General features: G+C 45.3%; 8 protein-coding genes, 1 non-coding gene and 3 pseudogenes across 13 annotated transcripts; 4 read left to right on the top strand and 8 right to left on the bottom strand.

Annotated features, from left to right (window-relative positions):
• Positions 1-714: 714 nt before the first annotated feature.
• Positions 715-9,605, bottom strand: AP2M1 (adaptor related protein complex 2 subunit mu 1). Its single transcript, XM_037154836.2, has 12 exons — positions 9,500-9,605; positions 7,386-7,502; positions 5,407-5,672; positions 4,598-4,680; positions 4,183-4,188; positions 3,850-3,985; positions 3,620-3,761; positions 3,027-3,146; positions 2,799-2,934; positions 2,598-2,695; positions 1,994-2,105; positions 715-1,319 (listed from the first exon to the last, which is right to left on the bottom strand). Exons 2-12 carry the CDS (start codon positions 7,457-7,459, stop codon positions 1,185-1,187), a joined length of 1,308 nt encoding a protein of 435 aa, XP_037010731.1. The 5' UTR covers positions 7,460-7,502; positions 9,500-9,605; the 3' UTR covers positions 715-1,184.
• Positions 9,606-10,805: 1,200 nt separating this feature from the next.
• On the bottom strand, positions 10,806-27,740 carry DVL3 (dishevelled segment polarity protein 3). Of its 2 annotated transcripts, none has more exons than XM_037154859.2 (15): positions 27,300-27,740; positions 22,047-22,116; positions 21,227-21,348; positions 20,997-21,106; positions 20,691-20,823; positions 20,428-20,521; positions 20,160-20,229; positions 19,395-19,534; positions 19,124-19,200; positions 18,943-19,010; positions 18,639-18,788; positions 17,917-18,048; positions 17,574-17,741; positions 13,868-14,083; positions 10,806-13,777 (listed from the first exon to the last, which is right to left on the bottom strand). In XM_037154859.2, exons 1-15 carry the CDS (start codon positions 27,458-27,460, stop codon positions 13,338-13,340), a joined length of 2,151 nt encoding a protein of 716 aa, XP_037010754.2. In that variant the 5' UTR covers positions 27,461-27,740; the 3' UTR covers positions 10,806-13,337. The 2 variants fall into 2 exon arrangements, with proteins under 2 accessions (XP_037010754.2, XP_037010753.2); XM_037154858.2 differs by having other exon boundaries at positions 20,691-20,826.
• Positions 27,741-33,632: 5,892 nt separating this feature from the next.
• On the bottom strand, positions 33,633-42,897 carry EIF2B5 (eukaryotic translation initiation factor 2B subunit epsilon). The gene is made up of 16 exons (XM_037154866.2): positions 42,672-42,897; positions 41,442-41,566; positions 40,434-40,619; positions 40,178-40,355; positions 40,008-40,088; positions 39,674-39,751; positions 39,095-39,407; positions 38,040-38,185; positions 37,656-37,797; positions 37,434-37,535; positions 37,156-37,263; positions 36,881-36,971; positions 36,461-36,584; positions 35,759-35,884; positions 35,029-35,139; positions 33,633-34,054 (listed from the first exon to the last, which is right to left on the bottom strand). The coding sequence occupies exons 1-16, from the start codon at positions 42,867-42,869 to the stop codon at positions 33,995-33,997; spliced, it is 2,169 nt and encodes a 722-aa protein (XP_037010761.2). The 5' UTR covers positions 42,870-42,897; the 3' UTR covers positions 33,633-33,994.
• A 19,360-nt stretch (positions 42,898-62,257) lies between these two features.
• On the bottom strand, positions 62,258-67,862 carry LOC119056461 (5-hydroxytryptamine receptor 3C-like). The gene is given in 12 exon segments (XM_053657916.1): positions 62,258-62,369; positions 62,371-62,452; positions 62,557-62,776; positions 63,018-63,108; positions 63,110-63,207; positions 63,812-63,967; positions 64,307-64,485; positions 64,770-64,878; positions 65,582-65,626; positions 66,116-66,282; positions 67,797-67,841; positions 67,844-67,862. Coding segments are annotated over 12 exon segments (1,323 nt in total).
• A 1,763-nt stretch (positions 67,863-69,625) lies between these two features.
• LOC119056419 (eukaryotic translation initiation factor 4E-like) lies at positions 69,626-70,262 on the bottom strand (annotated as a pseudogene).
• Positions 70,263-71,070: 808 nt separating this feature from the next.
• On the top strand, positions 71,071-75,686 carry LOC119057673 (tetraspanin-19-like; annotated as a pseudogene).
• Positions 75,687-76,324: 638 nt separating this feature from the next.
• LOC119056458 (5-hydroxytryptamine receptor 3C-like) lies at positions 76,325-82,278 on the bottom strand. Its single transcript, XM_037154889.2, has 9 exons — positions 82,212-82,278; positions 80,858-81,024; positions 79,946-79,990; positions 79,375-79,484; positions 78,925-79,094; positions 77,947-78,107; positions 77,160-77,364; positions 76,765-76,980; positions 76,325-76,633 (listed from the first exon to the last, which is right to left on the bottom strand). Exons 1-9 carry the CDS (start codon positions 82,276-82,278, stop codon positions 76,404-76,406), a joined length of 1,371 nt encoding a protein of 456 aa, XP_037010784.2. The 3' UTR covers positions 76,325-76,403.
• A 9,519-nt stretch (positions 82,279-91,797) lies between these two features.
• Positions 91,798-97,245, bottom strand: LOC119056455 (5-hydroxytryptamine receptor 3C-like). Its single transcript, XM_053657874.1, has 9 exons — positions 97,171-97,245; positions 95,832-95,998; positions 95,418-95,462; positions 94,855-94,964; positions 94,415-94,584; positions 94,064-94,224; positions 92,844-93,048; positions 92,278-92,493; positions 91,798-92,150 (listed from the first exon to the last, which is right to left on the bottom strand). Exons 1-9 carry the CDS (start codon positions 97,235-97,237, stop codon positions 91,921-91,923), a joined length of 1,371 nt encoding a protein of 456 aa, XP_053513849.1. The 5' UTR covers positions 97,238-97,245; the 3' UTR covers positions 91,798-91,920.
• Positions 97,246-106,415: 9,170 nt separating this feature from the next.
• On the top strand, positions 106,416-190,592 carry ABCC5 (ATP binding cassette subfamily C member 5). 4 transcript variants are annotated; one of them, XM_053657657.1, is made up of 31 exons: positions 106,416-106,818; positions 112,101-112,150; positions 113,375-113,558; positions 135,797-135,954; positions 136,146-136,301; positions 136,987-137,134; positions 141,923-142,156; positions 142,310-142,483; positions 143,310-143,457; positions 145,535-145,683; positions 146,325-146,432; positions 150,312-150,668; positions 154,762-154,833; positions 156,140-156,264; positions 156,383-156,455; positions 158,313-158,516; positions 159,389-159,532; positions 165,239-165,341; positions 167,646-167,830; positions 168,717-168,863; positions 169,127-169,256; positions 170,459-170,612; positions 170,704-170,832; positions 173,281-173,467; positions 174,783-174,872; positions 176,795-176,984; positions 180,081-180,240; positions 186,573-186,651; positions 187,880-187,993; positions 188,616-188,780; positions 190,105-190,592. In XM_053657657.1, exons 3-31 carry the CDS (start codon positions 113,430-113,432, stop codon positions 190,204-190,206), a joined length of 4,314 nt encoding a protein of 1,437 aa, XP_053513632.1. In that variant the 5' UTR covers positions 106,416-106,818; positions 112,101-112,150; positions 113,375-113,429; the 3' UTR covers positions 190,207-190,592. The 4 variants fall into 4 exon arrangements, with proteins under 4 accessions (XP_053513632.1, XP_037010725.2, XP_053513635.1 ...); XM_037154830.2 differs by lacking the exon at positions 112,101-112,150; XM_053657660.1 differs by lacking the exons at positions 112,101-112,150; positions 113,375-113,558 and having other exon boundaries at positions 106,784-106,818.
• On the bottom strand, positions 125,539-125,669 carry LOC119056477 (small nucleolar RNA SNORA18). Its single transcript, XR_005083894.2, has one exon. It is a non-coding gene; the product is annotated as a small nucleolar RNA SNORA18 (small nucleolar RNA).
• Positions 190,593-204,664: 14,072 nt separating the features above from the next.
• On the top strand, positions 204,665-205,462 carry LOC119056440 (medium-chain specific acyl-CoA dehydrogenase, mitochondrial-like; annotated as a pseudogene).
• Positions 205,463-213,534: 8,072 nt separating this feature from the next.
• On the top strand, positions 213,535-246,462 carry PARL (presenilin associated rhomboid like). Its single transcript, XM_037154847.2, has 10 exons — positions 213,535-213,713; positions 220,391-220,586; positions 221,122-221,262; positions 223,479-223,527; positions 236,209-236,304; positions 237,333-237,482; positions 238,991-239,061; positions 242,736-242,837; positions 242,975-243,072; positions 246,136-246,462. The coding sequence occupies exons 1-10, from the start codon at positions 213,589-213,591 to the stop codon at positions 246,245-246,247; spliced, it is 1,140 nt and encodes a 379-aa protein (XP_037010742.1). The 5' UTR covers positions 213,535-213,588; the 3' UTR covers positions 246,248-246,462.
• Positions 246,463-248,902: the final 2,440 nt, after the last annotated feature.

Below are 248,902 nucleotides of genomic sequence, written 5' to 3' on the forward strand. Positions count from 1 at the left end.
TTAAGTGTGGCCACCGACTGGACGTGATATTAAGGAACTGGCCATGAGTTGATAATTGTTTAAATTGGATAATGGGACATGAGGGTTCATTGTATTTTGCTACTTATGTTTACTTCTGAAATTTTCTAATAGATATTTTTAGGTTTAAAAAGGCTAAAACCAAGCAAGGGAAAATTTGAGAGGGTAAATCTGCTTTTATCTGCTCCAACCCACCAACAGAAGGTGCAACATCATATCCCCCTCAGGCACTAGGTACAGAAGGGAGGAATTTTTGAAGATCCTAAGGGAGTGAAACCTTCCCTTTTATAACCCACTTACCAAGGTTTGGGAAGTGAATGGAATTAGGTCAGTTTCTCAAGAAGATTGAAAAAGACCACATGTAAACTTTGCTTAATCTCTACTAACTAGAAAACACCTGCCTGAAGCTACAGGTCAATTAGGGTAAGAATCTATCCTGAGAGAACTGGGGCCAGGTGGGTTTGCTTGTACTTGAGGCTGTCTTCTTCTGAGACAAGGAATCTGGGGTTAACACAAGTCAGGATTAGGGATCGGATGGTTTTGGAGAGGCCTAATAATTGAGACCAAGATAAAGGAAGCCTTGAGAGAGTTCATAAGAGAAAATTCTACTCAAAGCAGACAGTGTAAGACATGGAAAGAGCAGTCCCACCAGTTTGCCTCCCCATGTAGCTCCCACATCAATACTTAGCCAGCAACTCCACTCTACTGAGTTTTATTGGGTCTATAACTGGACAAAGTCACATGTGTACAAAATGAAGCTCACACTATCCCAAAGCAGAGTAGGGACTGAGGGCTAGGGATCCATTACTAGCTGCTGGGGAGCTCTGAGGTGAGGGGCAGCCAACCCTCCCACTTGAGAGATGTGGCTACAAGAGAAGGGAGGAAAAGAAGCCCACCTGGCTTTGGTCACAGAACTCAGCCTGGCACGAGGCCAGGGCAGACAGATGGAAGGAGAAGCAGGAGTCCCAGAAACCACCCTGCCCAGGGAGCCCAGGGATAGCTCCACCAGTCCTGCTTGCGATGTGGTTGGTCCAGACCTAGACTCAGGGGCTGGTGCAAAGGGAGGCAGCAAAGCAGGAGGGAGGAGACACTTATGTGTGGTGGCCAGGGCACTTAGACCTGTGGAAGAGGGTGGGTGGGGAGGCGGGCTAGCTGCCATTAAGCAGCTAGCAGCGCGTTTCATAAATGCCGCTGCGGCCAATGTAGCGCACCCATTTGATGACATCATGGTCGCTGTAGTTCAGCTTCGGTTCAAACACCTTCAAGTAGCGCACCTTGAGGCCAGAGGGTGCGAATGGCACCTGGGCAAGGGAGAGCTCTGGTTAGAACTGTGGCCTTCCTGTCAACCTTTCTCTTCTGTAGCCTTGCCCTACCTCATCTCTCCTACAGGCAACTGACTGACTGGGGTCTGAAAGAAGCCAGTGGGGTAGTGAGGGGTCCTCTAAGAGGTTACTAAAGAAGAAAGCAAGAAAGCATATCCAAGAATAAACTAGCAATCACTTGGGTTTGAAGTTAGGCCCTACCTGTGACAACTTGTATCAATTTCTTTAATCTGCAGAAAGCAGCAACCAAAGACCTGCCTTAGGACATATTATTCTGCTCAATATTATGGACTTAAAAAAAATAAGGTGGAGAAAATTATATGTCTAGCATACCATTTGCAGAAGGCAAAGTCAGCTAATTTTCCTGACTGTAAGTAAACTTTGTGTCTTACCTGGCATTCAAGCAATCTAAAATCTTCCAAAGAATTATCTTACAAGCCAAAAGAAGACAAAGATTTTAGTTAGTGTGAACAGCAATTTCTACTTGGAGGTACGAAGGGGAAATGGATGTATGAATTAAAGTCACTTCCCCTCTGTAGGGCTCAGTTTCTTCATCTGCAGGCAGTAAGCTACAGAGGTTGATCTGAATGATCTCTAAGATCTTTCCTAGCTAGCCTACCTGGCTATGGCTCTAGGTCTCTCCTTTGCCATACCTCAAAGTTCATGGAAATGGGGGGTCGAGCCCACTTCTTCTTGTCATTGGTGGGCAGAAGCTCAATCTCTGCGCTGATCTGTGATTCCTTCATGCCTGCCATGCGCTTGATCCTGGGAACACAGGAGCAATGGGCAGCAGGTTTCCCTGGTAGCTTGGAAGAATTTCAAGGGGGTGGGGAGAGAGAACCCAGGAGCTTGTGGGAGTTTCTAGGACAAGGAAATGTGGTGAGGACCTTGATAACTACTTGCTATGAAACCTTGGATCTGCTATTCTTTTAGCACTGTGGGCTGCAGTTTCTGTTTAGATACATAGGCATGCCACCCCTTACCCTGTTTGACTTCACAGACGTATTCCAAGGGCAAATGCAAGAGTTAAATCATCCTGATAAGTGTAGGCATGCACCCAAGTACAACATGCACACTCATGCGGAGGTATAGAGGGTGAGAGCAAACGGGCAGTTCCCCCACAAAAAACATACACACTCAGGATGAAAGGTAAAACCAAACAAGAGGATACGCACTTAGGATGAAAGGTAAAACCAAACAAGAGGACACACCAAGGCTTCTTGAGCCCTGCTGTGGCCTCGTGAAGGAAGGACTCACTTCCACACGATGGCGTTCTCACTGGCCTTGTACTTGGCCTTCCCCTTCATGCAGATCACCTGCACCCCGCTTGTGTTCAGTGGGGTTGGGATCCTCACCTAGAAGTGACACACCTGTCAGGGAGCTCTGTCAGGCCCTGATATCAATTGCTTTTATTTCCGAAGACAAGTGCTTATTCCTCCCCAAGTCCCTTGTCCTTACCTCAATCTTCTGTGCCAGTAGTGAGGGTTTGAAGTTGGACTTGATGACCACCTTGACCTCCAGTTTGGTACGCCCCACTTCCCGCACTAGTGGGATCACCCGGAAAGGAAGGATGATGTCCTTGGTGGTGCGATACCTTTAGGAGTGGAGAGCAAGTTTAGCATAGCAGAACCTGTCCTCCTCCCTCTCCCCACTTTCTCCCCATGCCTCCTCACACCCCAGTGGCACCTCATGAGCTCAAACTCCCCATCTGGTGGGATGAAGCTGATGCTGCGTTCAGAGTCAAACTTGCTGAGTCGCACACACTGGTGGAAGGTGCAATCATCGATGGCAATTGATTGTTTCCCACTACAAGAAGGGGCAGAAAGTCTCATTGGCACAGGAGAGTGGTGGGACCAAATTATGCTAGGAGGCTACCCTACCCACAAAGGTGCCAGAGCCTGCGCGAGGCTTCCACTATATACTAACAAAAGCTTTCAGGATGCAGCTTTGACTTAGGAGTCTGTGTTCCAGAGTTAGAGATGAGTGGGAACTCTGCTGCTTGGGACCCAGAGGTTTCAAGCACAATGGGCAGAGGCCCTACATATATACAGAAGTGGCTTGGTCCTGGGGACCAAACAAAGGGGGTTAGTCTCTGAGTAGGATAAGAACAATCCCCTCACCTCAAGTACAGATACCAGGAGTGACCAGCGAAGCACACCCTTGGAAGAGGGAGTTTGCACTACTGCAGAAATTATGTCCAGGGGGAGTCTATGCTTCACCAGCCCCCCCTCAGCCCTCCAAGGTTCACCCTCTCCCACCAACTCCTGTGCCTCAGATACCTCTTGCTTGTTTCATCAGCTGTGCCTTTGCCCTGCTTCTCAATGACAATCTTGTCATTCATCCCAAACTTGCACTCAGGCATGCCACTCAGGTAGCTCTTCATCACCACCCGGCCCGACACATGAGCACTCAGCACCTGCCCTGGTGATGAAAAGACAATGGAAAAGCTGAGACAGGACCAGGACATTGCCCCAGTCCCCCTCCAGCTTCATCACAAGAGAGCTCTCACCCTGCGGGGACATGAGGAGGTTCACACTCTCCAGCACATCCAGGAAGAGCTCATTCCGGCGATACTTGATGCCCTCCCGCCGCCAACCAATCTGCCCAGTCACCTGGCTGGTGATCTGGGACTGCTCTTCTTTTGTCTTCATGGAAATAGAGACAAACAACAATGGCCTCACTCCTCTCTACTTTTAATCATCCTTTCTCTATCCCCACTCAATCCTCATCCCTCTTTCCTTCTAGTCCCCACCAAGGAACCCATCTGCCTTCACAAGCTCCATAGGTCTAGGCCTGGAGAAAAGGGATCAAAACTACAAGGGAAGATGAGGGAAATTTTTACCTGATGCTGGAGGTCAGAGGGTCAATGTGGAACCCACAGGAAGCAGCAGGGGAGCAGGCAGGAAGAGGCAGGTGGGAAAAAAAAAGGAGCAAGCTATGAGCCCTGGATTCCAGAAGAGCGTCCAACCTCTCTCCTCCTGAGGAACCCAGGCCTCTAGAGCAACCCTCTCTCCTCCTTCCCCCAGTGCAGAAGGAAAGTGCTTGATCTGTACTCCCAGTAACAGAGAGATGCTGTCAGTTGCTCCTGGGTTGGGAGAGGAGCACACAAGGAAACACAGGCCTGCAGTCATGGTAGAAAGATCAGGCCAGCACTTCCTGTCTGAGACAGGCTCATTAAGTCAGCTAGGACAAGGCTAGGAGACCAGCTGGGATAAAGGGAGACTAGGCTCCACCCTGGAGCTATCTAATTCAAATACCTGGCTCTTGATGCCCTGCTGAGTAATGAAGGTTTTCAGTGCGCCTGTCTCTGAGTTCTGTGGATAGCCAAAGTCCAGGATCTCTGCAAAAAGAAGGGAACCATCAGCCTCCGGGAAAAGCTGAAGGCTCCTTCATTCCCATCCCTTCTTGGCCTAGATACGTCTAAGCCAGCACAGCTCCAGAAGAGTGTGGGATCATCTGCAGCAAAGTCTCCTAGCCTTGTAGTATATACTCTGGGATTTGTGCTTCATAAGACAATAACTAAAATGTCAGATTTATTTTTTTTCAGATAGAGAAAATCAGAAGAGTCACATGGCCATGGGTGAGAGGTCAAGAAGCCTTCAGCCTTAGAAAACAGAGAGATTCTGGGAAGGGGGAATGACTCTTCACTTAAATCATGCTGGCTACTGAGGAACAGAGATAACAATAAGCAGTGCACCTAAGGGGCCTATAATACACCTTCCTCTGGCTGAGGCAGGTGTCAGATGGAAAGCTGGGAGTAGAGTCAGTGAACTAAGACCCAAACCACAAAGGTAAGAGGGTGAGTAGTACTTACTGCAGGGGGCTCAGCTGCTAAATCCCAGTCAGGTTCCTAACCCCTTGAAAGACCTCCATTCACTAGCCTATTTCTGTGTTCCACTTCAGAGTAACCTTTAGATCTGGATTTGGACTGGTGTTCATAGGGCTCAAAAGACCAGATAGTGGGGAAAGTAAGTTCAGAAGGTACTGGAGCTTCAGACCTGCTCCCACCTCCAGGTTAAGCCCCATCAGTTCCCCACCCCTGGGCCCACCACTCCGCCAGCCTCACCATCCAGCAGCTCATATATGAGCACAAAATTGTTCTTGATGTTCTCCTCGCTGATCTTGCCAAAGTAGGCAGCCATTACGTCACACATCTTATAGAGGAATTCAAAGACCATGGCAGCATTGACATTCTGCTTGGTGACAGCTGCGAGCCAGATGTTGGACCGCTTAACATGGAAGAAACTGGTGCGAGCAATGTTGGTGACGGGGCTGCGCACCTGCTGCCGGGCATGGATAACATTGACCCGAAAGGCATCCACTGCATTCCTCCTGAGGGAAGAAGGTGGACAGGGACTGCTCAGCACCGAGGCAAACCTCACTCTACAAGGATTGGCTGCAGTTGCTAACAGCACCTACACTTCACTGCTGAAGTCTGACACATATTCTAAAGCTCAACGACAGGGAAGACAGATGTAACCTGAATAAAGCGAGGTTCGTCAGGTTTAGGGAGATATGTTCCTGACTCCCAGGCCTGACCCCAATTTCCCAGCTGCCAGTTCTCCAGCTTCTCAGTGAGCTCTAGGCTCCCATGAGAAAGAGAACCTCCTTCTTCTGCACTCATCCCACCAGCGGGGAAGGCTAGATCCCCTGGAAGTTAGACAAAGCCAGTGTGACTTCAGAGAACACTCTAATCTGCTGAGGGAGAAGCACCAAGGGGCCATGGAGCAGGACCACCTACTTTTGTCCCGATTCCAATTCCAGGGCAAGTTCAGGTAATGAAAAAGGATGAAGAAAACAAGGATGGGGGCAGGACCACCCACCCACCTGTGCCTGGGCAGCAGCTTGACAGGCCGCTTACCTATTGCTACGGCAGCCAATGAGATGGGATGAGAGAAATGACGCCAGCAAGAGGAGGAGAGTGACAGCAACGAGAGAGAGGGTTAGACACAACACACTGGGATAGGCAGCACACACCATGAGGCAGAAGCGGACAAGGCACAGGGAAGAAGCAGAGAGCACATCAAGGCATGCAAGACAGTGTATGCCCTGACTCTGGCTTAACCGGGTCCATGCAGGGCCATAGCAGGGTGTGGATGGGTGTGGCAAGCCAGGTGTTTCCACAGCTCTAGCTCATGCCCCACCACCAGCCAATGGACAGACAGCCACAAAGGCCACATCAGCCCACTACCCTGGGAGCCAAGAGCCAATGAATTGGGGCACTGCAGCAGGCCCAGTCTATGATTGCCTGTCCCAAAATCTTAGAGAAGAAAAACAGCAGCACGAACCAGAGGAGCTGAATCTCATTAGAGCTGCTGAAGGTAGGATGTGTCCCCCCGAGCCAGGAAAGAACAGTGGTGTGCAGGGTGGGGCAGAATGAGAAGCAGGGCCTCATTGTTAAGGTCTGAGGAACCCAGAACAAGAAGCTATTGTGATAGGCCAGAAAGGGCAGCATGGCTTCTGACCGACCTTCTGCCTTTCCCTCAGTGGCCCAGGGAGTGCCTCAGTGCTCATAATCTCTCCTCCAGGAATGGCCCAGAGGAACTGAAAATAGCTGAGTCAGCAGCCTGCCTCCTTCTGAAAAAGGGAGTGGAAGAAGATTTGGCAGCCTGGAGAGGCTTTAAAAAGAATCCAGTGAAGACTCTCATCATGAGAAGGGCTTTTGAAAGCAAGACTTAGATGGATTAGTACCTCCAGCCTGGTCACTAACTCCACCCAGAAGACAGATCTCCCTCCTCCTCAAAAGTGGAATCAACCTGCCCAGGCAAAAGCACTCATCTTTAGCAATCAGGTGTGTCACCAGAGAGATAGGAAAGGCCGGAGTTCCAACTGTAAGGGCCACACCAGTCCAGAGGTCCCACCTGGGAGTCAGCACTACCAGACCTCATGGGAACCAGGCTCTATTTGCTTAACTTCCATGATGCAGCTGGGAGTGGGGTAGGGATGGTCCAACTCAAGGGTCTGATAGGAACAGACCTAGTTCTGCATGCTGGGAAGGTGGGATGGGAAGGTTGGGGACACAGCTGGCTCAGCCAGGGGACTCACCCGATGTCATCTCGGTAGACCCGGGAGATGAGCACCTCCCCCTTGTGATTATAGATGAATAAGCCTCCAATCATGGCGGCAGCTTAGTCTTCGAGGCCCATTGCTCTGAGAACAGACCTAGGACAGGCAAAGGCAGGGTAAGAGAAGGTCTCAGAACCCCTGCCAACGTCCCCTGTGGTGCCGTGCAGGTCACAATCTGGGCTTTTTCCCTGACTCAACCCTTTAGCAAGGGATCCTGCAGCCCTTGAAGGCATGCCCCTCCCCTTAGCCAGGCTCCAGTTCCTGTTTATCTCACATTAGAAAGGATAAAGAAACAGTGAGGGACTTGGGCCCAGGATTCTATAGCCATTTGACCCTCCCTTTCCCAAGACTGGGCCCAGAGGGTAGCCCCCTCCCCCTCTTCACAGAGCTGAGCTCAGCAAAGATCTTTTTAGGCCCCTTCCTGTGCCGACTGTCACTCAGGCTCTCACCAGTGAGTCACTGTGAAGGACTGCCTGCGGCTGCAAGAATGGCATGGTGGCAGGAATTACTCCAGTGGGTTCAGGTCTGGAGCCCTTAAGGACAGCTTTAGGAGCCCCCAGTCTCAGACTCTCCTATCCTTCTGAAAAGAAGGCAGGGCCTGAATCTCTGGCTCTCTAATTCACAGAAATCTAAACATTCCAGGAAAGGGTGTGCAGGGTTGGGGGAGGAGGAAAGAAAGGAGGCCTTAGGCCCTGACGTGAATCCAGAAGTGTGGCTCCAACCGCTTTCAGGCAGTCAGATAAGCAGGCAAAAGAGCAGAGTAGAAAGCCCCCAGCCCTAGCAGACTACGCTTAAAGGACCTAGGCTGCTTAGTACTTAGTTATTTTTGACCACCTCACTTTCAAAAAGGGAGGCTCCTTCTCAGCTCCAAAGTGCAATAAAAATAAAGAGAGGTGGTAGTGAGGGGGGGGGAGGTAGGGTGCAGGTACATAAAATTAAGAGACTCTTCCAGCAGAAATTCTGTGATTCCAGACTCACACTTCTGGCCCAAGTGCCTACAAGTGAGGGGCAGGATGCCTGAATTATCCGTATTATTTGGGTCAAATAACCGTAGACTGTTTGCAAGGGCAAAAAGGGTTAATTTAGTTCTAGATCTCCTGGATTAGCCCTGGTATTAATTTCACAGGAGGTAATTTAGCAGACTTTTCTAAACTGTAAAATAAAGTCTATTACTGTGGCCATCAAGATCTCCCCAACTCAATAAAGAGGTCTCTGAAAGTGGTGGACATATCCCATCCCTCAGTGGCAAAGAGACTGGGAAGGGAAAAGGCAAAATGGAGGTAGGCCCTGGGCAAAGAACCAAGTTCACAGGTATCAAGTGGTAGGGAGCTCTGGCACCAGAGAAGCAGAGGTGGGGGGCCCAGAACAGGAATGAAATATTTACTTAAGGGAAGAAACTGACAGCAACAACCAGGCAGTATACTCAGGTGAACCCACGGCAGCAACGGGGCTAGTGGGGGCACCTGGGGGAAAGGTGCCCCCTTCAGTGTGGCAAAGGTCAGAGCTTAGAAGAGGCAAAACAGCAGGGACCTGACAATGGTGAATAAGGGAACGCTGGGAAGACGCCCGGCGGGGTGGTGGGCATTTGCCCTGGGGTAGAAAACACCGTGGAAAAAGATGGTTCCATGGGGTGCGGGGCTGTCACAGGGATAAGGCCTAAGAGCCTTGGGGTATCATTCAACTGGGAGGAAGGGGTGGGAGGCTTGTCACAGTCCAAGGTGGCAGCACAAGCGGGTGTCACTGTCCTAGCAGATGGGGAGATTGTCCTTGCATTGACGGGAAGGCACCGACTGGTACGGGTGTTGTCACTATCCCTGGGACAAGGGCGCCGCGCGGCGTCCCTGCTCTGGGAAGATTCCAGTAGGTCTTCCTCTCAAGGGAGGCGCCGGGTGGGTCAGGTGGAGGGCGCCGCTCCCCTCCCGTCTGCAACCGCGCCCCGGGCTTCCCCACCCGCCTTCAGCTCCCTCCGGGACCTGAAGGCTGAGGCCACTCCCGGGTGTGGGCAGCTTTCCGCGTGCGCAGTGCAGAGGAGAGCAAAACTGCAGCTGGGCAGTCTTCCACCCTCATCCCGTAAGTCCAGATCCCGAGCTCACCCAGTGTCCGCGGCCCCCAAATCCGCCGGACCGACCACTCTCCGGATCCCAAGATGTCCGCCCGCCCCCTGCTCCAGCCCGCTGCCTCTGCTTTCACCGCAGTGCCCCGGCCCCGCCCCGGCCTCAGCTGCGCGTGCGCGTGCGCCTGTGCGTGCGCCTCCCGCGCACACTACAAATCCCGTCAGGACCGTGTTTCTCACTTAAATTTTAACCTCTCTAGGTTTAGCAAAACTACAACTACCGACGGCCTTCGAGAACATTCGTAGAAGGAGTGGGCGTGGCCTTAACTAGCCCTACCCAAAATTCACATCCCAGCCTACTCATTTTCCCCACTGAGCATTCTGGGAATTGTAGTCTTCACAGTCCCTCCTATTCCTATTTCAGTGTCCGCCACCCGCCCCCGCCCCCCAACCCATCCCCACCTTGAGAACCTCAAGAGGATTAGTACCTTTGAAAGTCCATCTGTTAAGTCTCAGGTCGCTATGTACCTTTAGTGTCTCCAGTGTCCGAGGATTGGCTGTTCTCACTTTCTACACAATATACGACTTGTAGAGGTGTTTGTGCTGAATGTACTGCTTTCTAACTGCTTTCTTCATTCTCCCAAGGTGGTTTTTTTTTTTCCCCCTTCACATATATTTATACCAGGCATGAGCCTTTTCTCAGGGTATCAAGACCCCAAGGAAGGGGCCAGGGAGTGAGGAGGAAAATATTTGGAAGACACTAGCTAATGCTTTTCAAGAATATGTCTATGTTCCACATCAGCTATACCTACATGACTGTCAGCTTCTCAAGGTCAGAACCTGTAGTAACAGGCAGATATGTTGCTTAGAAAACCTTTGGTGAGTTGAATTTAATTGGACATGGGATTCGAAAAACCCTGTCTGAACAGTTAATCTTTGCATCCAAGCTGAGAAGACAGAGCCAACCCTTGAATGAGAAAGGTTTTTCTTCGACCTGAAGAAAATCTGTTGGCTTTTTTCTTTCTATGATGAGAGATACCCTGATGCCTTCCCTAGTTGGGGCTGAGCCCGTCATGGGAAGAAGGAAGGGCCAGAAAGGGCAAACCTGGTGGCAGCCCTTTCTGTCCTTAACATCCTCTTGCCAGAAAGCCAAAATGGTGCAGAATGAAGATTTGTCCTCTTTCATTCAAACCGTGGTCATAGTCTGAAGCTATAAGTTACTGAACACAGGCACTTCTGATCCTTGAACCAGTACACAAGGCTTCACTTCTACCTTTCCCAAAGCTTTGTCTTCAACACCCTAAATCCGTATCAATTTAGAGACGATGATAATAATAGTAATAATATAATAGCTACCATTTATTGAGCACCTATTCTACCATGTGCCAGGCACTGTGCTAGGCACTTTTCGTACAATATCTAAATTAAATCCTCACAACAACCCTGTGAGGTAGGTATTATTATCATAATTTTACGTATGAGGGAACCAAGGCTCAGAGAGATTAAATAACTCTCCTATCACACAACCAAAAAGTAGTAGAGCTGGGATGCAAACCCAGAACAACCTGATTCCAAATCCCATGCTCCTGTGAGCTAGAGTAGAGGCAGAGAGAGGGAGAAGGGCCAAATTCAAGAAAGATTGTTGGAATGGATATGGAAGTGGAATGGATATGAACTTCTGAATGGTAAGATATGGGAAGGGATTTAAGCCCATAAATGTTTCTAGCTGGTGAGCCTATGTAGATTGTGAAGGTGGAGTGGACCTCAAGAGGTGGGGGAATGAATGGAGTCCATATAGACATGTCCACGGACATGTCCAGTGGGTAATAAAAATGCAGATCTAAGGATTGGAGGGCTATTGGGGATGGAGATACATATTTGAGAATCACCAGCATATCGTAGTCAGTTAAGGACATCCAGCTGGATGACACACCACTTGGGGAGTAAATAGGGAAGAGAAATGGACAGAAGATAGAACACTAGGAGCACCAACACTGAAGGCATGAGCAACAGTGGAAGAATTCTCAGGAAAGTCAGACATGGCAGAATCTGAGAAGAAAGAGAAATATAGGAGGCAGCCCTGCAGCGGTGGCTAGAGGAAGCCATGATGGGGATTGGGAGCAAACCAGATCTGCCAGAAGGCAGACAAGACTGAGTCAAAATTCCAACACAGCCATCACTTAACAAAACCCCCAGAAAGTATTTGTTACATGAACGAATGCCAAAATGCCCCCACATTGGTTTGCCCAAAGCCTGGAACTTAGCACATCTCACTCTTGACAGCCCAGTTCTGAAAACATGGAAGCCTCAGTGAGCCAGAGAATTTATAGAAGAGGCTTAAAGAGAATGTCATGATTTGTTTGAACTAGAAAATAAGGTTGAATAAGAAAAGCCTGGTACTCTATCTGAAGTCCCAGAAGTCCCCCTGCCCAGCCATGCTCTGGGCACCATGGTAACTGTGAAAGCAGGAAAGTGTGTGTGTGGCAGGGGGCAGGTGAGAACAGCCTGTCAGTTGTCCAGGGAGTCTTCTGCTGAGCCCAGGTTATGGGCCCTATCCAAGGAGGAAGATGATGGGGACATGTTGAGGAGGCCTGAGAGCTATGAGGAAGGGGTGAAAGGACAGAGGTAAATCAGGGGACCAGCCCCACAGCCTGGGAGATTGGGAGAGGGGCCAGCCCTCTGGGCAGGGACCAGCCCTGAGGCTTAAGTGGGTTTGCATAGGCACCTTTGTGTGTGTGTGCATGCATGCGTGTGTGTGTGTGTGTGTGTGTGTGTGTGTGTGTGTGTGTGTGTGTGAAAGAGAGCCCGAACACACTCTGGAAAGGTGAGCAGTCTCTCTCATATATGGGCAAGAGGCTGAGACTCTCCCCAGAAGCCTAGTGACTCAACATGCTGAAGTGTGAGTGTGGGGGCTAAATATCCTTGGGAAGCCCTGAGGGGCTGCTGAAGCAGGGTTTCTGGTCTCTTCGGTGGCTGGGCCTCCCCTGGTTTGGGGTTCACAGAAAGTCAAACAGCCCGAAATTCTTGGCTGCTCCAGGCCCAAGGAAAATTGGGGGAGGGAAAAAAGAAAGAAAAGAAACGTTTCAGGCCCAGAGGTGAGATGAGCCTGCTGGTTAGTAGGGTTAGGGGTCTGAAGGAACCAGCATACAACTTCAGGCAATGGGTGGTAGTGGTGGTGGTGGTGGGGGCATAGGAGGTAGGTTGGGGGTAGAGCAGAGATGCTTCCTGGAAGCCACTAGCAGATCGGGCAGCTAAGGCTCCCACTGCGCTTCTGGTAAGGGCTCAGCACAGGGAGAGCATGGATAGTCAATAAAGGTGACCACAGCTGTAGGGTGCAAGCAGCAGGCAAAAGGACAATTGGGAGGGGCAGATGAAGCAATTTTGTGTGTGTGGGTGTGCGTTAGTATTGTGGGTGAAAGTCAAGAGATTGGCACACATGCTTGAGGAGATCAGGTTAACAGTGGGATGGTGTACCCCAATGAATGGTGAAAGGAAACTGAGGTGGGGAAAAAGGTGGGGATAAGTGGCTGGGCATGTCCTCAAGGGCACGCCCGGGGTCAGTTCCTTAAGCATATGCACAGGTGAATGGAATACAAAGCAGCACCAGCAAGTCCTGTCCCAGGGACACAAAGGATCCTGGGAAGTCCTGTGCAGCGGTTAGTGCGCGGAGGGACAAGCTGGGGCTGGTGGCAGGTTAGGGGCTGCAGCAGCGATGGGCACCCCGCCATCGCTGAGCCCAGCAAGCAGTTAGCGCACCTAGATTTAGTTCCGTTTATTTCCCTTTCAGGTACCAGACAAAGTAAAAAAGACTGGACGTCTGTAGAGAGGGACGCAGCCAGCCAGGTTACGGGTGGGAGGAAGTGGGGAAGGGGCCCTGCTCACATCACATCCACAAAGAACTCACTGGGGTTTCCCATGGCCATGCGGAAGGACTGTCTGCTGGCGGTCAGTTCGGGGGGCACCGAGGCCAGATCACGGCCTGGAGGGGCTCCCGGGGGTCCCATGGCCGCGGGCGGTGGGGGCATCATCAACATGGGGGGGCCGTAGAGAGGGGGCACGCCAGGGGGGCCATAGCTCGGGTGCGTGTGATGGCTGCGCAGGCTGCTGGCCAGTGAGTGGTGGCTGCGGTGACTGTGCTCGCTGGCAGCGGGCCCCGAGCGCTCGCTGGGTGCCCGCTCGCGTGGCCCCCGCAGGCTGCTCCGGGTGGTGTGGTCTGACTCGCTGCCGCTGCCGCCTGACTTCGAGTCCCCGGTGGCCTTCGGGTCCTTCTCCTTCCTCCGGTCGCTACCGCTACGGTTGGAGCCACTGCTCCGGCTGCCTGTTAGGGACAGGTGGGGACGGGGTGGGGGATGCTCAAAAACTTGCGGAAGGAGCCTGGAGCTCGCCTGTGGTCCCCCCTTCACCTTACCTTCACTGTGCTGACTGCTGGCGCTGCCCCCGCCGTAGCTGTAGCCCAGCTCCGGGAAGCCTGGGTGCGGGTTGTAGGGGTGCGGGGGTGGCGGGTACTGGTAAGGGAAAGCCATGGGCCAAGGGGCGGCCCCCGGGTGCGGCAAAGGAGCCAGTGTGTCCTGGTCAGAGGCTCCGCTGGAGCCATCGTGATCGTGGAGGGACAGGTTGGCCATGTCTGTGGAGGGCAGGAGAGGGCCAGATGTTGGGACTCTCCCTCCAACCCCTTGCCTCAATGTCAGGAGAGAGGTCCCAGCTTAGGTTGGGTGGGTGCATCTGAGATGACAGCGACAGCAGTGGTAGTTTCCCAGCAGAACTGGGAGGAGGCACAGGCCAGAGATCTCTGGCTCCTTCAGACTCCCTCTGCCACCCAGCAGAAATGGCAGAGAGCGGGCCCTGCAGACACAGCTCCAGGGAGGCCCTTCTCAGGGAGGCCCCCAGTCACCACTCTGGGGCTTGAATGCCAAGTCCTGACCCTGAACTCCAAATCCCACGGAAAGCTCCTGCCAAGCCTTTGGCAGTGACGCCTCCTTCCTCAGTTGACTGGAAGGGGCAAAACTCATTCAGCAATTTCCTCCTCTGATCCTCTATTTCAGGGGCATCAAACTCATTTTCATCAGGGGCCACATCAGCCTCAAGGTCGCCTTCCAGAGGCTGAGTGCAATTTTAGGACTGTGTAAATGTAACTACTCCTTAATTAGAGGCAAGGAGCTTGGCTCTGCCGAAGGGTAGAAACAAGGTGCCAGGCTGGACAAAACAAGGTCGAGGGCTGGATTTGGCTGCAGGCCTTGTGTCTGCCACCCGACTTAGAGGGTAAAAGGTAGGGGGACGTGGCACACTGAAATACCAGACCACCACCAGGCAATGCATACCTGCAATTCATTAGGCATATCACAAAGCACTCCATCTCATGCAAATGTTACCAACACCTGATGAAGAAGGTGTTAGGCACATTTTTTTCCAAATGAGCTGAGTGCGGTCCAGAGAGGTTACATGATCAGCCTGAGGTTAACCCAAACACTAGCCAGAACAGAATCTAAAAGGTGCTTACTTTTTTACATTTCCAAATGAGGTTATTAATAAGTAGCAGTTTGGGGAAATTTAGGTGAAATTTTGCCCTCGCCTCTAACCTAACACTAAAAAGTATACCCATTAAAAGCCAGAATGGCCTTGGCTGGTATAGCTCAATGGATTGAGCATGGGCCTGCAAACCAAAGGATCATGATTCGATTCCCAGTCAGGGCACGTGCCTGGGTTGCAGGCCAGTTCCCAGCGGGGGATGCATGAGAGGCAACCATACATTGATATTTCTCTCCTCCTCTCTTTCCCTTCCCATCTAAAGATAAATAAATAAAATCTTTTAAAAAAAGCCAGAATGAACATAGGGGCTTTCAGAACCTTCCCATGTAGAAGGCAACCGGCAGGCAACCGGCAGGCAACCGGCCTGAATCAATTTTCTGGTGCTGCTGGGGTGGGGAGGGCCCAGAAAGAGAATGACTTAGGTGCCTCCCCTGTGCTCTCCACCCCATTCCCAGCCAGGCCTGACATTTGTCTCACTGTATTACATCACTTCTTTCATGACTCTGCCTCCCCTGGTTAATTGTGTACCACCCGTTAAGGGCAAGGATGCCCCTACCAATTCTGGAACTGCCTGGGAGGGAGTATTAGGGGCCACTAGGACCAAAGACCTATCTAGAACACCCTTTGCTCACACCCCACCTCGACCAGGTCCGAGCTCTGAGAGAGCTGCAACTGCCATAGGGGCCAGCTGCCAGATATAGACTGAGCCCTTTGTTCCGAGCCCTTAAGTAAGCCAGCCCAACCTTCCAGAGGAGAAGAGATAAGGAGAGGGGGCTCAGAGGGGGTAAAGCAGCCAGTAAAGCCTGCCAGCCAAGCCATGAACTTGTCAAGGCTAGCAGCTAGCATGGAAGGTGGTGGCGGTGGGAAGCAGGGGCCTGCCTTGGCTCCTGCTCAAAGAACTGATGACTATTTCAGCCTCCAGGCTGTTGTCCCAAGGGGAGTGACTCTGTTCTCCTGGGGCTGTGCAGGTTCTCAGCTCTTCCCTTGGAACCTGCCACACTCCCAGCTCAGGGGATCTCAGCCCTTGAGAAGGAAAAGGCCTGTTCTGTGAGCATCTCCCTGAGCTGGGCCTCTGGTGGCCTTGGTCCATGGGTACAAGATCCAGGAGGCCCCAGGGATGGAACAATGTCTCTTGAGTGAAAGCCACAGCTACTCTGTAAAGCTTTATATGTCCCTGAAAATTTGGGAGCATGGCTAAGGATGACAATAACCACATTTGATTTAGCCCAAGAAACCACTGATCATAAGATGCACTCAATTTCAAAGATACAGAAATGTGAAAAAAAAGAGTTCATCTTAGAATCAATTAGATATATGAATAATGGACAACTTTTTCAGGGCACTTGCTGTGGGCCAAAGATGATGCTAAAAGCATTATATACATTGTATTGTCCTCAAAACAGCTCTATGAGTTAGGGTCTACTATTACCTCCACCTTACAGACCAACAGATTGAGGCACCGAGAAGCTGTGTCACTCACTCCTGTTCATCCAGTAAGGATGGAGCTGGAATTTGAACTTGGAACTATTTAACTCCAAAACCGTGTGCATCTATCACTATTCCATGGGACCACACTGGAGCTGCTGAGGGCCAGGGACCCACCTTCCACCAGGACCTGCGCTCTGCAAAAGAACCTTTCTAGTCCCTAGAATCTAATCTGAAGCATTGTAAGAGTTAGTGTTTGGACTTCAGCCGGCACCACAGGACTGACAGAAGGTCCCCTCAGGCAGAGGTGGCTGCTGGCGGAGGGTTTCAGCTGTCCTGTTTTGAAGACTCCCCTTCCTGAGGGCTGTCCTTAGGTTTAGAAAGAGAAGTGGGGTAGGGTTCCATGTAGACCTCTGTTGCTTAATAACTCTCATTGGCTCTGAATTCTTTAAGGATCAAGTCCAACTTCTCAGTACTTCTCAACTTCTAACAGAGTTCTGTACAACTGGCCCTGGTAGCTTCACCAGCTCTATCTGGAGGCAGAGACCCCCAACAGGGGTCTGAGAAAGCTGTGGACCTGGGGCCTCAGGCCAGTCCTAGGTCCTGTCCTGACCAAACTGGTCTGATGCTGGGAGGCTGCCCAGGGGCCAAGGGCAGGAACTCTAGCTTTGCTGAGACAATGTTTCTGTAAAATCCCACACTGCTCAGCCCTGGAAGGTGGGCAGAACAAAGGCTCTGCGGCCAGAAAGACCTGGACCCATGGCCTAGCCCCTCTGCTTCCAGCTGTGAGACCGGGATGGGCTATATATAACTTCTACATGTCTCAGTTTCCTTATCTGAAAACAGAAAAAGTAATCCATCTTCCCTAGGGTGACAAGAGGTTGTGAGGACTGAGTAATAGAGGGAGATGATGCTTTAAAAAAAAATTAGCATGGTGCCAGGCACAGAACAAGCACTTAGGAAATGCCAGCCCTTCCAGGGAGATACAGGCAGGTGAAGAAAGTGAACTGGGCTCAGCTTCCACCACAAGATGCTTAGGCCTTGACCTGGGACCCCAGCTCTGCTCTCCCCTCCTCTGCGTTCCCTGGTGTTTGCTGCCACACCCCTGGGCACCACCCCATTCCCAGCCAGGAAACAGGGCAAGGAGGTAGGAAGGCACATACTGCCACAGAGGTCGCCGAAGATGTAGTAGCACTGCTCAGAGAAGGTGATCTTGTTGACGGTGTGGCGGATGAAGCCAGCTTTCAGCAGGTTGCTGGCATACTTGCGGGCCTCTCGCCGGTCGGTGAAGCCTTCCACGTTGTGGTACAGCCAGTCTACCACATCTGAGCCTGGAGACAAGGCCGCCATTTGATTGGGAAGCCCAGCTGACTGGGGCTCATCTGGCCTCACAGAGGCAATGAGAGGCTGGGCCTGGTTCCAGCCCAAGGGAGTTCTTGGGCCCCCAGCCTGTCCTGCTCCCTCACTGCCAACCCCCTCCTTCATTCCACAATGGGGACTGCTCACCGATGAACGCATTGGGGATAGTGATCTTGAGCCACATGCGGTCTCGGACCTCCAGGCCTGATTCAGGGGAGGCCATGGCTTTCACGATGGCGGCCATGTCACTGTGGATGGACAGGTGGAAGTCATCTAGGCCTGGGGGTGGGAGGTAAAATGGTGAGGCAGAAAGGGGCTGTAGAGTTAGGCAGACAGAAGTTTGCATTATAGCTCTACCTCCTAATAATATGGACTAGCATTGGTCAAGTTACCAACTTCCTGGACACTCAGTTTCCCTTTCTGTAAAAAATAGGGACTATAACATCTATTTGACAAAAATGTTTGATGAGAGTTAAATAATGTAAATGAAGGTGCTTAATATAATGCAAAGTGTGTGTTATAATGAAAATGGCAGTCATTGCATGCTTAGTTTATGGCACACACTGTGACCAATGCATCTTCTATTACCACATTAAACCCCTAGGAACCTGGCAAAGTGCACATCATCAGTCCCATTTATAAGAGGAAACTGAGGCCCACTGGGTGCTCACTACTGGTTCAGAAGCAAACACCGTTTAGTGAGGGTCAGGTGTCCACCGAGGGAAGGTGCAGTGCGAGGCGGCTGGAATGAGCTGAGTCCCCTCTCCGGCCCCCTCTGACTTTCAAGCAAGAGTTTCCACATGGGCCTTCATCAATCCCTCTCACCTGGGCCTGTCTGCTGGGGCCAGGGGACAGGGCTGGACACTCACGCTCTGTGTCAGGGATGGAGCTGGTGATGGAGGAGCTGGTGGAGGTGATGGTGCTCAGGGAGGGGCTCATGCCATAGGCAGGGAAGGTGCCAGTCATGGCCGCAGTGTGGGAGACCCAGGCTGCAGGGTCGATGGGCCGGATGGGCTCGCCTGTGAGGGAGGATAAGAGGTTTGGGGCTGCCCACCCTGCCAGGTGCTGGGTCAGCAGGGTAGGTGTGAGGGTTCAAGGCAACAGAGAAGGCAGGAGAGACAGGGCTCACATATGCCAGGAACCAGTTTAGGGCCAAGTCCCCCATCCACTTACTCCTGGGCAGTGTGAAGCAACCACGTGGACTTGGGTCCCAGCACTTGGCTACAGTCAGGGTGATAGGCCTGAAAGCAAGGGTGTCCCTAGTGAGGGTGGGTTGTGTGGAGGCCAGACCAAACCCCTTGCCTGTGAGCCAGAATGCCAGCCCCGCCTCTGCAATGCCCCACCCCATCCTTACCCTGGTTTGTGCACAATCTCCCGCAGGACCCGAACCGCATCATCATTACTCATGTTCTCAAAGTTGATCTCGTTTACCTGGGAAAGAGGAGCAGGAGTGGGATAAGCAGCTGTGCAGGGGCAGGGGTTAGGAGAGCTTGGTGGATTGGGGTGGGGGGGGTCTTCCCATACCAAGAAGGAGCCTCTGAATAGGGTAGGAAGAATGTGAGGGTACAGAGGGTATATCTCCCCAACTCCCTATCCACACCACCAGCCACGGTGGACAATGGTACCTGTAACAGCATATCTCCTGGCTCGATGCGTCCATCAGCAGCCACAGCCCCGCCCTTCATGATAGAGCCAATGTAGATCCCTCCGTCACCGCGCTCATTGCTTTGGCCCACGATGGAGATGCCCAAGAAGTTATACTTTTCTACAGGGAGTAATAAAACCTTGAGTGGGGAGAGAGGTTCCCACCCAAATTCTGAGCCCCTTATTAGAGAGAGTGGAAAGGGAGGGAAACTAGCATTTATTGAACTGGAATCAGGCACTGTGTTCGGCATGCTCAAACAGGCTTTTGTTTAATTCGTATTGTATGTGAGGCACGGATTCTCAGTCCCATTTTACAGAGGAGACAATTGAAGTTAGAGAGTTCAAGTGACTTCTCCAAGCCGTTAAGCGGCAAAACCAGTGCTCAAACTCAGATTTAAATTCCAAAGTTGGGGCTTTTTTCACTACAGCCAGCTATCTACTAAAAAAATGTACTTAGGGCAGAAATCAGACACTAAGAATGCAATGGATAAAAAATGGAAAGGGGAAAGGAATCACAAATCGCTTCCTCCAGGAAGCCTTCCCGGATGCCTTTCTCTGCTTCCATAGCTCTCTGTACTTCTCTCTATAAAAGTCATGATCATGACATACTGAAATAATCAGTTTATGTTTATGAAAGAGAACTCCTTCAGGGCAGGGAACATATCTTGGGCCTCTTTAAATTCCTTGGGTCTGCCCAATGTCTGGCACACAGTAGGTACTTAGGAGTGTTGTTTCACCAGACTCACCCATGTTGAGAGTCACAGTGATGATGTTGAGTGACATGGTGGAGTCCGTGATGCTGCTGAAGGATGAGGACTGAAATAGACAGAGACTCTGAGCAGCAGGCAGGGGTGGCGGGAACACATGGCTCCCCGCTAGCTCTCCCACACGGTGAGTCCACAGCACCAGCTCCCTTCTAAGGTTCTAAACACTGTCTGACCCAAGGGGAGGGGATCTAAGGAAGCACAAGCCCTGGCCCTGGCCCACCCGCCCCTAGCATCCCAGGTCCCATACCCGCTCAATCCGGGAAACCTTCTGCTTCCGCCGTCGCCGCTTATGTCTTCTCATCAGGCGTGAGGCACTGCTCTGCTCTGTGGAGCTGCTGAACCTGCGGGGCCCACAGTCGTTCCCCACCAGGCTGGCCTAGCCCTGCCCCATAAGAGGCACTGCAGGGCCCGGGTCCCCAGCACAAAGCCCACCTCCCTCCCAGTATCCTCAGGGTTCAGGGTTCCTTAGGGCTCACCTGCCCCACAGTACCCATGAAACCAAAGCCCCACCTGCTGGTGGAGTCGTCCTCCTCCGAATCAAAGAAGCTGGTGGTCTCCAACTCACTGCTCATGAGGGTGGACGAGCTGTCATAACCCCCTGGCTCTCGCCGCCTCTCCCCCTTTGCAGTTCCATTTAGCCGGGCTGCTGTAGGGGATGGAGGCAGCTGGGTTAGTATTCAGTGCAGCAGGGGAGGGAGGAGAGAGGCACAGGCCAGGAGCTACCCTGGGGCCAGTGCTCAAGAAGTTTGGCAGAGAGGTGGGCAGTTGAGGAGAAGCTGTGGGGAGGGCACGGGGGTGGGGAAGGCGTAGACGCACTGTGCTCTGGGCCGTCCCTCCGGCGTGGCCGTTCCCGCTGGGCAGATACCAAGGAGTCCGTCTCTGTGTCGTTGTCCAGATTCTCCTGGCTGCCCCCTCCAGCATGAGGGCTGCAGGGAAGAGAGGACTTGGTGGGAGAGTGGGCAGGCTGGGGGCTCCCTCCCCCAGCCCTGGGCTGAGCTGACATGGCCCTCCCCCGTGGGCCCTGCCCACTCTCAGGTCACACTCACTGGAAGGAGGGGGGCCTGGAGTCCCCAATGCCTCCTGTACGCTCCATGGGCGGCGGCAGCTCGGATGGGTTATCAGCACAGAAGGGTGCTGGCTCTGGGTGTGAGCCCTCAGCTGACACCAGCTGAAGGGGAGGGAGAGGGTAGGTAATATGGCATCGGGGCGCCCGGGAGAAGTATGACAGTTGCCTCCTGGCAGGGAATGAAGACTTGGGGAGAATGAAGCAGGGTACATGGAGGGAGAAAAGACAGGGCCATGCAAGGACAGGAGACCCACTGCCAGGTTGTAGGGTGGCAGGGAAGCATGGGTTGATAGGGTGGAATGGTGGCTGAGAACAAGGGTCCAAAGCAGAGGTCAGCAGGTGACACAGGGGAACCTGAGGTAAAGTGCCACAAAGGTCACAGGGGACAATTTTGTCTATAATGTGTGTTTCTGTATCTGCCTTTCCCCCTTTACACCACCCCAATACTTTTTCTAAATTACAGATTTATTTATTTTTAGAGAGGGGAAGGGAGAAAGAGGGAGAAACATCAATGTGTGGTTGCTTCTCTTGCGCCCCCTTCTGGGACCTGGCCCACAACCCAGGCCTGTGCCCTGACTCTGGGAATGGAACCTGTGACCCTTTGGTCTGTGGGACGACCCTCCAACCACTGAGCCATACCAGCCAGGGCCCACTCCCACACTTTTCACAAGGCTATAGAATCTTGGATAGATTCAGATATCGAAGCATAAAACCATGAGCTATAATCTTAGCGATGGCTCTCCTCCATCCAGCCCATGATAGGAACGTGAGTGGAGCGAGGGTTGAGGAAGGATCCTTACCCAGGACACCACCCGGCCATTGAAGCAGGGCAGCTTGGCATTGTCATCCGAGATCTCCTCCTTCACCACTCTGCAGGGAAAGAGGGAGTGTCGTGAGCTTTTTGGGGTAGAGATGGAAGTGTCTTTACAACCCCAACTCTCAGGGACTCTACCTAAACTGGGAATCAAACTCCCAGCCCAAGCCTGTCCAGCCCGACCCCTGGGAGCAGGGGTTGGGGTGACCCACTGCCTTCCTGGGGTGTGCTCTCAGTCATCAGGTGACTGCAAATTACTCCCGACAAGTCACTGTCCCCCATGAGTACAGCCACTCCCTAGAATCTTAAGATCGCTTTACTCATCCTCAATGAGGCTCTCATGGGTGGGACTTTTTCTTTCCCTCTGACCCTAAACTAGGAAAAAGCATACCCTCATTACTGTCCTTCCCTTCTCAGCTGGGAATCCTGACATTCTTCCAGGAGGTGTGGATGAGGAATTTAAAGAAATTAGGAAAGAAAGGGGAGAAGGCATTTACGGAACATCCTCCACTGCCATTATGATAATAGTAACAATTGCCCTCATTTACTGAACATGTACTGTGGGCTAAGCACTAAATGAACACTTTACTTATATCTTTTCATTTAATGCAGCAATGCCACAAGAGAGATACAAGCGGGGAAGTTAAAGCTCAGTAGGTTCAGAAATTCACACCAGTAATAAGCAAAGCTCTGGAATTTGAATCCTCATCAGCCTGACTTCAAAGCCTTCATTTCCACCAATTATACCATCTTATCTTCTTATAGTTATACTATATAATCATCCATCAGCCCCACTGTATGGACAACATAATCCCCATTTTATGAATAAAGAACTGAGAAACATTCAGTAATCTACTCAAAGTCACAGAGCTAGAAGATGTCGGAGCTGGGACTCAACCCCAAGCTTGTCTGACTCCCAAACCCACACTCTTTCCACTGTACTTCACATTATTTCCTGCACAGTAACAGAGGTGACATGGGTCTGTGGAGGGTGAGGTGGAGAAGACAGTGATGTGGGTCGGGGGTGGGAGGAGGGCACAGGCCTGCAGTGAGGCGCGGAGTCAGATCATGGCTACAGTCGGGCCAACGAAAGACACAGGAACAGCTGGCAGACCCGAGACTGCACCAAACACCCAGGAGTACGGAGCTGGAAAGACATGATTAGGGGCAAGAGAAAGACACATGACTGGAGTTGTGAGCAGACAGGGAAGACAGCAAGGAGGCTGGGAAGCCCAGTAGGCTCTCTCTTGAAGAGCTTCTGCCCGGAGCTGGGAACGTGCTTGGCTCCTTGTGATGCTCACATTCTTGGACTCACAGCCAAGTTCGAAGGCCGAGCCTACCCTCCTCCCTCCCATTCAGCTCTGGATCTTCCACCATTTCCAGCCCCACTGCAGCCCTGAGAAAGCAGCTCAAATCATCATGCTCAGGGCCATCGTGGCAGAAAGCCTAGAGACAGAACAGGCTAGAAAGAAGGGACAGAGAGGGAGGTAGCTCAGACCTATCAGCCAGTCCGGCCACGGGGAACCCTAAACTTGCAGCCCCCTCTGGGAGCTGTGGCTCAAAAGAAAAGGGGGTACGTGGGCCACACGGCAGGGACTCTGTGACCTGCTTTACAGAGGGTCTTCCTATGGTGGGAAACTGCTGCCGAGTCCCCACAACCCCATCCCCTAGCAGGCCCCACCGCACAGCTCCAGCCACAGATGTTTCCTCTCTTTCTGGGGGTCACTGACAGGTCGCCAAGGCTTTGCTGACTCACAATGATCAGCTGATCTTTGGCAGCCTTGGGGGACCTCAGACAGGCCCCTACCCCCCACAGTGGAGCTAAATGGCTCAAGGTTCCATTGCACTCACACACACGTACAGCCCCAAATGGAGTCAGTCAAATCTGGGTTCGAATTCCAGTTCTGCAACTCATTAGCTCTCCCGTCTTAGAGAAGTTTAATTTCCCCAAGCCTTTGTCTCACACTGGTAAATGGGATGTGTACATGCCTGGCATGGTCCAGGCATACAATAAAAGCTAGTTTCTAACTTTGTCAATTTGTAGCAGGATCCATACTCCCTTTCTAACTAGGTGTATGTTTGTAAGAGCAAGGACCAAACAAATCTGCTTGTCATTCGTTGTTCATGCAATTAAAAAGCCTTTGCTGAGAGTCCGGTGAGTTTTAAGTCTTGTGCTTGCCATTGTATGAAATTCAGGAAGCTTCAGACCTGACCCTGCCCGGTTCTCAGAGGTTACCGTCCAGTGGACAGTTCACATCAGCATACTGCGTGTGGGAAGCGGTTAGAGTGGTGAGGCCAGCAGAGGTGTTCACTGGACAGACATCTCCTGAGTGTTACTTAGGTAGCAGGTCCTGGCTAGGAGCAAGGTATAGAAAAATAGAATAAAGTACCATAACTTTAAAAGCTCAACCCAGACAACAGAAGAATTTGGACAGGGAGAGGCCAGGGGAAGAAGTGTGCTCCAGGCAGAAGGCCCAGAGACAGGACACTGTGACATGGAGCAGGGAGCGGCATAATCAGTGGCCCCACTTCCCATGGTATCCCCTCCCACAGCTCAAGGCCACTCTAGCAACGGGTACCTTGTTCTTCTATCCACTATCTTCTTAGTGCTAAACAAGCTTATTCTTCCTCCATTTCCCAAGTAATTTAAGAGGGTTGGGCCTACCCCAAGTGTGACAAATACTTCTGGATACCAGATGGAGGGTGGGTAGTCCTCAGGCCTCACAAGCCAGTACCAAAGAGGGTCAGCCTGCAGAGAATGGAGAGACAGCAGCCTTCCTCCCCGACCCACTTTCCCCTGTGTCAGCAGGGGTCACTGGCCTTTCTGCCTGACCCTCCCCTCATGGGGCTGGGATAAGTGGCAGCCCTATCCCTCTACAGTTTGTCAAGGCTCAGCATCTCCCTCAGAGAGGATGCATCTGTAAAATGGGGATAATAATAATACCACAGTTGTGTGATTCCGGCCTTCGACTCTGGAGCCAGATTCCCGATGTTGAATCAAGCTCTGCTACTGACTGGCCAGGCTCTGTGAGCTTGGGTAAGTTACTTCAGGTTCCTGTGCTCTAGCTTCCTCATCTGTAAACTGGGCATATTACTAACTGCTTTATAGGGTTGTTAAGAGGGAAAAGCACTTAGATCGGTGCCTGGTACACTGTAAGAAGCACTGTAAAAAGAGTTTGTTAAAAAATATATAAACATACACATATGCATTCCTCTATTCCTCCGCTATTAGTCCTCTGTGATAACCCTACCAAGTCTGCTCATTAATCCTTCTGGGGATAAAAACAAAACTAATCTCCTCCACTTCATTTTTAGCATTGTTCTCAACCCTGTTAAAATGGCCTACTCTGATATTTTGTAAAGGATGTTTCAAGTACCGGTGATGTATGCAAGATGTGTTTAGGAGTTACCTGAATGAACATGGTTTAATTCAATAGTTAATACTTATTTTTAACATATCACAGAAAGAAATATAAATAGAAAATCAGATGATTTCATATTATTGATTTGGTAAGAAAGCTAAGCTTTTGAAAGCTAAGAAAGAGTGAGTAGACTGACAGTGAACTTGAAGAACAAAAGTAAGTCAAAAGTGAGTGGATATGATGGGGGCCCTCCTGTGAATACAGTTAGGCCTGGCTAGACAGCAGCCTGGGGAGAGTGGCAGCCAGCCCCAGGGTGGCCCCAGGGTAGCCCCAGTGCACTGGACTCTAGCTGACTTGCCCTAAGCCCACACCCTGAGGTAGTATCTCATTTTCTCCTAACTCTGTTCTTCCCTTAACCCCACCGCCACCCCCCCCACCCCTGCAGATCAATTCATGCCTCCTCAGATTCTTCCAATCAGGGGTGTCTGTCTCTGGACCAAGGTCACACAATGAGTATACACCAGGAGCTCCCCACTGTCCACGCCCACCCCCACCCCAGGGTAAGTATAACAACAGAAAGAGGAAGAATTAGAAAAACTCTCACACGTATGAGCTCTTGGGCTCATCAAACCCTGAGTTCCAGGGGGAAAGATGACAGCAAAATATGCCAGGCAGAGAAGAGAGAAGCTGCTTGCTTCTCAGGGTCAGGAGAGCTGGGGTCATGGGAGTGAAGCCAGACTGATGAACACTGGGGAGAGAAGACTGTCTTCCCTCACTCAGCCTTGGCTCCAGAGAGTAGTGCAGGCCTCAGGCTAGGGCCAGAGAGGCTGCCTTCAGGCCTGGAGGGCTCGGGAAGGCCTTCCCCACAGGCTTCCAGGCCCAGCGCCCAGTTAGTGTGGGGGCCTCCTCCTCCCCCAGTCCCCTAGGAGTTGGTGGGGGGAGTGTGAGGGGATGGCCAGGCTCCCCCTCCCAAGCCAGCTGCTACAGAACCTTTCGGTTCCAACATTCCATCCCTTCTTAAAGGGGAAGTCCTTGCTCCCAAACTCTGCCTGTCCAAGGCTCCGCAGCTAGTGGAGAAGACCCGGCTAGGAAGGGAAGATGAACACCAAGAGACTTCCAGATCCTCCCATTCAGGCTCTGAGGCCCTTTCCAAGGCCACCATCTGGAGGAAAAAGGCCCTAATTCCGAGAGGAAATCAGCACCTGGGCTAGTGGTGGTGACTCCTCTTTAGGGGTCAGGTACTCTGCACCTTTGACAACATCCCACACACCGCACAAAAAAAGGGGGAGCGGCTAAATAAACATCAGGTCTGCAGGCCTTAGCGTACAGCCTGGCGCCGGAGCACCCCTAGCTTCCCCCTCCCCTCAGTTCAAAGTCCCACAGCACAGCCCTGAGATGCCCGGTACTCCAAATATGGCTCGGAGTTGTGGAGCTGAAAAGATGGAGAAGGAGAAGGCCAAGTGCCAAACACCCTAAGTCTGTGTTAAAAGGTGGCTCCTTGGGCAGGAGGGTGGGGGTCTCCGCTCTGGAACTGGGTGGAGGGTGGGGGTGTGTGTCAGTCGGTGTGGGCCGTTGGTCTCTGAGAGGTAAGGGGGCTTCCTGGGCTGGTACTCTGATTGCTCTTGGGGAGTTAGACGTCCCCCTAAACTGGAGGGGGCGGGGGGCAAAGTACCCACAAGAGCGAAAGGGGAGTCCCTAGAGAGGCTGGAACTTCGGCATCTGGAAAAAACCAAGGGGAGCCCAATGGCCGAGTCGCTCCTTAAGATCCAGAGTAGGGCTAGAAGCCAGTGTGGCAAGGGGAATGCAAATTGGCCGAGTGGCCGCTAGAAGCCGGAGGGGCCGGGGTCTCCCAGAGGCGAGGTGGGGGCCATCCTCACCCGAAATCGTCGTCCATAGACTTGAAGAAGAACTTATAGCTGGGTCGCTGTAGAACGCCCTTAAAGTCCGCCAAGGTGACGCGCTCGGCGGGCAGGGGCAGCTTCACCAGGTACGGTGTCTCCTGCCCATCCAGGTGGTAGATGATCTTAGTCTCGCCCATGGCTCCGGCCTCGGGCCCCGCGGCCGGGCCGGGCCTCTCCGGCGACGGCGGCGCTCGGCGCGGCCCAGTGGTTCAGCCCAGCTCCGCGGCCAGCCACGGCGCCAGCTCCCTTGTTCTTCGGCCGCTCCCGGGTCCCAGCGCCGCCTACCGCCGCCGAGGCCGCCGCTTCCGCTCCCCACTCTGCTAGATCGGCTAGCGACGGCGACTCTTCCGGTGGCCGTGGCCCTCCAGGGTCTGGGCTGCGGCCCGGCCCGCTCCCCTCCAAGGGCCCCGGCGCCGCCCCGCCCCGGCGCGGCCCCGCCCCCCAGGCCTCCGCGGAGCCGCGCTGGCCGCGCAGCAGATGGCCTGGCCCTCGGCCCGGCCCGAGGACACCCCGCCCACCCACCCGGCGGCGCTTGCCGGGTCCTGCGTTCGGGTTCCAGGCCCGCGGGGAGCTTGGCAGCCGTCCTCTAGGTCCCCAGAAAGGAAGGGCCAATGTCCCCAGGATGACCGTGTTGCCTGGACTCTTCAAGGCCCGGGCTCAGGACCCAGCGGGGATCGGCTGCTCCTCTGAATCTGGGAGGGGTGTAATGCAGAGGTCGCTTTGGTCCCCAGACGTTGGTGGGTAGCGATTCTGACATGTATCACTGGGGGAAAGTAACCTCGACATGCCCTTTAGGGTCTGTTAAACTAGCTGCTGTCACTGAGTCTACTAAAAGGAACTCCTTGAGGACAGAACAGGCTCTGGTGTTGATTCCTTCTTACAACCTCAGTACCTAGGTGCAAAGCCGTGGTTTAACAAATGGACTGAATGCAGAATGAGTGCATGAATGACGGGCTTATGACTGGGACAGTAAGTCTCAAACCAGGACTGGGTATAATCGGTTCCTAACAGACTTCCTCACACCTTCGCTTTTAAATTTAATTTAAAAAATTTAAACTGATTTTTAGAGAGAGAGGAAGTGGGTGGGGGGAGAAAGAGACATTGAGAGAGTCTGTTGTCCCACTGATTTATGCATTCATTGGTTACTTCTTGCATGTGCTCTGACTAGAGATCGAACCCGAAACCTTGGTTTATGGGTTCAACCCGCAACCTCTAACCAACTGAGCTATCTGGTCAGGGCCCTCTTAGCTTTTAATTAATTTAATAAATACTGAGTGCTTACTATATGCAAGGAATACTGCATGAGATACAGCAAAAACAAGACAGATAAGGCTTTTTTCAGAATCTTGTCTGGAAGGAAGCTTGTAAATAAACTTCAGAACAACAAATGCTATGAAAAAGATAAATTGGAGTGATGTGATGTTACAGAGGATTGTGGGTGGTCAGAGAACACCTCTTCCATCTGAGCTAAAACCTAGAACTAATGAGGAAGCAGCTGTGAGAAGGTCTGGTCTCGGGGAAGAGCATTCCAGGTAGAGGGCACAGCCAAGTATAAGGGCTCAAGGCAGGAATAAACTGGCCAAATCTGAGGAAAAGAAGGCTATCGTGACTACAGGGATAGTGTTAGATGAGGCTGGAGTGTGGATGGGACCAGCTCACACAATAACAAGTGAGGACTCCTTCCACTCCACTTTGTACATTATTGCCAAATAGCATTTCAAGAGTAAGTACCCCTTTCAGACACCTCTTCTGCTCAGAAACTTCTCCACATTCCCCTGTGCTTTTCAAATATTCTTAGTATGATATTGCAAGCCCTCCATAATCTAACCCAGGGGTTTTCAACCTCTGGGCCATGGATCATTACCAGTCTGTGTCCTGTTGGGAACCAGCTGTACAGCAGAAGGTGAGATTTAATGTAATGTGCTTGAATCATCCTAGGCACTATCCCCATCTCCCCATCCCTGCCCATGGGAAAATTGTCTTTCATGAAACCAGTCACTAGTGCCAAAAAGGTTGGAGACCGCTGATCTAACCTATACCTTTACAGCCTTTTGTTTCATTATATCCTGGTTAAATTTTTGACTTTAACAAATCAACTTATTAGCTAACTCTTGCATAAAATTTATATATTTCCACTTCATACTCTTCCTTTTATTTTTTTAAACTGAATTTATTGGGTAATAAATATTAATATAATTATGTAGGTTTCAGGCATATGATTCTATAATACATCATCTGTATGTTGTATTGTGTTCACCCCCTACCTTCCCTTTAAATTTCTATCAAAGCAATGTGTGCAGAGTAAAATAGTATTAAGCTTTTAATAACAATCCTGTCTCACTTCCTTCCCCACCCCAGTATCGTTTTTTTTAGCTCAGACTATTTACTGATTTGTGCATTCTAGACATTGCTTATTGATTTCTAATAATGATTGATATTTTTCTTCCACCACCCCCTACCTTATTAAAATAGTAAAATCCCACTTTTTGGTTCTCAATATAGTACTTGGTATTGACATTTTGACTACAAATAAATGCTTCCTTCATAATTTTTTCTTTCTCCTGGCATTATTGCCTAGCTTTTTCATTTGCTTTTTTATGTAATATAGTGTACCTATCATTTTCTTTCTACATAATCTGGTAGTTTCTCAGCACGTTTGTTCACTCAGTCAAATACAAGCAAACCTTGGAGATCTTGCAGGTTTGGCTCCAGACCACCACAATAAAGACAATATTGCACTAGAGTCACATGAATTCTTAGGTTTCCCAGTGCATAAAAAAGTTATGTTTATACTATACTCTAAAGTGTGCAATAGCAGTTTTTAAAAATGTACATACCTTAATTAAAAATACTTTGTTGGAAAAATGACACCAATAGACTTGGTCAGTGTAGCCTTGCCACAACCTTCATTTTCTAAAAAAAATATTTGTAAAGTGTAATAAAATCAAGCTCAATAAAATGAGGTATGCCTTAGTACTAGAAAATCCATTTTCTTTCCCGGAGCCTTCAATCCTCTTGCTCTGATCTGCACTGATGACCATCTGAGCGTGTGCACAGCTGCCATCCTAGAACTTCTTTGCATCATCTGCAAAATTCTCCTGACCTCTCCTCCATGTTGGATTCACATTTCCTTGATATTCCTTTGCTTTAGTAAAATATATCTTTGGGTAAATTCCCTTGAAAGCATGGGACATTGCAAATCTGAAAATGATTCTGTAATTTGTCTTCAGAATGTTTTTTAAAAGATTTTATTTATTTACCCCTAGAAAGAGAGGAAGGGAGAAAGAGAGGGAGAGAAACATCAGTGTGTGGTTTCCTCTTGTATGCCTCCCACTGGGGACCCAGCCCACAACACTGGCATGTGCACTGACTGGGAATTGAACTTATAACCTTTGGTTTATAGGTTAGCACCCAATCCACTGAGCCACACCAGCCAGGGCTGCATATGATTTTTAAATTCTCTCTAGAAGTCTTTAGGAAGTACTCTTTATCCTTGCAGTTGAAATTTCCTGGTGTTATGCCTTGGTGCTCATTCACTGATAGGCACCCTTTCCATCCAGAAATTCAATATTTTCTTGAATTATTTAATAACATTACTACCATTTCCCCCATCCTTTCTGCAACTCCTCTTGGACGTTTGACCTTCAGGATTGAGCCTTTTTTTCTCCTTTAGTATCCAATTCCTTTTTATTTTAAAATGACTTCACCTTGTTGCAAGATGTTCTTAATATTATTCCCAACCTTTCCTTTATTCAGTTGAACAGGTAAAACGGTCACATTGAAGATTTTGAAGATTGTATGGACGGATTCAGGTTGTATGGATGGATAGTCTCCCTCATTTTTGGTTCTCAAATTCCCCAGTTCTCAGTAGAAGGAAAGTCCATTTTTCATTTCTTGTAACTCTTTTGTTCCTCCTTCTCATAGCACTTTATTCATCCTCTTTGAATTTTGAGAATTATAGCATCACCCCTTATGTTTTCAAAAGCTCCCTTTGTCATTTTTCCCTTGATTTCAATTTTGCTTTGGTCTCTTGCCTTCTACTGACATGTTGGAAGTTTCCTGAATGTTTGATGGCCCTTGGCAGTCTATTCCCATTTAAGAGTGAGATCCTAAAAAACTGACTGGAAGTTCTGTCCAAGGTTTATTAACAGGTTTCAATGTAACAGGTGACCAAGTGAGGGAAAGGTGCCTTTCCCCCCCCCCCCCAAGAAACAAAATAATATATATTCTTAGGCCTTTTTCTGCAATTTTTTCAGCTTGGAGATATAAAATTAATGTGTGCTAATATTCAGAGCCCTAACACTCAATTACTTTCACTAAATCCTTCCATTTCAATCTAGCCCCTCACCCCAACCCTATTAACTGTTGTTGAATCTGGATGCCCTAATAGTTTACATTTTCTATTAAGTTCTGAAATTTCTTGGGGTTTTCATTCCTTGTGCAAGGCACTCATGGGCCATCAGTCTAGAAACTCATGACCTTTATGTTTAGGAAATCTATCTTTTTGATAATTTTCTCCCCACCATTTCTCCAAAGACTGCATCTCCTATATTTTTTAGGAAAGAAATAGGGGTGATCACCTGGCTGGATCACATAATGGGCTTTTTCTTAGAAAGATCTTTGTCTGATTCCCTTCTACTCCAACCCCAGGTCTCAGTCTAAATCTTTACCCCTTTATGATGCGCCTTTCCTGGGTTCAGAAGGGAACATTGGCTTGCTTGTTAATAACCACCTGAGCAGGCAGCACCCATCTCAGTCTGTTCTAGCTAAGTCAACTTTCACTCTCCCATGGATTTTTCACTTTGCAGAACATTGATGTCTCTCATTCATGTTGTCGCCTTTCCCTTATCACTGAGTCATGTGCCTTTTTAAAGAATCCCCTTAGTGGCCTCTGAACGGAACAGGGTTTCTGGAGGGAGTAAAAAGCCCATGTGTTTAATGTCATATATACTCATAAGTAAAAATCCTTTGCTTTGTTTTTAATGCCCCCTCTAACCTTTTCTATTTTTTAGGAAATTCAAACATCACAATTCTGTAACCTGTCCCTAATCACTGCAACTGGAAGGAATCTCTTCCTCCTAAAAAGTTCTACAGGATACTCTGATCTCTGTCACCCACGAGGTGAAAATCAGAGGCGCCCTATGGTTACTTGTATTTAACTGACCCTATTAGGTCCACGACATGACCTTCATAAGCTCTTTAGCACTAGATTCTGTATTTGACAAAGCAGAAACTGAGATTTCTTGAATAGGAAAAGTAAATAGGACCAAATCCCGGCCAGCCTGTATTTTCCTCTTTAGAAATACTCAGCAATGCCCCTTCACACCACAAGAGTATAGTACAGTATCCTCTTTTCAGCTAACTCTATTCCACCCAACTAAAGTGAAGGGAGGCAACGGTTTTATCTGAGATTTCCAGGAGGGCCTCCTGGTACTAGTAACATTAGCCACAATTTAAGTGTCAACAGAGCAAGGGATGTATGAAGACAATGACTCAAAAAGATTAGAAGGGCATATGGCTGAAGTTAAACGGCAGCAGTGACAAACTCCAGTTCTGGAGTCCAGTAACAAATCCTGGCCCTACCAATGACTATATGGGACCTCTCTGAACTTTTGGCTCACATGAACATGGGAATAAAGCCTACATCACAACTAAAAATACGTGAAAAGTTTCAAGCAAAATGTCTATTGTATAGCAAATGCCCTCAGTATTCAGGAATACCCCACTTTGCCCAATCTTCCTCTGTTCTTAAGATATCCATTTCTGGCTTGGGGTTCTATTAGCCTCCGTGGACCATTTCCCTTCACCTAGACACTGCATCTGCTGAAGTATAAAGAATTCTGCATTATGAGTGTCAAGTCTGTAGCCTCACCCCTCAAGAATGATGCAGCCTTGAGCAACTTTCCTTAAGATGAAGAGTAGCCCAGCTTCCCTGACAGTAGTAATACTGGGTTAACTGGATAAAGCATGAGACTCTGGCAGGTGGATAGCAGACAGTACATGTTTGGCATCATCACTGATAGAAAAGTGCTCGGACTAGGATGCTCTCTGGAAACAGGCTCAGGCACACTGCTCCAGGACCACAAATTGGTCCACAGATGCTAGAAAAGAATCTAGGTCCTCCACTACCCATGAGCCAAGGCAATGGTCAATTAGCAAGGCACCATAGTGCCACCTAGTGGCCATAATACCCCTTTTCGCCTTCCCTGCCAGGTGTTAAGGAAAGGCTGACAGGTCAGAGGTTCGGATCTCTTTGGTCACCTACTTCAAAAACTGATTAGTCAGAGCTAGAGAAAAATCAAACACACCCCCTCTCTCTCTTTTTTAATATTAACAAATACAAGCAGCAGAGAAGGCCAGCTGCTCTCTGCTGTTTCCCGAGGGAAAGCCAAAGCACAAAGCTATGCCTCTGGCCTTCCTCTACCTGCAGGGCCTGCCTAGCTCCTCCCAAGGTGGAGCTTTGTTTCAGCCCCGCTTTCCTCATCCCAACTCCCCAATCAGGATGCGAGGCACATGGTTGCTGGCGGTGGGAAGAATACTGGAGTTCCAGCCTCTGCTCCTTTGAGTCTCAGAATGGTGATTACTCATCTTCTGCAACTGGCCTCTTGCTTGCCCTGCTCCAGAAGCCAGGAGGGCCTCCAACCACACCCACAGGAGCAGGCAGTACATCTTCAGTCATCTTCAGATGACTCCTCTTCTGCCTCTTTTAACCACTGGATGAACCTCTGCAGCTGTAAGAAAGCACAGTTGTGACCTATTGAGGAGAAGCACACAATCCTCCTATTCTCTTTAGTGGATGAACGTCCCAAACAACCACAGAGTCCCAGGGACCAACTACCTGTGGGCCAAGGACCAGGGAACCCGGCAACAGCCATGGTGAGAGAGCAGTCTGTCTCACCTGTTGGTTTTTTTTTTAACATAAAAATAATTTTTAAAGACTACTAACTATAATTTCTACTGCTTCATCAAGAACATTTTTAGCCCTGGCTGGTGTAGCTCAGTGGATTGAGCAAGGGCCTGTGAAGCAGAGGGTTGCCGGTTCAATCCCCAATCAGGGCACATGCCTGCCTTGCGGGCCGGGTCCCCAGTGAGGGAAACATGAGAGGCAACCACACATTGACATTTCTCTCCCTCTCTTTCTCCCTCATTTCCCTTCTCTCTAAAAATAAATAAATAAAATATTTTTTTAAAAAACATTTAAAAAATTTTGTTTTGGTTGGAATCATTTTGAATAGTTAAATACAGAACTGAGCATTGAAATAGCATTTTTTTTCCCCAGAAGTGCACGGTGGTAAAGAATACAAAGGTTTAAGCCCTGGCTGGTGTAGCTCAGTGGATTGAGTGCGGGCCTGCGAACCAGACAATCTCGGTTCGATTCCCAGTCAGGGCACATGCCTGGGTTGCAGACCAGTTCCCTGCAGGCCAGTTCCCAGCAGGGGATGCACGAAAGGCAACCACACATTGATGTTTCTCTCCCTCTCTCCTTCCCTTCCCCTCTAAAGATAAATAAATAAAATATTAAAAAAAAAAAAGAATACAAAGGTTTACAGTCTGGTGCTGACTTAATCCATGCCAAGGTGCCAAATTTTATCCAGCACTGCTTTTATTTTATTTTATAAGATTTCATAAGTATTTACATATTTATTTATCTATTGCTTTTGTCTCGACTTCAATGTTTAAGAAAATTTAATTATTGTTCACTTACCTGTTGGTTCTTACGCAACTGCCGGCCCCTGTCAGTTGTATCCCTGTGGCTGTACCAGCTCAGGATTGTTTCCTCAGCCAGGATCTCCAGCTGGTAGAAAGCCATCAGTACCTGCGGAAGGCCAGCAGAGATCTCAGAGACTATGCAGAGTCCGGCAAAATATAATGGACAATAGAAGAGGATGCAAGATCTTGGCCTCTCTCTAACCAGTCCTCAGCTTCCTTCTCCACACTGAGCAGCCTCCTCCAGAACAGACTAGAGAGAGCTATTCACTGTGGTACAGGGACAGGTGTAACTTCTGCCACCGTTGCCGGGGAGAGCTTTACACAGTCCCAGGGCAACTTCCAAATGGCTGCCTCCCTAGCCGGGCTCCAAGTGGTACTATCCCAGCAATGAGCACAACCCCAGGGGTGGACAGTGCTGTTAACTACTATTGGATTCAAGCCAGTCTCTGTTTTGTGTCTCCATGAATGTCACCAAGGCCTCTTTCTCTCTTTTTCCCTCTCCTCTCCTCCCTTCCTTCCCTCCCTCCTTCCTTCCCTTCCTTTCTTTTAAAAGATTTATTTATTTATTTTCACAGAGGGCGAAAGGGAGGGAGAAGAAGAGGGAGAGAAACGCTGATGTGCAAGAAAAACATCGATTGGTTGCCTCTCACATGCCTCCAACTGGGGACCTACCAAGGCCTGTTTCAAAGCAAATGTAGGACTATGAGGCTTGAGGTAGTAGTCACCTTGGCCATGGAAGTACCAAGAGCTTCATGCTCCAGGAAGAAGTCCTCAATGGCTGCCAGTGCTTCCAAATGATCAGCCGCACGCTTTACATAGTTCCTAAAAACAGGGCTCCAGGTCTTGAGCAGCTACGGAAGAAAAGAGAAGAGAACTGTGATATATACCTGAGCATGTACCTACACATGAACAGCAAAGAAAATCAGTATTGAAAACATGCGTCTTTCATGATGTGGAAAGACAAGAGGGAGATGACGCAGGCCCTGTGGAATCATGTCAGAGGGACTTAGGAACTGACAGCCGTCAGGGCTGGGGAAAGAGAGGTTCCCCAGGAAGGTGAAAGGGGATCAAATACGCAGACTGCCTCAAGAATACCTACTCCAAGCCTGCAGGCTGTCTCATTTTGGGTCAGATCATTTACAGTCAGAGAGTGTGAAAGTCCAGGTCTATTCTAGGCATGGGGTCTGGTATGGTTTGAACCCTGGAATCTCAAAAGCCACTTAATACTGAACCTAACTTGATTCCTCAGGACCAGCCATGGTTACTTTAGAATCCAATCTACTCCCAGAGGGGAGGAGAAAGGAACCACAGTAATGTGAATATCCCACACAAGACCTTCTACTCCCGATTTCTTTTAAAGTTACCACAGCAAGAATATGTATCTGCCTCTACCCAGTCTCTTGTACCCAGACCTAATCTTTGCTCACGGGAAGCAGCAGGGCACAGTAGCGGTTTGGGTCCAGTGGAGCATCCATTTGTGGCAGGGGGAACTCCAGGACCACATGGCTCAGTACTTGCATCACCTCCTTTAGGCTTATGTTGTAGGCGTACCTGTGGGGAGACTGTGATGACACCAAGGCCTGCACTGGCCCTTTCAGCACGCTGTAGGACTGACTTTGGCAGGACACCAGGGAAGAGGAAGTCAGATGGGGCATGTGAAGGGGGAGGATTCTGGAAGGGGGAATCAATGCTGAGGCTAACACCTAGTGCTCTCCTTGCACCAAATGCTACTGGCTTTGTCATTTGGGATGTCAAGGGAACAGGTTCCTATATGGGGAAGAAACAGGAGAACCTCTAGCTGCCTGGGAATACCCCACCGGGAGAAAACAGAGAGGGGCTGCTCTTACTTGAGAGAGTTGATCTCTAGGACCAGGTTGTCACAAGAAATGTTCTCCTCCTTGCCCCGCTGTAGTGTTCCCAGGACTTCATTCTGGAACACTAAAATCAAAGTAACAGTAAGTTCAATGGCCAACATCACTCCAGAACATACTGTCCTCTGGTCCTGACTTTATACCAAACCCTTCCTGGGAGGGACACGAGTCTTTGGCTAGTTGATCCAGATAAAGAATAAACCGGAGGTTTTCCTGTTTTGCCTCATGATACTGCTTCCCTGGCCACTCACCTTTGATGTCATCCATCTGTGGGGAGCCTGCCCGGCTGTCCAGCTCCTCAGAATCCATACTTCGCTCACTTTCAGTTTCACTCTCTTCTTCCACATTGATTGTGAGTCCTGAGAACCCATAAAGGGTGAGAAAAAAAGAAAGGTGAGGAAAGAGTCATTGATACAGAGTCATATACATGCCCTGTCTGCATGAATAAAGCAGGGAACAAGTAGTCTGACTGTCCTTCAAAATATTCTGACTTAGAAAGGGTGTGTGGCAAGGAACAGGCCCAGCTCACCCCACAGATCCTGCCGTAGTTCCTCCTCTTCTTCCACATTCACGTCTGCAGCTTTCCAGAGATAGCCCTGGCCTGCAACTCCCACCTCTGCTGGATTGTAACCTGGAAAGGCATTGGTCCTTAGCAAAGGCCCAGCTGAAGTGCCAATCCCTCCAGGAGGACACACGTATTTGTCTGTGGCACCGAGAGACACATATGCCCCACACCTGCTGAGCCTCGCACCTTTCAGCTTCATTTTCTCCTTTTCTTGGTCGGTCCCAGAATCGTCACTGAACTGGCTATCATCGTCATCTTCCTCTGCATCTGGAGGGTGCAAAGAGATCACCGAACCCTCAGGCAGTGTGATGTCCGGGCCCACTACCACCTAGGGGAGAAAAAAAGGAGTGTGTGTCATAATCCATCGGTGTGCTAAGTAAGAGTGCATCCTGACAATCAGAGTGACTTTTCTAAATAAGCCAAGCAGAAGGCAAATGAAACCACTGGATCTGGACTCTGAATTCAGACTGGGTTACAGTTGGATATAGGCCCCTTCTGGCTTAGCATGACCACCACTCCGTTTGGGGCTCATACACAGTACGGAGCAGTGGCTCCTTACACTTCCCTCACCTGGGAAGTGAGGACACAGCGTGGCTTCAGTGTAACTCGTTCCTTGACCTCAGCATTGTCACAAAGCAGAGACTGATGGATCTGTGCTCCAGCAGCCACTCGAACACCCTGCCACAGGTAGGCCTGGTCCAGCACCACGTTGTCGCCTGGCTCAGGACAGGAAGGACTCCTGGTCACTCAGGGCTCCAACTCCAGACCAGGGCCATTCCTGGAAGACACGGCTGACTGACACCAGCACAACTCCCAACCAGCTCAAATACTCCATCTCCTACCTCACCAGAAACACCCTCTTCCCCCCTAAGCCCAGGTCTGAGAGTAGAACATTGCTCAGCCTGATCATCCTCCACCAGGTTTATGACCATAACAGACTATCACACAGGACTTAAGAAACTTCAAGATTTCTGGGGACCCTTGAATCTCAAGAACTCAAGAACCTTATTAGAATCATGTCCATATCTATTCCACTTCTTCTCATAGATTTAGAATTACATTTTTTTTTAAGGGGCAGATCCATTTAAAGCACCACATTCCAACAACCAAAATGAGTCACCAAGAGGCTAACCGGGCAGTATGGTAGAGTAAAAAGAATGCTGGACTTAATAATCAGAATACTCAGATTCAAGTCCCTGCACTGCCTCTTATTAGCTATGACCTTGGGCAAGACAACCTATTTGAACCAGTCTGTTTATCTGCAAACTGAGGATAAATAACACCTACCTCACAAGGTTTTAGTGAGGATTAAATGAAACAATGTACGCAAAAGGTCTTTATAAGTTGTAACACACAGATGTTATTATTGCATGTTAATTAACTGGTTGGTCCTCAGTATGAATATAGGGTACCCTGGAATGTGAAGAATCACCCAATATGAAGCTCACAGGCCACAAATTAAAGCATCTTTTAAAAAATATCTCTGTTCCCTAATTTATTAAGGTAGCTACTACTCTGGTTCCTCATTCTCGGGGACGATTCTTCTCGCTCCTTCTCTAGAGACAAGGGCCTCCCTGGGTTCCTGCTGCTGGGATAGCTGGCTTGACTTCCCCACCTGCACTCACCAATGTGACAGCCAGGGCCAATGACACTGTTGGTGATGGAGCAATTGCTGCCAATGACAGTGCCAGAGCCCAGGAGCACATTTTCCTCCAGGACGCTGCCATGGCCCAGGCTGACTTCAGGCCCTCGGTAGATGTTGTGCCGGGAATGAGTGCAGTTCTGGGTTATGTTGTCAGTGAAGTTCACCTCAGGGGTGAGGGGGTACACCCATCGGCGGATGACATCGGCACAGACAGCTGCGTACATGTGTAGGTTGGAGACCCGGGCACCATATTCCCTAGTTGTCACATGCATGTGGATCTGGTTCCCAAGGACCTGAGTGAGCACAAGGGAGGGAGGTCACCCAAGCAAGCAAGAGAGGAAGCACACCCCCAAGCACAACACTCTTCTTACCTTAAGTTCCCCTCTGCCTCTCAATGTCACGGCCGAATGGCCTGAGACTTTTCTTTGTCCACTGCTCCCCCCACCTCAGCTATTTTCCTCCCGCCTGAGGCTCACTAAAACATAAAAGGGGACCAAAAGCTGTCTGCCTGAGACAACATCTTAGCGCTCTTTTAAGCAGGCACTGGAGCCTTTCTCACCTCCTCATTCACTAACAGGCCCCGCACAAAGTCGTCCCGAGTTTGGTAGTCAAAGTTGTCTGTGAAGAGCTGAGCCACCTGTGGGGGTAGTTGGGTAAGGCCAAAGTTAAGTGCTGGAAGCAAAGATAAGCCCCAGAGACCCTATCAGGCCCTGTGACGGCAGGACAGGGGCCGGAATCCCAAAAGGCTCCTAATATTGGGGTCAAGACGACAACTATATGCTGTAGAATAGATACGAGAAAGAAGGAGAAGAAACACACTCTGACCTTCTAGGAAGGAGTAACACACCCTCAGGCTTCTCCCTCTACGTGCAGCCCGGGCCCGAAGCGCTCACCTGAGGAGAGCAAATGCTGATCTGACAATCCAGTAAATCATAGCGAATCTCCACTCCGTCTCCAATGCCATGGAACAAGCTCTGTGGGGAGAAGTTACGAAGACTTTAACTTGGCTCTCTTGCTGAATCCTGTCATCTTCCTGTCCCAAGGAGTCCAGATACCCACGCACCAGGGGAAAAGAAAAACGCCGAAGGCCTTGGGTCTTCTGAAAATGGAGAACCCTGTTTGTGGCACTATCCACAGCTACTACCATGTTGTCCTCATGGCAACGAGTTGGGTGACTTGGGGATGATTCCTTGAAGATCATTGTCATCACAGATATATTTTTTTCTAGCTTTCGCCTCAACCTATAAAGAGTAGCAGGGAGAGAGTCTCAGGGTTCTGCTGGGCCCAAACTGTCATCCCTCCTGTTTTCCCATCCTGACCTGTGTTCCTCCAGGGCTTTGGTAATATTGATGTTTGAGATGACATCCCCATACACCAGAAGGAAGTCAGAGCGCACCAACGCCTTGGCATCAACGTCACGGAGAACATCCCCCAGAGATCGATACAGGTCTGATGTGATTATTCGAACCACATTGAGGGAGGTAGGGCGGCACCACTTGGATTTCCTAAAGGAAGGGGAGGTGAGGAGGACGAGTAAATCAAACATAAAGATCATGCAGAGCTTCCCTGTTTTTCTCCCCCTTTCAAGATTCACTCCTTCTCTATGGCTTTTCTGGGTTCTTGCCAGCGTCCTGAACTTCAGAGAGATTTATGAACTATAATTAATGGTTTCAGTATCCTCTGTCACCAGGCCTGTTTTATGGGTTAGAGAAACACGGTTATTTCCTCTCCATAGCCTGACCCCTGTCCCCAAACATGGATTTGAATTCAAAATCCTGCTGAGACTTAGGGTATACAGTTTCCTGGGAATACACTTTTCTCCTTCTGAAATCCAGACCAAATTTAAGAATTGTCTAATGGAGACCATGCTATTATCCAAGTCTTCATTTCTTAAGCTTCCATAAATCCTGACATTTACTCTTTTTCAGGAAGATTTCACCAAACATTTGTTAAGTGCTTATTATGTGCTTGGTACTAAGTTAGGCCCTCGGAATACAAAGATGAAGAACACCTCAATATTTAGAAGCTTAGTGGAAAAACAAAGATGTTATTCCTGTAACTTCCAGATTAGTGCCAGATTAAATAATAACTTAAAACCCACTGGGACCAAACTTCATAAGTGAGATTCAGAAAAACTCAACTGTTATTCTTTAGTCTTTGTCACAGTTTCAGTTGTCACTACTTGATAGTAGTGACTGCTTAGACCTTATGATGGAACTTACATAGACACATTTTGCCCCTCACGATTTACCCTTATCTAGTTACATTAATCTTTAAAAAAGTGAAAAAAATGCTGAAACAGAGAACAAAAAGGGGCAGGGCCTTACAGTAAATGTTCCTTGATTTGAGCAGCCTTCCAGCAACAAAAGACAAAGGTTTCTTGTACACCTGTGGCAGTCAGAAATTCCAGAGTGTAGTCAATTAGTGCCACATTGGCCAGGGGCAAGAGGACCTGGAGGGTAGGAGGTGAAAAAAAAATGAAGTCTTGAATCTGGCCCTCTGCATACCATTCTTTCCTCCACTACGCCCACAAATTTCACTCCTATATCAGTGTTTGCAAATGCTATAGTTTTGTTTTATCTTTCCAACTTAAATTAATCACTATTCTGCCTTTGATGTTCATAGCATGCTCTAAGCATTAGAGTATAAAGTGTTACTACTTGGATCAAGTAAACATACATAGAATCTACTTGTTTAGAATTAAAGACAGAGCTGCTCTCTTTTACCACCTCCGGTAAAAGAGAATACTGGGAAGCACTCATATCTCCAGAAACCTAAGCACCATTAAGGCCTTTTCCCCATAAAATTTCCTTCCTTGATCCCTTTCTAAGAGTCAGGGGGAGTCAACCTCAATCACCTGTCCAAAATGAACAGCCATTCGCATTTTGCTGGGAGTGAGGAGTTACAGAGACTTTTCCCTGAAATGAATGCAGTTCCCTCTCTGAACTGGGGATGACTGGGTGACCCAGCAATCCCCAGGACTAGCTCAGTCCAATTCCCGAGTATCAGATAAGAGAAAGGCTGCTGGCAACCAGCCACTAAACCCACTCTGTTGTCTTTCGGACAGAAGGCACTGGCTGCCATTGAAAGCTAGAAGGGAAAAAAAGCACACCCAGATCCGAAACAGTTGTTACTATGGGATCAGACCAATCTGTTCTTTTTTAGGCATAGGACCTCCCTTTTGGAGGAAAAACGGGTGATACTCCTTTCACTAAAGGATCTTTTTTTTTTTTTTTCTTTCCCTCCACATAGTTAAAATGGCCTTGCAGCCTCTTCTTGGAGCGATGATTACTCCGGCGAAGGCTTCTCACAGCACTGCTTCTACAACTTAGCCCTCGGCACGCCTCCCAAACCTGAGATAGCACTACCAAGTGTACCAATCGGTCAGGCAGTCATCAGGGTTTAAACTGTCTCCCTTCCCCATAACTGGGGAAACCGACTTCAGGGTAAGAGGTTAGTTAGACACACGTTCTCCCAGAGGACGCCTCACTAGGCAGACGAAAGGATAACTAACTCCTGCCCCCGGCCCTGCGGCTTCTCTCGCGCAAGGCGCTCACCCGAGGCTGGTCCTTGGAGATCGGGAAGAAGCGGCGGTTGAAGCTATCCGCCACCAGAACTGCTTGTAGGGGTGGCGGCGGTTCCTCCTCGGTCCCTCGGGATCCACTACCGCCGCCGCCGCCTCCCGGCCCGCCAACACTGCGCTTGTTGGCCCGACTGGCCACCGCACCCGGTGGCACCGCTACAGAGGTCGCCATCTTCTCTCACTTACGCAAGTAAACTAACACTGCACGCAGTAGGGGACAAAAAGAACCCAGTACCCAAACGCGAAAGACTAATCGCAACCAAAAGTGTGGGAGGAGACGAGACGGGAAGAATGCGCATGCGTCTCTCCCGGGTCCCAGTCTCCCGGGTTAGTGCGTCGGAGGCAGGCGGGGGCGCGGCCACCCGAAATTGACCCGTCGAATTGCTGGGGGTGGGGTTCGATTTGCACGTTTAGTAGGACTTTATCTGTACGTGAACAAACTGAGATTCTTGCGGGTTGATGAGACTTGCGGTCTCTGCGAAGGGGCCAGATCCATTCGAGATATGTAATCCTCTCCACCCCGAGCTCGTTAGCAATTGCAGTCTTCCGTCATTCTAGTCACCTAATGTGATCCGGCACCGTGGAGAGCTCGGAACCGAGTGGGACAACGCCTTCCCTCAGAAAACACAGTCCACGTAAACACTAAACGCGGTTTAGTAGGGAGAGTAGTAATTCTCTTGAGCGCTGATTGTAGCCAGATACGATACAAGTGTTAACTCAGTTAACATGTCTCTGCGAGAACATTTTTTTCATTCATTCAACAAACATTTCTTCCCTTAAAAAGTTTTCATTTTATTTATTTTCAGAGAGAGGGGAAGGGAGGGAGAAACATGGATCAGTTGCCTCTAACACGTCCCAACCGGGGGCCTGGCCCACTACTCAGCGTGTGCCCTGACCCGGAAGGGAACCGGGACTTGTCGGTTCCGAGGTCAGCACTCAGTATACTGAGTCGCAGCAGCTAGGACTCAACATTTCTTGAGCTCTAAGAAGGGTGAGGATCACCCATCTAATAAGTGGAAGAACTGGTATTGGAACCCAGTACCAGATCTGTCTGACTTCATAGTTCCCAATTTTTTTGTCAAGGTAAGTGGGTGATCAAAAATTACTATTTCATTATGTCTTCAGTTATTCATTCGTTCAGACTGTCGGCATTTACTGAAACCCTACTTTGTTTCACAGTTAAATAGGGATGGATCCAAGAACACAATAAAGTCGAGTGGGCCTGGAGATAAGCAGCAAGCTTTCCAGGCAGAGGGAGTCTGAGCGCAAAGGCCTGAGGCTCAAAAGCACAGCACGATTTGGGGAAAGAGGCGGTGGCTGCAGGGTGACCTGCGAGCCTGTGGGGATGCGGTGGAGGCTAGACAAGAGACCTTAGGCGTCGTCATTGGGTAATCAAGAGCTTTCCATCAAGGCACGTGCCCACTCTGTACGAGAACACAATTTCAGGAAAGGTTGTTCCCACCCATGCTCCGCCACCGGACGGCGTTACATGTCGGGATTTGGAGATCGGAAAGGCTGACTTTGTATGGAGTGGTTGCCGCTCAACTAGCAGTACCAAGGCCCCCTCTTCGTGGGGCCAAGGAAATCTGTCATTTCTTTCCTCTACTAGTTAATGATAGCGCTGAGAGAAAACCATTTCTTAAGGATTTTGGAAAATTTAGCCTGGAGAAGGAAAGGCAGAAGGCAACTCAGTAAAAATTTTCAATTAAATGAGTGTTCATTGTACGGAAGGTGTTCCACTGTCTCGCAAATCCATGGGCAGAAAGAGCGACGGAGGGTGATTAAACAGCACTAGTGATTGGTCTGTATGCGTGTGCATGTGCACACACGGAAGGGTTGGGGTAGGGGTGGGGTTGGAGTGGTGAGGATTGTGGAAGTAGGTTGATTGTGGACATTTTAAATGACTCCTGAGACATCAGAAAGTGGTAACTCATAAATCCAGACCTTATTCTGCAGATAGTAGCTTATTAGATAAGGTTTTAGTGGTTGGTCTCAGGGAGAATCTCTCTCAACTTGATTTTTTTGTTTGTTTCAAAACTTACTCGACTTAACAAGGAACAAAAATGAGCAAAGGAGTTAAGAAGACATTTCTCCAAAGAAGATATACAAATGGATAATAAGTACATGAAAAGATGAGTAACATCCCTAATTGTTAGGGAGTTGCAAATCAAAGCTAAAATGAGATATCACTTCATTAGGATGTCTACTATCAAAAAACAGAAAATACAAAACGTTAGTGAGGATGTGAAGAAATTGGAACCCTTGTGCATTGCTGGTGGGAAATGTAATTTCCTGTGGAAAACATGTAGGTTCAATTTCAGAAATTTTTTGTATGGTTCTTCAAAATATAAAACATAGAATTTCCATATAATCCAGCAATTCTACTTCTGGATGTACCCAAAATAAGTGACATCAGGCACTCAAACAGATATTTGTATATACCCCTGCTAGTAGCAGCATAATTCACAATAGATAAAACATGGAAGCCACCCAAGTGTGCAACGATGGAAGAATGGGTAAGCAAAATGTGGTCTATACATGTATGGAATATTATCCATTTCAAAAAGGAAGGAAATTATGGCATATGCTACAATATGGATGAACCTTGAGGGTATTATGCTAAGTAAAATAAACCAGTCGCAAAAATACCCATTAAATATTGTATGATTCTATTTATGTGAGGTACTTAGAGTAGTCAGATTCATAGACAGATGGTAGATCAGCAGTTGCCAGGAGCTAGCAGGAAGAGGAAATAAGGAGTTATTATTTAATGGATATAGAGTTTCAGTTCTGCAACATGAAAAGAGTTATGTGGATGGATGGTGGTGATGGTAGCACAGCAGCGTGAATGTAGTTAATGTCACTGAACTGTACACTCAGGAATGGTTAAAAGAGTACATTTTATGTTATGTGTATTTTACCACAGTTAAAAACTAGAAAAAAAACTTACTGGAAAGATACTGAAAACCACCAGTAAATAATCACACACACACACACACACACACACACACACACACACACACACACAACTATATAAACAAATAAAAATCCCTTCCCCTACTTCTCTCATCCTACTCAACCCCCAGAGTTATAGCCATTATTAATAATTTGGTGGGTATTCTTTCCATTTCTTCCCTGAGTTTATATATTGATATACCAATATCTATTGATCGATATATCTATTTCTATAGATATATGCCCGAAAACACACATATCATATACACACGTTCTAAATACATATACCTATGTATGTATATTCACACAGAGACTTATGTTTAGAGACAATAGACTGTATGATTACATGCTGGCACTTCAGAGCCAGAGTGCCTGGATTCCATTCCAGCCTCTAGTCATTTATTAGCTGTTTAGCCTTGGGCAGGTTACTCAACCTCACTATGCCTGAATTTCCTCATTTTTGAAATGGAATAATAGCACCCAACCTTAAAAGATTGTGAGGATTAAATGGGATAATATGTGAAAACTTTTTAGAACACTTTTGACACTTTATCAGCATAATTTAAGTGTTAGGTATTATTATGATAATGTATTTTGTGTGCAACTTAATTTTTATTTAATAGATAGCATGATGAAGACAAAGTTAGCTATTTTTAATGATTTTATTCTGTAGTACAAATTACCATTATTTATCCAATTACTTCTTTTTGCTAAAAATTCTTTTTTTGCAGTTTTTGCTATTACAAATAATGCTACAACAAGCATTTTCCTATTGATATTTTTATACTTGTATATTTGCATTTATTTCTTAGAATTTATTTTTAAAGTAGAGTGACCGGTTCAAATTGGATATAATTCTCATGGCAGGGGATATGCTCTCAAACTCACTGGGAAGTCTGATGAGGCTTAATTGCTCATGAGGTTGCTACTTCATTGCTCTCCATGGAAAAGGTGCCATTTTGCCCTTCCACCAGCAATGTACGAGAGGGCCTTTCTGCCCATAGTCTCACTAATAGAGCAAGTTGTCAACAATTTGGACTTTCTGCCGATTAGAGAAAAACAAGTGTGTTTTCTTTTTTAAAGATTTTATTTGTTTATTTTTAGAGGGGGTGGGGGAGTGAGAAAGAGAGGGAGAGAAATGTTGATGTGCTAGAGAAACATCAGTCGGTTGCCTCTCGCAGGCCCCTACCAGGGACCTGGCCCACAGCCCAGGCATGTGCCCTGACTAGGAATGGAACTGGTGACCCTTTGGTTTACAGGTCAGCACTCAATCCATTGAGCCAGATCAGCTAGTGCACAACTGTAATTTTAATTTGCATTTCTCTTATTTTGACTGGAATTGAGCATTTTTCATGTGTTAAAAAACATTTATATTTCTTTGGTCAACTCTCAGTTCTGGTTCTTTTTGTACACTAATATGTCAGCATTAGATTTCAAAAGGAATCTTGAATATCAATTAGTCTAGAATGTAAACTCCATGAAAATCAGGGCTTTCTGTCTGTGTTATTTACTACTGCATCCCAAGTGTTTAGAGGAGTACCTGGCACATGGCAAACAATAAATATCTGCTGCATGAATGACTGGTCGTTGCTAGTCAGTAAGTATAATGAGAGTCTCATCAACTTCAGACAAATAAGTAAGAGTAATTCTGGGCTCTCCCAAGCTGAGGCTCATGTGTCTTTTTGTGTTGTTTTTTAATCCTGGTAAAATACACATAACAAAATTTACTGTCTTAATTATTTTTAAGTGTATAGTTCAGTAGTGTTAAGCACATTCACATCATTGCACTACTGTCTGCATCATCCATTCACAGAATTCCTTTCATGTTGCAAAACTGAAACTCTGCACCTATTAGACAATAACTCTTATTCCTTTCTCCCCTCAACCCTGGCAGCCCGTCCTACTTGCTGTCTCTATGAATCTGAGTACTCCAGATACCTCATATCAGTAAAATCATATCATGTTTGTTCTATTGTTACTAGTTTACTTTACTTTGCATAGTATCTTCAAGTTTCATCCATGTTGTAGCATGTCAGTATTTCCTTCCTTTTAAAGGCAGAATAATGTTTCACTGTATGTGAACAATACATCAATGTATTTTTCATTCATTTATCTCTGAATGCACACTTGGGTTACTTGCACGTTTAAACTATTGTGAATAATGCTGTTATGAGTATGGGTGTATAAATATCTGTTTGAGTGTCTGATTTCACTTATTTTGGGTATGCAACCATTGGTAGAATTGTTGGATCATATGGTAATTCTATATTTAATTTTTTTCAAGAAACAACATATTATTTTCCACAGTGACTACACCATATTACATTACCATGAACAATGCACAAGGCTTCCAATTTCTCCACATTTTTTAAAATAGATTTTTCCAATTAAAAATTTTTATTTTAGAGCAAAAGGAAAGTAAGGAGAGAGGGAGGGAAACATCGATGTGAAAGAGAAACACTGACTGGTTGCCTTCCGTACATGCCACAACTGGGACTGAACCTGCAGCCAAGGCATGTGCCCTGACCGGGACTCAAACTGGCGACCCTTCGATTTGTGGAACCACCCCCCAACCCGATGACCCACACCAGTCACAGCCTTTGTCCATTTTTAAATTAGGTTGTTTTTTTCTTTTGGTTGTTGAGTTGTAGGAATTCTTCATATATTCTGTATATCAATTCCTTATCAGTCATGTGATTTTAAAATATTTTCTCCAATTCCATAGGCTGCCTTTTTACTCCATTGGCAGCATCCTTTAGTGCACAAAAATTTTAAATTTTGTTGAAGTTCAACTTACCCATTTTAAAATTTTGTTGTCTGTAATCTAGGTGTCATATCTAAGAAATTTCACCAAATCTAATGTCATGAGACTTTTCCTCACGACATGTTTTTGTCTAACTTTTGAATGGCACTTTTTTCATCTTCAGGTTCTACTGACAAACATGTCAAAATAATGGTAGGTATGCTCCCTCTAGGACACCCCTGATACATGTGCTGGAGTTGGCCTTTTCCGGGTATTGCTTAAGAGTTAGGGCTCTGCTGATTGCATGCATCAAACTGCTGGATCAGAGCACTTTGAACTTAAATCTTAAGGCCTCTTGTGCTTCTCAGCTGGACTCACTTGTTGCTTAGTGATTAGAGTCAATTTTTCACTGCCATGAGCATTGTTTATTTATTTTTCTAGTTACTTTTTGGTCTGGAATTGTTCTGAAAGTTGAAGGTTCTTAGTATACTATGGGATAGCTGAAATTTTTAGTGTTCATGTCCTAGCTTGCTAGGAAATGACAGGAAAACTAAGTTCTGAGTTCTCCATTTTCCACTCCCCATGCCCTTCCCTGGGGGAATGTTCTCTATCACCTCCAAAGATACGCCTTGTCTCCAGAAATGTAACAGTCCTCTTTGTTTTCCAGACTGAGAATTGATGAAGAAATATTCTTTAAACTTTATAGCTCAATCAAAAGAAGTTGATTATGCAAAAGAAATTTCACTCAAAAACTTAAGGGAGGAGAAGAAGGGAGGAAAAAAGTCACTGATACATACAGTGTGATACCTTGGCTGGGCCTTGATAGGATGCTGGAGGGTGGCTTGTGGAGTTAGACAATGTCACCCCCTAAAGGGCATTGCTTTGCTGTGCACCAACTTGTCACCAACTGTTTTAAGGTTCCTGGGATAGCATTGCCGAGAGCAAAAAATGTATCAGCTTGAACACCATGGTTTTGAATTCAGATGGAGCAGGAATTGTAGGAACAGTGTGACACTGTGCTTGGTCTACCCTTTATCCAGCCTCCATCAAGGAACATGTGTACGGCAGGAGGGGGAGGGCTGTGTTGTACAAGCAGGTCACCATTGCCAAGAGTTCTGCTATGGAACTCCCTTCTGGAGGCCAGCAGAAATAACCAGTTTCCCCAATGGTGGCCAGAAGACGATAGCTACACTGTGGCACTTACTGGTGGCAGAATTGCAAAACAGCAAACATACACACACAGATTAAAAACAGCCAGAGAGACAATATATTTTACCTAAAGGGGGCACAACTTAGAGTGACTTCACTAGAGCAAAAATGAAATATAGAAGATAATGGCATAACATCTTCAAAGAGTTGAGAGATAATATTTTCAGCGTAGCATTGTTTTCCTTGAGAAGGTATCTTTCAATTACACAGGTGAAGTAAGTACATTTCAATATGGAGACAGTTGGTCACTCAAAGACCTTTACTAGTGAGACTTCTGAAGTTACATTGTCCAGTGTGGAAGCCCCAACCACAGGTAATGCTATTAATATTAAAATTATTTACAATGAAATATTTAGTAATGCAGACACATTTGCCACATTCGAGTGCCCTATGTGGCTAGTGGCTGATGTATTAGGCCATGCAGATATAGACTATTTTCACCACTTTCAACAGCATATTGAATAGCACTATTAAAAGAGATAGCTCAGTCCTGGCTGGTGTAGCTCACTGGATTGAGCGCGGGCCTGCGAATCAAAGGATCGCAGTTAGATTCCTAGTCAGGGCACATGCCTGGGTTGCAGGCCAGTTCCCATCAGGGGACACACAAGAGGCAACAACACATTGATATTTCTCTCCCTCTCTCCTTCCCTTCCCCTCTAAAGATAAATAAATAAAATCTTAAAAAAACAAAAAACAAAAAAGAGATACCTCAAACAGAACAAAACAGAACAAATGTCTTGGATGTAAACTGAAAGATCTAGTAAAGAATATTGTAAATGTGTGAATAAACCTAAACAAATATTGATCATATAAAATAATATCAATATTTAAATTGGGGAGTTAAAAAAGAACATGCTAAATTACTTATATAGTAAGTCAGAAAGGAGATGATTAGAGTTAAAACATTGTAAGACCTTTTTAGTATTCAAGTAAAGACTGAACCAAAAAATAAAATTCAAGAATATACTGTTTACAAGGGACACACCTGAAATGCAAGGACTCAGACAAGCTAGAAGTAAAAAGATGGAAAAAGATTAATCAGGCAAAGCTTTCCAAAACAAACCTGCTGGTGAGCTTTCCTGGATGTTGCAATGGTTGCTGTATTGTGATAAAATATGATGATAAAATATCATCATATGATAGAATATTTCAAATTCTTTGTACCTAAAAATGAAGCTTCAAAGCATATGAAATGAAAACTGACAAAGCTGTAAGAAACAACGGACAAATCCACCATCATAGCGAGAGGTTTTAAATATATTTCTCTCAGTATCTGATAGCTCAAGCAGACAAATGAAGAAGACAGGTATCACAATTACCATATTCTGCTGTATATAATGCACATCCATGTTTTTGGCTCAAACTTTCAGGAAAAATGTCTTTTGTTTTAATTGTTTAACTCAATTGTCTATCTATCTATAGTTAGATACTTGTTTTTTTTGTATTATAAAAGAATTTTAGCATTTATTTTTGGATGTACAGATGTTATTGCTTTCTAGAGCTATGCTTTAAATGCATGAGTATAAATAAAAGAATTTAAAACATTTATATAAATATAGAATTAGTACTACCCATGTATAATGTGCATCCTTATTTTCCCCTAAAAAATTTGGGCAAAAAGCGCATGTTATACATGGCAAAGTATGGGTAATTAATTTATTTTCATTCCCTGCCCCACTTTGTTTCCTAGTAATACACATAAGATATAACTTGACTTCTGGCCAAGATGGAGGTGTAAGTAGACACACTGTGCCTCCTTACACAATGAAAAAAAGGACAACAACAATTAAAAAACAAAAAACAACCAGAACTGACAGAAAATTGAACTGAATGGAAGTCGACAACCAAGGAGATAAAGAAGATATGTTCATCCAGACTGGTAGAGGGGGCAGAGAAGGGCAGCTGGGCAGAGAGAACTTGCGGCAAAGTGGCAGCTGGAGGACCAGGGCAGTACCACATTTATGTGCAGATAAACTGGGAGGAACAACCAGGGGGCGAGACAGACCCACAACCCATGGCTCCAGCATGGGGAAGTAAAGCCTCAAACCTCTGATTGACAACACCTGTGGGGGTTGAGGAGGCAGCAGGAGAAATTCCCAGCCTCACAAGAGAGTTCATTGGAGAGACCTACAGGGTCCTAGAAAGCACACAACCCCATCCACTGGGAATCAGCACCAGAAGAGCCCAATTCGCTTGTGAGAAGTGGGGAAAGTGACTGAAAAACCAGCAGAGAGCAGAGCAAGTGCCATTGTTTCCTCTTAGACCCCTCCCCCACATAGAGCATCACAGCAGCCATGTGGGTTGCCCTGCCCTGTTGAATACCTAAGGCTCCACCCCTCATACATAAGAAGAGCCCTGAGTAAAAAAAAAAAAAAAAAAAAAAAAAAAAAGGCCCAAATGAAAGAACAGATCAAAGCTTCAGAAAAAATACAACTAAGCGACAAAGAGATAGCCAACCTATTAGATGCACAGTTTAAAATACTGGTTATCAGGATGCTCACAGCAATTCTGTGAGCATTTGTTGCTCACATTTGTTGCTCCAACCAATTGTTGAATATGATCACAGAATAGAGGAAAAAGTGAAGACTATGAAAAGTGAAATAAAGGAAAATGTGCAGGGAACCAACAATGATGGGAAGGAAACCAGGACTCAAATCAACAGTTTGGAGCAGAAGGTAGAAGGAAACATTCAACTAGAACAGAATGAAGAAACAAGCATTCAAAAAAATGAGGAGAGGCTTAGGAACCTCCAGGACATCTTTAAACATTCTAACATCCAAATCATAGAGGTACCAGAAGGAGAAGAGGAAGAGCAAGAAATTGAAAACTTATTTGAAAACACAATGAAGGAGAACTTCCTTAATCTGGCAAAGTAAATAGGCTTTCAGGAAGTCTAGGAAGCTCAGAAAGTCCCAAAGAAGTTGGACCCAAGGAGGAACACACCAAGGCACATCATAATTATATTAGCCAAGATTAAAGAGAAGGAGAGAATCTTAAAAGCAGCAAGAGAAAAGGAGAGAGTTACCTGCAAAGGAGTGCCCATAAGACTGTCAGCTGGTTTCTCAAAAGAAACCTTGTAGGAAAGAAGGGTCTAGAAAGAAGTATTCCAAGTCATGAAAGGCAAGACCTAAATCCAAGATTGCTCTATCCAGCAAAGCTATCATTTAGAATGGAAGGGCAAATAAAGTGCTTCTCAGATAAAGTCAAGTTAAAGGAGTTCATCATCACCCAGCCCTCATTATATGAAGTGTTAAAGTGACTTATCTAGAAAAACAAGATAAAAAATATGGAACAGTAGAATGACAACAAACTCACAGCTATTAACAACTGAATGTAAAAATAAAATAAAAAAATTAAGCAAACAACTAGAACAGGAATAGAATCACAGAAGTGAAGATCACATGGAGGGTTATCAGCAGGGGAGTGGAAGGGTGAAAGAGGGGGAAAAGGTATGGGGAATAAGTAGCATAAATTGTAGGTAGAAAATAGATAGGGGGAGGTTAAGAATAGTATAGAAAATGTGGAAGCCAAAGAACTTACATGTACAACACATGGACATGAACTAAAGGGGGAGGGAATGTGGGTGGGAAGGGGTGTGCAGGTATACACATTGTGGTGTGATATGATTTTGTTGACATAGTCTTTGTGGCCAAAGGTATGGTCAGTTTGGAAGAATATTCTGTTTGTGTCAGAAAAAATTATGCATGTTTATTGGCACAATTTTTGATGTGTTTATTAAATCAAGTGTCTTAATTGTGCTGTTAAAAATTACTACATGTTGCCCTGGCTGGTATAGCTCAGTGAATTGAGCACAGGCCTTTGAACCAGAGAATCGAAGTTTGATTCCCAGTCAGGGCACATGCCTGGGTTGCAGGCCGGTTCCCTGCAGGCCAGTTCCCAGCAGGGGATGCATGAAAGGCAACCATAGGTTGATGTTTCTCTTCCTCTCTCCTTCCCCTCTAAAGATAAATAAATACAATCTTGGCAAATTAAAAAAATCATTATATGTTTATTCTTTGGAAAGCAGTATACGTGTATTGAAACCTCTTACCATGATTGTGGATGTTTCTATTTCTTCCTCATGTGTTTTAAGGCTATGTTGTTACATGTATAAAGAGACAAAGTATTATTGTAGTTTAAAATCCTTTCTGACTGTAAATGAAGGGAGAGAATAAACAGTGTTGTCCATACCCTTTCCAGCCTCAGGAATGATGACAAGGACTGTAGCTGTCCATTCTGCCAAAAGAATGCCCTGTTTTGAGCATGTTGCTGATAACATTTTTGCTTACCAGCCCCCAGTGGTGCTGTGATTAAGGCCAACATTATAGATCAAAGACAAAAGATTGTTAAAGAACATGTGTTAGGCCATGGGCAGGAGAGTTCACAGCAGGACTGGGTTAGAGTAGTTCTTCTGAACCCTGGCTGTATCTTAGAATCAAAGGAGGAGCTTAAAAATACTGATGCCCGTGTTCCACCCAATCAGAACCTCTGGGAGAAGAGACTGGACACTGGTACTCAGCCCGTGTAGAGAATCACTGGGTGAGAAGACAAGAAATTCTTTTCCATTTGCTGTTTATACTTGATCCTGCTGAACTGGACAGGGCTCCTTTGAGATCCCCATGGGGCAAATGCCACAGAGCAACAATGGAGGAAGCTGCAAGATGGTCAAGGGTTTTAAGGGTTACCTTGCCAGGGGTTGGGAGAAAATTAAGGGTACTAAGGAGAGCTAGAGCGGGCAGCACTCACCACATCTCAGATAGCAGACTCAGTGAGGGAGATGTCAACTAGGGCGGGATGCTGGAGTTGGCAACTGGATGGAAGCTTTTCCTGTCAAATACTGAATTCATAACATGGGCATACACTCTGCACTGGTCAAACTTGGAGCCATTGGTAGTGAAAGTACTGCCCTTCCTGTAGCAGACATACAGTGTCTGAGAAGAGGGAGAGAACTTTCACATTCCTTATATGAAAGGAGTCCTGGGCAGGAGCTTGGGGATGGCTTGTGCTGTTATCTTTAATAATGATAGCTAACGTTTATTGAACCCTGACTATGTGCTAGGTATAGTCTAAGCCCTCTGAATCAATTTCCTTTTTTAATCCTTCCAAGCCCCTATCAGGTAGAAACCATTTTTATCCTCAAGCAATAAATGAATTGAGGTATGATAGGAGGAAGCAAATTCCTAAGATCAAATAGATAATTAAGAGGCAGAAACTGGACTTGATCTGAACCCAGGTTCATCTGAGGCTGCTGCACTATACACGCACAATGATGAGACAGAGAATGGGGGAGGAGGGTCACTCCTCATTCAAATGCTAGTTACTTCCCAATATGTTTGGGATATAGCACAAATGCTTGGTCCTCACCAAGTCCAGGGAGGATGGTTTGGGCTGGAAGGCAAATGATGAAAGCTAATGTGGTAAGCTGAACAGTCTAAATAGGCTGAGACAAAAGCCAAGGACTTAAGTTCTACTATTGACCTGGGATCCTGGAAAGGGACTGCCATGCCTTGTGGCCCCAAACTGATAAATATGTGGAAACTGTAAGAATGCAGAGTGGTTAGGCCAAGAGAGGGCCTGAGTTAGCCCTCCTGCTCCTCTCTTGGTCTCCATGAGATGTGAAAGGATGCCAGAAGTTCCTCTGTGCCCCAAGTGGAGGGTGGACAAAGGCTGCACTGAGAGCCCCCAGAACTGCCCTGGGGGCCGTGATGTACAATGCACCTCCATAGTGGAGACTGTGAGGTGGACTATGAAGGCCTGGATGAGGCTCAAATGGGTCTGCAGAGGCAGTGATTGCTGAGGTGGGACTCTGCCAGTGCCAGGTAAAAGACTGTCACCCCCAGCCCTGGTTGGTGTGGCTCAGTGGATTGAGCATCAACCCGTGAACCAAAGGGTTGCCAGTTCAATTCCCAGCCAGGGCACACTCATGGGTTACAGGCCAGGTCCCCAGTAGGGAGCGTGTGAGAGGCAACCACACATTAATATTTCTCTCCCTCTCTCCCTTCCTTCTTCTCTAAGAAAAAAAGAACCCCACCTACCTCCCCCAAGATAAAAAACAAAAACAAAAAAAATCTGTCATCACAAAAAGCTAGGCAGAGAATTCTCCAGAGGCAAATTTTAAACAGCAGGTGCCAACAGAGCAACGTTGACCTCTATGTCTAGATAGTTTTAGCGGGTAAACAGTTCTAATCTCTGTTAATCAGCCATGTGACAAAGAACCAGGAGTTGGAGGATGTGTGTCTGGTCTTTTCGGCAGGTTGAGAAATAAAGGGAAGAGTTCACATTTGGCTTTGTTATAGGTACATGAGGGAATCAGTTGTCAACTCTTGTGGGAGTCCTGAGAAAGAGTGGGCACTGGGTCTTGTCCAGGTCCTATGGGGACTGGCGGCTCTTCGCAGTCCGCCATGTGCTGGGACACAAAAAGGTGGGGGGTGGTTTGGAAAGCAAATGATTGGGGAGAGTTCTTAACCATCATGGTTTTCTGGGGACATAAGTCTCAGGTAAAGCTTAACATCATCGACCTACCAACTCTATCTTGTACTCCTGTGGAAAAGTTGCCTCTATTCGCAACTCAATCTCTTTACTCCATACACATTTGTGGTTCTTTCTTTTTTTAATATATTTTATTAATTATGCCATTACAGTTATTCTATTTCCCTCCTTCATTCCCCTCCACCCTGCACACCTCCTCCCCCACCATTCCCCCCTTTAGTTTATGACCACGTGTCTCAAGTTCTTTAGATTATATATTTCCCATACTGTTCCTGCCCTACCTCTATCTATTTTCTACCTACCATTTATGGTACTTATTTTCTGTACCTTCTCCCCTGTTCTCCTTCCCCCACTCCCCTGTTGCTAACCCTCCATGTGATCTTCATTTCTATGGTTCTGCTCCTGATCTAGCTGTCCGCCAGGTTTGCTTTTGTTTTAGGTGTGATTCTTAATAACTGTGAGTTTGCTGTCCTTTCACTGTTCATCTTTTTTATCTTCTTTTTCTTAGGTAAGTCCCTTTAACATTTCATATAATAAGGGCTTGGTGATGATGAACTTCTTGAATTTGACCTTATCTGAGAAGCACTTTATCTGTCCTTCCATTCTAAATGAAAGCTTTGCTGGATAGATCAATCTTGGATGTAGGTCTTTGGATTTCATGACTTGGAATACTTCTTTCCAGCCCCTTCTTGCCTGTAAGGTTTCTTTTGAGAAATCAGCTGACAGTCTGATGAGAACTCCTTTGTAGGTGACTGTCCCCTTATCTCTTGCTGCTTCTAGGATTTTCTCCTTCATTTTAATCTTGGCTACTGTAATGATGATGTGCCTTGGTGTGTTCCTTCTTGGGTCCAACTTCTTTGGGACTCTCTGAGCTTCCTGGATTTCCTGGAAGTCTATTTCCTTTGACAGATTGGGGAAATTCTCCTTTATTATTTGTTCAAATAAGTGTTCCACTCATGGCTGTTCCTCTTCCCCTTCTGGTACCCCTATAATTCGAATGTTGGAGCATTTAAAGATGTCCTGGAGGTTCCTAAGCCTCTCCTCCTTTTTTTGAATTCTTGTTTCTTCATACTTTTCTGTTTGGTCATTTTTTTCCTCCTTCTGGTCCACTCCTTTGATCTGAGTCCCAGTTTCCTTTCCATTACTATTGGTTTCCTGTGCATTTCCATTCATTTCAATTAGTTTAGCTTTCATATGTTCCTCTAATTTGTGACTAAAATCAACCAGTTCTGTGGCATCGTGATCACCAGTATTTTGAACTATGCATCTGAAAGTTTGGCTATTTCTTCATCGCTTAGATTTATCGGCTCTGGGGCTCTGAGTTGTTCTTGAGCCATGTTTTGATCTGTTCGTGCCTGTTAAGTATGAGGAGGAGAGCCTTAGTTGTTCACCAGGGTGGGGCCACCCAGGTCACTGGGTTGTGATGCTGTATGTGGGGGCGGGGTCAGAGAGGGACAGTGGCGGTTCCCTCTGCCGCATCCTGCCACTGGGGCCTGCCTGGTCCATCTCACTTGCTAGGTCCTTCACCGGTTTATCTGTGCATGAATGTGTGACCACGATCAGCCCTCAGTGGGTCTACCACCTTGCGCCCTCAGTGGGTTCGCCCGCTTCTCTACACCTGGGATTCACCCACGGCTGCTGGAGCACCTGGGTCGGGCGCCTGGGTGGGTCCGTTGGATCTTTCCTGCCCGACCCTGCTCTGCTGCTGGCTCTGTCCCTCTTACCGGTTTGGCTGAAGAGTTCGTTGTTGTCGGACTTCCGTGTAGTTCAATTTTCTGTGGTTTGACTGCATTTTTGTTGCTAAAACTTTGTTGTTTTTAAACTTAGTTGTGTGAGAAGGTGCAGTGCTTCCACCTATGCCTCCATCTTGGCAGAAGTCCCACATTTGTGGTTCTTGACTCTTCCTTTGAACCAGTTATCACAGCCTCCTGTTCTCTCATGCAGTGTGTGTGTCCAGTCAAGTCTTTCATACATATTTATATGAGTCACAACTTTGTCTTTTTTTGAAAATTGCCTTTGAACAGCATAGTCCCTAGAGCTCATTCAGATTTCAGCAGGTGTGTGTGTGTGTGTGTGTGTGTGTGTGTGAGGGTCCCAGTGAGAGGCACTTCACTGACGGTCACCACTGTGAAGAGTAACACCCTAAGGTTAGGAGTTATCTGACAGAATGGTGTGGGAGAATCCTTGCCAGAGATTATTCTGGATTCGAGTTCAATGCTTAGTTTTTCATATTCAAGAATTATTATTTCTGCATTCCTTGGCAATGATCTGGATGTGGTAAAATGTAAGATGAAGAATTAGACAAAATTGGGTCCAGAATGGTCCCACAACTTACTTGCTGTGTGATCCTGGGGAAGGAAGGATCTTTCTTTGGCATCTTTACCTGTAAACTGGCAATAATGTTAAAATCCACCTTATAGAATTGCTGTGAGGATCAAATGAGATAATGAATGTAATGAAGTTTGCATATAGGAAGTATGTACTCAGTCAGTGATGGCTACTATTATCAAAATAACTTTTCTATGTCTGAGCCAGGGAAAAACCTAACCTAACAACCTTTCATGACGGCTGCAGCAGAAGCCCCCCATGTCTCTTTTACTGTGGACCCATCGCTACTCAGACAAGAAGCATTCTTGATCAACAAGGACTAATGGAATAATAGCTCATCAACTTGTCAGCTTCAACAGTAAGTCAGTGATGGAAATTACAGATGCGTGTTAGCTGATACATGTTTTTTGTTTTCTTTGTGGTTTTCGTATTTCTTTTCATGTCACTTAGCTTTTTTATAAAAGCAAATCACTAAGCCTATGAATGTAATGTTATTTATAGATTTTTAAAAGCTATTCAAAGAAATGATTTTACAAATCAGAAGAAAAAACTGACAATGTGTCCAAATTTTAGTTGGGGATATATGGATGAGGTAAGTACACTACGCATAGTATACTGGTTTGCACGGATACTAAGGTCACTAACGGTCTCAGAGAGGCCTGAGTAGGGTCCCCACTAGAGGGCAGTAAGGGCCTCTGGAAGGGCGGAAGGAAGTCCTTTCTTCAGGACTTCCTTTTAGCTTTACTTACTATGAAGAACGTGCTAATTCAATATTGCTCAAATGGGGCAACTGTACACCAAAATTTACATATTATCCAAGTGTCCTCAGGATTCAAATTTGGCATTGTACTGAGATCCTGTAGCCTCTGGAAATGTCACTAAACTGCCTGCAGGCAGACATGGGAACTGCTGGAAATCTCTCCATTGCCAGGGCTTCCCCAATTCGTGCATCAACAGCATTGACCTGAGGTGCTGAGCATGCTTTTTAGTAATAAACTGCTAGCTTTGTTTAGTTATCCATCATCTATTTAATGTCATGTGGATTGTTTGATTCTCTGTTAGGGTGTTGTGACCCATATTTTCATCAAGAGTAGTTTTGCTTGGTGGTTGGGTCTCTATTTCTTTGGGGGGTGAATAAAATACCCCCAAATCTGCTTGTGCAGTGACATTACGTTGGTGATATACTTTCAGATAGTACAAGCTAGTTGATAACTTATAATATAATGTCAAGATAAGTGTAATCAAAGTATTACCTATTTCACGTTTTCCAGCATTGTCTTCTTTTTAAAGATTTTATTTATCTTTAGAGAGGAAGGGAAGGAGAGAAGGAGAGAAATATCAATGTATGGTTGCCTCTCGTGAGTCCCTTGCTGGGAACTGGCCTGCAATCCAGGCATGTGCTCTGACTGGGAATCGAACCGCTATTGTGTGGTTTGCAGGCCCGCACTCAATCCACTGAGCTACACCAGCCAGGGCTGGAGCATTGTTTTATAATTAAAAAAACATGTGTAGACTCATATTCTCTTCTATAGTATCTAGTAAGCAAATCCATATGTAATTCTAGCAACGTTTGTTGCTACTTTTAATTTTGTTCCTGTGTAAGTCTGTATCATCACCGGTTCTTTTCTGAGTGAGGCAGTATGCATGGATGAGTGAAGCAGATTCTGTCATCAGCACTGTTCGAAAGATACTGTTCTAAACGCTTTGAGTGGAGTACAAGTGCTTACCCTCACAATTCTTAAACGTTGCACAATAGCAACAAATAACCAACATGGGACTCTCTCTCCAGTTTTCACCTCACTCATCCAAAGATCCCGGCTACTCTGATGGCTTCTATAAGTGTAGTGCCGTTCCGTGTCACCCCACCCTCCCTCATGGGTTACCAGTGTGACATCCCAGGGCCTATCTCATCCTCGTCTCATCATTCACTTCTGGGCCGGCACGAATGTCACTTTCTCAGAGAGGCCTTTCTGGAACATCGTATTAATCTGTGTGTCATTCTCTGTCCTATTACACTTTTTTATCTTCTTCAGCACAATTGTCAGTATAAAATTCATCTTATTTAATTTGTTACTTTAGAAAATCAGTCTCCTTCCATATGTCTTATTCATTGCCATTTCCACAGCACTTAGGAAAAAAAGTCTACTTTATAAGTAAGCACTTAGTAAAGATTGGATAAATGAATGAATTAATGAATGCATGTCTCACTCAGTTATTCATTCCATGTTGCTATTCTGGGAGCCAGATGACTGGACTGTCCATAGAGGCAGAAGCTCTCACTTAAGCCTGATGGCAGGTTGCACACACAGGAGCTTCACCTGCCTGCTGAACAATGTGGGCATCGCTGCCCCAGCCCTGTATCTCACCTTCATTTGCAGAAAGTGAAGCAGGGCTGCTATTATTCACTGCACTCCCCAACCTCCTCCCCCCCCCATGCAAAATTGTTCAAGGCTCTGGGAACTACCGTCTTAGGTACAAGGTCTGAATCACCACCTTCTGTTAAGGAGCCCTGAGGTGGTCTGGCTGTGACAGTTTGGTTTAGTTAGAAGTGGTGGAAGCTGTGTCTGCACTGAAGCTGTGGTGATGGAAGGAAATATGGAAACCTGACAGGTGAGTGGGGCTTTGAGGTCCAGTTGAGCCGCTCGGGAGTCACTGATGGCGCAGGACGGCAGGGGCACACACGATGGAAGTTGAATATGCGGATCCAGGAGTCAGAGTTGAGGAGATGGGGGTGGGGAGCAGTGGGATGAGAGAGCGAGCAAGGGGAAGTGGTGGGCAGGGACGATTTTGCAGTGGGGTTATTTATTTTTTCTTGTTGTTTAACAGCTTTATTGAGATATAATTTACATACCAGAAATTTATCCATTTAAAGCACAAAATTCAGTGGTTTTTAGTATATTTAATACAGTTATGTAATCATCAGTACAATCTAATTTTAGAACATTGTTTGAAAAGAGTTTATTTATTTATTTTTAGAGAGGGGGAAGGGAGGGACAGAAGCACGATGTGTGAGAGAAATGGCGATCAGTTGCCTCTCTCACGGCCCCAGCTGGGAGGACTGGGCCCATGACCCAGGCACGTGCCCTGACTGGGAATGGAACTAGTAACCCCTATGTCCACAGGCTGGTGTTCAATCCCCTGGGATGCACCAGCCGGGGCTAATTTTAGAACATTTTTATCACCCCCAATCTTGTAACCATTATTAATCATTCCTCATTCACCTGCCCCTTTCTCCACCAAGGCTTAGGCAACCACAAATTTACTTTCTACAGCTATAGATTAGCATATTCTGAACATTTCATATAAGTGCGATTATATAATATATTGTCTTTTGTGACTAGATTTTGTCATATTTTCAACTTTCATCCATGTTTTAGCATGTACTAGTGATTCATTTCTTTTTATAGCAGAATGATATTCCATTTTATGGATATAAAACATTTTATTTATCCATTCATCAGTTAACAGACATTTGGTTTCTTTCCACATTTTAGCTATTGTGAATAATGCTGCCACATTTGAGTACAAATTTTGTGTGAACATATGTTATTATTTGTCTTGAGTTTACACTAGGAATGGAATAACTAGGTGATATAGTAACTCTACGTTCAGCACTTTGAGGAGCTGCGAAACTGTTTTCTAAAGTATCTGCACTCTTTTCCATTCTATTGGGGGGCAGGGTTTCCTGTTTCTGAGAGTCGGTGGAGACTGGAGCAGGGAGGCCTGGACAGGGGTCATGGGTGCCTTTGGGACTGCACAGGCGAAACAGCAAGGTCTGGGGTGGTGAGCTGAGGAAAGCAGAACACCGGGCGCTCTGGCACACTAGATCTCAACTCCTAGGTGTTCCAGAGGACAATGACGGTGGTGATAGAGGACAAGAAGAGCAGGTACAGGTGGAAGAGGAAGATGTCCATCGTGTGGCTGAACTGTACCCACAGGTCAGTTAGCCCTTGTCAATCCTGAGCTCCCATTTAACTCTGCCTCTCTGGGTTCCAGCTTCTTTCCCACCAATTCCCTGGGCTCTTTCAGGCCTATGGAGAAGACAGATACTCACCATGAACGGGGAGGAAACAAAATTAGAGAAGTGAGGACTTGCGGAAGTTGAGAGAGTATGGGCAGTGCTGACTTCCCTTACCTGGCATGTGAGTGGGGGTGAGCCCTGGGCCCACATTTTCCTTCCAGAGTGCAGTGGGACAGCATTTCATTGGGCTGGTGCAGTAGAGAAGCAGAGGGTGGAGCCACCAGGGCAAGGGTGGGGGCTTGGTGGTGGACAGGTGCAGCATGTAGGTGATGAAGATGGTCTCCAGCAGGTTGAGCACCATCAGGGACAGACAGACAGACAGTAAAGTAGACACCTGGGGTGGGGGTAAGGAGCACACCAGAGTGAGGCAAGTGCAGAAGAACTACCAAACCCTCTTCCTCCTTTTCTCTGTCTTACACAGAGAGCCCTTTCTGAGATGATTTCTTTCTCTTTTTTTTTTTTTTTTTTTTTTTGCCATATTCACTCAACAGCCCTAGCCAGGTCAACTGCCTACCCTGCCTCTTTTTTCCCTTCTTTTCATTGTCCAATAGTTGGGGAAGAGGGGCCATACTGACGAAGGGGGTGCCATTGGCAGGGAGTAAGTCATTCATCATGAGCAGGAAGACATTGTAGCCCAGCAGAAGGGTCATCTTGAATGGGGCACGGTGCTGGCAGGTAGAAGCTGAGGGTGTCGATGGCAACCAGAAAGCTACTGGGCACCAGAAGGTTTATGACATAGAGTCTGGGCCTGCGCCTGATGGCCACCTGGTGGGGAGGAGAGAGCAGAGAGCCAGGTGAAGCTAGGAGACTTAAGGGAGACCTAAGGATGCTCCATCTCCTTAGTTTCTTAGTGTCTCATTGCAACAGGAGCTATTTCTGGGACTTGATGATGAGGAGCAGCTTACATATGACTAACAAGACTCCCCATACTAACTGGTGTGGCTCAGTTGGTTGGGTGTCATCTGCAAAGCAAAATGTTACAGGTTTTATTCCTGGTGAAGGCACACGCCTGGGTTGCAGGTTCAGTCCCTGGTTGGGGTGTGTACAAGAGGCAACTTGTTGGTGTCTCTCACTCACAGTGATGTTTCTCTCTCTCTGTTTTTCCTTCTCTTCCCCCACTCTATAAATCAATCAATCAATCAATCTTAAAGAAAGAGATTCCCCGATGCCCACCAAAGAAAACCAAGGCCAGAGCTGACAAGCTCAGAAAGGGGGCTGCTTTGGGGAACTCAGGAGAGATGAAGGCTGAAGGGTATGGTACCCAGGGGCCTTCTGGTCTTGGAGCAAGAAGCAAGAGGCTGTGGGACTCAGAAGGGTCCAAAGATGGAAATCTGGGGATGGACACCCATGCCAGAGTCTCTGGTCTTACATAGAACATGATCTGGTCAAAAAGACTGGAGCCCACATTGATCTTCGGGGTGGCCTTGTTGATGCTCAGGAGGTCCCACTGCCCTTGTGTGCGGACAATGTCACGCGAGGTATCCACGATCTCCCACACTTCCTTTCCCACGCCCAGCAACATGGAGTTGGCCATTTCCACTGCAGGGGAGACAAATATTCATTCCACTCACTTTCAGTCTCGACTTGTGCAGGGCTCAGAGAGATGAATTAGAAAACTGATTTAGCTACATTTTTGATTGCCCTAAGGCATCACTTCCTTGCTGCTCAATTGCCTGTTTTTCATTCTGGGCTTTCTCAGGAAGTCTTGTCCTTTCCTAAGTCTCCCACCTCACCATCCACATCATCCCAGTTAGCAAATATTCAACTGTTCCTTATTTATGTGTTAAAATGACTCTGGCTGTGTGTACTTTTTTGCTACCCCACTAGTTGATCTCATTTTACCCCAAACTGAAACCCTCCCCATCTCTACCCCTGTGTAGAGGACAGAGCCAAAGGTGAGTGTGCAGTTCTGCTGGTCAAAGGGGAAGTAAAAGATGTTCAGGCTACAGATTCTGGTCACCCGCATTGGTTTGCTATACACAGTGTGACCATCATTAGCCACATATGCAGAGAGGCCTTCCAGGGTCTGATCCACCTCCATGGTAGGTGGCAGTAGGGGAGGGAAGTAAATGTTCTGGTTTCAAATCAGTTTAAGTTTCTCTCTTAAGGCAACACTTCCCAGTGTTGCTCATGATGGCCACTCTGCCATCTTTTGTGCCCACCACTTTCCCAGTCCTGGGGGTAGCTGATGAGCTCTGATTGTTCTCCTCCCTGAAATAAGCTGTTAGTGGCTGCACGGAATGGGTTTGCCCTGCACTGCCCAGCAGACCGGGTCTGCTCCTTGCAAAAAGGTCTTCCCTCCAGCTTCCTCAGCCCTGATATCCACAATTCTATGATGAAGATGTCTGGAAGCCACAGGTTCTCAGTTGTCACAGTGAGTTTATTGATATGACCACATTCTTCTGGGTCCCCGCTGATGAATGGATTATTCCAGGTCTAGAGCACAGAGCACAGAGGGATGGTTATGGCTGAAACCTGGAACTAGTTTATGTCAGCATCTCCTGCCCTTCCATTCCCTTAAAAATATATACATATGTATGTATTTTTTCCAAATGTATGTACTACGGGCATATGATAAAAATTCAACCATTCTGGAAAGTCATAATATAAAAAACGATCTTTTTCCTTCTCAGTTTATTCTGGGTCTGTTCCTATCCCCAGCTCAGTTCTATTATTAATAATTTCTTGTGTGTCATTCTAGAAAAAAAAATAGTACATATTCCAGCACTCATTTTACTTAAACAGACAGGATCATACTGTACACATTGCTATGCATGCTGTTTTGTTGAGCTCACTTTCTTCTGCACTCTAGTTTGTCTTATCCTCACGATAACGCCTCCCCTTCTCTAGCTAACAAGGTCTTACTGTCTTTCACTTTCCACTCAGGGAAATCTTAAGCTGGGTGCTACATATATTTGGGCCCTGAAGCTTCCCTGGGTGCTTCCAAGTGTATTGTCCTTCTTCTTCCTGTATTTTCCATCTGTCTTTCAAAGTTGTTTGGCGGGCCAGAAAACTACTGGCCTCATCCTAGTCAGATGTGTCTATTCTCTTGGGCACTGTCAAATGCAAAGCCAGAAATGTGATTTTTGCAAAGCCAGGAAAAAAGGGAAGGGGAGATAAGAAAAATGACATTACATGCCATCTTTAACCACAGAAATGATGTCAGCAGCTGAAGTTGTGCATTCTCACACACACACACACACACACACACACACACACACACACACACAACATCCACAATGATTAACCATGAGATCAGGTCCTAGTCTACCTCTTGCCTTTGTTTCTTAAATGGCCCCACATGACTGTTCAGCTTTTCATTCATAAGTTCCAAAAGAAAGGTGGGTCCAAAAAACACAGGTTGCATGAAAATTTTTCATTTGTATGAAAAATGCAGGTTGTAGGAGAAAAAAGCCAGTATGAGACCTACTGGGGATATGTTCTTTATAGAATATTCTCACAAGGGCAGTATTCAAGGACAAATGTACCTGCAGAAATGTCATGTAGCCTTCCTCTCCTTATTACTCCACCCCATGGGATGAACACCTAACTTGTACAACATCCATTCAGAGGACTCATTGCTCACCACTGGACCAGTGCAAAGTTGGTTAACAGGGTAAAGACTCCTTATTCCTTATTAGCAGTCTATGGAGAGAATGTAGTCAGAACTCACCACATCCAAGATTGCAGACAGAGTGAAGGAGATGTTGACCTGAGTGGGGATGCTGTAATTGATAACTGGACAGAAGTCCTTCTGTTTAAACACAGTCTGGACTGTAACAGGGTTCACCCCATGCTGGTCAAAACCTGAGCAGTTGATGGTGAAAGTGTTTGCCCTTCCTGTAGAGAGCAGAGACCTTAGGAGATGGGAATAGGTTTTTTGTGTTTCCTAAGTGAGAAGAGTGACAGGGTCTGAGAGCCTCTCAACAGAGAAACAATATGTGAACATGGGTGAGGCATGTGAGCCCCTCCTTCCTGAAGGCCAAGCTCTTACTGCCAGGGCTGGGAGGATGCGCTGGTCTGCTAGGCAAATGGCGGAAGGTGATGTGGTGAGCTGACCTTTCAGGGCTCAGGGCTCAGCACTTTCTTCCTGTGCTTTTGCTCCCATGTAAAGACTACCCAAATTTGTATGCAAATAGGCTCTCTGGGGAGTCTTATTCCTTCCAAACGTGCAACATTTAGATGCACTTAAAGTTTGGCTCTTGTTTGACCATACTTTTTTCTCTCTAGCTCTATTATAATTCTTCCTCATAGACACTAACCAAAATTTCCCTAAAATTTTTTCAATTTTCCCTTCCCACTTTTGCGTTTTCCCTTTTTCTGAAAGGAAAAGTTTGGAGAGACATAAACATGAGTGCTTTGTAAAATACATGGGGACTTAAGGAAGTTGTACGTGAATTTATTGACTACTTGCTGTGTGCTTATTCTGCACCCTTCTCAAATTCAGTGACTTCCTCTAAGATCGGTGGGAGCCATTTTCATCATCACCATCTTAAGAAGATTTCAGTGATCATTCACCATGTGGTTGGTGAAGCTATACCATAAGATGTAAAAGCCCCTTTGCCCACCTCACCTGAGATCCAACTCCAGGCGGCTCTGTGGTTGTTCCTGTAACTTTAGCCCAGCAAGTTCTTTCCTGTGCCTCTTCCACTCTCTTCCCCATGTTGGTTAACTCGTAAGGTACATATCCAAGCTAAAGAGAAAGATACTAAGGGAAGCAAATGTTGTCCTTTCCCCTCCATACACTTCTTCTACAAGGTCTTCCCATGTGAGGTGGGTAAGGAGTTATGTTATCGTTAATAGGTCCAAGCTACCCTGTCCACAGTTACTGTATCTTTTAAAAAAACATGTTTTATTTATTTATTTTTAGAGAGTGGGAATGGGAGAGAGAAAGAGAGGAAGAGAATCATTGATGTGAGAAATGTTAATCTTTTGCCTATCGCACATTTCCAGCCAAGGACCTGGTCTGCAACCCAGGCATGTGCCCTGACTGGGAATCCAGCTGGCCACTTTTAGGTTCATGGAGTGACACCCAACCCACTGAGCCACACTGGCCAAGGCTACACTTATATTTTGGCAGAAAGGAGCAGTTGGATATTATAAAAGGATGGAATTGTGGTGAAATGGTAGGACAGTTTGGTAGATGCCTATGCAGGGAAATGAGAGAGGGACTGTGTACTGATCAGTGAAATGGGTTTTTCATCTGTCTCCAAAGGAAACAAAAACACAGACACTACAAAGAAAGGTAATGTTTAAGCAAGCTATTTTGGTTGCACTCTAGTTCTGGAGAGTAATAGAGTTTCTGGATTTTGCCTGTAACAGCATTTCCTTTTCCTGTTCTTGCCCCATCTTACCTTGAAGCAGAAGGCTGACAGTGAGGCAGAGGAGGAGTCCCCTCCAGTGGGCCACCCCCCTTTCATGCTGCTCTTCTGAAGTCTTCTTTGGGGACTCACCACTAGCCCCCAAACCCTTGAGCTTAAAGGAGCTCAGACCACACCTTGGTTCTTGGTTTTGAATACGGTTCATGACAAGTGACCACTCCCAGATGAGAGGCTGTGGCCAAGGATGTCACAGCAAGTGTCCTGCCTTGCCCCTGTCCGGGTATGTCTTCTGGGCTCCAGGCAGGGAGGCAGTGAGGCAGTGAGGCCTAAATTAGGGGAGAAGTGCCTGTTTAGCAACCTTGTCTAGATGAGTGGTTTTAAATCTGAGTTCTGAGTAATTTTCAGGGAAAATGGGTGACTTTGAAGATAAAGGCCTCATCAGGTCTTTCTTGAAGTTATTGTGCTTCAGAGAATGTGTATGGAACCTTGGGAAAGGAATAGTTATGTGGGAACACCTGCTAATTTCACAGGCCAAGAACATGTAATTATTACCCTGGCCAGGGTGGCTCAGTTGGTTTGGGATCGTCTTGCTGAGGGAAAGGTCACTAGTTTGATTTCTGGTCAGGGCACATGCCTGGGTTGCGGGCCTGGTCCCCAGGTGGGGCATGTGTGAGAAGCAACCAATCGATGTTTCTTTTACACATAGATGTTTCTCTCTTTCTCTTTCTCCCTCCCTTCCCCCTCTCTAAAAATAAATAAGTAAAATCTTTTGAAAAAGACCATGAAATTATTATGTTGCAGACCTAGAAATGTGTCCTTTATTCAGCTGTGGGCATCAGTGGTTATTGTGAGTATTGAGTTAAGAAGCTTGATTGAGGGGTCAAGTTCCTTTTTCGTGACGTGAACATGGCTTCCAGATCTGTCTCCACAACTAGCACTATAGTGCAGCTCTGCATCTCCCTTGTTTGCACTGTTGGGATAGCTCATTCACCAGGTTTCCTCTAGACACCTAGTTCCCCCAGTCTAATCCTTCATTTTGCCATTATTCTAAAACAGAAATGTAGGGCTTACCCTTCCTTGTCTAATGTCTCCAAAGACCTACAACCCTGAGGCCACCAGGGAATGTGTGAGTAGAAAATCATTTGATGAGCTTTTTGAAAATACATGCACTCATACCCTCTCACTCCTACAGAAGTGTGTGTGTGTGTGTGTGTGTGTGTGTGTGTGTGTGTTTAGAAGCTCCTCAGATAGTTCTGATTCACTTTCTTTGACAGTAGAAGTGTTTGTGAGGCTGTAGAGCCACAGGAACTCCTATGCCCTGTGAGTGGGAATAAAGCAATTTGTCATGGTCCCTTAAAATACAAGATGTATATGTTATAGGACCTGTCGATTCTACTCCTAGGCCTATACCAGTACTGCATCGTTAGTCTAATGTGGCTATTAAAATTTAAATTAATTAAAATAACAAATTCAATTCCCCAGTCACCATAGCCACATTTTTCTCTTCTTTTCACAATAGCCATATTTCAGATATTTAGTATATGTGTGCTGCCGACTATTTTTCAGACTATAAGGTGCACTTTTATAACACATTTTTAGCTTCAAAAATTTTTCTCCTATTTTTCTCCTCTAAAACCTAGGTGTGTCTGGAGTCTGTACCATAAGATGCATCTTGTTTTTAGAAATACAAGACACAGAAATACAAGACAAAGGAGAATGAGAATTCTCTTACATCCTTGCAACATTTACATGAAAATCAAATTTAAATGCAGTCCACTCTGCTTTTGAAGAGGCTTTGATTCAGCTCCCAAATCTCGATTGCTTGACGCAGTCTCCTATGAGAACACTTGGAAGGTGTCTTCTTAAACAGCAAACCTATTGTGGGTAGTGATGCTGCTTTTAGTAGCTGTATCTGCATGGGACTGATAACCAATCGTCATCTTTGGAGGAAGCCCTAACTTTCCTCGTATACCCTCCCTACGTATGCAACAGCATCTCTGTTTTCACATTCAGTAGTCCATATTGCTATCTTATCACCTTTAGCTCTAACAGCTCCACATACATCATCATGTAGTCATCAGAGATTCTCCGGTAGGGCCCAGCAGTGTCTCTAGCCAAAAGCAATTGAGGTCACTTTGTCCGTGCTGTTTGCTTAATGTAATTAGCCATTGTTCTCCTCATTTGCTTTTCTCATCTTCCCACATAGGCTTAATACCATCCTTAAAAAGTGAGCAGTCACAGTCAGGAATTAAATTACTAGACAACTGGATATGGTTGTACAGAGCCCAAAAGTCTTCAATAGTATCACACTCAGAGATCAGCTGAATGTTTGCTTGCCAAGTTTTGCTTTTATCATTTAAAAAAAACCAGAGTGCCCATCTGTTCTGTAAAGAAAGTTTAATATAGTGTTCTGGGTTAGCAACCTCCTGGTTAGATTCTGTTTTCTTTTGTCGGTGGGGTATTAGGAGTAGGGGTGGTTTCAGGTTCCACAATTGCCATTTTTCTATGTATTTTTGGATCAGCTTGTTATCTACAAAAACAACCAAACAGATCCCTCCACACATTCTTGTGATTTAAGGAATGCTTTTAAAAACTCAATAACACACACATTTAGACAGGGGACCAAGATGGAATCTAAACTTCCTTCTTCCCCCAGTCACCTAGAGCTATTCCATCTCAGAGAAATCCCAAAACTAATCGAGTGACTTCTACACATCAGTTAAATGAGAAAATACCAACACAGAAATGGATGGGAAAAATGGAGAGGTATTCTCACCGTACATTCTACCCCTAATGCAACACCATATAATTGAGCGAATGCTCTCCTCAGGAGTGAAGGGTTTGGACTGTACATCTAGCATCCCAACTTTTAAGGTCCCACTTAATGGTCAAGTCACAAAATATATAGCTCTGAAAGCCAATGAGATTTGTGTATGTGAGCATATTTTTCAGCACTTTTAGGCTACAAGGGAGTGGGATGATATATTCAAGTGCTGAAAGAAAAAAGCTACCAACCAAGAATATTGTACTTAACAAAGTTGTTCTTCTGAATTGAAAAAGATAAAGATATTTCTAGACAAACAAAAGCTGAAGGAATTCATCACCTCCAGATGAACCTTACAAGAAATATTAAAGGCTGTTCTTCAAGCTGAAACAAAAGGATGATAATAACTAAAATGAAAACATATGAAAGTATAAAACTCACTTGTAAAGGTAAATATAACATTAAATTCAGAATACTCTGATATTACTGAAACTAACACTGCATCTCAGGAGCTGGAATCATCACTTTGTGAGGAGGAAAAGAATGTTGAGGAAAAGCAAACCATTAATTTTAAAGTACTTTCTTAATCTTATTAATGGAACTTTCTTGGTTCTTGGACTTCTATTCATGGGATTTGAATAGACAAATGGGATTTTATTAGACAAATAATTTCTTCACTGCTCTAGATGGAAAATAATCACTTGATAGTGTATATTTTTGGAATTTTTATTGGAACTGGATCGGCTATTGTTTTTCTTTGTCTCTTCGGTTATTTGGGAATTCACAATGAAATCAGATGGCTCCTAATTCTGTATGCAGTACTGTTAATGTGGCCTGTAGTTTTCAGGTTGCACTTTCAGCACTCACCTTCACAAAGGAAGAAGAGGTTCACCAAGTATGGCATGACGAAACTGATTTAGTCATTTCTCAGTATGGGTCTAAAGATGTGAAGACATACCTGAGTGGACTGCTCTGGACGCTGTACAGGAAACATTACAGCGTTGTGGCCAACACAATTACACAGACTGGATAAAGAATAAGAATAAAGAAAATTCAGGACAGATACCATGCTCTTGCACAAATTCCACATTAAGAAATTGATTTTGTGATGAGCCACTGAATGCAACATACCTAGAGAGGTGTGAAAATAAAATCAACGCATGGTATCAAGCTAATATTTTAACATTAATTGGAATTAACTTTGCACTTTTGGTTTCAGAGGATCTGCAAGTCTCATTAATTGTCTCTCCAGACACATCAAGAATAAAATAGCCTTGGCTGGCATGGCTCAGTGGATTGAGCGTGGGCCTGCAAACCATGCGATCGCGGTTTGATTCCCAGTCAGGGCACATGCCTGGGTTGCAGGCCAGTTCCCAGTGGGGGACACATGAGAGGCAACCATACATTGATGTTTCTCTCCCTCTCTTTCTCCTTCCCTTCCTCTCTCTCTGAAAATAAATAAATAAAATATTTAAAAAAAATAAAATATATGCAGAAATGTGATTTTTGGATTTTAATTTGTCAAGAAGAAACCAGTTAATTCTCAAAATAATGACATTGTAGCCCTGACTGCTGTGGCTCAGTTGGTTGGGCATTATTCTGTGAAGCAAAATTTTGCTGGTTGGATTCCTAGTGAGGGCACATGCCTGGGTCATGTGAGGGTCCCTTGCTGGGGTATGGAGCAGAGGCAACCAAATGATGTTTCTCTTTCACATTGATGTTTTTTTTCTCTTTTTCTCCCTCCCTTCCCCTTTCTATAAAAATAAATAAAATCTATTTAAAATAAAAAAAGAGAATACTTTGCTATTATAATAGTGGTGGGTAATCACTTATAGCTCTAAAATAAAGATAAAAAGACAGGAATTAATAATAACTATAATGACAATAATTTGTTAATGAATACAAAATACAAAACAAGGTATTGTAAATTATGACATCAAAAACATAAAATGTGGAGGAAGGGAGTATGAAATCTAGAGCTTTTTGTATAGATTTGAAGTAAGGTTGTTATCAGCTTAAAATGAACTGTTATAACCCAAAGATGCATTATGTAAGTCTCACGGTAACCATTAAGCAAAACCTCCCAGTAGATACACAAAAAATAAAGGGAAAGGAATCAAAGCATACCACCTCAGAAAACTACCAAGTCATAAATAAAGAGGGCTTTTACAAATACTTCCTAAATTTCCAATGCACATGAGTAACAGAGGTGTATAAGAAAATGTAGGAAAAGGAAATAAGTTATTATCAAAGGGCTACCTCACAATATTTATAGATATTTGCATATGTATATATTTGTGTATAAATATATATATATATTTTTTTTTCTTAATGAGAGGTCATCAGAAACCAGAGGCACATTTCCTAAGTTGTGAAACGTCCCTAACATTTCTGCTGATATATCTAGGCCAGTTCTAGCTTCAAATATTTTCCTTCACTGTCAGGTCATATTTTAAACTACAAGGCTCACCTCAACCCTAACATATGAACAGGTTGTTCTTTTGCAAAAGACATTGCCAATTATAATGACCTTGGCACCTGAAGTTACATATGACGAGATGGAAAAAAATTACAAGGTAACCTTTAGAGAAATATAAATGTGGGGATGGGAAAGAAAACGATGCAAAGGTGATCTTAAGAATTTTGAAATTCCTCAAAGATGTGGTAAACACTCTTCATTTTAAGTCATTGCAAAAGTCAAGGATAGGTTTCTGAAGGAGAAATAGTTCAAAGTAATGAAAAGAGGAAAACGTAAGATAATTTGCAAGTAGAAATGAACTTACCAGAGTATAAGTAACATCTCTAAGAACTCTAAAAATGGGCTGCAAATTCTCCATATTAGATGTGCAAAAATAAAATAAACTATACCAGGATGGGATAAAGGGATTACACTCAGAGCTAGTAAAATAGTGATTCTTGATTGGTTGTCATTCATTCATGTAATCATTTAACAAGTCTGTATTAAGCACCTACGATGTGTCGGGCAGGGTACCATATACTGATTTATAAAAATAGACCAGACATTGTACCTAACCTTTAGGAAAGCACATTCTCTTAGGCGAGGCAGAAATGTACATAAATCCCTGAAATGTATTCACCTAATTGAAATATAATTCAGATATTTTTGGGGGGTATTTTTTCACTCCTCCTTTCAACTTCTGTCTCTCCTCAGGGCCTTGCTGCTGGCTAGCTGTTAGAATCCTGCCCAGGATGATAACTACTGATGAAGGTGTGAAGTACTGTTTTTTGTTGTTGCTGTTGTTCCATTCATTTATGCATTCATTGGTTGTTTTTTTTGTATGTGCCCTGGACAGAGATTGAACCCTCAACTTTGGTGTATCAGGAGATGCAACCAAGGTTACCTAACCTTTAGCTTTTGTACATGATACTTCAATGATCATATAGATGTATATGTCTTTTCAATTTAGTGTTTTGAGTTTATTTGAATAAATATCTAATAGTGAAATCGCTAGGTCCTTTTTTGTGTCTTGGTATAGCCTTTGCTTTAAAGTCTATTTTGTCTGCTATTAAGTAGTGCTAGCATAGCTTTCCCCCTGCCCCACCCCCATTTTCATTTTCACGAAATATCTTTTCCATCCATTTACTTTCAGTCTGTGTGTGTCTTTCACCCTGAAGCGAGTCCCTTGTAGACAGCATGTGTAAAGGTCTGGCTTTGTTATCCATTCAGCCACGATATGTCTTTTGATTGAAGCATTTAATTCATTTGCATTTAAAGTAATTGTTGATAGATGTGTATTTATTACCATTTTTTAAAAAGATTTAATTTATTTATCTTTAGAGGGGAAAGGACGGAGAGAGGGAGAGAAACATCGATGTACAGTTGCCTTTTGTGCATCCCCTGCTGGGAACTGGCCTGCAGGGAACCAGCCTGCAACCCAGGCATGTGCCCTGACTGGGAATCGAACCGCGATTGTCTGATTCTCAGGCCCGCACTCAATCCACTGAGCTATACCAGCCAGGGCTCCATTTTAGTATTCATATTTTTATTTATTTTTCATTCTTTTGGAAAAAGACCCTTTATATTTATTGCAACACTGGTTCGATACTGATAAACTCCTTTAGCTTTTTCTTGCCTGGAAAGCTCTTTATCTGTCCTTCAGTTCTAAATGATAGCTTTGCTGAGCAAGAATAGAAAGTGAAAGCTTGTCATCTGCAACAACATGGATGGACCTAGAAGGTATTGTGTTGAGTGAAGTAAGTCAGACAGGGAAAGATAAATGCCATATGATTTCACTTATATGTGGAATCTAAAAAATAAAATAAATGAACAAGCAGAACAGAAACAGATTCATAGAACATTTTCATGGTTGCCAGTTGGAAGGAGGTTGGAGGAGATGGGTGAAAAAGGTGAAAGGATTAAAAAGTATAAATTGGCAGTTACAGTCATGAGATGTAAAATACAGTATAGGGAACACAGTCAATAATATTGCAATAACTATGTATGGTGCCAGGTGGGTACTAAAAATATCAGGGGAATTACTTTGTAAGTTATGGAAATGTCTACTTGCTGCATTGTACACCTGAAACTCATGTAATATTGTCTGTCAACTGTAGTTAAAAGATAAGAAAATATTTCAAAAATTTTCAGAATAGGATTTTTTGATAGTAAAAATAATATTTGCTCATTAAGAACAGTTAAGAAAGCACAAATAAAGATATAAAAGAAAATAGCAATCACTCATAATCCCATTATCCAGGATAAAATTTGCTCATGTTTTGGTGTCTAGACATCCATATATTTTCTCTTCATTCCTCTGTAGTGCTCTCTTTCTTTCCGTCTCTCTCTTTTTAAGAGAAATAATGTATACATATTGTTTTGTAACTCGTGTTCTCCACTTTATATGTCATGGATAGATTTCTGTGTTTATTAACATAGATCTATATACTCACTCTAAATGGCTTTGAAGTATTCCATCCTGTGGCAGTATGACAATTTATTTAACTTGAACTTTTAAAAAAAGATTTTATTTATTTATTTTTAGAGAAAGGGGAATGAAAGGAGAAAGAGAGGGAGAGAAACATCAATGTGTAGTTGCCTTTTGCATGGCCCCTACCAGGGACCTGGCCTGCAACCCAGGCATGTGCCCCGACTGGGAATTGAACCTGCACCCCCTTGCTCCACAGAGCTACACCAGTAGCTCTGTGGGCTAATTTGAACTTTTTAAATGAGGTCCTTAACTGTCTTCCTGGCCCTCCTCCAAGTGTATATATCCAGAAGGCCCTCTCTGTTTGATTTTGTGAAATCAGAAGAACCTGTCATAATAAAACAATGACCCAATATTTATTTCAAAGAGCAATTTTAGCAGTGAGAGAGATAAAGAAGAATGAAATGGAAATGATGAAAGGAATATTTTGCAATTATAACTATTTTATAGTAATTCCTTGCAAACGAGACTTGATCTTTTTATTCTTTTAAACTCTGAAAGTGTCTGAAAAACTTAAAATCAAATCGTGTTACACCTGTTTAGGGTGAAGTATCAAAGCTCTCCACCCCAGTGTTTATGGACCTATCATAAATGTACTGAGGGGCCACTGCTTCCTAGAAAGTTGTTTATTGGGACAGTCAATCAAGGAGAGGCTCCATTGATCTGGACCTTTATTGATAAAGGAGTAAGAAGTTAGGTGTGGCTGAGGGATCGTAAAAGTGTGCAGGAATGAGGACCATGGTGTATGAGAGGGCCATGGCTGTGCTGAACCTCCTCAGTAGGGCTGTGTTGAAGTTTGGGGAATATAGAAGAGGACGTGGCAGTCACTGGGGATAAGTGGCTAAGATTAGGAAAGAGGCCAGAGACTGGCTGGCTCTAAGCCAAGGAGAAATTCGTGGTTTGCCGGGAGAGGTGGATATGGATGTCTATCTAGGTGTTCCAGAGGACGATGACCGTGATGACGAAGGTGGCCATGAAGAGCAGATAGAGGTGGAACAGCAGGGTGTCCATCATGTGGCTGAACTGCACCCATAGGCTGACTAATTGCTGCTGTTGAGCTTTGTCTTCCTGCTGGCCCATTGATGACCCAGGGGACCCATTTAACTCTGCCTCTTGGGGACTCGGCACCTTCCCCACAAACTCCACAGGCTCCTTCAGACCTACAGAGAAAAACAGAGACCCAGCTATAGGCTGCAAAGATCACCTGTGAGGGAGGGGGACAGGGAAGGAGGCAGGAGCAGAGAAGTGGAGGTGTTGCAAGAGGAAGTGTGGGCAGTGCTCACTTCCTTACCAGGCAGGTGGGCAAGGGTGAGGCCCAAGTCCTTGTTTCCCTTCTGGGAAGCAGTGGGACAGCATTTCATTGGGCTGGTGCAGTGCAGAAGCAGGGAATAGAGCCATGGGGGCATGGGTGGGGGCTGGGTGGTGGCCAGGTTTAGCAGGTAGGTGATGAAGATGGTCTCCAGCAGGCTGAGCACCATCAGGGACAGACAGAGAGCAAAGTAGACACCTGAGGGCAAAGCAAACTATAAATAAACCAAGGTAAATAATTTCTACACTTTTCTTCAGCCACTTTCCCCAAATTAAATCTTTCTGCAGAAACCCTTTTCTCCTTAAGTGTAGAGGCAGCTGGTTCTCCAGGTTCCCCTCCCTGTCCTATGCTTCCCTGGAAAGTGGGAGGGGCCATACTGATGAGGGGGGTGCCGCTGGCAGGGAGTAAGTCATTCATCATGAGCAGGAAGACGTTGTAGCCCAGCAGAAGGGTTATCTTGAATGGGGCGCGGTTCTGGCTTTCTGCTGGCAGGTAGAAGCTGAGGGCGTCGATGGCAACCAGAAAGCTACTGGGCACCAGAAGGTTTATGACATAGAGTCTGGGCCTGCGCCTGATGGCCACCTGGTAGGGAGGAGAGAGTGTGGAGAACGTGGCGATTAACTGATGCAGGAGCTCAACTGTGTGCTTATTTGTCTAATCCTTGCTGATGTGCTGTTCAGCTGTCTATGGGATGATCTCTTTAAGTAACACATACTCCTCTATAGAAGTGCCCCCAATTTGTTTTACAATTTTGTGTGTGTGTCCAACCTGCTAGGAATACAACTGTAGATGTTTAGTGGCAAGTAGGGCTCTTGGCACAATCAGATGGTGACTACTCCATTCTGGTAGGAGCCCAGCTGCTCCTCCTCTGTGCAAGGCAGAGGATCCTTTCTTAGGGCCACTAGGGTACAGGGTATAATGGGGAGCAGCTGCTAACCCCCTATACCTTCTTTTAGTTTTTCCTTATTATTGAATTTATCGGGGCGACACTGGTTAACAAAGTTATACAGATTTCAGTTTCATAATTCTGCAGCACATCATCTGTACCCTTATTGTGTGTCTACCACCTTTAAAACTTCTTTTCATATCTCAAAGAGCCTTAGATCAAGAGGAAGATCACAGAGCAATTGGGACCGGAAGTCAAAGAGCAACCCCTGGACTTACGTAGAATATGATTCGGTCATATACACTGCTGCCCACCAACAGCCTTGGGGTGGCCTTGTTGATGCCCAAGAACTCCCACTCTCCCTGGGTCTGAAGGATGTCCCGAGACGTGTTTGATATCTCCCACACTTCCTTGGCCATGCCCAGAAGCAGGTTGTCCACTGCAAGGGAGGCCAGGGCAGCTTAGTGCGCAAGTGTTTTTGAGCCTTCTGCCCACAAAAGTCAATTCTTCCCCCACCAAGTTTCTTCAACAAACTTTCCTCTTTGTCCTTTTAAAGCAGGGCATCCAGCTTCTCAGAAGGGGGTCACAGGACCAGCAATTAGTATGCCTGTGGCCTGCATCCCTGATTTTGTTGTCGTTGTTGGTTGTTGAAAACAAGGGTGAGTCAAAGGTTTTATGGGAATTTTGGATATGACTCAAAATGTAAGTCATTCCCATTTTCCTCCTCATTTCCGCAGTTGTCTGATGCTGTTTTAGTGGAATCAATTTTGAACAGCTCAACATTTTGATAGTTACATGCATGCCCCTTATAGTGACTGATTTATTCAAATCTGCCACATGATACCTGGTGGCATTCAGTTACACTGATTTACTGATTTAAGAGTCTTAGCTGTTAAAGTTAAAAGGGCTGAGCTAAAAATTATAGAGGCTCAGGGTCAGACATAGGGCAAGGGCCATCTAAGATCTAAGGCAATAGTGGTTTTTTTTTAAAAGAGCTTCATTGAGGAATTAAAGCAGTAATTCTTAACTCTGCACATTAGCAAAACTTAGGGAGATATATAAAAATAACAGTAACTGAGTTGCCCCTGGAACAATTAAATTAGAATCTCTGGGGTGATGCAGTTATTGGTATTTTTAAAAAGCTGTGGACAGTCACAGTTGAGAAATGCTGATCCAAAGCTTTCCCTGGTTATACCTATACCACTTAAATATCTTCCCCTGAATCTTAAATAGCTGCCAGAACGCATCTCACTCACCTGTGTAGAGGAAGGAAGTGAAGGTGAAGGTGCAGTTCTGTTGGTCAAAAGGGAAGTAGAAGATGTCCAGGTTACAGATGCTGGTCACCCGCACTGGCCTATCATATCTTATTCGACCTTCATTGCTGACATATGCGGAGAGACCTGAAGGTGTCCGATCCATATCCATGCTGCTTGTGAGAGGGAGGGAGAGGTGGGTGCTGTGGGCGCCTCCATCAGCTTTTGTCTCCCTTTGTTCCCAGGTCCTCCCCACCCGTGCCCTCCTTTTGGGTTATTTCTCTAATGTCACTCTGTCTTGTCTCATTTACCCTTCATAGTGCTTTGTGGGAGTCAATTAATTAAAGCTGTGTCCCTATCTGAATTTTTTAGTGTCGCTGTGTCTTGTACTTGACCCTAGACTGTTCTTTGCAGACGGGCTCCATGCTGGCTTTCCCCAGCCCAGATACGCACGCTTCCACAATGAAGATATCTGGGATCCACAGGTTTTCCGCTGACACAGTAAGTTTCTTGATGCCAACACACTCTTCTGGGTTCCAACTGATGAACGGATTGTCCCATATCTGCAGGCAGGGAAGTGGGAAACCAAGGCAAGGGATGATGGAGCATGTCCAGTCAACCTCTCCTGACCCTCCCGTTCTTCTTCAAACTCTGCTCCACTAACTCCACTCATGTCCTTAATGACCTCAGCCTACCTCCTTCTCTTTACCCAGCCCATGTGTCATTGACAAAGTATCAACGAGTGGCCTTGGTTGAGGCAGATCCTAAAGACAGCCTAATACCACTTAGGCCCAGGAACACACCAATAGATCGGCTTGCAGCCACTTGGCCATTTTCTTGGATCCCCATTTCTACCTTTCTAAGCTGCTCAGGGAGATTTGTGTCTCCACAGTTCTATATGGAGTTATTTGGTCTCAGAAGGATTTATACATTGGGTAGAGGTTCAGACTAGAAAACCTTTAAATCACTTTTCAAATAAATCTTATAAATGGAAGTGGGAAGGGGAGAGTTGAATCTGCCTTACCAAATTAATCCATAGGAACGATGTCAGAAGCTGGAGCTGTGCATCCTGGTAAAGAAATTCCCATGCAGGATTATTAGGGCCTAAAGACTTGGCCCATCCCCACCTCATATTCTTAATGATATTTACTGATTTATTGAGCCAGGCATAGTTCTAAATGTTGGACTGTCTTTTCCTTACTTGCCTCCTCTTGTTTTTAGGTACAATTCAGGTTTTAATGGACAGACAGACCACTTCCTTTTAGAGCATCCAGAAAAGAAAAGGAGTCAAGGAGAAATCCTTCCTGAAAAATTTATCACTGCAGCCTTCTTTATGTCTCCTCGTTGGTAAGAAACCCCTCTGTCTGTATGAAATCCATTCAGAGTACCTACTGTTCACCACTGGACCAGTACAATGCTGGGTCAACAGGGCAGAGGATCCTTGTTCCCTGTTAGCAGACATAGAGCCCTGGCTTGTGTGACTTAGTTGGTTGGAGCTTTGTCCCACAAAGAGAAAGGTCACTAGTTCAATTCCTGGTCAGGGCACATGCCTGGGTTGTGGGTTTGGTCCCCCATCAGGGTGTGTATGAGAACCAACTGATTGATATTTCTCTCTCACATTGATGTTTCTCTCCCTCTTTTTTACCCTCCCTTCCTCTCTCTCTCAAAGTAAATAATTTTTTTAAAGAAGCTATGGAGAAAAAAATACCCTGGCTGGTATAGCTCAGTGGATTGAGTGCAGGCTTACAAACCAAAGGATTATGGTTCGATTCCAAGTCAGGGTACATGTCTGGGTTGCAGGCCAGTTCCCAGCAAGGGACACACAAGAGGCAACCATACATTGATATTTCCCTTCTTTTCCCTTTCCCCTCTTAAGATATATAAACAAAATCTTAAAAAAAAAAAGAAGCTATGGAAGGTGGGGACCAGGTCTCACCACTTCCAGGATGGCAGACACGGTGAAGGAGATGTTGACTTGAGTGGGGATGCTGTAGTTGATGACTGGGCGAAAGGTCTTTCTGTCGAACACTGCTTGGAAGGCAGAAGGATCCACCCCAAGATGGTCAAAGCCTGAGCAATTGATGGTGAAAGTGTCGCCTCTTCCTGTGGAAAGCAGACTGTGAGAGAGGGTTTCTTGCCAGGAGACATGCTTGGAGGAACAGGTGAATCCTTCCTGTGCCCAAACTCCCCAAGGCCAAACCCCTTCCTGCCACGGCCAGAGAGGATGAGCTGGTCTGGAGGAAGTCAAGTGGTGAACTGAGTCATGGCTCTGTCCTCACTCCCATTGTCTTGTCCTCATGCAAAACCTGCCCGACTCTGTAGGCAAATCAGCCTTGGTGCAGTGGCAGCCACTTCAAGGAGTGTTCTAGTGTACTTATCATGGTCTTCTTGGGTCCACCTAGTACTGCAGCTGAGCGCTGCCCTAAAACCAGTAGTTTAGGCTGTTCTTATGTATTTCTCTTCTGTACTTCCTCAGGGACTTCTGCAGGAACTGACTTTATCAAGAGATCGGAGAAGTAAACAACTGCACTAACTAGATATAGGAAATGTAGCAGGTACTCTGAATGGACGTTTACTTTGGTGCTGTGCATTTTTATTTTGCTCATCTCAGATGTCTTGGAGTTTATTTCCAGCTTCCAGATCACTAGGCGACACCACGGAGCACTTACCACGCGCCAAGCACGCAGTGTGGCCTGTGCGATGTTGTCTCCTGGTCTAGTCTAGGGAGCTGCCTGGGTGGTGCCTGAGCAGAATCTTTACCCCATTTTCATCTTTATGTGATCTTTTTCTCTGCCTGCTCCTCTCCATCTCCATTATATTTAAGGTATGTACCCTGACTGGGAACAAATACTCCCTCGTGGAAGCAAAATATCTACCTCCTTCTGCCTCAGCTGTCTCCTCACCCTCCGTCGCTGTTTAGCTTACTCCTGCAGGGCATGTTTAAAATTAGTGGCCGCTCTTTCACAGATATTGTATCAAAGGGAAAAGAGATAGGGAGGGTGGGATGACAGGTGGTGGAAGGGACATTGGAAGTCGATGAAAAGGTGAAATTGGAGAGGTGGTGAAAGGGGGCAGTTTGGTAGATGCCTGTCAGGTAGGGATGGGAGGAGGCTGTGTGTCCTGATCAGTGGAGTGCCCTTCTATCTGTCACCAAAAGGAAATCAAGACACAGATATCATGGAAGAAATATTTAACATGTTCATTCTGAAAGTCCTCCAGGTGCTTGAGGGAAATTTCTAGTTGTTCTTCAGAACCACACTCTAGTCTTCCCTGTTCTTGCCCCATCTTACCTTGAAGCAGAAGGCTGACAGTGAGGCAGAGGAGGAGTCCCCCTCCAGCGGGCCACCCCCCTTCCATGCTGCTCTTCTGAAGTCTTCTCTGAGGACTCACCACTAGCCCCCAAACCCTTGAGCTTAAAGGAGCTCAGACCACACCTTGGTTCCTGGTTTTGAATATGGTTCATGACAGGTGATCACTCCCAGGTGAGAGGCTGTGGCCAGAGAGGTCACAGCAAGTGCCCTGCCTTGCCCCTGTCCAGGTACGCCTTCTGGGCTCTGGGCAGGGAGAAAGTTGGGCCAAGGCTCAGGGAGAAGCACCTGTTTGGCTGCTCTGTGTTGGGATCAATAACAAAAGAACTTGCCTTAGTGAGGAGTGTGGGCTAGGGAAATAAGAATTATGTTCTAAGGCCAGGAAATCTGCAGATTTGGAAAGGTGACAATATTTTAGGGATTTGGTTATGTATTCATTAGATTTAACTGTGAACACCAAGTTATAATTTTGACTCATGTCTTCACCAGTTATTTTTTTCCAACAGTCCTTAACTAGATTTTCTCTTTTCAGTCTCTCTGCCTCCCCCAAATCAATGTCCTGCATGCAGTTTTTACTCTGTGCATCAACCACAGGACAGTACAAGTCATAAAGTCAGCAGACAGCAGAGCTGTTTTTAATGTTTTTGCATTGTCAGTAGTGTTATAAATGATCATAAACTAGTAACCTCAGCTAACGGTAATATTAATGGCCTGTATCAATATTACATTTTATGTCACATCTTTATAAAAAACACAATTAAACAACAAGTGAGTGAATTGGAGCATTGTTATGTTATATTAGTTACATTTTCAGAATTTTCTTTCTTGCAGAAGGGTAAAGTTTCTTTTAGAAAACAAAAGAAACTTTGTTTGGAATGAAAGATCATGACAGCCCTAAATGGAAAGTGCTGAGGAAGGCAGGACTGACTTCGGGGCCCAGAGCAGGAAAGCACCGGAGACAGGCCTGGGATACCTTCCACCTGACATTTGCTGTCTGTGCAGTCCTTCGGCCCCGCACGTTCTGTAAATCATTTCTTTCCTTCTTTGGAAACTTGGCCAAAGGATTGGGCCATCCTGTCATGTAGGATCAAAGTACTGCTATATCTGTATCCACACGGACACACCCCCGGGGGCACTGGGCTCCTGAACTGGCTAAAGGTGAAGGACTTTCAAGGGGAGCTTGCGTTCTGCAGGCAGGCGAGGCAACCAGACCTTGGCTCCAGAAAAGGAGGGTTAACATCGAGCCTGCTGAAAGCAGCTGAAGATGGTTGATTTATATCTTGTTTTTATCAAGGTTGGCTGAAAAACTAAATCTAGTGGTTGGACTCAAGAGTAGACTTAGCTGCCAGGAGATGGAGATGATAGAGGCAGGAGGAACAGAACAGGAAGGCACGGGCTCGCTTCCCGCCCGGGAGTCAGGGTTGCAACTCTGGACTCTGGAAATCTCAGGCGCTGTTGTTGCTGGCGGTGGTAATGTCAGCTAGCATGTCGAGCGCCCCACTGTATCCTGGGCACTGTGATGTCCTTCTTGCCAACCTTATTCTATGTCATCCTCCCCACAATGCTACAACAGAAACATCAGACAGGAGTACGTGGGGAAAAGCAAGGGAGCCAGGGAAATAGAGACGACAACTGGACTTTGTATTTCCCAACCTTATTTCACAACATAGTAAATTTCAGGAAAAATAAACTTTGTCATTAATGAAAAAAAAAGACCACCCACAATTAGTAGATGATTTTTCAAAGAAACACCTAAAATGATGAATTAGAAACCATTTTCAAATAAAGCGGTAAAAACGATAGTATTTAAGAAAACCAGGGTTGTGGGTTTCCTAACGCTTGTAGCTTAGAGCAAGTCATGCAGGGCTCACATGCAAGTCTCAGCATGGACATCGGGTCTCTTTCTGCCTTCAGAGTGCTTTGGATGTACAATGTACTTTCCACAGTGGCCAGCCCTCCATCTCAGACAAATAATTAAGCACCTAGAATGCTTGTTTAGGAGGCCAGCTTTCAGAGTTCATCCCAGGACAGAGTTCCTTGTCACAAATGTGCTCTGGGCGTCCCTCCTGTGTATGCCTGCCTCCTCCTTCCCTTCTCCAGTAGGCTTTCTGTGTTATTTAGATAGAGCTTCAGTAGCTGGGTTATCATTTTCTAGGGCCATTAGGAATAACTTTACCCTACATTCCCAGGAATATCCTGAGAAGTCCCTAAAATTCCCATTTTAGCTTTAAGTACATGTCTCTTGTAAGCCAAGCTGTGGGCTTTCATGAAAACCCAGCATTAGGAGACGGTTCAGAAACTCTTAGCTGATTCCGAGGTCACTGTGGGAAGGTTAGGGACTTTTCCCACACTCCCTGCTTTTTCTGTGCTTCTTTGGAGTCTCCGTCTCCGGTTCACAGATCTCTAGGATTCTTGGGCACTCAGTCAGGACATCTAAAGACAGAGGCTTTGATTTTGGCTTTACCTGCCTCCTTGGACAAGTCTGAGGCCAGTTAAAGACTCTTGTGAGCCTGGGATTGCCCAGAGCAGAGGTTCTCAACCTTGGTACTGTTGACATTTTGGGCTGGATGAGTCTTTGTTTGGGGGAGCTGTCCTAGGCACCACAGGATGCTTAGCAGCATCTCTGGCCCACCAGATGCCAACGCCATCCCCTCACCCCATCTGTAACCACGAACAATGTCTGCAGACATTGCCAAGTGTCCACTTGGGGGCAAAATTGTCCACCATTGAGAACCACTAGCAACTTGGATTCCTAGGGACTTAACACTTTTTTAAAAATATCCTAATGATTATAGGGTAGCCACTACGTCCTCTCCTCCCATTCCTGGTTCTGACTGGTAGGGCAATTTCTGCCCTATCTCCATTGGAACTTCTAGGATGTACAGTGAGCAGCCACTTGAGAATCCTTTTCAAGCTTCTCCGTATTCGTATCTGGTGTCTCCATGGCTGTGCTCTGTGGAATCAGGACAAAAGGGGTTGGGCAGCAGGTCCCCTGAAGCTTCAGGGCACTGAGGCCAGAGGCACAGATGCAGATCACTAATTGGATTCCCCATCAAGGCACATGCCTGAGTTGCAGGCCAGGTCCCTGGTTGAGGTGAGTGCAAGAGGCAATCAATTGCTGTTTCTCTCACATGTCGATGTTTCTCTCCCTCTTTTTCTCCCTTCCTACCCCTCTGTCTAAAAATAAATACATAAAATCTTTTTTAAAGCCTCTCTAGAAACTATATGGTGCCATCAAAGCCCTCTGACTTCACACCTGGTCACCTCCTTAGTGATCTCACTCCAAGTCTGGCTTCTTCTATCTTATCCTCCACTCATCAGCCTGTGTGATTTGTTTGAAATGTGACCATATCCTTCTTCTATCTGAAATCTTTCAGTGGTTCCCACTGTCTTTAGCAGTTATGTTAAGATTAATGGGGCTGAAAATTTGTACTTCCAACAAATTTCTGAGGGATGATGTGGCTACATGTCCTGGGGCCACACTGAGAGAGCCACTGGCCCAAGAATGAAATCTAGCTCGTTAGCATGATTAAAAGGCTCTCTCTGACTTAACTCTTACCTATCTTTCTATTATTTTTGCCTTTGATTTTATGTTCTGAAAGAGTTGTATTTATCTTTAAAATGTACAAGAATTACCTCACGCATACTGTCCTTACCCCTCTGACCCTAACTCAGAATCTTAGCCCCAAATCCGAATTGCAGGCAGTAGTGCTCAAGAATTTACATTTTTAAACTAGATCCACAGCTGATTCTAATACTCGTGGGCCTTGGACTAGCATGGAAAAACACTGCATATTAAATAGCATCTCAAGACTCCATATGTGATTTTTAAAAAGATTTTATTTATTTACATAGTTTTAGAGAGAGAGGAAGGGAGGAAGAGAGGGAGAGGAACGTCAGTTGGTTGCCTATTGTACGTGCCCCTGATCGGGGACCAAACCTGCAATCCAGGCACGTGCCCCGACCGACCGGGAATAAAACCTGCGACCTTTCACTTTGTGAGATGATGCCCAACCAAGTGAGCCACACTGGTCAGGGCTCAATGTGTAATTTTACTCCTCCATGTTCCCTCAACCCAAAACATGTCTTCTACCATTGTTCTCTTGTTCCACTAATAAATTCTCTTTTTAAAAATATCTTATTTATGTATTTTCAGAGAGGTAGAGGAAGGGAGGGAGAAAGAGAGGGAGAGAAACATCAGTGTGTGGTTGCTTCTCATGCGCCCCCTCCTGGGGATCTGGTCTGCAACCCAGGCATGTGCCCTGATTGGGAATTGAACCAGTGACCCTTTGGTTCACAGGCTGGCACTCAATCCACTGAGACACACCAGCCAGGACTCCACTAATAAATTCTTAAAGATTCAGCTCAATTCAAGCTTCTAGTTTTTTTAAGCTTCCCTCCCTCTTCCTCTCTCTCTCCCTCCCTCCCTCCCTCTCTCTCTCCCTCTCTCTCTCACTGTCACACAGACACACACATGATAAACTCAGCTGTGAACCTGAGAAAGAGGGAGACATCTCTCTCCACAGTCTCTCTCCTCTTGCTCTATAAGCTCATTGAGACCAGAAAGTGTATCTGTCTTCCACTGCTCGCCCCCACTCTCCCTCCGAGTGTGGCATACAGTAATGTGTAGTTAATAAACGTTAGTTAAATACCTGGCCTGACAGTTCACTGTGGATGAGGAGAGAGACACAGGCACCTTTGGGCAGATGTAAGAAAGGTGGCTGGGAACCTCATGGGAGTCCTGAGGTCATATCAGAGAAGTTACTTGCTGTTCCCATGGCGTGGCTGAGGTGGGGGCCCCTCCTTGGGTGCAGTTAGGTGGAGACAGGGGTTGATGGAAGCACAGCAGTCTGAAGCAGGTGGGATCCAGAGGGCTGGAGCCAGGGCCCTGCCTTTTTTTTTTTCCCTGACGGCCCCTCTAAGTTGCCAGTAAAGGGCAGGCTCAGAGCGGCCTCACCAGAGCTACCATTTATGAGTTTGTGCCATGTGATTTATACTGTGTTGGGGATTTTGCTTGCAGCATTCAGATCCTCACAACTGCTTTGAGAGGCCAGCACTATTACTACTCCCATTTTACAGATTAGAAAACTGAGGTGCAGAGAGGCAAAAAAAAAAAATCTGGCTCAGTGTCCACCCAAGTGGAAATTGGTAGAATCCAGATTCAAACCCAGGTCAGTTTGATTCCATTGCTCTTTCCTTGCTCTTTTCATTATTCCGTGGCTGAGAAGTCTGGTGGATTGATGAGTCGGCCTCCAGGTTTCCACCAATGAAATCCCCAGGCCTAGATAATGCCGGAATCCAAGGTTAAACAGTGGTGATGGGAGCTGTACTTTCACAAGTCACAGACACCAACACCTCCCTTCTTAGCTTATTCTAAGGGGGGAAGGGCTCATACTGCCTGGTTCTTTGGTGACCCCATTCATCTGGGACCCTGGGGGATCAGGTCTGGGAAAATAGCTGTAACCTGACAAGGGCAGAGTCAGATGGTGGCAGGGGGAAGTGAGAGTCCTTGTTTTGCAGCACATGTGGATGGCAGTCACGTCCACAGACTGCTGGCTAGGGCTCAGGAGCCAGAAGTACAGGAGGCAGCCAAATCAGCCAACTGCAGGATGGCGTATAGCTGAGGTCAGACTCACGACGGTGCCTGTACCAGGAGAGATGGAGGGTCCTGGGACTCCTGAAAAGCACCTGGGAAAAGAGTCCCATAGATAAGCACTCACCTGTGGCTGCCACTTCGACAGACTCACGCTCCGATCCCAGGCTCTCTTGACATGTGACCCCCCCCATATTTATCATTTTACTTTTCTCCACTCTATTTTTCTCATCTAAATAACAAGAACTGTAAGGTCTGTAATTCTTTAAGTCTATTGCCTCCCCCCTAAAAGCTGGTTTTGGTCTCTAAGTGTCATCCTGCGTGATAAATAGATGCTCTTTCGTGTGTCACTCAGGGCTTTCTAGTTTCTGTGCACTTATCAATTATTTTTTTAATCCATATTTTAAAAATAATTTAATCTGTGTTACTAGCTCCATTTCACAAATAAAAAAATTTAATCTTGCAAAGTTAAGCCACTTGTACAAGGTTACCCAGCTAGCGAGTTATGGGGTCAGATTAGAATCCAGGGTTGCTGGATGCCAAAGTCTCTGTACTACACTATTTTTTCCTACTCTGTCCAATAACTAGTGCCAATGAATGATCAAAAAAGGGAGGTTATCAAAGGAAGGGTCAGAAATTGGAGAGGAGAAAAAATGGCTTGAAATGCAGTCTGCAACTTCACATCCTGGAGCAGGTCTGGAGGAAGAGGAGGAGGAAAAGACGGCAATGAGAAGAAATTTTCATGTCCAGTTAAGATGTAACATGAAAATGCAGAAAACATGAAAAATACTATTTATAAGGGTTTAGAGAGAAGAAGGTGAACGAAATGTGTGCAAGGACCGCAGGGCAGCCCTGCAGATGAACTAACGAGATGAGGAGCAATTAGGCAGAACTAGATCATCACATGCAAGACAGTCCAGGCCCCACCGGGTGCCTGTCCGCAGACTTTTCTAAAGAGGTCACACATTACTGTGCAAAGCCTTTCACCGGTCTGCCACATAACAAGAGAAAAGTCTTCAGCACAAAGTGTGCTTATCATATGATTCTGTTATAGATAGAACAGAAAGGCAGCGACCACACCTGTCCATTTTCTGGGAAAGCTCTAGTTTCAAAAGGTTCTATCTGATTATCGGTTATATGTTAAGATCACATGTTCGGATTTTGATTTTGGAGAAGATAAAATCACTATAATTATACTATGCCCTGCTCATACTGAAAGGAAATACGGCATCTTAATTTGTGTGTCAAAAAAGGATAAGTTGCATATATCCTATTCAAATATAACTTAAAGCCACTTGTTTGGAATGAATGTGAAGGAAATAAGCAGAGAAATATATACCGGGAAAGTGGATAGAAAAAACAAAGTGATGCAAATTGATCTTAAGTAGTTTCAGAACCGCTCTAACTCTGGGTGAATGGGCTACTCCACAGTGTGAACGATGAGTTTCCAGGTGAGGAGATGGTCTCAGGGTAGGGCAGACGAGTGGAGGATCTGAAAGTATCTGACCATGGGTCTCGGCGGCAAACACTAAACCTGAGGGAACACAGAGGTTAGATGAATTGCCCAGATTAGATTTAGGGAAATACATTCTTAAAAGAAGTGGGTAAAATGGGAACAATGAACTTGGGTGTTGTGATTTATGATGGGGATGGGAGGGAGGGAGTGAGAAGTGGGGAAAACTGAGGGAGGGAGGAAAAGGAAATAGAAAAGAAAGTTGGTCTTTGGCACCCAGATCAGGGCCTTGCTCTTTCTGTTTTAATTCTCTTAATGTGTTACCCAATGAAGTCTTGAAGTGGCATTGATCTCTCAACACAGGACTCTTAGAGAACCTGTCTGGTTCTCATCCTTGGCTTGGACGGGCAGTGAGGGTAGGAGTCCAGTATCTAGAGCTTGCCTAGGTTCAAACCACAGCTCTGCCACTTAACTAGCTGTAGAACCGCAGTCCACAGCTCACTGGCCATTACTTCACCTCCTTCTGCTTCATTTTCTCATTTTATTTCATCTCATTTATTTGAATATATAAAATTAGGATAATGCAACAAAAACCACAGTTCTAAAACCTAAAGAGCTTTGAAAACCAAGTGATTTTTCACAAATTGTTTCATGGCAAAACATGATCTGAATGGATGAAACCATTTGTAGTTTCATTTTTGCTACTGTAGATTGCACAGCAGCGGTATTAATATTTGATTGTCGGGTGCCGCACCATATCCCACTTGTTAAGAATAACAAAATTAAAAAGGTAACAGTGTTGCAGCATATGCACCACTGTTACCTTTTTAAAATCTGAAATTTTTCAAATTCAAAAACACATTCGGCTTTGTGTTTGTAGATCTGTAGTTCTTATTTCATAGGGTAACTGTAAGGATTGAATGTCTTTACTCACATAAAGCACTTAGAAGACTGCCTTCCACATACTAACAACTTAATAAATGTTGGATATTAGTACTACTGTACCATACCCTTTCTAAAGACCCACTCGGTAGAAAGCTGTGAGTTGAGGAACTGCCAAAATAATAAGACACATTAATTTCTGTAGGTGAATTCAGGGCTCCTGATTCGAGCCTAGATTGCACTGGGTCTTGGACATGCGTGGAGAACTGGTGATGGTCATGGGAGTATTTGACAGGGTTCTAGAAACAGGAGCCAAAGATCTTCCTGGAAAAACAATGCAGAGGGAAAAAGAAGAATTAAGGGACTGAAGTTCAGTCGAAAGACCAGGTGCCTGAGTGAAAGGAGCAATTCGGAATATTGCGGGTTATTTCTGCCTCCAATTTCCAATTCCCATGGACTCCTGCCTGCAGCTGGGGAAGCAAGGATAGAGCCAGTACCAGGTTGTCCTGGAGACTCAGCTTCCAGCTGGGAACATCTGTGCTGCAGGAGTCAGCCCTCCAGTGTCTCGGGCACTGGCCGGGAGGGCAGATGCTCCTGCCGGCAGAGAACGCTGGGGTGGGAGTGGACGTTGGCAGCTCGGCCACCTTTGGGCATCCACGGCGACCAGAGGGAGCTGAGGTGTTTGAGGAAGAACGGTGGGGAGGAGGAACCAGGAAAATACCATTAGTGAGCAGTATTACTTCTCTGTTTTCACTCCTAGCCCGTTGTGACCTGGGAAATTTAAGCTTTAGACAGAGAGTAGGAGAAATGAAAGAAAGAAAAAGGGAATGGCTGCTAAAAAGAAAAGAAGGTTTGAGTTGTAATTATGTTGCTCGCAAATCTGTACTTTTCTGAACCTGGGGTGTCCAGCAAACCATGTCTCAGCTCTCAAGCACAGAGACACAGGGGTCTCTACTCCCCCAGGCAGCCAGTGGGAGGGATGGTCAGTAGACAAAGACTTGCAAAATCAAATTTTCCAGTTCCTTTGTGTAACTCCCAAATAAAGCAAACGCCATTTTCAAATGTGCTTCCTTGGCCGAATGTTCTCTTTTTAGTGTGATTAAAGGCAGGTCAAGTCATTGCAACATAGTTAACAGTAATTTGGGATTATGTATGTTAATGCTCTAAGTGCTTGATGACAATGAGTCATATGTCAGGTGGTGACAAAAGACTTTACTCTTTAAACAGGAGATGCCCGGTTCTGGCACATTGTTAATTCTGAAATCCAGGATAACCGGATTTAGGAGGTTAATTCCTCTTTTATTATAATTCCTTGTAATAAATTTGGCCTCTTCTTTCCCACCTTCTACTTCCCCAAGTTGACTAATAAACCATTTAAAAAAATCCTTTGGGTGATGAGAAGTTTCTGCAATAAAACTCTTAATCCCAAGTTTTTTTATACTATAATATAATACAGGGAAGAACCAGTGCTTTCTGCGAAGGGATTTATTAAGGGTGATTCAATCAAGGAAGTATTCCTAAGAAGCCAGGCAAGCGAGACTGGTGGGACGACTGAGGGGAGTTGACAGCCTGCAGGAGCAAGGACCTGGCCCTGGGAGGATATAGGAAACCATCCACGTCCAGTTTGACTGCATAAAAGGACTGGATTGAAAAATGAGGTGGCTGTCAGGGCTGTGAGGCTGGGATTTGAATAGGCATGAGAGCCCGGCTGGTTTTTGGAGGCAACAGAAGCTGCAGACTAGAGCTTGCAGGTGGGCATCTGCCTAGGTGTTCCAGAGGACAATGACTGTAATGACGGAGGTGGCCATGAAGAACAGGTAGAGGCGGAACAGCAGGGTGTCCATCATGCGGCTGAACTGTATCCACAGGCTGACCAAGTGCTGCTTCTGAACCGCACCTTCCTGACAGATTCTTGCTGACCCAGGGCAACCATTTGACTCTGCCTCTTGGGGACCTGGCACCTTCCCCACAAATTCCATGGGCTCCTTCAGACCTAAGGAGAGACAGAAACCAAGATGGGTTGCGAAGTTCACCTGTGAGGGTGGGGGACAGGGAAGGAGGCAGGAGCAGAGAAGTGGAGGTGTTGCAAGAGGAAGTGTGGGCAGTGCTCACTTCCTTACCAGGCAGGTGGGCAAGGGTGAGGCCCAAGTCCTTGTTTCCCCTCTGGGGAGCAGTGGGACAGCATTTCATTGGGCTGGTGCAGTGCAGAAGCAGGGAACAGAGCCATGGGGGCATGGGTGGGGGCTGGGTGGTGGCCAGGTTTAGCAGGTAGGTGATGAAGATGGTCTCCAGCAGGCTGAGCACCATCAGGGACAGACAGACAGTAAAGTAGACATCTGGAGGGAAGGCAAGGCAAGCCTGTGTGAGGACCAGTGGACCTCCCTGACCTCTTGTTTCTTATTTGCCCAAAGGGCATTTTTTATTTAAAATTATTTTTAAATGTTTTATTGTTTATGCTATTATAGTTGTTCCAAATTTTCCCCTTCACGACCTCTCCACCCCCACTTTCATATGTCAGTCCCCACACCAGTGACCATGTCCATGGGTGCTTCATATATGTTGTTTGACTAATCTCAAAGGACACTTTTTAAAGGTCCCTTTTCACTTTCAACTGGTTCCCCTGGTCCCTCTCCCCACCCCATCCCCAACACTGCCTTTATTCTACTGAAAGAGGAAGGGGCCATACTGATGAGGGGGGTGCCAGTATCTGGGAGTAAGTCATTCATCATGAGGAGGAAGACGTTGTAGCCCAGCAGAAGGGTCATCTTGAATGGGGCGCGGTTCTGGCTTTCTGCTGGCAGGTAGAAGCTGAGGGCGTCGATGGCAACCAGAAAGCTACTGGGCACCAGAAGGTTTATGACATAGAGTTTTGACCTGCGCCTGATGGCCACCTGGTGGGGAGGAGAGAGAGCCAAGAGAGGAGCAGGCTGGGAGGCTGCCAAGCAGGTTAAGAGCAAGAGCTGAGATTTGTCCCAGAACAAACTGTCTAGTGAGGAAGTCACCTTCACTGTCCTGTCTCTCCAACAAAGTCATCTTAATAGCCACAGTCTGCCTTCCCAGGGTGTGATTCTGCCATGCCTCTTACCACTGAAACATATTTCATTCCTTCTTGGCCCAAAGTGTCAATTTCTCCACTTTCAGTTTTATCCCTACGATATGCTCTTAGAACAATTGAGGGGCCAGATTCTTAGGTTATCATGTGCATTTTTTCCTTGTATTTCTGCTTGCTCTCCTCATCAAGGTCTAATACCTAGTGACTTTCTTTGCTGGTGGAATTTAAGACTAGTAGGAGGGAAAGCAAGACAGTGGCAGATATTGTGGGGTCACCAGGAATTGGAATCATAGTATCCCCAAGAGAGTGTTGCATACATTTTCTAGCATCTCTTTATTTCATTAAAAATTTTTTTTGAATTGGAGTGACATTGGTTAATGAAATTATATAGGTTTGGGGTACAATTCTGTAACGCACCATCTGTATATTGTATTGTGTGTTCCCCACCCCAAACCGAGTCTCCTCCCATCACAATTTATCCCCCTTTTACCCTCTTCTCCCTCCCTTGCCCCACTTTTCCTCTGGTAATCCCCGCACTGTCTTCCATCCTCCCTTTTTAGAAGCAAACCCAGTAAGCCCAGCCCTGCAGACAGTTCTGACGGCCCTGGGTGGGGGGAGGTTCCCTCTCTGTGAATCTCTGCCACTGGGGCTTCGTTTCTTCCTCAGGGACAATCTGTTCCATCAGTCTTTACTGAGTGCTAGATACTGTGCTAGGTACTGGAGACTTATCAGTGAAAAGGTGATAAAAATCTCTGTGCTCAGGAAGCTTACTTTCTAGTGGAAAACTTTATGCTCTGGGGCCACGTAAACTATGCATCTCAGGGGAAGATCACAACCAGGGCCCCTGGGCTCACGTGGAAAACGAGTTGGTCGTACTGGTCGGTGCCCACAGTCGTCTTCTTTGTGCTCTGGTGGATACTCAGAAGTACCCACTCCCCCTTGCTCTGGATGAGGTTCTGTGATATGTTTGAAATCTCTTGCACTTTCTTCTCCATGCCCAGGACCATGTTCTCCACTGCAAAGAGACCCAGACAACTCAGCCTCCTCAAATTCTCCCATCCCCTTGCCCAGACCATTGGGTTTCTTGCCACTTAGCTTACACACCCCTTTCAGTGAGATTCCTTCACTGTTCCCAGCTTTCTGTCCTCTTCTTACCCAAAACCTTTTCTCTGTGTCTCAACAGATTATTTATGAGCCTCGCTCACCTGTGTAGATGAAAGAGTTAAAGGTGAAGGTGCAGTTTTGTTGGTCAAAGGGGAAATAGAAGATGTCCAGGTTACAGATGGTGATCGCCTTTATTGGCCTGCCGTATCGGACTTGCCCTTCACTGTTGACATAAGCCATGAGCCCCGTAGGTGCCTGATCCACAGTTAACCTGTATATGAGAAGGATGGATTGGTGGGTGCTGTGGGTTCCCCGTCGGACCTGGCCTTCTTTCTCTCTCAGGTTCCTCCATTCCTGGGCTCCAGCCCCACTTATCTGATTTCCCCCTTCAATCCATCTCCATGTTCCGGGGCTTTTGTAAGCTCCTAAGTTCAAATACTGCACCTTTGTAAACTGAGTCTTTGTGTAGCCCCATTGGTTACACTATGCTCTTCTCTGGAGGTAAGGTTTCCTTCTTGCTTTTTTCATCCCTGGTACTCACAACTCTTGGATGAAGATATCTGGAAGCCACAGGTTTTCAGTTGCTATGCTGAGCTTCCTGATGCCCCCACATTCCTCTGGGTTCCACCCGATAAACCGATTGTACCATTTCTAGAGGAAACCATGACATGGGATGAGTGGAGTGGGAACTAGCTTTAGTCTTGCTCTAAGATCTCCTGCACTTCACACTCTTCTTTCCCCACTCATTTCCTCACTCTCCCAGCTCTTCTCTGATGAGCTGTCACAATATCACTAACGAAGTGTTACTTCCACTTCTCCCTCAATGTTCTCAAGGGAGACCTTGAGCTTGGCTTTGGATTTCCAAGGATGGAGCCATTTCAATATCGACCTTGCTTTATTCTGCCTTCTCCCTGTGCCCCATCTCTGTCCCACTAAACTGGCAAAATAGTAAAGAAGTTTTGTGTTTTCACTGTTGGTCTGGCTCTGTTTGAACTCATCTAATTCATGGGTAGTCTCAGCTTTATCCATTGTAATCTGCAAAGTTGGCCCCAGGGGCAGAAAAGGGAAGGTACTATAGTAAAGGGGAAACTGAGTCTGTCATACCATACTTAGCCACAGGAACGATGTCATCATTTGAAGCTGTACATTCTGGAAAAACAATTTTCATGCAGGATCATTAACTCTGTGAAGTCAGGTCCAATGCCACCACTCACCTCTTACTCATCTCCAAGGCCGTTCTGTGTAGCAATTAGGATTTTAAATCATAAGCCACTGAACACTGTACGTCAAATAATCTAGGGCACATGGGAAACAGTGAAAAAAAGAGCATGAGGACATTGGGATTATGTTTTTTTGTGGAGTATTCCAAAAAGGGATGGATTTTACCTGCAGTGATATCATTGTAGCACTTCCTGTTATGACTCCCTACTCCACAGAAGAAACTCTGAATTTTACAAAATCCAGTCAGGAGACCCACTGCTTCCCACCACGCCATTGCAGTGTTCGGCCAGGACTCACCACTTCCAGGATGGCAGACAGGGTGAAGGAGATGTTGACACGGACGGGGTTGCTGTAGTTGGTGATCGGGAGGAAGGCCTTTCTGTCAAATGCTGCTTGGAAGGCAGCAGGATCCACTCCGTGCTGCTCAAAGCCTGAGCAATTGATGGCAAAAGTGTCTCCTCTTCCTGTCGGAGAGCGGGGACTCTGTGAGAGCAGTGCTGGCACTGGGGTCAGGGGACTGTTTCTGTGAGAGGACAGGGGGCACGGGACAAGCCTGTGAGCCCCTCCTTCCGGAGCCAGGGACCGTGGGCTGGACAGGTAGGCAAATGGTGGAAGCTGGTGGGGCGAGCTGAGTCAGGGCTCCATCCTCAATTCCACTGTTTCTGTCTCCACGCAAAGCCTGTCCAAAGGTGTATGCAAACTCAGCCCTGATCACTGCTTTTCATGTCCTGCTATGTTCTCCCCAATCTCACCACAGACCTTTGCACCTCCCCTGAGTGATGTCAGTGACAGATTTTGCCACCACAGTTCTCCTCCACTATATTAATAAGGTATAGATGATCATAACTTAATGACAAGGGAAGAATTCGGGTGGGTAGGTAGTATGAGATTGGGCATGTTCAGGGTGGTATGGCCTTTCATGCTGGTGGCATCAGGTGGCAGTGCGAGATATGTGGGGTCTTAAGGAAGGAATCCAGTTTTTCAATTTAATAAGTATTTATTGTGCCTACTATGTGTTGTGATTGTTCTCTTCTAAATCATAGCCCCTGAAACTCTCTCAGAGAGAGTTCCTTGATACCAATCTTATACCCAGCTGCTTTCTGGTCTTACTTTGTGGAGTAGAATCTGAGAATGACGTGGTAGCATCTGTTTTTACCTCTCTCTGATATTATACCATCCCTCATTGCTGCTTCACTAGTGAACAGGAAAAATACTCTAGATTGAGAAAATTATACTGAAAAACTGTTCCTCTTTCATGACAGGTCTCATCCATGCCCTGCCTCTTAGCTTCTTTCCTGTTCCATTTCACTTGTTTCAAGAAAGCTGAGAATTCTCTTTTACATAACATCACCTGATATTCAGAAACCATGGGGTAGATTATATGCTTGTAAAGAGAAAGACACAGGGAAGGAGAAGAGGCCAATAGAAGCAGGAGAGTGGAAAAGTAACTAAAGAGAAGAGTGAATTAACTCTTAGGATCCTAGAAAGAGGTACTAAACCATCAGTGTTCTAAGTTTCCATTTTTACCAAAATGAACATCCAATCATTGACTACCTAGGAAAAACGAGAATTAGCCTGGTTCTCTGATTCTCAAAATGTATATGTCTGATTTGCTTTTGTTCTTGTCCCATCTTACCTTGAAGCAGCAGGTGGAGAAGGAGGCAGAGGAGGAGTCCCTCCCCATGGAGCCAACCTCTTTCCATCTTCCTCTCTGTAGCTCTTCTCTGGGGACTTAGTGATGATGTTGACCTTAAAAGACCAAGAGGCCACACCTTGAGCTCTAGCTTTGAATAATGCAGGTGTCAGGTGGCATGAGCCACCCCTCTAACAAGCACCCCTAGTGCTAAGAGAATGTCATGGAGGACTACTCACCTGTGACCTAATTGGACCTGAATCTAGTCTCCAGAAGGAATCTGGAAAATCAGTTTAGAGGGTGGGAAGCAAAAATATTTGCTCACTGGAGCAGTGCTAATGGCTTCTTCATACTGTGGAGTCATTCTAGCATGTAATGCATCCTAGAAAAGACACAGCATGAATGCCACTGTCTTCAAGGGACACATGCACTTATTTTTACACCTCTTGCCATCTTTCACAGAAAAATGGAGGTCTCCTTTTTATAATCAACTTTAGACTCTAAAGTTTTAAACACAACTCCAGTACTGACAGGTCTTAACTTCTGGTTTTTGTAAGTGTATCAAAAGTAATGTGGGCGCACACCTGCTGGATGGAGGGAGTGAATGGTGGGGCAGAGCGGAGGCAGCAGAGGTAATACTGTTCTTAGTAGAAGTTGACTCGTGAGGTCACGAGAGATCAGCCTGCAGGTTTATATTGTCTTTGGCTGTGCTAGTGTTTCATTTTTAATTTTTAATGTTTTAAAATATTTTTAAAGATTTTTATTTATTTTTTAGGGAGATGGAAAGAGAGGGAAAGAAACATCAATGTGTGAGAGATACATTGATTGGTTGCCTCTCACATGTCCCCAGCCAGGGACCTGGCCACAGCCCAGGCATGTGCCCTGACTAGGAATCGAACCAGTGACCCTTTGGTTCCCAGGCAGGTGCTCAATCCATTGAGCCACACCAGCCAGGTGTGTGCTAGTGTTTTAAAGAAATTAGTTGTCAATGCTTTGGTATTGGGAGATTTTACATAACAACTGTGTTTCTGGATTCATTTGAAAAATGAGATCAAGCAACATCAGGCTCCCATTTCTGCTTGACAACAACGTGCCGAAGCTAAGAAGACAGTTAAGCTTTTTGGTGGAGCAATATTCTCTCTGGGTCATCACAGTCTCTGCCACCGCCTGCTGTGCTGTTCCTGACCAGCTCCCCTCACTCATGCTACCTGCCTGGCCTCTGTCAGCATTGCATTGGCTTTGACTGTTAGGATTGATTTTCTTGTGTGATTCTTCAAGAGCCTCAAGAAGTAATTTCAAAATAGTATTTCATGCCCAGGTGATCAGAGGTCTCATCAGGTTTAGAGTGCGCAAAATTTGGTTCATAGAGGAAATCAGACATGGTATGGTTAAGTGGGCCAAAATAATCAATGGTTTAACTGGTTTTACTCTAGAATTGTTTCTGTTAGGGAAGACTCCAGAGAGGGTGATCAGTGGCCTGGAGAACAGAGGGAGCACAATTGCTTGCACGAAGAAGCTGAACGGACTGAGTCACTGTGATGCAGTAAGGAAGGTCTAAGACCAAATCCTGTTTCTCCTGCGATCCTGTCACCTCCTGTCAGCCTCAGTTTCATCCTCTTTAAAATAGGGAGGAGAAAACCAACCTTCTGTGGCATGGGGGGTGAGGGGATTATGTGTTTGGAGATCATGCATGTATAGTGCCTTTCCTATCCTGAACAATGAATAAATTGAAGCAGAAACAATGGCAGTAATAGTAGTTGTCACTGTTATCCTGGCTCACCTGAGGTGGCTCGGGTGGCTTCAACTGGAATGGAACCTTGTAGACGTAAAATGTCTGGGTTGACGAAAGCCAGCCCAGTTCCCATGAGCCCTCTCTGCTCAGTCTCAGGTACCAATAAGGACCATCCCTCTTTTCTTCCCAGTGTGACTCGTCATCATCTGAGAATCCCTGCCCCCCTGGGAAATTCTTTTTTTCTTTTTCTGTTTAAGATGACTTTGGATCAGCATATCTCAGTTTTTCCCACAGAACACTAGTTCTACAGGATGTTAAATGCTGTTTCTAAAAAATTATTTTTCTAAAAATTATTTTTATTCAAGTTCAAATAAATCTGGGAAATACTAAATTAAACAAGGCTTAATAGGTTTTATTATTGCAGACTTTCTCAGAGTATTTAGTTAAAATTTGCTCATGTGACTTGAATATCATGTACACAATATTCCAAACTTAGTTGACTTTGAAAATTCCTGCTTCTCAGAATATCTTGCAGGACTAATACTCCATGGGTTACTTTGAGAAATACTGCTTTAGGTAAATAGAATAAATCCAGAATATAAAACTTGAAAAAAGTGTCTTAAACTTACTAAAGATAGTAAGTTTACTATCTTCTAGATTCTTACTAAAGATAGAATATAGAAAGAACACAAGCTGCATATATATAAATAAATAAAATATTTTTTTAAAAAGTAAATAGTGGCCTGACAGGTATGGCTCAGTTGGTTAGGTGTCATCCTGCAAATCCAAAGGTCGCCTGCTCATTGCTGGTCAGGGCACATGACTGGGTTGCGGGTTTGGTCCCTGGTCAGGGTGTGAACAAGAACCAACCAGTCCATGTTTCTCTCATGCATCAATGTTCCTCTCCTCCTCTTTCTCTTTCCCTTCCCCTCTCCCTAAAAATAAATAAGTAAATAGGATCTTTAAATAAATAAATAAATAAATAGAGGGATAGATAGCTAGCTAAAGATTTTAAAACCTGAGATTTTATTAGAACTGTAAGAACCTGTGAGCAAATAGAAAGTAAAATATGCAGGGCAGGGAGGGGTTTGGCTGGGTTCAGGGGGAGGGTAGGGGTAGAAGCAGACAACTGTAATTGAACAACAATAAAATAATTTTTAAATTTACTTTAAAAAGAATGTAAAATATGAATTACAAGCTGTCCTGAATCCCTGAGGAATATAAACTTGGTCTGAATCAAGAAGTAATATTTTTTATTTTCTTTTTCTTTAGATCAATGGCCAGCTGCAAGCCACATACCATTATCCACTGAGATCTTAATTTCAGGATAAGAGTTTAAAAAGGTGATTTCACTTGTATATGGAATCCAATGAACAAACTGAACTAACAAGCAAGAGACAGGCTCATAGATGGAGAGCAGATGACAGCCAGTGGGTTGGGGGGGCGTTAGTGGGTGGAGGGATTGAGCAAAAAGGAGAAAGGACTCGTGGACATGGGCAGCAGTGTGGTGACTGCTGGGAGAAGGGAGGTATGAGGGGACTAAAAGGTAATGTAAAAGCAACACAGTAAAGATTAAACAATAAAAAATAAAAAGATGCTTTGGTATTGTTACTTCTCAAATATTCTCAGACAGTAACATTTTAGTAGCTAAAAAGTAATAGCAATTTTTCTCATTGGTGGTCTTGTAATGAACACAAATGATTTCATCCTAGGACTCAATAAATGAACTATTTTGAATGAAAAATAAATGCAGCCTGTATAGATTTTAAATTTTCCTGAACTGACGTTCATGCCAAAAAGGTTATCACTGATGTAGCCCAAGGTTGTTTATCTCTCCTTCTGATAAGAAGACACTTGGGAAATGCCTGGACCTGTTTTGGCAAGAAGGCTCCATGCTGGCTGGACTGCTGGCCCTGCCCTCGCCCTGCAGAGCCGTATGCCTCCGTGTTGTTTGTTTGCCTTTGTTTGCCGGTGTCCAGCTCACACTCCTCAATAATGTGGGGGAGAGCCCCCCATGCACACTTGACCATTAGAGATTTAGACACACTGTAACATCTCATTCAGTTGAGTAAATACGGGCTCTGACGTTTGTTGGGTTTGTCCTGGTTGGAGGGAACAGCCGGCGTGAGTGTGGAAGTCACAGTGTTGTCAGGACCTCAGATTTGAGCAGCAGAGCGGCAGGAAACGAAGCTGTGGGGCCGTGTGGGGCCAGATCCCGGAGGGCCTTGTCCACCAGACGGCGTCTGGTTTAACGCCCAGTGTCTCCCAAACCTGCATAAGGTTCAGACCTATTGAAGGGGATTAATTCTCCTAACCCCCTGAGTTTCCTTAAATTATTTATGAGATTACTTAGATATGTACTTTCATGAAACCATGTAAAAAGTCCGTATGTTTATAGCTCTTCTACCACCATAAAATTAAACTCAGTGTACAAATTATGTGCATACAGGACTACAGAATCAACACAACACGAATTCACTGTGGTGTATAATATTATTTTGCTAAAATTAGATAATTGTTCTAAATTATTTCCCTCTTTTTAACAAGGAACTAATTTTTTTAAACACCTGTTATGTTTTGGGCCAGTTTGATAGTGCCTCTGAATATAAGCACTTCAAAATCATTTTAAAGCAACTCTTTATTTCATTCTATTACCCTACTGTGGATGAGCCTGGGAAGTTACTACTACGAAGATGGGAAGTGTGGGATAGATTCCTTCATGAAGTGGATGTGTGCTGTGCCCTGTGATGTGACTGTGCTGCTTGTGCTGCGCCCACGAGCTAACCCACTGCAGTTCTCGGTCAGAAGTGCTGTGAAACCTTCGTGTGGGTAACGTGCTGCCGCGTCCTTGGCTTTCATCGGGCCCCGCTTACACCTTAAATCCTCTACTTTTCTAATTTGCTGCAGATCATTGAAGAGGTGCCTTATTCTGTCACACTCTCTTGTTTCCATGATGTCAGATAAAAGATTCAATCAATTAAATACTTTTAAAAGCCTTATTCCATGAAAATGACTTTCATGGCAAAATTGATCTGCAAAACAGAAGTTTGGCCTGTATAACTGGCAGAATTCGTTGTGAGCACCACAGTGGACGGCGGCGATTGTCACCACTGGACACTGTCTGCTGACAGGCTGGGAAGAGGAGGGTGTCGGGAGGCTTAGGGGGAGGGCGGTGGCCTTCTCAGGTCAGTGCACGTGCCACACGTTTCCCTGGACACCTCTGTCCCGTACACCACATCTAACCCATCAACGAGGTCTGTGATTTTACCTCTTAAATCCTCTCGAGTCCACCCACTTCTCGTCCTCTTTCCCACCACAACCCGAGCCCACGCCATCACCCTCTTTCCCGGACAACAATCACTTCCAGCTAGACTCTTCTCTTCCGTTCTAGCTGCTTCTAATTCTGTCTCCAGTCCGCCAGCTGCAGCGGTTTTCCGAATGCACATTCGATTTCTTACCCCTAACCCACTCACCCTTTAAAACCTTGCAGTGGTTACCTTTCACTCTTCCTCTAAAGACCTGTAGCACAGCCCACAGGCCTTCGGAAATGCATCCTTCCTTCTCCCACCTCCTGGTCTCTGTCGTGCCCTCTGCCTGGAGCATTCTGTCTGCTGCCACCTCCAGTCTTCCCCTCGCTGACTCCTACTGTCCTGCATATACCTTCCTTTTCTAGTACTCAATGCAGGTACAGTTTAAATTTGAATTAACGGTTACCTGGGACTCTAAGCCCTGTGAATGCAGGAGATGCATCTCTTTTATCTCCATTATATTTCCATCAAATATTGAATGAATGAGTATCTTCAGTATATTACAAACATAATTATTTTAAAATACATGTAAGTCTGTATTGCCATAGATTCTCCAGTCCCTTGCCTGAGTGTTGGTGAATATCACCGCCCAAACACTTCACAGCACAAACACATTTCAAGGGAGGATGCTTTGCAATCAGTATCATGTAAATGAGTATAAGGGTGTCAGACTCACATTCACCGGGGGCCACATCAGACTCGTGGTCGCCTTCAAAGGGCCAAATGTAACTTTAGGACTGTATAAACGTAACTCCTCCTTAACCAGGGGCAAGGAGCTCAGCACTGCTGCTGTGTAGAGACAAGGTGGAGGCAGGCTTCAGCCTCGGGCCTTGTGTTTGCCGCCTGTGGCCGAGGCTATCCTTAGACCGACCACAAGGGTGCCATAGCGCACTGAAGGCTGGCACTAGGGCTGCACGGTGCTCATCCATTCTTCTTTTTCTAAACCTATGATTAATACATTTGATGTATTTCAGGGAGGTTTTAGAAGTGTTTATTTTATTTTATATGAGGGAATCAGACATACAGCTTTTGGGTGCTGCAGGGTGTCGGGCATGGTTTGAAGTACTGGTGTGCTGTAGTGAGGTGGCTTGAGGGGTGCTGGGGCGTTTTCCTTATCCAATCAGATGGCCAGAGATACTTCAGCGATTCTCATCAGTAGAAACTCTGTGTGTGTGTGTTAAATTGCACACATCTCCCACAAGAAGAGAAATGTTTGTTTCTACAATATGAAAACCTTTTAATTAAGAAATACTTAAAGGCTACCAAAATTACAGCAAAAGATATTAGGAGCACCCATGCACCCACCTCCAAGCTTCACTAAATTTTGACATTTATAAGTCCTTTTGAAAAGAAATAAAACATTATAGACACAGGTGAAGCCCCTCACGTGTCACTCCCTGGACTTGTACTCCTCCCGCCAGCAGCAGAGACAATTTCACTTTGAAATTGTTTATCACACACAATACACGTACATATCCTTACATAACATCATATTTTTACGTTTGCAAATGGAGTTATACAATTGGAGTCTTTTTGTAACTCATTCTTACTCAACATTGTTTTTGAGATTTATATATATTGATACATAGTAGCCCTTGTTCTTGAACTGCTATATAATGTCCCATTGTACAAATACCATAACTTGTTACCTGTTCTTTTATTAGTGGAATTTAGATTCTTTCCATTATTACACACCATGCACAATGAATGTATCTCTTTGTGCAGACGTGTAGGAGACGCCTCAGGGTCACCTTTTCTCAGCTGATGGCATTAACCCCTAATGTCCTAAGGTACTTATCGTGCGTAGTAAATTCACTTCTCTCCTCCACATCTTGCATGATACTAGCTCTGTGTTATCCTTGGGAGAATTAAAAAAATAGTCACTCAAATAATTTTGTATAGGGCTTAATTCACTTACAGAGACCCCTGCTGAGAAAGGCTAGTCTAGAGCACACATGCAGAAGTGGAATTGCTGGGTTCAAGGACAGGCATAAAAAAACTATTAGCCTTCCCCCACATCTCTTCTTTTCTTCTTCCACTGTTACAAAGTTGTAGATGGTTCATTGCTGCTGTGCCAAACATTGCATTTCCCACTTTTCTTCTCAGTCAGATGTGACCATGTGACTGAACTGTCACCAATAGAACGTGATTAGAAATTACGTCTGCAGCTTCTTGGCTGGTGCCTGAAGACCAGCTCACACCTCCTTCACATTCTTTTATGTGAAGGCCACACTGGAAGAACTGTCCTGGGACACACATTAAATACACAAACACTAATGAAAACTGATGAGTGAAAAAAGGTTTCAAGTAAATGTACGATTTTGTGTTGGGCGGCCTTTATACCCATTCTGGGCTGCATGCAGCAGCCCATGGGCCGCAGGTCGGATGCCCCTAGAACAACTGCGGGAGCCAAATGTTGAACCTGACAGGTCTGGGTCTGTTACACCTGTCACCCTGGGTCTCTGACGAACTGCGAGAAGCAGAACTGCACTGCTGATCCAATAGACTCACCTAGAAATAAATTTCTTGACTTCAAGCCACTGATTTTTTCTTTTTTTAATCCTTACCACTTAGGTACTTTGACTTGGAATTGAACCCTCAACCTTTTGGTAACAGGTATGACACTCCAATGAACTGAGCCACCCAGCCAGGGCAAGCCACTGAATTTTAGGGATCTGCTTGAGGCCTGACAATACAGCCCATTTCCAAAGTTCCATTAATTGAACTCTACCAGCAATATGTGAAATAACTTGTGTTCTGCCTCTGCAGATCCTTGCAAAACCCGGGTTGTCAGATTTTCATGTTTCCCCATAACATAAAATAGGCATGAAAAGGCATCTCATTGCTATTTTAATTTCCATTTCCCTGACTTTTAGTGAGATTGGGTGTCTTTTCAAACATACTCGAGTAGCCTCTCTGGTTTCTTTTCTGTGAACTGTTTGTCCACATCATTTGCCTATTTTCCTATTGGATTATTGAGTTATAGAAATTATTTGTGTATTTTATACTTAAATACTTGGTCCGTTATAACATGTGCTCTATAGATAGTGTCTTGTACAAAAGGTTAAATTTTAATATAGTAAAATGTTACCAACCTTTCCTTTCTTACTTGTTTTTATATCTTGTTTAAGAACTTTTCTACTCTCAAGTTCACAAAGATATTTCATCTTTTCTTCTAATTGTCTCAAAGTTTTCACTTTCAACCCTGACCAGTGTGGCTCAGTTGTTTGGGTGTCATCCCGCAAAGAGAAAGGGTGCTGGTTTGATTTCTGGTCAAGGCATGTATCTAGGGTGCAGGTTCCAGGCCGGGAAGAGTAGAAAGGCAACCGATCCATGTTTCCCTCTCATATTCATATCAATGTTTCTCTCCCTCTCTTTCCTCCCTCTTTCTCTCTCTCTCAAAAAAAAAGGTTTTTCTTTCACAGTTAGGTCTTTGATCTACCTGAAATAGATTTTTCAGGTGGTATGTATAAAACAGTAATCCCTGAGTTTTTAAAAAATATATAGATAAGTAATATCCCAGCACTATTTAAGGAACCTTCTTCCTTTCTCTACTGATTTGTAATTTTTTTCTGTTACAGCTCAAGTTCACATATATGCATGAGTCTGTTTCTTGGCTCTCCGTTCTATCACACTGTTTTATCAATCCAGTTTTGTGCAAGAGCACTGTGCTTATTACTTCTGCTTTATGACACATTCGTGTGGTCACACTATCTGGTTGTATAAAGGGGGAAAAGTCACTCTACCCTCTTTTACTTTTTAAATCTCTGAAATGGATAATCATAATATCTACACAGATGGTTGTCATGGAGATTAAAAGAAACAAGAATTGTATCTAAGCATCAGGTACCGAGTATTAGGCACTCAACAGAGTAGTTATGTTATGATCATGCTGAAGGTACAGATGAAACACACACAAAGATAAAGGGACCCTCAGTTTCATTTGTAAAGAGATAGGGATGAGTCGGCATACGGTTTCTAAGACGCCTGCCACTCTAGAAACAGAGATCATAGCATTTCTATCTAGAAACCAGGCAGCACACACCACGCATTGGACAGTGGGATAAAAGTAAGAAAGGTGATATCAGAATGCAGGGTGGCTTCCAGAACAGCCAGTCATAACAGATAAGACTGGGCACTGACTGGCGACAAGGACATAGAAGCTACCGTGACCTTCACGGTGTTTCTGGTGCATAAACGGCCGCACGCTGTCAGGGTCTCCCGGCCTACCAACACTGAGCTGCCCTACCACACGGGGCTACTGTCAGCCTCCCGGCCACCTTCGGGGGTGCGCGGCTCCAGAGCAGACCGCAGACAGAATCGCCGAAGTATGGGAAGGTTGGTGCAGAGGTAGAAACGCCTTGGAAAGAGCAGCCAGCACCTCCCCCGGGGCTGCTACGGTGCTTCTGGGAAATAGAGTCTTTAGCCGCGTGTTCAGCCTCGGGCTCCTGGAAGGAGGACTACAATTCCCTTCAGTCTTGGGGATTCTTTGTGCAGCACGCCTGCGCAGTCTGGCGGCCAATGCCGCTATAAAGGCTTGTTTTGCTACGGAGCTGATGCTCGCGAGCGTGGTCGAGTGGCCGGCGCGGTGGTCCCGGTCCTGGGACACAGGTAGGTAGCGGGCGCCACCGCATCCCGTCCTTCCCCCTCGGTTGTCACTTGGATCACCCCCGTGTATTTGCTCTGGAGGCGGCGGGCTGTGATCGGGATACCAGCAGTTCGGGGGAAGCTAGAGACCTGAAAAAAAGGCCTGGCCTTCGTCTTGTCTCCCGCCGCCCCCTCCTTCGGACGAGATCCCTATGGGCTCGTGGTGCGGTACAGGCCTGGGAAGGCAGGTGTGGGGTGGGATGAGTGGTCAAGGGTGCTGGCTACATTCCCGGCTGCAGCCACCAGGGGGTGCTGTGCCCGCGGCCCGTGGGTGTGGGGCGCTATGGTTCGTCAGGCCCCAACTGGCCATGGGAACGCCCTAGGGTCTGAGGCATCGCAGAAGAAGTTGCACTGAGAGAAGCTCCCATCCTTAGGGCCGTGGGGAGGGCGGCACGGGACACTCCAGTTCAAGCCGCACACCGGAGATTGAGCTGCCAGGGACTTGAGAAGCCATCCTTTTGGGGTTTTTTTGCAAAAGGGTAAATGGAGGTTTGTAACTTAAGCACACACAGCGAACCCCGGGCAGAGCCCAGAATGGAACCCAGATTTCTTGACTGTCATCATCGCCCTTTCCACTTTCACCACACAGAGCTGCATGATGCTCTGTATTTATTACACAAGGGTCATTTGGTGTCTGCACAGACGTGGGGAGGTAGGAGGCACAGGAATGGCTGACAAAGTTTCAGGTTTTGAAGGTGGAGATAGGTAGGGAGATGTGCAGGTTATGCTGGGGTCTCCAGCATGAGTAAGTGACATGGGCAGAGGGTTGGAACTACAAGCGGATGGGAGGAGAGGGATTAATAGGAATCCTCCTTTCAGCCTCCAGTCGGGCCCTCTTGTGCAGCAGCTTCAGGGCTTGGAACCAGATTCCTGAGATGTTGGAAATTCAAGTTATGAAGGCAGTTTGGAAAACACCAGTCTGGCTCATTAAAGTTCTTAGTCCCGTGGAACTGCCCTCGCCCCATGCAGTTTCATCTGCTTCATTGTACCCTTGTATCACTGGAAGGAGAGTCTTGATTTTATTTAAAAAAAAAAAAAAAAGGCAGCTCTGTTAATTTTCAGTCTGGCACTTCTTTGGGGTTCTCCCACTTGGGTGGTTCTGCTAGTGCCATCCCACAGCTCTGGCTCAAACTCGAGCAAAAATCCCTTTCCTTTCTTCTCCTCACTTAATAACCAAAGCAAGTTAGCATTTTAAAGAGACTTTAAAACAACTTTAAGGGAGAATGGAAGAAAAGAAGTAAATACCAATAGTATTTAAAAATAGTTTATCCCATGGCTTCTTGGTCTTTGGCTGTGGTATGTTCTTATCAGTTTAAAAATAGTTTAGCCTAGTGATTCTTCCTTACTGGCTTTCTTCAAACTGGGGCCTTGTTTCTTTCCCAAACCTGTCAGGCTTCCTAGCCTGAGACTGGCCTCCAGGTGGAATGCCCTGTGTTACGTTCCCAGTACACAGCAGATGGAATCACCCGTGTGTTCAAGGCCAGGAGATAGTAACTGTGCGCCCCCTCAGCCCTGCCACTCACGGCTGTGCCTTTTTCCCAGGAAATGAAAGGAGCAAGAGCGTGAGAGGTGTTGGGAAGTGCTCCCCACATCGTTCACACATAGGGTAACTTGAGTTAAAGTGATGGAAAGAAACTGTAGTTGTCATGAGTTCTTAGACCGTCGAGGTGACCTCTGTGTTCCTCATGAGATGGCATTTGATATTATAAATGAGTTCCTTGGGCCTCCCCCCTTTCAGACTCCCTCCCCTCCTCCTGCTTCTTCTCAAAGAAGGGCTAATCTTTTCAATTAGCTAGGCTTGGGAACCTCTGGAGTTGAAGGTTGGACTTCCGTGACCCCTGTAACAAGAATAATTAATTACTCTTCTCTGCAGCTGCATGCAGACATGGGGAGCACTGGCAGGTGCCAGGTCTGGTTACAGTTTAGGCTTGTGGAGGTCTCTGTGATGTGAATGCTGTGTTCTTGGTTGTCACCTGGTGTTCTTTAGGGTGGAATTTGTCATTGGACAAGGTGACTGTATTTTGGTTTGTTTAAAAATAAGTAACTTAGCAGTATCAACTCAGGTATGCGAATCAGTCTTCTGAAAGGCAAGAAGTCAAGCTTTCTTTGTGCTGGAAACATATCTGTGGAGTAGATTTGTTCCTTTTTATGTAGAGGATTAGTAAATTTCTCCTTTTTTTGATGCCTTACAACATGAATTGTAGCAGTCCGAATTTTGTCTGCAGAATAGTGCTTTTAAATTAATAGTGATTGCTAGCTAGGAATTTATGGAATTCAAAAGGCAGCATATCAATACTTTAATTTCTAGTGAGGCTGGTATGAAAGGATTTTTCTCAGCTTGTATCTTGGAAGCTTTGAACCATCTTAGAGTGGGGGAAATGCTTCAGAGACGTATGTATGTGTTTAATTTTTTAAAAAATAACCAAAGTTGATATAGGATATTGATTAGAGTTGGCCAGGCAAACAGATTTAGAGTAGAGTTTCAGGTCATACTAGGTTAGACTTCGTAGGACAGGGCGGGGAATTTGTTTTGGTGTTTGTTTTTTAATAACAGCTTAGTTGAGATGTAATTTATAAATCATAGAAATTCAGCCTTTTAAAGTATTTTGTTGGTATATTCACAGAATTGTGCAGCCATTACCACTGTCTAATTTTAGAACACTTTCATATCCCAAGGGGAATTTGTTTTTAAAGTTAAGGTATAATATAGTTTTATGTGTTAGCTATGTAACTCCATGCTGCTTTAAAATAATATCAGCTAATTCATTCCCTAATTAGAAAAATGCAGAGATGGGATAGATCATAGGTAGAATAAGTGTTTTGTGAGTTTTCATTTAGTAAAATTTAGTAGGAGGAATGATACCCATTTACAATTATGGAGTTTGATATTCTTGGAACAAACTTAAAATGTTTTCAGTAAGTTTTGTTTTTTTGAAAGATCTATCCAGGATTCACCTTTGACCCCTGGGGGTCAGGAGCTGGGGTCAGGGAGGGTCACAAGACGCAGAACCATTTGAAGCTGCTAGGCAGAAGGACACTCCATGGCCATGTTTTCCTGCCCGTTCGTTCACTCAGCAGTTTTTCTCGAGCTGCTGTGCCGTGTGCTGGGGACACAGCTGTGAGTAAAACAGATCCTGGCCTTGTGGCGCTCACCACGCAGCGAGAGAGATGGACGGTGAGTGAGGTCAGTGGAGTGATTTTCAAACCCATTTTCTCAGATCCTCACTCTCTATCCCATCAGCAAAGAAAAACACTCCAAGCATTTCTTCATGAGCCATAGGATCCAGACCAGCGCCCTTGGCATAGCGTTTCTGGAGTTCGAAATGTTGAGCAATTAATGGGATGTGAGTGTCTGTGGAAACAGACCTTGAAGGTCGTCCCTGTTTCAGAACCTAGAAGAGGAAGAGGGGAGGCTCTGCCTGGCATGGCTGGAAGGCATCCTGAAAGAGGGAGCATTGATGGTGTGGCTTTGAACAAAGCAGAAGCCAAAAATCCAAAATCAGATGTGGGAGAGAGAGAAGGGCATGGCATCAAGGAGGTCCAAGGAAGAGAACGTTTGAGGAAGAAGGAAATGGTCAGCTCTGAGGAAGGTGGGAAAGAGATTAGAAAGATAGCAGGGGTGGGGTGGGGTGGGGACCACACCTCTCTGCATCACAATTCAGGTAGCAGATAGAGGAGCACTCTATAGGATTCGGAAAATCGATGTGGAACCATAGCGATGTAAGTGACTCAAGCAAGGGGCAGGAACAGGCACAACCCACTGGGTAAAAGATTGTAGGAGGCAAGGCGGTCACAGTCTTGGAATACCCTTCCCACAGATCGCTTATGAATTATAAATGTGAGAAAGACCCTGTCACGTGGAGATCTGGTGGATGCCACTGGATCCAAGTGTGATCGAGGTTCATGTCATTAGCTGACAAGGCAGCATCGTGCGCCTCCTGGCACTGAGGATGACACGGCATCACTTCTGAAATCCCAGCCTGAATCTAATCAGGAGGAAACATCGGACTGCGGGAGATCCCAGCAGACAACTGGCCCAGCCCCCTGAACGATGACGGTGGGGAAACACGAGCAAGGCAAGGACAACGCGCTCGATGGAAGAGCAGACGTGACCGAAAATGCGATGTGTGGTCCCCATCGAAGTCTGCATTTGTCTCTGCCTCCTTGCCACTCTCCGCCTCCCAAAACCCAACTGTAAAAGATATCTTTGGTGAGAATATAAAATGAGAATGTAAAATGATGCCACAGATGGTATAGCAGTGCCTAAAAAAAAAAATTAAACATAGGATTGCCATGTGATCCAGCATTTCACTCTGGTACACGTACACAAAAGAGTTGAAAGCAGGGTCTCAATGAATACTTACTTGTCTACCCGTGTTCACAGCAACATTATTTACAAGAGTCAAAAGATGGAAAAAACTTAAATTGCAATCTGGATGAATGGATAAACACAATGTGGTCCCCCATCTACCCGCTGGAATATTATTCGGCCTTAAAAAAAGGAAGGAAATTCTGTTTTCTGCCACAACATGGATGAACCTTGAGGACATTATGCTCAGCGAAGTAAGCCAGGCACAAAAGGACAGACACTGTGTGATGCCACTTACAGGAGGCCCCTGGAGGAGTCAGGGCTGTAGAGACAGGAAGTAGATGGTGGGGGCCGGGGGCTGGGGGAGGAGGTTGGGGGGTTAGTGTTTGATGGCAGAGTTTCAGCTTGGGAAGGTGAGAACGTTCTAGCGACGATGCACGTGAATGTGCTTACTGCCACTGAACTGTGCACTTAGAAGTGGTTGGGATGGAAAACTTTATGTTACGTATATTTTATCACAGTAATAAAGATACGTGGGGCCGTGGGAAGTTGGGGCATGGAGCACGTATGTGAGAAGGCTCTGCTGCCTCTGGGGAAGCCCTGAGAGCGATGATGATGCTGCGGTTTCCCAGGAGAAGCTTCTGATTCTCAGCACATGGGGTGGAGCACAAAGCGTAGCGATGAAATGCTGTGGCGCCGCAGCTTTCCTCAAAGCAGTTTGCGGGGCAGAGGGAGAGAAGAGCAAAAACCGTCAATACCAGCCCTCGGAGAATCGAGGGGCAAGATCGTGTGTCTGTTGTGTCACTCCACTCCCTGTCACAGGACTGGAATTCTTGCAAATAGAAAGCCTAAGACAATTAAAGAAGACAAGGACAGTGAGGTGAACAAGGTCCTCCAAACCTTAGGGGTGAATACTACTGTTCTCTCCATTTTGCAGAAGGGAAAACTGAAGCCCAGAGTGGAGAAATCACTTGCCTTAAGGCAGAAGTAAGTAGGGATGTTACAGTGAGGTGAAACATCCCAGAAGGAATCCGAGGCCGCCTCCTGCTTCAGAAGTGCCCCCTGCAGCCTGACAGCACCACACCTGTGAGGGGTGCTCACCAGCTGGCTTGTGATCTGCTCTTGGCATGCCCGAAGGGCTGCTTCCCAGCCCCCAAGATGAGCAGAGCCCTGAGCCCTGTGGTTATGCAATTGACCCTCGAATAGTGCAATTGTTCACTAAAGGCATAAGCGTTCTAGGGTCCACTTATATGTACATTTTTTCAGGTGACCCACACAGTCCAAATCCATGTTGTTCAAGGGGCAACTCTATTTCATCCTACAGACACTTGGGGGCTGAGGTGGTGCTGGGGCCCTGTGGGCGACTCTGCCGTGGTTCCCCTACTTCAGTTTCCCCCAGATATAGAGCAGAGCCAGATACAGGCCTTTGTACTGCAAACATCAAGACTAGATGCAGGAAGGGAACTTGGAATTGGCTCTGCAGCTTTAAAAAATGCAGCCCTTCTGGACCCTGGGATGTGGGGATGACCCAGGCTTGGCCTCTAGAACCTCTAAAATGCTCAGGCTGAGGGGCTGAGGACATTAGGGCAAGCAAGACCTTCCCCATGTCTCCCCTTCCCCCAAAAAAGCTTTCTTTTTTCTTGGTGAGTTTCTGGTAACTGGGACAGCCAGGTGATACCACCCCAAGGGTGGATTCTTTTGTCCTCTGCAAAGGGAAGATCGCATACCCAAGCCGGCAGGAACATCCCCACCGCGGCCCAGAAGCTCTTTCCAGGGAGCTAGGGGCCCCGCTCCCACTAGCTCTGTTGGAGATGCCCCAAGAATGTGGTTATAAGTGAAGGGATCTCTCCCTAGAGCCCCCCAAAGTGAAAAATAAATAATTAAATCTGTTTTAAAAAAAAAGAAAGAAAGATCTATCCAAAGCCTCTATACATTGGATTCGAACTTAGTTGAAGAGAACGGGTCTCTTTACCAGTGGGTTTATTTTTGCTCATCTTTTTTTGTTGTTGTTGTTTTCCTTAGCAGTAGGAGGAGATAATTCTTATATCAATTACACTAATTTTTTTTGGTACTTAAATTTTTAAATATCTTTTATAGTTATAAGGGTAGAAAATCTTAGTGCTTTTTCTGTTTTTCCTATTTAAAAGTATATTTGTGTATTATTAAGCACAACTTAGGAAATGTCTGTTCGTGATGAATTTTTAATTTCAGACATTCTCAAGTGAAACCAGGACTCTATGAGCCCTGGCACCTCCATTCAGAGAAGATGAAGGATATTGACATAGGGAAAGAGTACATCATCCCCAGTCCCGGTTACAGAAGCGTGAGAGAGAGAACCAGCACTGCCCGGCAGGACAAAGACCACGAGGGCTCCAAGTACAAGAGGACTCGGCTGGTCAGTATGTCCTTTCCCAAGTCCCTTTCCTTATCTGCTTGTTGACCAGAACACATCATCTTTGTTCATGTCACGCATAGTTTAAAACAAGTTTCTTTTGACTTTAGGTAACTGTTAAGAATTTATCGCCCTGGCTGGTGTGGTGCAGTGAGTTGGGCGCCACGCTGCAAACTGAAAGGTCCCTGGTTTGATTCCTAGTCAGGGCACGTGACTGGTTGCGGGCCAGGTCCCTGGTTGGGGGCATAGAGGCAACTCATTGCTGTTTCTCTCTCACGCCAATGTTGCTCTCCGTGTCTTTCTCTCTCCTTTCCCCTCACTCTAAAAATAAATAAATAAAACCTTTAAAAAAGAATTTATGGTCACTTATGAAAGAGGAGAGGTTGGCGGTCAGCCTTCCACCTGTTTCTCTCTGGCTTCTCTCTGCCACTTAGACTCCTGGTCGGTGCCCTCGGAAAAGGCTCCGCTGAGAAGAGCATGGGTGGGAGGGGAGGGGGGACGGAGCAGGGGGGGTATGAACCATCACACTTCATTCGTGTGCTTGAAATCCCCCCCCCATTTGTTTCCGTTGCCCGTGTTTAACATGACTCGTTTGGAGAGAGTCATTCAGATTTCAGATAGTACTCCAAACAATTCCATATTGTTGTAGGGTAATCAGTGAGCTTTTCAAGTAAATCCATGTAATAATCTAGTTTCCTCCAAAGGAGATAATGAATATACATTTTAAACAGGAGAAAGTATCTTCTAAGAAAAGAAATTATTTCTCTTCGTGACTTGCAAAAGTAACTAATAAGGGGAAGTGAGGGGCGACTGGGTTAGGAAGTCAGGTTTGTGTTCGTGCATTTGTTATGTGAAAACTTGGGGAAGATGTGGTTTTTGCTGCTGACATTAGAGTTTCATCAGCCTAACATTTGCTGTCACTCTTTGGCTGTCCTACTAATTAACGTTTTCCCACGAATGGGTGTATTGCATATAAGTGGGATCATATAATGTGGACTCTTTTGAGATTAGCTTTTTCATTCAGCATTTTTCTCTTGAGATCCATCTTACTTGTTATGCGTGCCAATATTTCTTCCCTTTTAATTGTGAGTAGTAGTCTGCGTTGTAGGTAAACCATAGTTTGTTTAACTCTTCACCTAGTGAAGGACATGAGAGTTATTTCTAGTTTGTGGCTGTTGCAAGTAAAGGTACTTTGAATATTTCTGTGCAAGATTTCGTGTGGATAAGCCCGGCTTCTCTGGAATGCCCGGAAGCACAGTTGCTGGGTCATATGATAAGTACGTGTTCAGTTGCATAAAAGAAACATCAGTACTGTTTTCACAGGAGCTGTATGGTTTTATATTCCCACCCACAGTGTAAGACATCCAGTTTCTCTGCATTCCTGCCAGTTTGGGTGTTACCATTATCTTTGTTTTTTAATTGAATTTATTTGGGTTATAATTGGTCAACAAAATTACATAGGTTTTAAGCGCATAATTCTACAGTACATCATCTACACCCTGCTTTGTGTCCATCCAAAGCCTTGTCTCCTTTCATCAACATCTATCCTGTTTACCCTCTTCCACCTGCCCCTCCCCCATAATCTTTATGTTAGCTATTTTGATAGGCATATCTGATATCTCACGGTAGTCTTAATATGTGTAACTCAATGGCTACGGAGGGTGAGCTGATAAGGGAATTTTAAGACTTAATATTATCTCGGGAAGGTTAGTTTTGAGGAACTTATGCTGGGGGGGGGGGTAACCTGTGTGGGAGAGAGAAAAAAACGAGTGGTTGGGAGGCTCCTGTGCTAGCCCATGCAGAAGCCACAGGTCTGTATCCACAATAGTGAGGTGGGGAGGGGAGGGATTCAGGGGCATCTCTGGAAGGGGAGGGACACATTGAGGTGCCTAGCATTGGGGGTAATAATGAGTTTGCTTTTAAGCATATTGAATTTGACGTGCATCCAGGCGAAGTGATGGATAGAGCACAGGCAAGGAGAACCAGAAAAAAATTGAGGGTCATCAGTGTGTCCATGCAGATGAAGCCTTGGGAGTGAGCAGGTTGGCCCAAGGATGGTGTGTTGAGCAGAACAGGTAGAACCCAGGGAGCTAGTGTGTGGCCCTGTGAAGTCTCTAGGGACAGGGCCCCTCTCCAGTTGGTTAGAGTAGAATCGACATTAGGACCTGCAGAGCAGCAGTAAGCGTTTCCTGTGCAGGTGGAAAAGAACTGGAAATAGAGTCACTCTTGTGCCTTTTGTCCCCAAATTACAAAGTCAGGCATCAGACAGTTTCCTTCATATGACTGAGCTTTATCTGGAAGAAACAGGAAGGCTAATGAATAACACTTTCTTAAAGTTTCAGGAGGCTCATACAAATTTCATTTTTATTGTCATTTCATGTTTCTTAAACTTTTAAATTTGAATCCTGCTTTTTTTTTCATTTTTATCATATTCTCATACCCTCTGACCTTTTTTTTTACTTAAAATATTTCTTTCCATTAGTTTTTTTCTTTTTTTCTTTTTTGCTTAGCCTCGCCCTAAGCAATAAAATTGTAGGCTTATGAAACCATGTTTTCTGCACATTAAAGTGAATGTATAACTATCAAATGTTTTTAAAAGTTTATGTATCACCTAGAATGTTCTTGCATTTAATGTGTCAAAAACAAAAATTCCTTAGATTTATTGACCTTGAACTTGTCTTATATGTTAACAGTTTGCTGATAGAGGGAATCAGCAATGTGACAAAAAACTTCTAGTTCAGAGATGGTATAAAAGTGGATAATACAGGTAGTAGAGAAGCAGAATGGCTGTGTAAGCATACAGTTTTTAAAAAAAATGTGAGCTGGTAATTGGGTAGAGATTACAATTCATGTCACATAATCATAACCATCATTTCTATAGTAGTTACAGAGAGGAAATCTGGAACCAGACATTCCAGTTGCCAGGTATACCTCTATCCCTCAGAAATTAAACAAAACAAAATGACTCCAAAGGTAAGATAAACAAAAGATAAGAATACATCTGTGGCTCTTAATTGGAAAACAAGGTCATACTCACCACCATTAGCCTTTGAGAGGTCCAGAATTCGGAAGCAAAGCACCAAGGAAAAACTTCTGATTTTAAACAGGCCAGTGATTTTTTTTTTAATCAATCTGTAAGCAAAGTTGCAGAATGCAGACTCTGCCGACTCCTTAGTATTTGTGGCCACATCTTTCCTTTGAAATACCCTTTGAGGAAAATTGCTCTAATCAGTCACATCTTCAAATATTTGTATCACACCTGCTTAGAAATAATGAAGGTAAAAATAATGCATTTTATACCAAGCTTTGTTTAGGACTATTTAGTTAATGCTGTGGCTGCACGCAATTCCATGCTTAGCAGACGTCCTTTCATCCTGAAGTGCTACTAGGGTGCCCTCTGTGCTGTTAGTTCTGTGACCTAAGTAGTAACGTTGGCTGGCCCTCGGCTGGCGTAATTTCAGCAGACACGAAGATTTACACCTACACCACTCCTTAACCCCCTGGCACTGGAGCTGAGACAGGCTCTGCAGGCACAGTTCCTTGTCTCATCCCTGCTCCCATGTATCGGCATATGTAGATACCATAACTCCATGAGCCCTGGCTTGTTTATTTCTTTATTTTAAGATGTGATGCTTATTCTTTTTTTTTTTAATTCAGTGAACATTTGAGCACTCACTAAGATACATGCACAGCAAGGGATGAAGTGGGTCTGCTGCAGATAAAGATAAATCGACGCCAAGCCTGCCTGCCCTCCAACAGAAACTTCAACTCCGAGACACGTGCCTAGTACTGTAAGGTAGATGCTATGGAAATTAATATGAAGGAGAGAGTGCTTCAATCTTTGAAACCAGAGGACTTCAGGAGGAGGTAGCAATTGACTGGAGACTTGAGGAATAGGTAGAACTTGGAGAAAGGAAGAACATGCCTAGCAGAAGCGAGTTGAGGATAGGGCCAACGAGGACCTGGTTGGGTTTAAGCATCAAGTATGAAGTGGTAGATGTAGAGGAATAGGCTGTTGAGTTTCAGATGCTGTGTGTGTTCTTGAATAATATAGGGCAAGGAGTTTGGGTTTTAGTTGCTTTAAATTGAAATTTAAGCAAAAGCAAGATAAAACTATAAAATGCTTTGTCAGCCTTTTTTATTGTGTAGTTGTTTTCTTACTGCTCCCAAACCTGAGTGTGACTTGGTTTTTATTAGCATGTCGAATCTGGAAAAGGAGGAAGAATGGGAAGTAAGCAGAAGTCAGCTAAAGTTCGTGTGCCCTTGTGACTGCTTTCCCTTCTTTTTTCCCCCTCCACTCAAAAGTGTGCCTTTGGTGGAGTTTTGTTTCTACCAAGTTAGAATATTCCGCCTCTGGGCAAGGTAACAAAGCATACATTCACGAAGTCCAGTGACCGCTGCTTAGCATTTCCTTTAGTTTCATGTGAAGCTGACCGTTTAATCTGGGCTGGGGTTTTATAATTAGTGAGTTGAAATATCTTGAAGTATATCCTAGAGATTAGGATGTGGATCTAATCTCTTAATTACCAGGAAATATGATTCTAAGCTGTATTGTTATATAAGAATTAGGATCTCATTATAGAAACTGTGCAAAATGTAGAATATTATAGAAAAAAATAAATCACCATTATCCCCTCAACCCAGAGACATAATTGTTGTTATGAAGTAGTCTTGTTTAGTGCCATGCACTTTTAGAGAGTTTGACTCTGAAAGCTTTTCTTTAGGGAGGAGAAAACGGGCATGTGAATTTGTCCGTGCCCTTGTGTTTTCAGAGTCAAGAACATTACCTGTGAGTCTACTTAAGAGAAGGGCAGGGTGAAGGGGGTTAGTGCTTGCAGTCTCTGCATTATTTTCCTCCCGATTGGTACACAGTGACTCAGCACATTTTGTGGACAGTGACAGGATGAGTAAGAACATCTGCCCTTTTTTTTGCGTTGGTCCCCCCACCTCCTCCATCCATAAAGCCGTATAGAACTCGGTCAGTATGCGTATGATAAGGGTATCTGGCTTGGTGCCAGGTGTTGGTCTCCAATAGCAGCCCAGAGCTCCCTGGTGGAGATGACAACAGTGCTGCCATTGGTGCAGAGCCCGAGTGGCTGTGCTGCACGGGTCTCCTGAGGCTGGCCGCGATCCTGAGCTCTTTTCGCCATCTGCAGCAGGGCTGCTGCTGCTTTCCTAGGAAACGCTGCTTCAGGGAAGTAAATATAGCCTTTTGGCATGAGTTGAAGGAGCTTTCTGTAAAAAAGGAAGACAAGATATCGGAACTAGCATCCTGTTTTTTTAAGCAGTTTTAAATACCTGAAATAGAGAACAAGGGGATAGTGACCAGAGGGGAGAAGGAAGGGAAGTTAAGGGGAAAAAGGGGGAGGGATTTGGAGGAACAAATAGGAAGGACACAGGGACGAGAACTAAGGGGGGGGGAGGAAATGGGAGGGAGGTGGGGAGCAAGGGGCAGGGGAGGCTGGGATGGGAAAAATAGACAAAAAACTGTACTTGAAAAATAACTAAATAAAATTTAAAAAAAAAAAAAGAATTTTTTTAAAAATCTTAAAAAAAAATACCTCTGTTTTTGTTAAGATAGATAACTTGGAAGCTACAAATGGTTAATGAAAACTTTTTCAGTGGAATCTTGGTTCTGCTTTTAGGTAGCCTTCTGCAAATTCTTTTTAATTCCTCACCGTTCATTCCCTCTCTCTTAATCAAAAATGAAAAGGTCGATGCCAGAACAGGCAACCAGGCCTGCAGAAGGTGTCGCCAGGGTTGGCTCTGTTAGTATCCAAATTACAGACTAATGTGAAGTTAATTGGCCACAATGAAGTTCACTGATAAGTAGGATTAAGCTTGTACTCCCTTCCCTCCCCACCCCCTTTTTAGGGAGTCAGCCCATTTAGATAATTAGAAGTTATAGATGTTTAAATTACTTAGGATTACTTTTTGAATTCGCTGTTCCAAGTATCATCATAACTCTATTAGAGGAGGTGAAAACTTCTATTTACTAAAGCAGGTATGGTGTGGAGCAGTCAGTTAGTTTTCTTAAATGCTGTGTTCTCACAGTGGAAGGAGAGCCAGATGCCCAAATACTCACCTTCGTGTTTTCTTCTCACCGTTGTCAGCAGTCCCAGCCTGTTCTGCAGTCTTGGAGGGTCACATCCTGGAACCGCTGATGTCTCTTATGAAGCATTTAACAGGAGCACACACATGGTACTAGGCCCTGAAAGGAGTTTTATTTATAAATTTCATTTTGGCTTTTTTTTTTTCAAGTCAAAGCCTGAAAATCTTAAGCCATTTTGTCAAATGCAAAAGACAGTATTCCACTATCTAATCAATGGTTCTCAGCTCAGGCTGCATTTTTTGAAGAGCCTTTCAAAAAAATACTGATGCAAGGCCCCATCCCAGACCAATTAAACCGGTCTCTGGGGTAGCGCTCAGGCATCCGTGTTGTTGTAACGCGCCCCTGGTGACTCTGCTGTGCAGCCGCACTGAGAACCTCTGCCCTGGTTCTCACGGGATGCAGTCTCTTCTATCCCGTCAACCAGTGAGGCTCCAAGTGTTTCCCTAAGGTTTTCCCCTCTGTGATTCAAGTTCAGTGTAATCCTTTGAAACCTTATCATTGCAATAACAAAGTTAATCTCACACCCCAATGTAATAGGAACTTTGAATAAGTTCCTTGGGAGTTAGCTTATTTATGCAAATAAGAGGCCTCCAATTCCTGCTGATTATGGAGTAATTCTAGATGATGAAAACACCTGTTTTACCCTGGTGGTGATGTGCACTTCTATCCATTGGTTTATGAATAGCTGTCCTCAGCATGAGGTCCAACACAGCACAAGCAGAGATGAGTGAACTGGTAGTTACAGATGAGATGCATAAGTTCATTCATAGCTGCTGAGGTGTAGGGCTGAGGTTACCAGTTCTCTGACGCAGGAGTAGGCTCTTTCTACTCTATTCTGCTTCTTCCCCGTGAAGATGTCATCGTAGCATTTTGCTGTCCCTCTTGACTGTGGTGGCCACCACCTGGAAGTTCTTAATGGAAGAGCTAGGGATGGCCAGGATAATGGAAATAACCCTGATGTGCAGATATGATGAGAACTGAAAGAGGAAATGTCCTTGATAGGTTTCCTTGATTTGGGGGTAGGGGAGGTGGGAAAACCTGGTGTCAGCTGGTCTTGGGAGGACTTCATCTTTTTAAATTTTGTTCATTTAAAAGAAAATTTTAGTTTCTTTTGAATTTAGTTTTTAATATTTTGAGTCTCTTGGAACCTGTACCTAAAATTGTACAATTCCCTTCAAACCTGTGTCACCCGAGGGGACTGGGACAGAAGAGCTTTTGCCTGGGCCAGAAGGGTTGAAAAGTAGAGGCTGCCGGTTCTGGGTTTGTGTTCAGGTCTTGTGAACTAAGGAGGGGGAGGGAAAGCATGCTGTCGGGTGTTCTGACTGCGCCTTGGAGACTGCCGTCTGCAGGGTGTGCCGCACAGGAGGGGTAGCACAGCCTTTAAACCCCTGGAAGCTGGGAGGCACCTCTGGGTTGCCTGTTGCTGCCTGCCATTCTCTGCCTTCACAAGAGCTTGGCTAAATCCTCAGTCCCCAGGGTCAGGAAGGCTACCCTGCCATTGTCCCGCTGTCAGGAAGGGATTGCTCAGCCTGGAGAATGATTTCTGGCCCCTGTAGCTTGTCTCAGTGGTCTCCACATAGGGGGAAAGCCCGTGGTTGCCTTGTCATTAGACATACTGCTGTGGCAGCCTGTGAAAATGACATGAGCCAGGCCAGGTAAGTGGTGTCCCTGCAGTGTGGTGGGTGCATGCAGTTATCACAGTCACGGGCATAGCGTTAGTGCACACAGAGCGGGGAACGTGTCTTGTACAAGCATCTCTGTTTGCTTATGGATCAAATGCTCCTTGTTTCCTTTACTAGAGGGGCAGGTATGTGACTGTGTTTCTCTGGCCTTTGTTCCAACCCAAGCTGAGCCCAAATTTCATTGTCCACTTTTAACTCTCTAGCATCCCCACCCTGATGTGTCTGCATCACTTGGGCAGGAAAAAAAATGTTCAGTGTCTTTAGTCATATAGTCCTTGGGAAGGTATACATAGCAGTAGGATTTCCTTGTTTAACGTTTTCTTAACTCTTGGATCAAGCAGTATTTACCCCTTAGAAAGAGCCAACTGCTGCGGACGCCTGTCCCTGTGGCTGTGTCCTCTGGCCATGGAGAGGCTTTCGGTCTGTGTGTAGTGACCCTGGAGAAAAATCAAGAGAAGTGGGGATCCTCATCCCTTCTCAGGAGAGTCTGTAAAATGTTACTTCTAAAAAGGATTATTTAAAGCATCATAATGTAAAAAACAGGCCTCATAAAATATATCCACCTGCCTAGATCAGCGTGAGTCAGGTACCAGCTTAGCTGTTTAACTATCTAGGGCTGCCTTAACATGGCTGACATTTGGGACCAGATACCTCTTTATTTTGGGGTGCTCTCCTGGGCATTGCAGGATGTTCAGCTGCATTGCTGACCTCTACCTACTAGATACTAGTAGTGACAACTAAAATGTCTTCAAACATTGCCAAATGTGCCCTGGGCAAGCAAAATCACCCTTACTTGGCAACTGCTGGGCTACACTGTCTGATACTGTAGCCATAAGCCACATGCAGCTATTGAGTGTTTGAAACATGGCCAGTCCAGATTGAGATGTGCTGTGTATAGGAAGTACACACCGGATTTCCCCTGGTGATCCTGTTGCGAGCCAGCCAGACTTAGTACCAAGAAAAGAAAAACAGAGTGTAAAATAGCTCATTAATAAGTTTTTACTGATTACATGTTAAAAGGATAAGATTTTTTTGTATGCTGGGTTAAATATATTATTAAAATTAATTTCACCTGTATCTTTTTCTTTATTAACGTGGCTACTAGAAAAAATTAAGTGATGTTTGTGGCTTGCATTATATTTTTGTTGGACAGCACTAAGCTGTAGTTTAACCATTAATCTTGTACTAGGCATTTAGTTCCCAGTAAACCACTCGATTTAAATTATATGTTTTTTCCTTTTGAAAAATTTCCTTTGTACAGTAGCGTTATGGAGACAGAGAATTTAAAATATTACATGTTACCAGTTTGCTCTCTGCTAACAGCATATTAAAAATTGGTACAGTGTTAAGATAATGTATGTTTGTCTGATTTTTTCTTCACATATTAGATTTTATCTCTATTTTCATTAAGGTATGTATAGTTATATCTTTAAATAACTTATATTTCTTGGTTGGTGATATTGAATCTAGAAGTTGAGAGAGAAGCTTTTGAACCAATTTAGTAGATTATTCTGGATTTTGACCTTTTAGAAATATTACAATATGAACAATCCCTGGAGGAGTTCCGGTTGAGATGGAGGTGTAGGTAGAAATGCTTTACTTCCTAGCACAACCAAAAGAAGGATAACAACCAATTTAAAAACAGTAAACAACCAAAATCACCAGAAAGTCAAACTGCATGGAACCCCGACAACCATGGAAATCTGGAAACATTCATCCAGACCGGAGGTGGGGCGGAGATGGGGCCAGGCGGGGCTGGCTGAACGGGAAATGAAAGACTCAGAACCTCTGGCTGTAAAAACTGAGGGGTTGTGATGGCAGGAGAAAGTCCCAGTCTCACAGGAGAGTTAGGTGGAAAGTGGGGCTAGAGTGGAGTGAGCAAGCAGCACTGTTCCCTCTCTGGCCCCTCCCCCCCCAGACAGTGCCACAGCGCAGCAAAGATGGTTGCCCTGCCCTGGTGAATATCTAAGGCTCCACCCCCTTACAAAATTACAGGTGCCTAAAACAAAGAAATATGGCCCAAATGAAAGAACAGATCAAAACTCCAGAAAAAGAGGTGAGCAATGAGGAGATAGACAATCAATCTATCTGCTGCAGAGTTCAAAACACTGGTAATCAGGATGCTCACAGAATTGACTGAGGTCAGTTGCAAAATGAGGGAAGAAATGAAAGCTACACAAAATGAAATAAAGCAAAATATCCAGGGAATCAGCAGTGAAGGGAAGAAAACACAGACTCAAATCAGTGATTTAGAACAAAAGGAAGAAATAAGCATCAAACTGGAACCGAATGAAGAAACAAGAATTCAAAATAACGAGAGGCTTAGGAACCTATGGGACAACTTTAAGCACTCCAACATCCGAATCATAGGGGTGCCGGAGGAGAAGAGAAAGAGCAAGAAATGGAAAACTTATTTGACAGAATAATAAAGGAAAAACTTACTCATTGGCAAAGGAAATAGACTTCCAGGAAGTCCGGGAAGCTCAGAGAGTCCCAAAGAAAGTGAACCTAAGGAAGAACACACTAAGGCACACCATAATCAGGTTATCCACGATTAAAGATAAAGAGAGAATCTAAAAAAGAGGGGAAAAAGAAGAAATATTTCCAGGCCTCCAGTCCGCCAGGGCTAAAGAGAGAATCTTAAAAGCAGCAAGAGAGAAAGAAAAAATTACCTACAAAGGAGTTCCCATAAAGCTATCAGCTGATTTCTCAAAAGAGAACTTGCAGGCAAGAAAGGGCTGGAAAGAAGTATTCTAAGTCATGAAAGGCAAGGACTTACATCCAAGAATACTCTACCCAGCAAAGCTTTCATTTAAAATGGAAGGGTTCCGCATCTTCTATGAACAGTAAAATAACAACAACTCAAAACTATCAACAACTGAACCTAAAAAACGACAGAAACTAGGCAAACAACTAGAACAGGAACAGAATGACAGAAATGGAGATCACACAGAGGGTTATCAATGAAGAGGGGGAGGAGGGGAATGGGGAAGAGTCAGGGAATAAGTAGCATAATTGATAGGTACAAAATAGACAGTATAGGAAACAGAAGCCAATAAACTTATATGTACGACCCCTGGACATGAACTAAGGGCAAAGGGGTGATGCAAGGAGGGGGGTGTGGGGCTGGGGGGGATAAAGGGGAGAAAAGGAATTGGACAACTGTAATAGTATAATCAATAAAATATACTTAGAAAAAAGGAAGTATTAGATGTGACCAGCGTGGAGACAGTGATTTTGAGGTGCGGCTCTGTTTGTTTACTCCTGCCTTCCCAGCACCGAGAGCAGTGCCTGGTACGGAACCTTCAATAAATATTTGTTGAATGATGGATTATAAAACTATTCAAAATATATTAGTTACCTGGTCACTACTTTAACTTTATTTCCTTTCCCCTTAATGCTAATTTCACTATGGAAAAAGTATTCCTCTTCCTATTTAAACCCATCCATTTTACCTTTAATAGTTTCCGGCTTTGGGGAAAAATAGAGGCGATCTCCCTTCCATAGCTGAACTGATTATGCCATTTAATTTTCTCTATCCCACTTATTTTATGACTTTTATGTAACTTTTGGGGGTTAATTTCAGATGGACTTATGTGCGGCGTGAAACTTGGATATTAGTTCCTTTCCAATCTGGTATTTATTGGTTCCCCAAAATATTCTCTGACTCCCATTTCCCTACCCTGTCATGTTATTTTTCTGCAAAAAGTGTAAAGGGTTTTGCTTTTTTTATTGTATGTGACATAGGCACAATTTTTTAAAGTTAATACATTTTTATTTGAGGAATTTCACATATTCTGATTCCTTCCACTGCCTTAGTTCCATTCAGATTTGAGTTTTAATATCTTTTAAAAATTATTTTTGCTATAGTCATGGCAGTCGGTTTACAATTCTTTTAGTTGAATTTCTTTGATCTCTGCTTGAATGTGGACATCCTGCAAAAATTGCTCACCTATAATCCTTAGGACCCAGTTCCTTCAAACAGCTGACTTCAGGCCCGTGGGCAGGGTAGATGGACCCCCCCTGGCGTCTCAGTCTCAGACGCCCTCTGATTATCAGTAAGTTCAGGTCATATTTACTCCTCAATTACCACATCCTAGAATAGTACAGCTCTTCGAGGATATGAAATACCCATGATAAAACAAATGTGATTATTAGGTATTTCATAGCTTTGCCAGCTCTAGTCCTAGTTAGGTGTGTAGTTCCTCCTCACAGATCTAACGCACGGTTCTGTGAATAAGGGAAGCAACATGTTTAATCTGCAAGGCATTTCCAACGATGTAGGGCTACAGAAACCCCCCCATCGGGGTAGACCGTGACTAAACTGTCATGTTAGTTATGCCTTTCTGTAGTAAGCCCTTATAGCTTGAATATATTAAATCTTCTCTCTTGGTTCATATCCATTTTTAATTCATTCAACCTTAGAATGTTGATAACTCACTTTACAGAATGTTAGTGTGGTAGGAGAAATTTATTTTTACCTTTAAACAGGCACCCTTTAGTCCCCCGGCATGCTTGCCAAGCTAAGCTTTTTTAGGAAGCCTAGCGAGGAAGAGAAATGAGGCATCCAACCAAATAGCACAAGTACGAGACATCTGTGGGTACAGATGAGGGTAGTAGAAACCTGCTTTTATCTTATGTTTAAATACCAGTCTGTAATATATCTTTTCTAGTATCTGCTCATCTTTGGTTTAAAAACAATCAGGAAGTGCATTTTTGCAATTAAGTAGAAATAGTTTATTTACATCCTAGTGTTCCAGTCACCTACTTGTGACTTTGACTTTGGAAACTATGTACTCACTTGCTCACTGCAAACCTCATGGTGCCCACAGTGAGCCCCAAGTGTGTGAGCTGTCCCTTCCGCCTCCCTTGCTTCCCTGGCTACCTCTTCATGCTCCACCTAGAGCCCCTGGCCTGTCTCAGAACAGGCCCTGGAGAGTGAGTTTCCGCCTGTGCCCCGGGGGAGGAGGACACCTTCGCAGGCAGCCACTGAGGTTTCTTGCTAGAAACTGGATGCCTCCAAGCCTGGAGAACAGTGCTCCAGAGTTCACATGCCGTCGCTGTGTGTGTTGGGATGGGCTGTGGCTAGCTGGGAATAATCCAAGTTGGGGGTGCACCTAGTGTCTCTCACACTGTTGTGTTCTGATAGATTTGGTTTCCTTAGCAGTTGGGCCCCCAAGACCTTGGCCCAGTTTTGCAAGTCAGGTTTGGGTGGGTGGAGAGGATTCTGGAAGGATGAGCTGGGCCAGCCTCTCATTGCCAATAGATAGACTGAGTTAGGTTTTTTTTAAACAGGAGATTCAGGCAGCGCTGGGTAGGAAGTGGTCCTCAGGAGGAGGGGGTGAAGGAGCAAAGGGGCTGCAGGCCTGCCCTTGGGCCCCATAGGGAAGGACTCTGCACTCCATCTGCCGGCAGGGCCGAGTGCAGGGAGGGAGCAGAGGCCACCTGGGAGCCTGCGGGGAGGTGGCTGTGGAGACAGCTGGTGGTGAGGGCTCAGGTGTGAACCCCTGGCAGGTGTCCTGTCTGCAGTGCCCAGGCTGGCAGAGCTACCACAGGGCGTTTGCTGCCAGGGACCCTGAGTCCTTCTAGCTGGTACTTCTGCCCAGGGGTCATGGTTCCCACCTGTTTCCATCTCTAGTTGATTTTCTAATTCTGGGAGTTTTATGTTAAACACCCACACACACCAGCAAGATAAATAATATGACACCTGTAGGGGATTGTGTGCAGGTGTTCTGTACCTGGGGTGTCTCTAGGGAAGGAAGTACCTGAGAAATCTGGGCAGAAGGATATCCCCTTGCCTTGTGACCAAAATGTTCATAGCAGCTGGGACCTGGGCAGGTGGCACCGGAGCTAGCAGGTCCCCCACGGCATTCTGCTCACAGCTGTCCTCCCCTTTGGGATGATCTCTGAGTGGGTCCAGTCCAGAACAGGGTCCTGTGAGCCATCTCCGCTATTGCTGGAGCTTGGTGGGAACTCCTCAGGTGAGCCTGGGGCACGTTTGTTCTAGGAGAAACCCCAGGAGCCTCACCTGTGGGGGCCTTTGCTTCTGGCAAGGCTCGTTGGAGTTGTGTGTCATCCCACATTCTGTTTCTAAGCTACACTGAGTGGCATCACTGGGGCTGGGGAGGCAGCCTGGGCACCAGAGCCTTGGTGTCTGAAGGGGTTTGTTTCCAGGGGAGGTGGCCAGGTGCAGAGCCCAGGGTCAGGATGACTGGGAGCCCTGACATATGCACCACTGTCCCCGCTGGGTGCCCTTGCTTTTGCTTTGTTCCCCAAGTGTGCTGGAGGGTTTCAGATCTCTGGATGCACACAGAGCATTGTGGGGTCTCCTGTAGGGAAAACTAAGTCAGAGCCTGCTGGCACCCCTGCACAGGTGCAGCACGGTGGCTCTGTGAGGCCCCAGCCCTTCGCTGCACATCCAGTGCCTCTGACAAGCCTCTGTCTCTCAGCCTCCACGTCCTTATTTGTAACTGGTGATATCTCCATCACCAGAGTGCCAGCAATCTTTGTGCATAGGTTTTTTTTCCTTTCTGTAACTGTACAACAGGAGGTATTTTATTTTTTATTGTTGTTTTATTACAGGAGTCCCAATCTTCCCATGTTGCTTTCCCATGCCCTGCCCACCCTGCCTTCCATAGTCAGTGCCCACCCTATTGTCCATGTCCATGGGTCCTTTATACCTGTTCCTTGACTAGTCCCTTCCCCTTCTTTTCCCCTTATCCCCCTCCCCCCTCCTCTCTGGTCATTGTCAGTCTGTTCCCTGTTTCCCTGCTCTGGTTCTATTTTTCATAGGTTTTGATGAAAACTATAACCAGGCATTTTGGAGATCAAGCAAATGAAATTAGTGTACTATATAAATGGAAATGGCCATGTTCTTGTTCCTAGCATCTAGAACAGTCTTTCACATAGATGCTCAATAACTGTTTGTTGAAAGAGTGAATAAAGATGTGAAGATTTTCATTTTCTCTTAATCCTTCTATGCCATTCTCATATAAGAATACTAATGGATGGCATACCAACTGTTCTTTTTCTGATGAGATAATGTCAAAAGATGTCCATAAAACTCTCCAACTTTGAACTTGGTTCTTCTGGAAAAGCAAAAGGATGAGGATAACAAACAGTTTTTGAAAGAAAGAATGAGTTGGAGAGATCATACTTCCTATTCTAAGACTTACTATGTTGCTGGAGGAATGAAGTTAGTGGTAGCAGTGGAGGGATAGACAAGTAGATCAGTGGAGTGGAGTCCACATGTAGACCCATGCAGGTCTGGTCAGCTGTTTTATACACGGGAGAAAAGCAATTTAAGGGAGAGAAGATAGTGTTCAACAGATGGTGTTGGGACAAGGAGGCATCTATAGGCAAAAAAAGAAAGAAAGAAAGAGACAGGAAACTTTACCTAAATCTTACACCTTATACAAAAATTAACTCAGGGTGAATCATAGATCTAAATGTAAAACTATAAAACTTTTAGGAAAAAAAAATCAGGAGTAAATGTCCACAACCCAGGGTTAGAGGAAGAGTTCTTAGACATGACACTAAAAACACAATCCCTAAAAGAAAAAAAGTCAGTCAGTTACACTTGATCGAAATTTAATTGTTGCTCTCTGAATGGCCCAGTTAAGAAGAAAAATGCATGCCATAAAATGAGAGAATGTATTTGCAAATCATCTGAAAAATGACTTGAATACATAATAGAAAATAACTTTCTAAGCTCAACACTAAGAAAAGAATCTACTTAGAAAATAGGCAAGAGACTTGAGCACATACTTCACCAAAAAGGATGCATTGGTGGCAAGTAAACACAGGAAAAGATGTTAAATATCATCAACCATTAGGGTAGTGCAAATTAATATCATGATAAGACTTCTGGCCAAGATGGAGGGGTAGGTAGACACACTGTGCCTCCTCGCACAACTAAAATAAGGACAACAATTTAAAAACAAGAAACAACCAGCACTGACAAAAAATGGAACTATATGGAAGTCCAACAACCAAGGAGTTAAAGAAGACACATTCATCCAGACCGGTAGGAGGGGTGGAGATGGGCAGCCAGGCAGAGAGGACTCACGGCAAAGCGGCAGCTAGAGGACCCAGTGAGGCAGCAGATTGCAGGGGGGCACGGTGCAGTGTGCAGGGCGGCTGGCAGACCGGGCAGTCCCATATTCGTGCGCAGATAAACCAAGCAAAACTGGGCAGCAAGACAGATGGTGCAACCCAGGGCTCCTGCGAGGGGAAATAAAGCCTCAAATCACCAATTGAAAACACCTGTGGGGGTTAAGGTGCTGTGAGAGACTCCCAGTCTCACAGGAGAGTTGGTTGGAGAGACCAGACCCACAGGGTCCTAGAACGTACACAAGCCCACCCATCTGGGAACCAGCACCAGGAGGGCCCAGTTTGCTTGGGGGAAGTGGAGGAAGTGACTGAAATCCAGCAGAGAGCCGAGCAAGCACCATTGTTCCCTCTCAGACCCCTCCCCCACATACTGCACCACAGCCCACTGATGTGGGTTGCCCCGCCCTGGTGAACACCTAAGGCACCACTCACTATGTAACAGGTGCATCAAGACCAAAAAAAAATGGGACTTCCGCCAAGATGGAGGCGTAGGTGGGAACACTTTTCGTCCTCACACAACCAAATCTAAAAACAATAAAGTTTCAACAACGATAAACATAACCAAACCACACAGAAAATCGAATACGGAGTCCAGAAATAAGGGACCACTCAGCTAAACTGGTGAGAGGGGCGAAACCAGAAGCGGAGCCAGTTGGGCAAAAAAGAACCGGGCGGTGCACAGGCAGCCGGGGGGGGGGGGGGGGGGGCGCGGATCCCAGGTGCAGGCTAGCTACAGGCGGAAGCCAGGGAAGAGGCGCTGCTGGCTGTCTGCAGTAGGTCGTTCATTTGCATGCAGATAAACCAGTGAAGAGGCAAGCGTTGAGACAGATCTCGCAGGGCCCAGCGACTGGCGCAGGGCGGCAGACTTGCACATTTGCACTTGGATAAGCAGGTGGGGGCGAGCGGTGAGGCGGACTGGGCCAGCAGAGAGGACCGCCATTGCTCCCTCTCTGACCCTGCCCCCACATACAGCGTCACAAACCTGTGACCTGGGTGGCCCCACCCCGGTAAACACCAAGGCGCCTCTCCTCCTACATAACAGGCATGAACAGATCAAAACATGGCTCAAGAACAACTCAGAGCCCCAGAGCTGATAAATCTAAGTAATGAAGAAGTAGCCAAACTTTCAGATGCACAGTTCAAAACACTGGTGTTCAGGATGCTCACAGAACTGGTTGATTTTAGTCACAAATTAGAGGAACATATGAAGGCTAAGCTAACTGAAATGAATGGAAATGCACAGGAAACCAATAGTAATGGAAAGGAAACTGGGACTCAAATCACGGGAGCAGACCAGAAGGAAGGAAAAAATGACCAAACAGAAAAATATGAAGAAACAAGAATTCAAAAAAATGAGGAGAGGCTTAGGAATCTCCAGGACATCTTTAAACGTTTCAACATCCGAATTATAGGGGTACCAGAAGGGGAAGAGGAACAGCCACGAGTGGAACACTTACTTGAACAAATAATAAAGGAGAATTTCCCCAATCTGGCAAAGGAAATAGACTTCCAGGAAATCCAGGAAGCTCAGAGAGTCCCAAAGAAGTTGGACCCAAGAAGAAACACACCAAGGCACATCATAATTACATTAGCCAAGATTAAAATGAAAGAATTCTAGAAGCAGCAAGAGATAAGGGGACAATCACCTACAAAGGAGTGCCCATCAGGCTGTCAGTGGATTTCTCGAAAGAGACCTTACAGGCAAGAAGGGGCTGGAAAGAAGTATTCCAAGTCATGAAAACCAAAGACCTACAACCAAGATTGCTCTATCCAGCAAAGTTTTCATTTAGAATAGAAGGACAGATAAAGTGCTTCTCAGATAAGATCAAATTCAAGGAGTTCATCATCACCAAGCCCTTACTATATGAAGTGTTAAAGGGACTTACCTAAGACAAAGAAGATAAAAAAGATGAACAGTGAAAGGACAGCAAACTTAACAGTTATTAAGAACCACACCTAAAACAAAAGCAAACTTGGAGGACAGCTAGATCAGGAGTGAACCATAGAAATGAAGATCACATGGAGGGTTAGCAACAGGGGAGTGGGAGAAGGAGAAGGGGGGAGGAGGTACAGAAAATAAGTAGCACAGACAGTAGATAGGAAATAGATAGGGGGGAGGGTAAGAATAGTAGGGGAAATATAGAATCTAAAGAACTTGAGACACATGTTCATGAACTAAAGGGGGGAGAATGGTGGGGGGGGGGCTGCAGGGTGGAGGGGAATGGAGGAGGAGAAATAGAACAAATGTAATGGCATAATCAATTTTAAAAAAGTTAAAAAAAAAAGACAAAAAAAATGGCCCAAAAGAAAAAACAGATGAAAGCTCCAGAAAAAAATACAACTAAGCAATAAAGAGATAGCCAACCTATCAGATGCACAATTCAAAACACTGATAATGAGGATGTGATGCTCACAGAATTGGTTGAATTTGGTTGCAAATTAGATGAACAAATGAAGGCTATGCTAAGTGAAATAAAGGAAAATGCACAGGGAACCAATAATGATGGGAAGGAAACTGGGACTCAAATCAATGGAGTGGACCAGAAGGAAGAAAGAAACATCCAATAAAAAAACAATGAAAAAACAAGAATTCAAAAAAATGAGAGCCTTAGGAACCTCTAGGACATCTTTAAACGTTCCAACATCCGAAGTATAGGGGTACCAGAAGGGGAAGAGGAACAGCAACAAGTGGAAAACTTACTTGAACAAATCATAAAGGAGAACTCCCCCAATCTGGCAAAGGAAATAGACTTCCAGGAAGTCCAAGAAGCTCAGAGAGTCCCAAAGAAGTTGGACCCAAGAAGGAACACACCAAGGCACATCATAATTACATTAGCCAAAATTAAAATGAAGGAGAGAATCCTAGAAGCAGCAAGAGCTAAGGGGACAGTCACCTACAAAGGAGTCCCCATCAGACTGTCAGCGGATTTCTCAAAAGAGACCTTACAGGCAAGAAGGGGCTGGAAAGAGGTATTCCAAGTCATGAAATCCAAAGACCTACAACCAAGATTGCTCTATCCAGCAAAACTTTCATTTAGAATGGAAGGACAGATAAGGTGCTTCTCAGATAAGATCAAATTCAAGGAGTTCATCATCACCAAGCCCTTATTATATGAGATGTTAAAGGGACTTATCTAAGAAAAAGAAGTTAAAGAAACATGAACAGTGAAAGGACAACAAACTCACAGTTATTAACAACCACACCTAAAACAAAAGCAAACTAAAAGGACAGCGAGATCAGGAGTGGAAACACAGAAATGAAGATCTCAAGGAGGGTTAGCAACGGGAGTGGGAGGAGGAGAAGGGGGGAGAAGGTACAGAAAATAAGTAGCATAGACAGTAGATAGAAAATAGATGGGGGGGCAAGAATAGCATGGGAAATATAGAATCTAAAGGACTTGAGACACATGATCATAAACTAAAGGGGGGGTAATGGTGGGGATGGGGTGGTAGGGTGGAGGGGAATGAAAGGGGGAATAGAACAACTGTAACAGCATAATCAATAAAAAAATTAAAAAAAAAGAAAGGTAAAACAACAAGTGAGATCTCCATTCCCCTGCAAATTTGTAGTGGAGATTTATATATATACATTATATAAATCTGAGCTTAAATTACAGTTCTGTAATTTAAACTACAGCTTAAATTATTTAGTATACTCCATGAAGCATGAAGGAAATTTTCATATTATTTTGGAAATAGTGATGATGGTTGTACAACATTGTGAATATAGTTAATGCCCCAGAATTTTATGCTTAAAGTGTTAAAAATGGCAAATTTTATGTTATATATATTTTGCCACGATTTAAACAATCCATCTCATTCAGCCATTCAGTAGCTTCCACCAACTTTCAGTTAGAATGTAATGTAGTGTCAGCCACAATGTAATGTCATAAAAAAGGCAGCTGTCAAGAGAAAGATCTAGTGGGATTCTATAGTGCCTTCCAAGAGGTAAATGTGCCCAGTTGAAGTCACACACTCATGGGTTGCTTTTCAGTGTTTGGCAGGACCTGTCTGTGTGAAAAGACATTTTCAAAGAGGAAATTGTAAAATCTTACCACAAGTCAGCATTAACAGATGAAGATTTCATCAGCATTAGCAGGTGAAAGGGGAAACCATTTTAAACTCTAATTAAGTGAAATGTTATTTTATTAGTAGACCGTATTACAGAAAAATTGTACTGTTATTATTATATTTTGAATTTCATCAGTAAACATTTTGTGGACATTTGTTTTCTTTTGTAATGTAAGTACCTACAAAATATCCTCAATTGCACCTCTTGCTCCACAAAGCCTAAAATATTTGCAGTCTGGCCCATTGTAGAAGATGCTGCCAGGCACTAGCGTGGAGCGTCGATTTCTCACTCTTCCTTTTTAATACACACTTTGAAGGCACTCACACCCTCACTCTACACTCACGTTAGCAGCATCCCATAAATTTTGATGTGTTATAATTTCTTCCTAACCATTTACCTCAGACTGTTTACTGATATCCATTTGATGTCTTCTTTAACGCCTATTATTTGAAAGTGTGCTGCATAATTTCTGAATATGGGGAGATTTTCCTTGTTGTCTTTGTTACTGAATTCTGAGTCCCAAGTGGTCAGAGACCGTGCACTGTATTGTGTCAGTCTTTTGAAATTGGTTCAGGTTTGCTTTATGGCCCAGCACATGGTCCAATTTGGCAGATACCCAGTGCACACTTGGGGTGGTGTTGCTTTCATTTTTTTCTTCTTTTGAAGCTTTAGATATCTGAATAAGGCTGGTCCTTGTAATAGTCTGTTCTTACTCTGTACATACTTCCAGTTTCTACTTCCATATAATAGGTATGTTTGTATTTTTAGTGTAACTTTCTTTTTTATCAATCCAAAGGTTTTCTTTTCTTCCCCTTGTGGTTATAGGCAGCCTAAAGGTTTAAAACACACAACCTTTGTGTGTACTTGAATCTCAGCAGCCTTTATTTAGTTTCTTATTAGGTATCATAGTCCCTAACCACTAAATAAGTATTTACGGTATGCCTAAGGACTTTGTAGGACTTAATTCTTTGAATTAAGTGTTGACTCATTTGTCATTGTGCTGTTATTCTCTTGAAACTGGTCTGCCTTGCTTTTGACGAAAGGAGAGAAGTGTGCTTCCCTTTTGCCTGAGCTGTGCAGTTTCCTGATCCTGAGCAGCAGTGCCCCGCCTGTGAATGGAAGCTGTTGTGTTGGAGGAGCAGTGCACCTAGGCACCCACGCCGACTGGGGGCCCCATGCGCGAAATCTGCTCTTTCCGTTCAGCTGACGTTTGTTCTGTGTGGAAAAGCGGGGAGGGAACAGTAGAGGCTCTACTTTGTGTCGGGCGCGCAGTGTGTTAGGTGCTGTAGCTCTTAACTCTTCCTCAGTTCGGGGCTCTGTTCTTTCTGCTTCCCAGTAATTGCTGGAAGTATTTGTGATGGTGTGAGAAAAGGGCGATGGACTCATTATCCTTCTTGAGGAAAAATACTTCTGCTTTTGGGACAGGAAGGCGTACACTTTGAGTTACTGTTAGAGCAAGTGGGGACAGATGTGTCCTGGTTCTTGGCCCATACTCTTCTGCCAGAGTCAGACATTGAATTACATGCATTTTTGTTCACCTGATTCACTGACATGTATAAGCTTTATAAGCGAGTATGTATAACTTTGTATTTCAACTCATGAGACCCCCTGCTTCATGCTGCAGAAATCTGGATATTGGAGCTCTTTAGCTGTTCTGCCTTCCCTGTTGCTGGTGAAAGGAAAGGCAGGCGTCCTGTGTACATGCTGGCTCTTTCTGCATGACAGGGCTGTTGAATTGCGGGTGATCTTGAATTTTTTGTCGGAGAAAATGGGTAAAAGTATTTGCAGTTAGTAAAGTAAGCAACTGTCAGTCCATGTTGGGAGATGAAAGATAAAACATTTTGGGGACAAAATGCACATTTTAGAATGTACAACCCAAAGAGTGAATTCTCATGTAAACTATGGACTTCAAGGTAATGCGTCAGTATTGGCTCATCGGTAGCAGGTGCTCCTCACTAATGCGCAGTGTTCGTAATGGGAAGCAGATGGGAGCGGAGGGGGCAGATGAGAAGGTACATGGGAACTCCCTGTACTTTCTGCTCAATGTTACTGGACCTAAAACGTTTTTAAAAAATGAAGTCAATTAGTTTAGAAGTTTTAGATGTCTGGTTTAATGTTCCTTAGTGAGTTCGTACCACCCAAGTTGACGTCTAGCCCTCTGAACATTTGGAATTTCTCAGTTAAGATGAACCTGGCTTGCAGTTAGGGCTGTTGTGTCACGTAGATTTGTTCTGATGTCTTCTCTCCCTCTCTGTCCAAACAGTTGGAATGCCAAGACGCCTTGGAAACAGCAGCCCGGGCGGAGGGCCTTTCCTTGGATGTCTGTACGCATTCTCAGCTCAGAATCCTGGATGAGGAACATCCGAAGGGGAAGTACCACCACAGCTTAAGTGCTCTGAAGCCCATTCGGACCACTTCCAAGTAAGAGGCTCTCCTGCTTAATGACTTCTCTGCGAAGCACCAAAAGGGCTGTTGACAATGCAGGCTAAGATCGGACTATTTGGAGAGCCCTAATTATAGTCAGGAGCTCCGTTTACTAGATGGTGTTATAAATGCCGCCTGGCATCTTGATGCATGTTGATGGTGTTGTGCTTTGGGTGTTCTCTCCTTAGACACCAGCACCCAGTGGATAATGCTGGGCTCTTCTCCTGTATGACTTTTTCTTGGCTTTCTCCCCTGGCCCACCTGGCCCACAAGAAGAGGGAGCTCTCCATGGAGGATGTCTGGTCTTTGTCCAAGTACGAGTCTTCCGACGTGAACTGCAGAAGGTAGGCGTGTCTGGTCCACTCTGGCGACCCACCCACGGGATGCGTAGGGCCTGAGCTAGGGGTGTGGGTGCAGCAGTGTGGAGTCCTCGGCTCTGGGTCGTTTCAGGATCTGAGCTAGCCGACGGAGGGAGGGGAGCCTGGGATGACTTTCTCTTTGCTCTTCTGCTTTATCTCCTATTTCACCTTTACTCCTGTTTAACCACGGGCTTTCTCTCTCTCTCTCAGCCCCGCTTCTCTTCCTGAGTCTACAGGGAGGTTATGTTGCCGCCTTGTGACAGAATACATTTTTGTGGTAGCTCATTGTCATGATTAAAATCTAGTTTACACCTTTACATTTTACAACGGGGTCCTTCAGAGAGGGTTGGGAACCCTTGAGAAATGAAGTTCTTATCCACAAATTCTATGCAGGGATGGATAATATTTCTGGGTGGAAGGAAAGACTTTTGTTTTCATCACTTTCTGTATCCTGAGAGGCTCCTTATGCAGGGTAAATATGTAGTCACCCAGGAAGGGTTTTTTGTTTTTGTTTTTTCCCCCGAAGGCGAGTGCTATGTACATAATTTTAAAGGAAAGATTTGTGTGCGTGGTGTCAAAGCCTGGAGACAAAAAGTGATGGCAGGAAGGAAGCTAGGGTGTGTTTATTCCCTGGGGAGATGTGTAACGGAGGACATGTGCCCTTGTTAAGACTAGAGAGACTGTGGCAAGAAGAGCTGAATGAAGTTGGGCCAGAAGCTGCTTCCCTCCGAAGGGTTGTGTGGATCTTCTGCCGCACCAGGCTCATCCTCTCCATCGTGTGCCTGATGATCACGCAGCTGGCTGGCTTCAGTGGACCAGTAAGTCCTAACCATCCTTTCTGACAGTCTCCAGGGGCCCGGCCATGGCCAGCTCTAACACTGTTGTTCTGTTGCAGGGGTTGCGCTCACCTTTGGGCTAGTTAGCAGCCTTAGAGATGCCTCCAGGTCTGTGGAAAGGGAACAATTGGTTTTGGAGTGAGTGGTGGCTGGTCAGCGGCTGGAAGGATGTGGGGGCTGTGTTGCCAGATAAGAAATGGAACAGGCTTGCTTTCCTGGGGCGGGGGTGAAACTGACTGATTCTGGCTCTGTGCAGGATTGTGCTCCTTTGCTGTGTGTTGACATGAGATGACAGTCTCGGTTTGGGAAGATGTGTCTCTCAGTGCTGTGAATGGGTGAGAGGAGTCTTGTGTGGCCTAAGCTGTGGAGCTAGTGCTGGTGGTCCACCAGATACCTGGAGGCAGCGTTGTCACGTGTCTGACGGTTCTATGGCAGATGAGTCCCGAAGACACTAGGGGACTGTTGAGGTTTTTAGTGTCTAACCCGGAGTCCATTTTCAGTTTGGTCTGTAGTGGAAACTGTGTGGCGAGTGTCGGGGTGGCAGCCATGGTTTTTTCCTAGTGTGTGCTGGAGCAGAGTAGGTAAGCGTGACGTGCACCCTGTTTTCTGGACACCTGTTTTACACCTGCTGTGCTTCCTTACCCTTGAGACTTTGATTAAATCTATTCTCTACATATTTGCCTTGAGGCATCGAAGCAGTAGTGCTACTGTACTGTGCATTTTCCGTGTGTGGGTAAGCTGGAGGTTCATGGTTTTGGTAAGTATGTGCCTAAGATGCATAGTGATTAGGTAAAACTAATTTACAATTTTTCTGCTGTTTTTTTCTCAATGTTTGATGCCTTTTAGAAAAGATTTGATCTCTTTTTCTGAAGCAGAAAAACTACTTTTCTGTTACTGTGTTTCTACATTGATTGTTGACCGACTAACACATTTTTGTGTAAGTTTTAAGTAAGAGGGACCACGTAACTGAATATTATGTTATTGACCAAAATGGCAAACGTTTCCATAGGGCCAGCTTCCCCCAAGAAGAGCTTCTGTCATTGTTTCACTACAGGGCTGGCGGCTGCTCTGATCCTCATGGAATTCTATCCACTGGGTAGCACGCTGTACAGGCTTTTTGGTTACATTTGGACAATGCAAGAACTTCTCTGGCTCCCCTCACCAAGAGAAAACTTACTCCATAGATTGTTGGGATTTTAATTTTTCACCTGGGAAAAAATTACCTATGCATGTTTAGTTGGGGGCCTCCAGTCACTCTGCTGAGCATCTGTGTATTCCTTAATCTCTCAAGGCACCGCTCACTGAAATACTGATCTTCAGTAAATTCTTCTAGACATCAGGGAAAGCCGAGAGAGTCTTCCTTTAATAGGAAAACAGCAGCATGCTTTTTCTTCTCTCTGTGCTTGGGGAAGAACACCTTGAGGCTTGTAGGAGTTCACGAGATGCATCCTAGAACAGTTGACAAAGCAGTGGCCGTCCACAGCCTCTCTAATTGATAAAATCATTTAAAATTGCAAAGAATGCAAAACATCTTTTTTGGAGCTCCAATTCTAATCGGTTCCTTTCCCATTGGAAATTGAGCAATCAGGCTGGTTTCGAGATTGGTACTAGCAATGAGCGTACCTTCTGTCTGTGGACTTAAATCCTTTCGAGGAACACCCCATTTAGATTTCTGCACATTTGCAAATGTGGCACACCTTCCAAACTGGCTTGGTCTGCTCTTACAGAAATCCACATAAGAACCCACTCCCTGAATAGGGCATGTTTCTTATCTCCCCTCAGGCCTCACTGAACCTTGGTAGCCATGTGCAGAGCAGATGCAACCCAATCAAGTGGTTGTGTTTTGTTTTAAACTGCTGGCCAGCCAGGGCTGGACATGCCTGATCAGGATGATCCAAGGAGTCAGTGATGCCAGTGGACCGGCACTCTGTGCAGGGCGCCCAAGGGTCACCATCACATTAATGGAATACCAGCATCTGTAAGGGTATGGTCCTGACCTAAGACGAGGGGCCAAATTGATGAATTTACAGAGATGATCTGTGGCCTTCTTGGATTAAAACAGTTTTAAAAGACCAGGCCTGACCTATGATGTGTGTGTAAAGAATTAGCATCCGCCCTGTAGATCTGCAAGAGAAGGCTCCTTCCTGCAGTGCTATATCTCTTGGTGAATGCTAACTCAGCCAGAGGGCCTTTTGGGGAAAGGACAGTGAAAAGCCTCTAGAGAGGTAAGTTTTCCACCCTTCCAACCTCTCTCCAGCTGCAGCTTGCTTGGTGCTGTCAGAATCTGGATTTGGGGGGAGTCTCTCTGTAGTGGAACCAGTGACAGAAGCTGTTCTTTAGAATTTTCAGGATTGGCTGTATTCTGCGGTCAGAATGAGAGAGTCAAGCTGGGCAGAATCTCTCGCCAAGAGTTCAGGTAAGGTAATGTTTATTCACTGGGAATGTCTTCCACAGCCAGACAGCTATGCTGACCATCTCAAGTTTTCTCCCAGTTTGTTTAAATTGACGTGATATATTTGTAGCTTTTTAAAACTAAATTTTGTTTGGATTTGCCATGAAAACCTTTTTTTTCCTCTTTATCCCATACAAAATGGTTTGAAATGTAATGTTTTTTAAAAACCCTCTGTGTTGGAAATTCTTTAATCTGCTGTTTCCTCTTTTTTTCCCCCTCCCCCTTTGAAAGTTTTGCATAGTGTAAGTGTGTTCATTATGTCTTTTACCTTCCCCGGCTCCTCCCCTGTGGGAGGTACTAGTGCTATTACCGTGCTGAAAAATGGCACTCTAAAGGTATGGGAGAGAAAGAACCCCCAACTACATCCTGCTGTCCTTTCACGCCTTCCTTTGGAGACTGTTCCGTCAGTGCCGAGGTGTGTGAGAAAATGCTTTACTGCACCGCCATCTTACTGAGTCGCTTCACGTGAGGAAAATGGGGTTTCGACCCTGCCACTCAGTGACTCAGTTCTGCATTTTGGATTGCATACTGGAAAAGAAGCCAATCTTCTTGCTAGTAAACCAACAACCCAGCTGTATGCAGTGGTGACCCAAACAATGGATATAAACCTAAAAATCTGAGGGAGGGGAAAGGTGAAATACGATAGTTCTTGGCATCTGCAATCTCCTGTTGACATGATCAGGTTGTTTACAGAGACTGACATCAATCTGATTGGTGGGGATCTCTTAGGGTCTAGTGGACATCTGGTATTAACCTCCTCTAGGAAAAGTGAGAAATCCCAGCTCACCCAGAGCAAGTCTGGGTCTGGAATGCAGCGTTAGCTGCCTCGGGACACTTGTGTTTGGCCTCCATTTTTGTCTGTCGTTCAGAGCTGGCTTCCAGTTCCAGTGCCCTCTGCTAGGAGGTTCCGGGGTATGTGGGTGGGTGGGTTTCTCTCTAATTTTTTTTCTTCCTTCTGGGTGGGGGATTGGTTTGGCTTTCTTTTGCTGTAGCTTGTTTTGTTTCATTTTTGGCAAGACCCATTTTAGCTGCTGGGACTTGGAAAGACTGAAGGATGCCACCCGTTTTTCCTCGAGGCCTAGATTTTTGTCTTCTGTCCTGAGCAGAAGTCAGTCATTGCTCACAGCCTAGCGAACCGATAGCGCCAGCAATTTTAAGTGGAGTTAACTGCTTTGGGGAGTTTTGGGTTCGGGTTTTTTTTGTTTGTTTTTTTGTTTTGTTTTGTTTTTAATTCTCTTTCCTTAGCAGCAAGGTCTTTATTCCTGGAGAGTCTCCTCCATTGCAGCTTCACTGCAGCGTCAGGAGCCCTAACCGGTTAAGTGCTGTCCGCTCGCTGTACTCCTCCGGACTCTGGAAACAGATGCTGGCTCTGTTCTGTACTTCCACTATGTGTAGCTAATCCGATGGGCGGAGGCCAGATGACCTGTTAGATGGCTAGCCTTGTATAACTTGACTCTGTATGTTCCCATGTATGTTACTGCAATGCTCCTCCTGTTGTACAGTGTCTGTGAGATGCTCTTTGAAGATGGTACTTTTTTTTTTTTCATTTTCAATAAAAGTACATTACCTCCCACTTGCTGGTATTCAATCCTGTTGCTGAATGTGCCTTGTATGAGTGTGTGCTCCGGCGTTGCAGGACCTCAGAGCTGGAGGTGGCACGCGGCGGTTCTTGGGGGCTGCTGCCTTCCTCACTGCAGGTGGTGTTAGACATATGCTACCTGAGGTAACATGTTTTTGTTTTTGGGAGGGAGCGGGGAGTGGGGCGGGCCCATGGGAGGGTCTCTGGATTTGTGAAAGTCTGCTTTGTTTTGCTCCCTTCTGTGCTATTAAACTGCTGATGTTTATTTTCAGGAATGTTTTGCAAATGCACTTCTCACTCTTCCCCAGTCCAACTGTAGGTACACTGTTCCTTTTTATCAAATAAGCACGTTTGAAACAATCCAAAAAAGGTTCATAATTTCATTTAAAGAAATATATCAATGTGTGGAGATGCTGGACCAAAGTCGAATATATACTTTTTTTAATGACCGTGTGTTTAGAATTAATTTCAGCTGACGGATAGGTTTATGTTACATTAGAAAGAGTGTATCGGGTGTGGTGGTGTCCTTAAGGAAAAACATTTCAAATCGGAACTACCTCCTGCAAGACGCCCTCAGTAAATGACTGCAGGCAGATTGTCCTCCAAGGAGGTTTTTCCCTGCTTATCCACTTATCACTGAACAGTGGAGCTGCCTCCTCTTTCTAACTTAACATAAAGCTGCCGCATGGTGTGCGGGTGCCGTGCAGATGCTGACAGCGGTGTGTGTTTCTCCCTGTAGGCCTTCATGGTGAAGCACCTCTTGGAGTACTCCCAGGGCACAGATTCTAATCTCAAGTACAGCTTGCTGTTAGTCCTGGGCCTCCTCCTGACGGAAATCGTGCGCTCTTGGTCGCTTGCACTGACTTGGGCATTGAATTACCGAACTGGCGTCCGCTTGCGGGGGGCCATCCTCACCATGGCGTTTAAGAAGATCCTTAAGTTAAAGAACATTAAGGAGAAGTCTGTGGGTGAGGTGAGTACGGGGTCTTTGCTTCAGGGCAGAGAGAAAGCCCCCCCGGCCGAGCTCTTTCTTTCCTTTAGGTTCCTGCTTTGCCCTTTTTCCTCCTCTTGACACAAGTGGCTCTCATCCTTGCAGGGTCCTCTCACTGTTCTTCGTGTCTTCTAGCTCATCAACCTGTGCTCCAACGACGGGCAGAGAATGTTCGAGGCTGCCGCCGTTGGCAGCTTGTTGGCTGGAGGACCCATAGTTGCTATCCTGGGCATGATTTATAATGTAATTATTCTGGGACCAACAGGCTTCCTGGGATCAGCTGTTTTTATCCTCTTTTACCCAGCAATGGTGAGCAAGCCTTTTTACTGTATTTTGGCAGCTTCTCCTGAGATTAGTTACTTCCATTATGTTATGTATAGTAGGCACCACTGAAGTATCACATCTCTTCTTGGAAATTTCCTCAAAGCAGATCCTGGTTTGGAAAAGTCTAGAAGGAGCTGGAGACAGTGCCCAGTTTACATAGGCAAAATTTGGACTTGAGGAAATGAGGTGTTGCTTAAGTAGAGATTTTTATTTATTTTTATTTATATTTATTTCTTCTTTAGATTTTATTTATTTACTTTTAGAGAGAGGGGAAGGAGGAAGGAAGAGAAGGAGAGAAACAACAGTGTGTGGTTGCCTCTCGCACGCCTCCTACTGGGGACCATGCCTGCAACCCGGGCATGTGCCCTCACTGGGAATCGAACCAGCCACCCTTTGATTTGTAGGCCCACCCTCAGTCCACTGAGCTGCACCAGCCAGGGCTATAGTAGAGATTTTAAAAAGAGAAAATCTGAGTGAATGAAAAGACCAGCGGGGGAACCCTGCCCCCCAGTAACACAGGAGTGCTTTGAATCATTCTGTCTCAAATTCATACTAATAGGGCTCTCCTGCTCCCCTTCGTTAGCACTCAGTATCTGTGCTTACTATAAGAACAGTATTTGTCTTACACGAGCTAAGAATTAAATAACATTTGATTATGATTTAATAAACTTGCTTTTATTAAAAGCAGTACAAGTACATGGCACTCATTTGATTTATAAAAATCTTAAATAGATTTTATTTCCCAGGAAGACTAGATAGTTCTTAACTTTGATAAGCCCTGATTTGGCATCACACTTCTTTTTCCTTTCAGATGTTTGTGTCACGGATCACTGCATATTTCAGAAGAAAATGTGTAACCACCACGGATGACCGTGTCCAGAAAATGAACGAAGTCCTCACCTACATTAAATTTATTAAAATGTATGCCTGGGTCAAAGCATTTTCTCAAAGTGTCCAAAGTGAGTGTACAGACGCCACGTGTATACGTGGTAGGAGGACTTTGACTCCTCTGCTTCCTGAGCATGTTAGCTCCAGGAACCCTAAAGTCCTGGGAGATAATAACTTAGGTTCTTGTAATATCTTACAAAGTTTACATTGGTAAGGACCTTAGCCACTCGGACTCATGACCTCATATCACAGATGAGGAACTTGAGGCCTGAGAACTCTGTGATTTCCACCCTCCCACCAGGGTGATTCAGCTCATTGTGAGCAATTCATTCCATTTTGAAGATCCCTGTCCTATACTCTGACCCCACCCAGGCTGTTTCTGGTCTGGCCGTGGTGACATCTCAGGAAACAGTACCACGTGGCTGCTGAGAGCTCCACTGCTGCCCTCGGTGCTCTGGGGGTACACGCGCCCCCACGGCAGTTCGGCGTGAGACCCTGGGGAAGGAGGTGCTGGGAGAAGCGCTAGGTGAGGGATCAAGGCAGACGGACCCTGGACTGGCTCAGTGACTTACTCGTAGGCTTTTCTGGCCTGTTCTCTTATTTTTAACTTTTCAGTCAATTACTTTATGTTGAGTTACAAGGTTCTCAATGTCTGTCTCTGCCATGATCCATAAATTAAATGCAGACGTAAATGTGATATGTTAATGCTACAAAACATGGCAGAGTAATTAGCACAGACTGAACATTCAACAGATCTCAGCAAAAGTTAGAATGATGGGCCTTTAACAAAGGTGAAATTTAAGAGGGATGTATTTAGAGACACTTTAGAGTTTGAAAAAGAAGATACAATTACATGTAAACTTAATTTACATGTAAAAGATATGTTCATTGACCATGACCTCATAGTGAGCTGACCCGAATACACTACAGCTAAAAAGTGAAATGCAGTTTTACGTTGAATGGAACTACCATGTTCCGATCAAGGAAGCTGTTTCTTTTTCACTGCTTGGTTTGTCAGTTAAACCTCCAGCAGTATTGTGTCCAGTTTCATAAACTTCATATGTGAGTGGTCATCCAGAGAGGGACCACTCACAACTCTCCAGCAGTGGATGAGGCTGCTTCATTTAGTAGTGAGTTTGTTGCCAGTAAAAATGGAAAAAGCGGATGCCAACGGGAAGTCTGCGAAGCACGTTGTTAGCAAAGTGACCGCTGATGGGCCTTTCTGGCCCTCAGGTTCTGGAGTTTTGTAACCTTCCTGAGATTCCACTCATCCGTACACCCCTAACGTTGGTATCTTCACCTGTGTGTGTGAGTTTGAAAGGAGCATTCTTGCTCATTACAGATTCGGACAAGGTATATGGTAACTTAAAGCAATGAGGCGGACATTTTTTTAAAATGTGGCTAACAAGCCAGCTGAAGGTAGTTCGCAGAGTCTTGGGCAGCGTAATACCTTCAGGTCCATACACAGCCTCTCAGGAGAACTTCCTTTAAGTTGAAAAGTTTGTTTGGAAATACCTCACCACTTTATTATCATACTTCCTACATCGTGCTCTCGTTATTCTAGGGTTGCTCTGTGAATAAAGGTGTCAGTGTGGCAACTATTTGAGAAAATCATTCTGCCTACAGCAGTTGCATTTCATCTGTCGGTCACCCTCCTGCTTTTTGTGTGAAAGTCCCGATCTCAGTGCCCACTTACAGTGGGCACTTGAACCCTTAGCTCCTTTTAATTCTCATTGCTGTTGCGCAGTCTTGCCTGTAAGTACCTAGGCAAGAAATAAACAACAGCTAGGTCAGCAAGCAAAACTGCCAGTTGCAGGTACAACTAATGTGTTTGACCCTTCTGTACAGAAGAAATTTGCAAAGAGAACCGACGGAGGCAGCAGGTGATCGTTGTATAGATACGCAGTGCAGTTTGCCCTTAGAGACACTCCTGTGATTCGATCCGTTTCAAACCTCAGGCTTGTGTGCCAGTCCGTGGTAGGGATTGATAGTCCTGGTGACCTAGTCTTTGCACCACCGGCGTTAGAGGGTCTTTTTAAAACCTGTGTGTGACCAAAGACCTACCGAGTCTTATTTGGTGGCAGAGGAGCGATATTGCAGATTTCTTTTGGCTCGCTTTTTAGAAAGTGGCTTCCTTCTTGTTCTCAGAAACCCGAGAGGAGGAACGGCGGATATTGGAAAAAGCTGGGTACTTCCAGAGCATCACCGTGGGTGTGGCTCCCATTGTGATGGTGATCGCCAGCGTGGTGACATTCTCTGTGCACATGGTCCTGGGCTTTGATCTCACAGCGGCACAGGTCAGCGAGCCCTCGGGGTTGGGGAAATGCAGAGATGCCACGTGCAGGGAAGCTCTGGTCCTCTTGTTTCTGGGTTTGGAGGTTCCCCCAATAATCAGAAGGTATCTCTTCACATGTGTGATTAAGCTGAGAAGTGGAAGAGGGAGGATTCGGCACCAATATACAAATGATGTACAGGTCATTGTTAGTCAGCTCAACTTTTGAGTTTAATTCTGAAAATACAAATTATCCTGTGATTCAGCTTTGCTGCAAATTTTAATTGAAGTGCTCATAAAAGCTCTACCTTTAAAAAAATGTATCTGACTCAGCCCTGGCTGGGTTGCCCAGTTGGTTAGAGCATCGTCCTGTACAACAAAAGGTTTCAGGTTTGATTCTCGATCAGGACACATGCCTAAGTTGCAGGTTTGATCCCTGGGGCACGGACGGGAGGCAACTAATCAGTGTCTCTCACATCCATGTTTCTCTTACTCGCTCTCAAAAATCAATAAATATATCCTCAGGTGAGGATTTTAAAAAATGTATCTGCCTCATACCAACATTTGGGAGTCAAGTGGCAGCCTTCCTTAAACCTGGAAGGAGGTTGATGACCTCTGTGATTTTAGTTGCAAAGCATCATCAACCGCAGTTTCTTCTCTTTTCAGGCTTTCACAGTGGTGACTGTCTTCAATTCCATGACTTTTGCTTTGAAAGTAACTCCATTCTCAGTAAAATCCCTTTCAGAAGCATCGGTTGCTGCCGACAGGTTTAAGGTGAGTGGCTCCCCTCTCTTCCTCCACGTCAGAAGCTGTCCCTGGCAAAACCACCTGCTGCCTTTATCCCAGTGGGCCACACAGGCTGGCTGACCTTGGCTGTTGTTCCCTTTTAGCCTTTTGACAAATTGGTAAGAAAGGGGCAGTGGAGGAGACTGACTTCAGGGATAGAACTAGTCACCTTTTCCAGTAAATGAGTTTTCGCCATCTGTAGATGGCCCCCCTAGTTTTGGGCTCCCCGGATTTCAGTGCTTCTCTTCAGAGCTAGTCCCTTCTGCCGGATCGGACGTGGACATGTGTAGTGTGACTTACTGGGCCTTTAAGGGATTCAGACCCAGATCAGAACTGTCAGGTGACTGTCAGCTTCTTCTCGCCTTGATCAACTGCGTTTCTCCGCCAAAATGCTATCCTCATTCTGACTGGTCAGTATGCTGAGGCCTTTTTGATTCTTTCCTTTTCCTGGCCGGTGATCGCCACTCATGATACAGGGAGGGACTTCAATGACATGGGGTAGTCGTAAAACTAGATTACGTGGAGAAATGCAGTTAAGTGTCCAGTTTTTTTTTCTGGGGTGGTTCACAGCTTGCCTGGATTCTCTGTGCCTTCAGAATAATAGAAATATGTGGTGCCAGTGGGAGCTGTATTAGGAAGGGTAGAAGGAGGCGGGGTATTTGACAGTGGTTAACACTTAAGAAAAGAAAAAAAGGAACTGCACCTGGATGGGCGGGGACTCTCTGACAAAGCCACTGCAGAGGATTTTCTGCACACCTGCAGCAAAGCAGGTGGTGCTGGTGGCTGGAAGGTGCAGGTGTTTCAGGGATTAATAGCATCTCCTTAGGTGTTCGAGAGAAAACAAATAGGGTTTACCTCTTAAGAAGAATGAGGAATAGCTTTCCCCAATTTATTTCTACTCTACTTGTTTATGGTTAACTTGGTGAATTTGGATTAAGAATGCACCCCAGCCCCTGCCCTTCCTCACCCCATCTGGCTGCTAGAAGGTGAAGAGCCACAGCCATCGAAAAAGAAGTGGTCTCATTGTAACCAGAGCTTTATTTTGCTGAACCCATAATATCCAGTCATGGAAGAAAGCAAATGATAATGGCTGCAAATTTTTCTCTTCCTTGTTAGTGAGCTGATCTGATGGCATTTCGGGTGAAGAAATAGGAGTTTGCAGTATAGATTTGTTCTCTCCTCGTTTCTCGACAGCTGTCTTCACTTACTAGCGAGGACTTACATTGTTAGCAAGTGGGTTTTCTCAGCATAGTCCTTCCTCTACCCAGGAAGCATCGGACTTAGTAATGGAAGCAGAATCCACCACAGCTCTATTATATGCCCCACGAGACTTCAGTCCCTTTCTATCTCATTCCCCTTGACAGTGTCCTCCTCCCCAACCTCCCTCTCCCCTGCCCCGCCCCCATCCTCTGCCACCCCCTCCCCTTCTCTTCCTTCTACAAGGGGGATAATCTGTAGAGAGGCAGTGAGAAGCCACACCTCGTGACTTTCCTGATAAAATGGTCACCAGTGTAGGGTTGCCGGCTTTAGCAAACAGAAACACAAGATACCCATTTAATAGTTGCATGGGACATACTTACGGTGAAAAACGATTCATTGTTTCTCGGGAATCACAGTTTAACTAGGCATCATGTGTGTTACTTGGAAGCCCTTGAGTAGACCCCTCTCATGCTTAACAGGTACATTCTGATTTGATTCTTCTGGTGAACAAGGGCGGTGTTTTGATGGCCAGGGTCCTGTGGTGAAGTTGAGTTATGTGGTTTCTGTACCTCCAAGATTCTGTTGTCCTGGCGGGTGCGAACCCACATAGGTACACATTCAGGTGGTGTGACTCAGCACACCAAGGCAGAGGGGACCCGAAGCCGGAATCCTCCTGGGAGGAGCACGGGCCGCAGGGAGGCATGAGAAGGAAATGCAGGGAAGAAGCTGTGTAAACTGGAGGCACGAGCACATTTTTAAATAATCCACTGAGGTTTAAAAGGCCCTTTGAGTAACTCTTTAGTGGAGAGAAGTGTGGGAATTCTGTCAGCATATGGTTTCTCTGTGTGGAGTTGAGGAAAAGGCTCTGCCTGGACCAGTGAAATCAACTGCTATTTTCAGAAACTAAACCTATGTTGAGTAAGTGTGAAGATTATCTAGGAGATTTATTTTGTTTTCTTTCTTTTTCTTATGTTGAAGATTTATTTATTTATTTTAAGATTTTATTTATTTTTAGGGAGAGGGGAAGAGAAGGAGAAAGAGAGGGAGAGAAACATCAGAGTGTGGTTGCCCCTTATGTGTCCCCACCTGGGGACCTGGCCCACAATCCAGGCATGTGCCCTGACTGGGAATTGAGAACCAGCAACCCTTTGATCTGCAGGCCCGAGCTCAATCCATTGAGCTACGCTAGACAGTTTATTATTGAGCTACACTACACAATTTATTATTTTTTTAATATTTCATTTATTTATTTTTTGGAGAGAGGGGAAGGGAGGGAGAAAAACATTGATGTGGGGAGATACATCTATCAGTTGCCTCTTGCACGCCCCCAACTGGGGACCTGGCATGCAACCCAGAGGCATGTGACCTTTCGGTTCACAGGCCAGCACTCAGTCCATCAAGCCACACCAGCCAGGGCTTAGCTAGGAGATTTAGAACTATGCCACTTCTGGGAAGACTGGAGGTTAGGAATAAACAGGAGGTCTGGCGATTTAAAGGAGGAAAAGAGCAAGCTTAGAAGTTCAGGATCCAGCAGAAAGGGCTTGCTCTTAGGGAAGAGGGTTATCTGACACATTTAGCAAATGTATCGTGCTATCATATCTGTAAACATATCATATCTGATACATTTAATAGCACCCGCATCCTTCAAACCAGTTGGGGTTCTCAGTAACTAAATGGAGAATTCTGACCCTGCAGGTCATCTTTTCTCTAAAGACTCTCTAATGTTTTGAATTTATTTTAAAAATTCATTTTTTAAATCCTATGGGGACTCCAACTGGGATGCCATTCTGTAGAGAAGATCCCTTGTTTAAGAGTGTTGTCAGAAGTGGGTTCAAAGTCAGGGAAGCATCGGCGTCCCTAGCTGAGGTTCATTTCCGTCAGTGTTTCAGAAACACTTGGCTTTTCACACGTTTCAGTTTTCTCCCCCTGATAGAACTCGGTGGGCCTCTGGGAGTGAGTCGGGGGAGAGTTTTGTTCCCTCTTCTCAAGGATGTTTCTGAGGGCGATACCCTTCACTTCCACCCCAGTCCATTCCTTTGGTTGTTTTGAGTTTCCACAAGTTCCAAGGCAGGATTTCGAAGACACAAGAGCTTATTGGCAAGAAGGTGTACTCTGCCGTTGATAAAACCATAGACGCTTCTTTGAACTGTGAGCAAGCAGGGCCTGGTCACAGTTTCTGCCCAGCCTCCCCCCAAGGCCTGTGCCTGCTGTGAGTGGGGGAAGCCCACAGGCTCTGAGGCCCCGAGGGAGTGGTCTGGGAGGGAAGCAGCGCGATGAGCATCTGCATAGGAGAGCAGCGAGCCCTTCAGCTTTTCTGCTTGCACTTTCCCACTGCAGCTCAGCAACTCCTGGGGGAAAACGAGGACCCACATATGGGCTAGTTAGATGTCTTTTGGTCCCATGAGACTGGTAGGAGATGAAAAGGCATGTCATTGGTAGTGCGTTGGGCCACTGACAAGGCCCTGTCCCTCCTGAGGGTGTCCCCACACCCCTGTGACCTCTTGCTGGGCCTGAGGCTGGGCTACACTAATGAGCTACCTTTTGCCCTTCAGCTTCCTTCCACTGTATAGCCTGATGTGTTTTGCTGCGTGAGTGTACGCCCTAGGCTTGTCTCCCTGGTCTTGATCCAGTGTCTCATCTTTGCACCTCTCTCACAACTCCTATCAGAGTTTGTTTCTGATGGAAGAGGTTCACATGATAAAGAAAAAACCAGCCAGTCCTCACATCAAGATAGAGGTGAAAAATGCCACCTTGGCATGGGACTCCTCCCACTCCAGTATCCAGAACTCACCCAAGCTGACCCCCAAAACGAAAAAAGAAAAGAGGGCTGCCAGGGGCAAGAAAGAGAAGGTGAGGCAGCTGGAGCACGCTGAGCATCAGGCGGTGCTGGCAGAGCAGAAGGGCCACCTCCTCCTGGACAGCGATGAACGGCCCAGTCCCGAGGAGGAAGAGGGCAAGCATGTCCACCTGGGGAGCCTCCGTTTACAGAGGACACTGTACAACATCGACCTGGAAATCGAAGAGGTAACCGCTCAGCCTCCCGCGCCCCGTCTGTCTACCAGGTGCTTGTTCTGGCCAGAGCAGGCAGCTGCCATTCCTTTTAGAAAAGTGCTTCTGTGGCTGGGAGTGATTTTTGAGCTACTGAGCAATTCTGGCCAGCTCCACCTCTAAAAGGAATAGTTAGGCGTTTAACAATAGAAGTGAATTACAACTGGCCTCATGACATACTCATTGTATAAGCATGAAGCATTCAGGTGGATTTTCCAAGGTTTTGCCCTGAATTGATTTCTGGTTATTATAGTTGTATGTGAGCTGTAATAACGATTTCTGGTTATTCTAACCCTGTGTAAGCATCTCATTACCACGACACTATGCACAACACAGAACCTGGAGCGTGATAGGTACTTGCAGTGTTGCTGTTACAGACGATTCTGTGGGAACTGTTTGTTTCTGATGCTTATGTTAAGGGATCATATATCATATCACAGCCCAGGTGGCACGGGACCAGAGTCTCTCAGAGGCCCTCCTTTAGAGAGTGGCTGGGACAGAGACCCCTTAGTTCAAGCCTTTAAAATATAGAATATGACTGGGAGCCAACACCCTGTTGAGGGCTACATTGTACAGAGGGTCCCAGAAGTGGTAATATATTCATTTATTTAACAGCCATTTTTTTGAGTACCAACTCTGCACCAGGCACTGTTGTAGGCCTGGACGTAGCAGGGAAAAACCAACCAAACAAAATCCCTGCCTTCCTAGGCCTTACATTCTAGCGGGCAAAGACAGTCAGTAAGTGGGGGGCATGTTCCAAGACCTGTGTAAACCCCGGAAACCACAGATAGTGATGAACCCTAGTAGTTTTTTCATGTGCTTACATACTTACAGTAAAGTGTAATGTATAAATTAGGCATACTAAGAGATGAACAATAATAACTAAAAATAGAACAATTACAGCACTATTCTATAGTAAAAATTAGGTGAATGAGGTGGGTCTCTTTTCTCCAGAAGTTTTTACATTTTTTGGTGTGAACCTATTCCTGAGTCTGTATAACTGCCCCTTACTTGTAGGACATGTCCCTCGATTCGGGGGACGCCTTGCTGAGGTCTCCACGCAGGCTCAGTGCCATTTGGCACAGTAGGTTGCTGTCGTGGGAATGTGTTTTCTGCTCCTGTCTCCGCCCCCAAATTTAATGCCTCCTTCATCTCGCTAAGCACTTACCACACACTTGTGGCCATAACTTTACAGTTTACGACACAACAGCAAGACTAGCATAAATTTCCTTTTCCTTCCTCACAATTCAAGGTGGAAGATCTGTTCTTACAGTAGATCTTTGTAACCTCAGCATACAATTTTTTTCCCTTCCTTTTCAATCGAGAACTTTCACTTTTTCACTCCCAGGAAGCACTTTACAGGCTCTCTTTAACCTGTATCTAGATTGCCACCATCGCTGTGCTTGTTCTTCCTAAGTAAAATAACACAAGCACTTCAGTGTGGAAATAGTCGATCCGATAACAGAGGCGGCTGGTGAGGGACTGACTGGTGGGCAGGGAGCGCGTACAGAGTAGATAGCTCTGAACCAGGGGTGATTGCCCGTGCAGGGCAGGACAGAGCCGGACCGCCGCGGGTTTCATCGCACTAGCCAGAGCAGCACGCTATTTAAATTTTAAGAATAGTTTATTGCCGGAATTTTCCATTTAGTATTTTCAGACCACAGTTGACTGCAAGTAACTGAAACCACAGCCAGCAAAACCGAGGAGGGGGAGACCGCTGTGTATATTATATGTCAGATAGAGATACGGGCTGTGAGGAAAAGGCTGTAGAGAGGGCTGGGGCAGGGAGCAGGTGTGGTGGCAGTTTAAATAGGTGGCCTGAGTGGAAAGGCCTTGTTTAAAAAGTAGTATTTGATCGCAGCCCCGAAGGGAGTGAGGAAGAGTCATGTGGTTCCGAGGGAAGAAGAGCATCCCGGACAGAAGCTCGAAGACCCTGAGGGCTGTGGCTGGAGCAGGGCGTGGGAGAGCGTGGTCGATGCCCAGGATGGAGGCTTTGGCTTTACTTTTGTGGGCAGGGAAGCCGTTGAGGGTTTGGAGCAGAAGAATAACGTGATCTGACTTAATATGAGAGAAACATTCTAGCTTCTGGATTCAGAAGAGGATGTAGGCAGACGAGGAAGGAGGCAAGGAGAACAGTTAACCCAGGAGAAACATTGGGGTGCCTTGGGCCAAGGGCAGCGATGAGAAGCATTTACCCACATAACTGGAAGCGGGGAGTGCTGGGTGTGCATCTAGTCGGTGCAGCACATGGATCCTGAGCTAGACTGCAGGGAGTGTGGAAAGCTCCCAGCTCTTGAAAGTGACACCTGGGAGGGGGAGGTGGCCTTGGCGAGACCCCTAGAAACAACTAGTGGTTGTTGGGGGGCATTCAAGTCACTTTTTTACTTTATTTAACTCTGAACAGGCTTCTTGTTGAATAACGATCATCTTGATTACTGAGGCAGCTCTATCAGGTTGCTAATCAGCTGTTAGAGGATCAGTCCCCATAGTTGCTGGAAATTTACTCGCCTGCTTACTATGTATTGATCTCATTCTGCCTTTTAGAGCCCAGATTCACAGAGCTTTAGCTCTTTGAAGAGAGACCACAATTCTCCCAACCCTCCTCTTAAAAAAAAAAAAAAGTATTTATTTATTTATTTTTAGAGAGAGGGAAAGGGAAGGAGAAAGAGAGGGAGGGAAACATGTGCAAGAGAAACATCAGTCAGTCACCTCTCACACACCCCAGCTGGGGCCCTGGCTGGCAGCTGAGGCATGTGCCCCTGACCAGGAATTGAACTGGCGACCTTTCGGTCCATAGGTGTGGGCTAAATCCACTGAAGCCGCAGCAGCCAGGGCCCCACCCTCCTCTTTAGGGAGTGGAAGGGAACTTAATGTTTTCCAGTATCTTCACTCACTTCACTGGTGCTCTCTTCTTCAGTCACCTTTTAGTCATCAGAACAGCGTTTTCTTTGTGAAAACCTAACTGGAGCGGAGACTGAACCTGTGGTTTGGGTCCTCTCATTACTACCAGGCTGTAATCTCTCAAACTCTGGGACCACCTCAAACATTTTGTGCCACATATTTTTATTAAGTACTGGACACTACTTGCTTCTACAAGGGTAACTCCGTTCCTCAAGCTGCTCAAAGCCCCTCGAGAGAGAGACAGCATTAGTTTTAAGTAACAAGGCAAAGATCAAATAATTGGCAAATGCTAGTGGTATTGATATTCAGAGCAAGACCTCTCTGCCTCCAGAGTCTGTGCTCTTTCTTTTTGTTTATTGTTTTTTTTTTTAGAGAGAGGGGAAGGGAAGGAGAAAGGGAGAGAAACGTCACTGTGCCAGAGATACATGGATCAGTTGCCTCTCACACACCCCTAACCAGGAATCAGGCCAGCAACCCAGGCATGTGCCCTGACTGGGAATCGAACTGGTGACTCTTTGGTTCGCAGGCTGGCACCCAATCCAATGAGCCACACCAGTCAGGGCCGGAGTCCGTGCTCTTTCTGCACCACCACTCTTCATTCCTTCCTTTGCTGTAAGACTTCATTCAGTACAAGGTTGCTAAACAGATGGCCATGTTAAAATCATCTGTTCTTAAGAACTTTTAACAATGCCCATTGAGAACTCATTTATTTTGCCTGAGGATTTTCAGTTAATTACAGGCTTGCTTTTCCATTCTTATGTAGGAATGGGCAGAGATACTCCTCAGATTCTTGGAAATGTTTAACAGGAAAAAAATGGAAGCAATAGTACACACAGTTTTTATTGAAAATAATTTATAGGCCCTGAAGAAAAAAATCATAGTAAAATAATTTTTTGAGTTCTCTCTTCCAAAAATAACAACCAAGTAAACAATAAAAAAAACACGGATTACCAACAAAGTAGGAAAGGTGCCCGATCCTTTTGAAGCCCCTATGGAGCAGGTGGCTGGCGGGGGAGTAGAGGTCAGGGACTTGCTTGGTGCTCAGGAAGGCAGTTTCCATATTGATGGACTGTAATTAATGTGTTTTTCCTCGAAGAAGTCGGAGGTCCCCGGAGATGAGTGGCCGGTAGTCCTTTAATGACCTCCCTCTCGCTCTGGTTTTTTCCAGGGTAAACTTGTTGGAATCTGTGGCAGTGTGGGAAGTGGAAAAACATCTCTCATTTCAGCCATTTTAGGCCAGGTAAGATTTTGTTTATTGTCCTTGGCATTTTTTGCTTCTTTCTCTGGACTCTGCTTTGGAATAGTCTCAGAAAGAATGAATTTATTTCCTGGAGAGAATCAGGAAAGGTAGAAAGAAAATGAACCCTTTTCTGCAACTCTCCTCCCCCTTCCCCCACTCTATCCCCACCCCTTAATAGCAATGTCGGCTCTCTCCCACTGTTGGCTTCTAGTGGGCAGGGGCCAGGGGTGCTGCTAAACATCTTCCAGTGAGTAAGACAGCCTCACAGCAAAGAGTTATTTGGCCCAAATCTTAATAGTACTAAGAAACTTCTCAAACTTTTTGACATGTTCAATCAGTCACAGCACCTTCTCCATACACTGCACAAATCTTTTTGTGTGTTTCAGTTGCATTTTTACCTTTTCTTAAAATGATAAAGTACAATACGCCGAAAATGTGGCGTATCTTCTTCCATCTTCAATATGAAAATGGCTGTACAAAAATTCACCAGTTTTGATAGACTTTTTTCAACGCATAATGATAGCTGTCACAATACAATCTAACAAAATTGTTTTACATGAAGTCAGGGACAACTAAGCATATCAGAGCCATCGTCTGGGGAAAAACCTAACGGACTTTTTGGCCAAACTAGTAACAGCCCCGACCCAAGACAGATTGTAAGTGTCAGTCCCAAAAGGAATCCTGAATGAAGATAGAATGGGTAAATCAATTCCTATCAACTGCTGTGACTAAGAAGGCAATTCAAAGCGAATGGCTCATCATGTACTTTCTTCATGTTGGTGGGGTGGGGTCGCCATCATTGTACAGATTCTCTGAATATTAGTTGATGTCTAACTGGAAGTTTTTTCCCTTTGGTCCTCATTTTTCAGTGTCAGCTGATCCAGCCAGTAGCCTGGATTAATTCCGGAGATGAACTGGCCTGCCCTGAAGTTGAGGCTGTAAATCCTTATAGCATCCTCCCCAGGGGATTCTGAAAGGGCCTTCTGCCTGTGCTTCCCTTAATTAAAACAGTTTGCAGTTAGGAAGGAAGGATATAAAGTAGCTTATAGGTTGCTCAATGAAGTGCTGGCTCGTTCAGATCATGGGTTGTACTGGGTTCCCATGACTTGAGCGAACCAGCAGAGAGAGTTTGATTTTCTTTGCTGCTGTAGCTCTGTGGAACAAAGGTGAAGTCTGGTTTGGGGTCCAAAAAGCATCCAAGGAAATTGCCAAAATTTTCAACTTCACTGTGGAATGTGGGGGCTTCTGTTGGCTTAGAGTGGTGGTTTTGCATTATGACACCATCGGATGGTGTCCGTCTCCGCAGATGACACTCCTGGAGGGCAGCATCGCAGCCAGTGGAACCTTCGCTTACGTGGCCCAGCAGGCCTGGATCCTCAATGCCACTCTGAGAGACAACATCCTGTTTGGGAAGGAATTTGATGAAGAAAGGCAAGGAGTGTTTGGTTTCCATGCTTTCTGTCTTGGCCACGTGAGACGCAAGGCAGCCCAAGTCAGCAGGCTCTGCCCCAGCCACGTCCCTGATGCTGAGTCTCTTTATGTCCTTCAGGTACAACTCTGTGCTGAACAGCTGCTGCCTGAGGCCCGACCTGGCCATTCTTCCCAACAGTGACCTGACTGAGGTACAAGCTTTGTGGTCCTGACTGGGTGTGTACTTAGCAGAGAGGATTCTGGAAGTGGGCGTCAGGGCTATGCCAGAGCCGCCTCCTAGGAGTGCATCTCAAATACATGGGAAATGAGCCTACACAGTGAGATTCACTTTCACTGGGACTTTATGTTAGGCAAGCATGTGTGCTGTAGGGCAGGGATATCAACACCCTGGGTTTTAAGCTTGTCAATATTTCATATGTCAGGTGGATAACAATAGCTCGTTGCTGGTTCAGAGTTACTGGTTTCTGAACTGTTCACTTTTGAAACCGTGAGTCGAGCATGTACATATTGAGCTTCTTCCCTGAACTGCGTTCTGCCAACCTGCTTACCCGGATGCAGTCTGTGGAGAGCCCCCTTCCTTTAGAAAGGAGGCCGCTGCCGCCCTGACTGAGGTGGCTCAGTGGGTTGGGCGTCGTCCCTCAAAGGGAAAGGTTGCCCCCGTTGCCCTTGTTCAATTCCCGGTCAGGGCACACTCCTGGGTTGCAGGTTCGGTCCCTGGTCAGGGCACGTGCAAGAGGCAACCTATTGCTGTTTCTCTCTCTTCATTAACGTTTTTCCCTCCCTTTTCCTCTCTTTAAAAATAAATAAATAAAATATTTTTTTTAGAAAAGGAGAGGTAGAAAGAGGTTGCCACACAAACCCATCTGTGGCTCCCTGCCTGGGCGTGGTTCCCATAGGGGCACCTTGGGAACTGGCGTTCTGAGTCCTGAGACATCTCCCTGACCAGCTCCAGAAGTCTCTGGGGCAGGTGCTTTTATTCTGTTGATTTCAGTAAAATTCCTCAAACCACATTTGGTGAATGTGTTGATTAGTGTACAGGCTAATCCAGATCTGCAATGTCAGTGACACTGAGAACTGGTTAGAAATGAAAATGACCAGCCTCCACTCCAGAACTCCCGAAACTAGCAGTGAGGCCCAACCACCTGTTTTGACAAGCCCTGCTGGTAATTCTGATCCCTGCTCAAGTTTGCAAACCTTTGAATTAGCTGAATGTTTTTTTAAGGACAAGATTTTTTAATATTACAAAGCCAGTCACCACTTGGTAACACCACTTGGTAACAGATGTATTCATCTGTCCATTTATCAGGGAACATTTATCAGGTGCTTGCTGTGTGCCAGCAACACTTGCAGACTCTCCTGGGCATTGGGACTGTAAATAAACAGGACAGTCACATGCACCCTCAGAAAGCTTATAGTTGACAAGATGAGATACACGCGAGGCACAACATAAGCTGATGAAAGAGGCCCCTCTCTTTTGAGTATGAGGGAATAAGAGGCAGACGTGTTTGGTAGAGGAGAGGATGCCAAAAGTGAACAGATACAGTACAGGAGAAGGCATGATAACAGTTACATGTGTCTGTAATATGTACAGTATTTAAAATGGCTTGGATCCCAGGGTGTGCCAGGGGATTGCCGAGGAAGCTGGGAGCTGCTGGGGAAGCTGCTTCGTGCACCACGTTTGGTTATTTAGATTCTGTCCTGGACCCTTGCAGAGTTTTAAGTTAGGGTGGGACATGGTCAGCTTTGTGTTTTGGAAAGCTCATTCTGCCCATAGAAAATGGACAGGAAAGTGGTGTCCATGGGGAGTGGCAAGGCCAGAGGTAGGACTGATCAGTAACCAGCTGGTTGTGGGAAAGGAGGAGGCATCTGGGCTGATTCTTCCAGGTCCGGTGTGGGCCCTGGTGGATCATAGCGGCTGCTCACCCAGGTGGGGAGTTAAGTAGAAGGAGCCGTTTGAGGGGGAGGAGAGGAGCAGTGACTGGGATGATCACTAAGCCCAGTTCTGAACTTGAGTTGGCGGCCTCACTGTGCTTTCTGGGCTCCTGTAGATTGGTGAGCGAGGAGCCAACCTGAGTGGTGGGCAGCGCCAAAGGATCAGCCTTGCCCGGGCCTTGTACAGTGACCGGGACATCTACATCCTGGATGACCCCCTCAGTGCCTTAGATGCCCATGTGGGCAACCACATCTTCAACAGTGCTATTCAGAAGCACCTCAAGTCCAAGACAGTTCTCTTCGTTACCCACCAATTACAGGTATGGTGCTTTCTTCCTTCCCCAGGCTGCCCACAGTGGCTTGAGAAATCAGAACCAGCGAGTAGCGCTTAGTCCTTCTTGGTACCTTTGTGGTGTCCTAGAAATTCTGGAACCATGACTATTTATGAACTCAGCAAATAGCTGACTGGCCCATTGTAACAATAAAACTTTGTTGTACCAGTGCACCAGATGGCAGAGATCCTTGGAGTGGATCTACATAGAAGTTAGCTTCTATATAGAAGTCAGTAAGTAGAAGGGGTAGGCTGAAAATAGAATTTGGGTCTGAGATCGTCTGGAAAGTAGTATGTTAATTTAAGTGGGACTGGTTTAGGGAAAACAAGGTCTTCTCCCCCTGTCATTCCATGACAAGCAGCTGCTGTAGAGAGCAGTTCAAGAGTGTTGCCACCTGCTTTGCCTGTGTTGTCAGCTTTGGGGGTTAACCCCCTGTTCTGCCACAGAAAGTCAGTAAACACATGTACTCCTGAGTGTAGTAAAAGGGGGTGAAGTTTAATGCAAGGCTCCTGTGGCTCCACCAGTAGATTTATATCAAAAACTGGAGGAACTGCATGAACTACATCACAAAACATAATAAACTAAAGTGGGTTCACAATCTTGGTACTGTTGACATTGTGGGTCAGATAGCTCTTTGCTGTGGGGGGCTGTCCTGGGTATTCCTGGCTTCTATCCCACTAGGTGGCAGTGGCACCTCCCCCTCCCCAGGTTGTGACAACCAGCAGTGTCTCCAGATAGTGCCAGATGTCTGCTGGCGGGCTCCATCGCTTCCAAGTGAGAACCACTAGACTGAGGTCTGAGTGATCGTACTATTTGCACAAATATCAACAACACTGTGTTATCCCTGCCCTTACCTCTAGTACCTGGCTGACTGCGACAAAGTGATCTTCATGAAAGAGGGCTGCATTACAGAAAGGGGCACGCATGAGGAATTGATGAATCTAAATGGTGACTATGCCACCATTTTTAATAACCTGTTGCTGGGGGAGACACCCCCAGTTGAGGTAAGAAGCACATGGCGTTTGTTCGCATCGCCACCTTTCTCACCAGGGAGGTGTGACCTTACTAAGACAGCCGGATGGCGGCTGAATTCAGTGCCCGTGTCTTACAGGCAGGGCCCTATTCTCTGACAGCCAGCCTGCTGTGCTTTAGTTTACATGCTAGTTCTAGTCTAGGAGAGCAGGGCTGTGGGGCTGGCGAGCCGAGTTCTTCTGTCATGGAGAACTTGTTAACAAGGCAGTGACGGGGAGGAACAATGTGGGCTCTGTGTGTTGCCAGGTTCAGAAACGACCAAACCTGTAGAGAGTTTGTATGAGCTTATTTGAACCATACGGATGACATTGCTGGGAAGTAAGATCTCAAATGCTCTGGAGAATGACAGTTCGCAGTTTCTTTTATGCATTTGGAATTAAGGAAGGAGTTTAGAGAAGATTATATGGGGGGAGCAAGGCAGAGATTAGATTACATAACAGTTAACTAGATGATACTTCTCTCTAGGGCAGTTGAGCTGTACAGGGGTCTGGGGAACGGGATTACTCTGGCATTTCAAAGCTTCGTTAACCTAGATGCTCAAGGACAATGGACAGGGCCGGTTTAAAGCTTTTACCAAAGAAGGTACAGGCCTGGGGCATTAGTACCCAAGAGACTTGCCCAGTTAGGAATTAGGAATTAATGTTTAGGTCACTCTGCGAAGTTCCTCTCAGTGAAATTTTTTATAGGGTCCACAGTGTGTTGTTCAATTACAGTTTCATTTCAAAAACTCCCTCAATCCTGATTGAAGCATATGAAGCTCCTTTTTTAATAAACAAGTGACTAAGGAGCCAGGAAGGAGAAATTAAACATTGTATGCATTTGAAAATAACCCGTGGACCCGTGGTGTCCAGGCTGCTGACTTGGCACTCACAACAGTTGTGTCCTCGTTGCTGGAGTGGACGCGTCACAGATGTCGTCCTAGTTAGTCATTTAAACAGAGCTCTGTAGCAACATAGGGTCGATCGTTCCTCACTTTTACAGCTGAGGAAATGGAAGCTCAGAAGAGTTAAGCATCTCACTAGTGTTAAATCGGAAACTTCGACCCAGTAAATTTGAAGATTTAATTAGCTTTATTGAGTGATTCGTGAATTGAGCAGCAACCTAACTAGCAATTTAGAAGGATGCTCCCAGGAGTGTTACAAAATAAAAAGTTTCCTTAGACAGAAAGAAGATGGGGCAAGGAGATTTAAAAGAGTGGATTATTTCATGCAAAGTTTGTTTTCCCTTAGGGGAAGGCAGAGGGTTTTATCAGGCACTTTGCCTTACTAATGTTGATCAGGAAATTCCAGACCTACTCCTAGGAGAGGATAAAACTGCACTTAGGTTAGGTACCAAGTCCTGGTGTGGCTTAGCAAAAGTGACTCCATTTTGGCCGTTTCTTTTTTTTTAAATATATTTTATTGATTATGCCATTACAGTTGTCCCATTTCCCCCTCTTCATTCCCCTCCACCCTGCACACCTTCTCCCACCCACCTTCCTCTGCTTCCTCTGCTCCATGTGTCATAAGTTCTTTAGCTTCTGCATTTCCTATACTATTCTTGCCCTCTCCCTATGTTCTACCCACCATCTATGCTACTTATTCTCTGTACCTTCTCCCCCCTTCTCCTCCTCCCACTCCCCTGTTGCTAACCCTCCATGCGATCTCCATTTCTGTGGTTCCACTCCTGTTTTAGGTGTTCACTTAGTTTGCTTTTATTTTAGGTGTGGTTGTTAATAACTGTGAGTTTGCTGTTCATTCACTGTTCGTATTTTTTATCTTCTTTTACTTAGATAAGTCCCTTTAACATTTCATATAGTAAGGGCTTGGTGATGATGAACTCCTTGAACTTGACCTTATCTGAGAAGCACTTTATCTGCCCTTCCATTCTAAATGAAAGCTCTGCTGAATAGAGCAATCTTGGATGTAGGTCCTATCCTTTCATGACTTGGAATACTTCTTTCCAGCCCCTTCTTGCCTGTAAGGTCTCTTTTGAGAAATCAGCTGACAGTCTGATGGGAATTCCTTTGTAGGTGACTGTCCCTTATCTCTTGCTGCTTCTAGGATTCTCTCCTTCATTTTAATCTTGGCTAATGTAATGATGATGTGCCTTGGTGTGTTCCTTCTTGGGTCCAACTTCTTTGAGACTCTGAGCTTCCTGGATTTCCTGAAAGTCTATTTCCTTTGCCAGATTGGGGAAATTCTCCTTTATTATTTGATCAAATAACTTTTCCATTGTTGCTCTTCTTCCCCTTCTGGTACCCCTATAATTCAGATGTTGGAATATTTAAAGATGTCCTGGAAGTTCCTAAGCCTCTCCTCATTTTTTTTGAATTTTTGTGTCTTCATTCTTTTTTGATTGGTTGTTTTCTTCTTCCTTCTGGTGCACTCCATTGATTTGAGTCCCAGTTTCCTTTCCATCACTATTGGTTTCCTGTGCATTTTCCTTCATTTCACTTAGTGTAGCCTTCATTTGTTCTTCTAATTTGCTACCAAAAGCAACCAGTTCTGTGAGCATCCTGATCACCAGTGTTTTGAACTGTGCAGCTAATAGGTTGGCTATCTCTTGGTCACTTAAAAGTATTGGTTCTGACCCTGGCTGGTATAGCTCAGTAGATTGAGCGCAGGCCTGCAAACCGGAGGATCGCGGTTCAATTCCCAGGCAGGGCACATGCCTAGGTTGCAGGCCAGTTCCCAGCAGGGGATGCACAAGAGGTAACCATACATTGATATTTCTCTCCCTCATTTCTTTCCTTCTCTTCTAAAGATAAATAAATAAAATCTTTAAAAAAGAGAAATGGATAAAATCTTTGCCCTGGCTGGTATAGCTCAGTGGATTGAGCGCAGGTCTGCGAACCAAAGGATTGTGGTTCGATTCCCAGTCAGGGCACATGCCTGGGTTGCAGGCCAGTTCCCAGCAGGGGACACACGGGAGGCAACCACACATTGATATTTCTCTCCCTCTCTCCTTCACTTCCTCTCTAAGGATAAATAAAATTTAAATTTTTTTTAAAAAGTATTGGCTCTGGGGCTTTGATTTGTTCTTTTTTTTTTTTTTAAGATTTAATTTATTTATCTTTAGAGGGGAAGGGAAGGAGAGAGGGAGAGATATCAATGTATGGTTGCCTCTCATGTGTCCCCTGCTGGGAACTGGCCTGCAACCCAGGCATGTGCCCTGACTGGGAATTGAACTGCAATACTCTGGTTCGCAGGCCTGTGCTCAATCTACTGAGCTACACCAGCCAGGTTGATTTGTTCTTCTGACTGAGCAATTTTTGGTCAGGTTGCTCCTGTTACAGATAAGTGGCGAAGCCTTAGGTGTTCACCAGGTTGGGGCAACCCAGTTGCTGGGTTGTGATGCTATATGTGGGGGTGGGGTCAGAGAGGGGCAATGGCGCCTGTTCCAGGATCTCTCGGATTTCAGTCCCTTCTGCTGCTTCCTTTTCCACAGGCCGGCACCTTTTCAATTGGTGCTTTTAGGCTTTATTTCCCATCTCTGGGGCCCTGGGTTGCATGGTCTGTCTCACTGCCTGTTTTTGCCTAGTTTATCTGGGCTCGAATGTGTGCCTGCAATCAGCCCTGTGCCACCTGCACTCCCAGCTCTGGCTGCCACTGCCTTTTTCTGCCGTGACCCCTCTCTGCCGGCCGCCAAATCCGCCCCTCCTACTGTCTGGTTAAATGGTTGTCAGACTTCCGTACAGTTCAATTTTCTGTCTGTTCTGGTTGTGTTTTTGTTTCTAAATTTTTGTTGTCCTTACTTTTGGTTGTGCAAGGAGGTACAGTGTTTCCACCTACGCCTCCATCCTGGCCAGAAGTCTGGCCGTTTCTTTTTAACACTAACAAGGACACTTTGACTCTAAAGTGCTCTCTCTGCCACTCTGCCCTGCCCACCGTGGCCACACAGAAAGATGGCAGTTTTCCATGGCTTTACTCTTGGCTCTGAGTTAGGCAAACATGAGGGTGGACTTAACTTACAGTCAGCCAAGGAGCTTGTGCTTCCTTCTCACCAACCTGCTCTCATACAAACTCCTTATTGGGTGGTCATCTTGGGTCCTAGGGGTACACTCAGGCTGGGCCAGAAGCTTTTTTCTTAGCTATCAGGTCATTTGGCTGAGAGGGATAAAAGCAGGAAATTATTGGGATCGTTTCTGGGAACATTTGGGTGTCATCCTGTCTGATTTCAGGTACAGTACAACTGACTGTTTGGGACCGATTTGTTTTTGGCCTTTTGGAGTAACTCAGACATTCCAAGTGGCATCAGTGACTTCCATAGAGACGCCCTGATGCAGATTTGGGTTAATGGTTGCTCCCTGTGACCCTCAGAGTACTCTCCTGGTTAGTTCTCCTCACTGTAGACGTGGAGGGGAAATGAGAGGAAGAGAAGGTAAAACGTAAAACGTCCACAGGACAGTAGACTTCGAGAGTCGATGAGCTGTAGTGGAGGACCATGCTTTTAGTTTGTCGCTTAGCTCTCCTGAGCTTCCATCTCCTCATCTGAAAAAGGGGCTGGGACCTGCCATTTAATTAATTTGTTGCATCAATTAAATGAAACATGTAATGTCCTTACTCTAGTAAGTGGTCAGCAAATAGTAATTTTCTTTTTAGACAGTGCATTTATTCATGTATGGCAGTAACTATAGAATTTAGAGTCCTGACTTGTGTTCCAGGTGTGGCTCTAAATTTTATACGTCTTGTGATTTTTTTCACTGTCAATTTTAAAAGTCTAGTTGGAGAGCAACCCACGGTAATGAGGGTGACCATGACATAGAATGCAATGTAGTAAACTATGTTAAGAGAATTTTCTGTATAAAGATATAAGCGTAATCTAGGAGAACATTAAATAGTTCCTAATCTCTCAGGTTCTATTTGATGAATGCTCACTAAGTTCCTCTGTGCCCTGTTAGGGGAGGTTCTGGGTATTAGGCCCTGTGTGAGTTATAACCGTGAGTGAGACATCATCCCCACCCCGCCCCCCAACCTCCACTGTGTCCTAGGGAAGACCAGGGTGCTGTGCTCTTGCACCAGATCACATTTACCGCAACTGTGCTGTTGATAGACTCCTACTAACAAGTTGCCTAGACAGTTTGGAGTGGCCTCAGGGAGGGTGTAAGATTTGACTCTGGGGGTGCCTGTGACTGCCTTGGGACAAGGGGAGGGTCATTCCCAGTGAAGAACCAGTGTGGACAAAGGAACAGAAGTGGGAAGTCATGGTGATAGGGGGAATGGCGGGAAATCAGAGGAGCAGCCCCAGGAAGGGGAGAGGAACTTGCAGGTAGGCGGGGGCCCGAATGTGGAGGTCTCCCAAAGCCAAACTGGAGAGTCGGAGGGTGTCCTGTGGTGGCAGTGGGACATCTCTGAGTTTATTCAGTGATGTGAGGATCAGAGACGGGAGGAATGGAAATGACCCCTGCCTAACCCTTTGGACCAGTAGGAGTAAATGAGGACAGAAAGGCTACTGCTGTGTTGGGAGTTTGGGGCTTCTGTGACTTTGAGAGCAATGTCAACAGGGTAGGAACCCAGGTCTCAAAGACCGAAGGAGTTGAGAAAGTACAAGAAAGAAGTGTCGGTGGCCCTATTAAGAAGTCGGATGTGTCTCTCTTCAGTAATAGCAGCCCCTTGATAGATGATCCTGTAGTATGACTGTGAACATTTGTCTGAATGGCTGTGTCATAACTGGAGACACTTTTTTTTAAATATTAGATTAATTCCAAAAAGGAAACCAGTGGCTCACAGAAGAAATCGCAAGACAAGGGTCCTAAAACCGGATCAGTAAAGAAGGAGAAAGCAGTAAAGCCAGAGGAAGGTAATGACCTTTTCTGAGATTTTAGATTTGTCATTAAAGCATGTCGGCAGTTGCACCATGTGTGATTCATGATGTTTGACAGCACTGTGTGCTTGCAGAGTATCTGGCCTTATATTCCTGCAATAACAGAATTCTTCCTTAATATCAGGAGACCCAGAGGCACCTTCTGTTTCCTTAACAACAGACCAAGGCAATCAGAAAGCCTTTTGATCCTATCTCCTCCCACGCAGGGCAGGGCCGGGCAGGTACAGGTAATGGTAGCTGAGTCACCTGCATACGGGAAGACCGAATGGTGGGCAGAAGTATATCCTTCCTTCCTGTGATTCACCTCTGCTCTTTCAAAGTCAGTGCCAACCACGGCAAAGGGGTTCCAGCTCCAAGGGTTCCTGTGTTCTCAGCAGCCCCCGGTTAGAATGGCACACTCCTCGGAGACTGGCCCAGAGCCATGGGAAGGAGTGACCCCTAGGGCTTTCCCCACCTGCCGCTCCCTGTGCACAATCCTGGTCTTTCAGCGCTGTATCTTAACTGGAACAAGTCTCGGGAGAAAGAAGTGATTTACAGCCGATATTTTCATTGTGGTGAATTTTAATTGCAAGTCAGTTTGCCACCTTCTCTCCCCTCCAATGAATGCAGTCCTGTTTTGTGTTTAGTTTTTTTCAACTTTATTTATTTTTTATTGTATTTTTTCCCTTTCCCACTCAGTCCCCTGCCCACCCCCAGCCCTGGCCCCCACAGGCCTGTTTTGAAGTTCTCTTTCTCTTGTGTCACCTCCTCACCTGAGGCTTGGAGCCTGAGGTTTGAAGTATTTGAGGTTTTGAATCCTGGGGTTGCCGCTGTTTTCACTTCTTTGGTCGTAAAACTGCAACAGGTGTTTGGTGTTAGGAGTTGAGCCTCCTAGTTTACCATTCTCTGCCTCTTTTTTTTTCTTTTAATAAACCAGATTTCAATTTTGAACTCAGGCGTGACTTCAGATAGCTTATTTACATACACACTGAGCAAACACAGCACAAGACGGAGACACCTGTCAGTTCCTGCCAGAGGCAGTATAAAACCAGAATATCCTTAGGGAATATTTGTTCTTATCTACGCAGCCACTCAGCCTGGACACCTGCAACTGTTAAAGTGCCCCCGGCCTGTGCGGCTTGTTCCAAGGCAGTTAAAGGTGTGTGATGAGAGAAAGGAGTCTCCTGTCAGTCCCTTTCCCTGTAGTCTCATCTCAGCATCACTCACCTGGCCTCACCTGGCCTCACCTGGGAGCCATCCCCGAATCTCTCCTCCCGTGTGTGTGCCTCCTGAGACTCCACTCCAAGGCCATGACCCTGGTGTGGCCTTTTTCATTCCCGCCCAGTGTCCCAGCTGTCTGTGTGCCATGCTGACAGTTGGGAGATAGAGCGGAAAACGGGACCAACCAGCTCACCTTCCTGCACAGTCTTTTGGTGGCCTCCTCCCATTTTCAAAGCAGTGTTTTCTCATCTCTTTCCTGATGTGGCTCACAGAGAAAATGACATCTGTGTGGGACACTGGGATGCACGGAGGAGACGGGTGTCTGCTGCAGGTGACTGGTCTGGCCACCCCAGGCCCATCTAGCCCAATAGGGCTGCGGGGGTGGGGGAGGGTCAACTCTCCACACCCCTGGAGCCCATTCTCTTGAGAAGTTCCTGTCTGAGGGATAATGTTCAAGTACTTCTGGCTGCAGCCTGCCTAATTGGCCCCATTCCTTGCCACTCTCTGCACACACATCCTGTTCCAGCCATGCAGGTTCCATCATCTGTCCTTGCTGTCTGGCTGTCTCCCCACCTCTCCGCCAGTGTTAACATTATCTCCTCTGCTTCCTATTTCCCCACCTGGCTGATTCTCACTGACCTTCAAGGGGCAGTATGTACTACACACAAAGACTCCCTGACACCTCCCTGCTCACCACCCCACCATCCCCCAGGTAGGTTAGATACACCTCCTGGATGTTCCCTGCTGCCCTGCATATAGCTCTGGCCTTGTATCGAATGCATTTTAGTACCATTATGTGCTTATTGAGCCAAATGTAATGGACTTTGGAAGGATCCTCAGGTGGATCTCACGGGTGGGGCCTGATCTTACTCCTCCTCCCTGCTCTAGGACCTCATCCTGGGCCTGTTTACAGGGGTACTTAGTAAATGTTGAATGGATGAATGAATGCACTGATAAAGAGGAAATAATTCTGATTTGTGAAACTAGAAGCTCTCTTTGATTTTGCTCTTTTGTAGGCGACCTAATTTTGGAAAAGTGGCTCTTTCCTTCTGAGTTCGTGTTTCTTTCTTTCTCACCCAGGGCAGCTGGTGCAAGTGGAAGAGAAGGGGCAGGGTTCAGTGCCATGGTCAGTGTATGGCGTCTACATCCAGGCTGCGGGGGGCCCCTTGGCTTTCCTGTTCATTATATCCCTTTTCATGTTGAACGTGGGCAGTACTGCCTTCAGCAACTGGTGGTTGAGTTACTGGATCAAGGAAGGAAGTGGGGTAAGTTAATTCATTAGTGGGAAAATTATATGTTGAAGAATATGGCCATCTGTCCATATTTCCTGGCCATGCTTAAGGAAACTAGTTTTTAATTAAAAGACACAATTTTTTTAAATTTATTTATCTTTAGAGGGGAAGGGAAGGAGAGAGGGAGAGAAACATCAATGTATGGTTGCCTTTCATGTGTCCCCTGCTGGGAACTGGCCTGCGGGGAACCGGCCTGCAACCCAGGCATGTGCCCTGACTGAGAATTGAACCGTGATTGTCTGGTTTGCAGGCCCGTGCTCAATCCACTGAGCTACACCAGCCAGGGCCTAAAAGACACAATTTTTAATTAAAAGTTCACCCTGGTTGAACAAGGGTCACGACCCAGGATAAAAAAGATGAGTCTCTAATGCAACCTCACAAGACACTTACTCCCTGACCAACTCAAGAAGTGGTAGAGCTGGCCCTGGCTGGTGTAGCTCAGTGGATTGAGCGTGGGCCTGCGAACCACGCGATCGCACTTCAATTCCCAGTCGGGGCACATGCCTGGGTTGCAAGCCAGTTCCCTGCAGGCCAGTTCCCAGCAGGGGACGCACCAAAGGCAACCATACATTGATGTTTCTCTCCCTCTCTCCCTCCCTTCCCTTCTAAAGATAAATAAATAAATAATTTAAAAAAAGAAGTGGCAGAGCTGATCAGTAGCACACCTGTGGGCTCCCTGCCCTTAAATCCATTAAAAAAAGAGAGAGAAGGTGGGGGGGGGCCAGAGCTCTCCTAGTGTTTGCTGCACCAGGTCCCAGAGTGATTACCCTGCACCCTCCCTTTGAGCTGAGAAAGGCCCTTAGTGGGGTTCTTGGCAGTTTTTAGGAGCCCTGCCTCACCAAGCTTTGCCTCCAAACAGAACACCACAGTGACTCACGGGAACAAGACCGCTGTGAGCAGCAGCATGAAGGACAACCCTCACATGCGGTACTATGCCAGTGTCTACGCCCTCTCCATGGTGGTCATGCTGGTCCTGAAAGCCGTCCGAGGAGTGGTCTTTGTCAAGGTATGCAGTGACAGCCTCCACTCCGCCGCACCCTGGTGAGAGAGCTCTCTCTCAGGTTTATTTGCAAGAGGGGAGCTCCTTTGAAACATAATGGCCTTCTCTGAAATGACCTGTATCCCTTTAGCCTTGGCCTTTTTCTAACAGCTCCCACCTTCCTCTGTGGCCATCGGGCCTTCTCCAGTTTGGGGGGTGGGTCCCTGGGCCATGAGTCTGCCCATGTCCCTGGGCCAGGGCCCCTGATCACTTTGTGCTCTGTTCCTTAGGGCACACTGCGAGCCTCCTCTCGGCTCCATGATGAGCTGTTCCGAAGGATCCTTCGAAGCCCTATGAAGTTTTTTGACACTACCCCCACCGGGAGGATTCTCAACAGGTTTTCCAGAGACATGGATGAAGGTATTGCTCACCACCTGCTCGCTGTGCCCTCCAGCCTTCTCGATGGCATTTCTGGATAAGCACATCTGTCCACCTGAGATTTCGAGAAGCGCAGTGGCTGCTGGTTTCTGTTCTAGGAACACTGCTGTCTGGGCATTTCCCCCAGGATGCAACTTAAATTCAGGCGGAGGACCCATCTGATTTTTCACCTTTCATCTAAGTTTTCATTTAATCTTATTTAACCTGAAAACAAATTCAGAGGATTGAGTTAGTATTAAGGCTTTGGACCAGGGGCATCTGAGATTTCAAAACATATTTATTCTGGGTGTAGTTCATTGCTTTCTGGACACCTACAGCCAGCCTCTGGCAGGTTTTCTGGTGCTGCAGGGGCTGTGTCAGCACCAGAACCTAGATACTTCCCAGAGCCCAGACTGTCAGTAACCCACCCGCCATTTATTGAGGGCCTACTGTGTGCTGAACATCCCACATGCCTCATCCTAGTCCTCACAGCAGCCCCATGCAGTGAGTACTGCTTCACCCACTGAACGTATGAGAAATTGGATGTCTAGAAAGGGTAAATAATCTGCCCAGCATCGTACAGCTATTAGATAACAAAACCAGGCATGGAGCCCAGATCTTTCTGACCCCAGAGCTAATATTTTTCCTGCACTGTGCTGCCCCCATTGGAGTTCATTCCAGATGCTGGTAAGCAGTGCAAAGCCTTGGTCACAGGGAGCAAGGGACCAAAGCCATCACTGGTACACAGAACTGATGTGTGACGTGACTCCATTTCTGCTCAGCGCGCGCACACACACACACACACACACACACACACAAATTGAGAAAAGGCTGAAATTATAAAGTTAGGGGTATTGGTACATCTGGGATTTGCACGAAAATACCCCAATTCCATGATGTTGGTTTTGGTAAGAGTAAAAATGATGCGTATATTACTTTGTGAAGAGGAAAATGTTTAAAGGGATCGGGCAGCACAGTGAACCCAAGAGAGGGCACAGGGGAGAAAGAATACTTAAATTTTCTTGGGACAGGAAAAATTGGGACAACCAGGTTTCTAGATTTTTCTTTGATCAGACTATTTAAAAGACAACACATAAACATCAGATAGGATTCTGGGGAATGTCTTCTGTTTTCACATTTCCGGTTCTGCTTTCCCGTCTGCGGGTCCCCACAGCCTGACCCTTGTTTCTTTACCGTGTCCCCAGTTGACGTGCGGCTGCCCTTCCAGGCAGAGATGTTCATCCAAAACGTCATCCTGGTGTTCTTCTGTGTTGGAATGATCGCAGGGGTTTTCCCGTGGTTCCTGGTGGCGGTGGCGCCCCTCATCATCCTCTTTGCAGTTCTGCACATTGTGTCCAGGTAAAGAGGAAGGGTTCGTGTCCTCCAGGGCAGAGGGCATGGAGCTGGAGTTGCTCTCTGCGCTCTGACACAGGACTCGTTCTCTCTTCAGGGTCCTGATTCGAGAGCTGAAGCGTCTGGACAATATCACACAGTCCCCTTTCCTCTCCCACATCACCTCCAGTGTGCAAGGCCTCGCCACCATCCATGCCTACAACAAAGGGCACGAGTTTCTGCACAGGTTAGTAGGTCAGGATGGCGGATTACCAAGCTCATTACTAAGAGTACTAGGGATTTACTGATCTGATTAAAAATCACTTGCTTGGTGGAACTCTCTTCTGAGCAGATGAGAAGACAGAGACACAGATGTGGAGACTATTGGCTTTTGGTCCTCACCGGCCATAGTTGATGGAGTTTTGCTTTTTTCAGAATACCAAAAGATAGTTGTTGATATTAGACTAACATTTTATTTAGTTGTTGAATATTGTTTAGGTACCTTGAGCCATTTAGGTACCTGGATAGTCATTGAGGAGATTTTTGCTAACAAGTAGTTGGAACTAACTAACGTCCTTTGGCAGAGGACCGGATGAAGAAGCTGTGGTATCCCTGACTGGTGTGGCTCAATCGTTTGGGTGTCGTCTTGTGAACTGAAAGGTCTCCTGCCTGTTTGTTTCTTGGCCTGGGATACAGGCCAGGTCCCTGTTTGGGGATGTGCGAGAGGCAACCATAAATGCTTTTCTCCCTCTTTTTCTCCCTTCCTTCCCCCTTCTCTAAAAATGAAATAAAACCTTTAAGAAGATGCAGCAGTTATGGTATACTCATGGAGTGAAATGTTATGTAGCCCTTAAAAAACAGTAGGCAGCTCTAAAGCTATTGATGTAGAATGACTTCTAAGATACACAAGTGAGAGAACAAAGTGTGATGTGTGTATGTGCTCTCCTCCCTTTTAAGTGTACCAAAAGGCAGGGCTTGTATATATAATATTTAAGTGTGGGTTTGTATATATAATCTTTAGAATATGTCTGAAAGGATACACAAGAAAGTAATATTGGCCAAAAAGTCTGTATGGTTTTTTCATAAAATAAAAGACATGTTTTTCATTTTTACCAGTAACTTTGTTGGTTTGGATATTTTGAGCGTGTCGGCTATCTCTTGTGTGGTAGAACATTGATTGTTCTCAATTAATCTCTTGATTTGATCATTGTCTTCAACTGGTCTACCCAACCATGGAGCATCATCCAGTGAGAAATCTCTGGCACAAAACTTTGCAAACCACTTTTGACACGTTCAGTCACAGCACCTTCTCCATACACTGCACAAATCTTTTTTTTTTTTGCATTTCAATTGCATTTTTACCTTTCTTGAAATAATAAAGCATAATATGCTGAAAATGTTGTTTTTTCCATCTTCAGTATTAAAATAGGTACACAAATATTCACCAATTTTGATGTTTTTTTTTTAAATGCACACTGATATGACGGCTGTCACAATACAGTCTAGCAAAATTGTTTCAAATGAAGTTAAAGACAACTAAGCACTACTAGAGCCATCGTATGGAAAAAAGAGAACCAAGTTTTTGGCCAACCCAGTAGCTACACTAGGGGAGGAACTGGGTAGCTGGAGAATGGGGAGGAGAAAAACTGACTTTTCATGGTGAAATTTTTATACCCTTTAAGTAGTCCATCCTGTTCATCATATACTGTCTACTCCAAAAATTAAGTGATTAATTTTTAAAAGAAAATCTAGCGTAAAAAGATTAGGTTAAACAACTTGGAAAAATAATCTTACATTTCAGTGAAAAAGATTAAAATAACTCTGTGTGTGTGTACACATACATACATGTACATTAAGTGCTTTGAAAAAAATGGTGGAAAGAAATACAGCCGGGTATTAACTCATTTTAACTGGTAAGATTACCGGACTTTTGCATTTTCCCCTTCTTGGTTGCATTTTCTAACTTTCTCTAAAGAGCACAGACCTTACTCTAAAAAAGAAATGTGATTTTTTTTTTTTAAGCAAAGCACACTTGCCTGGAAAGACTTCCTGCCCTGGGCCCCCAGTTGTGTTGGACCCGATGGGGTGTGACCTGGTCTCTCGGACCCCTGATGACAGCAGTGCCTCCCCTGTCACTGGCAGAGCTGGCCTCTGTCTTTTTGCTCTGGTTTAGCTCCTGGCTCTGTGTCCCCTGGCCTTGCCACACGGGCACCATGCTGCCCAACGAAGCTGTTGGAAAACAGCGTCCACCTCGCCGTGTCCAGTCTGAGAATTGCCTTTTCCTGGCCTTGGGCTGTTTCTGCTGTTTGCCTTTGTGACCTCTTTTTCTTTGAGAAGATGACCCCTGACCAAAGACATTTTTCTGACATTGAGCATGGCTTCTTTATTTGGTCTGGTTCATCCATGCTTTTCCTATGCTGTTAAAGTAGATAGTTTTCCCTTTTCCCGGAACATCTTTAATATGCTTGTTCGAAAGGGTAAGACTAGCAGACCCACGTCCTCCTGCCTGTGGAGCATGGAATACTCTGCCTTCTTGACATTCTTGAAGTTTCCACATCATTCTCCTAGTGACAGACAGGAAGTACTTCAATATTAGCACCCCCACCCTCGTCCATTATTCACCAGAGCTTGGACGGCATCCGTGACCGGGGTCGGGTGGTAGTTCATTTGCTTTTTTGTTCCACTTTTGTCACAGGTACCAGGAGCTACTGGATAACAACCAAAGTCCTTTCTTCCTGTTCACCTGCGCCATGCGGTGGCTGGCTGTGCGGCTCGACCTGATCAGCATCGCCCTGATCACCACCACCGGGCTGATGGTCGTCCTCATGCACGGGCACATTTCCCCCGCCTACGCCGGGCTTGCCATCTCGTACGCTGTCCAGGTCAGTCTCTGGTAGCAGGGCATCACTTTTGCTCCCTGGAGTCCTTTCAATAAGGCCTGGGAGAGGCATGGCAGGGGCCTCTGCCCTGAGCTACCATTTAACCTCTGTTTCCTAGAGCCTCTTGCAGAGCTTTGACAGGTACCACTGGGCGTGGCTTGGGCGGGAGGGTGGGAGAGAGGGCGGAGTGGTAGATAGGAATGAAGGGATTTAAGTCTGTTGCCTGTGCTTAAGAAATAAGTGCTATTTTCTTCACAAAGGTGATTTTGCAAGTAGTCTTTTAATTATAAGTTTCTGTTTTCACCATCCTGCCATCTCTGGCCTCTTTATTGTCTTCTAAGATATTCTGTCTCTTCAGTATGCTTCGTAGATGCAATTTATTTTCAGGCTCCTGCTTTTCTTGATGCCGTTACATATGCCCTTAGGGATGGTCCCCAGGGATGGTTTAAGGTCTTTAACTCAAAGAACAACCAGGCACTTGAGCTCTGACTAGGTATTTGAAGATATTAAGGAATTACTATTAACTTTTAGATGTCATCGTCATATTGAATAATGCTATTGTGATTATATTTTAGAAAGGTAAAAGCTGGAATATTCATGAATGAAGTGATAGAATATCTGGGATTTGCTTCCAAATAAAACAGAAGGGTGGGGTGGCATAAATGAAACAATATATCTGTGAGTTGACAGTTTTTTAAGGTGGATGTTTGGTACATTGGTGTTCATTAAACAGTCCTCTCTCCTCTCGTATAAGTTTGTCATTTTTCCATATGGAAAAGATAAACAAAGAAGTACTCAAAGGAAACCTGAGAAGAAACACGTATCTTCCAAATTTCCAAACCAAGAGTCTGCCTCGTCACGCAGACTTGGCGGGTGGGCAGCAGCAGAGTCCTCGGGCGGCAGCACACGTGGGCTCTGCGTGCTCTCTGCCCCGCCCACCTCTCTTCCTTGACTTTCCTGGAAGCGTCCCACTAGTTGCTCGCAGGTTGACATGTATCTCTATTCGGTGTGGGTACAAGTATGAGGCTACAGAAACCTGTTGGTGGACCGGTAAAGATGGATGGAAAGCCTTTGGTGGGGGGGTTAGTGCCAGCTGTACTGCAGTGCCACCTGCACTCACAGAGAACTACAGATGGCGGGGGCTGTAGGCATTGTCTTTGCTGTTTACAGAAGGACCTCGCTCCTAAAACCAGCTGCTGTTTGTGCAGTTAGTTCTTGTGATTGAACTGTGGTCCCCTAGGTGGAAGAGGTTTTGTACTGTTGGCCTGGCATGTGTTGATAATGACCTCTGTCTTGGATTTTTGTTTTCCATCATCAGTTGACAGGGCTTTTCCAGTTCACCGTCAGACTGGCAACTGAGACAGAAGCTCGCTTCACCTCAGTGGAGAGGATCAACCACTACATCCAGGTCAGACTGCGACTGGCCTTGCGCTGCCCTCTCACCCTTCACAGAGTCCTTTTACCCTTTTGCTGCCTCGGGTGGATGTGCGAGGAGGAGGCATGTCCTCTCTGCCTTCTCTTATCCCACAGGAGCGGACCAGCAGTCTCTCTAGCCTGCAGGGAATGGAGAAGAGAATTAGCATAAGAGTTGCTAAATCATTTATGAAGTGTGTGATTGAGAACGTTTTGTTCATCAGCTAACTTCCAAAATGTTCCGAACCTTGTTAGTTTAGTTAAGCCAACCCATGTAACATTTTTCTTGCACTGTGTAAAGCCATGTATTGTATGCATGTCAGCCTGGGTCACTTGTTAACCAGACACGGCCTCGGGGCTCGCTCTGGAGCTCAAGGCAGAGACATACGTGGGCCTCTCTCTGGAGACGGTCCGGGCACAGCAAGTCTTGGGTGGGACCTTGGCTTCTGAAGTTTTAACAGCTCCACAGCTAATTCTGAACTGTACTCATAGTTTAAAAACCAGTTAATTTAATCGATACTGAGATTACCTAGCTCTTCCCACCTTCCCCTAGTAACCCTGCCCTGTTGCCATGGGGCAGCATCTTGCTGGTGTCCTAGTTGGTACTCTGAAAGCATTTTCTGCAGAGGGAAACAGCATCATGAGAGGTTAGGATTCTCCAATTTAACTGAGTTCTTAGGCGATACATACCTCATGAACTGCCCAGAGACGTTATCAGCATTTTTACTGTTGTTTACATGGGGAGAATACATTCCAAGTTCCACCTTATTCACTTACGAGCATACTCCTGAGAAACTTCCCTTCCAGTTGGGAACCAGTATATTGTGTATGCTGCATTTTCTAGCAGAGACATGCTTCACCGACTTGTTTTGACAATGAACCTCATTATCTCGTTAGTCATAGGATATTTCTGAAAGTTACAAATGATTGTTCTGAAAAAATGGCACACAGATAAATATATCTGCTAATAGCTGCTCCTTATAATTATACATTAGCCTCTTTGCCCAGCGCTCTGGTCTGTGGGGGATTCGTGGGTGTATGTATGAATATGTAGTGTTTGCTTTAGTGCCGCAGCTGCTGAGAGCCTGTTGCTGGAGAGGTCAGGGTGGGGGTTGTCAGCCATGGTACAGTGTGAACCTTGCGCAAACCCCTGCACGTCCCCACCCTGGATGCTGGTCCCAACGCAAGTCCTTCCAGCTTGGAGCGTTAGACTTTCGGCTCCACCCCCCAGAGCACTACAGTCGTTGGCCCTTTCTTCCCTAGAAGGCCACAAGCCCCATGACTGGTTGCCAGAAAGTTTTAAAACTGTGCTCGGTTTGAGTGTTGATAACAAAAATTACAAGTGGTTATATTCACATAGAACTCTAAAGCTGGACTAGCTTTCCAAGATGGTCTGATCCAGTCCCACAATTTGCAGATGAGAATCTAAGACCTAGAATTGGGATCGGAGTCTGTGTCTCCTGGATTGACTCAGATACGTCAGAATGACGGGATCTGATTAAAAGTTCCATAAATGGTACTTGTCTTTGGGTTCAGGCCAATGGTTTCCTAATGGGGGAATCCTGTAGTGAGTGGAATATTTTCCAAGAATTCCAGTGCGAAATGCTGGGTTGAAGAGGCATAGAAGACCTCATGCTGCCAATGTGTGGCCTCCCAGGCAGTTTCGTGGAAGAACTCCTCACGACAGAAGGCAGTTTCGAGTCACCGCGCTGCCCCCGTGGCTGCGTAGTAGTTAGCCACTGTAAACCGTCAAGCTCTGTCTCCGTCTCAGCATTTACCGCCGAGGGGGTCCTTCACAGCAAGGGGCTGGGGCCATAGCTGCTTCTGTGTGGGGCAGTGGTTGCGCTGGTCTGATTCACCATGACAAAGCCCCCAGAATCTGTGGTCGGCCTGAACGGGCTGCTTCTGTCTCCCCAGACCCTCTCTTTGGAAGCACCTGCCAGAATTAAGAACAAGGCTCCCCCAGCTGACTGGCCCCAGGAAGGAGAGGTGACCTTCGAGAATGCAGAGATGAGGTACCAAGAAAATCTGCCTCTGGTCCTGAAGAAGGTATCCTTCACCATCAAACCTAAGGAGAAGATCGGCATCGTGGGGCGGACAGGATCAGGTAAGGACACTCCAAGGCCTCTCTGGCGAAACCTTTGAACCCATTGGAGTTATCTATTGTCTCATCCCTTCAAACCAGTCCCCTGTTGATGAATGGTTAGTGTCTCAGGTCTCACTGAAATGAGTTTTCTAGGGTTATTTCCCACCCTGCCCTTCTAACACTAGTGCTTCTTGCAATCGTATACACTCTCACCGCAGAACACATGGAACACATGGCAAGTTGCAGAGGGGAAAGGCACCCATAACCCCACTCCCCGGAGATCATGGCTGTGGGCATGTCAGCGGCTGTCCTTCAGGCGTTTCCTGTCCACAGATGCACTTAGAAAAATGAGGACCCTTTGCGCACAGTTTCATGGCCTGCTTTTAAAACGATCAACCCTTATGAATGTCAGTTAATATTCTCAGACATGGTTTCTCTGCAGCGTGGTGGGAAATTCTATTTCATGGATCACCATAATTTATACTCAGTAAGTCCCAGCCGTAGGTCGCCAAGGGCGACCCGCTGCCCTGAGGAGTGCCGCAGGGAGCATCCTGACTTCCACGCAGTCAGTGCGTGAGGTCCCTGTGATGTGCTGCCAGTGTGGCCACCTGCCTATCAGAGGCCAGCACAGCTCCACATCAGGAACCACATTCCTTCAAAGACAGAAATTAGTTCCTTGGTCCGATTCCGAGGTCAGTTGCAAAGAACTAGCGAACAGGCCTTTGTTTTAGGCATTTACTTCATTCTGAAGTAACAAAATAAAACACTTTGAAGTGTGCTGTGTAATCCGTTTAGGTTTCTAGGGTCAAGACTTCAGTAATTTAGTCCCTTCCTTCTTTTCTTCCTGGACAGGGTTTCGGAGATCGACCCTTGTCTCCTTTCCCCCAGCTACCCTTGTAGAAGAGGTCTCTCTGGGTCAGTTCTCATTAGCTCTCTGGGCTCCAAGCTTCCTTTTCATTAGAACTCTTCTAGCTTTTTTCTTGCCATGGGGAGAGGGGGTGGGGAAGCCAGCATCTTTTCTGGCCAGTTTGCTTTAAAGAATGTGCCAGGAGGAAAAGAAAAAGTCATTTCCTGCTCCCTGTTTGAAGGAATCCTTTCATGTCAAAACAAGATTTGCCTCCAGGTATTCTGCACTGGCAAGAGGCCGCTCAGCCAGGGAGGGAGACTGACGCCAGGGCTCCCACCCGCTCTCCCCTTGGACTGCCCCCCGGGTGCCCGCTCTCCTGAAAGCTCTGGCTGGTGCCCCTTCCTGTGATTTTTCTTCCGCATGAGTAAGACAGACTGAAGTTCTCACCAAGACTCTATTAAACCATAAGTAGTGATGAAGAGAAATAAACAAGAAAAATAAAATCATTATAAATAGCCTGACTTACAAAGTCTAAACTCTAATCCTAATAAGCTTCTGCCAAGGCCCACAGGCCCGGGTCCTGCTGTGGCTGTGAGGCTTCGCTGCCGTTTTTACCAGCACGTTCCCAGAGATTCAGGGAACTGCAGCTTCAGTCCCCTTGTTCCAAACCTGGGCATCTCGTCTTAACTTGACCCGTTTACTCGAAAACCTTTCCTTTCTGAGTCTGGATCTTAAGCCACAGCCTTGGCACTGAGGGAGAGTCTCCCTCCCCTTCCTCATTCCTGGGTAAGGGGCACTCACCAGACCCCCCCAACCCTGAGTAAGGCCAGTCACTTTTAGGAGAAGGCATCATCAATGACAGTCCTGCGACATGGGCTTGGATTTCCCAACTTAATTCTGGTAGATGGCTGTGGGGAAATCGTCTATCCCAAGGAAATCATCTGAGGCAGGAGCAAAGTTGGAGCAGTGCCATACGTGGTAACATTATTATAGTGAGTTCTAAATAAACTACATGTTCAGTGTTACAGGACCAGATAAGTAAGAGTACATCCAACCCTGGCTGGGTGGCTCAGTTGGTTGGAGTGTCATCCCACACACCAAAAGGTTGTGGGTTCGATCCCCTTTCAGGCCATATATAGGAGGCAACCAATTGATCTCTCTCTTTCTCTCTCTCCCTTTCCCTCCCTTCCTCTTGCTCTAAAATTAATAAAAGCATATCTTCAGATGAGGATTAAAAACAACAGTACATTCACATGATAGACTGTATTGCAGCCACCAGAATTTTATCTTGGAAAGTAATAATATGATTGGATGCTTGTTATGTACCGTTGAGTGGAAAAGGCAATTAGAATGTTGTATGCCTGGTATGATTTCACCTCTGAGAAAGGCTGAAAGGAAACGCATTGAACACAGCAGGAGTGATTGCAAGAGACTGATGTTATCTTCTTGAATTACTTCCATAACTTAAAATGTGGATTCCATTAAGAAAAGCTGTTCTGCCCTGAGCAGTGTGTCTCTGTTGGTTGGGCACCGTCCTACAAAGTGAAAGGTCACTGGTTCGATTCCTAGTCAGGGCACATGCCTGGGCTGCAGGTTCAGCGCCCACCCATCATGTATGTGAGAGACAGCCGACCAGTGTTTCTCCCTCACTCAATGTTTCCCTCCCTGTCTTTCTCCCTTCCTTCCCCTCTCTCTCAAAATCAATAAGTAAAATTAAGAAACAAAAAGCTGTGATACCAAACCCATTGTTCGACCCCCTGAAACCTCTTTTCCCACAGCTCCCTGTCCTGGCAGAGCCATCCACAGCCACTCATTCATTCAGCCCAGAGCCTCCTTCCCTGTGCACTTACCCCAGAGCTTCTCCTACTCCCCGCTGTGGCTGTGGCAATGGCAATGGACGGCTTTTTGTCTTGTTTCTCTCTCTGCTACATTAAGGGACAGAGGGGGGAACATCTTGTCCTCTGGTTTGCCCCCAGCTCCTTGTCATAAGACTTCTTTTCTCCTCACTTAGCCTGAGAAGCATTTTCCCATTTTACTCCCAGGAGAGTATGATGTTCCTTTAAATTCCTTCTCAGGCAGAAGCTGTGTGATTTAAATGTATGTGCTTGGTAGCTCAGGAAAGTTCATCCTTTGTTTTTTGGTTTTTTTTTTTCTGTTTCTGGCAATCATTTTGTACATTATCTGAGTTACTCCTTTGAAATAAGGATTGCATAAATCAGTTTTATAAATTGCTTATGAGCCACTTTTCTGCCTGTCTCCTCACTCACCAGGGAAGTCCTCCCTGGGCATGGCCCTCTTCCGCCTGGTGGAGTTATCTGGAGGCTGCATCAAGATCGATGGCGTGAGAATCAGTGAGATTGGCCTTGCTGACCTCCGCAGCAAACTCTCCATCATTCCTCAGGAGCCAGTGCTGTTCAGTGGCACTGTCAGGTGAGGACCCGAGTGTCCACAGGCTTAGTGCCTCGTTTCAAGGCCAGGTGGGCATGCGAGAGCCTCCACCTGGGACCCAGACCTGGCGACCTCCAGTCTGGCGCTTTTCCCACTATACCGTGTGCTTCCCATTGCAGAGGGTTGGGGCAACTCCCCTGTACCGGGCGCCTCATCAACAAAGCGGGGCTCAGAGGCCCTGCCACGTGGCAGTGAGCAAGTTGGAGATACCGCCGCTCAGGTCTCTGCTCTGTGACTTTGGACAAGCTTCTTGACCACTCCCAAATGTCTTTCCCCATCCATCAAGATGTGTTGTGAAGACTAAATAAGCTTGTACAAATATATGAGCACAGAGCCTAGCAAATGATGAGCATTCAGAAAATGGCAGCAGCCATTGTCACCGTCATCCTCCATGGTCACGCTGTCCTCTCCCCTAGGGGCTCTTCAGGTTGCCCTTCCAGTGGTGGTGTTCAGGCACCATTACTACTCACATTTTTCCATTTCCCAGCATCTTCTCCCACCTTTAACATCCTGGAATGATGCCTCTCTGAAATCTGCCAGCGTGCCAAAGATAAAAGAGTTCTTCTACTCTCTCTTTTTTAAATTCTTCTTGACCTGTTAGAATAGTAACTAAGAAGGAACTATGGTTGAATCCTGTTTTCTTCTCTTATATTCTGTTCTGCCTTTAGCCTTAAGCTTTGCCTCCTAAAAACAGTGGGCTTCCATAATTTGTGTCTATTCCTATTTAAGTTGCTTCTCTTTCAAAATAAAAACAGCTTTAACTATATAGTCAACCTAGATAGGACTTGTTTTTTTTTAATCACTCTAAAAGTAATATTACCATTTCCTCTTTAATTTTTATCATTTCCCCCAAAACTTAGTACTAATTTAATTTCAAATAACCACAGGCAGTGTTTACACTTATCTTAAAAATTAGTTCCTGCCCTGGCTGGTGTAGCTCAGCGGATTGAGCACGGGCCTGCAAACCACACAATTGCGGTTCGATGCCCAGTCAGGGCACATGCCTGGGTTGCAGGCCAGTTCCCTGTAGGCCAGTTCCCAGCAGGGGACGCATGAAAGGCAACCATACATTGATGTTTCTCTCCCTCTCTCCTTTCCTTCCCCTCTAAAGATAAATAAAATAAAAAATAAAATCTTAAAAAAATACATTAAAAAAAACTAGTTCCTTTGCCTGACCCAGCCCCACCCCTTTTCTTTGGAAGTGGCACTTTTTTTAAAATTTAATTTTTATTGTAATTTTTTTCCATTACCATTTAGTTCCCTTATACTCCCCTTCTCCTTGCAATTGGCACCTCGCTCATCAGGGAGGTGTCTTAGATAAATCAAGTTCTCACCTGCCTTCATGTTTATTGGGCATTTCTCTAAAACTCAAATGAATTTGGACAGTATAAACTGGGTCTGTTGGTGATAATAAGTCATTCTGTCCACAGCCATACCACTCTGAACGTGCCTGATCTTGTCTGATAGTAAGTCATTCTCTTTGGCACTGAGGTAACAAGGTCAAATAAGCTACATGGTCCAGCCAAGATGGAGGCGTAGGTGGAAACACTGTGCCTCCTCGCACAACCAAGTTTAAAGACAACAAACTTTAGTAACAAAAACGCAACCAAAACACAGAAAATTGAACTGTACGGAAGTCGAAAAACAACAAACCATTCAGCCAGACTGGTAAGAGGGGCAGAGCCAGCGCTGGCTGAGCAGGGTCGCACAGGAAAAGGTGGCCAGACAGACCCAGGAGCGCAGGCATCGGTTGGCGGATCCCAGGCGTGGGGTGGCAACGGGCAGACCCAGTGGGGGCGCAAGGCAGCTGGCTGACTGAGGTCACACATTCATGTGCAGATAAACTAGGCAGAGGAGCGAGCAGTGAGACAGACCACGCAGGCTAGGGCCCGAGCGCTGGGAAATAAAACCTAAAAGCACCAATTGGGAGAACTTTTGGGATTGAGGTACCAGGAGAGGCTCCCAGGCTCACAGAGAGTTTGTTGGAGAGACCCACAGGGTCCTGGAGGGTGGACAAGCCCACATACCCAGGAATCAGCACCAGAAGGGCCCAATTTTATTTCAGGAAGCAGCCGAGGGGACCAAAATTCGAGAGAGAGCAGAACAAACGCCATCGCTCCTCTCTGACCCCACCCCCACATACAGCATCACAACCCAGCAACTGGGTTGCCCAGCCCTGGTGAACACCTAAGGCTCTGCCCCTCATATGGAACATTATGGCTCAAGAAGAACAGCTCAAAGCCCCAGAGCCAATACATCTGAGCAACCAAGAGATCCCCAGCCTATCCGATGCACAGTTCAAAACACTGATGATCAGGATGCTCACAGAACTGGTTGATTTTAGTCACAAATTAGAAGAACAAGTGAAGGCTAAACTAAGTGCAATGAAGGGAAATGCACAGGAAACCAATAGTAATGGAAAGAAAACTGGGAATCAAATCAATGGAGTGGACCACAAGGAAGAAAAATATGAAGAAACAAGAATTCAAAAAAAATGAGAGGCTTAGAAACCTCCAGGACATCTTTAAACATTCCAACATCAGAACTATAGGGGTACCAGAAGGGAAAGAGGAACAGCAACAAGTGGAAAACTTATTTGAACAAATAATAAAGGAGAACTCCCCCAATCTGACAAAGGAAATAGACTTCCAGGAAATCCAGGAAGCTCAGAGAGTCCCAAAGAAGTTGGACCCAAGAAGGAACACACCAAGGCACATCATCATTACATTAGCCAAGATTAAAATGAAGGAGAGAATCCTAGAAGCAGCAAGAGGTAAGGGGACAATCACCTACAAAGGAGTTCCCATCAGACTGTCAGCTGATTTCTCAAAAGAGACCTTATAGGCAAGAAGGGGCTGGAAAGAAGGATTCCAAGTCATGAAATTCAAAGACCTACATCCAAGATTGCTCTATCCAGCAAAGTTTTCATTTAGAATGGAAGGGCAGATAAAGTGCTTCTCAGATAAGATCAAATTCAAGGAGTTCATCATCACCAAGCCTTTATTATATGAAATGTTAAAGGGACTTATCTAAGAAAAAGAAGATAAAAAAGATGAACAGTGAAAGGACAGCAAACTCACAGTTATTAAGAACCATACCTAAAACAAAAGCAAACTAAGTGGATAGCTAGATCAGGAGCAGAATGATAGAAATGAAGATCACATGGAGGGTTAGCAACAGGGGAGTGGGAGAAGGAGAAGGGGGGAGAAGGTACAGAAAATAAGTAGCATAGATGGTAGGTAGAAAATAGGGGGGTGGGCAAGAATAGTAGGGGAAATATAGAATCTAAAGAACTTGAGACACATCGTCATGAACGAAAGGGGGGGAATGGTGGGGGAGGGGTGTGCAGGGTGGAGGGGAATGAAGGGGGGAAATGGGACAAATGTAATGGCATAATCAATAAAATATATTTAAAAAATAAGCTACATGAGCAGAGAATTAGAATTTATTGAAGATTCAGATCTAAAAATAAGAAATTGAGAGGTATTGCTGAATCTGCTCTTACTACATATCTCTCCACTTTGACATGCCACGGGAACACCTTTGAAAATAAAATTGGCCTTACAATTTTTGACTCAAGACAAAACCATATTTTTCTTAATTTTTTTGCTGTCATTTGGAGGAGAGTAGGGAAATCGGGCTGAACTTCCCACTTCCCTTGGAGGTGCTGCCACCAGAGCCCCAGCGCGTTTGCGGTGCCTCACGTGGGTCTGGAGTCAGGGCTTCTGGAGTTCGTGCTAAGTTAGCACTGACCTGCCGGTTGTGGTGCAGCCGGTGTCCACAGGGCGTCATGGAAGCACAGCTTTTGTGGGAGTTGGGACCCTTTGTTACCAGCCCCAGAGACATGTTGCAGCTCGATGAACAAGCTGAGAAGTTGGTGTGCTGATGCCTTGAGTATTTAGTTACTGATCTCAGAGTGCTGTTTGGTTATTAGCTGTGCAAACCTAGGAAATGAAACCTAAGTTTCATTTCCGCTATCTGTAATTTTGGCTTTTTAAGTCAGTAGTAGGCCCTGAGGACAAATAAAATCCCAGGCCTTCTGTCCTCCTGTATACTCAGGTTTCTTACAGATTCCAAAGAATATTCAGCATTTGAAATTCTTGTGCTTTTCTTAGAAAATCAGCCTATTTAATGAGTTTCCCGAAACAAGGGGTGGGTGGATCAGCTGTTTCCTCAGCTTCCTCCTAGAGACCCTGAATTTAGAGACTGTTTCTCAATCACGATTAACCAGCATTATGGGTGAGTACATCTTCTCGAGATACGAATATGCAGCTAAAAACATATAAAGAACTCTTAGAGGGAAAGCAAGGTAAAGCCAAAACCAAACAGACCAAACTCAGAAAAAGTCACAAGATAAAGTGTCTGAATTCTACATTAAAAAAAAAATCTATAGTCCATTTTTGGGCACAGCCCTTCCTAGATTAGCCGGAATCTCAGTCCATTCCAATAGCTGCATCCAGCCCTCCCTTGTCCAGCTGTCTGGGTTTGAGCCATAAGGCCTTCCTTTGTTTCTGTAGCCAGTCCCTTTCCTCTGCCCTTTGCTCCAGTAATTGACTGAGAGTTCCCGTCTCATCCAGCCCTGAACACTTGCTGACCTTCCCTCTTTCGTGGCCCTGGAAATACTTTTCTTTCTCCAGAAGTCTCTTTTTCTCCTGGTCTCAGGAAGCCTACTCCTGTCCCCTGCCCTGGCCAGCCCCCACTGGAGTGCTTTCCCTCCTTGCAGGCTGTGTGCAGCCCCGAGTGGCTGGTGGTTAACCTGCCCCTCAGCGAGACGGGTTGGCCGCAGCTGTCATTCTAGTTTCTCCGAGTCAGTCTTCTTGTGTGGGTGGGTACCTTCTCGTCACCTGGAGCATCTCTGCCTGGCATCCATTCATTACCAAGAAGCTGTGTTCTCATTTCTTCCTAGTCTGGTGCCCTCCTTTTTAATCCACCCAATCTTTTTTTTTTTTTTTTTTTTAACTTTTGAGGTCTGTCTATCTCTAGCTCTCAACTCACCATCACAACAGCAGTGACTGAATCCACAAGCGACTCCTGATTGGGTTCATTCTGGGCCCACACACCTTCAGACAAGCATTTAGTACTTTACATGACATGGAAGACGATTCAGATTTGCAGCAGATTCTTAGGATCTCAAGGTCTTCCAGTTGTCTCGGAGTTATTCTATTGCTTTAAGAAGCTCCCCTTTTTTTTCTTTCTTTCTTTACTTTTGTTTTTTTGATAGTCTTAGTTTTTGTGGAGTGGAACTGGTAAGGACTTTTTTTTTTAAGGGCAATTTCAGCATGCCTTTCTTAAGGCATGACCACCTGAATCTCCTTTTCAAGTGATGTTTCTTTTTCCTAAACTCTAAGCGTCCCTGTGAGACATGTAAACAGGGAAGCAAAGAGCAATGGCAGCTTGTCCCGGGCTGACCCCCTGAACCCGTCTGCAGGGCCCCCTTTTCTCTGACTCTCCAGTGAGCTGGCAGCAGCCCGCCTAGTCTCTCTCTTATTGCTTCTTCTATCTTAGGCCCTTCCTTGTTTCCCTGTCTGCAACTGTAATAAACGTACTCTCAAAATTAAAAAGTAGAATAAAAACAATAAAAGACAAGTTTACTCGTTTAGGTTATCGAGAAGTCAGACCTTTAATTAAGAGGGCCCACCTTAAATGGCATGTCTGTGGGGAGTGGTCGTCCCGCTGCAGACCCTTCACAGGTTGGGCTTTAGCAGAACAATTTCTGGTCCTGGTATTCCAGATCCTAGGATTATCCTGCCGCTTGGAATATATGTTGAATATATGAGTCGGAAAGCCAGCAAACATTGGAACCAAGGCATCTAATGTGTCCACACAGACCTTGTCAATTTTTGCAGCTGCCAATTATTGAGTACCCACCATGTTCTGGGCATCGTACATATACTACCTAATGTTGACAGCAACCTACCACGCCATCAGTCGGTCCCCACTTTACAGAGGAGGAGACAGGAGTAATTTGTCCAAAGTCACACAGATGGTGGGAGGCAGAGCAGGGATTTGAGCCCAGCCTGTTCAGGTCTTCTTTTGTGTGCACACTCTCCCTTTGTGATTTGTATATATTTCTTAATTCTTCTATGTATCTGTATTACGAAAGTTGAATAACATTTTGTGAAGAAGAAAGTCTGTTCTCATAGAAGCAGGCATCCGAGCTTCCACTCTGGCTGGTTAGGGAACGAGCCCTCTGCGACCCAAAAGGGCTGAAGCCCTCTTTTTGTGTGTGCTTAAACGCTTGCCCCAGACAGCCTGGGCAGTATGGTCGATGAAGTGTCGGGTCGCTGAGAAAGTCCTCTTATGTTTCTCCCTAGATCAAATTTGGATCCCTTCAATCAGTACACTGAAGACCAGATTTGGGATGCCCTAGAAAGGACACACATGAAAGAATGTGTAAGTAAAGAACTGAGGGTGAGTGGATTGAGTGCCAGCCTGCAAACCAAAGGGTCGCCAGTTCGATTCCCAGTCAGGGCACATTCCTGGTTTGCAGGCCAGATCCCCAGTGAGGGGTGCGTGAGAGGCAACCACACATTGATGTTTCTCTCCCTCTCTTTTTCCCTCCCTTCCCCTCTCTCTAAAAATAAATAAATAAAATCTAAAAAAAAAAAACTGAGGATGAATCGCCTTGCTACAGTTTCATGGGTGGAAACGCAGTGATGTTGGGGTCACTCCTCAGCCTGCTGGGGCTGCCTCTGTCCCGCCTGGACTGTCCCTCCACCTCCAGAATGTCTGTGGAGGGACACTTCAGAGCAGGGTTTCCCAGACGTCGCAGTAAGGGCATAAAAGTTGCTATTTCCTGACTCCTTGCCTCCCCCTCCTCCCGCCCATGATCACGTTACCCTTCTTACTATCCACTGATTGAGCAGAGATGAATGACAGCCACTCAGAATTTAGTAATGCTTTTAGATTAATTTCTATTTTATTAATCATAACAGTATGACATGATTTCAGACTATCTATATATGTGCAAAAGACGCATTATTTATGGAGTCTGTGGAAAGCGTGCAGCGTGGATATGGATTCCCAGATCTCTCAGTAGCTCAGCAGGCACCCTCCAGGGCCCCAAATCCGCAGATGGACTCCCCTCCCCTGGAGGATGGCCCCTGTGTCCCTGCTGAAGCCAAGCTCAGGATCCCCTGCCCGAACACCACCAGACCACCTCTGCGTTTATCTCTTTTAGATTGGGCTTTCTCAGATAATTTCATTTGAAGACTCAGTTGAACAGCCATCATGGACCACCGCTTTGCCCTTCAGAAAGACAGCAGTGTGTTTCCCCCACCTCCTCCTGCATGACCATGTTTTCAGTGGCCCCAAAGTTAGGCCCCCTATATGCCTGGGTTTGTGGGCATGAAAATATTGGAATTTCCAGGACCTTCTGAGAGTAAGAGGCTAACAGAGTAGTATATTCGAAATGGGGACTGTCCTAGAAAGTGTGGGTCCTGGTGGGTGTGATTGCCACACCTGTACCTGCTTTTCAGGGGAGCCAGGCTCTCGGCTAGTAATTCCTTCTTCTGTTTCAGGGTCATTTACCTTGGCCACTAGATTTTTGACAAAAGTCAGGGGTGGGTTTTTTTCCCAAACTCTTTTACCCTTCTAACCTCGACTTGCTTTTTCTCCGCAGATTGCTCAGCTACCTCTGAAACTTGAATCTGAAGTGCTGGAGAACGGGGAGAACTTCTCAGTGGGGGAACGGCAGCTCTTATGCATAGCAAGAGCCTTGCTCCGTCACTGTAAGGTAAGGCAGCGTGGTGGGTGCTGGGGGAGGGCGGCGGCAGGAGGAACAGGAGCTGGAGGGGCAGCCTTTCCTTGCAGCGTTCCTGCCTCTGAGTCTAGTGGCACTTTTTAAGAGAATGCCCAGGGGAGTTTTTGAGTTAACCTTGACACAGTTTGGGTATATGGGTGTTTTTTTGTTTGTATTTTTCACTTCCCCAAGCCTTCAGTTCCCAAGGGCAACCCTTGACTCTGGCCAGTAGTTGTAGTGCTGGAAACTGTAGACTTAGAAGATCTTAAAACTGCAAGACATACCCAGGTCATCAGATTCAGTCCCCTCATTTTAGAAACTGGAAAACGGAGGTCCAGAAAGATTACTCTTTGTGTTTGCAGTCAAAGAGAGTAGGGTGAGTGTTTTGTTGGGTGAGTATTATACGAACACCCCTGTATTTATGGAAATCAAGCCAGATATACAGGTTTGACGTGACATCAATTCTACACAAAACAGTATTTTTACATATGTGCATCTATTGAGAAAAAGCAACATATGGGGTAAAATTCAAATGCTAAAATATGTTTTCAGAAAACCTAAATTAACAAGGATGCTTAAGGAAGCAGCTGGAATCTCTGTCCCCTCTCTTCGGCAGATTCTGATTCTAGATGAAGCCACAGCGGCCATGGACTCAGAGACAGACCTGCTGATCCAAGAGACTGTCCGAGAAGCCTTTGCCGACTGCACAATGCTGACGATTGCCCACCGCCTGCATACGGTCCTAGGCTCTGATAGGATTATGGTGCTGGCCCAGGGACAGGTACTGAGCCCCCGACAGACCTGCCCTTGGCATGTAGCCTTGTCTGGGAAGACTGGGCTGATGGACATCTTAGCGTGATATGAGCATCCAGGAAAGCAGCCATAGCGGCTCTAGTCTGGTTGCTTTGCGAGGTAGGGGAGGGGCGATATAGTCCCTCCCAACAAGGGACGGAGTGAGGGGCGTGCTTGGGTTCTCCTGTTGCATTACTACCTGTTCTTTTGTTGCTTGAAAACAGCGGTACCTGACTTAGATCCAAGAGTGTGTTTAGTTAGTAGCTAATTCACATACACACGAAGTGCACAAGGCGTTCTGAGACCAGCCACCATGTGTTGTTTGCTTTCTGCAGCCGCGTAGTGGTGCCAAACGTCCCATCCTGTGGCTCCAAGCTTCCCCACAGTCTGGCCCAGGCTTGCCTTCTTCATTTCCCTCTTTCCTGCCAGGTGCTGTTGGCTGTAGGCAGTTTTGCATCCCTTAAGCTTTTTCACCGCTGTCTTTACTCATATAGTTCCATCTACCTAAAATGCCCTTCCCTCTTGTTCCCTTTCCCATGTCTACCTGCTCACAACCTGCCCGTCCCTTAAGAAAGGGCCCTCATGGTACAGCATCTGCAGCCAGTGTTGTACCCTCACACAACCAGTCCTAAGGAAGGACACTTTGTCCTTTGGTCTATCTCTGCCAGGCAGGACAGCCTTTCCCAGAAGCACCCCAGGAGACTTCCCTTACATGTCCTTGGCCAAGGTGGTATCCTATGCTTTTTGTCCTGCAGCAAGGGAGGCTGGGAAAGTATGTGGCATTTTCAGCCAGCATCACAGGAGGCAGGTTCTGCCAGCATGTTGCTCACTTAGCTACTGTGATACGATTTCTGGTGGCTGCATAGAAGTCCATAGGAACGGATCATTGACTGAGTCTGTCCCTTACCTCCATTCTTTCCTGCCATCTAGGTATCCTGAGCTATTCCTTTTCCATCTATAGGTTTAGATCAGTTTACAAAACAAGACAACGTTTGACTGCTATGCCTTTCACTTGAGATGCAGTGTTTTCCTTGCAGCTCGTAGTGTCTCACAGATCCATTCCTTCATACCTAAGGCTGAAAGAACTACAGGAAGGAGGTCTACAGGGCTTTCTCTCCAGCCTTTCCCTTTACCCTGGTTGGTTTTGAAAAACCCCACTTGGGCACAGCAGGGCTAATTGAATTGCCACCCCTGATTCCTGGGTGAAGGCACCCTATCGGGGCCCTCAGACTTGCCCCCCTTCCTGAGCAGTGGGTTCTCTAAATCGCCCGAGTGTCCGAGTCACATTCTGATGCCATCTCCTTCCTTTGCAGGTGGTGGAGTTTGACACCCCATCGGTCCTTCTGTCCAATGACAGCTCCCGGTTCTACGCCATGTTTGCTGCTTCGGAGAACAAGATTGCTGTCAAGGGCTAACTCCTCCCGCCGCCGCGGAGCCTCTTCCCTTCGGAGCAGCGCCATTCCCTGCCTGGGGCGGGCGCTCTTCCTGTCCTGCCGCAACCTTGCCTTTCCCGATTTTATCTTTCGCACAGCAGTTCAGGATTGGCTTGTGTGTTTCACTTTTAGGGAGAGTCATATTTTGATTATTGTATTTATTCCACATTCATGTAAACAAATTTTAGTTTTTGTTCCTAATTGCACTCTAAAAGGTTCAGGGAACCGTTATTATAAATGTATCAGAGGCCTATAATGAAGCTTTATACGTGTAGCTATATCTATATATAATTCTGTACATAGCCTATATTTACAGTGAAAATGTAAGCTGTTTATTTTATATTAAAATAAGCACTGTGCTAAAAACAGTGCAAATTCCTTTCTATTATTTTTGTACAGTTTGCTGTACTGGAGATCTGGTTTTGCTCGTAGATGATAGGAAGGGCAGCGTATTGTTCTTTGCTCGCTGGTTGTTTCACGGCGCCAGGTTTTCTAGGTATCAAACAAGGAAGACGGTGGCAGTAGCGGGCCCTCCAGCCGCAGCTCTGCCACCTCCCCACAACCCCCCCCGGACAGGGTGGGGTGGAGGGGTCCTCCGGAGGCCGGGCAGCGCGCCGTGAATTCTCAGGGCTCCTGCTTTCTGTCCTGCTGTCGCTTCCCCGTTTCTGTGTGGAGAGCAGTGGGGCAAAGCCCCAGCCCCGTGCCCCTCCCTCCGTCTGGAACGTGAACCCCAGCAACATTCCTGGGCGAGAGGGAGTTTCCTCTCCCCTGCCTTCCTGTTTTTGCTGTTGTTTTTAAAGCAGAATCAAGCCTGTTCACGGAGTGTCCCGCTGCCTCAGGTTCCTCACGCTGGCCACTGCACAGAGCTCTCCAGCTCCTGGGCCTCCTGGTCCTGAGCCCTGGAGCCGATGGCGGCTCTTCCCAGCGGCACCTTTTCATTTGCCTGGTCCCGCACCCCCACAGTCCAGTGACAGGGTTCAGGGTTTCGTGGGTCTGTTTCCTTTCCTCACCGCAGTTGTTGCACCGTCTCTCTCCCTCTCCAAAGTCTGCGACTTTTAAGCAGCTCTTGCTAATCAGTGTCTCACACTGGTGTAGAAGTTTTTTGTACTGTAAAGAGACCTACCTCAGGTTGCTGATTGCTGTGTAGTTCAGCGTGTTCCTGCAAACCCCCTTCGTGCCGTGGGGCCAGTAGCTCAGGTGGGCGTGGTCGCTGCTGTCAGTTGAATGGTCAGCGTTGCATGTCGTGACCAACTAGACATTCTGTCGCCTTAGCATGTTTGCTGAACACCTTGTGGAAGCAAAAATCTGAAAAAGTGAATAAAATTATTTTGGATTTTGTAAAACTTTTGGTGTATAAAGTAGTTCTCTTGGAAGGGAGCGATGTCTTCGAATGATTTTGGAATACTGGGCCCTGGCTCTGAATGTCCAGCGATGGAGTTCCGCCTGAGAAGGGCCAGTGGCCGAGCTGGTTGGGTGCAGGGGGCGTGGGGCCCAGTGTGCCCAGCATCACCTGTGGTGGGCCCTGGTCCCCGAAGCCTGTGTCCTGGATGTGGTCACCAGATGAAGCTCCTGTGCGGCCAGTAAGGGGGCCGGGTGTGGGGAGGGTGGATGCTTCAAACAATGTCATTGCCCTTTCGGCCAATTTGTTCACCCTAATTCACTGAGAATTAAGTATCCATTCAAAAGGGTAATCATTCTAGAGCTTCTCAATACAGTATTGAGTGCAACCAAGAAAGCTTTTAAACTATTCGGTACTGGGTCTGCTGACCACCGGCAAAAATCACGTCTTACGCCCAGCCCTTTGTGTAAACCGGTCCTTTTTGAGCCTCCCGTCAGGAGCCACACGTGGCCTGTGGCAGCTGTGCCGGGCAGCGCCGGCCAATGCAGAACATTCCCGTCACCGCAGGCAGCTCTGTGGGACAGCCCTGACATAAACCGCCACTTGCATGGATGCCCTGGAGTCACTGCCCAGGAGGGGAGCTCGGTCAGCAGGGAGAGCCTGTCGGTTGGGGTCCTGCTCAGGCTCTGTTGCACCGTGACTTCCCATCCTGTCCTGTTCTCATGTCTCTCTGGTCACCTCTCTTAACCTGCTTGGCCCATTAAAGGAGCCATTCTCCCACCTCTGCCCGCCCCCTTTTCTCTCTGTGCATGGACTCTGTCACTGCCACACGTACAGTGACAAACCTTCCTCCGTGGGCTTGGCCTCCCTGTGGTACCAGTCCCCAGTGCCTGCTGAGAGCCTCCACTGGGCATCTCACCAGGGCCTCAAACAGCCCCTCGGGAATCAGTGCCCCTTGTCCTAATTAGTGGTACTACTGTCCTCCTTAGTCTTCAGGCTAGAAGCTCTGAGTTACGTTAACTCTCCTGCCCTTTCCCAGTAAATTCAGTCACTTCAGGTCCTGTGCATCACCACCACCAACCCTTCTCCCGCCCTCTGTTCAAATTGTAATTACAGCTTCGGAACTAGTCTGCCTGACTTGATGTCCCTCTGAACCATTGCACAGTGTTTACCACTGACAATATGCGAACTGAAAAGGCAAGCTGGTGAAGTATTTCACAACCTGAGTAGAGGAGTCAATAAAAAAGCTGTGGTACATTTACACAACGGAATACTGCTCCACCATGAAAAGGAAGGAACTCAGGTTTTGTGACATCATGGCTGGACCTAGAGAGCATTACACTAAGTGAAATAAACCACTCACAGAAAGACAGTTGCCATATGATCTTGATACAGGGTGCGGCCAAAAGAGGGGCCCCAAATAGGGATTTGAAATGGGGTCTAGAACTCAGGGGTGTCCAGGCAATATTAGAAAGACATATAAGATGTCCTCTCCTCTCCCACCACAGGTGTGAGTTGGGGGAAGGGACACATGGAGCAGGAACATGTACAGCAACAGCTTTGCAGCTAACCTCTGGCATGGTCATTTAATATATCTATAACCTTTAACTGGTTGCAAAGATATGTTAAATAGCTGTGGCCATGCTCTGAGCCAGGAGGATAGAAGGGACTTCTACCCAAGATGTATCTGGGGGGCAGGACCCCCGGTTACAGCGCCTACGTGGGAGCTTGGACAAGATTGGCTCTATGACATGGGGACACACCTGCCCAGACTCATGATGGCAGCTCAGTAAACTTGGAATAATGCAGGACTGCTGGCAGGTGTGACTGATTGTAGGAGGAGTCAGAAATGGGGGTACAGAGGAAGATTGGCTCGGGGATTTAAACCCAGACTCGGCTGCCATTGGGAGGGAGAGCCACACAGCTTTGCCAGAGTGCGGACTTCTGCAGCTTTGGTAGAAGAGGACCACATGGCTTTGGGGTGCTTTCTTTGGCCACATGGCCTAGGAAGCAGATAAGACTTGGCCTGAAACAAGGGTGAAAAAACTCTTGCCAATAGGCCATGAGAAGGTGCCACATGGCTTTGGATTAGCTGAAGTCCCAAACCGTAACAGGCTGATGGTGCCAGCAGCCTGGATCACGATGTCTGCTTCTTTTCCTGAGATACAGTATCCCAGTCTAGGGCAGAGAGAGAAGGAAGTACTATGTGGGTCTGTGGTTATCCTAAAGGATTTTGATATTTTAATGAAGATATTAGGTCACTACTTTAAGTCTGTATGGCTTTAAGTAAACATTTCCTTTCCTTTTCACAAATCTCTGGCATTGAGAGACATCTTTTCTCTGGCGGGGGTCCTTTTGGTAATAGTACATCGTACCCCCCTTGGCCCTGGTCTGTAACAATCTCACTTATGTGTGGACTAATGAACAAAATTAACTAAGAAAACGGAGACAGAGGCATGGTTACATGGGACAGACCGATGGCCGTGAGAGGTGGGGGTTGGGGGCCTGGGTGAAAGAAGGTGAAGGGATTAGGCCAGAAAACCACACATATATTTTTATACACAACACACAGACACAGACAACAGTGGGGTGATGGCCAGAGGGAAGGGGGGTGGGGGCAGGTGGAGGTGGGCAAAGCCGGGAGAAGTGCCTTTGGGCGGTGGGCACGCGGTGCGGGTGTGCACGGTGTTTGGTTGAGTCGCACACTCCGAAGCTGTTCGGCTTTATGAACCAGGCTCACTTCAAATACCGTCTCCTCCACAAAGCCTTTCTCTTCAGGCCAAATTCCTCTGGGTCCCTACAGCCCGTTGCTTACACACCTGTTTAAGGTTTTTTTGCTTTTATTACTTTGCATAATCTACTTGATTATTTTCTTATATTTCTGCCCATGAATTTAAACTTGTTGAAGGCAGCAAATCATCTTAATTTTGTAGAACTTATAACTTCTGTCTTAATTATTACGTTTTATATATAACAGGGGCTTAGTAAGTGCCACACTACTCAGCTGACTCTTGAGTATTGCTGGTACATGGATGCTCAAAGAATGTGAATAAAAACCAGTGTTGCCCTGGCTGGTGTGGCTCAGTGGACAGTGCTGGTCTGTGAACCAAAGGGTTGCCGGTTCAATTCCCAATCAGGGCACATGCCTGCGTTGTGGGCCAGGTCCCCGTTTGGGGGTGCACGAGAGGCAACCACACATGATGTTTCTCTCTTTCACTTTTTCCCTCACTTCTTCTCTCTCTGAAAATAAATAAATTAATTAATTAAAAAATGGTGTTACAGACTTTCATTCTTTTGGTTGTGGCAAAAATAAATGTAATCGCTTCACAGAGACAGAGCAGTGTCACCAAGGAGAAGAGACCCCTACGTGGCATGACTTCAGGGGAGGCAGGAGAAGAATGCCCGGTGCTCGGGGAATGGCTTTGTGAGGTGCCGGCTGCTTCCCGACCCAATTTCCAGTCCATCACCCAGAAGCAGGGCTCAGTGTTGAAAGGAAATGAGCCAAGGGGGCCCAGAAAGTGCCAGCCAACTGAAACCTTGCCTTGCACAGATGGCAGCCTGCACTGCTCTGCACCCCATTTCTTCTACTAACTTGTTCCTGATTATCAAACTAATGCATGCGGAAAAGTGTGATGAAGAAGCGGGAAGCAGCCTGTGCCCTGCTGTGGCGGAGCGTGTGCCCCACACCTGGCTGCAGCCGCGTCCGTCAGCCGTGTGCTTTCCTTCCGTGTGGCCTGGAGAGCCTGCCGTCACGAGTGGAGTCTGCTTCCCTACCCCCTCGAATCCGGGGGAGCTCTGTGACTACGGGGGCCAGTAAAATGCGGCGACCCTGTGCCAGTTCGGCGCAAAGCCCTGCGGTGGCCTAGTAGCTCACACTTCTGCCCCTCAGAAGCCAGCTCCCATGTGAGCAGTGCAGATGGACTGAGACCACCATGCTGTGGCGTTTACAAGCCACATGGAGAGCTCCCGGAGGATGGATATGGAGAGAAAGTGAGGCCAGGGAACGGTGCCAAACACAGGGGTAAAGAAGCCATTTCGGCAGCGGAGCTTCCAGCCTCAGCCATCCAGCTCCTGTCACTTGGATCAGTGAGGGACCACCAGCTGAGCCCTTCCCAAATCCCTGAGCAAAACAAAATGCTTTTTATATATTTTTTAATTTGTTAGATGAGATGGAGCGCATTCAGGGTGGGATGGCCATAGACTTTTTTTATTGATTGATTTTAGAGAGGGGAAAGGAGGAGCGAGAAAGAGCGAGTGAGAGAAATACTGGTTTTGTTGCTCCACTTATTTATGCATTCATTGTGCCCTCACTGGGGATTGAACCCGCAACCTTGGCATATCAAGACGATGCTCTAACTCACTGAGCTACCTGGCCATGATTCTATGACTAATGTAGATTGATAAATGCATCCTGAAAACCCTGGATCCTGATAACTTCACGAGAAGCACAGCTCCGGCACTGCGTCCACTCCTTCTGCCTCCCGCTGGGGAGACAGTGTGCATTTGGGTGGTGGAAGGGCGGAGGAGGCTGCCTCTCTCCCTGGAACCTCCTCCCTCGGGTTGAGCTCAGCATTCTCCCCGGGCTCAGGCAAGCTCCCACCTGCCTTCTCAGGTGGACTCAGCTTAGGAAGACTAAGCCAGGTGCTGCCCAAGTGAGAACCGTCAGGGTTAGGAACTGGTCTCCCATGGCCATGGCCCAGTCACTTCCTGAAGGGGGTGCCATCACCCAGGACTGGCCCAGGGCCAACTAGGCTTCACGGACACACGGACGAAGCCTGGAAGGAAGCAATGGAAGGGTTCTGTGAGGCAACCTCCACGTACATCCCCTTTGGAAGCCCAGCAGCTGGTCGGGACTGGCCACACCCCATGTGATATAACCACTGCAATTCATAGACAGATAAGAAAACCAGTGGTTGGCTAAGAGAAGTGACACTTTGGGAAGGTACATGTCATCTGCCCATCCCTAGACCTGATAGGGTCCTGCCCACAGTCATCCACCCCTGTCTCACCATGTCATACTCACAGAAAGACTGCTACTCCTTCGGTTTCCAATACTCTGTCCTTGACCGCTACCGGGGTCACCCTCGGAAACAGGTGCAGGAGGAAAGCTGCTGGTACATCTTCCAGAAAAACCCTGTTGGCAACATTGTCTACTAGATACTAGTCCATACGAGTGTCCCTCTCAGACTGCGGTGTCAGGAAAATGACCCACCATGAGTGGGGACTCTGGAGCACATCCCTTCTGCCTGCTTATTCTGACTGACAGGAAGCTCAGATGCTATAAGTACATTCATCTCCAATTATTCCCCTTTTCTTCATAAGGTTTTTGGGTCTTTCCTTTTGACTGTCTTGAATATATTTAATATTAAGTAAAAGCTGCCATAAATCTTTGTTTGCCTAAGAGGAATATACTGAGTATAATAAACACATCATTCTGGGCCCTGGCCGGAATGGCTCAGTTAGTTGGAGTGCCACCCCATAACCAAAAGGTTGCGGGTTCTATTCTTGGTCAGGGCACATACCTAGGCTGCAGGTCTGATCCCTGGTCTGGGTGCGTATGATCCCTGGCCCGGTGCATATGGGAAGGCAACCAATCGATGCTTCTCTGTCACCTTTATGTTTCTCTCTCTCCCTTCCTCTCTCCCTGACCCTCTCTCTAAAAGCAATGATAAAATGACCTTGGATGAGGATTTTTTAAAAAGACATAATTCTATCAAAGCCTCAGCAGCTCTATCTGTGAGGGGGAGACAACAGTTCCCACCCGTGGGACTCTTTATATACAGAGCACCTGGCAAACAGTGGGTGCTCAAGTCTGGGTTGTTCCCCCTCCCTCCAGTGCCCACCAGAGGAGCAAACCCCGAACAATCTTATTCACAAGTTCTGCCTCAGAGAGGACCTGCTACCCTGGTGGCTGAGTAGCGTAGGGTGACGTGGCGGCCTTGAGTGGGTCCGGACAGTGGGGCTGGTGGGGAGGTTGGGCTGCAGCGCCCTCCCTGGGCTCACGCTGAGCCTCCGCAGGGAGGGTGCAGCAGGCGCTGGGCACAGTGCTGGGCACAGTACAGGGCATCCGCTCTGGGGGCCGTGAGCGACTGCCCTACACCCAGGCGGTCCTTCACGAGGCGCAACACTTCAGCGGCGTCTTGGCAGTGGGTACGGTGCGCCCATGTGCTCGGCCACCCTGTGCCTGAGGTCGGCGGCTCCATGCCGATGCAGTGTCTGCAGAAAGCACCGTTCCTGGTCGTCCTGCCCAGCTCAGCCACCTGCTGCAGCTTCTGCTGTTTTTGGGCTCCCAATCAATCATCTAGCCATCCATCCATTTATCTACCCCTATTAATGGCATTCACGATGGAGGGTTATGATTCTGAAAGAATATACTCGCCCTGACCTGTGTTGCCTAGTTGATTGGGCATTGTCCCATGAACCAAAAGGCATGGGTTCAATTCTCGGCCAGGGCAGGTTCCTGGGTTGCAGGTCTAGTCCTCTGGGGCATGTATAGATCACTGTTTCTCTCTCACATTGATGTTTCTCACCCTCTCTTTCTCCTTCCTTTCCCCTCTCTCTAAAATCTAAAATAAAATAAAATACTTAAAAGAATGTACTCAATGAGGGATAATTTTTAAAGTTTCTTATTGTTTAGAGGTAACCCCTGCAGACATTTGAATGCACCTGTTTCCAATCTTTTTTCTTTTTTTAAATTAATTTTATTTAGTTATTTTTCAAGTGCAGTTTTTTGTCTATTTCTCCCATCCCAGCCTCCCCCACCCCTTGCTCCCCACCTCCCTCCCATTACCACCCCCCTTAGTTCTCGTCCCTGTGTCCTTCCTATTTGTTCCTTCAAATTCCAATCTTTTTTGTCTACCCATATTTTTATATGGTTGTGATTGTGCTGAATAGATAATCCTGAATATTTCATTCCACTTAACATATTATTCAGATTCTTCTACATGAGTGGTTCAAACTTCCAGGTACATGGGAATCACCTGCGGGGCGTGCTGAAATACTCATCACCGGAAGCCACCCCCAGAGTGTCTGGGGTGGGGCCTGAGAATTTGCCTGACAGGTTCCCAGGTGCTGCTGATGCTTTGGGTCCAGGGACCACACTTGGAAAACAACTACTCTACATCACTCTTGATGATGCAGAATGTTTCACCAAATGGATGTGGTGATTCTTAACCTTTATTGGTGAACGTTTAGGTTGTTCGCAATTTAAGTGCCTTAGGCTCGATCTGTATTTTGTATCATTTTCTTAACCTGTCTTGTTTGTTTCATTTTATAACTGGATTAGGAAAACAAGTATCAAATAAGGAGAGGAAGAGGAAGTGAGTTATATCAAGATATTTAGGTCAAGAACAGCTATTGTACATGCACATAAATGTTGAGCCCGAGCCTCCTTGCAGTCAAGGCAAAAAAGGAAAAGTCAGTTGATCCTAACTGTCATACCTAATAAGAGGAGACAAGCCTGTATCAGGAAAGCTTTGGCCAACATCCTCTAAGAAATTATTATAAAGACCATCATTCATATTATCCTTTTGGTGGATCGAGGTGGACAATGCATTGGGTGGTGGCTTAAGTAGGAGTTTTTTGTTTGTTTAAAGTTTTACATATTTATTTTTAGAGAGAGGGGAAAGAAAAGGAGAAAGAGAGGGAGAGATATATCAACATGTGGTTGCCTTTTGCGCACCCACTATTGGGGACCTGGCTAGGAATTGAACCGGCAACCCTTTGGTTCATAGCCCACACTCAATCCACTGAGCTACATCAGCCAGGGTTAAAGTAGGAGTTTTTAAAAGATACAGAAATATTCTTCAAAATGGTAACTTTTTCTTATCTCAAAGCCTTTAAGAGATAAAAGTTTAACATGCAGTTGAATACATTCTTCAGGGAATCAAAAAATATAGTTGAGGCTTGTGGCTCTGTGTGACCTAGCTTGAGGCAGGCTTCCACGCGGATTTCTGACATGAGTTGGATGGGAACATAGTAATTCTCCCTCTTTGCCCAGGCTTACTGGGTGCGGAGGGTTTTGCATGCAGCACATCAGTCAGGTTTCGTAATAACTGACTGAGCCTTCCAGATTCGAGATAAAAGATGTTGATTGAATTCGTTCTCTATCTATCTTACTGTGTAACAAATTACCCCCAAACTTAGCAACTTAAAGACAACAGCATTTATTGTCTCACTGTTTCAGAGAACCAGGATCTGTGTGCAGATGAGCTGGCTTCCTCTGAATCAGGTTGCTGGCTGGGGCCACGGTGGAATCTGCAGGAGCCCCTGGGGAGGCGCTACCTGAAGCTCACTCACTCACAGGTATCTTCAGGATTCGCTTGCTGGAGAGTTGTTGGCGGAGGGCCACGCCCAGTGCTTGACGTTTGAGCCTCTACATGCCGCTGCTCAAAGCATGGCAGCTCCCCTGCATCAGAGAGAGCGTGTGAGAGAACAGCCAAGACAGATGCTACGGTCTTTCGGTAACCTAATCTCAGAAGTGATAGCCCGTTACTTTAGCCATATTTTATTTGTTAGGAGTGAGTCACTAGATCCAGCCTACCCTCAGGAGGAGGGGTTTCATAGGGAGCGAGTGGCAGGAGTTGAGAATCATTGGGGGGTATTTTAAAATAATGTTGCACCAATGTTGACATTTTAATGAAAATGAAACACTCACCACGGTATGCTGGTGCAGGGCGACTACTGTGTGTGTGGAGGTGGTGGCCAGAACCCCAAGACTTTTCTCAGAAAGCAGCTTTGGCTCAGCACTGACGCTCCAGCCTGTCTGTGGTAGAAGCCTCGATGGTACCGTGTAGTACACTGTGAAAACGAGTGGGGAAAGGTAGGAGGCCCAGTCTTCTCCATCATGACTGTCTTTGTTTAACTCTTAGAACTCTTGGTTCAGGGCAGACTTGATTTCAAGCGCCCTTCCAGGTTGCAATTATTATTAATTTTATCAGGCTTGAGATTCCTCCCTCCACACTTTTCTTCTTTATAACAACCCTATTCTTTCGATGTTATTTTTATTCTTTTTTTCTAGACAGGCAAACTTCAGCTTAGTGAGCTCAAGTAACTGCCCCAAACACACAGTAAGTGACTTAACTGAGTTTCAAATTCATGTGCCTGGGAAACCAAGCTTTTGCTCTTGGTATCCCACACTCCCTACCATTTGTATAGCCCCAGAAACACCTCTTGATGTAAGTAAACGGACCAGTGGGCAAGACGGAGGTGTTTCGCATTGTCCATTGCTCTGCCAGATTGGCCGATACTGAACTGCCCTTGGCAGTAATTGGCCAGCAAGTCCACAGGTTTGATGAATGTCTCCTAGACGGTGAGGACAGGACCTCGTCATCAGCTCATCTGTTGGCCTGGCAGGATGCTCTGGAGGCTGATTGTCTAAAAGCTATGCCAAATGAGGTCAAGTTGAAAAGGAAGAAACCAGGGCTCAGCTCAGTTCAACGTCGTTTGGGATTAGAAATTTCCATTTTAAGAGTTCATTCCTGCCAATCTGATTTTACAAGTTGTTCTGTGATAAGAGCTCCAGGGGACTATGAACAGCCTGGAATCAATATGGAGCTTTTCAAACTTGGGCAAGAGATGTCTCCTGAAGGCAGAATCGAGGCTTGACAGCAGGTCATTAAATGTTACAGATACTCCTAAACCGTTCCGAGCCATTCCGTCGAGTGGTGATGACAACCACAGTGACTCCTAATGCCGTGGTGACATTTCAAGCCTCTCCTCAGGTATTCTGTTTGATTATGAACTTCAAACTGCCATTAACTGGGAGGAAGCTGGCAGAGAGTCCCCAGGGGGTACCCAGCAGGCAGATGGCTCTGTAATTTGAGGGAAGGAAGGTTGCCCTCTTAGTGTGCTGGATTGGTTACACTCTGAGCCCGTTCCAAGAATCTAGTTCTGTCATTCGCTTTGCAAGAAGTCCAGAACATCACCCAGAACATGATATAAGTAATTCTGGAGGAAAAGAGCATTTTGCCAAGAGCCTCTGCATCTGCAGGTGATTAGTAAGTGAGAACCCTTGTAATACAGAGGTTACTTCATCCCGGGGAGGGGAAGGGGGGGAATTCCCAGGACTACAATTAGGAAACGTAGCTCAAAAGGCAGCAGCAAGAGCACGTGCCCCCCAAACCCTCTGTTTGAAACCACGGAGAGACCAGGTCTGAGCGCCGGGGGGTCTGAGTGCCAGTGGGCCAGGCCCTTCCCTTGAGCTTCAGTACGTCAACTAAATAATAAAAATAAATTAAAAAAGAAAGAAAGAAAAGAAAGTACCTTCTGAAAATATTTACATCGTCTGAATTTCTGCATTTTTAATTGGTTTCTGTTTAGTGTACAGGCTTCAAACTCTGCTGAGTTTTCCTACTTTTGTCTTTAACTTCAAGATACCTTGGTTAAAGCCAAGAATCCTGTAGCTAGTCCCCTGGTCCCCACCGGGGTGGACACTTTAATTCTCTGGCATTTGTTAAACGAGCCCTCCTCAGAATGCCTGCAGCCGAGTGTCCCAGGTCCAGGCTCCACTTTGGCCTCCTGGGCAGCCCAGGGCCCACGTGGTAAGGAGCAGAAATCACCAACAGGAGAGCCTTTGGCTCTTTTCTGGTCCCATCAGATCGGATGGATTCTCTTTCCAACCACTCCCTTCTCCTCTGAGATAAAGTGAGGGCTAGGCTTAGGGTTCACCTCTACTCTCCCCAACCCTAGAGCAAAGCTTTCTGTCTCTTCTTTTCACTACTCAGTCTTTCCTTCTCTTTGTCTGCCATTTCATCTCTCTTTCTCTCTCTCTCTCTCAGACACACACACGCACACACAGTGTTTGCTGTCCTATGCAGAACCTAGTTCCCTCCAGCAATGCCTAAATCTTCTGGCCTTCTCCTTAGGAGGCAGTGGCCATCTCTGGCCTGGGTTGGAAGTTTTTACAATAGGGGTGGGTGGCCCTTAGCCAGGAGAGTGTAAGTTCAGCCACTTCAGTGATGCGAGCCTGGAGGGGGAACCCTGAAAGGGCCTGCCTGCCTAGTCTTCCTGGGCCCCCTGGCCCCTGGGCAGCACTCACCAGCGCATGGGGTGTTCCCCAAGCTCACTTGCAGCCCAGTGTCAGGGCCGGGCCCTGGGCCAGCGGAGGTTCCCTGAGCCGCACCAGCTCCTCTCCGCACGCAGGGCACCATCATCTTGCCTAACCTGGCCTCTGTGCTCAATGACCCTGAGTTTTGGGAGACTCCCTGAAAGCTCAGCCTCAGTCACTTCCTGGACAAGGATGGAAACTTCATAGTCAGCGAGGCCTTCCTGCCACTCCCTGCAGGTACTGAGCACAGCACTGGGTCATGGGTGGTGGGTAGGAGGTGTGGTGGGACAGGGACAGCTGCCCTCTGACCTTTTCCTCTGCTCCCAGAGCATGGGGCATGCCCAGGTGACTGGCTGGCTCTAATGCAGCTCTTCCTGAGGTTTACCACCCGCTCAGGAGGACATTTTGGTTCCAACTGCCAGAGGGGAGCCCAGGGCTTAGCCTGATGTGCACCTTTGGGGGCACTCTACAGCCCCAGCCCCAGAAGATCTGTGCAATACTCTGCCTGAGCCGCCCTACCCCAGGCCCTAGGGAGAGGGTCCTCGCTGGGGATCTAGAGACCTATCTTCAATCTTTCCTTGGTGTCTCTTGGCTTCCGAAAATTTAGAGAAGATGAGGAACAGGAATCCACCTTGCTCAGTGGCTCATAGTTTCCTCTAACACAAGCTCTTTGGAGTGATGTTAAAGAATAGACTTATTAAGCGTTCTACAAAAGTGAATCAGTTTCGGTAGTTCAGTTAGGTTAGTTATGCTTTGGCAGGGAAGGATTTTACAAGGTTAGTTAAGGTTTTGACATTGAATCATTGCACAAGATTAATATGGGGAGTCAAGCCTCACAAGATAGCAGCTACACAGATTCAGTGGAAAAGTCATTCAAGCAAAACTGAAAACAGTGCATGCAAACACGATTGAGGCTGGCGCCGGATAAACCAACAACCGGCAGTTTATTTTCTGCCCTCTCCTGCCCTCTACCGACCAAAGGGAAGAAGTGTCCCTGCGGACCCAGGACGGGAAAATACTTCCCCTAGCCTCTGTATCAGGCAAAGCCAGCAGCAAGCGCGACTCTTTTCATTCAACAAGGTCTCCACGAAGTTCTTACTTTACTTCAGATCCCCCCAAGGATCCCCAAGTTTTGAAACATTGTGTCTCCAGACAAGTCTTGTTTATTTAAAAAGAGTAACCTGTATTGGCCCCAGCTGGTGTAGCTAAGTGGATTGAGCACAGACCTGCGAACCAAAAGGTCTCTGGTTCAATTCCTAGTCAGGGCACGCACATGTCTGTCTCTCTTTCTCCTTCCCTTTTCCTGTGTCTAAAAATAAACAAAATCTTTTAAAAAGAGTAATAATAAGGAAATATAAATTAAAATCAACATAGGATGCCATACATGCTAACACACTATTAAAACTGCTAAAAAACAATTCCAAGTAGTGGACAAGTAGTGGACTTCTCGTATCATATGCTGTGGTAGGAATGTCAAGTGACCCAACTAAAGCTCTCCTTTGGCGGCTCCGCCCCTTCTCCGGCCTCTTCCCCTGACTCTGCCCGCAGAGCCTGGTAACAGACCTAAGTGGGTGGCAGACCAAGTAGCTGGATCGCTCAACTTGGCAGCGTTGTTTTAGGCGAAGCTGCGGGGTCTTTCTCGTTTTGACTAGACATCACAACATACAAAAGCTGCCCCTACAACGTGAACAAGGATTGGGATTTATTTCGAGTTCACCGAACAACACAGCAATCATTTCAAGCTACTGCTCATGAATTTGCAAGGGAGGAAAGAATCCCGGTTGCTGTGGAACATGAACAAACTGGCGAGCACCCTGGGAGTTCCCAGGCTGTTAAAAGTGCCTGGGAACTTGGTTTAATGAACACACAATTTCCAGAAATTTGTGGAGGCCTTGGACTTGGAACTTCTGGTGCCTGTTTAATTACTGAAGAATTGGCTTATGGATATACAGGAGTTCAGATTCTATTGAAGCAAATTCTTTGGGGCAAATGCCTCTTATTATTGCTGGCAATGATCAACAGCAAAGGAAGTATTTGGGGAAGATGTCTGAAGAGCCAGCGATATGTGTCTACTGTGTAACAACTGAAGCAGGCTCTGATGTAGCCAGTATACACACCAAGGCAGAAGAGAAAGGAGCTCAATATGTTATTAACTTCAGATGTGGATAAGCGATGGAGAAAAAGCCAGTTGGTATTTTTTATTGGCTCATTCTGATCCAGATTCTAAGTCGTCTCCTGCTAGTAAAGCCTTTACTGGATTTATTGTGGAAGCAGGCACCCCAGAAATACAGATTAGAACAAAGGAATTAAATGTGGGCCAGTGGTGTCCAGACACAAGAGGACTTGTCTTTGAAGATATGAATGTGCCTAAAGAAAAGGTTTTGATGGTGAGAGAGCTGGCTTCAAAACTGCAACGGGAGCTTCAGGTAAAACCAGACCTCCAGTTGCAGCTGGTGCTGTGGGACCGGCACAGATTGCTTTGGGCGAAGCTACCAAGTATGCACTGGAGGGGAACGTTTTGGAAAGATGCTTGATGAGCGCCAAGGAACATCATTTTTGCTGGCTGCAATGGCAATGAAAGTTGAACTAGCTAGATTAAATTACCAGAGACCAGCTTGGGAGGTTGATTCTGCTCGATGAAATACCTATTATGCATCTACTGCAAAGGCATTTGCTGGAGATTCTGCAAATCAGTTGGCTGATGCTGTACAGATTTTTGGAGGCAATGGATTTAATACAGAATACTCTGTAGAATAATGAGAGATGCCAAGATCTATCAGATTTATAAAGCTACGGCACAAATTCAAGGGCTTATTACAGCTCATGAACACATTGGTGGGTACAAAAATTAACAAGATTGTTGTAGAGACATGATTAGTTGTTGCATAAATAAAACATAATCCATTAATTAAGCTACAGAAAAGAGAAAGGGCTTTAAGACTATAAGCAGCATAAGGGAATTTTCTGGGGTGATAAAAATTTTCTGTATCTTGATTGTGGTGATGGTTACACAGCTGTATGTGTTTGTCAAAAAATCATTTACCTGTACACTTAAATGGGTGAATATTATTCTATATAAATCATACCTCAATAAATCTGACTTCTAAAAAAGGAATGTCTTACCTTCATCTTTTGAGTTATTCAGAAGATATGCATATGAAAAAACCAGAGTTTCTAGTTAATAGGATACCAGTCATCACTGCTACATTGAGGTGGCAGAATTCCAGCCAGAAATAAGGGAACTTGATGTATTGAGTTAGCCTCTGGCCTGTTTGCAATCAAATATACAAGTTCCTCTAGGCGTTTTGAAATCTTGAAGCTTTCTCATAGATACCTCATTTTCTGGGGGGAACCACACCCAACCCTGGGGGTATCTAGACTGGGACCCACTGGAGAAGTGGGATCCCAGAAAGCAGCAGCAGACCTGGGGCTGTCTTGCCTGGAGACCCCCAACCAAGGCTGACAGTGGTTTGTGAGCCAGGCAGGCTCTACGGTAGAGAAAACAAAGCAGGTCCCGATTCAGCTGCCTCTTGCCTTACTCTCCCAGCCCTCTGCCGGTTCTTTCTGTTAGAGCTTTTGTGGTGTATGAAGACAGGTACTTGTCCTTTGTCCCTGTTTCTGACACAAAGCTCTTCAACCCCCTGGAATTTCCCAAGTGATAGGCGTGTCTTTTGTTAGTCATAAGAAGCCCTTGTTGATGATGAGATCGTTTAGGACGGAGCCCTCAAGTAGCCTCACGATGGGGCTGGTGACCCAATCAGAAGGTTGGAACTTTCAGCCCCAGACAGGAAGGTGTGGGGAAGACTGCAGATCAAGTTCTGCAAAAGCTCTTGAACAAATGACTTGATGAGCTTTCGGGTTGATGAATGAATCCGCACCCTGGGAGGGTGATGCTGCCCAGTTCCCTGGGGACAGGAGCTCCTGTACTGGGGACCTTCTGGATCTCGCTGTACAGACCCCTTTATACGGCTAACCATCTGTATCCTTTATAATATCTTTTACAATAAGTTGGTAAACATAAGTAAATATGTCTCTGAGATCTGTGAGCTGCTCTAGTAAATTAATCAAACCAAGAAGGGGATCATGAGAACATCTGATCCATAGCCTGTTGGTTAGAAGCATGAGTGATGAGCTGAACTTGTGGGAGCTGTGTTGTGGGGCTTATGCCTTAATCTGTAGAAACTGACACTACCTTCGGGTAGGTTAGTTACTTTCTTAACGGCGTTGAAAAACACCCACTGGGGCCTCAATCTGGAGCTTGCAGCACCTCTGACACCCGCCATGGAGCTTCCTGTCTTTGATCCTGCCCGGCCCCCTCCATGTCACTCCACTCAAAGCCACCTCCTCCAGGAAGCTTTCCCTCATTTGAACTTTGACCTTGGCTAAAATTCCAGTTTTGCTATCAATAACCTTCCTCTGTGTGCCTCGGTTTTCTCATCAGTCAAATGGGGTGATAATAGTAGCTGTCCCTTAGGCCTGTCCAAAGCGACAATACTCAGCACAGAGGCTGGCACATAAGTGTCCAGTGCATGCTGGTGGGCATTTCTTTCTCCCAAATGTGCACATGAGCAATTTGCATCTTTATTTATGGCCCTAAAATAAAAATGATGATAACAGGAGCCCCTCCCCCTTTGAATTGGCTTCCACCTCAGTTTCTAATTATTATCACATAATGACACGATGTGTTGAGAGCCAACCATGTGCAACTGGGTACCTGACACACACAAAGTCATCAAAGTGACAGGGTAGAAATTATTATCTGAATTTCGAGGAACGAGGGTGAAAGGTCTTCAGAATAGGCCTGCCCAAGGTGTGCTACTTCTGGCGTGTGGGTTATTTTGAGCTGAAGGCAATCAAGACCCCGCAGGCTCACAGGAAACTTTTACCTCTCCCATAGAGAATATAAATTGGGCTTTGCCCATAGTGAGAGACATTACCAGAAATAACTTTTTATACCCTGGCTGGTGTAGCTCAGTGGATTGAGCGCGGGCCTGCGAACCAGACATTCGCGGTCTGATTCCCAGTCAGGGCACATGCCTGGGTTGCAGGCCAGTTCCCAGCAGGGGATGCACAAGAGGCAACCATACATTGATATTCTCTCCCTCTCTCCTTCTCTTCCCCTCTAAAGATAAATAAATAAAATCTTAAAAAAAGAAGTAACTTTTTATGAACTAGCTGTAGGGCAGGGAACACATCCAGTTACTGGACAACTGCTCTTCTCGCCATCCTGTGGGTGACTCCTCCCCTCTGAAGCCCGAGGCCCCTCCCCTAACCCTTCTCTCAGAAGGTCCTGTGTACCTTGTTTTAGCTTTGTCTCCAACCCTCTCATGTACATGGGGTCTCTGACTCCTCTGGGTGGGGTTCCCACACATATCTATGTAATTAAATTTGGTTATTTTTCTCTTGGTCATCTCTCTCATGTCAAGTTGATTATTAAAGCTGCCAGAAGGACCCAGAAGAGTAGGATAAAACTTATTCCTCTCCCACAAGAGTCAAAGTATCGGCATACCAGTAAAACTCAGTTTTATTTGCAAAGTGAGGATAATAAGGCTAACTCATTTGGTTTACAGAAAGATTTAATTAAATATGATAATGCATGTAAAATGCCAAGCACAGTAGCTGGTACATACTAAGTGGACAGTAATGGCAAATGGTGATCATGATTACTCCTGTACCTGGACCATCGTCATCACACTCCTCAGATCCTGCCCACTCAACCTGACCCCTGGCTTTCCTTTGACGACTCTGCTTCTCCTACAGCCTTTGAATGGAAGCTACTTGTTCTTCCTGTGTCAGTTCAGGCTCTGGCCAGAAACAGCACCCTCACTCAAACTGAGCAACGAGGAGAGCTTAGTAACAGAAGGCAGGAACCAACCCAGGTAGATCAAGGAGGAAGGGAGTGGGTGGAATAAGTGCTCTTCTCCTCCCTTGCTCCAGTCTCCTGTTGGTACCTGCAATTGGCTGAGTCCGGCTGAAAGCCAGAGGGTGAGAGTGCAGTGATGTGGTTTATAAAGGTCGGTCTTCGGAGGCCTGGAACCGTGTAGAAGGATGATCTGGAGGAACAGGCAGAGAACATCATCCAGCACATCCCCGCCTCCGCCCCCTTGTGTCCAGGAGGTAGGCACATCCTCATCATGCCCTAGTGATTCTTCCAGATCAGGCGTCCACAGATCCCCTTGAGCATGAATTTCTCCTCTGCTGACACTCTGCCCTGTGTCTCTAGCACTTCTTCAGCGCTATCAATCATCTGTTCACGGCCTCTCTTTCACCGATGTCTCAGGATTCCATTCCAAGTCCTGCTGTCATCCTGGTGACACAAGTTAATGTCAACGGCTGAGCCAACATCCAGGACTCTCAGTTTCTGGGCTTCCTCACCTTCAGTAATTTTCAGCTTCATTCTTCTTCAGCCATCAACCATGTCAGCTCTCAACCATAAAAGCTCTCTCCCTCTCTGATGGAAAATTCAGTGTGAACAAGAAGGGGCTCTACAGAAAGTATCTCAGGGTGATACTTTTTGAAAGTATGAGGGTGATCCAATCATAAATTCCTAATTAGGCAGGTTATGGTGGGTAGTCATGCCCCCGGCCCATAACTTCCTTAGTAAAAGGCTTATCTTTGCCTTAAGCAAACTCTGTCCATTCTTCTTATGCATCTAGGTCAACACACCTTTGAAATGGCAGAAAATCCTTTCTCAGACCCCTCAGAAGCAGAACAACCCTCCAGGAGCACATATACTTATTAACTATCTCATAGTCCAGCCCCCACCTCGCTTTTCCCCACCTTCCTTAACTACAGATCCCTAAAAAAACTGCAGCCCCTGCTAGTGTGGCTCGGTGGATTGAGTGCCAGCCTGTGAACCAAAGGGTTGCTGGTTCGATTCCCAGTCAGGACACAGGCCTGGGTTGCAGGCTGGATCCCCAGTAGGGGCCACATTGATGTTTCTCTCCCACTCTTTCTCCCTCCCTTTCCTTCTTTCTAAAAATAAATAAATAAAATCTTTAAAAAATTTAAAAAGAAACTGTAAAACTGTCATTCTCTGGAGCATTTTTAAATCTTGCTTCCCAGTAACTGTCATCAGTTTGGCTTAAATAAACTCATAAAATTTTTCTTCAGGTTTTGGATGTTTCTTATGTTGAGACTAGGTCCCAGTCAAGAGCTGTGAGAGCTCTGGTATTTTACCTCATTGGAGAGCTGATGAATTAGACTGACACAGTTTTACGGGCGCTGGTAGAAAACACAAGAATTTGGGGTCACAGATGAAGGACAATTTATTGCTCACAGAAATAGCACTAGCCCAAGTGTTAACATTTTTGTGCCGGTTCCCTGAGTTCCAGTTCCCATGGGGGAACCCATGGGCGGGTGCAGTGACACCAGCAGGCTCGGTGGGTGGCGTTATAGGAGAGGAATGCTGAGTTCAGGGAACTGGAATCTTTTAGAGCAGGAAGTAAGCATGCCTTTGTTCCACATGGCAACACTATCTTTTTCTTTCAAGATGTCACGAACTAGCCCTGGTTGATGTAGCTCAGTGGACTGAGCGCGACAGGCCTGCGAACCAGAGGATTGCGGTTCAATTCCCAGTCAGGGCACATGCCTGGGTTGCAGGCCAGTTCCCAGCAGGTGGACGCACTAGAGGCAACCATACATTGATGTTTCTCTCCCTCCCTTTCTCCTTCCCCTCTAAAGATAAATAAATAAAATATTTTAAAAAAAAAGATGTTCCTGAATTGGGTCTCCCTAAAACTTACAGATCATATGTTGAAGCCCTAGTCCGCAATGTGATACTATTTGGAGATGGGATCTTTGGAAGATAATGGGATGTAGAGGAGGTCGTGAGGGTGGGGTCCTCGTGATGGAATTAGTGTTCCTCCAATAAGCTTTTGTCTCTTACTCCAGAGTCTCCTAGTTTCTGCCAGCATCCAAACTGACTAGCTTGCAAATAGAGTAAAATCAAAATCCCAGACTGGACATCTATGACATAAGTGAATTTGTTTTAGTTTCTCAGGTAAGTCATGCCCTGGAAGACACCACAAATGCTATTCCCTCTACCTAGAAACTTCGGCTCTTCTCTTCGGTTTCTCTGGGAAGTCTTCGCCCTGCCTCCCATTCTCGTCTCTCACCTGTGCAATTTTCCCCTCCATAAACTCCCGCAGAGCCTTTTGCTTCTCTGATCACAGCACTTTCCCCAACACACTGCTACTGCCTGTTTATTTACTTGATTTTTTTCTCTCCCAATAGAGTAGGATCTCTGTGATGTTGATGGGGGAACTCAAGAATTAGAAAATTTTAGTTTTAGCTAACAGTTAATAAGCTTAGTAGTTCATGCATATAAAATGCCATGGTTTCAGAACTGAAGGTACAGCCCACCCTGACTCCAGGAGACCACAAGCAATTGAACTTTGTGTTCCAGAAGAGACCGTAAGCAATTAAGGTGGTATCTGAGCCATTTGTGTTTCAGAGACATCCCTGAAACACAAATAAAATCACCCAGTACACAAGACATGGGACCTAGTGTCATCACGAAGCAGGAGACAGTCAGGAAGGAGGAAACTTCGGAGGTGCCTCAGGGCTAAGATAAAGGACATCCATACAGGACAGAGACCCTGTGCTAAGACCAGTTGTGCATTCTATCCAGAAAAGTGCTAACTCATGGTGACTCATGAATGCACTTGCTCAGTAGATGCTACATGACCCCTGCTTCGTTATAATAGCATTATAATAAATTAACATTGTGCGACCCCCTTCCCTGGTGGCCAATGATGGAAAATCATGGGAGATCACACGCACAGTAGCTTTAAAGTAATAAATACATCTACTTGTACATGTGCAATAAAAGCCTGCCAAAAACTAGCCAGGAAGGATCCGCCCTGTAAGAAGAGAATCCCTCCAGACCCAGAGGTCAATCTCTGCTCGGAGTTGGCCCACTCCCATGTTCTGTGGAGCATACTATCACTTAATAAATCTGCTCCATCTCTTTATGCTATAAACGCTGTGTGTTTGGTTCAATTTGTCCACAATCACCAAGAACCTGTTTACCTGTGCCCTCTCGTGACAAACAGATGAAAGGATGTTAGGGAAATTGCCAGACTACAGCTTTATCTGATTAACCTCTGTCCTGAATTCCCAATCCCTTCACGACACTTTTCCTCCTTATAAAAAGGCTGGCTTGAAAGGAAATGTAAGACAGCATATTAGGGTACATAACCCGAGGTCTTCTCAGATCGAAGGTTATCTGAATGAAGCGCCCATAAAGATTCAATCCACCCTGACTGGTGTGGCTTAGTGGGTCTGCATTGTCCTGCAAACGAAAGGGTCGCTGGTTCAATTCCCGGTCAAGGGCACATGCCTGGATTATGGGACAGGTCCCCAGTTGGGGGCATGCAGGAGGCAACTGATCAGTGTTTTTCTTACACATCGTTGTATTTCTCCCTCCCTTCCCCTTTCTCTAAAAATAAATAAAATAAAATAAAATATAAAAAAAGATTCAATCCCAGTCTCTGCTTATTGGTTCTGGTAGAGAAAGGCCGCACAAATGCCGACTTTTCCAGTTTCAAGGTCAAAGATAGTATTTTCTAAAATACATTCCAGAATTAGTACATTTTCTGGCATACTGTAGGCATGCTTAATAAATATTTATGGAATGAATGCAGTGCTATTGCACTAATATGCATAGAGCAGTACAGAAGCACAAATAAAAGTCATCTACATTAAAGCCAAGGTCTAGGAAGGGCCTGAAGGGAAACCAGAAGGTGCCTCTTTGACATAAAAGTTATTTTGCGCTATAGGCAATTGAGAAGCAGCAAATGCAGAAAAGGTTTCCACTTTTCTGCCTACAGGAAAGAAGTCAATGTCTCCTTTCCTGGTTCAGAGTCTTAATAAACCCAGAGACCAGAGAGCAGGCACCAGTAATCTGCAAACAAACCTTTTAGAAACTCTTATCCTCCCAGTTAAAGAAGATAAGGACTGCCTGGCCTTAGGTGGACTATCCCTAGCACAAACCCCCATTGTCTTGTCAATTAGTCACAAATTATTCTTTCTTTGTCTAAAAGCTACAAAAGCTTTCTGTTCTGGTCACTTCATTTCATTCTCGTGTGATAACCCCGACGTACATTGTGAAAATCCAGTAAGATTTGTGTGCTTTTCTTCTGTTAATTTGTCATTGTCAGCTAGTTTTCAGACCTCGCTAGTCGAGGGAAACTTTTCACTCACTACGGCCTCCTAGAGGAGGTGAGGATTGGGGTTCGTATAAAGGACAAGTTGGTTAGGCAGGTTGAGAAGGGAGAGACAATGGTATGTGAACTCTGGGAGAAATAGAAACCCAGAAGTTAGGTGTCTTTCGAATTGCAAACAATTCAGTGTGGCTGCTGTTAAGGTCGGAGGGAGAGATGGAGTGGCAGGAAATTAAGCTGATTGACAGATAGTAAGGGCTGGGTCCTGAAGTTGGAGTTTTACCTAGAATCCAGATTTTCATTTCAGACTTAGACTTTTTATTAAAGCTATGAGGTACATTCTCTTCAGTGTGTCATAACATGAAATGGTGAAATGCAGGGAAAAAAACAATAGTAATTGAGAAAACTCCCTCCTCTTTGGACCTCTGAACCCCTGCAGAACAGTAATAAATATCGACCTCAAGAGTTTGGGGAGGATTAGTACAATAACTTAGGGAAAGTTCCTGGTGCTTGGCATCACTTCAATAAATGCTAGTTTTCCCTCCTAACCTGCAAATGGGGTGGAAGCGGGCGGCTCTGCCACGTCCCTCCGAGGTCCCGGCTTAGTGGTCCAGGGAGAACCCAGCCCGGAGCTGGTTCCCAGACCCTCGGGTTGGTCCCGCTGCGGCTCAGTCGCGCGGGGGCGCTCTAGTCTGTTTCTCGGCACTCTATGGTGTTTCTTTCTTTTTTTTTTTTTTCCTCCCTTCGCCCCGGAAGTGGTTCCGCGGTCAGGGTTGGTAAGGTCGGGCCATGGTGGGGCAGAGGTTGGGAAGATGGCGTGGCGAGGTTGGGCGCAGAGAGGCTGGGGCTGTGCCCAGGCCTGGGCTGCGCCGGGGGGCTGCTGGAGCTGCGAGGAGCTCCCTGTAACCCTCGCCTCGCCGCGGCTGCTCGGACGCAGGTACTGACCGCCGCTCCTGGCTTCTCGCCTCTCGGCCCTTAGCTCTGACCGCGCATCCGCGGGGGCGGAGGCCGTGCGAACCTCTCTTGCCGCTCCCGGCACGTGCCATCGCCTCTTCGGTCCCCTCTCTTCCCTCCCCGTTTCTTTTCTCGCCTCTGTCCAGTTCTCGCTTCTCGCCGTGCCTCCACGCCCCGGGTACCTGCTGGATGGGGCTGGACAGTGTCCAGCCCCGTCCAGCTGTGTTCGTGAACCCCCACTGTTCCGGCCGGCAGGGAAGTGACGGGAAGGGGAACTAGTCTCTGAGGGTTGATTTCGTGCCACGCCTCCTAACCCCCCGAAGAAGATGGTGGACCCCTCATTCCCTCCCTCTCTTCCTTTCTTTTCTTTCTCCCTCTCGCTCTCTTCTTTCTTTTTCACTCTCCCTCTCAATCTGGTCCTCTTCCACTCAGTTTCTCTCTATTTCTTCCTCTTCCTCTCCGCCTTTGTCCCACCTCCCTCTCTCCTTCCTATTTCCTCTTTTCTTTTCCTTCCTTTGGAGATTTTGATCTTTTTATTCGTTAACCTTTTTTCTGGCCTTTTTTTTTTTTTTTTAACTTGTTTGTTTTTTTTAGTATAGTTGAGCCCTTTCCGGGTGGCTCAGTTGGTTGGATCGTGGTCCCATACAGCAAAAGGTCGTGGGTTTGATTCCTGGGTTGGGGGTGTAGGGGATACAAGCGATCCTGTTTCTCATGTAGATTTTTCTCCACTTCCCCTCTCGTCAGTGAGCATATCCTTTGGTGAGGATTTTAAATAAGTAAATTGCAAAAACCATAGATGGTGGGGCAAATCCACCCTCCAGGCCATATTTTGTCAGTCCATAATTTAGGACTCGTTTAGAAATAACCGAATCTCAGATTCACCCCACCTCAGACCTACTGAGGTGAATTAGAATTCATCTCAGTAGAATTAGAATTTGAATTTAACTGTATCTCCAGGTGATATGATGCACACTAAATAAAGTCTTTCCATACTTTTGGTACATAGCAACTCTGACAGCAGGCGCGAATCACCTGGGGAGCCCTTAAAAAAATTGATGCTTCATTCCTACCCCTGGGTGAGACTCTCACCCCTGGAAAGTATTTAATTGGTATGCATAGGAGCTCTAGCATTTTTAAGTATGGCATAAATTGGAACTATTACGGTTTCGATTCCAGACCACTGGAATAAAGCTACTCGCAATAAAGGGAGCTGTAATAAAGTGAGTTGTAATCTTTGTGTCGGTGGAGGGGCTTGCCTTCAATTTGTAACTGCAGCATCTGTGAAGTACATTAAAGTGAAGCGCAATACAATGAGGTATGCCTATATTTTTAAGAGCTCACCAGGCAATTCTAATGTGTAGTATAGGGGAGAAAAAAGTGTTTTTGCAAGAGTTACTTGAGCCAAACTGGTAACTTATGCTGGAGAGCAGGATCTCAAAATACCAGTTTTGCAGATTCGTTATGCATTTGAAATTAAAGGGGGGAAATGGGGAAGATTACATGGAAGAGGGAGGAAGTAAGACAGTGATCGGATTACAAAATAGTTACGATTATGTGCTCTCACAGGCTTTAGAAGAAGGAGTCTTCGTACAACAGTGAGGTGACCCAGGGGTGTGGGGGGATTGGAAGAGGGTATGAGGGTAAATAGTAATGGGAAAAATATAATTAAAGATGAACTATTGGAAATAAAAAGAATATACAAAAGATGAAGGAATGGTCTGAAAGGAGGAATTTCTTTTTTTTTAAAATTATACTTTACTGATTATGCTATTACAGTTGTCCCAGTTTATCCCTCCCCCTTTGCTCCCCTCCACCCAGCATCCCCCACTCCCTCAAGCAGTCCCCACACCTTGTTCATGTCCGTGGGTCATGCATACATGTTCTTTGGCTACTCCACTTCCTATGCTGTACTTTACATCTCCATGGCTATTCTGTGACTACCTACTTGTATTTCTTAATCCCCTCTCCACCCATTCTCCCACACCCCCTCCCCTCTGGTCACCTTCAAAATGCTCTCAGTACCCATGATTCTGTCTCTGTTCTTGATTGCTTAGCTTGTTTTTTAGGTTCAATTGTTGATAGGTATATACTTGTTGTCACTTTATTGTTCATAGTTTTGATCTTCCTACTTAAATAAGTCCCTTAACATTTTATATAATTGATGATGAACTCCTTTGGTTTTTTCTTGTCTGGGAAGCTCTTTAATCTAAATAATCTAAATAATAGCTTTGCTGGATAGAGCAATCTTGGCTTTAGGTCCCAAGTTTTTATGACTTCGAATATTTCTTGCCAGTCCTGTCTAGCCTGCAAAGTTTCTTTTTAGAAATCAGCTGACAGGCTTATGGGAACTCCCCCGTAGTTAACTTGTTTTCTCTTGCAGCTTTAAAGATTCTCACTTTATCTTTAACCTTTGGCATTTTAATTATGATGTGTCTAGGAGCGGGCTTCCTTCTTTGCATCCATCTTGTTTGGGACTCTTTGTGCTTCCTAGACTTGTGTGCCTGTGTCCTTCACCAAATTAGGGAAGTTGTCTTTCAGTATTTTTTCAAATAGATTTCCAGTCTCTTGCTCTTGCTCTACTCCTTCTGGCACCCCATGATATGATTATTAGAATGGTTGAAATTGTAGCCTCTCCCAGAGGCTGCTTATACTATCCTAATTTGGGGGGGATTCTTTTTTCTTGTTGTTCTGATTGGTTTTTTGTTTGTTTATTTGTTTTTGTTTTGTTTTGCCTCCTTATGTTCCAAATCATTGATTTGATTCTTGGCTTCATCCACCCTACTGTTATTTCCCTTTAAATTGGGCTTTATTTCAATTAGTGTAGCCTTTGTTTCTGACTGGGTCTTTTTTATGCTGTTGAAGTTCTCACTGAGTTCCTTGAATATCCTTATACCCAATGTTTTGAACTCTGCATCAGATAGATTGCTTATCTCCATTTCGTTTGTCTCTTTTTCTGGAGTTTTGATCTGTTCCTTCATTTGGGCTGTTTCTTTGTCTCTTCGTCTCGGCAGGATCCCTTTGTTTGTTTCTGTGTACTAGGTAGAGCTATTTTGATTCCGTGTCTTGGTTATGTGGCCCAGTGTAGTAGGTGTCGTAGGGTCCAGTGGGACAGCCACCCCTATCACCCAAGCTGGGTATGTGAGGTATGCCCTTCATGTGGGCTGAGTGTGCCCTCCTCTTGTAGTTGAGCCTTGGCTGCTGTTCGCAGATCAGTGGGAGCGATTTACCCAGGCCAGTTGGCTGTAAGGGTTGGCTGTGACCACTGACCATCAACCTCTGCTTTCCGTGGACGATGAGCTGTGCAGGGACAAAGTGGTGGTGCTCTGAAGTGGTCTCCAGCTGTCCATTGGTGAGCTGCCTCTGGGGTTCCTGTGAGGTTCTGGCCTAGGTCAGCCCCCACTTGTGTTTTGCCTGAGGCCACCCTGCCTAGCTATAAAGCAATCTGAGATGGGTGCTACTTTTATTGGGCTTGGAGATTCTTAGGCTGGCTTTTGCTGGTGCCTGGTCTGGGGCTCACTGAGGCCAGCTGTTGCTTGTTTGAGAGGATTTTAGAAGTTGTGAAGCATAAGCCAATACCAGCTATTAATAAAGAAATGCATCTTGGGTGGGTCTGTAAGTTGGGTGAGGTGGAGTCTCTGGGGATCTCCAAGGCAGGTCATACAGTGTCAGCCAGGTTGAATCTCAGGTATGGAACCTGCTTGCCAGCTCTGTGGGAGGAGGGTTTAGAAAAGGAACAGTGAACTCTGTTCACCTTGATGCCAGTCACTTTCAGTTCCTTCCTCTATGTCACTGGTGCCTTTTAAGCTGCTACCTTGGTGTTGGAGCTCAGAGGGAGTGAGTCTGAGTAGGTGAGTCTGTCTGTGTGTGAATTCTTTTAAGAGGAACCGTTTGGGGCTCCAGCAGTTTATTCCACAGACTTGATCCCTGCTAATTTTTGCAGCTGGAAGTTGTGAGACTTATCTTCCTGGCACTGGAATCCTGGATTTGGGGGGGGGGGGACTGGTGTGGGCTGGGACTCCTCACTCCTGAGAACCCCTCCTGAATATTTATCTAGCACATGTGGATGAGGGACTAGCTTGTTCCATGTCTGCACCCCTCCTACCTGTCTGGATGGATGTGGTTTCTTTAATTTCGTAGTTGTCAGATCTCTATTCAACTTGATATCTGACAATTCTGAGTGATGGTGGTTCTATATTTTAGTTGTAATTTTGATGTGGTTGTATGAAGAGGGGAGCCCTATCTGCCTACACCACCATCTTGACTGGAAGTCAGAAGGGGGGGATTTCAGCCCTGGCTGGTGTGGACCAGTGGATTGAGTGCCAGCCTGTGAACCCAAAGGTCTCTGGTTCGATTTCCCGATCAGGGCACATGCCTGTGTTGTGGGTCCAGTCCTCAGTTGAGGGTGTGGGAGAAGCAGCCAGTCTATGTTTCTCTCATACATCATTGGTGTTTCTCTTCCACTCTTTCTCCCTCTCTCTAAAAATGAATAGATAAAATCTTTCTAAAGGTAGGGGGCATTTTCAAAGGTGGGTTAACCTAGATGTGCAGAAACAATAGAACTTGGTTAAGACCAAGGTAAGCCTTTTAGTAAAGAAGTTATGTACCTTTGGTGTGAGTACCCACCATGACGTGCCCAATTAAGAATTTATGATCAGATCCCTGGATTGTGTGGCTCAGTGGATTGATCATGGGCTGGGAATCAAAGTGTCGCTGGTTCGATTCCCAGTCAGGACATATGCCTGGGTTGCGGGCCAGGTCCCCAGAATAAGGTGTACAAAAGGCAACAACACATCGATGTCTCTCTCCCTCTCCTTCTCCCTCCTTTTGCCTCTTTCTATAAAATTCTTTTTAAATTTTTTATTAATATAAATCTTTTTTTAAAGTTTGTGATCAGATCGCCCTGTTAGATTACTTCTGTAGAATCCCCCCTTTTTCGTCTGCAGTTCATGAACATGTGCGTTGTGCATACACGGGGGTACTCAGTGGTGAGTAGCCCAAAGGACTGTTCAGAGCTTGGGTTTATGTACATTTTAACAAAAGAACAAAGTTTTAGAAAAAGGCAAGACAAAGGAAAGGACTTTGAGTTTCTAGGGCAGCAAATTATGGGAAGGTACTAACTGATGGAAGATAAGGGCTCGTTATGTAGTTCCCTCTGGTGCTCTCTGGCTCCTCTGTGTTTGGAGCTGTCTCGTGATTAACTTCTGTCTTTTCTAGTAGAGGGGAGAATGGATACTCCTTTACAAATGTTTTATCCTTTTAGGCAAATAGGGGTAGGGCAGGGCACTTTTCTTCTATCTACTTCTAAGTTGGCTTCAGTTCAAAATAACTCTTAGGCTAAAGTGGCATATTTGGGGTGGCTTATTGTACTACTCTTCAGGAACCAGGATTGAGAATTAGTGTTTTAGACTAAGCTTTCACAGTCACAACTGTCTCTTCCACTGCTGATGCGATAGATTAAAAAGTGGCCAGTCATTTACAGCTCCTCTCGTCCAGAGTTGGAGTCTATTTCCCTACTCCTTGGAGCAGGGTTGGCCTTGTGACTCTCTTTGGCCAGTAGAATGTGGCAGAACTAATGTGCAAAGTCCAGGGTCTAGGCCTCAGGCGGCCTTGCAGGTTTAGCCTTTTGCCTCGGAACACTCCCACTGCCATGGTGGAAGCCCCTGCTAGACTACTGATTACTAAGCGATGTTTTGGAGAAAGAGGGCACGCTGACAGTCAGTACTAAGGCTCCACATATGGGAGTGAGGGCATCTTAGACTCTAGCTCCAATTAAGTGGTCACGTGACTGGCTATATGAGCGACTCCAGGTGAGACCAGCAGAACTGCTTAGCTGAGGCAGCTAACTTACACACTCATGAGAAATAATAGATTATGGTTTAAGAGCAGTGTATATGCAATAATGAGACTTGGAGAAGCTGCTGCCAAATCATGGTCTCTTGACCAAAGTAAAACTATGCTGCTTCCACCATTATTTTCAGTAGCAAAATTGATGCCTCATGTCCTGCTTGTCACCAAAGTCACTGATTCAGGTATTGTGCCAGTGTATCTGATTAGCAGACCCTGATCACATCTGCAACCCTAATCAAAAGGATACCTGGAAAATGCAGTTTTTATTTTTTTCCTTTTTATTGAATTCATTGGGGTGACACTGGTTTACAAAATTATTCAGGTTTCAAGTGCACAGTTCAACAGCACATCATCTGTATACTGTATTGTGTGTTCACCACCTGGGAAATACTCTTATTTAGCTTTTCAGACCCTGCAGCATATGAATGTACCCTGGGTAGCAGGGATGGTGCCCAACCCAATGAGCCACACCAGTCAGGGCTTCTTCAGCCTTTTACTGGGCTGCGAACTCTGTATGGAGGATTGATACAAATTATTTTGTTGATTGATATACAATAACGGCCCAAAAAAGTTCTCTCTAAAGTCGCTGTAGTTTATGTTGCCCTTTTTCAAAGGGGGACTTTAAATCCTGCCTGGGAGTAGGCGTTTTGGCTTCTTGTGGCCTGTCAAATGTGGGTAAACTGAGGTGGTGGTGATGATGCAGGCCGAGTGCAAGGCTCATAGAGGTGCTGGTGTTTGCAAGATGCAGCTCTGGTTCTTTTCCCTCTCTTTTTTTTTGCAGCTCTGTTTCTAATTTGTTGTTTTCCCCTCTAGATTTAACTTCTTTATTCAGCAAAAATGTGGATTCAGAAAAGCACCCAGGAAGGGTGAACCTCGAAAATCAGACACAGGAACAAGTGGTGAAGCATACAAGAGGAGTGCTTTGATTCCTCCCGTAGAAGAAACAGTCTTTTACCCTTCTCCCTACCCTATACGGACTCTCGTGAAGCCTTTGTTTTTCACTGTGGGGGTAAGAGCTCAGACCACTAGGAGTTCGTCCCCTACTGCAGGTGCACGTCAGAATACTGCTTGTCCTGCTGAGGCCCTTACAGACGAGTTGGGGCGGGGCAGTCAGAAGGGTCTGAGTGTCTTGGGGTCGTCCATGGTCACAGGAGAACATAAATTTTAGTAATTGCTTTTAGAATCTTGTTCACTTATGTAAGCCCTATAGAAGAACTTATGGGCCTCTTATTTGGTATAACATTTCAAGTCATACTAAATATTTTGAATTTTCTTTGAAAATTTCCAGCTGTAAACAGACCCTAGCGTACCATGAAGTTAAAAAATGGGAAACAAGTGTTATTTTCACCAAATAGGTTTCACTGCACCAGTTGTTCCTTCTGTTGATTCATTAAAAGCAATGAAAATGCAGCAGTACAAAACACAAAAAAAGAAGACAAAGGAAAAAAAAAAAAAAAAAAAAAAAAAAAAAAAAAAAAAAAGCAGTAGTTACTGTTCTTGGAACTGCGGACTCTTAAATTTATTCTGTGATGTATTTTATGTAGTTTACAGGTTGTGCATTTGGAACGGCTGCTATTTGGCAATACGAATCTCTGAAATCCAGGGTCCAGAGTTATTTTGACGGCATAAAAGCTGATTGGTTGGATAGCATAAGACCACAAAAGGAAGGAGACTTCAGAAAGGAGGTAAAGATAAACATGGCTTTCTTTGTTCTTTTGATAACAGTTCTTGGTCTGGTTACTTATGAAGTGTTTTTAGTTAATGGCAATGTTAAATCAGATGTGAAATCAGTGCTCTAATATTCTTATTTACAACCAAGTATTTATTAATATTTTGTATATCTGGCAGTGTTATATTTGACAGTGTTCCAAGCAGTTTGTCCCTCTACCCATGTGTATCAAGAATCACCAGGGAGCCCTGGCTGGTGTGGCTCAGTGGATTGAGCACGGGCCTGCGAACCAGAGGATCACTATTTCCCAGTCAGGGCACATGCTTGGGTTGCAGGCCAGTTCCCAGCAGGGGACACACGAGAGGCAACCATACATTGATATTTCTCTCCCTGTCCCCTTCCCCTCTAAAGATAAATAAATAACATCTTTAAAAGAAAGAATCACCAGGGATATTTGTTAATGTTTTGGTACCTCTCCCAGGCTTACTAAAGTTTAAGGGCCTGTTTTACCTACGTCAGCTTTCTGGGTTATTGGAATTACAGGCAGTTTTCTAAAATATTTATGCCGTAGGGATAGAGAATTATGTGGATTTTAAAAAGCTTCTCAATGACGCGATGTTTATGTGCCTCTGGTGAATGCCCCCGTCCAGCTTTTCTGACTGTGCTCAGAGGGCAGGGGGAGGGCACAAATGCAGAGCTTTTCGCCCTTTCATTTCTTCATATGCAAGTTAATGGCCTTCTTTCCCCTTAAATGACTTTTTGAAAAATACTGCCTTTTAGATAAAACATTTATTCATTCCACTTGACTGTACCTAATGATGCTCTCTGGGTCCAGAAGCTGTTACATGGATCCAGGTGCATGTGGTCTTGAAGCACCTTCATTTTGGGGGACACACTGCCCCTTCAGTTTGGAGAGGGTCTGTGTCCTGTTCAGTTTTCTCCTTCCTAAGAACTTAATCCTGGCCAGCAAGATTCTGAGGGGGCAGCCTGGGTTTTCTTTTTCCTAATGAAAGATTCCGTTAAGTAGGGAGATGGATTCATTTCACCCTCTTGGTTTCCCATAGACACAAATAAGAAGCATGACCCTTACCTGTTACAGAGAGGCTTGATGTCAGTGGAGCAGTGGGTTTAATATATATATGAAAAACTGCAATAAGTAGTGATTTTTATTCAATTCAGTATGTTTGAGAAATAGTAAAACTAACCTATTTCATAATCCCAGGTCCCTTAGAAAGTGACAGATTTCTAGCACATCTGCACTGTAAAGTTTTGATACCCAAAGTGCCTCTTTAGAATGATGAAAATGACAGAGGCAGTATACATAATCTTCATCTAAAGTTGAATTTGTTTATTGTAGTTAAATGGTAGGTTATAAAATATAAAATCCATGCCCACTAGAGAATTTTGAAACACTATATTAATGTCACGTGGGAAGTGAAGTCCAGGGATGCCCCGCCATACACTGCATACGCGGTGAGTGAGGTCTGAGAGCTCAGCACAGTGTGACCGTAGGTACAGAAATACGATTGTTGTCATGCACGGATCCATGTGCGTATTGGTCTGTAACTTTTTTTTAACCTTGGACTTCTTTTCTGTATTCATATATAAAGCCTGGCTCATTTTTTAGTACAATGTGTTTTTGATTTAAAAACTTTAATTCAAACAGATTAAAAAATGTAAAGAGAATAGTATAATGAACTCCTGTTTTTCAGCTTCCGTGGTGATTGACACATAGCCACTTTTGTTTTTCATCTAGTCCCTTTTTTCCCTTCCTTCCCCACCCCTGATTACTATAAAGCAAATCCTAGGCCTGTTTCATCCATAAAAATTTCAATATGTGTCCCTGAAAGATTATGATTCTTTCTCTGTCTCTCTTTGTCTAAACCTTAATACTGTTAGTTAGTACACCTAAAAAAGGGTAATGTTAATAGAAAATATTCTCAGAATTTTAAAACCAGATTGGAGCTTGGTGAATAAACACTTATTTGACACTTACCAATATTTGATAGTATGGTAAGTGCTTTACTTTGTCAATAGTTCTTACAACCATACTGCAGACATTCTCCATTTTATTATAATCAGGAAACTGAAGTTCCGAAGTAATCTGTCTGAACTCACACAGCTCATCAGTCTAGTATAAGGCACCTATGCATGCTTTCCACTCTACCACAAATTTATTATGTCTGTTGACCATCTACCCTATGGTGATACTCAATTTTCCTTCTGTTTTAGATTAACAAGTGGTGGAATAACCTAAGTGATGGCCAGCGGACTGTGACAGGTTTGTGTTAGCTTACACGTTTTAACCATTCAAGGAAAGAGAAATCAAACCAAAAGGTACAGTATGTCATAGTCGATGGCTTTTGTACCATGCTCACCAGTGGTTTAGAAGACATAGGGAGTCTCTCTACCTTCAGGCTAATGTAAAAGTGTAAAAAATAATGTGGCGTAAAGGTATACATGATGCTCTGGGTCATTTATTTTCTAATTTTTATCTGTCTTTGTTGTAGAATCCTAGTTTGTGGAAGAGTTATGAATACTTATTACTTCCACTATTAAACTAAAGGGGACATTGATTAAATAACCTTCTTCATGCAGAATGCTTTATACTATACACTGTCTCTCCCTACCTCACAGGGTTGCTTACAGGTTAGTTATTTCCCTTTTTACAGATAAGGAAACTGGCTTTCAGAGAAGGAACTTTTGGAAGGTCACACTGCTAGTAAGTAGTAGAACCGAGTTTCAAAATCTGGATCTATCTGATTCTAGAGCCAATTGTCTCTTTGTTATACCGTGTTGTGTATAAATCCTCTTAAGCATGCCGAGCATATTATGACAATTTTTGTTTGTAAATTTTTATAGAAAGACAAATATGACAATGGACTTATTTAAGAAATTTGAGAAAATGTATTTGAAAGTTCTTGAACAACTGTGCAGGTAGGAAAAATATATCTTCCTGGGGAAATAGCAAAATATTGCTTTTTCTCAAATATAGTCAGTCTTAATGGTACTCTTAATTTTCTGTATCCACCTAAGAGGAGAAAACGTGTTAACTCTCTTCATTCAGACTGTTTTCTCTGTCTGGAAGGTTCAGTTTTTCTGTTTCTGTATTGGAACCTGATCTGGTCTTAAAGCTTATGGTTCAGGTATTGCTTCCTGCAGGTCTTTTTTTCTGACTTCACTGCACCTTTTAATCATTCATAACAGAACCTGCCTTGTATAATTTACACGTAACATCCTTGAGGACAGTAATAAGGTTATTTCATTTGGTTGTAGCACCTAACATACCTGCACATAGGAAAGGCACTCAGTTAAAGTCTGTTGAGTGAATGAATGTTGAGTGGGATTTTGAATCAAAGGAATGAGATTTTTCAAAGGTATATTGCCATCCTGTAGAATTGCTTAGTCATGGAGGTCTTAATAAATATAACTTCAAGGTAACTCTATAATGACATCTGTCTCCATTAGAATTAACAGGGATTTGAGGATTTTTTTTGTAGGTGTACTTGTTTTCTGAAAGTATCTTAAAATTAAAATGTTCTTTTGCCTAGCCTTCTTTTTCTTTAGTAAAGTCAGTTATTTGGCAAAAGGACATAGCAGTAGAGAGGCAAGCATTGTGATCTAACTTTCAACTCAGGTATAAAGTGCTTCAACCACATAAAATGTGAATAATCATGTTAAGATCTTATATTCTTGTCAGATTATCTGTGTGACTTCTAAACGCTGAGGAAAAGCTCTTTGAATCGGTTCAGTGTCACCTCAGGTTTCTCTTGTGGGAAATAATTATTCTGGTAGTAGTGATTCTAATTTTACAACATTTATTAGTGATGCTCAATAATCAGTGAACTATATACGAAGATTCTTGTGGTTAATAAACTTGTGCTTTAGTTATGTCTTGTCTCTTTTCAGAGGTGCCAGTTCTTACCTGCTGAGCTCTCCCGATTGCTTCCCATAGGCTGATCCTAAGTGAGGTTGGCTCAGCTCCTGGTTTTAATTGAGGATGGATTTGTGGGGTGACAGAGTCACTTGTTTCACTCTCTTTCCTTGGATTACTGATGTTCTCTGAGTGTTCATTTTTTTCCCTTTTGAATTTTGAAAGAACTTGACAAACCCTTAGGAAGCTACTGACCTAGAGTTTCAAAGCTCTGTGAGACCAATGTACTTCTTTGGTTTATAGTATTTATGCCCAGACAATGGCAGCGTGAACGCTCTAGTAGGTTGAAGATTTCGCAATTATACCAAACATTTTATGTAAAGATTTTTTGGTATTTGAATCTAATGGACTCAAATTTGAATGGCAAGATTTTGGCTCTTGCAAGCTCAGGTAGCAAAATTTTCTATTCGAATGCATTTGGTTCCTGAACTTGTTATAGCAAGCAGTATCTCAGATTTATTTATATCTCTTTGGTTGCTAGTTTTGGATAAGAACTGTTGTTTCTAAGAACAGTTCAGATCATAAGGAATATCTGTAATTTATTATATTAAGATAGAGTCCATCCCTTAAGGGTATGGCTCAGTCAGTTGGGTGTCTTCCCACAAAGTGACAGTTCGCTGGTTCGATTCCTGGTTGGAACACATGCCTGGATTGTGGGTTCAGTTTTTGTTTTTTTATCTTAATCTTTATTGTTATACAGACATACTCCCAAACCTCACATTGCTCTGAAAAAAAGTTTTTACAAGGTCACTTGGTATTTGTAAGATGAGGTTGCATTCTCTTCATTTGTCAGAGTTAGACTTGTGCTTTAACATTCCAGCTAGTTTCCTTGATCTACAAGGCTTTAAAGCGTGCACTGGAAGTCCCCCAGGCAACACCCAAGCAGAGTGTTTCCCTGCCTTTCCACCTTCCAGGAGTACCTATGAGGTACTTTCCAGGCTTTCCTGTTAGCTCAGCAGAATCCTGACTTTACTATATTGGGATTTAGGTAAAGCTAAGAGGGAAAAACCTGCCAAATTATTGCATCTAATTGATGAAAGAACAGGAAGGAGAAGGGGAAGAGAAATCTCAAAACTGTGCGCCACCCAGTTCCTCTGCTAGTTGACACATCTGGTATATGCCGTGAGGTCAAGGTACTGCTGTGCCCCAGGCCCTAACCCTCTGCCCAGCCTCTACAGTCTGTTCTTTCTATTGTAGATAATTTCGTTTCTACCAGGAAAAGTTTGTTTCTTAGTTTCAGTGTTCTCTCCTTGATATCTTTCAAAGGTTTTGAGCTATACCTACCAGACTTAGGTCTCCTTTCCTATTCCTGAAGTTGTTGGTAGTGTTTTACTTGGTCTCATAGCTAAGCTTAACTTTTTAATCAATCACTATTTTTCCTTTAACTCTCTCTGTGCAGCCCCCACCCCCTACCCCCATGTCCAGACAGATTATTTCTGGGGAAAGCATAGCACAGCTAATGCTTAAATGCCAATTAGGCTTCAAGTACTATTAGGTACTTTATATACATAAATACTGTAATTAATCATTATTATGCAAGTATATTTTTAGGGTAAGTTACTGGGAATAGAATTGCTGGATCCAAAGAATATATACATTTAAAATTTTATGTATTGTCAAGTTGCTTTAAAAGAAGCGATATACCAATTAAAACATCTTCTAACAATGTGTAGAGTTTAAATAAGTTATTTTGATTTCTACAAATTGCTCACAGGGGAGATGTTAGGTATTCTCATCTGCAGGAAGGATGCAGAGAAATAGTAATCCTTTTTTGTGTTTAGTGATTCTTGTAAAGGTATTTGCCTCCTTTATAAATTTGCCCCATTCTTTCCATCTGCTCGTATTAGTTACCAACTGTCTCTATTTCAGTAGGAGGATGGAAGATGGTAGTCTCACTGTATTTCTTTGATTCCAGTAAGCTGTAAGACCAGTCCCTAACTAGTTTTGTGGATACTGCCCAGCATGAGAAATCACAGCCACTGTGTGAGGCCCGCGGGATGATCCCTGTGCATGTAGTGCTGGTTCCCAGAACCTGAGATACGGGCCCACTTGGTCTCAGTTCTTTGGCTGCTGTGGATGTACGTGCTTGTCAGTTTCAGGAATGGCCAGGTCTGGCATCCTTCAGATATAGGAGCTGCGGGAGGATGAACTCGCCTACCTCAGAAACAGGGAATCTTGTGCTTAGCTACTAGACTCCAAGTGGGATAATGAATCCTTTTTTAGGAAGAGCAAAAAGATTGTACTACCTTCCTTGAGATAAGGAGGAAAATAGATTGAGGTCACTGAACCAAGCATTGCTTCCCAAATCAGTATATCTTTCTTTTTTTAATCAAGATATGATTCACTTACACAAATCATCATTTAAAAGCATACAGTTCAGTGGTTTCTATTATACTTACAAGTTCATGCAACCATCATCATCATCATCATCATCATCATCATCATCATCATCATCATCATCTGTTCCCAGAACATTGTCATTATCCCAGAAAGAAACCCCATACACATTAGCAGTCATTCCCCATCTCCCTTCTGCCCTCAGTCCTAGGCAACCACTAATCTATTCTTTCCTCTGTGGATTTGCCTGTTCTGGACATTTCATATAAGTGGAATCGCATTATATGTGGCCTTTTGTGTCTGCTTCTTTCATGTAGAATAGTGCTGTCAAGGTTCACCCATGTTGTAGCACGTGCCAGTACTTAATTCCTTTATGGCCAGATAGTGTTCCATTGTAGGATATATCACATTTCTTTCTCTGTTATTCAGTTGATGGGTTTTTGAGTTGTTTCCACATTTTGGCCATTGTGAATGATACTATGAATATTTGGGTACAAGTCTCAGTTTTGAGTCCCCGCCTTCAGTTCTTGGAGGTGTATATTTAGAAGTAGAATTGCTGGATCACATGATAATTCTATGTTTAACTTTTTGAGGAGCTGCCAAACTTTTTTTTTTTTAATCTTTAGAGGGGAAGGGAAGGAGAGAGGGAGAGAAATGTCAATGTATGGTTGCTTCTTGTACATACCCTGCTGGGAACTGGCATGCAACCCAGGCATGTGTCATGACTGGGAATCGAACCGCAATCCTCTGGTTCGCAGGCCCGCACTCAGTCCACTGAGCTACACCAGCCAGGGCTGCCAAACTGTTTTTCACCGTGACTGCACCATTTTACATTCCCATCATCAATATACAGTAGTTCCAGTTCTTCATATCCTTGCCTAATATTATTTTCCTTTAAAAAAAAATAGCCCTGTGTCCGAGACTTGTTTTAAGGGGTTCCAGACAAAGGAGGCATAGGTCTTAGATGTGACTACCTCAGTGTGTACACACAGCAAGAGAAGGTTAAGAAGCAGTCACAGGGCAGAAGCCATGCAAAATGGGATAAAGAGGGAGTTACAATCCATTTCCAAAATGGTACACGTTGCTTCTAGCCAGGGGCACTCTGGTCACCTTTATCATGGGTGGTGGAAGGAGTCATGTCTTGAGCTACCCCACACTCCACCCCATCATTGTTTTTTCATTTTATAATTTTTGTGTCTGTTTTTTTGGACAGGGCCTGGGTGGTAAGAGCATTGGCACATTTTATTTATATATTACAGACACAGTAGAGGCTGTACACTAAGACTATAAGTGCAATAAGAAAACCAATGAACGCCCTGGCTGGTGTAGCTCAGTGGATTGAGCACGGGCCTGTGAAGCAAAGGGTCGCTGGTTCGATTCCCAGTCAGGGCACATGCCTGGGTTGCAGACCAGGTCCCCAGTAGTGGACACATGAGAGGCAATCACACATTGATGTTTCTCTTTCTTCTTTCTCCTAATCATTCTCCTTCCCTTCCCCTCTCTCTAAAAATAAATAAATATATAGTTTTAAAAAAAATAAGTAAATAAAATATTAAAAAGAATAAAATCCCAGTTAGAAGCATTCTTGGAAGTTTGTATTTACATGATTCAGTTTGTTTTAAGATAAAAGACTTAAACTTACCTGATTTCCTTATGCACTAATTCTGTCTCCTGCAACTGCCATCTAAATTTAGGGTGAGATGTGTACCCTTACTTATTGTCATGTTCTAGACCATCTTTCTTTCCCAGGGACGTGAGAGGTAAGAATCTTTCCAGAGGATTTCCTCTCCTTCTTCAGTCATATATAAGACAAGATCCTGAACAACTTTGTTCTTCTTTGTAGTAAGTCTCCAGTGCTGGGAGATCTTTGCCTCTGGTGTTCATCCACTTCCTCTTAGCAGAACATTAGGATTGACAATGGGACAAAGGAGGAGGAGGAAGTTAGAGGTACAGTGTTAGGTGTGTACCCTGGAGGGAGGAGTAAGAGTGTTTATTGGGGGGCAAAAGAAAAATATGTGAAAGCAGCTTTATTTGGCATGTTAAATTACATGGAAAGCATAATGAAATAAAAAATAATAAGCTTTAAAAAAAAGAAAAAAACAATGAGACCTGGGAGGAGGGAATGCCACCAATAGCCTGTAGCGGTCAGCACTGTAATATTTTTGCACAGGTTGCTGGCATTCATCCTGTGAGTTGCACAGCTTCATTTTGCAGTCTCATTTCTGCGTTTAATACATATGGGTATGTGCTGCCACACTTCTACCTTTAATGTTGATAGCCACCCCATGCCATCCCAACTGCACATGAGCTATGGTTTGCTGTGGTTAGCCTGGTCTTTTATGATGGAAAACATCTTTTTATGTGTCTGAAGAGGGGGATAGAAGCTTTCCAGCCTTGCAGCCAGTCCCAGCATGTCTGATTGTGAATGGATCCTCCCTGGCAGGTTGGCAAGGCCATGGTTGAGAACTCCGCAGACCCAACAGTCTGAGGAGTTCTTCTCAGTGATTAGCATTCCTGCCAATTGGAGTAAGGTGTTGCTTCTGCAGAATCTAACCAGATAACCCCCAAGAATTTGACAGAGAAACCAGGTAAACAAGGTCACAGTATACATTCTATGAAAACAGAAAGAATACAAAGGTTAATGAACACAGCAAACTATAAACCAGTTTCTGAGTCTGCAAGAGTGTCAGATGAGAAGACTACCAAATGCAAGGCTTTTGCTAGAATGAAATTAAGCAGTGACAATTTGATAGATTGTTTTTAAATGTAGTTCAAATGCCTCTGGTGGTATTAGATGCTCAGGTAAATTCTGTATGGTTGACACTGCATTAGTAGTTCTTAATAATTCCAAATTAAAGGATGAAAGAAAAATGAAACATTAGTTTGAAAGAAAACTGGAGAAATTCAGGATCCAATCTAATTCATAGAAGAGAAATAAAATTTTATGGCCAATTCACTGAGTTAGTCTGCTTTCCATAATTATGTATAGTAGATTTTATTGAAACATAATTTTTTCCCTAAAATTATCCTCATTTTCTTAAAGAGCCAAATTAAGACCAATTTATTTACTGTATTAAGTCTAGTTTCAATGTGGCCTGATTATTTGCATAAATACAACAGGAATAGCAATCGATTATATGGGCTTTTTTTAAAAAAGATTTTATTGCCCTGGCTGGTGTAGCTCAGTGGATTGAGCATGGGCCTGCAAACCAGAGTATTGCGGTTCAATTCCCAGTCAGGGCACATGCCTGGGTTGCAGGCCAGTTTCCAGCAGGGGATGCACGAGAGGCAACCATACATGGATATTTCTCTCCCCCTCTCCTTCCCTTCCCCTCTAAAGATAAATAAATAAATAAATCTTTTTTAAAAAAAAAAGATTTTATTTATTTATCTTTAGAGGGAAAGGAAAGGAGAGGGAGAGAAACATCAATATGTGGTTGCCTGTCATGCGTCCCCTGCTGGGAACTGGCCTACAACCCAAGCATGTGCCCTGACTGGGTATCAAACTGTGATCCTTTGGTTTACAGGCCTGTGCTCAATCCACTGAACTACACCAGCCAGAGCTATATGGGCTTTTTAAAACTGCTTTGCTGGAACTTAAACAAGGAACCTTTAGATTGAGCTTTCAGTGAACCCTCAAGGCCCAGAAACCAGGCTTTGCCTGCAGTACCTACATTCCTTGAGGTTCCCATTGTGTTTTGAGACTCCTTGCCATTTTCAGGAAAGCAAAAGACTGCTTTCACTCCTTATTTGGAAAGACTACTATGAGGCACAAGACAAAACACGGTACCAGGTCGTTTCTCCAGTGGGCTTTTATTGGTTTCAAAAGTCAATTTCTGTTCCTCAAGACTTTCTGGTAATAGCCACAGTCCAGGCATACTTCCTTCAGGCATGACATTCCAGTCAGTCTTAGTTAATAAAATCACAATTGGAAACTGGTTTTATGTGTCTTATTATGAAGAAATACATAATGCCGAGCAATTAATATATTGCCTTGTAATGCATACCGTATCGTCTGTCTTTCCTTATTAAAGCCTAGTCCAGTACTTTATATAGGTTTTGTACAACAGGCAAAGTAAATGGCTGCTGCCACCACAGATATTGGACTCCTTCCAGGAACAAAGTCCAATTCTATAGCTTTGTAGGCTGTATATGTAGTTGCTATCTGCAATTGTTTAGCAAGACAAGCTTGGAATAAAACCTAGATATGAAGACTCCAGTTGTAATCAAATCTACACTGGTTTCTAAAGCTTTCAAAATAAATAAAAAACTTAGACCAATTTATTTCATAGAAATTAATAATACAGCACATATTTCTTTAAATGTCCTAGGAACTCCTTCTTCTCTACAGGCAATAGAGACATGCAGAAGCTATGGCATCATTAGCTCTTCCCTTCAGGCCCTTCTGTTCATACACTTGCTTGAGTAAATTATTTATGCAATTAACTGTATTTCTAGGGAGGTTGGTTCTGTCTGCTATGGCAGTAATTTTCTTGAATGCATTCAATTATTGCTCAATCATAACTGTTCATTGTTCTCCAATTTTGGCACTTAGAATTGCCAAAGTTTCTCTTCCCCCGGAAGAGTAAGAGGGAGAGAATGCAGTCTGAGTGGTTTAAAAAAAAAAAAAAAAAAAAGCCATCTTTATCAGAACTTGCAGCTCCTAAACCTTTGCTTGTCATAGTAGACAAAATCTCCATTACCCAAAAGAGAATTCTGAGAATCTCCAACTTGATATGGGTATTTTGTTGTTTTATCACTGCTGAAAGTTCCCCATTCAGATCACACATCAATAACCCAGTCACCTACAACCAGGCCATATTCAGGACATATCATATCACCAGCTCTTAAGTTTTACACTAAAGTCACATCTAGGTGGTTTGGACATGTGATTCTTGGAAGACCATCCAAATAGCTGGTAGACGCCATCTGCACAGCCACTGTAGTTCCAGCTGGAAACAACAACAGCAACACATGCACACAGAGAACAGGGAAGAGATCATGGCCTTGTTAAGTCTCTTGTTTGCCCCAAATATTATTCCCCACCTGAGGCAGCTGCAAACTTAAACCACTGGCTTGTAATTGTATTTGACAAATGTACACTCGGAAAAGGGATTTTGCACTAGAGTCACCAGTCAGATCAAATATACACAGTTGCCTTGCAGGTGGGTGGGGTCTTCCAGGGAACTATTATCGGATAGATCAGAATTCTTTGGGAATGTCCACTCCTACCTCTCATGGTTGCCAGGCTGCTGCATTGGAAAAGTGGATTGTTTTCAAGGATAACTTAGAGCTGAAAAGTGGGGTGTGGGTCTAGGGCTATTAAAATGCCTCAGGTTTACTGTTCTTAATCCGGATTCTGCTATTATTCTTTTTCTTTCTTAGGATTCTGCTAATTTTCTTAAATACTGGATTGTTGTAAGCCTTTGGCTAGTTTCTAGAATTCTGAAAAAGTAGATTCCAATAGTTCTGGTCAATTTTTCATTGTTTTTATGAATTATTTTTTGGAGGTCCTTCATTATTTTTACTGATGTGATCTAATGCATCACTTTTGGTAAAGGTAGGTGCTTAGGCAGCTGCAGCCTTCCCAAATCAATAATACCAAGCTTATCCAGGAAGTTACTGAGTCAGAGGAGGCAAGCAACACTCTTCTATAGGAAGATACAAGCAGAGATCTTTAGCAATTCTATTACTCAAAAGGGAAGGAAGGGGAAGAAACTGTTACTTTCTGTCTCTTTTTTTTTTTTTTTTTGAGAGAGGGAAAGGATGGGAGAAAGAGAGGAAGAGAAACATCAGTGTGTGGTTGCCTCTCACATGCCCCCAGTTGGGGACTTGGCCTGCAACCCAGACATGTGCCATGACTGGGAATCAAACCAGTGACCCTTTGGTTTACAGTCCACGTTCAGTCCACTGAGCTACACCAGCCAGGGTGAAACTGTTAACTCTTTGAGCATTTGCACATGAGGTGTATGTAGTATCTTACTCCTCACTACAACATTTGTGAAGTGTAGGAGTATTATCCGTTGATTAATGAGGAAACTGAAGTGAATGGGATGAAATGCCATATGCTACAAAGCTACTAAGCAACATACCTAGGATTCAGACCTGAAAAGGCCACCATATTTTTCCCTTCCTACCATATTTTTTATTTATTGGGTTGTCACTGTGTGACAACTATATCATTCAACTCTTTAAGGTAGATTTTATTGCCTCCATTTTATGGAATGGAAAACTGAGGCTGAGAGGTTGGGCCTGTTGCGCAGGTTATAGTGTAAGGAGGACAGAGTCAGTTCTACTGGACTCCTTTTCCCACCGTACCTTTGTGCTGCCTCCTAGGCCTAGGATTGCTGTACATCCTCTTTTCTTCACCTACTATAGGCAGACGGCCTGTGCTGTCTCCCAGATAAGGAGCCCTTTGTCTGGTGTTTGAAGTTTTAGAGTGACCAGGGTCAAAAGAAATTCTCTTGGCTACCCATGTGTAATATATACTTTAGGAATTCTGGCTTGGCCACTGAATTCGGCTCTTTGAAAACTTGTACCTCTTAGAGCCACAGTTTTCTATAATTGGATGTGCAAGGAAGAAAATCCTTGCTACTTTTCTCATTTCTTTTTAAATAATAGTGGTTTGTATATGTAGCTTGGGTATGTTTGTTCAGTAGTTTACTGATGGGTGCCTAATCATAGACCACCTGTCTGTGAAGTGAGGGGTTTGGGCTACGGTGTGTGTGTAGCAATGCCATGTTCTGTCATAATTGAACAGAAAGATTGCCTGTATTTGAGTTGAAAACTTAGCATTGTTAACTTTTTGGCTACTATTGACCTTGATATATTTGGTTATGTTTCCATTTTTCATGTCTTTCCTCTAGTTGTAGTTTCTTCAGCCAGAGATGCTCTCTGATTCTCTACAGTGCTGTGGTGGTTGTGATTTCCAGACGTGTGTTTGGTATGCCACCTGTCTTAGGCAGTAGCCCGTGGAACTGGCAGAGTAGGCAGAACAGTTGCCATTTTTCATCCTGGCAGGCAGATTTTAGGGACCCTGTCTTGCTCTCTTTGTATTGAATCACAATTGGAGCAAACTGCAGAGCTCTGACTATTTTTCTGATTATGAAACCTAGGTCAAATAATTCTCAGGTCTTTTTTACCCTGAGATGTCTCAATCACTATGTACAACAACCTGGACCTAAGAGAGTTCTCTTGGTAGTAAAGAAGTTTGACTCTCCCCAAAGAAACTAAAAACCCCAGGTAAAGTACCACACTAATCATTGCTTATTTCCTTTAGTTAGGAGTCTCTTCCTCTCTCTGAGGTGGTTCTGCCCTTCCTCTGCTCATCTGCCCCCGCCCAGAGTTCAGGGCTCCTCATTAGGAGGCGCACACAGTGCTTATACTTGCCTTGGTGAGGACTCCTTTTCCTCATCCTTTCATAAATACTGTCTCTCTGACCGAAGATGGTATAACATCTGTCACAGTCCCCACTAGTAAGACTGATAAAATTGATAGAATCGATTCAGTGAAAGGCAGTAAAACACCATTTACTTTGGAGAAAGAAAAAAAAATGCTTCCAGTTCATCTATGATATATCACCAATTACAAGATGCATCCTGATTTCAGATGTTAAGTAGGACAAATACCTTAAAATCTATGACAGTGGTAGCTTCCCTTCCTGCCTACCTCTCAAGCAGGAGAACAAACACTGGAGAGACTAGGGATGCCAGGGGATAGCTGGGAGCCTTAGTGAAAAAGCAATATGGAAGCCAGAGGTAACTCCAAGATGTAGCAGCTGGCAGGCATTGTACAATGAATATCCTCTAAAATACATCCTCTGAGCCAGATGCTGGAGTCAGTCCTTGTCAGCAGTGCAGGTATTACCGGAGCTAGTTGCCCATTGTGTCCAAAAGAATGAGTAAATGTTTAAACTCCTTTAACTCAAGTAGGTGAGCGCCTACCGTGTGCGAGGAGTTTTGGTACATAAAATTAATGTACTTTTAAAAGTTTGTAGTTTTCAAGAATAACAGTTTTGTGATTAAACAGTTAACTTTATCATTGAATAAACCTACTCAGTTAGTTGAGTGGTAGTTCTAGTAGCATCAGTTCTTACAGAAAAATGAAAGTCACCCAACTCCCCTAAGTAAATATGTTTTCAAAAGCAGTTACAAAATTCTTCCAGATTATTACTAAATTCTTAGCTAATAAGTATTTTTATCAAACATGTGGACCTTCATCTACACAGATAATTATAGATGTTTCATAAGCTGTCCATAAATTTAAGAAGCATACCATTCCTTGTAGAAAAGGAAGTGATATTATATAGCTCTTCTCCTCTTGGCCAAAGGACCTAGTCTGTACATTATTTCTGTCTGTGACTCAGCCATTTTCAAACAATAATTATAGATCTGATGATTGATTTTTTAGAAGAGTGGACTGTTGTGAAGAAATAAACTCTGGATCTGAGTGAAGGAAGTTAGCTCCTATCACATTTGCAGTCTTTTAGGAATTCTCTGACTTTACCAACCCATGTCAGTTTTGGTACTTCGAAACACTGCTTTCTCTTACTTTCCTTAGCCCACCTTTTCTCCCCAAGTATATAAAACTCTTAGATAATTGTGGTAGAAAATCTTATTCAGGTGGACTTTTAATCAGACTTTCTTTGCTCTTATTTTTAACCTCCCTAAATTATAAATATTTATTTTGTAGGTATCATAGCTGCAAATGTTTTTGTGTTCTGTTTATGGAGAGTACCTTCTCTACAGCGGACAATGATCAGATATTTTACATCCAATCCAGCCTCAAGTAAGTCTAATGTGTGATTTTATTTTGAGATAGAGGTAATCTGAAAATATGCTCTATGTTAATTGAGATACTATAAAAAGGATGAGTTCTTGTTATCAGTTATAAACAAAATCAGAGGATAGACTGTAATCTCTTTGAGAATAGGGACCTCAACTCTCTTACTACTATGTCCCAGGTACCTACAATGTACCTTGCACATTCTGATATCTAAATATTATTTAATGACCTATGATTTGTGATCACTACAAATTTACTCCTCGAGAAGACTGTTATGTACAACCTCATGTCTATAATTAAAATTGTTTACTAATTCATTTTTTTATTTTAAAATATTTTGGTTTATTTGCCCTGGCTGGTATAGCTCACTGGAGTGAATACCAGCCTGCAAACCAAAGGGTCCCTGGTTCATTTCCTAGTCTAGGGCACATGCCTGGGTTTCAGGCTAGGTCCCCATTAGGGGGTGTGTGAGAGGCAACCACACACTGATTTTTTTTCCCTGTCTTTCTCCTTCCCTTTCCCTCTCTAAAAATAAATGAAAATCTTTTTGTTTAAGATTTTACTTATTTATTTTTAGGAGAAGGGAGGGAAAGAAACATCAATGTTGAGAGATACATCGATGAGTTACACCTCTTGCAGGCCCCCAAATGGGGACCTTGCCTACACACCAGACACGTGCTCTGACTGGGAATTGAACTGGCAGCCTTTCAGTTCACAGTCCAGCACTCAATTCATTGAGCCACACCAGCCAGGGCACTCTAATTCTTCCTTCTAACCAACTTTTACTGTAAGGACAAGTTGTTTTAATTGAACTGAAAATTTTTATTGGTTGCTTAATAAGTAGAAAAGAGATTTAAGATATATTTTTACCACTTTGAAAAATGCTTTCGTAAACCAACTTATTTAACCTTTTAACTGGCTCTGTTTTGTTTCCTATGTTTGATTTCACAATAATAATGGAAAAACTGAACTGAGAGCTTTTACTGGCTTTGTGTTCCAGAATTATCAGACTGTTTTTCTTTCTCTCGTAGAGGTCCTTTGTTCTCCAATGTTGCTGTCCACATTCAGCCATTTCTCCTTGTTTCACATGGCCGCAAATATGTATGTTTTGTGGAGCTTCTCCTCCAGCATAGTAAACATTCTGGGTCAGGAGCAGTTCATGGCAGTGTACTTGTCTGCAGGTAATGAGCTTTGTTCTTGGGCCTTTCGGAGTATTGGCACTCACCTGTCTGGAGAAGGGCATGGCCACATCCTACATATGAAATAGGAAGTGCTCAGTGCGAGTTCATTTCTCAGATTGGGTGTAGAGAAGGTGCCACAGATGGCTAGGGCTGTTGTCTTCCCTGCTTCTCATTTTGCAGGTTTCCTCTTACTCAAATTATGTAACTACTGTTTAGTTTTAAATTAGCCAGGTAGACAGGAGTTAAGGTTTAGTGCTGAACTTAAACATGTCATTGTGATGTCACTAGGTCTTGGTTTCTTTAGCCTCAGGCTCCCTGTTTTACAGATAAGGAATTCCCAGACTTCCCAGCTGTCTCAGTCATCTGAATCTTAAGCTCATTTCCCACAGTGTGTTCAGTTTCCAGAAAACTTTAGATCTGAGCTCTCCAGTAAGACTGTCAAGAATGAGTTTATTCATGCAAGCCTGTGTGTTAGTGTGGAGCCCTCCAGTGGTGGTCCTGGACATGGCATTTTCTTATTCCAGCCAGGAAATAGTTGTACAGGATTCCAGGTTCCCAGATGCTACTGAATTGACACTTGGTCGGGTACATTTCATTTTTCTCTCTTTTTGCAAAATGTACTTAATTAAAGCCATGAAGTATAAAAATTTGTTTCTAAAATCCCTTCATTGAAAACAGTATATCTGACAGTTATTCTGTAGTGAAAAAAGCATTGAGCTTAGACATGGAAGACCTAGGTTCACATACATTTTCTACCAGCTGTGTCTTGTTGCAGAAAAGAGTGTACACCTTTCTGAGGATAATGATACTCTCTCATGACACAGGGTCATAGACAGGATTAAATAGAAGCATCTACCACAAGGCCCAGAGTTAGTACCTAATCAGTGTTAATTAAATACTCAAGTTCATCCAGTCCCTTAAATCTAGAAACTGAGCAGTTTCTCTGGCCAGTAAGATTAATTGTGTAGTTCTTTCCCCAAGCACTAGTTGTGTTGCAGGTACAAAGAGCCTGTTGTAGTTGACATTAATTACTGCTCTATAGGAAGTTGTTTGGTAAATAACAGTGTTTGGCTCAGATGATATTGGAGTGAAAGGGACCTGTAAAGGATCATCTAATCTAAATCCACAGCAGAGTGATTAGGCAAGCCATGTAAAATATGGACTCCCTGGTCCCACTCCAGAGATTCGGATTTAGTGTTTGGAATTCATCCCTGAGAGTTCCTGGGTAGTTGCTGGTTTTGGAAGCTGGTGTCTTCATGGTGTAGGTGAGGAAAATGGTAACTGAGGGCAGTCTAGAAGACCCTGTGTCACTCAGCAGCTTGTGCAGCGGGTCAGGCTTTTCTTTCCCTGTCAGATATCTGCAGCGATAGAGTTGCAGGATAAGTTTGTGCCTGCACCTTGCAGTGACGCCAGTAGACACCTGGCACGTTAGTCTCTGGGGTGGAGATGAGATACGGAAACCATTTTAATGCCTCGATAAAATTACTGAACTGTGACTCATTTCTCAGGTGTTATTTCCAATTTTGTCAGTTATGTGTGTAAAGTTGCCACAGGAAGATATGGACCATCACTTGGAGCAGTAAGTATTTCTAATTAAATTTTTTTTATTAAGTTTTAATTTCATTTTGAAATAATTCTGGAGTTACAAAAAGGTGACAGAATTTTAGTACAAAGAATTTCTGTGTACACTTCACGCTACTGTTAACGACAGAAGAATCGTATAATCACCAAAGCCAGGAAAGTAATATCACAACGATTCTATTAACTAGTCTATGTCTAAGTTAGAATGTATACATTTGTAAAGCCTTGCAAATTTGAGGTTATAGCTTTTAACTATTGACCATTTATATATGCTTACTGGAACAGTACATATCAAGAGTAGTCAAGCCCTGGCTTGTGTGGCTCAGTGGATTGAGCACTGGCCTGTGAATTGAAAGGTTGCTGGTTTGATTCCTTATCAGGGCACATGCCTGGGTTGCGGGCCAGATCCCCAGTAGGGGGTGCACAAGAGGCAACCACACATTGATGTTTCTTTCTCTCCTTCTTCTCTCTTCCTTCCCCTCTAAAAGTAAATAATTAAAATCCTTTTTAAAAATAAATAAATTTTATTATTTTTATTGTAAATATTTTAAAATTTATATATGTATGTATTTATATATATCACGCACACACAAAATCACAGTGGAACATTAGCCATTAGAAAGAATGAATTCTTGCCCTGGCTGGTATAGCTCAGTGGATTAAGCACGGGCTGTGAACCAAAGTGTCGCTGGTTCGATTCCTAGTGAGGGTACATGCCTGGGTTGGGGGCCATGTAGGAGGCAACCACACATTGTTTCTTTCCCTCTCTTTCTTCCTCTGTCCCCCCCTCTAAAATAAATAAATAAAATTTAAAAAAAAAGAATGAATTCTTGTCTTTTGCAGTAACATGGTTGGATCTATACAGTATTATGCCAAGTGAACTAAGTTGAACAGAGAAAGACAAATACCATATAATTTCTTTTGTATGCAGAATTTAAAAAACAAGACAAAACAACAAAGAACACAAGAAACAAACTGATAGGTGTAGAGAACAAACTGATCGTTGCCAAAGGCGGGGTGAGGTTGAGGGGTGGCTGAAAAGAGGGAATGGGATGAAGAAGTACGAGCCTCCAGTGACCAGGTCAGTCACAGGGATAGAATGGACAGTACACGGAGTACAGTCATTCATATAACTGCCTACAGGGACCGGCGGCTCCTCGACTTACCGTGGTGACCACTTCATAAGGTGCATAAGTGTTGAATCACTGCGTTGTCTTCCTGGAACTTAATATGATGTTGTGTGCCAACTATAATTTTTTAAAAAGTTTTAAAGATTTATTTATTTTTAGCCCTGGCTGGTGTAACTCAGTAGATTGAGCATGGGCCTGCGAACCAGAGGATCCCAGTTCGATTCCCAGTCAGGGCACATGCCTGGGTTGCAGGCCAGGTCCCAGCAGGGAACGCACAAGAGACAACTATATATTAATGTTTGTCTCCTCTCCTTCCCTTCCCCTCTAAAAATAAATAAATAAAATCTTTTAAAATTTTTATTTATTTTTAGAGAGGGGTAGGGAGAGAAACAAGAGATACGGATCTGTTGCCTCTTGCACACCCCCTTCTGGGGTCCTGGCCTACCACTCAGGCGTGTGTCCTGACCAGGAATCAAACTGCCAACCTTTGGGTCCACAGGCTGCCACTGTCCACTGACCCATACCAGCCAGGGCTAAAATGTTTTGTTTTTTAATTTAAAATAGTTTTTAAAAAGATTAGTCAGAACAGTGGGTATCTGATCCCTATAAAACAGAAAGCCTAATCTAGCAGGGGAAAGTTCTGATTATAGATTTGAATCTGGTACTACCTATTCAGACAGTTTCATAGCAGATTTCTAGGCACATGTAAATATTTACATAATAGTCTCTAAAGACTACACTTTCATTATGTACATGTTTAAATACTAATGTACTTAAATGCAAATAGGAAAGTTAATATTTAAAGCAACTCAAAAAAGGTTCAATTTTGGTAAAGAGTGCTTCTGTAAAATAATCCTGATTTCTGTGTTCCTCAGAATGGAGTATAGCGGCATAGTATTAGAATTAGACTGGGTGTGAATCCCAGCTCTCCCACTTATCTGTGGTTTCTAGGACACATTACTTAACCTCCCTGAACCCCAGTCTCCCCATACAAAATGGGAATAGCACACCTATTTCCGATGTGTAACACAAGGGTGTTTAGCATGCTTAGCATAGTGAGGAGCATGTAGTAAGAGATGTGGAAGTGCTGTGGTTCCTGGTCATCAAAATCCTGTAGAGCCATGGCAGGACAGTGTTATCCCCAAACACTTTCATTCATCGTTGGTTAAAATTCAAGTAAACTAAGTCACCAGGTATAATGTATTTTTGATGAGAAATCCGGGAAGAGGGGAGTACAAATCATAAAATAGTATTAGAAAATATGAAATAATAGTCTCATTACCTTCATCATAATCCTTTGTTAAATGATGAAGGAGACTTAAAGAATAGTTGTCAGTTGCCATATTGGCACTAGAAAGCAAGAATTTGTTTAAGGGCACTGGATTTTGCTAAGGGTTTTGTTTAGTTAGAGCTATGCATATTCTGAACCTCATTTAAAAATTGAGTTTCTTACTAGTTATTGGCAGGAAGCTTTTCTCTAATCTGCTTTTCAAAAGTTTGTTTTCTGCAAGACATAATTCTTCATCTTGAGATGGTAAAGGTCAGTCAAATGTTTGTTGTCACAGACAGTATTAAAATGTTACAGAAATTTTTTTCACTTGAAGTTATAAATTTATCATAGGCCAAATTTGCTTTCTGACATTATGATAATCTGTTGATGGTAATTTCATTGATTTAACTATCACTGACCTAACCTGAACAGAATGTGAATTCTCTTGCTCAGGAAAATGTCGTTAATCTCTTCATTCATTCATCCATTCAGTTATTTTTAGAGAGGGGAAGGAAGGGAGCAAGAGAGGGAGAGAACCACTGATATATGAGAGAAACATCATCAGTCAGTTGCCTCTCACAGGCCCCCAGCCAGGGCCTGGCCTGCAAACCTGCTTGTGCCCTGGCTGGGAATAGAACTAGGAACTTTTGGGTTCACAGGCTGGCACTCACTCCACTGAAGCACACCAGCCAGTGCTCTTTAGTCTCTTCTTTACAAGGTTTCAAGTAAAATAAAATGGTCACTACAGCATATTCACTTGGAATTCCATTTTGATTTGTCTGTAGTGTTTTGGAGTGTATCTCCTTGTACCACTTTTTTAGTGGCTGCTCTAGATACTGCAGTGTATATACATCACTTATTGAAGTCTACTTAAAAGAAATTCCACACGTGAGTTTCTTTGGGCAGTTCATGCTCTCTCTGGTTGGGGGGCTTTGTTGTTGAAGTTTGAGAAGTTCTTTTTTAGCTATTAAATGAAACGAAGCAGTTGACATGTTTAACACAGTCCCTGGAGTTCATTCAGCACTCACATACTGGTTGTTACACTTCCTATCACCTGCAGTTAAATCCTTACCAGGCGGTTATTATGTGATGGACTGGGAACCCCTCTGCCCAGTATTTTGTGCATTAGTAACTGAAAGCTTGTGAGCTTTTTGCTCACCTAGAAACGTGTGGCTGACTAACTTCCTGGGAAAGTATTGCTCCTTTAGATGTTGTGGTCACTGAGCAGTTGCGTGTTGAGAGTTTCATGTTTCCGTGTGTGCTCATTTGCAGTCAGGTGCCATCATGACTGTGCTCGCAGCTGTCTGCACCAAGGTCCCGGAAGGGAGGCTCGCCATCATCTTCCTCCCGATGTTCACGTTCACGGCAGGGAATGTGAGTGTTTTCATGAAGTGAAGTGCGGGGACAGTGGTGATATTTTTATATTGACTGTATTCTTGCCCTTAAATTAGAAGTGGCCGTGCTGTAGGAGTCAAAGTTGTATCAGTTATGTTCTCTTTTGTGGCTTGCAGGCCCTAAAAGCCATTATTGCCATGGACACAGCAGGAATGGTCCTGGGATGGAAGTTTTTCGATCATGCAGCACATCTTGGGGGAGCTCTCTTTGGCATGTAAGTTTGAGTGTGATTGATTGCTGTGTGGCTTTTTCAGGGCATCTTCCTCTCCCACCCCTAAGGAAGGTGGAGTGAGGCAGGGGCAGGAGGGGTTGGGAGGGTGGGGAACCCATAACAGGGTTTGCTTTGGTCTTGCCCAGTTCACCATGTGAGGTGGGACATGAGAATATCAGCCCCCCACCCACCTCAGTCATTTGTAGAGAGAGACCCTACTTTTAACCTTGGGTCACCCTGACTTCTGACCTGTCATGAATCCCAGACCCCAGCGTGAGCTGTCTTCTCCCTTCCCCAGTCTCAGGCTTCCTCTCCCCTGCCCAAAGCCGACCCTGACCTCCACCGCACAGGCGCTAGTGAGCACACTGAGTGCACAGGGCTGTGCTCTGCCTGCAGGGACTGTGTGCCTGATGCTGAGTGACAGGCCAGGCGTCGTAAACCAACGGTGCTCACTCACTGAGCGCCTGTCGGCGGGCACCGAGCTTACGTTACACTGTCACTGCCTCCATTGCATTGGTGGGCTCAGAGGTGCTCTTCCTCGGGTCACACAGCTCCTGAGTAGCAGAGCGGAGATTTTAACCCACCTTCAAAGCCCTGTCATGCCAGGTTGAGGACAGGTGCATTGAGGCCACAAGACCTTTCACTTGTGCTTCAGACGGGGGATGTTTGCCAGAAACAGCACTGCGCACTCCCCAGGCCCTCTGACCGCAGAGGCCCCGCAGCAGACGCGCTGTCCTTGTGGGAATGTTGCCTTTTGCCCTCACTTGGCTTTTACTTTGTTTCATGACAATAAGTTTTAATTTAAAGAAAACTTAAGTGTTAATTTTTTTTTTAAGTAGGAAAATCTAAGTGGAGGAGTTTTGCTCAGTAGGCGATAGAATTAAATGCCATTTTTAATTTTCAGTGATGATTAAAGAATAGCATATGCGAGTTCTAGCTTTAACAGCAGCACATTATAAATAGTAGAAACTGACCTGATATTACAGTGTGAGAAACATAAAGACGTATGAAAAAAGGTTCTGTTTTATGAACTCTAAATTTATCTGGATCTTTCTGTGTATACTTAAAGGATCTTCTCCCCAGCAGGTTTTTATTCTTCTGAACTATAATTAGATGGCCTTTTACCATTCTGAAAATAATTGGATCAAAAGCATTTTAAAGTCCAGGATCTTGAAAGGCAGAGGAATCCTTTCTCTTTGTGTTTCTAATTTCAACTTCTTTCATTTACTCTATCTCAGTCATCCAGAACTCATCTTTAATCCAGGTTTCAAAATCTTTACAATGGCGAAAGTCCATTCGCGTCCTCCTGTGCATTTCCTTGACTTCGACTTCGTGTCCCTCGCCAAATTTTGTGGCCTTAACCTTGTACTGTTGCAGCAGTAATAGCTAACATTGAATATTTGCTGTATGCCTGAGCTAAGGACTGAGTGTAACAAGTAGTACTCTGAAAGTCCTGTGAGGCATTCCATTTTACAGAACAGAAACTGCTCAGAGAAGGGGATTTGCCTGAGATCGCAAAGTCATTGCAGACCTAGAGTTTTAGACTGAGCACCAGACTGTGAGGCTAAATTATTTTGAAGTGTTTTCTTAATTTGAACTTAGCCAAATAACCAATTACATTTTAATTTACATGTATAATCAGAACGGTGTACCTGTAAGATTAAAGTATTTGACTTTTTGCTTAAAATAAGTAGGTTAAAAAATTTGGGGAAGAACACTACTAATGGAGAGTGTCTGACAAGTGATTCATTTCTTGCAAGAGTTTTATAATTGCATTTGAATCTTAGAGTGGTACTTGTTCTCTTGTTCCGAGTTCACCACAGAATTTGATTCTAAGTCCAAAAGAAATCTGTTATATGCCTATTAATTTGCATGTTTTTTAAATATCTTTTTCTGTAACTTTACTGATTTTCTTAACCTTTTGAAATTTTAATGGTGATTATTTTTATGATCAGATTTTATTTTGAGTGCATATTAAGATTTAGGTACAATTCAGTCACCTTATAATGAAAAAAATGCTCATGACATTTAAAAGCAGTAAAACCTTAAACTGCTACTTTGGTACCAATCTAAAGCAAAAGGAGCATTTTCCAGTCAGGTGTCTGAGAGATGCAAAGATGAACAAAGCGTGGTCTTTGCCTCGGGACAAGAAATCTGGGGATACCAGGGCAGAAATAAAGGTTTCAGGACAGCCATTTCAGGTCAACCCCACCTCCTCCAGGAAGCCCTCCAAGCTTCTCCCCCAGGACAAGAGGCTCATGCAGCCTGTGCTGCCTTTTGGTAGAGTGCCTGGTCTTGCAGAACCTAGACTGCTCAACTTCTCAAAAGCAGGTCTTTCTCATCTGTCACTCACTCTGTGCTCTTCAGCTTACAGCAGGTGCTCCCTTGTGCCGCACAGCGGTTAGAGCACAGGCTCAGAGTCACGTTTGTGTTCTGGTGATTCCTAGCTGTGCAGCGTGAGCAAATTAAGACTAAAACTCTCCGCACTTCCACTTCCTCAGTTCATTGCTTCAGGCTCCTTTTAGGCATTTTTTAACAGGAGAGTGGGGATTGGAACTGTAATTTAAAAGGTGGGCAGACTTTGGATCAGCAGATGACCCTTTGTGTAGCCAGGAGGAAAATGATGAAAAGCATTTAAACTAGCCATCATTAGTAAACTCTTACTTGTGCCTTTTCTTACCAGGTTGAGACTCAGTCTGACCTGCTATTAGCATCTTGGGCAGATTACCTTCTCTCAGACGTGGTTCCCTCGTGTCTGTAAGAGAAGGGGCTTGACTTGCGGGGCTGTGGTGAACCCAGCAGTGTGTGCGTGAAGGAAGTGCTTAGACTGTGCAGATCAGTCACAAGTGGTCTTGCCCTGCCTAGACCCTTTCCATACTCTCTATATTAAAGGTAATGCATAGATTTATAGCAAATCAATCAATCAGCTATTTTAATAAGCCAGGTAGTAAATGACCTAAACATTAATTGGCATTAATTTTTAAATGTCAATTTGATATCATTGTACTTACCATTCGTATGTCACACTATTTGAATGTCGGGCCTGCTTTGTTTTTCTTTTCCCAGATGGTATATTACTTATGGTCATGAACTCATATGGAAGAACAGGGAGCCTCTAGTGAAAATTTGGCATGAAATGAGGACTAACAGCCCCAAAAAAGGAGGCGGCTCAAAGTAAAACTGCGGTTGGATGATACTGACGCCCCCAGCCCATGGCCCAGAAGCCCCAGGAACCCATCAGCTCCGGAGTGCCCTCGTCTCTGCCCCTGCCGGGAAGGCCCGGCATGTGCAGCTTTCCCAGTATTTTAAACTGTGTCCTCAGTACATGTCTTATTAGAAAGTGAACTATGACAGTTGCAAAATAAAGGTTTGTATCTCTAGTTTGTAAACAGATGGCGTGTGTCTTTTTGAAGAACACTGATGCCGCCCTGGAATCTCGTTACATGTGACGTGGCTGGAGCCGTGAGCCCGGCAGGGGCGCAGGGACAGACATGATGGAAGCTTGGAGGGGAACCTGGAATGGCTCCCAGGTTTCTGCACATTGGCCTCCTCGAACTTCTGCTGAGCACTCACTTTTACCTGCCACTCCTTTGCTGGGTTGACTGACAGAAGTTAAGAGTGTCTTCTCTCTGACATGGTCTGAAACAACAGCTGCGGTATTTTCTAAATGTTCTCAAGAAAGGTAATGTTTCCTGGCAACAAGTGACATAAAAAAAGTTTTTTAGGTTTTTGCTTTCTAGGTTAAAATTGTAGCTTAATTAAGACTACAGGAAGTATCTCGGATAAACTCGGATGAATCCGAGTCTAACTGCGTCTCACTCGAACATTCACTTGAAAACGAACGTTCTTTGAGCTGAAACATCTTACCGACGCGGCAGACACCGGCCCCCATAGTCGCCTCACTTTCGTGGGAATAACTTGCCCTCGTGATTGCAAAGTATTTCTAGGAAACGCAATTTGAGAACGTAAGTTTTTCTTAAGCGGATTTACAAGGGAGATTTTAGTGTTTTAGTGCCACCGAAGGCCGTACCACTCCGTCACCTCGTGCTGGAGAGGAGTCGAGGCCCTGGCTTGTGAGGTGCAGGGCACGGAGCGCTGGGCGTTGTGAGGCGGTGGCAGTCGTGCCCACCTCGCACGGTGCGGGCAGCTGAGCGGCAGCCTGTCCCCAGGGCTCGGGGATTTGGCATTGCTTCACATCTTTTTCCCATGTGATTGTCCAGGGTTTGGCTAATTTTTTCAGGTCTTTTTCACTCTACTGTGAACTACCAATGTCACTCCCAGGAGAGAATTTTTTTAATCCAGTCCCCATTTTGCCTGAAAGGAACCAGGGCAGTCGTGTGGGAACTGCCCAGAGTCACACCGCTGTGCTCTGTCTGATGTTTTGGAGTGTGATGCCAGCAAACTGTGACATCTGGATGAGGCAGGAAGTGCTTTCAGAGATAGGATGGGAGGCTGAGATCACAGGGACGTGTCACGGGGAGCCCAGAATGAAACACATGGCTTGCCAGGGGCAGACCAGGGAAACTGAAGACCTGTCTCTTCTCCCTGCTCTGTGGTGCTCGGGAGGAGCCTTAGAAAATCCAGTCCCTGCAGCGCTTCTGTCTCTGTCACGTCCCTCCGTGCTGGAGCCAGGGACCAGCCAAGTACCCACATCTTCCCCGGGAGAGGCCTTGGAGGGCAGCACCCGGCTCTGGAAGCATAAGCCTTACCGTCCACAGGTTTGGCAATTGCCCTACTCTCCTGTTTGCCCCCTAGGATATTTTACTTTCTCATATTGGCTTCTCTGCTGACACTTGATCACCCCAGGGAGGTGTTCTGCCTGGATAGAGTGCCTTTCGGGCTGCGCTGCCTCCTCTGATCCGGCCTCTTCAGTGCGGCACCCCCAGGAGTGCCCCCTTTGCCGCTGTCCCTTCCCTGCTGACTGCGGCTGCAGTCATCATGAGCCCGTGTCCTGAGCTCTGAACTCCCTGAGTGAGCATCTCAGAACGCTGACTCAGTAGGTGTGTTCCAGGTGCTGGGCCCCACTGTGCGGGCACCTCAAATGTAACTGCTGACTCAAGGAGCGCGATACCACCATCGGAACTGGAAACCTGTAAGCCATTCTAGATTTTCCTCTCAGCTCTTACTTCTGGAGTGCGGCCCCTTCTCTCCACTCACCTGGGTGCCAGGGCCTCACCGTAGTCCAGGGCCTCGTCTCTAACCCAGACTGTGGAGACACGCTGCTCCAGCTGGTCTGTAAAGTATCCTTGTACGTTTCCATATAGCCGCACAGTGCTAAACACTTAAGTCATTCCCGACTGTCGCCTGTGAAAAACTTTTAAGGCTCCCTGGGCCCTCTGTTGTCTGGCCCCTGCTGCCTCTGCCTGAAGCCTTATTCCTTGGGACCCTGCATTCCCACAGGCCAATTACCCTCCCTTGCCCCACACAGGGCGAGTCCTGGCACCCAGCAGGGTCTTTCACTCTTCCTGGCTGTCTTTATCCAGTTCTACTACATCGGTTTTCCTGTCTGCTGCCCTGCTACACTGTGAACTTCCCGAAGGCTCCAGGCACTCGTAAGTGCCCTTTGTTGTCTGATGAATGAGTAAACACAAGAGGAGCTGCTTTTCTTGGTGGTTGGTTTTTTTCCCTTCTGCACAACTGAATATTTCAGTCACCAAATCTAGGTGGTTAACTTCAGGGCCTGGCACGAGGTCACACGAAGGCAGCAGGATTGCCGTTGTATCTCCCACTGTCTTCACAGCATGCTCTTGCCAGGGCAGTCATTGTGTCACTTTGCTGTGACTTCAGGCTCAGACAGGCAGAGGTTTGGAAGAGGAGCCGGCGTTGTGACCGC

The sequence above is a fragment of the Artibeus jamaicensis genome, unplaced genomic scaffold (assembly GCF_021234435.1).
Source record: "Artibeus jamaicensis isolate MK-2021 breed Jamaican fruit bat unplaced genomic scaffold, CSHL_Jam_final scaffold_474, whole genome shotgun sequence".
Classification (NCBI taxonomy): domain Eukaryota; kingdom Metazoa; phylum Chordata; class Mammalia; order Chiroptera; family Phyllostomidae; genus Artibeus; species Artibeus jamaicensis.

Coding starts and splice junctions, on each gene's coding strand:
- PARL (XM_037154847.2), top strand. CDS start 213,589: ATGGCGTGGCGAGGTTGGGCGCAGAGAGGCTGGGGCTGTGCCCAGGCC. Junction 221,263..223,478: donor AAGGAGACTTCAGAAAGGAG/GTAAAGATAAAC, acceptor CTTCTGTTTTAG/ATTAACAAGTGGTGGAATAA. Junction 223,528..236,208: donor TGGCCAGCGGACTGTGACAG/GTTTGTGTTAGC, acceptor TTTATTTTGTAG/GTATCATAGCTGCAAATGTT.
- AP2M1 (XM_037154836.2), bottom strand. CDS start 7,459: ATGATTGGAGGCTTATTCATCTATAATCACAAGGGGGAGGTGCTCATC. Junction 2,106..2,597: donor GAGAACGCCATCGTGTGGAA/GTGAGTCCTTCC, acceptor CTGTGTTCCCAG/GATCAAGCGCATGGCAGGCA. Junction 1,320..1,993: donor CCATTTCCATGAACTTTGAG/GTATGGCAAAGG, acceptor TCCCTTGCCCAG/GTGCCATTCGCACCCTCTGG.
- EIF2B5 (XM_037154866.2), bottom strand. CDS start 42,869: ATGGCGACCTCTGTAGCGGTGCCACCGGGTGCGGTGGCCAGTCGGGCC. Junction 41,567..42,671: donor TCTCCAAGGACCAGCCTCGG/GTGAGCGCCTTG, acceptor CCTACCCTCCAG/GTCCTCTTGCCCCTGGCCAA. Junction 39,752..40,007: donor TCAGCATTTGCTCTCCTCAG/GTGAGCGCTTCG, acceptor CTACCCCCACAG/GTGGCTCAGCTCTTCACAGA.
- LOC119056455 (XM_053657874.1), bottom strand. CDS start 97,237: ATGGAAAGAGGTTGGCTCCATGGGGAGGGACTCCTCCTCTGCCTCCTT. Junction 94,965..95,417: donor CGTTCCTGTGGCTAAGTATG/GTATGACAGACT, acceptor GGTTTCCTCTAG/AAATGGTACAATCGGTTTAT. Junction 94,225..94,414: donor TAACTCTTTCATCTACACAG/GTGAGCGAGGCT, acceptor GTCTCTTTGCAG/TGGAGAACATGGTCCTGGGC.
- ABCC5 (XM_053657657.1), top strand. CDS start 113,430: ATGAAGGATATTGACATAGGGAAAGAGTACATCATCCCCAGTCCCGGT. Junction 136,302..136,986: donor TCCGACGTGAACTGCAGAAG/GTAGGCGTGTCT, acceptor GCCCTTGTTAAG/ACTAGAGAGACTGTGGCAAG. Junction 159,533..165,238: donor GGGAGACACCCCCAGTTGAG/GTAAGAAGCACA, acceptor TTTAAATATTAG/ATTAATTCCAAAAAGGAAAC.
- LOC119056458 (XM_037154889.2), bottom strand. CDS start 82,278: ATGGAAGGGGGGTGGCCCGCTGGAGGGGGACTCCTCCTCTGCCTCACT. Junction 79,095..79,374: donor GATATCTTCATTGTGGAAGC/GTGCGTATCTGG, acceptor TCTCACAAGCAG/CATGGATATGGATCGGACAC. Junction 76,981..77,159: donor CAGCGGCACCCCCCTCATCA/GTATGGCCCCTC, acceptor CTTTGCCCTCAG/GTGTCTACTTTGCTCTCTGT.
- DVL3 (XM_037154858.2), bottom strand. CDS start 27,460: ATGGGCGAGACTAAGATCATCTACCACCTGGATGGGCAGGAGACACCG. Junction 20,522..20,690: donor GAGGACGACTCCACCAGCAG/GTGGGGCTTTGG, acceptor TGGGCCCCGCAG/GTTCAGCAGCTCCACAGAGC. Junction 17,742..17,916: donor TATCCCCAATGCGTTCATCG/GTGAGCAGTCCC, acceptor CCTTGTCTCCAG/GCTCAGATGTGGTAGACTGG.